Source organism: Serinus canaria, chromosome 3 (genome assembly GCF_022539315.1).
Source record: "Serinus canaria isolate serCan28SL12 chromosome 3, serCan2020, whole genome shotgun sequence".
Taxonomy (NCBI): domain Eukaryota; kingdom Metazoa; phylum Chordata; class Aves; order Passeriformes; family Fringillidae; genus Serinus; species Serinus canaria.
In genome coordinates, this window is record NC_066316.1 from 101,940,361 (window position 1) to 102,228,718 (window position 288,358).

At 39.7% G+C, this 288,358-nt stretch overlaps 6 protein-coding genes across 13 annotated transcripts; 4 read left to right on the forward strand and 2 right to left on the reverse strand.

Annotated features, from left to right (window-relative positions):
* Positions 1-37,136: 37,136 nt before the first annotated feature.
* Positions 37,137-121,935, forward strand: VSNL1 (visinin like 1). Of its 3 annotated transcripts, XM_050972578.1 has the most exons (5): positions 37,162-37,219; positions 41,046-41,113; positions 75,794-75,960; positions 119,764-119,979; positions 120,896-121,935. In XM_050972578.1, the coding sequence occupies exons 3-5, from the start codon at positions 75,799-75,801 to the stop codon at positions 121,091-121,093; spliced, it is 576 nt and encodes a 191-aa protein (XP_050828535.1). In that variant the 5' UTR covers positions 37,162-37,219; positions 41,046-41,113; positions 75,794-75,798; the 3' UTR covers positions 121,094-121,935. The 3 variants fall into 3 exon arrangements, with proteins under 3 accessions (XP_030091529.1, XP_050828535.1, XP_018776500.1); XM_030235669.2 differs by lacking the exon at positions 41,046-41,113 and having other exon boundaries at positions 37,137-37,219; XM_018920955.3 differs by lacking the exon at positions 37,162-37,219 and having other exon boundaries at positions 40,959-41,113.
* A 4,749-nt stretch (positions 121,936-126,684) lies between these two features.
* SMC6 (structural maintenance of chromosomes 6) lies at positions 126,685-165,557 on the reverse strand. 4 transcript variants are annotated; one of them, XM_050972566.1, is made up of 28 exons: positions 164,974-165,107; positions 159,676-159,824; positions 157,670-157,787; positions 155,564-155,669; positions 151,879-152,015; positions 151,258-151,319; positions 150,365-150,445; positions 147,652-147,753; positions 147,344-147,463; positions 147,161-147,256; positions 145,879-146,025; positions 145,430-145,518; positions 144,712-144,876; positions 143,809-143,987; positions 142,644-142,845; positions 142,407-142,521; positions 140,870-141,030; positions 139,767-139,902; positions 138,473-138,553; positions 137,676-137,846; positions 135,493-135,630; positions 134,614-134,759; positions 133,833-133,958; positions 133,054-133,159; positions 131,072-131,224; positions 129,255-129,352; positions 127,886-128,002; positions 126,685-126,820 (listed from the first exon to the last, which is right to left on the reverse strand). In XM_050972566.1, the coding sequence occupies exons 2-27, from the start codon at positions 159,817-159,819 to the stop codon at positions 127,894-127,896; spliced, it is 3,288 nt and encodes a 1,095-aa protein (XP_050828523.1). In that variant the 5' UTR covers positions 159,820-159,824; positions 164,974-165,107; the 3' UTR covers positions 126,685-126,820; positions 127,886-127,893. The 4 variants fall into 4 exon arrangements, with proteins under 4 accessions (XP_050828523.1, XP_009093698.1, XP_018776545.1 ...); XM_009095450.4 differs by lacking the exons at positions 126,685-126,820; positions 164,974-165,107 and adding an exon at positions 165,414-165,557 and having other exon boundaries at positions 127,559-128,002; XM_018921000.3 differs by lacking the exon at positions 126,685-126,820 and having other exon boundaries at positions 127,559-128,002.
* A 145-nt stretch (positions 165,558-165,702) lies between these two features.
* GEN1 (GEN1 Holliday junction 5' flap endonuclease) lies at positions 165,703-185,744 on the forward strand. Its single transcript, XM_009095464.4, has 14 exons — positions 165,703-165,905; positions 168,723-168,920; positions 170,418-170,604; positions 171,917-172,093; positions 173,220-173,330; positions 175,249-175,322; positions 175,807-175,898; positions 176,676-176,826; positions 176,947-176,983; positions 177,085-177,165; positions 177,935-178,065; positions 180,916-180,977; positions 181,520-181,663; positions 181,875-185,744. Exons 2-14 carry the CDS (start codon positions 168,760-168,762, stop codon positions 183,281-183,283), a joined length of 2,817 nt encoding a protein of 938 aa, XP_009093712.3. The 5' UTR covers positions 165,703-165,905; positions 168,723-168,759; the 3' UTR covers positions 183,284-185,744.
* A 14,940-nt stretch (positions 185,745-200,684) lies between these two features.
* On the forward strand, positions 200,685-201,382 carry MSGN1 (mesogenin 1). The gene has a single exon (XM_009095476.4). It carries the CDS (start codon positions 200,685-200,687, stop codon positions 201,201-201,203), a length of 519 nt encoding a protein of 172 aa, XP_009093724.1. The 3' UTR covers positions 201,204-201,382.
* An 8,042-nt stretch (positions 201,383-209,424) lies between these two features.
* Positions 209,425-219,768, reverse strand: LOC103822951 (uncharacterized). Its single transcript, XM_050971897.1, has 19 exons — positions 219,681-219,768; positions 218,734-218,861; positions 217,905-218,048; positions 217,233-217,316; positions 216,520-216,687; positions 216,354-216,450; positions 216,039-216,262; positions 215,137-215,290; positions 214,852-215,060; positions 214,636-214,753; positions 214,285-214,490; positions 213,696-213,813; positions 212,982-213,151; positions 212,149-212,222; positions 211,943-212,070; positions 210,954-211,143; positions 210,406-210,547; positions 209,751-209,847; positions 209,425-209,444 (listed from the first exon to the last, which is right to left on the reverse strand). The coding sequence occupies exons 1-19, from the start codon at positions 219,766-219,768 to the stop codon at positions 209,425-209,427; spliced, it is 2,559 nt and encodes an 852-aa protein (XP_050827854.1).
* Positions 219,769-239,509: 19,741 nt separating this feature from the next.
* Positions 239,510-259,638, forward strand: KCNS3 (potassium voltage-gated channel modifier subfamily S member 3). Of its 3 annotated transcripts, XM_050972910.1 has the most exons (3): positions 240,146-240,195; positions 256,670-256,849; positions 257,540-259,638. In XM_050972910.1, exon 3 carries the CDS (start codon positions 257,589-257,591, stop codon positions 259,068-259,070), a length of 1,482 nt encoding a protein of 493 aa, XP_050828867.1. In that variant the 5' UTR covers positions 240,146-240,195; positions 256,670-256,849; positions 257,540-257,588; the 3' UTR covers positions 259,071-259,638. The 3 variants fall into 3 exon arrangements, with proteins under 3 accessions (XP_030092357.1, XP_050828868.1, XP_050828867.1); XM_030236497.2 differs by lacking the exons at positions 240,146-240,195; positions 256,670-256,849 and adding an exon at positions 239,510-239,618; XM_050972911.1 differs by lacking the exon at positions 256,670-256,849 and having other exon boundaries at positions 240,134-240,195.
* The last annotated feature ends 28,720 nt before the right edge of the window (positions 259,639-288,358 follow it).

The window sequence follows — 288,358 nt, forward strand, 5'->3', positions numbered from 1 at the left end:
TCTGACACCACAATTTTCCTGAAGAAGTTTTTAATATTGATGACGGATTTTTACACCCCTATTGTCCAAAAGTGCCCATCTGCCGTTACTGAGACATTCCTGACCTCTTTGGAAGAGACTGCCAAGGGCAAAGCCACAGCTGGCTCTGCGCAAATTCTAGTGCAAACACTGGCAGACTCCTACTACTCCTGTGTGTGATTGCTCCAGAAGCATCTTATACCTCCCTGTCATATTGACAAGTATCTCCAGGAATCCATAAGGACCTAGGAATCTCTAAGAAGTCTCCTAAGAATCTCTAGGAATTGGGCTGATTTAGATTTTTTTCCCAATATTTTCTTGGCTAGAGAAAAGCAGCTTGATACAAAAAAAGTAGTACAAGTTTTCGGCCTAAAATCTCTCAATAGCCAAACAACCTCATATTTGACTTCACAATTTAAGAAATCATATCAAAGAAGGACTATTTTCTCTCTCCTTCCCCCGTTTTCCTCCTCTTCTTTCCTTGGGAGCTTCAGAAAAATAGGAGCTTTATTAAAATAAGTTGGACTGTATGAAATATTGCTGCACTAAGGATTATTTTGTGCCCTTAATAACATATTTCATGCAGGTAAAGATTCATCCTAGAGATAAAAGCAATTAAAATACAATTCCATGTTCAATACTATTAGTTCAGCATTTCAGTAAATAGTAAGATTCCCATAATGAATCCTAACATGGAACTATTTTTATTCCCTGCATAATCTAATTTCATTAACTTATCTGGAAAATGCAGGAAATACATTATGCTGTTGTTATTGAATGTGAAAATACATTCAGCAATGTGCAGATGGAAACTTGTTGGTATGTATTTCTGGGGCAAAATGAAGGGTAGGTGGAGAATGAATATAATGAAAGACCTGATACAAGCTCAGACTGTTGATTTCTTTAATGGAAATTTTTTTAATAGAAGAGCACAAACACGTATTTTTTTAAAAGCTGGATGAACAAATAGGAATAGCTCTGGGCAGATCTAATCTGCATGGCTTGCACTTACAGTATGCATTAAAGAATTCAAGCTGACATTGACCTTGGCAGCACTTACAAAGGAAGAATTTTCACAAGGATGAACATGTCGTGCGCTGTGTCTTCAGTTTTGTGAAGAGTCTTGAAATTTTTTTCAAATGTTCATTTCTCATGGCTCCAGTCTTTGTACCCTATAATTATTTTCAAGCAATAGCATTCTAAATCTATGGGATAAAAGAAGAGCAGTGTAGTGTGGCATGCAATCTTAATTCAAGCTTTCATCATCTTTTAAAAAAAATCCTCTTCTGAAAAATATCAATGGACATCCTCTTCTGAAAATATGTCAAAATATATTTTTCTACAACTTTCCCTTTTCACAAAAAGTTTTTTTTACATATATATTGATAATAAAAGAGGGTTTTTTAAAAACAAATAATAAAAATATATATATAAAACAGAAATATACACGCATAACAGGAAATAAGCACAGAAATATTCACAAACACTTTATAGGAAGCAAAAGCAGAGTTATATTTTAATTCTCACAGCACTCTCCTTATGACTATGGTTCCAAAATCAATGTCTTGTTCAAGTTCCCTTGGTATCACACTCCACAAAACCCTGGGAAATGGAGATTTCTAATACTACTGTGTTTTAGAACCAACCCTGCCCACCATCTCAAAGTTGGGTGAGACTTCCAGAAATGTGGTGAGGGAAGGACAGTGAGACAATTCCCCACCCACCTATAGCCAAAGAACCTCTGTCACAATGAAAATATTGGACAAGACCAGTAGTTCATGACAGCTGCCCAGTTCTAGTGCACATCTGTGGCACAAGCAAGATAAGTTCACAGCTTTGGCAAGCACAGGCAGGTAAGTTTTACTGGAACTAAGCTGAGTGTGGGAAAGTCTGACTATTTGCTTTCTACCATAGTGGTGGAACTTCAGAAAATTCCAGCATAAAAGAAGTTAAGGAGAGGGAAGAAAGTGAGGCATGAAGAAGAACAAGTTGATATGTAGGATAAGGCACACAAAAGCTGGCCCAAATGGGAAATGTTTTCTCCAAAAAGTGTGAGAATGTTTGGAATGGAGGAGAAGAATAAAATTCAGAATCGATCTCCAGGCTATCTACAGGACACTGCCTTTGCCAGCAACAGTTGTCTGCCTGTTGCACACATGTAATCCATCTCTTCACTCATGACTCCATCAGCATCCTTTTCCAAAGTAGAAATATTTTTAAATGGAAAGATTTCTTTAAATATCATGTAGAAATAAACCAAAGATTGTTTTCTTCAAAAACATTTTTTTTGTCATTTTGCTGGCTTTAAATATCAGAGTAATGAGCAATAACTAAAAGTAAATTTACAGACTGAAAAAAACTACTTGCAAAACCTCTGGGACAGAAACCAAATCATTGTTGCAAGAGTGTGCAGTAAACAGTGAGTTGTGAGCAGAGATCCTGGATTGTGCTTGAATACAGCCCTAAGAAAAACAGAATTTCAATGCTAGAGAGCACTTTAAGTGGCTAATTCTTCCACCCTTAGGTCCAAGTGACAGATAAAAAAGATTTTTCAACTCTTTCAGTCTGTTGAGAACACTGACTATGGCAAAGCTTCCCCTAAGTCCCCCCACTGATCAATGGAGGAAGACAGTTCTGTCCCAAAGGCAATTCAGGTCGCCTTAGGGCCCACCTTACTTCACTGGCTGGGGTATCCCAAGTCAATTCAATCTGCTTCTCATCTCTCCACATGCAGCCATAACATCTGTTACAATTTCTGAAATCTATCATTACAAGTGTGTTGAGTTACAGGCTTCAAAATGTCATTGGTAACAGGAATATATATTTGTATAATACTTTACACATGGTAAGTTATACATGTGCGCATTTATATATTTATATATATATATATATATTATTTATATTTATATTTATATTTATATATAAATATATATATGCGTACATGTATATATATATTTATTTATTTTTATATATGCATATTTATATATACATGCTGATGCATTTATTTTTCACATTTGTTTGGGAAGTTTTCCATATTTCTGCATATTCAAGCTTTGACAGAAAGTGCTTTAACAGCAGATTATTCTATGCATCTTAGTGCATACACTGAATATGATTTATATTGAATGTTCACTACAGCTCCTGGCTAAAAATATTTTCATAAATGAAGGGGCCTTGTAGTGGGAAAATTTCAAATAATGGAGGACACACTTCTGTGGTAGCATTGACTCAGACCAAATGCCAAATCATAGCTTATATTTTATAAAATAATAATCTCTTACTTTTATTATTTTATCAGATTATGGTAAATTAATTTTTCTCATGAAATTAAACATAAATTGTTAAATTGCTGCAGTTCATAAAGACAACTATCAGCTGTTCATCTACTACACAAACTGTCAATGGACAAATGTTGAAAGAGTGCCCTTATTTACATTTTTACTTGAACCATTATTGACAGAAATAATTTTGAACAAAAGTAACTTTTCACTTTCCCAGATATTTTAAAATGTACTTGTAGTTTACCTGACACTCCATTTAGAAATGCTCTACCTCTGGCTCAGCAGGAACACAGCAGGTGAAGTGACCTCAGCATCTCGGCTAGGGGAAAACACAGGTACATGCTCCAGTGGTGTGTGGGAATAACATGATGGAATGTCCATGCTGGGAGAAGAAAATAAAAATCCAAACTGAATATGAATTGTAAGACCAAAAGTGGAACTCCTCCCTAATCACATGAAACTTGGTAAAGTGTATTCACAAAATGCCTTGGCACCATCTTTCTTAATGCACAACCTTTTGATAGATACAGTCATTTAAACCTTTTCTCCAAAGCCTTCCCTGAAATTTGGTTTGGCAGCTGTCTTCCAACAGTAGAAGGAGTAACAGAACTTCATTACCTGTTACTTTATTACTTTCATTATCAATTCCCTGATAGAAAAAACAGCTATACTTCTAGATACAGGTGTTGTTATTAAACTGGATTTTAATAATCTTGCTTATATTCACTCATTATTTGCCCACATTTTTTCAAACGACACTGAGAAGAGCAGTTTTATCTTTGTATCTAGTCATTCAGGCAGACGAAAAAAATGCATTCAATTACTATTTGTTAAAAAATCACATGTATTGGTAGATATAATAGAATTCAAGGTTTTCAGGAGGCTATAATTGAATCCTTTTGTGTTAAACAAGCCCAAGATATATCTATTGTTCTAGCAGCTGATATAAAATGATTCAGAAATTATATTTAAGCTTTCCTGCATAATTATTAAAGTATAATGACACTTAACAACTGCATTTCTGTTGCAGTCAGCATTAGCAAGCTTAGAGAACTCAAAAAACATCATCAGATATGGTGTCTGAGATGGAAAAATTCAAAATCTATACATACTGCTTCAATCATATGCAAAGACATATGGCAGGATCTTGGCTTGGCATTTTCCCGTGCAGCTCCCAAAGTCCCTGGAACGGGGCCAGCTTCCATCGCAGCTCTGCACAGCTGAGTGCTTTTGTGCTGCTCCCCAGCAGAATGAGGTACCTGAACTGACGGTGGCTGGGGAAGCTGAAGCTGGCAGAAGGCCAGGAAGCATTCCCAGTGCCAACCCTTCCTCTGTTATTTAGGATGAGGGCATGTTGTTAACAGCTCTCTCCAGCTGAATGAGCAGTCAGACATAAAGTTTACATAATATCTCAGCTGGACTATTCTACTTCTCTGCATGGTCCAATTTTTGTTGTTTTGTTTGACTTATTGTCTGGGTTTTTGTGTTTGGATATTTTCCAGACTCTATTCTGGGATATCTGGGGACATGCTTGCACAAGCTACACCATTAAACACAAGGGAGTTTGCTACTGAGTATAAATTCAGTGAATTAAGACTTTATCTCTTGTCCTGAAAAAGTAGCCTGTGTACCTCTGTCTTCTGCAGACAAGAGCACTGTAGTATTTTGTTATACAAGCATCAGATAAACTGACATATTTTAAAAACAGGTGAGTTCATTAATTTAAAAATAGGCAAAATTGTTCTTCAGTGGAAGGATGATTAGCTGTATAAATAATGTTGTGGTCATTTCATGGAATCTTTCCATTATATTAATTTCTGCAGTTTTTAGACTAATCTGAGTTTCCAGGCATCCCAAATTTTACTATAAGGCAGAATAAAATTGCCTAAGTATTTCAAGGAACAGTTTATCCTTCAGTTTCAGAGTTATCTAAGTGAATATTCTTTACAAGTATGCTTTGGTGGGGTCACATCATCTCCATGCATGACTTTGTATTGTAACTGATTTCAAAATGACAAAGGACATTTTCTTGGGTCTGTTGGACACTATTAATAACTAGGAATCAAAGTTATGAAGCCTCCATATTAGGTATTTAAAATTACAAACTTTGACCAGTCTGTGGTGTGGAAGCTGCTGGTAGACACACATGGTCTGGTTGCCATCCTTGCCCTTATCTGTGAAGTTTTGTGCTTAGTGGCTTTTTAAGGCAGCTGAAATTTGGTATTGCCATGCTCTGAACAGTGGGAGCACAGATGTGCTAGGATGGAAATTATAAACCTTTTTCCAAGCCATGGCCACCAGAGCTGCCCCACAATCATTAAAAATGCAATGTTTTAATTCTATTCCCTGTGTCATTAATGATCACAGGCCAATGGCACAAGAGGATATAGGAAAATGACTCCATGGGGTAAAGACATATCTCTGTGGGAGATGACACAAAGAGAAGCTTTCCCAAAGAATTCCTAGAATGGGTTGTAAATACAGAAGTATCTCTCCCAAATCTTAAGAAATCCTCCTATTTTAAACATCAGCCTTTAGAAATACGACCTAAAAAAGCTATTGATAAGACATCATGCCTTAAAGCCAGTTCATATCCGGCAGCACTTGAAAACTGTTTGCCCAGCTGTGAGGACAAAACTCCAGGGGAACATTCCAATGCCTATAGACCAGCTCCCCTTGCTCTGTGCCAGCATACAATTAACAACACTCAGCTAAACATTTGTGATCAGCTTCTTCTTGCTGGAATGCAGAGAAGCTTAAGTTGTTACTTCTTGCAAAGCACTGAGAAACCAGAATTCCTCTACTGACCCTCAGCTGACATTTAGAGATTGCTACCATCCATAGGCCCTCAAGCTGCTCCTCAGTGTCACCCTGTGATGCCAAGTTACCCTCCCTGAGACAGAGATGTCTGCTGCTGGTGGTGAAGGTTCAAAAGTCATCCATCCATCCATCCATCCATCCATCCATCCATCCATCCATCCATCCATCCATCCATCCATCCATTCCTGTCCAGCTGCTGCCTCATTTGCATACTCCCAAGGGAGTTGTCTAATGGCCCTGCCCTTCTAGGAGCTGCTTCTGAACATGTGTCCCAGTTCTCCATTTTTTAGCCCTTTTAAACTTTTTCATAAATTAGTTATACTGATGAAGGATAATGTCTTGTCCAGAACTATGTTTTCCATTAGCATGTACACTTTTACATTTGCATCACCAAATTTTCAGTGGGAAAGTTAGCAACTTTTGTTGTTTAAAATTACATTAAAATTTAAATTAAAATTTAAACCATTTGAAGGTGCACACCATTTACTGTACCTTTTGGACAATCTGTTGTCAACAGATCAGTTTAGAAACTTATTTCAGAACCAGCTGTTCCTAGAAACAAATTTTCATCTGAGATTCTTACTATTTCATACAAAAGGAACTATGAACCAAATTATTATTCTTTTTCTAGATTTTATTTTTTTCATTGATTTCTCTCAATATTGTGGACTGAATTTTTTTTTCATATTGAGATCCTTATAACATAAACATACTGTTATGCTTACTTTTATGTATGATATATCCTGAATGTCACTGCTAAAGAAATTAAACTTTGATGTTATTTAGTCTTTGCACTGGTGCTAGAAATTCTATAAAATATTTTATCTGCAGATAAATTCCCTATCCATTCAGCTTGCTCAGTTTCCTTGTGTCAGCTGCAACTACATATTATTATTTTTATAGGGGTTTATCATCATACCATCACTGTTCCATAACACTTTCTATACTGGAATACTTTCTTATCCACTGCAGGGTGAAATAATCTCTGTCTAAAAAACTGGGAAAGAGGGTTTAAAGCTTTCTTCTGAATACCTGAATACCTTCTGATTACTCTTGTTCTGACACTTCAGGAATTTTTTTCAGACTTCACTCAGGTTTGTTTCTTGCTGTGCTTTTATTCAGTTGAAACTGTCTCTATTCTTTGTAACAAAAATATCAGTATAATAACAATTATAAGATGTCCCTAACCAAGATCTGCATGCTTCAGAGCATTCCAAGTGTTCCCATTTCTCAAGATACATAATCTCCAGAATTTATTCACTGTTATTTTGCCTCCATGATGTATGCAATAGAATAGGTACCATCAGAATGAGACAATCTGTCTGTAGCATTTATAGCTTTATTCCTTTCCAACTCTTTGTCTAATGGGACAAGTACATGGAACTGGAAGTACCTCAAAAGAAACTGCCACAGAAGCCTAAAACATAACCTTCCTTTTAGCAATCTAAACTTAACTTCCTGAAATTCTCTTCTACATCACTCTAAACATTTGTAACAAATCTCTTTAAAAATACGGAGCTTTAAAAACTACATAAACACACAGAGGATTCTAAGGATGTATGGATGTGACAGAAAACTTCAACTGTATATTTTAATAGATGAAAAATACATGACAGATTTTATTAATATTACATAAACTTTAAAAGGAATTCACCCTTCCATTAAAACTTCTACTAGTAAACATTCATTATAAATCCCTTTGCTATCAAGTATTCACAGGAGTATTCCTAAATAAATCACTAGTAAATACTGAAATATTAATATTAAAAAACTCCCTTAAAACACAAAGATCAAAGTACCAAAAAATTAACGTTAAAACATCTCAACAGTTTTCAAGCAGAGTGATCCCAGATGTGAAGGCTGGTAAAAGAATCCAGGAAGTCATTTCAGATAAGGATGAAGCTTCTTTGGCCGAGCCTTTCTTGACAGCCCAATCCTGATGGGGCCCTTGCATGTTTTGAGAGGCTGTACTCTTATGATGTCACGAGACAAAAAGTATCCTATATTTGAAAGAAAGAATAAAAAATGAAAGCAGACCCAGAATTCTGTATGATATAGATAAGAACTACATCCTGAGAGGATAGATAAATTAGACCAATATTAATTAAGCAATCCTTTGCTACATCCTATCCCGCCTCCACTCTGCTGCAGAGCATCTAACGGATTCTTTCGGGCTGAGAAGGAAATGCTTGCGGCTGGGTCATGTGCAGGCTCCTTCTGATTAGAACAATCCTCAACCCAACATTACATAACTTTCCTTACAGACTGCAAAGGCACACAATTTGATACAAGTTAACATTTAAGGACAGAGTGGACATGCTGAGGTGGATGCACTTCCATACTCACTATTAGTCTGATGTCTTGCTCTGTGCCACTCATTTTACATAAAGCAGAGTAGGAGGATGTCTGTTTTCTGTTCCACATTCTGTTAGGTAAGGTATGCACCAGGTAGTGATCTGAATCACTGTAGTATCAGTCATCCTTTAGAAATTGTTTTGTTTTGCATAAAATAATATTCACAGGGGCAGAATAGAAGAACATAAGCTTGTTAACTAGAGATTAAGACAATGATTCATCTGAAAGAAGAAGGGATCAAATTTCTCAATATATTTTCCAGTTCTATTTTGCCTTATTCTATAAAATGGTGAAGCACTGAGCAGTTAGCCAGAACATAAAATCATGTGTGTATAAGAGCCTTAGGTATTCACCTGGTATCCCAGTAATGGGAGAGAAAAATTTCTCTAAGCCTTCTTCAAGAATTTTGAATGAGCGGGATGGGAAAAAAACCCCAAAGTTCCATTCTTAAGTCAATGATGAGACAGCAGGGCTGCTATGTCTTTTCTAAGACTTATAAGAGCCAGCTAGAAGATGAAAGGCATGCACTGAAAGTCAGTCAAGTGTTGTGGGTTTATAGGTAGCCAGGTTGTTATAGATAGCATGGTTGTGAGTCACAGTGAACTGTTAAGCTACTGGAGTATAAATCTCCTTGTCCCACCTAGGTACCTCCTTCCCAAAGCAGCCAAAGTTTTTGTGACAAGATGTGATGGCTCAGAATCCTACTGAAAAACAGAGGGAGACAGTCACATATCAGCATAGCTGCTGACATTAACTCCTATCAGTACAGTAAGTATAGTATTTCTCCTGACAAAACCTGGTTTCAGAATAACCTTCAGGACAACTTTCAGTGTAAATGGAAGAGAACTGTCTATGCCAATGTACCTCCTCAAGGGAAGATGATACTCAACAGTTTCCTATTTGCCATCAACTGAGAAGAATGATGAGGCAAACATTCAATTTTTCAGGCTCTTCTACTGGAAGAATACTATGTTCCTGTTGATTCTGACAAAATACTGGAAAAAAAGAATAAAATGCCCTAGAAATATGCCACTGCCCCAACAACCTGCACAATTCCTCAGCAATCATGTAGGAAAAACGAAGACACTCATTGCTAAGGTCTCTTCCCAAACATTTTTGGAGAAGCTCAGATGGGAATTTAGAGAACACCAGGAAACAAAGGAAAGGAAATAGACATAACAGCAATGGAGAAAACATCAAATTTCCTTTGCCCTTGACCCTGCAGCCCAAAACAGCAGGGAAAGAAGAGGAAAAACATCCAAGTTCAGTCATGGGAGGAACAACATTTCACTGAGCAAGCTTCAATCTCAACTGAACAAGATTTCCAAGAAGATGTTAATATCAACTCCCATGGTGTGTTATGCACAATACAGCATTCTGGAATCTGAATTTCCCTAAGCAATAACATTACCTACTATGTAAGTCCGATACTAGAATCCACATCACAAAAATTATAAAATCTTAGAGAGTAGTGACAATCAGCAAAGAAGTAAAGCAGAATATTCTGTAACATTTTGCATTTGGTATATGAAGTATTTTCACAACATGACATAACTTCAATAAAATATAGGTGAAAAGAACACCAGAGGTCATCTTTAACTGTTTTTCAGTCTCTGTATTTCCCATAATGGCCTGAGTGAAGGAAACAGTTACTGAATTCTTAAACCAGTAAGTTGTGCAACAGTTTTAAGAGATGCAATGGGGAATAAAAGTCAAAATTCCCCCATAGCAGTAGATGATTTCATTAAAAAAAACCAGAAATTTATCTATAGACTTTCCTTGACAAAGTTTTAGAATTTCATTTCAGAATAAACCAAATTCTTTATTTTACTGTTTCCATATGTTGGCCAAACTGCCAAAACATGCTTTTTGAAATGCTAAAAGGTCACTGCACATTATCCTTCTGAATTTCCTTCCACAATGAGTACAAAACTGTGGATCTTCAAAAAAAGTATAACGAATCATGTTCTCCCTGTAGTATATCTTGGCTATATCACAATGATTGAAGGCCCAAAGATGTTTGTTCCAAATGGCTCCAAAATAAGCAACAAAGGAAACCCCACATTGTTAAAGTTCTTTTCTTCTCTCCAAAGAACAAAAATACTCATCAGCATGGCTTGTTCTGTGAACCAAGCTGAAGACAGGACACTTTTCTAGTAACCTACAATTAAACCAAATGGGATTTCTATAGAGATAGAAATAAAAAGGGAAGAAAACAAATACAAATGTTTGAGAAGTAAGTCTATTAGCACTGGGATTTGTGGTATAAATTGCAGAATAATGTAACAATTACCTCCTTCTTTCTGTAAATTATAGCTTTCTTCCTTAAAAAGTGTGCTGGATAAAAAAGCTGGATCCCATGTGTATGGATTTCTATAGGCTGCACCTAAGTAGTGTCAAAACAAAAAAATTAATACATTTACGTTTTTAATTTGATCACTAGAAACAAATTATCTTGTAATTAATTTGTGGTTCTTGTTGATGTGATTAAAACATGTATGTACGCACTATAGGTAATGTTAACAAAGCTACAAAGTCTCATTCTTTGAGGCTTCCTAAAAGTTGCTTCTACACCTCATGAAGTTCTCCTTTGCATAAATGCAATAATGCAGTTTTTAATCCTCTGGTGACATATCAGTTGTTCCACTTGGATCTTCTTACTCCAGGCTTAGGCAGAAAAGTGATCACTGGCTGAGCCATTTTCCCAGTATCTGTCAGGTTTTCATGCTCTGCAAGGCATTCAGGTGTAACTTGCAGCACATTATACTGTTAAAGCCCTACTGAACAGAATTCCTTCTGGGGTTTTTCTGTGACACTTTAACAATTTTTTTCCCAGACACTACTTGCTTTCATAACCCCTCTGAAATGTTCATAAATGTTTATAAATTTAAAGCCAAATCCCTGAGAAATTTAGCTCTGATGACAATTTTGAGATAGCTGCATTTTCATCAGGTAATTTACCAAATGTGACTACAGCATAAACCTCACCAATTTTATTTGCAGCTGTGAGAACTCATGACATCTGCAAACTGAATTTCAGGTCCAAAATCTGATAAATACACTGTTTTAAGAGGGTTTTTTTTTTATTGTTTACTTATCACTTTTGAGTTATTTATACAAGAAGGTAAAGCATTCACCAGGTTTTCTTCCCAGTGTCCTTCCTGCACTCATTAAATACCTCTTGATTATGTTGCAAATGGGGCAGGAGTCTTAGAGTCTTATGACTCTAAGAAATCTTATTAATCAGATTTCCTCACATCCTCTTTGGGATTGAGCTTCTCTAGGGAAAAAATTATGAAAGTGTTAAAAACAGCAGCATCTAAATTTTGAACAAACATAACTGTATTTATATAAGTTGTATGAGTTATATAGTTATATTCAAGATCAGGTTGGACAGGGCTCTGAGCTATTTGATCTATTTGCAGATGACCCTATTCATTGCAGGGGGTTGAACTTGATGACCTATAAATATCTCTTCCAACCCAAACTATTCCACGACTGAGTCCATGACATCAGTGAAATGAAACACTGTGAATTGTCTCCTTTGTAAACACTGTATCATGTTTTAGTTGAGATTTTTTCTCTCTTTGAATGTGCATCTCAATGTGGGTTTGACTCTTTTAGGGAATTCAGGGCTCATTGTGATGAAATCAGACAAAATGAATAATAGGAAGCAGAATGTGCATTAATATAGGTTGGAGCAAGCCTGGAGCTGACCAGCTGAATTCTGAGCTAGACCTGCTGCAGTACAGTGTGAAGGTAGCTGCAGTAGTGTGCGATTTTGATTTTGGCTATTCATAGGCAAGTACATTTGTCCACCAAACTCTGAATTCCATGAAAACATGAAAATTATTTGAGTTGAGAAATATACATTTAAAGCAAATAAAATATTGTCTAAAATTTAAATTTTCTTAGTTACATAAGAGAGTAATTCCATGTGCTTACCTTCTGCAGGCGAGTGCAACAATTCTTTGCTTGACATTCTTGAAATAGAATATTCCTTAGATACTTTCTGGTCTTCGTTTTCAATTAGTATCTTTTCATGTAATGGACTTTCATTATTATCAGTTATGTGTTTTTCTTTTGTGGCACCACAGATTGGAGAAGAAATATGTATTTTCCTTTCAGAATCCCTTGCAATGTTTTCATCTATTCCTTTAGTATTATTTAATTCACAGTAAGTGTTGGGCAAGTTTGTTTCCAAACTAGATAAATTGTTTACATTTTCTTTGCTAATTTCATGAAACATACGTAGCTCCTCCAGCACTAAATCAAATTTTCTCTTCAGTTCAAAATCGTGGGTGATTTTATTTTCTAAGGGTAAATACTTATCTTTTACATCTTCAAGACGTCCATTGTTCATTATGGATAAAGGCATTTTTAATTCCTCCTCTGCAGCAATGAATGTTTCAGATTTATCTTCTGAATATGACATAATCAAGTAATTCATATCAGTCTCACATTGACTTTCATTAGTTACATGGATTTGTTCATAATTTCTCTCTTCCTGTTCTTTTACATATTCAGGATTTTGTTTCAAAGTCGCTGGCTCTGAACTGCCTGTCTTATTCTTCTGTTCCTGGCCTTGTACAGAAAACTGGGCAGTTTCTTTAGCCTGTAACTGTAAGTATGTATCTGTCACAGCAGGACTGCCCAAGGATAGATACTGTACCACGGCAGGAATTGTTTCACTTGCCTTTTGTTTGTCTGCACTTGAGGAATTCCTGCAGTGCCCATCTTCACCTATTTCTCTGTTGACAAAAGAGCTGCTATCCAGTGGCAAAGTGACAGACTGATAAATATTTGAGGAACTAGGAAATAAATTTTCAGAAAATAAAGTATTTTGGCTGTCTGGTTTTTTATTTTCTAGATGTGGGCTAAAAGTATCTAAGTCTTTGCATTTCTCAAGGTTGTTTGTTTGTCTATCTAGCAACAGAACAGAATTATATTCTTCAGTGGTTGCTTTTGGCTGCTCAGATAGAATTAAGACATCATTTGATTTAACAGGCAAACACTGAATTTCTTTTGAACCAGTGACTGCACTTTCTTCACACCTTTTTTGGATAGAACTGTCTTGCTTTACAAGTGGGATCTCATCAAAGTCTTCAGAATCAGTGGCTAGGGGAATTTTTTCATATGTGTCAAAAATAGGAAAAGATTTTTTATGAAGAAAATCATGACAATTCCTTTGCATCTCTTTTGGATTAACACTTTTTTTTTCATCAGCATTTCTATAACTAGAGTTACCCAAATATTTTTTCATGCTATATGTAATTTCATTAGTGACTTCATTTGTAAAAGTTATGCCATTTCTATATCCAGTTGTTTTGTGCTTCTTATTTTCATATAAAACAAAAGGGATAGCTTTAAATAATTCCACATGAAAAGAACTATTAAGCCTTATGCTTGCTTTGTTCTTTTCCTGCTTTAGGGTATTTACTGATATTGCCTGATTTGTACTTTTCTTATGTACACTTTCAAATTTTGGTTGTGAATCAGCAGGAAAGTAACTCCAGTATCCAAGACTGCCTCCTATCAGATACTGTACTTTTGTGATACTGCAGCAATAGATCTTGTGTAGTGAAGAACTATCAGAAGAGCCCTGCAGCAAGATAAGGTATTTAGCAGGTAAAATTTGCTTCTTCATACTGTTTTTGTGGCTGACTGACCTCAAATGAGTGCTAAACCCTTCACTCACTCTGGATAAGAGGTGGTGTTTCCTGACATGTCTTCCCTTACATAATCTGCTTTTTTGGTTATGAAAGGGAGCTCTTCTTTGAAGGAAAGTGTACTCTTCTTCACCTAAAGTTCTATAAAAGCATCTACTCTGGTGTCCATTATGCAACTCAAAATCAATGCTTTCCACAAATTTAGAACTTACAAATCCTGGATAAGTTTCATTTTCTTTAAGAAATCCTGTGGTTTGCTTCAAAGAATCATCTGTGCATGAGTTTAACTGATTTTGCTTTTTGCCACATAAAGACTGTTTCTCTCCTCGCATAGACTTCCCCTCAGCTGTCAATATAATATTTGTGCTACTGAAAAAGGAAGTGAGCATTTTCTTCAGTACCTCCACCTTCAGATGCTTTGAAACAACAGCCAGCAAACACATGAATATTTTATCGTTGTGGTTCCTATTTATAGAGCTCCTTACCAACTCTTGAGCACCACACTGCTCTTTTAATGTGTCGCAGCAATGAGACCAAGGTGTAACACTGTCATCCTGACACGTGGGCACATCTTCATGGAAAGACTCAGTCCACATCCTGACCCACCCAAACAACATGTTTTGAAATAAAAACTTGACTTTGAGCATTTTCTTCCCCATAAATACATTGCAACTTACTCTCTTATCTGAAAAATCCTGCACAATAATGCAAGGACAATTACTTTTAAATGCAATATTTTTTGTTACATAACTTTGGAAATCAAGTATTTTCTTTGTGGAGAGATTTGATTCTGCTTCATACAAACAAATATCCCTGTTGGAATCATGCATGCCACAGTGTACATTTAACTTATTTTTCTCTAATGCTTCTGTTGTTACTGGAATACTCATCTGCATATGAAACCTTCCCACACACTCATTATTGCTCTTCCTCCCCCTTCTCTGCAAAAGATCATTAGAGCTGACATATTTCTCATTCTGAACATTTTTAGCACTAATGTAAATGTGAATCTTTGACTTCTGGTCATCATCACTCTCTGAATTCTCCATTATTTTATCTTTGAAGTCATTTTCAGCAAATATTTTATTACATTTAGTGTCAGTGCTGTTGCATCTGAAAGAAGTTCCAGATATTTCTTCTGCCAAAGTGCTGTGCTCCTGTTTGTTAACTGGGGGGCAATTTTTTTCTTTAAAGTCAGAACCAGCAGTTGAAGCTCTTACACTGATTTTATCATTTTGCATTTTTTGCTTTCCTATCTCAGACTTTTTTTGCACGCCATGTATCTGTTTAGATTGCATTAAAGATGGCTCATCTTCAAAATTCTTCCAGTCTGTTTCCCTAAAGTTAGTTGATGATTGTTTGCTACTTATTTTTTTTGAAATCCTAGGAAATTGAAAATTAGGGATTTTCAGTGGTTGTATACTCTTAAGAGGTTTCAATGTTCGAATTATATACATTGACTTATTTTTCTCTTTATTATCTTTTTCTGCAGTAGTTTCCTTATTACAACTGGAATAATTTTTATCTTCTGCAAAACAGAAATTTTTCAGAAATTTACTTTTTTTATTTTCTACGCATGAAAGCACAGAACTTGTTCCACTCAAAAATGGAATTTGAAAAAGCTGGTATCGCTGCCACTTGTTATTGGAGACAGACTTTTGACTTAACAATTCTGTCTGAAACATGTGTCTGTTTAATGATGTAACTGAAGAATTTTGTTTGAGCTCATTATCTTTGTCTCTTTTATTATTTTGTTCTATACTGTTGTTCTGCTGCACTTGGGGTGGGTTTAGTGCCAGTAGATTTTGACATGTGTCAGCAGTGCTAGACATATTGAGCAGCTCTGTTTCAAGAGGCTGTTCACCTACAGTCAAGGACATGTCATCTTCTATAGGACTTTGGTCTTCCTTTCCAGGACTCCATATTTTGGTGAATGCTTCATTTTCTGATACTCTACAGGCTAATCCTTCATTACTACAAGTTTTAGAACTGAAAAACTCCCTCACAGAAGTTTTTCTTGCTGTATCACAACTCTGTTTTTCCAATGCCCAGTTGTTTTGTCTTTCTGACAAATAGAGGAGTTCACGTGGTGATGTTTGGTCCTTGCTCCCACAGTGTATGCTTAGTTCTAGCTTTTGCTGCTCCTCTTTCTCTCTGATTTTTTTATCACTTTCTGCTTTATTTCTCTTTGCATAAAGGTAACATTCAGTTTCATCTGGTGATGCAGATAAAAATCTTTTGGAATATGCACTTTTCATGCTCACAAAAATAAGTGCTATATTTGCAGAGACAGTCCTGAAAGCTAAAAATATTAAAGTTTTAGGCATAAATTGTATCTTAATGTTTTCAGAACTCTGTAAGAAAAAAAAATTATCTATAGAATCTATTGCCACATTTATATGTTCTATATATATATACATTACAGACCTGAAATAAAGGCAGGATCACTGAACAACATTTAAAGCCAAGATCTAGAACTTCAGGAAAAAAAATGGTTTACTAAAGTTGAAGATTTTTGCAAAAATAAAATGGATATTTTGATATGTTGACAAGTTAAGGAGATAATTTGCATTTTCTAATGCCTTAGTTACACAGTATTTTTGCCAAAAAAAAAACCAAACTGAATGCTGAGAACAAATATCAAGAAAGTAAAAACCATTAATGAAATCCTCTAAATATGAGAGAGGATCCTTTAAAAGTCTTAAAATTATAATTGTTAAAAGAAATTTCCACTCTTGTCTTCACTGTGTGCCAAGTTGTAAAGTGCAACTGTAGGAAAGTTTATCAAAAGCTCTCAGGTATGTCAAAACACTGGATCAGGTTTTATCCTCATATACAAAGAGGTGGTGCTGTTGCAGGTACAAATCTGGGTTGTTAAATGTCCTGGTGCTGGTGATGTTTAGTGCATGTTTCTTCAAGGTAAATGTACTCATCAACTTCATTTAAAAAGTGATCTGCCTCGTGGGAAGAACATAAGTTGAATTAAATTTTGTATAGTGATTGAGAGGATTTATCACACTTGTATCAGCCTGCCTTGTCAATGCCTCTGAACAACCCAGTCACAGCGCAGAGCTGACACCTGAGAGACGACAGGAACATGTTCAAAACCTTTCATTAACTACATAATTAAGACAACTAATTTTCTTAACCAGGACTGAGAGATTCAGCAATCACCTACTGTTCCTAACTTGACAGATTTACTTTTTTAATGGCGCAGGAAAATCTATTTTGGCAAGGAGCACAGTGACTGAGGGATATACCTGTAAAATGAATCCTCACGTTCGGGGCTTTTCCGCCTCCCTTGAGGCTGCTCGAACCCTCCCTGAGGGGCTCCCCTCGCTGCACTGACAGGGTTGCCCTGTCCTGTCGCTGAGGTGATTTCTCTCTTGACAGTCACCCACCCTCTTCCCTCCTTTGGGAATTACTTGCGAAGGCAGCCGTCTCTCCCTCTCGGTTTGTGTAACCCCTTGTAAGCTTTCCCTTTCAAGCCTTCCGCAGTGTTTATCCGAGAGCCCCGGTCCCGCCCTGAGGCACTCGCCGGCGGAGCATCCCTCAGGGTTCCCTCGCAGCCGAGTCGCCTCCCCCCGCCTCCTCCGACCCCTCCGGGCGTTGTCTCCTCCCGGGGCTCGGAGTGCCCGGCGTTCCCCTGCCCTCAGGGCTCGGGGTGCGGGACTGCCAAGCAGGGAGCCGGGAGGCGCGGGCCAGGGTCCTGCCGCCACCCTCAGGGGCTCCCGCCGCTGCCAGCGCCCCGGGGCGGGAACAGCCTCCGAGGCGGGAAAGCCCGCCCGCCCGCCCGCCGTGAGGGCCGGCCCTCAACCGGTGTCCCAGCCCCGGGGGACGAGGCCGGCGGATTTTCCTCGCCCCGGCACCGAGCGGCCGGCTGGGATCCATGCGCCAAAGGCTGCGGGTCGAGGCGCCCGGCGGCACAGAGGCTGCGGCTGGGGTGGAAAATCCTTTATTTGTTGCCTAAGCGAGGCGTGCCACGGAGCAGAGCGGAGCATCCCGAGGCCAATTATTTCCGCAGGCGGGATGTGTTTTGCCATATCCCCAGTTTCCAAAAATATGAGGTCCTATGTGACCAAAAATTTGAGGTCCTATGTGAGCAAAAGGTCCACGTTCCTTCCCAGAGCAGATGTTGCATCCCTGATCTTTCTTTTCACCCTATCAAGCACTGATCCACCAAGGAGTTTATTCCCAAAATAAGCAGTATCCATATAGCTCCAAGCTCCTGAAAAAGACCTCTCCTCTCCAAACACTCAATGTTCAAAGGGTTATTTTTCAAAGTTGGCGCGAAACTAGCAGGTCACTGTAATACCATTACAGATGGGCAATAAAAATAGAAACATCCTGAGGGCCTGTTGCTGCAAATATATGTTTTTTAGGGTTTGTCATCCAAACTACAGTGAACAAATCCACTGAAGCCCAACAGAGCCATTGTTCCTGGTAGTGAATGTTACACACAGGAATTGTATAGAGTTGAGCCTTAAAATAGCTTTCTTCTTGACAGTTCTGCTTTTATAAGTAAAGCCAACCAAAAATCTACTTCTAATACTTAAAAATATAATTAATTAATCAATATTTACTTAACAAGATATAGATTCTATTAAATCAAGATTACATACCAATCTTAAAATATTCAAAATACCATATGGAATGAAGGTCATCATACAAACCAGAAACAGGATTTTAAGGTGTGTAAGAGAGATTCCTCATGCTGCTTATATTTTCTACTCCTGTGTGTTGGAATAGTACCTACTTTCCTGAAGCAAAGTCTTTTATTTCTCTGAACAGAAATGCTGGAGGTTTCACCACTCTTTCTAACATATTATGAACAGCATATTACCCTCTACTCCCACCTGCCTAGAGTCCCTTACTGTGTTTGGTGAGTTGCAAGTAAATAGGAGCCAGTTTAAAATTATTCAGGTGTTTGGCCAGTTAAACCAACCAGAATTACAGGAAAAATAAAGAAGACTGCTTTTTCTTGCATCTACACAGCTATAAATAAAAATTGTTTATGAAACTCTGTCCAGCTGTTCCACCTCCATGGCTTACTTTGCTGCATATAACTTAGATATCCAGAATAAACTGACAGACTTACAGTGGAGCATATCTTGCATGCTCTGCACTTTCCAATTTGCAACTCATGAAGAAGATTTATTTGTGACACTTGTTTACTTCTAGTACAAATTGAGTATAGCATATTTTTTGTAATGGAGTAGAAATAAAGACATAATTGCTTTCCTCACTCCTTGGTTTAGTATTATTTAATAGGATGCAAACACCATGCTTTCATTGTAGAATTTTGCTATTTTCCAACTGTTACTTTCTTTCAACTCTTATACTGTGCTTGCAAGTTGATGAAGAGGGTAGTAGAGCAGTCTCTTGACAAAGTCATCAAAGAAGTTTTGGGTACTGATGCAGCAGCCAATTCCTTCCCTTCAAGCCATTATTTAAAACTCTTACAAAAGGTTTTGCAGCTCTCATTCTCTTTTATTTATTTTTTTCTTTTTATTGAAAACTAGCAAAGAAAAGCATTGCAAAATATTTAAAAGAAAGGTCAGGAATAAATTTTTTTAAATTAAGTTAAATATCCACAAAGACAGCACCAAAATCAATTATGCTATTCAATGTGATCTGTAAGACACTAAATTCTGACAATCTTGATTTGTCAAGTGAAACAGTGCAATTTGGCTCTAGTCCTTTGTCTCAATTTAGCTGTGCTGGCTTAATGACTGCAGCCTTGTGCTTAAAATTCTTTGTGAGTAAACTGCCTTTTCAGAACCCTGAAATTTCAAGGCTGAAGGACTGTTGTAATCCATCGTGTTTGTATCATGCACTGTAATGCTAATATTTCTACTCTGAAAGTAGCTCACCTTATATAACATTGATTCATCAAAGGTCATAATTAATATTCCAAAGGGAATTTCCTGTTTGACTAGGAAAAGGTTCAATTTGATACTAGTTTTATGAACAGGATATTGGTCATGAACTGTATGAAGTTGCATTTTATAAATTACCTTTTAAGTCATCTTACTGACACTTCACTCAACCACCATTCTTATTAAGTAATTATTTAAAATAGTCATTAAAAAATTGGGGTGTGAAAATGCTTTCAACCTTTTCTGCAGCCTTAATGAACATGCTTCCTATGTATCCATGTAATTTTGAAATAGCTTAAATAAAAACTTTAGTCCTTACTTTTGTTCAAGAGTATTTCATATTGTCCCCAATAACAACAAATACTGACACTTGTTTATTGGTAATAAACCTTTTATTTGCTATAATAGAGCTAGAACCTCATCTTCACCCAATGTACTTTAAATCATAAGGAAGCTGTTCAAATTTCTGTTTGCATTGCAGGTATGAATTCCATTCCCAACAGAGTATCCATATTGATTAAGAAAGAAAAAACATCATGTGGAAGATACTTGGTGTTATGATCAGCTTCCATGTATATGCAAGAAACAGTCCTGCACTGATTCAGTGATACGTTAGTCCTTCCAAGCTGGGTCTGGAACTTATTTAGTACAAGTTTACTAACAGCTCAGTAACATTTCTTGGGATGCTATTATTTTAATATTTCCTCCCATTTTCACTTTCTCTGTCTTTATAAACACTTTATGACCAACACAAAAGTAGCTTTCATAAAAGAAGGAAGCTGTTCCATAAATTTTTATTTCTTGTAGCTCCATACAAAACTAAAATGAAAGTCAAGCGAAGGGGTTTTAAAAATATGTAAAATATGAGCTTAAAGGTGAAGATAGGACTAGATTTTCCCCTGTGCAGAATTTTACATTATTCCAATTGATTTTCAACTCCCAGTTTATTGCCTCATCTCACAAGGTCTTTCTACAATTCCTCACATATAGTTCTCATTTTTACTCCTCTAAGTCCATATTATCAGAAAACTTTGTTACATTGCTATGCATTCCCCTTTCCAAATAATTTGTGGCTGTGTTGAATTCCTTTCTGGACTAGAACTGGGACATATTAAAAAAGCACTGTTCCAGAAGCTTGACACAACCCAAGTACAGCACTTTTGCTGTATATAATTGGAACAAAGGGTGGGAAGGGATTCAGAAGGCACTGTGTCTAAAGCCAAGAGTAACAGGAAAGTACAAAGCCCCCTCTTTAACTTTTGGGAAAAGGGCCCACGCCACCTTCTCCCTGCACTGGTCCTCACTGTTGCCTGACTACCACAATGACCAGCTCTGATTTCCAGTGGGAATAGGCTCTAGCATTGCTTTTCAAGGATGTTCTTTTACATCTTGTGGGATATGAAATGAACACACTTAAAAGGTGTTTAGGAACTCGAACCAGTTCTGTTGAACTGGAGGGTTACTCATACCCGTCCATGACCCCTTTATTTTGTCCACTGCAATGAAGTCGCTGCTTGACTGCCTCGTCCTACTCATTTGACAGCTGTCAAGTTGAATAAAAACTGCTGTTTATTGGACTTGATATTTTGGTCACATTATCTTTCACCTGATACACTGCTTGATCATACTGCTCGGTTGCTGTCACCATATCATTCTCTGTTATATGAGTCCCTGTACATCTCAAAGATGTTTTCATTTTACAGCTGAAACACCTTGGTTGTAGTTTAATTTCAAAACAGAAGCAGAAAACAAAAGGTCCTTTGTATACAGAGCACTAAACATAGAGATACAAATATTTTGCATCAAATTTTATTTGTTACTATCCATCTTCTTCATAAAGGGCAGTGAAAATAGTTCTGCCTGTCAGACAGTTCAAAACCTATTTGTTGAAAGTCTGCAGTGCTGCTGAATTCAGGTCACACACATCTCCAGGCATTGAGATGCAGCATTATTTCTTTCATTCTAGCAGGACGATTACTCAGTCTATATGATCCCTAATCCTATTTTACTTTTGCTCTAGATATTGCATAGAACATACAGGCTTGTTCATAGAGCCACAGATAATTTCGTTTGCAAGGGAATTTTGGAAATCATCTGGACCACTCTGCTCAGAGCATAGCCAGCTTTCAAGTTGCACATAACTTCAGTCCTTCATCATCAGGCTGTTTGGGGCTTTTCTGGTCAAGATCTGAGTATCTCTAGGGTTAGAGATTCCCCAGTGGCTCTGGAGTGCTTGCTACTAAAAGCTGGTTATACTGCTAAATTTTAAGTAATCCATATTCTCTTTTCTACTGTTCAGTTCTTTTACTCTATGCTGATCACATACGGATTAACTAAACCATGTGTAATACATTAGAAATACACATAGCTCTTCTCTCAGTCTTACAGAATTAAATATTTCTGATCAAAAGTTTTTTAATAACAAACTACCTTTAAAAAGCAACTCTTTTTTTATTAAACACATAATGAAGATGTAAAATATCTGGACTTCTTATTTTGCACTTGAATACTCTTTACAGCTAAAGTGATGTTTCAGAATCAAATAATAAAACTTAGTATTAGCCATATCTGCTTGTCAGTAGTTCTTCATCCCCTTGGAAATAAGCCTGGTTGACAACAAACCTGGTGCCACATCTGCCATTACTAGCCAGGTATATTGTAGATGTTGCAGGGCTAAGCTGCTAAAGCAGCTTCTCAGACAAGTGGAGACATTCAAAAGGTGATAAAGTAATGCAGAAACTCTTGGCAAGTACAGTTTATGTTGGGGGGTCTGCAGTATAAAAGTTAAGTTTGATCTGCACTCAGAAAATGCTCCTCCAAGGCACATAATCACAGTGCAAAATATCCATGGGGCAGCGGAGGAGTTTCACGAGGTTCTTTCCCTACATCCAGTGCACCTCAGCTCCTGTGTAGAAAAATGGACAACTAACATAGATACTCTACTGCCTTAAGGCAAGAAAAACATTGCAGGTTAGTTACTTGGGTCCCTGAAGTCTTACACAAAGGTATTTTGCAAAAATGTATTATGCATCGTGTCATGATAGTTTGGGGCTGTATCAAAAACAGGAAAATTATAAACTCTTCTAGTTCTCTTATCAGGGGAATTCTGAAGTCTTGTTCTGCCACTTCCCATCTAGTTTCTTAAAATTATCCGGATTATAATTCCTGCTTTGTTGGCAAGAACAGATGAAAATTAGGTGTGCAAGATGAAAGTGCCTTTGAAGGAGAATATAAAAACTGAAGTGCACTTTTGAGGATTGTGTATTTATTTTACCTTTGAGCATCAAACTTCATATGAAAACAAACTGATGTGCCTGACAAACCCTTTATTTGTTCTCTTTTTGTTTCTGAAAAACCTATGCTGAGAACTATGCTGTTTGACATACTCATAAATTACTTACTATGTAAGAAAGATCACAGGTATTGGAGGTACTCAAAGATATAGCTGGTTGGAAAGAATCCCAGAATTGTCCTCCAATACTAAACAACAGCAAAATAATAAAATAGATCCATTTCATTATTGATAAAAGGGAGTTAATATATAAAAGAAATATAACCTTCTCTTTACAGATACATTTAGTATATATTTATTAGCTACTTACCACTGTGAATAAAAGATATGGGACATTCTACAGAAAATTTCTGAAAACGGTAATTCAACATCCACAAGCAATCAGAAAAAGAGACAAAGTAAGAAATTATTGGGAAAATTATATTTCTAAAATCCACAGTATGTTCAAATCTTTGACAATGAATTGCGCTCCAGTCATCCCACATTTTAAAAAACTCAAATGAATAGAATTGGAAAATGTAGAAAAAGCAACAGTGATGATCAGTGTAAAAGAAGTTTCCTATGGAAAAAAGGATATATATTTTAACTGAATGTATATGTTTTAACTGAAGAAGAGAGATCATGAGTAGTGAAGAAGATATGGGTCCATAAAATCTTTGATTGTATAAAACAGGGAACAAGAAAAGGAGCATTCATAGAGATGAAGAGAGGCCCTATTGGAAAATAGTCATGGATTTCTTTTCTGTATTCAATAGAGAGATATAGAGATAGAGAGTTGTGATTATTCAGCCTGGAGGAAAGAAGGCCCTGGGCTGACCATATTGTGGCATTTCAGTACCCGAAGGGAGCCTAGAAGAGAGCTGGAGAGGGACTGTTCACAGGGGTGTGTAGTGATAGGAGAATGGGCAATGGCTTTAAGCTGGAAGAAGGTAGCTTTAAATTCTATATTAGGAAGAAAATTTTTACTGTGAGGATAGTGAGGCACAGGAGCAGTTTGTCCACACAAATTGTGGATGCCCCATTCCTGAAAGTGTTGAAGTCCAGGTTGGATGGGGCTTTGAGCAACCTGGTCCAGTGGAAGGTATCCCTGCCTATGGCAGGTTGGGTGGATCTAGGTGATCTTTAGTTGATGATGATGTTCTCAGGGGTCCCAGGATGAGGGAAGAGACAAGAAAGTTGACTCCATGTTTCAGAAGGCTTGATTTATTATTTTATGATATATTAAAAACTATACTAAAAGAATAGAAGAAAGGATTTCATCAGAAGGCTAGCTTAGAATAGAAAAGGAAGGAATAACAAAGGCTTGTCTCTGACCGAAACAGTCTGGACAGCTGGACTGTGATTGGCCCTTAATTAGAAACAACTAAATGAGACCAATCACGGATCCACCTGTTGCATTCTACAGCAGCAGATAAGAATTGTTTACAGTTTGTTCCTGAGGCCTCTCAGAGTCTCAGGAGGAAAAAATCCTAAGGAAAGGATTTTTCATAAAACATGTTGGTGACATTTAGTCCCTTCCAATCCAAACCATTCTATGATTTTATGATTTCTTTCCAATCTTCCTTTAATTCCACATAAACTTTTAGCACCCACAAGATTTAGGATCAAAGAACTGCACTTCCAGCTTCACTTCAACAATTTTACGAAAGTTCCTTTTCTATTCATGTGGAATCGGTGCTCTGCTTTACCACCTTGCTGTCTTGCATTAGAAATACACAGTGAACACTCAGTCCCTACAGAACCCTGACAGGCTATTAATGTTTCTTAGACCTCTATCACATCATAATGAGGAATCTATTTGCAGATTGAAGTAGAGCCTTATTTGGTTGATGCCACTACAAAAAAATTCCACACTTTTGATCATCCTTGGTGCCCTTCTCTGAGCCCTTTTAAATTCTACCATACTGTCTGTAAGATGAGGGATCAGAAGTATATACAATGGTAAAATTGCAGGTGCTTCACATATTTAAGCATCTGCATATTAATATTATTTCATTTTAAGGTTTATTCTTTTCCCAATAATTTTACCTTTTAGCTTGATTTCTTGACTGCTGATGATCACTGACATTTTAGCTGAACCATCCATCATAACTTGAAGAGCTGGCTCCTCTGCAGTAAGGGTCATTTCAGAGCCCAACATTTTAAATATGAAGCTAGGACTATTTTTTCCTCTCTGCTGCATTTTACATTACTTCAAACAAAATTTCAATTTCCAGTTTATTGCCCCACCTCATAAGGTTTTTCTTCAGGTCTTCACTTGTTCTCTTTTTTGCTACTCTAAATTGGTCAATATCATCAGCAAACTTAATCAGCTTTCTGTGCATTCTCCCTTTCTAGATCATTTCTGGATGAATCAAATAAGGTATTTCATATTCCTTGCATGACAAGAGCCGGGACATATCACAAAAATTACTGCTTCAGAAGCTTAGTATAAGCAAAATATAATATTTTTCATATATAATAAAATTGTAGAACTCATGGTTGCATGTAGTTATGAGGATCAAAGATATGAAAGGTTTAAAAAACAATTCAAATAAATTCAGGAAAGAGACCTCCATAATATATTAAGCACAATGACTTGACTGCAGACTGAGAATAAAAAAATTGCAAAAGGTTGGTCATCAGAAGCTGCAAGGTACCAGTGAAGGATTACTTTATATTTGGACCATTTCTTTTACACTGTCTCTAAACATCAGCTACTGGTCAGTGTTGGAGACAATAAACTGTGCTATCTGTATCCAGGGCCAACACAAACAACTGATCTACTATGGGTATTTTTACTTTTTTTTTTTTTCTTCAATTAGATACATATTTCAGATTGTTATCTATGTCTCAAAATTGTGCTGCATTTTTACATTTTCAGAAGATACCACACGATGAAATGTGCTACTAATGAAAGGTAATCAAGCCTAAATATTTATGAAATAAATCACTGGCCTTAAAAGCCCAATGCCCATTATACAGGTTGAATATCCATCCCTCTTTAAATATGTTAAATATGTTTGAATGAGTTATTCCTTGCTTTTTTGATCATTCCTGTTTGAAATTTCCTGAAAAATATACCTCTTTAGTGACAAAAAGAAGATATGTTGATCTTTCAGCAGACAGAACAGCATAATGGTACATTTTGTTCTCATGATAGACAGTTTTGACTTTGAGAACAATTGACTGGAATTTGAAGAGCACACTACGCCATGGCAAATGATTCAGAGGGAGCTTTCATTACATATTAACATCCCATAAGTTCTTCAAATTTAAAATCTCTTTTATGGACTTCAGAAACTGTTTTCTGTAATGGGATTACAACTGAATAAATAATTTTTCTTACCAAAATCTCTACTCTCAATTATTCACATATGCAATCCATGGCTAAAGCTCTCCTCCCAACACATGCTCCTCTGTTCCTATATATATGCATTGATAAATATTTTCTGAATTCTTTAATTCAGTGCTTACACTGTAAGGGATCAGGCACATTTTAACCAATATATGCATTATTTTTCTTTTTTATTTTCCCTCTCCTTCCTGATCTAACACAGAGTACTAGTTGTGGGCATAAAATGTGAGCATAAAACACATTCAGTAACACACACCTTTTCATTAATTTATTATGAAACCGCTGGAAGGATATTGTGGCTTACTGTGAATACATTAGATTCTATGTTAAAAATTATGACTGAAAGATGAATGATGCAAATGAGATTGGCAAAGTTGAAACTCCCCTAACCTCTTAAGCAGTAACATTGTTGATAGTATTTGAGGAAACTAGGTTATAATGATGAAATACTCTAAATGGATTATAATTAAAATCCAAATATTTTCCCCTGGGAAAGCACAATTTAAAATAATCTGTCAACAATAAGACTCTGATCTCTTGTGCAGTATTAGTAAGGTGAAACCAAATGAGTTTAAAATTTTTTATCCAGATCAATTTTAAACATAGTGGATGACTCTTAGCATCTTTTAAAGCTATCTTGATATGAATAACATAGTTTAATTTTAATAACACATATAAAACCCTTTAGATCAAAGTGCGTATTTTAATTTGTTAGTGTACAAGACTGAAAAGTCTAAAAAAAAATGAACAACATGATACATTAAGGAATGGGAATGATGATAAAAATTGCTATGTGTCCATTCATATGAGCAATTCTTCACCAGTTAAATACAAAAGAAATAAAAGGAAATAAAATCTATATTCATTTTTAGGATGTGAATTGTGTAAAATACCGGTTATACAACATTAAAAAAAGTACATGATTCTGTGGTTTTATTTCTTTATTTCTATATTCAGACAATAGGTTATTATATTTTAAAAAAAGCACTGCCTTTGTCTCATTATCTTGAAAAAATAGCAGCCCTTTGTTTATTTGTTTTCATGTAGAAGATGCTGTCTGATATATACCATGAAATCACAGTGTGATGTTAATTTATACGCATCTATTTATTTATAAAAATCTTCTCCACAGACACAGAAAAACACTGGAAGACAGGAAAAGTTGCTGAAGTAAACAAACACAGACGTAAAATGTCCACTCATCACCACTCATTTCCACTCATCTGTTGAGGGGGCTGGATGGGAGCACAGTTTCCAATGGGAATATATCTTCCTGTGATTCCAGGCATGCCTGGCACTGCTGTAAAGTGCCAGAGCGTTGTGCCTGTGCTCAGCAAGCCCCAGGAATCAGGCAGAGCACACAGGTAGGCTGGCTGCTCCTCTCCTCTCTTTCACAGCAGGCAGTGATTTGATACAGCAGAAGGTCGACACTAGAAATGAGACATCCTAGCAACTGGTAAATGGTTTCCACACTGACTGCCTGCTAAAACAACTCATAGACTACTTTGATTTAATAAGCAGTTCACTTTTAAATTCAGCAATTATTCTTTCTAATCTATTTTAATCTATTCAGGTGCTGCTAGTTTGAAAGAGACACAGAATTTCATTAATACTCATGGTATGAATAGGGATCAGTTAATTATTTAAAACAGAATCTCCCTTTTAAATTTTTTTCACATTTAGGTCTTAGGAAGAAAATATTGGTGGAGGAAATACAGGAAGAATTTAATGTCCTTTTTTCAAGAATATGAATCAGAAATTTGTGTTGAATTAAAGCCTTAGGGGGTAAAATTCCTTAACAGCGTGGAACTTTTTCTTAGGGTTCATGCTGAACAACTGCAAAATAAGAGAGTTTCTGGCTCCTTCTTGGCTCAGTCTTAAACATGGTCAACTACCAACATGAGAAAGTCTGCAGGCATTTATTCTAAAGTATCTTGTAAAATGATCATCTGGTCTCACAGAAAAGATTGACTAATTACATACATACTGGCTTTATACCTGTATGAAATTATCATAGATATTTTTGTACATCACAGTTATGTACATTTATACAATTTTATATGAGGCATTCTTATGTGTAAACACATGTATAAATTAAAAATGACACTCCAGTAAGTATTTACAAAACTCCTACATTCAACTCCCATTTCAACTGTGGATAGAAATTAATAGACTCAACATGAGGAAAGAAAGCTGGTTAAATATCTATGAAAAAGCTCAGATGTCCTGTAAAATAATTATGAAATATCTCAGATATTTTGTTAAACATCAACAAATTGGTAAAAGAGATCAATCCATAGGAAGGATAATTCCTATAGGAAGGTCTATTTCAAATTACTCAGAACAAACAAGAGGGAGGTAAGTAGTCAATTAAAAATTCTAAACAAAATTTTTAAAGAAGACAATAAATCATTTAACACATGAAATATGGCAGTAAACAATACAGCTTTAACAGTATGTGTGTGTGTTTGTGTGTACTTGCATATACACACACTAATTATGTATATACATTAACCCACATTTAAACAGCCTGGCACATGTGGTGATTTGGTGATTCTCTGAACTCGTGTAGACCATGAGATAAATTTCTCAAGAGAAGCAACAGAATCTGTTACACTACTGCTCATATTAAATAAAAAGGGACAAAACACTTATTAGGATTTTCAGTAGTTTGAAGTGGCATCACAGTTAAGGAACATGAATGCATCTGTTTTGTAAAGACAAATAATCTATGACACCATATGACACTAAAACCTAACCAGTGCTTTCCTATAATGTTGCCTCTGAAAGGGATCATTCTGGTAATAATGATCTAGATTAAAATTGAAATTCATCCAACTCAATATTGCTTTCAATTCTTTGCTGTTCTTGCTGTGATGCAGTGTTGTTCTGTAATGTACTGCCCAGTTAGTAGCAGCCTGCAGTCATACAATAAAGAACTAGGGGCAAACTTATTTTCACAGTGAGTTGATTTTAAACTAATGCAGTTAACACCATGATTTTTGGTTCACCTCCCAAATTACAGACACTGATGGCTTCATTATTTAACTAAACAGCATCTGAGAATTACTTGAAATATGCTGACCAGAACATTACACATCACATAAAAAATAATTATGGGGACAAAAATTATGATCATATGAAAATGGTCTGAAAATTGGAGGAAAATTATTAATACAGTGTACAGTGCTGTAAAACATGAAATAAACTCAATTAAAAATAAAATACCAAATAAAATATAAAATACCAAAAAATACCAAAAATTAAATACCACATTAAAAAATATAAGTAAATAGCCAGGTTGTAACTTAAAAAAAATATGCACACAGTAAATATTTATTTTTGCTATATTATTCCTAAATTGGATAAGTTAGTAAGTATGTGAATATTTTTCAATAGTCTCCAGGGACATAGATATCTCAGGCAGCCACAGACCAATAAATATAACTGGAGAAGTTTAGAATGCTTATCTGAGACAACAGTTCTGCAAAGTATCTGCTGCATTTGTTTTAAGCATTCTGGCTTGCTACATATTTATTTGTAATAAATATTCAAATAAATAATAATTCTCACCTGACTGTTCTCCCTTCAGCTTTGTTTACTCTTCCATCAATATTGAAAAAGTCACAAGAGCAAGTGAAAATATTAAAATTCTCCTTCTCTTGCATAACAAGATACATACATAAGATAATAAGCTACAGCTTAATTTAAAATAGAATATGTACACAGTCACTCTTTCTCACTTTTTGATAGGACTCTCCTCTGGGAGGAAGCAGCTGTTCTGGAAGAGGGAATGGAAAGGGATTGGTCAGTGCAGCAGAGAACATGGGACAGGCCAGGGATGAAGGAGCAGTGATGCAGGATGGTCAGACAGGGACTTGAGACAAAAGTCACAATGAATGGAAATTTAACAAGAGCTACCCACAGGGCTTCAAAAGGGAGTGGAAGGTATTCAGGGAGGCCCAGGGAAGAAGAAACACTTCAAAACAGAGTCTGATGTTTGGCTAAACTACCTAGAATGGTTCTCACAGATAAATGATTTTCAAGTGCATATTGTTTTAGGAGGTGGGTTCTGAGAACACAAACCCTCCTGGTCTTCCCCTCTTCATCTTCCCTCATCAAATTAGATAAATTAGTCCCCAGGAGCTCCTTGAGGTCTGACTCAGGAAAGGCCCAAGAATTCTGCACCAAGTATACATGGTGACAGAATATGCTACAGAACACTTGTTTTGAGGCTTACCTTTTTTAAAAAATCAGAATCAGTACAATTAGTTCAGTATTAATATATTATTTTTTTATATTATGTATTTTAATAAATACTTAGAAATTAGCATTTTCAACATTACTTCAAATTAATATGTTGATATTGCTCAGCTGGTTTTCAGTGTGGCAGGACATTTTTCAACACTGAATATGAAAAATGGGTTCTAGATTAATGGTATGGGTAAATATCTTTTTCACATATCTAAAACTTAGTTAAATGTAAAACTCATTCCAACGGGAAGTTAGAGAAATCACAGACATAAATTCCTTAATAACAGCAACTCATTACTAAGTAGTTTATAGTTACCTGTTAAGGTTCCTGATCCAAAAGTGTACTCCAGCTCTGCATGTTCCTAAATTTGAAACTACTACAAAGAGAGGAGTTCTTGTAGAAGAAACATTGTGTAACTGCTTTGCTTTTGATAAGATTTTCTTAAGATGAGATTTTTCTTAAACTCTGATACCAGGTACAAGACCAGATACTGTGTGATGTATTCTGGGGAGTGAAGCAGTCGCAGGATTTTGTCAAACAGAGACGCTGGCAATTAGAAAGATGTGGGCAGAGGACTGCACTTTTGTTGGGGGTTAACAGAGGCAGGAAAAGATGACCTAGCATTAGGAATTGAGAGATTTCATTGCAAATGGAACTATTAAATAAGTTTTCAACGTTTTGTTTAACATCTCTTTTCTCTGATGGTTCTTTTCTGTGTTGGTTCTGAACTGATTTTATGTCCAGTAGCCCACTTTCTGAGACACATCTCTGCTCTTAGCAGTACATCCTGCTCTTGTGATTATGGTCCAAGAGTGCTGATTCACTGCTGTTCTCTCAAACCAAATCATATTAAAAAGTATTACCTCTGAAATAAAGACTATCATACAAAGTCATCATGTCTCACAGGGCAGTTTAATTACACAAAGGTAACTACCTATGTATCCACCAATTTGTGAGTAAACTTTGTCCATAAGCAAGTAAACAGTCTGCTTATTCTCCATCTACTCTTCCCACCATTTTTAGTAGAAAATACACTCATATCACAGAATTGAAATGTCTTATGAATCATACAGATCTGTATGACAAACATTAATAATAAAAGTAATGGCACAAATGAAAAGCTGAGTAAGATAATCTGGTGTCAGGAAAGGTTAGGTAGACTCTTGTTTGCTTTGATGTGTGCTGGTTAAAGTAAGAATTCCATTAGTAACAAGTCTGCTAACCTAACTGCAATTTGTGGCCTATTCCTTTATTTTTAACTTAATGATTTGCTATTACTTCTACAGTTGTATTCCAATTTTTCCATGTCATCATTATAATATCTTAGCTAAGAACAATCACTCACAGATCAAATAAGCAAACAAAGTCCAAACGAAGTTGGAACATCTCAAGGCCACATGACCAGTGTGACTTCACAGGAATTATTCTGTGTATGTAAAAGTTCTGCCTTGAGCTAAATGGCAGAGGAAAGCTATGTTTAGGACATTTGTAGAAATGAAATGCTTCTAAGTTTTGTCATTCCTATCCTTCTAAACACCCAATATTTACTTGAAGCTTATATTTCTCAGGTCCAGAATGTCAACCTTTTATTTCTGCTTGAGCAAATACCTCACTTAATAAGAACAACTGGAACAGCTTCTCTGGGAAGCAGCCTACTGGAGTGAAACCTGGGCTCATGCCATTTAGCTTCAGACATTTCATTTAGGTGCCAAAACTTAAATATTTCTTTTCTTGACTCTTGCTAGCCAGGTTCCCAGCCTGAATCACCCTATTACAGTTTCTTTGTATTTTCATGGGCATGAAAGAAAATGCAAGCAAATAGACAAGTATTTAGCTCTCAAATGTAGGCTCTAAAGTTAGGCATTGCACACACTCCCCAGTTGTGACTGTATTATACAACATCAGAGACAACGTTACATAAATGGTATTTTCTTTGCTTTGCATGAGCCTAAGAAATTGAAGACTATTAAATGGTCTCATTAATAAAAAGGCTGACTTATAATTTATTTGGTTTGACACAAACAAAGGTGATCTGCACACAAGAAATCACTACATTTCACAAAGAAGAAAAATTGCATTTATTAGTAAAATAAGGTAATTTTGTTTTATCTGTATTCTTAGGGGCATTATTCTTATAAAAATATTTTAAAATGAGAGATGAAAATGAAATATATATATATAAATGTCATTTTCATGTAATTATATATAGCAGATTAAGAAGCAAGACAATCTATAGTCACTTTGAAAGTGAAAAAATCAGCCATGCTCATTGTTTGCTGTTGAGCATCAAGAATCTCACCCCTTTCCAACGGCAGTGTGTTTCAGCAGCTTGCTTTAATCACAGAGCCTTGAAGCAGCTCCCTTCTGCCAATCCTTGCAGCCGCATTGCTGCTTTCAGCTCCCCATCTAACAGACAAGTACATCTCACTGTGCAAAACTGCACCAAGGGAACACAGAAAGAAGAAAGAAAATCATTCCTTCAAAAGGCCTGGCAGAACATAAAGCATATAGCTAGAGATGTAGATATAGACTCAAACTCCTAATTATATTTTTTGTGCTGTTGATTCTCGCAAAATATATATGCAAATAAATTCTTAGCAAGTATTGAGCATTAAAGAGAGAGGGGAAAATGCAAACCCCAAAATGGTATTCTGCAATTAAATTGATGTCTGCAAAACAGGAGATCATGCTAAATTAAAAAAAAAAAAAAATCTCATTACCAGTAAGACACCTGCTGGTATAGTGAGTCCTCTCAGAGACTTCTGTGTCTTTTAATATTGAATTGTCTACTCTGGAGTGCAAAGGAGGGAGAGGAAAAGGGGGAGGAGGATCCTAGACTTCATTAGATTTTGAATTTACTTCTGGAGGTGCCCATCTATCTCCCTTGACAAGATCAGAGTCTTAGGGCCTCACTTGGCTTCTTTCAAAGGTACAAGCAGCACATTAAGGAGATTGAAAGCTGAAAGAAGACCCATGTAAGGCATGGAAGACTGTAAAAGAGCAGGTACCCACGTTGTTATGCTATTCATTCATAAGCTAAGAAGTCTTATATTTACACTATTCATACTGAGGGTAAAATAAAAAATATACACTTTCAATAGAAAATTTTGGGTCAGACCCTGACTTCTTTTAAATTGCTGTAGCCCCATTATGAGCATCATGTTATTTAGGTTAAAAAATCATCTGAAATTGCAACAATTAGTTGGCAACAATAAGTTGCATTTGCAAGACCCAAAGAACTGTATAGCAAGAAAATGAAACATTCTACCATTATCTATCTTGACAAGCAAGCGTAGTGAATGCAATTCTCCACAGTCTAAAATACAACAGTATTTGCATAAATAAAAAAATGAATGCTAATTGTCTGAAAATGCCAACAATCTGAACTGGTAAACTTTTACAACCAACTTACAAAAGCCTTCAGGAATTGGATGCAGTGTAGAACAGCACCATGTTAGACATGTCATAATAGCACACACTGGTAATGTCATTATTACCTTTCTAGTGATAATGCCACAAATGGAATAGAGGTAGCTTATTAAATTGTTGATCTACACCAAATTGATGCTTTTTCATCGGAGTTTTTGACTAAGCACTAATAATGCAAGTGGAGATGTTTTCTATGTATGTACATTTTTCAAATGGGATTTTGAATTGCGTTGTTTCTGTGATGCAGTACATGTAAAAATATGGCAGTTTTCTAGAATAATACTGTAGAGTACCTCCTTTTTTAGAATGATCTTGTTTTCAAATGCATTTGAAAATGCAGAGTAAGTAAACTGATTTTATATGGAATTACCTAAATGTAGACAGGGAAAGTCTTATATGAAAACACACTGCATAGTACATGCTGCTTAATCTACACCTTTTTTTGTAGCTGATGGGAATTCTTCCATTTAATTAGATTTTTTAAAAAAATGCTTGATGTTTAAAAACTCCTATTCAAATGTCTATTATCCACTTTTTTTGAAATTCAACCTATTATTTCTGCTTTTTGAGGGTAAGCAGATGTTCAGGTTTTTGCAAAGGATGACCCCAAATGATGGGGAAATGGGCATCCTCTCTAAGTCCCAGTCACAGAGTAGACAATCAAGCCTAAGGCAGATTTCTTGCCAGCTGCCTGAAATACTGCTTCCTTGGCAGTTTTGGGAGAACACAAAACTCAGCTTAGACACAAAGTACATACCTGACTTTAGAGCCACCTCAGAGCTCTGCACTTCCATAGCTACACTGCTGCCACTAGAAGAGTTACAAAGACGAGATGAAGTCATGCAGTAACTGCAATATGGACAAAATCAAAATAGGTCACACAGAGTGAACGTTGCACTGTGGTGGTAAAAGACAAACTTAGAAAGAACTGAGCAAGAGACAGAAAATATGAGGGAACAATGTGGTTAAAACTTAGAAGCAGATGTTACAGCATTCTAACTGTCATTATGCTAGAGATGATTATTAATGATCTGCCAGGCCAAGAAAGCAATGAGGTAGCACAATATGAAGATGACAGAAAATAATTTGAATTAATCTGAACAAATAAAACATGAATTTCTGAGATACCCAGTGAAGTGTACCAAATCCGGCTTCTTTCTGCTAAGCCTGGAACAGAACTAAATTTTTAGCATTTTCAGGCGGTATTTTTACACATCTAGAAAATCAAAACATGAACTGAAGAGAGAGGTGCACTGGGAAATTAAAAAAAAAGGCATAAAATCATAAAATTGCTGGCCTACACAAAAAAAAAATAATTCTGGGAGCAAAATTGGTGACTTTCACCAATCACAAAAAGACAACCTAAGAATTCAATTGTCTACATTAGCATACTGAAAATACCGTCACTTCTGGGACATTTGTACACATCAGCTTGTGTTATAATTTAATTCTTCGGGCATTTCAAAGGTAAATGAAAAATTATTCCCATCTTTCACTTACTACACAATCTTCATGCTTTTGTCTTTCTGAAATAATGAGGAAATAGTTAAAAACAGGCAAGGTGTAATTCACTCTTTTTTATATATGTCATTATTTTGCCTCCCTTTCACCTCTTTGCCGTATCCATCTGCTTTCTGCAGTGTTGTGCTTAGGACATGCTAAATATGCCTAATTTATGTAAACAGTCAGTGACAGAGCTTGTCATGCATGAAAGTAAACACTGATGTATGTCTCTGCCTTAGAAAGGACCTACGGTTAGTTACACGCTGTGCAGCGTCTTGTGAAGGAGCCCTGATCGTTTACTCCTAACACCAAAGCTACTGCTACGGTGACAGCGACAAAAGCGAGGGCAGGGCAGCCTCAGTTGGGCTTTATATTGAAGGGCCTGACCAGCTGAATTTCACATTTCAGGGGATGAATGATGTTTTAAAGCTAAGCTATGTAACACCAACTTCCATGATAGTATAAGAAGCTTGTGGACAAGAGCCAAGGTGTAAGCGTGGCTTGCAATGGAAGATGACGCCTTCACACAGGTGTGACAGCTACAGGCGGCTCGGGACACGGACAGCGCTGCCCTCACCTTGCACACGATGGGAACCAGACGGGGATCGGCCTCTTCTCCCAGGCAAATGCCTGTACGAGGACATAGCGTTGGGCTGTGCCAGGGGATGTTTAGGTTGGACATTACAAAGAAAATCTTCACAGAAAGGGTAATTAGGTAACAGAATGGACTGCCCAGGGAGGTGGAGGAGTCACCATCCCTGGAGGTGTTAAAAGACTGGACGTGCCACTCGGTGCCACGGTTTGGTTGACAAGGTGATGTTTGGTGACAGGTCGGAGACTAGGTGATCTAATTGATGCTGTGATTCTGCGATCACCCCGCGCCGCCCGCACACACGGCGCTGTCCCCGCACGCCGGGCGCAGCGCGGTTCCACGCGTGGAGCGAAAGAGCCGCCGAGCGAAGCGCAGCCCGCCGGGCAAGGCACGGACGACGTCGGGCACAGGGAGCCTGCGCTCGGCCGTGAGTGACTCCGAGGCCACCGGGCCGAGCCGGTCGCGGTGCCGGCGCCGACCCCGCCGGGCCGTGCCCCCTGCCCGCGCCCCCCGGCCCCGCCCGCCCCGGGGCTTCCCCCGCTCCCGCCCGCGCCGCCCGGCCCCGCGCGCATGCTCGGAGCGCGGGGCGGCGCGCGGGGCGGCGGTCCTGCAGTGCGGGGCGGCGGCGGGCGGCGCGCGGGGCGGAGCGGGGGCGCGCACAGGAGCTGCGGCGCGAGCGGCGGCGGGCGCGCACCGAGGCGGCGCCGCGTGTCCCTCCGGCCCCAGCAGCGCGCGGGACCCCGGGCCCTGCGCCCTCCTCCGCACCGCGGACAGACCCCCCCGCCCGCAGTAAGTGCGGGGAGGGCCCGCAGGGGGAAAGGGGGGGGATCCGGGCTCCGCACCCGCGCGGTACGGGCGAGAACCGGCTGCCGAGCTGCCCCGCGCGGGGCTTTTCCTCCCGGGAAGGCGGCGGGATGGAGGCGCGGCGGGGCTGAGTGGGGGCTGCGCGGTCTCGGCGCTGCTCGGCGGTCGGAGATCATCCTCACCGGGAAAGTTGGTGTGCGCGGTCGGTGTGCGGGAGTTGTTCCGCTGGCGAGATGGAGGGAAATCGTACCCGCGGCGATTTGCCGTTAACTGGGGAGAGATGGGACCGAATCCCCCACCGATCCGGATATGAGCACCGACAGCATCCAAAGGAAGAGCTGAGCTGTCGCGTAACAATTTGCGCTTGGAAACGCTTTGGTGGAAGAGGGAGTCTGGCGCTCGTCTTCGTTTGAAAAGGGATAGCGAAAAGGGCGTGATTTTTTTTTCCACTAGGGAAAGGAGAAAAAAAAAAAGGAGAAAAGACCGTGCGAAGCCAAGCGCCAGAGCAGCCCTCACAAGGTCATCACACCACGAGGGAGGCAAAAGTGCTCCCGATCCATGCGATCGCTGTATCGCTTTTCATACTGCCTGTAAAGGATGTTTTTATTTTATCATTTAATTTATTTAACAGGCGAGGTGCCTGCAGGTGGTAGCGGGGTAGGTGCGGGGTGGAGGTGCCGCGCTCCTGCTATTTACTAGGGCATCAATCGGAGTGAAGATGGAGGTGGGAGGAGATAACAAAAGCTGGTGTGCGATCCTGGGCATCTCCCACACGAAGGCGTGAGAAGGAGGAGGGAAAGGAGACGGCAGGAGAGAATTTCATTTCCAAAGATCAAAACAAAAGGTGGAGCAGGTTGAGGCAGATCGTGAGCAGCCGGGGCGGAAAGCGAGGGAGGCGATTTCCGCGCTGACCCGAGCGGAGCGGAGTGCGGGGGCTCTGCGGGGGCCGGGATGTGCGCGGCTGCGGAGGGAGGGAGCGAGCGCGGGTGGGGGCTGCCCGACCGGCGCAACTTTGCGCGGCAGCATCGCTTGGAAATGAGCTGCTCGCACCGGGAGAGACGTGCTGCTTGTGTGGGGCGAGGGGAGGAACGCCTGCCGGTACCCCGAGGGCTTCTTCGCCCTCCTCCTCCATCCCCCGCCGGGAAGGAGCAGGTCCTGGCCGCGGGGTGCGGGGGGAGCGCGGTGCTCAGCGCTGCGGCGGGGACGCTTCCCCGGCGCCCGTGGTGCCGCGCCGGGACACGGGGGCTCAGCGCCGTGCGGGGCGCTGCCAGAAGGGACCCCAGCACTGCCGCCCTCCCGCACAGCTCGGTCCCGGGCACCGCGAGCTCCTCGGTCCCCGCGCTCGTTGCCCTCTGCAGCGCTGCCCGTGCCGCCGGCTCCGCCGGTGCGAGGCTTTTCCCGCCTGCCCAGAGGTGTCCCCACCCCCCGGTGTCCCCCGCTCTCCCCACTGCCCCCACAAGGGAACGCCTCCCTCCTCCCACCCGGGCCAGGCGGTCCCCTTCCTGCATGAAGCCCCTTGCAAGGTTCCCTTCGTCCCAAATTCGCATCCCGTCCCCAGTGCCAAGAGCTTTCCCATTTCCTCTGCTAGGTGTTCCCCCGGCACCTCCCTGGCTTGCCCCATCCCGGGCTGTCTGCTCCGGCCTCCGGCGTGCGGAGGAATCGTCGGGGAATGGGAGGGAAAGGGGAAGGGGGGGGGGGGGGGTCGATGTTACGCAACTGCAGACCCTCCGCTTCCCCGGCCCTGGAGGAGCCTGTCCAGGGGCTTTTGGGAGGTGGGACGGGGCTTTCCGCCTTCCTCGGGCGGAGGGCAGCTGGAGGCGGAGCGGGCGGAGCTCCCGCTGCCGCACAGGTACCGCGCTCCCGAATCCCGCACGACCCGGAGCAGTGCAGCAGGGCGGGGAGGGGGTCTACCTGCACCACCAGGCTTTTCGGCTGACAAGCAAACGTGCAGATGAAAACACCTTCCCTTTTCATTAAAATTGAAGTGTGATTGCTTGGGCATTAAACCCATAGCCAATTATCAAAAGGCCAAATACATGAAAAAATTCCGTGTTCTTGTACAGAAGATGTTAATGTAACAGATGGGTTTAAGCAATACAGATACTTCTCCCAACAATTCTCCTGGCAAGATATTTTTAGCAATGTTTTGTTACTAGTGTGCATTTGGGTAGACATTCTCTTCCTTCACATATTGGAAAGTTCAGATTCAGAGGTATCACTTATCTCTTTATGAAGAATAAAAAGATGGACATAATTTATAACTAGAATATGATATGCAACAGATTAATCACACAGCAAAATTAGAGTATGTGGAAGCCCAGTCTCTGTAGAATACGTAATCACTGTCCCTTTCAGAATGCGTACTTCCTTGTAGTTGTTTCTGTCACACATTTTCACAGTCATTAGTTTTCGCTACTACGGTATTACTTGACAGAATGCCTTTCCTTTTTAAAGAACATAGTTCATTTAAGAACATCAGTTTGCTTGAAAGATCTTCTAGTACAATGTTCATACAGCACAATCCATTTCAGGTTTGTGGACTGCGATCAATTCTAATTAAAACTTTAATTCTGTTTTGTCCATTCAAAGCATGAAGTAGTCTGGGCTGATGTTGCTGTCAAGGAAAAGTAAGGAAACATGTTCTTCATCTTGGTTATGTGTTATTCTTGCCTCTTAATTAAGGACTGAATCCTTAATCTTGTTATTTATCCACAACTTTTTATGACATAGGGCTGCAGTATTTAACCAGTTTTCTAGGTTGCCCTGTCTTGACTGACACAAAGGTATACCTGCACAACACTGATTTTTCAGTGTGCTCCTTGTTCTGGAACATGCAGCTATTGCCAGCAGATCAGTTGTGTCATCAAGCGGCATCTACTCCGGAGTATCACAGCGTTATGTAACTCACAACACAGAGCAAATGCCAGAGATGTCTCTGCTGCTCCTGTTGTGCGGTTCCCTGTGTGTCTTCCCCTGCTGTATTGTACCAGAACACTCAGAGCCGATACCACCCCACAACACCAGCTAAAGGGAATCTCTGCTCTGACTGGAATGATGAGGCCAAGTATAATTGGGATGTGATGGGGCAGGCTAGAGCTGAGCAGGGGAAATGAGGCTGTGCAGGATGGAAACGGTGCAATGCCGCTGGCTTTGGTGCTGTCTGGAAGAGGTGCCATGTGTCCCAGGCTGCGACATCCCACTGACTGCAGCGTGTCTGGGGTCTGGGGGGATCCCGACGTTCCTTCCAGCAGGGTCCTCCTAGAGAGCTGCAGCACCACTGTGCTGCTACGGGCCTCTTGGCTTTTCTTTCTGTCTATACACTCAGTATAGCTGCAGGAAGGATCTAAATCTAAGGATACAGGTTCCCTTAACAAACACATGAACGTGGTGAACTTTGTTGTGGGTGATTCCGTAATTGTTTACATTTCAAGCTGTTGTCCTGGTTCGGTTTTTCAGTTTTGGAATTGAAATGTTATGTCTGTCTGCGCAATGGATTCTGAAGCTTTTTTGTATTCTATCTGTGCCTCACTCCCATTTTAGGTATTCAGTTCTGTCAACCTTTGCAGATTCCCATAGATTTCCAGAATTTTATGTCACTTGGCCAAAAAGTGCTGGCTCATCCTCTAATTGTGAATCAAACAGCAATGTACACTAATTGAAGATAGACTTAGAAAATTTAAAGCATGGTAGACAGATCTGGTTTTAAAGTCCTAGGCATTGAAACGCGCAGCACTTACCCTGAGCAGCTGTGCTCCTCATCTGTGATGCTAAACATTGTCAGCACTGATCTTCATCCTTTTGTTTTTAATAGGTATTGTTGTGCACTGGGGCTAAATACCCTTTGACATTTGATTGGTCTGTAAAGAAGCTTGTTTCCAGGTGGGTTTGATTGCCCATGGATGCTTTGCTTTCTTTAATTTTGTCTTGCATTAACAGAGAAAAGCACTGTGTGATCCTCCTGCATTATTTCTCGTGCCTAATTTTGATTCAGACTACTCTATAATGAGCCTAGACCAATTAATCTGTCCCCATTTTCTTTTGGGTTACTATTACCTGCATTTGCACACCTTTTGCCATTCTCTGCATGCTTGGGCTTTTTGTGCGTGTTCATTGCATTTTTGGGTCGCTTTCCACCTGACCAGTTATTATCTTTTCTGTTTATTTCTTTCTTGGGAAAGACCATGGTTAACCCCATAGCTTCTCTCCATGGCATTGCTGAAAGCTTTGTGTGGTACAGGAGTACAGCACCATCAGGGAAGGCTGTGAGCATTTGCTCTTCTGGAAGATGTGAGGATCCAGATGGGCTCCCATCACAGGGCGGCGCTTTCTTACCTCAGCTCCAACTACTTGTCTTTATTCATAGAGAGAGAATCTTATATTTTGACTTTCATGCTATTGGTCTGAGAGCTATATAGCTATAAACCAGTAATAGCTATAAACCTTTCCAAGGAAAATTAAACAGATGATAAAAAGGATATTTGTTCATGGAATGCAAAATTTCGGAATAGTGCTACAAATTTTTATTGCTTTTTAAGTTATACAGTGCTAAACTATATATATGTATTTTTAATTTTTTTAACTATGTTGATGCTATCCACAGGGTCTCTGCTTTCAAGAGCTTTTCCACATTTGGATGTGAATGTGACTGAAAGGACAATAGTACACTTGTAGGAAATTAAGGCAGACCATTAGAGATGGTCTCATAGATGAAAGTTAAAAAAAGCAAGTAGTTTCAAGGAGACAGTTGAAGGAGAAAAAGATAAAAGCCACTTGGCAGTCAAATTCACTGATTTGTTTATAAAAATATCAAGCTGTTTTCCATTTTGATTATTCCCCTGAGGAAAGTAAGGAACAGAATATGTTTAGTAAAATAACTTGTAAAACCACAGCTAATTGAAATAAATTGTGCTCCTTGGGAGTGAAAGGAAAGCTGCATCTTATTTTGAACTGAGCATGATCTGTTCTGAAATTATGATATCAAGGACAAAGGAATACACATTACAGATATTTTGGAAGATTTTCTCCCTGAAATAAACCCTATAAATTCATATATATATATGATCCCAAACTGTAAAAATTAGTGGAATGTATTATAACTTTCTCATTTTCACTGTTTTGAAAAATCAGGAGTTTGCTACATTCTTGAGTTTGTCAAGAACCTACAAGCTTTGAAATAATGAGAAATTATAATTTGAGATTACCAAGTGGGTCTTTTAAGATAATTATAATAAAATAATTTCTTAATAGGAAGATAAAGAATTTTAAAATCACTTTACCATCACAAAGCCTTTTGAGGAAGATTATCTACATAATCTGTGTTAAAACGTCTGAGTTGATGTGCAGGAAAAAAGATGTAATGATAATTCCTATAGCTTTTACACTAATATAAATATGAGATACTAAACTTTTTGGTTGAAATGACCTTTTATCACTTTTGGCTTAAAGCAGATTTAATTTTAAATAATTGATGATTTCAGAGAAGCATCATGCAGCACTATTAAATAACAGGAAAAAAACGATTTTACTTATTTCTTGTTCACTAACTTAGACTTTATCAAAGTTCATTTGTGAAAAGATCTAAAACGGAGATCCTTAATAATAAGACTTACAAGTGGTGTTGAAAAATTTCCTTTTTGGGCATGTCAAGGTATTTTCATACCTTGAGTAGTTGGGCATAAAAAATAGTATATTTTGTTTTAACTCCTAATGAGTTGAATCAACCAATATAATATCAACTAGTGAGATTACTCTGATTGCTCAAACTTTGTCCAAGTCAAACTGTATACTCAAAACAATTTGTGACAGTAATTTACAGAGTTTTTAGACTAAAAAATATAAGGCTCTAAAACTTTTGATGAAAATTACTTCTATTAGTTTTTAACTTCTAGCTAAATAGAAAGTTTTCTGTTAGAGAAGGAAGCTCTTAGGTTCATAAATGTTTAAATCTACAAGGGAGATTAATGAACATTTTAACCGTGTCTAGCAGAGGCCATAGCATTTGACTCAGTGATGCCTTTACTCTCCTTTTACATACAAATTTAGGGGAGGGGGAAAAAATCAATCTTGATTTAAAGACCATGGAGAATGGAAAATGTATCTCTGTTCTTGCTAAGCTTTTTTAGTAATTAGTTATCCTTAGTGTTAAAATATAATGGTTCTGTACTTAATTATGAATTCTTGAGCAATCAATCCCCAAAGCAGTTAAAAAAAAAATTAAATAGATCAGCTGTTGAGCCTGGTGTGTGTATAGTACCTATGACTTGATTTTAATATCTGAAAATTATTTCACAAAGGTAATATGTTACTGAAATTTTATTTTTTAAATGAAAGTTTAGTGTTCCACTTTAGAGAAAACATTTTTACTCAAAAGTAGATATTGAGCCATTCACTGTAAGATGGAATCAAATACAGTGAGGAGACATGAGTATTATCCTTTTTGTGAACTGCATTTGAGAATATATGTGGTTTAATTGGACTTTATTCAGAATGGAGTAGTCTAAAATTAGAAACTTGTTTATAAAAGCTCTTACAATACAGCATATTTCTCTGTACTCTTATCTGCTATATTTAGAAATACAAAGTAACTGAAGACAGAGAATGAAATATGAGATATTAGTTTGTAGTTAGAATTAAAATGCTTTTGTTTTAGTAGAAGCTGGTATATGTAGGGGAAAAGTTATGATTTTCTAAAGTTAATGAAAGTGAACATTTTAAAAAGTTTTTAGCACTGAAAATAAAATCAGCTTACATAATGGATAATGATACAAAAAGTTATTTGTGCAGTTATTGTTAACGTCCAGCACATATCCAATCAATTTCATTACACTGTTCTTTCATTACACCAGAATATATACAATTTTTTAAGCAGTCATTTTTCTTCTTAAAATACACATTTTTAAAACCATACAAATGAGTATTTGTGAACGTTCTTAAAATTCATGTTTTGAATGGCATAAAAGTAAAAGACTTTAAGTTTGGAAGACTGATAGCCTGAAAAGTGGTTTTAGTTTGATGCATGAAACATCTGATGATACTGATGATTTTTGCAAACCAGACTGGCTTGTACAAAAGGACTGCATCTTCAAATGTCTAACAAAGTTTGATCTGGGGTTTTTTTTGTTTGTTTGGTTTTGGTTTTTTTGGGGGGGGGGGGGATTTTGTTGTTGTTGGGGAATTATTGGGGTCCTTTTTTTAATCTGATTTGGATATGTCACATCAACCACATTGTAAGGTTGAACAATGCTCAACATAGAGCTCCAGGTGATTTGAAATCTGGTCCCTGCAATCCATGTGGAATGAGAAAATTTAGAAGAATAGCATGAAGTCAGTATGTTACATGTTAAAATTTCATATCATACACTATTAAATAGAGTCAGATAATCACAAACTGGTTTTTCCATATGCATAAATATTCTTGCCTCCTGTCAGTGAAATCCTAACAATACACCATTGTTATTTAAATGCCAAAGTGCTTAACAGAAGTAGCTTCTAAGATTCCTTTTGCTCCTCAGGTATGGTAAGAAGACAACAAAGTAGCCTTGATCATTCTTCATAAATAGGTTTTGTTTGCAAGAGCTGTCCCCACACTGGGTGAGTTCTTAGCTCCTTAGTTCAGTGGCTATTGTTCAGTCATTTTAATTCCTGCTTGGGAAAATAGGATGGTTGGAAGGGGCTGTGATGTTTTTACATTTTTCTCACGTGTCTGCCACAAAGAGGTGCTACTGGAACACAGATCAGTAAGTAACACTTGTTTCTACATGGTTTAACAGGTGAACATTACTCAGTCAGGCTTCCCACTCTGTTATATGAGAATGTAATCCTGAAGTGTCAACAGGTACTAACTGCCTCATGTCTTATCTCATCCTTAGCTTTTATGATCCCTTTTTTCCTCCCTCTCTGGCTCTGCTTCCTGTCTTTGGCTCTGCTCCCAAGTCTCCTGTTGCCTAAGAGCTTCCCTCTCCCTGGCAATACTGGCTGTGCGTGGGTAACCATGGTGGATGCCTCCTTCATCTTGCATTTTAGCTGTGGTTTTGTGTTTGTTTTTTAAACTGTGAGATTTATAAAACAAGGATCTGGCCTTTGCATATGTTCTAGAAAGTGCAGCTGTATGTACAATGCTATAAGGGTGAATATTTTATTAAAATTCTAACAACATACAAGATATGCACAGTGCCTGCAACCTGTGCAGAAAGAGAGGGTGCCTGTACAAGGGTGGAATGGAGTGACTTTGAGCCAATCCATGCCTGGTAGCAGGGACTGGGTTTGCCTCCTGCAGAGCTAATTAGGATACATTCATACGTGTTCTGCTTCCCCCCACGGGGCTGCTCACAGTGGCAAAGCCAGAGAGTGGAGAGCTGGCTGAGGCACACACTGTTCTCCAGCCCTTGGGCTGTGGTGTAGATATACCCTAGAATATGCCCTTAACAGCTGGGTTTGTATATAGATAGCTCTAGATATGTACAAGGTATCTGGTACTTTCAAAGAGAAGTCTGTAAGAAGTCACAGTACAATGTAAACAGATGTTGAGTACAGCTGTTTTCTTTCTGTGTGTCTGTCTGCTTTTTCTGTTGAATCACTCTCTTCAGTGCCTTAACTCTTTATCACAGTGCAAGACCCAAGATGTTCTTGTAAATCTGAAGAGTAGAAACACAGCCTGTGTGCTTTTTTTTTTTTTTTTTTCTGGGATGTGGAATTTTGGGGTAAGAAGATTCAATAGAGACTGAAAATGTTACAGTAATTTATCATGACATTCTCTGTGGTTTTTTTCCTGTGCTATAAATAGTTCTATTGTATGTACCTATCATCTAATGCCATTGTTGGCAATTTGCTTAACAAAACCTATCACTGCAAGTCCTTCAGTTACAAAGCAGTTTGCTTTCTTTAGATGGGAATGAGCTGGAGAACTGTTGGCTCGTTACTTCTATTGTTTGTGAGGTACATTATTTTAGATTATTACCTTCTTCAAACTATTGTAACCAACTGTAGATTTTTTCATAATATTCAACTATAAATAAATGAAAACAATGTAACAAAGATCTGAATTGTTGCTTGAGAAATTCATGGTGTATATAAAATACAAGAGTAACCTTTATTTCAGAATCACATGGTCCTGTCATTACTTTGTATTGTTTTTTAATGTTGGTAAATTAAAGCCAGTCAATTTAAAATAAAAAAATAACACTGCAACTTCATGTGCTTCAAATACATGAAAAATAACTGTCTGACTATGACTTGAGTTTTAGTGGGTGTCTTGCATTGCACAGTCAGCTGAGGAGAAGACGGATATTTTTTAAATTGCACTTTCCATATAAATTGCAAGGTCTTGCAGTATGTGACTCATTTCAGCTGCTAGCATCTCCCTGTTGCCAACAGGAGTATATTAGTGAAGACCAATAACAATATATCAATGTCAGCTCATCTCCAGATAAAAGAAAGTTCATGAAATGTTCAAGGTTGTTCTGCTGTTGTATGTAACAGAGATAGCTGGAGATTGTAGTTCTTGTATTGCCCATGCATTTATGTTGACAGAATTGATATATTCAGAAGGTCTTCAACATCTGAAGCTGTGTGAGACAACTAACACATTCCCCTATTTTTCCAACTCTGCATTTTGTTACTCTAACTTATGAGATTCTCAAGTCTAGGAAGACCTACACAGCAGCTTGCAGCCATTTCAGTCTTGTACTTTTGTTTTCCTTTGAAAATACCTCCAGGCCGTTGGCAGAAATTAGCATTTTTGGTTTGTTGTGAATGGGGAAAGTTAGTGGTATCACTCTGGGCGCTTGACTAATGAGGTACTCTGGCATAAACATTGAGTCTGGGAGAAAGAAACTAACAAACTAAAAAGGTAGCAAATTCATACAAATTACAAAAGCAAAGTCGCCCTCTGACAACTGCTAGGCTGCTTTGCCATGCTTTAAAAATTCAAATTACAGTGAAAGTGAGTTCGATGTGGTTGTTTAGTGAGAAGAAATCTGTGCCATCAGTGGGCAGTGGCATTAGCAGCACTATTGGCAAATACTGACATCAGGAAATCTTTAGGAACACATGAAAAGATGGCTTGATGGTCATTATAAAAAATTACCATAGAGTTAAATGTGAAGTGGAGATTTCTGGGTTAATCCCTTCCTGAAGTAACTGGACCAAAGTCCAAGGCCATACAAATGTAAGGACTCATTCTCTGAGCTGATCTGTCTGATCCCTACTAGAAAAAAACTGGATCAAGGAATGGATTTGAATACTGCAGAGTACATGCTAAACCACCAAAACATGTCTGTGAGTGACTGGATTTAAACACATGGGGAAATCTGTTGCTTTGAACACACAGAGTTGACTGGAAATGTAGGTGTAAGTGTTCAGCAAGCTCTTAGCCTGAAGGAGATGAGACTCGGGGAAAAGGAGAAGGTGTGATCATGAATCATGTCAGAGATGTAGGCAGGATCAGATCTGTGAGGATTTCAGTGCTAGGGAGATTCATTTTAGATGAATCAAAAAAGGAAGGAGGGAGCAAGGAAAAGGAGTAGCATAGCATTTGAAGATAGCAGAAGGCAAAGGTGTCAACATCTAGGAAACACTGAGTGGAGTCTCTCGCCAGAAGGGTGATTAATATGAAAAGGACTAACAGATGCACTAGTTTTTGTGATTTTTTTTTAGGTCGTGAGAAAACTCCACAGGGAAAATTTGAATTTGCAGGAAACATTGAATTTAATGATAAATCCATCTGATTCTTGCCACTTTTCTCTGAACTGCTCCCTCTGATGTAGTGACAGACAAGCTGTATCAGAACTGTGCCAGGGCAGAAGCATCTGAGTTAGGTGCTCAGGGAAGCTCCTACTGAGCTGCCAATGACCACGTGAGCTGTGATAGCTTCTCTTATACTGTGTGTCAGATGGGTGATAGCACTGCAGCTGTTGGAGAAAAGGAAGGAGAACTGAGATGGTTTTAAGTCACATACGAGTCCTAAAAATGACCACAGAAACACCCCCAGTGCAGGCTCTCTCTGACAGTGAGCTCTGTGTGGGTGCAGGGAAATTTGCTCATCCAAAGGCATTTGGGAAGTGAAACTAAGTGGGGAGAAGGATTGGAAAATAAAATGTGAAGTATTTGCATAAGACTTTATATGTTCTCTCATCATATGATTCATTGATCTTATGACTGAACAGCTGTTCTTAAAAATTCTTCTTTTCTGAAGTAAAAACCTGTTTGGAGAGCTGATTTTGAAGAATTTATGTGACAAGTTGCTCATTGTTTTGCATTTGTATTTATGTGCCATGTATTTTTTCACTGCTGATGTCAGTTTTGAATGGCAACTATTAACATGATTTCATTCACTTAGTCTTACGTGATGATGATGCAGAAGGCAGAAATGTACCTTGTCCAAGAGATTTAGAGAATGGATGGCAAAGCAGAGGATGGAATCCCAAACCCTTGTCAGAGAACTGTAGTCCCTGTTTTACACATGTGCTTGACCACAGTGCTAAAACTGAAGTTCCTGTCATGGGGGGAGTTCAGTTAGCACTGATAAATTTAAAGAGGCTGTACAAAACCTCAAACATTTTCTAGTTGTTGCAAGTCAAGGTGGAAAAATATTTGGCAACTTGTGTAAATTTTTCAATTCTAAGTACTGCAGTGCCATACATCAGTAAAGGCCAATCTCTGCCTCAAAAGAGTTCACACAGTTCTGATATCATTCCCATATCGATGACTGTCTTCTGTCAGAGACAAGTAGAACTGGATTTGCAGGGGGGTGACCACATCTGGGATTTTAAAAGAATGAAGATGCAGGACTAAAAATTTGGATGAAAGCAGTGTCCCATTGGACTTCTGGTGTGACAGTGGTGTGCCCCAGTCTGTCTGGGTTATGTCTGACTGCCCCAGCACCAGGTAGCTGGGAGGGGGAACATGGCACCAGTTTGAGCTGAGCTTCCCTCTGGCTAACCCAGCCTTTCCTGGCAGGGCTTTATGGCCTGGTTTTTTGTGGTTTATCTCACCCAAATGACCCTTTTTTCCCTTTTCTGGGTAAAGAAGCATGACCAGTTTTTCTTACCTACCTTGCACATGACCACACAAATCCTGGGATACACACAAGACATTAGATAAGGAGTTCTTTCCAAAAGTGAATATGGTTCTTTGCAGAGTATAACCCTTTTTGGCAGGAGAACTGAATAGTATCAGATTTAAATCAGTGTGTAATCATGCCATGGTGCAATGGGAGCAGTACAGGGCTGTGATCAACCTGTGACCTATTCATGAGGCTTGTCTTTCCTCTTGGCTCTTGGAGGTATTTGGTAGGAAGCTAAACATTGCAGTTTAGGAATATTGGCAAACCCATTAGTACCAGCAGCAGTCTTCTTTTGTAATGTTCATGAATTGGAAACAAGCAGGTATTTACATGTCTCCTGTGCTGTGGGTGGTGTCATGATAATGATGATCCACTTGGACTAAATCTGATGAGGAGTGAACTGCAGAGCATGGACTGGGCTCTTTAAGTATATAGTGAGGAGGTGCACCTCTCTGTTATCTCTGGGTTTTAATTACATTGGATTAATTCTGTCATGATATTGCATTTACATACATTTCTTATGTCAGTTTCAATTATTAGTTAAGCCACAATCCTTGACATATTGTCCTTTTTAGGCTTTTGCATAGAAAAATACAGGTGTCAACATGTTCATTGCACATGCATGCAATGTTGTCAAAAGTACAATGAAAAAATAAGGTCAGAGCAGTTTCTCATTTGCATTTGAAGTTGTCCTTTAGAAAGAAGCATGAGACTGACCCCTGTGCTCTGTACCATGCAGCTAAATGGTAAAGCTCTATAATGTACAGACAAATTCCATTTTAGACAGGCTTTGTAGCTTTTCCCCTTGGACATTAGCATTACCTGGAACTCAGTTTGACTGTGAATGAAGAGAAATGTGAGGATTTCTCAGTACAATGAAGAGAACAGGCATAACCAGTTGCATTCTGCTAATCCAAGGGTTGTGCCTGAGATTTGTCTCTGCAGTAAGCCTTGGCAGGAGTGGCTGTAATCCACTCTTGCTTGCTTCAGAGGGGCACCGGTGTGACAATGTAATGCCTAATAACTGGTAAAAATAGTGTTTTTAAAAGTACTAGAGGAGAAGAAAATGAAAGCTATGTATTTTATGTGCAGTGGTCCATAAGTTGTGTACTTCCTGTTTTTCCTTTGAAAAATCCCTTATTTCTTTGGCCAGCTGTGGTGATCATAGCTTCCCATTTATTATTATGGCAAATTATTTTTAAAATGGAGTCATTTGATCACCAGTCATGCAGGATATAAGCCAGTTCAACTCCGTCAGGCTCCATCAAGTTGTTATTAAGTGCTGTCCAAGTCCACATTATGGAAGACAAAAGAAAAAGGTTTGTCATGTTTAAAAGTTGGTTATACATTTTTTTCAGCACATCAAGACTCAGGAGCTCATACATAAAACTTTCCAGCTTAGGTGTGTATTCTAAAAGTAGAACAGCAAACTCTATTTGTTTTTTAAGAAACAAACTTATTAAAAAGTTTTGCACTGCTCCTGTAGCAGGCTAATCAATGGGATTTTTTATCAGTCTAAATGAAATATTTAAATTTATGCTTCTGCTGTAGTGGGACTTTGCTTTGGCTGGAACAGCCCCACATCCCATGGCTAGCTGAAAGGGCTCAGTCACTTGATACTTCACTTATTTTTTCTGCCAGAAGTACTTTGACAGCACATGCTCTAATGTGTCACTGCAGTGTAACTTGTTCCCAGGGAAATAGATGAACAAGCAGGGAGGAAATGATCAGCCTGCCTCTCTTCCTGGGCAGCTTGCATCGATTAGTAGGCAGGGTTGCTCCCTGCACTCTGGCATTCCTGCAAGTATTTTCCATATCTATCTTCCACTCAGCCAAAATCAAAACAAGCTGCAAGTAGTGGAAAAGCAGAATATGGCTGGTGGGAAGTGGCAAGCAGCTCTTCCTGTGGTGAGCAGATGAAGCAGCTTTTAAAAAGAGTATGATAGGAATATAGTCACTAGCTTACTCAACCTGTCTCAGTTTTTTCTCCTAAATTTATCAGATGATTTCTTTGAGTTTTGTGGTATAATCTCCTGTGCATGTGTATTGCATATATTACCTGATGTCTAGACTCCTTTGACTGGAATACATATTTTCTTGGCTGGGAAGTAGGTGGTGTGCAGTGAAGCACAGAGGATGCTGCTGAGGTCCTGTTTCTGCATCTGGTGTGGGCACAGCCAGCATCAGGTGTCTGCCTTGGGCAGGCTGTGCTGGGGACAAGCCCAGGAGCTGGGGCAGCTCTGAGATCCAGGACAACTCACCTCAGCAGCCACCACTTAGTGACAGCTGGCACCTGCCATGCAGATCCTCCAGCAGATTGCACACCTGAAGACTGCACAGACAGCTTGAATGATGACGTGCTTTTCCCTGAGATATAAACATCCCACCTCAGTTATGCCCAGGTCACAAGTTTAACCTTGCCTTTTCCTGAGGTCTGTGTGAACTTTGAAGAAAAGTTTCATGCTTGTCTGGGTCACACACAGACTCAGGATATTGTGCCATTACCTCTGCTCTGTAGGTTGGCTCTGGGAGAACCTACATTCCATTTACCTACACTATTCCTGAAGGAATTTGCAGATCTGCCTCCAACATTTGTGCAGAACTTCCATATGGTAGTGTATGGAGTATATAAATTAATAAAGTACTCAGCACCAGTGTGCATAGCTTGTGTGGGGATTTAGGGATCTGTGGGGATTCTTTTAAAGTAGATTTAAATTAATTTAATTTAAATATTTACAAAAGGATTCTGTAGCTCACTGCAGAATCTTTAACTCTTTTGATCATTTTTATGTGGTAATTCTCCATCCAGTGTGGAGTAGTTTGGAATGGTACAGACCTTTCCCCTAGACCAGGTTGTTCAAAGCCCCATGCAGCCTGGTCTTAAACTCTTCTAGGGACTGGACATCCACAACTTCCTTGAGCAACCTGTTTCAGTGCTGCACCACCCTCACAGTAAAGAATCCTACCACTGATAATCCATTATAACAGTTTATAAATAATATGAAATTTATTACTGTTGGCATCCAGGTCCATGTATCTTATGCCTTCTGTAAGGGAGGCTTTGTAGCAGCCTTCCTGTACCAAAAGGGGTAAAGCTGCAGAAGGAGTTGTTACAAGCACCTGGGGTGATATCACAAGGGGTAATGGCTTTACACTGAAAGTGGGCAGGTTTAGATTACATGTTAGCAAGAAAATTCTCACCAATTTTTCACACCTCATGCTGGCTGTCTGTGCCCACACCAGATTTTTCACTATGAGCATGGTGAGACAAGGTAATAAGTTGCCCAGAGAAGTTGTAGATGCCACAGCCCAGGAAATGTTCAAGGAGACTGGATGGGGCTTTGAGCAACCTGATCTAGTGAAGGGTGTCCCTGGCCATTGCAGGGGTGTTGGAACTGGATGATCTTTAAGGTTCTTGCAAGCCAAATTATATGATTCTATGAAAAATGAGACCTCACATTTTTGTAGTTAAGTGAATAGCAAAGAGAAATTCTTTGGGAAATGCTATTCCAAGGTAGTTCCATGTATAAGTACTCTTATTCTAGGGAATTATTATTCATTGGAAACATAACTGTATTAACAAGGTGCTTTTATGAAGACTAAGGAAGGAATGGGAATATTGTCATGTTGAATTTCTCAGAAATGCCTTGTGTATTTCATATCCACTACCGATTCTTATTTGAACTATTGCTCAAGTATAGGCATGTTCATAACGATTAAATCATTAGAAATGTTTAAAGGAATTACAGAAACTTGAAAAATACCAGTAACCAAGGGAGTAAGATTACTCCTCTATATGTAAGAATAGAAAGCTAATCCTGAGACTGAAGCCACAGCTCCATAAATGGTCTTGCTGCACATCATGTTCCTACTCACAAAATCCAGGATGCAATTACCTGGCTTTATTAGGCACAGAAGAAGGGCTGTCCCAGGAAGAAATTACCTCATCTTGAGGTTGGAACTGGGACAAAACTCCTTGATCCTGAGAAAGGTGTATTTGCCTTTCTCAGGGTTCCCGTGCAGCTCCCGAGGCAATTGGTGGTTAATTGGTGGTTAACATCTCTTCTTTGTCTCAGTGGCACAATCAGCCTCCCTTCTTTTTCCAAAAGCTCAGCTTTGTCTGAAATGCCACCATGTGACCCGTGGAGCTTGCTGCTGGTAAGCAAAGCTTGATGGACAGCCTATGCTGTTTCCAGCCTGTAGGAAACATAAGGAAATACTGACAAGATCAGTGTGATGAAATAAATAGAATTCTCCAGCTGCTCTTTGTCTTAGTTTGAAAACATTACTTTTTATGGCCACAGATTTTCCAATGGGAATCACTGAATACAGTTCAGGACCAGCTTTATCTAGGCTTCCTCTGGTCCTAACTCCTTGGCTCCTTGTGCTGTAACAGTGTTAGGATTAATTCTGGTTTCTGACAGAAAATCACCCTGGAGTTAGTGCCTAAGGCTGCTAATGTTAGTGCTGCATTTTTGCATCAGCATTTTTGATGCATAAATAACTGTTGCATTCCATCTCTATCTAATATCCTATCTCAGGTACTGCATTTGGGGCACATTTAATGGTATTTAGTAATCTAAAAAGTGCTCTGTCAGAGCATACCACAGGTATCTAGGTGGTGGATGTAGTGTTGCTATTTATATCATAGTGCTCTACAAATATTAATAACACTCTGCTTCAAAGTGAGCTATAGCCATAAACCTGTAAAATAACTCCCCACAGTTCATCTTGATAGTCTGTTGAAATTGGACTGCTCTGACTATACCCCCTTCAGGCTCACTGCCAATCTCATATTTTATCCTGAAATTCCACAAGGAGACACTCAAATAAACACTACACTAGCAATTGCTTGAATTATACTTAAGGCAGTAGCAAGCATTGGTTTCACTTTAGCCTCTCTGTGGCTTTCTTGAAAATCCATGAAGTCTGACCTTCTGAATACATCTTGCTCTTATTTATCTCCCCTGTTGACTGCAGTAGGAGCTGAGAAGGGAATGGGTATATCATAGATGCTAACCTGTTATGACTAAATTATCCCTGTTGGTCCCACATTGCCCAGCCCCAGGAACTTTATACAGTGCATATCTCCTTACTAGCTCACTTTCAGCAAAAATACAGCCATTAGGTTTGCTTTTGAGTTTTCTTACAAGAAAAAGAAAAGCAAGCTAGAAAATACAGTATTATTCCAGGCACCATTTCAGAGATGTTCAGCTTTTTGTTCTGCAAGTGCCTTTTCTTTCCTTCTTTTGAAAATAGCTGATCTTGTAATTCACTATTAAGGCCTAAAGGTGATCAAAACAGCCCATCACCAAGGTCAGTATACCCTTGAATCAGACAGGTTTGCTAATTTTAAACTTCAGTGTTTTACAGAAAGTGGTGTGTTTAGCAAGAATAAAGAGGTAGAATGTGGGATTGGGACAATATGAATGTTCACACATCGCTGCCAATGAAAGCAAAGCTTGCAGGTCTAATTTTAGGCTTTTCAGCCTTGGTATTGTTCCTTACAGCACAGTTATTTTCCATATGATACAAAGCACTCCTTTTCTTTTCAAGTTTTATAAACTGCTTTAGAGAACAAAAGCAAGGACAAAGTGAGTATATGTCATGGTTGAAAGCAAATCAAAGAAGCTTAAGGAAGGCTGAAGTTAGGGATGGTTGCATGCCTCTATATTCAGAGGACAATTCTTGAAGAAAAACAAGACTCTTGAGAAACATGTCACAAGACCTGGAAGCAGAGTTCCATGGTGTCTGAACTGGAACCCTTGGCTGTGACTGGATGTGCTTCAACATATTTTGTTAATTTACACTGTGCTCAGATGCCTAGTAAGTTAGTCCTCTTTAAAAATGTCAGAATGACCTGTGCTGTTTGGAGAAGTAGGATTTTCAGGATACTTACCTACCTCTTGGTGCTCCAAACTGAGCATTGTAGATGCAGTGAGCATGTCACAAGTAATTCTTTATGTAACACCAGATAGATGCTCTTTTCTAAAGTTAACTTTTACTGATGCATAAATAAAAAATATTTTATACAATTATAGAAATATAACACTGTGGAAATGGTTGTATTCTTTCTTTTGTATTTTTTGTAGATTAATTACCAAGGACTGGAACCAGTTGATACTAAGTCATTCCCCATGGAAGTGTCAGCAATGGTATTAACCTGCCAAAAACACCTTCAAAAATCATTAAGTTACTGTAGTCCCCATTTGTCATCTAAGAGAAGCTTATTATCTGCATGAATACATGACCTGGTTCAGAGAAATCAGAGAACATTCATCTGTATGATTGTGTTAGTTATGTCTGCTGTTTGAAGCTGGTTGGTCACTGGCTGTATTGGCAGAAAGAGTTTCTTGGGAAGAGTCTGTGCAGGGGCTGCTGTAATGCTGAGCTGGTATTTTGTCCCACAAGCTCAGCAAAGGTCCCCTGCCTTCACTGGCTTCACCAGCCAGGCAGTGCCAAGGTTTGGGTCACAAGGTGTGAAGCACAGTTTGGCTGAAGGCTCTGCAGCTCTCCCCAAACTGGAAGAGTCATCTCAGTCTGAGCTCAAGGGGTAGAATGTTTTTTCATGCCTTTCTAGCTCTCTAGGAGTTAAATGTTCAGTCTAAACCAATTGTGTAGACTTTTTTTGTTAGTCAAACAAGAGTAAGTATTTCCAGAGAGCAATTAATGCCAGTCACCTTTTATGTCTACTTTTAGCATGGAATGAATTGCTTCTTGCTGAAATGGGTGCCTGTTTCTCTCCATTGCACTTTGGAGCCTTGATGACTAGTTTAGATTAGATATCCAACTTCTAATGGCTACCACCCAGGTAGAAATAACCTGGATTAATCAAGTTCCCTGCTACTGACTATAATGACTTCCCTGTTATTATTCTGTGTATGCTTTGTGGATACTGTGTTAGAGGAGTACAGTCTTCTCTTGTTTTTCTTTGCAGTAATTTCAAATGGTTTGTCATTAATAGTACAGTTGCTCAGTTTTCTGTTGTTACTGATCATATGAAAGTTTTTGAAATTGTGGCATTTTTGTTATTGATAATCATTAATAATATTGTAAAAAGCACTAATTCATTTTCATGATGGAACAGATTAAGTTAGAGGCTGGTTGTTGGATGGTTTTCTGGATTCTAGCCAGCTTCTTGGAGTCATAAATCAATGTGACTCTTTTCAAGTTAAAGAAAGAAATGTTTCTAATAAAGTTTGGAGCACAGATAGTGAAATAGGGTGGGAGCATGCCATTAGTGAAGAATAAGCCAACTGTCAAATGGCTTTATTTGGAGGCAGGCACTAATTTAATGGAAACTTCAATACAGTAATTATTTGGATATTTTTGAGATTGTAGCTCCTCGGGGCTTTCCCATGCATGTCAGATCTAAGATTTTTTTCCCTTTTGTTTTTGGTTTTTTGGTTTTTTTTTTGAAACAGACCTATATGGCAAGCAGAGCAGAGGAAGAAATTGAATGCTGCTTTTAAACCTAAAAAAGGTTTTTTCTAGATGTTCTGAAAAGTTTGGTTGTTTTTTTGGTTTTTTTTTTTGAGAAGTATAGTTGGTTTTTATAAGAGAAAGTACAAATGCTAGTGACATGACATCTCTGGCCTCATTGCCTTTTCCATTTTCATTACATCCTTTGATCAGGGCAGACTGGCATCAGCAACTGCAAGTCAGGTTCATTTCTGCATTTGTTTTGGGGAAAACAAACACAACCAGTTTAAGCCTCTACTGAGAAACCACAGCTCTCTTCTTCAGTGTCTTCTCCTCTGACCAGTCTGTGGTGTTTTAGGGTCCTTGGAGATTGTTTGCCCAGGTGTGAGGGAAACATTTGCTATCAGTCTCATCCTCCCAGCTTCATCTGCACCCCCACCCCCAACCTGTAAACCACGGTGTTTCTTTTGTGGCTGGCTTGGGTTTCTTAGGCTTTACACAACATAAATCACTAAGCTTTACAGCCTATTTTTGACATAAAATTCTCTGCAATATTTTAGAGTTTTCAGCATCATTTAAACATGCTGCATCCTGCTGCCATGCCTCCCATTCAGCCTCTGCCTCTCTGAGTGATGCTGACAGCCCTGCTAGCAGCCTGGGCACGCATCCCTCTCTGCTCTCTGGGAGTGGTTGTGTTATCTTTGTGCCTGAAGATGCCAAGACTGTTTAAATGTCAACAAGATGTTGCCCAGATGAATTCCACTGTAGCTTAAACAAGCATACCTGGGTTTTTGTCCTTCTGCATCCATCTTGCATGCTATGAACACCACTGCTCTCACTGCTTTTGCTGATGGAATGTCAGAGAAGCAAAAGACAAAGTACAGATAAAACACCAGGGGTGATGAGAATTGCTCTTGGGTAGGGAGTAAGAACCAGGTAGGAAGGATGGAGGGAAGGAAAGTGGGATAAAGTCAGGATGAGCTGGTGCAGATTTAGTGGGACTGGCTTGGCAAGCCAGGGAGCCAAAGTACAGGGTAAGGACTGGACAAGGAAGAAGAAGAAGAGGGACAACCTGGGCCTGGGATTTACAATCAATTTGCTGTTTCCTACTTGTCTGTCTCAGAGCAGAGCCCTGGTAATGCTGTGCAGGCATCCTTAATGCTAAGCACATCTCTATAATAAAACCAGCTTAGCCTATATTTATTGTGAGTGTACATCTCTATATGTGCTGTTGTTTCTCAGCAGCACTTCTAGCCCATCCTTTCAGCAGGCTGCTCAGGCACGTGCTGTACCACACTCTGTAATGTGCACTCCCAGCTTAGCACTCACAGTTACCCAGGACTAACACTGATATAATACAGCATTATTCACAGGCCTGGCTGTTTTCATGAAGAATAAAATGCCAACCTGAATTTTCACAGGTTTGCAGTAGCAGTGTGTGAGAAACTGGGACCTTCAGAGTGTTAAGAAGTGGTACCACGTGAGGTACCAAGGCACAGATTCACAGCCTTATAAAGTTCAGTGTCTGGCCTGCTTTGTATGCTGGTGTTGTATTCTTAGAAAGTAAAGGTGACAGAGTTTAAGTTGCATTTTGAGCAGGGAATGCAGCAACTAAATACTTGAGATGAGATTTGCATAGCTATTTAGGTACCTGGTGAGATTTCTGAAGAGCACTCAAGCTGCCAGAGGGATGCTTGAAACATTTGTACTGAACATCACCTTGATTTACTTGAATAGAAATGAACCAGTGCAATTAGGCAACAGTACCTACATTAGCCACCAGACCCACAGAAGCACTTAGATGTTTTTTGCAAAGCTGGCCTTATATCACTTGTCTTGAAGTCTGCATTTTATCTTTCCAAGATATGCACATTTCCCACAAAAAAAAAAAAAAACCAAACAAAAAACTGCAAACAAACAGAAAAACAAACAAAAACCCCTCAAAACCCTCCAGATTTTTATAAGCAAGAAAATAGATTTTTGATCCCTTTTCTTGAATCTATTTCTTGACACACACTCGCTCCCCTCCTTTCTTGCTTGGTCACAGTAACAGGGCTACTCTGATCAGGAAAGATAAAGGGTTTGTTTTTCACTATGGAAAAGCAGGTTTCCTGAATATCATTTATTCTGTACTCCCTTTTGTCTTGGAGATTGAAAAATATCACTACCAGAAGCCCATCATTTCGAGCCTTGTTCACTTCCAGAGGCCATTCTGTAACAGGTTCTTTTTAAACTGAATCTTTTGGGAGTAGTTGAGGGAAATAAAAAAAATTTAAAACAGAAAGGAAAAAAAACCCCAAACCCTGCTACAAGTCTAACTAGCTCAAACAGTTCTGCCTTCTGGCAGGGAACACTTCTTGTATTATGTCTTCTGATTTGATTTAGTGCATGTTTCAAACTCCTGCAAAGTGCCACTATAGTGTTTAACATTACTGTGTTTTGTGATTCTGCATTCTGGGCATTTGGGGATTTTTTGTTGTTATTATTATATTTTATTCCACTGTTTGTCTTATTCCTAAACTGCAGCCTTAATCTATTTTAACTTTTCTTCTGTGTTGTCACACCAGGGAGAGGTAACAGCTCTACCAGCACAGTATTTTATGTAAGCAGGGCCTGATCCAGCTGCAGACCTGTAGATTATCTGTTCCTTTCAGTCAGGACTTTGAATCAAGACCAAGTGCCTGTCCAAAAACTGTGTTCTTGTTCAATGACAGATATTGGAGATGAACCAGGAATTTGGGTGTAAAATCATACTTTTTCTGCCCTAAATTATTGCAACACTTCTTCCTAGGTTGTTAAAATACAGGACTCCATGAAATGTTTTATCAAGTTTTTAGCCTTTAATGATAACAATATGTTTAAGGCATTTTCTTTCTAGTATTAAATTTCCCAGGTTATGTGTAGTGCTTATATACACATAATATGGTAAAAGGTAGTAGACATAAAAACAGTTATCACACATTTTTTGCAATTTATGAAGAATGAGGGAAAAAATGGAAAGTATTCATAAATTACTTGTAGAATTGTCTAGTGAGGTGAGAAGGTTTGTGTATGGTTTGAGATTGCTCATAACAATTGGATTTAAATCTGACTATAAATTGCTGCAACATGACTATAAAATACTGAATATAAAATGTCAGGTGGATTTATTGGTAATAAGAGGAAGGGAATGCCTGTGGGACAAAATACATTGGTGACTATAACAAGTAGAAATTGGAAATGGAAATCAATGAGGACAGATCTCTGGAATTACCAATTCATATCAAATAGCAGCTAAAATATCTAGGAACTAGTATGACAGAAGAAATGTATTCTATTTTATAAGCATGTGGAGCATTCCACCTGTAGTTATAGTCACTTGTAAGGTAAGAATTAGTAAGTTTGTAAAAAGCCTAGAAAAAGGGAGTAAAAGGGTTCAGAAATGTAGCACATAGGCTGGACAGAGTCTGGCTATTTCATGTCTGATGAGGAGCAGGTGAATCAGAAATAGTCACTCTTTCTCACAGTGCCAGAAAGAGGGTCACCATTGAAATTATTGTATAACGTTTAATTAAATTACAAAAGTGATTTCCACAGGATGTTGTGGAGACCAAGATATAAATGTGGCCAAAAAGGGATCAGATGAATTCAGGAAAGCTAATTCAATCAGTGATTATTAGCCATGATAGTCTGGAGAATCAATGGAGAGAGGACAGCACCTCCAAGGCATGACTCATCCCAACCTAGAAGTGTCTTAGATCAGCTTGCTGAGTCCTGCCTGGAGATGACTGTGTCTCTGTTGGTCTCAATTGCTAACTTAGTACAGACACCAAAATCTGAGAGCATTAAAGCCAGCTGATTTCAATCCCACCACAGATATATTTTTTTTCCTGTACTAAAGGTGTGGGGCATTTTTGCAATTAAAAAAGCTGTGGGTGCAATTCAGCTGGTGAAGAGGGTGTTGATTATAAGAAAGGATATTTTCCTATTTGTCATTCAAGATATTTTTTTCCTTTCCTGCAATCAGTTTAATTTGTATGCTTTATAGCAGAAGTATAATAAATATGAAGGAGAGAGATTATATCCCCAAAGACTTTATATCATTCCCAGCCTCTGGAATCAATAGAGAGAGCAACAACCATTTTTATATTAAACCTTTTTGCGTCCACATTCTTCAGTGATGAGTGAAGTAATCATGAGGTAATGCCAAGGAAGGCAGTGTTTGATATTTCTAGCTTTCCAGATTCTACAGACTTAAATAGTCCAGGGTAGCTGCCAGTGCAGTTTCTGCTCAGTATCATGGTTGGGAATTAAAATATTTCACCCACTGCTGTCTCCTGTCACCTGGGAGTAGCGCTTGCTGTGAAAGGCACAGCCATGCAAAACCTGTCCAGGCTCTTTGTCCTTGCCTGTTACCTCCAACAATTCCCCCTAAGTTTGGAGAGATCCTCCTTGATCAGCTTTGGCAAAAGCCTCGAGGTTGTCTCTGCAAATGCAGGTCTGCTAGAAAATAAAAATGTCTTTCTATGGTTACCTTTCCTTTTTTTTATCCAGCACCTCTGTAGTTTGGTTCCATGGACCTCAGCTATTCCCATGGACCATTCAGTGACAGACAGCCCTAAATTAGGAAAAAACATCCTGTCCCTTAAAAATTAGAGTTATATGTCATGCTTTCCAGGATTCATAGCCTACAATAATGTCTTTTTCTTGCCTGTTTTTCTAAAATAGTTTCCTCAGTGGGTCCTTATCTACCAAAGGTGGACAGTGAATCACAAGAAAATTATATTTTCCTAGACAATTTAATGGAACTGTAGGCTGCTATTTTAGATTTGCAATTTTGAGACCTTTGGAAAGATTTCTGAGTCAGCTTGTCTGTGCTTAGCAACCTCCATCAATTGCTTTATCCTCGTGGTTGTTAAACTGAAGGAATTCAGACGACAGTTTTTGTGAATTTCATAACAATTTAAGTGTTTATATAGCCTTCATTTGTTTTCCTCCATATTTTTATCTGCCTCACCATTGCTTTTTTCTGTTTTGTTGAATTTCTATGGCCTGTCCCAGAGCTGTTCCTTTGTAGCAGCTTTCCATGTACTTTGCTGAAGGAGTTCTGCCTGCGCTAATACCAACCCGAATCAAAATGTTGCTTACCTTTTTATGTCATCACCAAAAATATAACTCCTGAACTCTGTGTCCTAGAAAAACAAGCATTTTAGAAAGTGATCTGAAAAATAAGCATCTCTTTAAACTAAAAAAGCCCAAAACACAACAAACCTGTTGTCCTTTGCAGGATGAGGTGCAGAAGTTGGATGAAGATGGATGATGTGGTACTACAAATGTGTGGTGGCTTGTATTGGTCTCTTCTGTTTTCTCCTCTTTCTTCGGTATAGATTTTATTATTCTTGGCCATGGTAAATGCTACTGGAATTTAGACTGTATCTCTCTCTGTTTTTTAATTTTGTATACCTTTTCTATTTAACAAAAAAAAAAAAAAAAAAAAGCATGTTTGCCCACACATGGATTCAGCTGAGCAATTTATCAGTTTTATTAGCACAGCAATAGTAGCCAGTTTTTAATAAAATTTATTCCAGTAGAGCTCTCATTGAAAAACAGTTGGAAGAAATTGTTCCAATTACTTTTAATGTACGAAATGATGAAATTGTGCTGTCCCTTAGCACGAGAGACTTTCTCTCTCTCCCTCCCTGTCTCCCTCTGGCATCTTGTAAAAGAAAGACCATATGCTATGATTTGTATTTGGGACCCATGGAATGTTGTGTGTTTTACCATGCTGTCTTGCAGAAGACAGTGCTGTATAAATGAAGTCAAAACTAGAAGAAATAGCTAACAGCTTTCAAATGCTTCATGGCTGAGATTTACTGGGTTGTATTTGTAATTAGTCTTTAGTTATGAAGGACATACACAAGGTTCAGGGGCTTGCCATTAAGGTCATTAAATAATAATGAGGTTCCTGTACTGGGGACATAGAGTCTCCTCTGAGACAGCCAGCATTCCTTTTGCTTTGTCCTTTTTGCTCATTTTGCAGTTTCTATCAATATTAATGTCAGAGTGCATTCTTTTTTGCTCTCAATATATAACCTTGCTAGTAGTTCTATCATCTGTGAAAATACATTTTTCCAGGACGAAGAGTTTATGAGGCTCATCTATATTATCTATGAGTGATTTCAAAGTGTTCTAATATGTGTTAATTAACACATATTAATTGTTAAATAACAATGAGGAAACACCAACTAATAGTTATATGCATTATTGCTTTTTGATGCTGGGTTTGCCAATGTAATGTATTCAGTCTGCATTAAAGCCATATTAAAATTTGAATCAATTTTGTGCTTTGTGACAGAAATTGGATTGGCAGCTCTGGAAAGGGAATGTCCTAGAGGAGGAGGCACAGTTGTCAGTGAATACTTCTAAATTCAGTCCTGGTGGGATTCTTCAGTTTCACACATCCCCAGCTTTGACCTTTTTGCTCCAATATCCATTAAGGATAGTAGTCAAGGCTGAAAAATGAGATCAGGTGTGATTTGGACCTCATGTGCATTATTCTGTGAAATAGCAGAGGTGACTTGGTGGTGCTGGGTTAAGGGTTGGACTTGATGTTCCTGAAGATCTTTTCCAACCTGAACAATTCAGTGGTTCTGTGGTTGGATCCACGCAGGCACAGAGAGCAGGTGAGTTGGCAGCTCTGCTTTGGGCACTGCTGGCACAGCAGCTGGCTGCCCATGCCCTCTTTGCTGGCTGGTGTGTGCTTGCTGGAGTGGGCAGGAAGGCTCACAGCTTGATGTCTAGCACAGCATTGCACAGCAGCATCAGTCTGTTAGGTGGCATCAGAAACACCTTATTTCCCTCCCAGCTTTCAGATGCTGCCTGTATAGCATAATTGGGGATTAAGGGACGGCAAACACTTCTCATAAACTCCAGAGGGAGCCCCTTTAGATATAATCTTGATGAATCAATTTCAGGGAGCAAGGTTTCTCTGCAATGGAAACAGGGCACTGCAGCATTTTACTGTTAGGTTCAAGCTGGTGGTGGGGGCTGGTCTCTTTGCCCAGGTAACAAGTGACAGGGTGAGAGGAAATGGCCTCAAGTTGCATTAGGAGAAGTTTTGATTGGATATGAAGAAAAATGTCTTCACTCAAAGGGTGGTCAGACACTGGAATAGGCTGCCCAGGGAAGTAGGGGTGTCAGCATTCCTGTAAGTGTTCTAAAGGCACACGGATGTGTCACTTGGGGGTATGGTTTAGTGGTAAACACAGTGGTGCTAGGGTAAAGGTTGGAATTGATCTTAGACATTTCTTCCAAGCTAAAGATTCTATGAGTCTAAGTTAGGTGTCTAAGTCTGGAGGGAAAGATCTCATTTGGCTGGTCCATCTGCTGAAGTGGAGGTGTCTAGTGCCACCTGAAAGGACCTAAGGTGTTTGAGACATCCACGAGGGATACCCTGTGTCTCAGCAGCTGAACTGACTGGAGTGGCTTAAGTCATTCCAGTGGGTACTTCTTAGGGCATCTCATCCTTGTTAACAACCTGTCAGCTTAGAGTTAGATTGAAGGAACTAAAATGTTATTTCAAATGAGCCATGCCACCACTCTAAGTAAAATTTTTACATTTATTCCAAACCCTAATATCAAAAGTGTTGAAAAAGCCATGCATTTCATAGCAGTGCAAAGAAAGAATTTTTGTTTGAAAGTTCTACCTTAGGGAAAGCATTTTGAATTTTTCTTCTGTCTTTCTGTCATAGTCAAAGCTACCTCTGATTGAATTTTATGTACCTTTTCCCTGCCCAAGCTGTGTACGCGTTTCATCTGTTCACTCATCTATATGAGTAACATTTTTGATCAACCCTGTGTCCAACTCAAAGGTGTAAAGCCATTGATTTCATTCTGCAGAATTATGATTCATCTTCTCAGTAATATATTTCCTCTGCATTTAATCAGGCTCCATCTGAAGCAGTCACAAGGGATAGTTCTGGAGATTCATTTGTAATGAATTTGGGGGGAGCCTTGCGTCAATGGATCACTAGCCACAAAGATATAAACACTTTATTTTGAATTTGAAAGGTTTTTAGTAAAATAAAAAGCTGTAATCTGCTTTCCTGCTAACCACTCCTGTTAACATCAGCTGTTACACAGCCATGTGGTTTTTAGTATTGTAGAGTTTAGCCCACAAGTCAAAATGATCTGTTGAAATCAGCTCATGCACAGCAGTCATGGGTGTGCAAAAGCCAGCTAACACCAGGGTGCTCCTTCTCAGGCAGAATTGGAATGGAAATGAAGGTTTGAAGTGTGTCTGTATGTGTTAGCTTATATTTATTTCAGTTATCACAACACTATTTATAGACCATGTGCTGATACCACTGCTCCGTTTTACTCCACCCTTTGCGAATCACAGTTGTCATTACAGGACCCAGGAGCATGAACTAGATGAAAAGGAGATCCTGTCACTACTGTGTGAGTTGGGAACAGAGAGAAACCAGTCTGAGCACTGATCTGTAATTCCCAGCTGACTGGAGGAGCGCCACACAGTGCTCACCATACCTGCTTCTCCCTGAGAATCCAGAGCAGTGAGACAGGGCTTTGCACCACTGGACATGGCTGCTGAAAGGACTGTGTTGGGTAAAGAGGGAGGTGGATATTAGAGATGAGTTGGAAAAATTAATATAGCATTTAGATGGTCAGAGTGACATTTGTTGCAAAAGAATATTGTATTTAATAAAAAAATACTTTTCTTAAAGGCCAGGACTTTACTTGGTTAAGAACTATATTGAGGAAAAAGCAGGAAATGACAAGGGCAGAATGAAACAATCCTGAACAATTTGATCTCTTCAGTTCAGCTATTTAAAACTGTTTTGGTTTGTGGGGGCCTGGAAAAGAGCGGAAGAGAGTTTTTCCACTGCTATGATGGACGTAAATAGCATTGTGGGAAGGACTGCATTTGGTGCACCAGCATGTTGCACTTGTAATGGCATTAATCACACCTGAATAAGTGTTGTGATGCATAGGAATAAAAATGCACTTTGGCAAATGTGTGTTTTTCCTAGTGAGATAAAGAACAGCATTAGGTTATCCACTGCCAGTGAGCAAGGTTGGACTTTTCTTACGTCACTTTAAGCATTTAGAAATCAGTTTCAGATCCAAGAAGGTTTAGAGGGCTGCCTCTACAAGTGGCAGAAAAAAAGAGATGCTTGCTGATTCATTCAGTCTTAAAATACACATGCATATATTCATCCTGCCTCTTGCAGACGTCTCTCCCTGCACGGGGTGAATCACTGAAATTTCTGGCCCTCTCCATTGACTGCAGAGAGACCAAAGACAACTGACTTTTTAAACAGCAAAGATTTGATTAATCCACCTTTGCAGAAGGCAGGGCAGTTGTTGTGATGAGGAATATGGATATAAGGGAAGACTGAAGCGTGTACTGTTAGGTAAAGACAATGACTTATGAGTCAGAGTCCTAAAAAGGCACCTGATGGAGTCAAACTCAAATTAAAATGAGGCTGGAAGGTGAACAGTAAAAGTACTTCTTGGTAAGCATATCACCTTAGAGAATTTGGCTTTGCATATATCAAACAGAAGAGTAAAATGACATTTCAAACTAACAATGAAACAAACTGATAGCAAATAAAACATCCTGTAATTTAAGAGAGAAAGCACATGTTAACTTTTTAATAGCATTATTTTATTTTTAATAGCATTGTTACAGATGAATATTTATTTACAAACAAATGAAAACTAAAAAAGTGTGCATATATGTAAATGAAGTCAAGGCAGTGCCTAAAGTCTAAACCTTATCCCCAAGCGTGAACCTTCAATAATGTTTATCTCAAAGAAAGGCAGCATTTTAATTGATGCTAGAATTGACAGTAGTCTCTACAAATTGACAAAAAAATCTGTGTCTCGGGCAGAGGAAATGTTGATACACTTTGGCATAACAAAAGAAAATACTTGTTTGTGGTCTACACAAATGTAGACTGCTCCCAGAACACTGGAACATGCTCAGGGAAGCTTTAATGTTCAGGCATGCCCTGTCAATCTTCCCCCAAAAAAGAGATGTTTACAGTAACTATCCCAGGAGAGGTACAGTACTGAATATTGGACAGATCTGTGACATATCTAAAATGGTAAAAAACACTCTTGAAATGCAAGGCTCAGAAAGTGACCTTTATGTAATGCTGCTGTGAAATTTTCTCCTGTGGCCTCTCTGAAGTTGTAATGTCCAGGAGGCTACAGATTTCTCATCTCATGAGAGAAGGACTATTGGAAACCCTATTCTTGAATAAAATCTCAGAGAAAGCTATCAAAAACTCTTATATTTCATATAAGGTACAAAACAAATTTGTCACATTTGTCACAAATTTGTCAATTTGTCTGATGTTGGAGCATTGTGTATAATTAGATTATTGCAATGCTGTTCATCCTATGAATTATTAGAGAAAGGTAAATGTTCTGCAGGCATTTTAAGATTCATATTTAAAAGGACAGGATTAACTGGACAACAGTCCAGTGAAGAAAATACTCATTCCATTGCTGAAAAACCTTCCTCCTCAAATCATGCCTCTTTGTTAATTACTATCACCACTGTCTACAGACACTGGACCAATAGCAAAATGAAACTATGGCAACAGATTTACTCAAGTATGTGTCTGACACTCAGCATTAACAAACTGATTGTTCTTGTCAGAAATTAATCACTAAATTGTGTAGAACATGTAAATCACTAAATTTTATTGAACTATTGGAAAAAATGAGACTTGGAAGAAAATAAACCACAAAAAAACTAGTTTGAGCTAGGATGTATCAAATAATGGAGGTAAGGGTAAAGCAAAAATTTTCTTGAAGAGAACTGAGCATTCAAAGCCTAAGCTTTCTCCAGAAAGGTGGACACTCCTCCATGTGGTCTAAAAGAGCCTGAGAGAAAGAACAAGCCAAAGAAGGATTTTGTCCCTGTTTAAAACTAACTGGTAGAGCCTGGAAACTCTTCAAGAAAGTTAGACTTTGTCCTGTCATCTCTGTCCACTTGTAAAGGAGGAGAGCCAGCTATGGCTTTTGTAAGCAATTTCCCAGCCAAATGAGAAAAGGGGGCAGAAGTGAGACCCTGCCATGTCCTTCAGACCATGTGTCTGCAGGGTTGTTGTGTCTGCAGGATTGTTCCTACCCAAGCTGCTGCCTTCAGCTGGGGCTGTGACTCGCAGGGCTGCATCAACAGTGCAGCTGCTTGGGGGTCTGCAATGGCCCTTGGTTCTCATGTTGAAAATGTAGAGAACTCCCTTCTGCTTTATTCCAGAATTAACAGAAAACAAATACATACTTTGAGTGAAATAAGTTTAATGTTAGCTTTCTAGTCACCCAGAGAGAAAAACCCTACCTATCAGTCATTGTTATGTTAGAGCATCCCCCTGTACAGGTTTTACCCTTTCAAATGCTTTCTTTATTGCTTGAATCTAATTGAATATCCATCTCATTTCAAATAAAATTTAAAAATAAATCTCTCTTCTTTTGCTTAGACCTCTTTTCTGCATTTATTATTCAATTTGGTTGGATAATTGCATTCCTTAATGCCATTACTCTCTATTTTCCCCCATTTCTTTTACAGAGAGAGCTTACAGGCCTGAATCTGATATTTGGTAAAGCCTGTAAAGTAATCTGAAATCACTGGATTTATTCCAGTTTTTGCTGTAGTGCCACATAAATTGGAACCTAGCCTATTTTTTCATCCATAGTTTGAGGTTTATGTTATCAGCAGTAAATCATGACTGTTAATTTCAGTATGGTGTTACACAAACACAGAATGGGTCAGGTTGGAAGGGACTGCAGTGGATCATCCATCCCAGAGTTCATGGCACAGGATTGTGTCCAGATGGTTCTTGAATATCTCCAGTGAGGGAGACTCCACAGCCTCTGGGCAATCTGTTCCAGGGCTTGGTCACCTGCACAATAAAGAAGTTATTCCTCATACACACATACATCTCAATTCTTATTTTCTGATCATGGCAGGTTAAAAACTTAAAACAGAGCCCTAAGTTTTGTATGAAGGAGGGAGCTCATGGTCAGTTCATGGTCAGTTTTGTTTCTGGGTAAAGGGAAAAACCTGGTCCTGATGTCACAGGCAATAGAACAATATGAAAGTCTATAAATCTTCCTATACCTGATAATTAGTTTTCTCCCACAACAGCTGCTGAAAGGATGTCTGCAGTTCTTGAATCTTAGAACTGTGGAGGTTGGCAGGGACTTCTGAAGACTGTGTAGTGCTCAGCCCCACTTAGCAGGGTCAGCTAGAGCAGGGCCACTGTGCCTGGCATTGCCCAGCCCCGTTTGGCTGGCACTGTGCTGGGCACCTTCTGCCCCGGTACCTCTGCCAGTGTCTGCCATGCTGCCCCTTGCCTGCCTTTTCTGTCCTGACAGCAAACACCTGGAGATGGATTGCTTTCATCTTCCACTCCTACAGGTTGTTACAGCCCTTCTTGCTTGTGGGCAAAGTGCAGGTGTGGAGCTGCTCTGTGTTTGGATCCAGGGGCTCTGAGAAAAGAGTAGGAAGATGGGACTGAGCTGAGTGAGGCAGTTCTTGTCCTGTGGGAATTTGGAGAGCTGCAGATGCCATGACATCATGAAGTAAAGGCCAGTTCCAGAAGAGATGGTGAAAGGAGAAAGTCCCTTCTAGGCTGACTGACCCCTTTTCAGAAGGTTTAATCATAGTGCAGGACTTATATTGTGTCAGAATTTTAAGAGCCATGCCACAGTGCCAGAACCTCCTTTAAAATACCTTCATCTTTTGCACGTATTGGGAGAAAAAAGGGCTTTACTGAGTGGTTAGGACAGGGCTCAGCATCATTCCTGCTACATGCAAGCTGACTTAGAAATTGTGTGGACAACTGATGTGAAGAGGTGCTTCACTAATTGCTTAGGGAAAATATAATTGTATAACAACTTGGGATGGAAGGGAACTTAAAGATCATCTAGTTCCAGCCCCTCTGCCATGGGCCAGGAACCTTCCCTAGAAGAGGGAACAGGTTGCCTATAGCCCCATCCAACCTGGCTTTGAACACTTTCAGGGATGGGACATCCACAACATCTTTAAACAAGTTACTGAGGGACAGTAGGACACCACTTTCTCTAAAATATGTCTTCCTTATATCCAGGGTAAATCTACCTTCTTTCAGCTGAAAACCAATGTCCCTTGTCATGTCATTACAGCTCCTAGTAAAGAGTCTCTCTCCATGGGGATGGCAAAATTCCTCTTATTTTCCAAACATAGCATTCCTTGGATACTTATTTCCACGGGGCTTTGGGTACGAGGCTGTTGTTAGTTTTGTGTATGAAAGACAGACTTTAGCTCCAAATTTCTGTGAAATAATAAAGATATTTGAGGGAATGAGGCATCTGTGTGCCTTGATAGCCTTTCTATCTATCCTGCATGCTGGCATTAGTAGAGAGAAGGCAGTATCAGACACAGCCTGAAGAGAAAGGAACAATGCTAGGAGCTGTTAGGAGTTATCAGCACAAGGCTGGAAATTTGATAAACAGTCTGCTTAAAAATCATGTCAAAATTATTCTGCTACTGTAGATTATAGACATAGGTCTTTGCTTTCCCCAGCATTAATTGTTTGGGGTTTTGTTGCCCTGTATGTGTGTATGTTGGAGTCTGTGCACTGATGTGCTGTTGATAGATTTGCATTGGGTGAAAGGCTGCAAAGGCACTCACCTCTCCTGCTTGCTCCGTGCCTGGATTTCACATGTCGTGCCCAGGAGTCAGCACGTTCCTGTGGGAGCTCGTGGGCTGGGAGTGGGCACAGGGGTGGGGATGAACCACAGTTTTCCTTCCAGCCTAATGAGTGCCTGCCAGCACAGCTGAGCTGGCAAAGTGAGTGTTGTCATTTGCCTCTGGCATAGTCCACACGACTCATTCCCATTTCCCAAAGCCAGGGAAGAGCAAGAAAGACATGCACAATACAAGGGAATTCATTTAATGCACAGACCTCACGAGGCTGCAGAGGTTTTGGTTGACTAGCAGCCACCTAACTCCTGCAGAATAACTGGGAAAGCAAACATGTGGACATGGGCACGTGTCAAAGCAGCCAGAGTACATGGGAATAAGCTGGTGGAGCCTAAATTACTTTGGTGCCTTTGCCCAGGGTTATGAGGTGAATCTTTCTGCACTCCTGGAATCAGTGGGGGGAGAAAGGTGGCTTGGGTCACCAGTACCTCTTCTCCAAAGGTTGCCTTGGAAGAGCACTTTTTCTCTCAGTTACCCATGGGAATTTAGTGAAATTAGGCAGCTACTGTGGATATCAAAAATAGGTGGTGTGACTGACCCCTATATGTGTGAAACACCTTCCCTGTGTTTCACAGAATGGCAGAATCACCAGGATTGGAGGGGGCTTCCAAAGATGCTAAAGTCCAGGCCCCTGCTCAACTATGGTCAGCTACAGATGATTGCTCCAGTTAGGTTTTAAATATCTTCAAGGATGGAGACTCCACAACCTTTCTGGGTAATCTGTTTCAGTGTTGGATCACCTGCTCAGTAAAGAAATGTTCTCTTACATCAAGAGAGGATTTCCTCAATTTGAATTTGTGCCCATTGCCTCTTGTCTCACTGGGCGCCTCTGAGAGGGGGCTGGCTCTGCTTTCTTCCCCTCCCTGGCTATTTAGACCCACACTGGTAAGACCCCCTGAGCCTTCTCTCCTGCAGGCTGAACAGCCCCACCCCTCTCAGACTTCCTTTCCATAACCAGTGCCCATCACCTTTGTGGCCCTTTGCTGGACTCCAGTAAGTCCATGTCTGTCCAGTGGAGGGAACCCAGCCCTGGCAGAGTGACCTGGGGAATGGTGGGAGCTGTCTCCCCAGTGCTGGGCAGAGGGGAGGAACCACCTCCCTCAAACTGCTGGCAGCACTTTTCCTAAAGCAGCTTGGAAAGAGAAGGGGTTATGTAACTATGTCTAAGGAAAGCAAGCAAAACAGCACAGAGCTGGGTTATAGGGATATTGTTGAACATTGTTGGTGCTGTCTTCTCAGTGGAATTTGTGTCCTTTTTCAGCACAAACAGGAGATCTCAGGCAGCACTGAGTTTACTCTTCCTTAGGAACAGCCAGAGTTAATTTGTTTGCTCTTGGTCCCTTTGGACACTGAGCACATGCCAAGGAGCCCAAAGAGGAATGAGAGGAGGGGAAAGAAGACTGGGAACAGAGCTGTGCAAGCAACAGCTTGGGGGGGGGGGGTCTTTTGAGATCACTAAAAAACAAACAAGATTCTGTAAGTCATGTTTTCCTATTCAAATTAAATGTTTTATTTCTTAGGTGTGTAGTTTAAATTTTGCTTTGTGTGCTCACACTGAGAGTTTACTGCTGGCAAGGCAAATGGGAGAGGCAGACCTGGTAAAGCTGTGCAGGACCTGCTGTGAAATATTCTAGGGAAAAAGCCTGGCCATTGGCCAGGAGTCTGGATGATGATGGAGTGGAGAGCTTTTGAAACAACACCGGCATGTGTGGGACATGACAGCACTGCAGGAAATACATCAAGCAAACAATTCCAGGCCTCAAAGCTGGAGGAGCTGTCTGGTGTGACCCTCCTGAGGTCCAGCAAGGCAAAGAGCAGGCAGATTCATCCTCAGGCTGCTCCACCTGCTGCTGGCACAGCCTGGACTGCCTTAGGTTGGGGATTGGCTGTTTAATAAAATTCCATCTTTAAAATCTTTCTATGGGTCTGTAAAAGCAGCAATTAAGGTGCTACTGAATGAAATTCTGGAGTAGCCTACCAAGTATTTCTGCAAAGCAATTTTCTCTGGATGGCTGACAGCCTTTTCAAGTGTTTCAGAAAAGTGATATGTTTTAAAACTCAGCCTTCACTGCTCTTGCTACTTGTAGCACAACAGTAGAGTTTTAGTGTTTGTCTTGATCTCGAATTTGGATTGTGTTGCCCTTGCTAGTGTTAATAAGCATTCTCACTGGGAGCAGACCTGGCATTGTATCCATGCTATGTGGCACCCACATACCTGTTTCCTTGGTTATCAGGAATCTGTCCCCCACATTAAGCCTTTATTTTTTTTCCCTTCATGATTTTCTGCCAGAAAACACAACCAATTATGAATAGCAGTGCTTGGATTGTCACATTGCATGGCTGGAAATATGGCACTTAGAAACAAATTTATTGCTGAAAATTATAACATTTACTAAACAAAAAAATGCTTGCAGAGTGATCTTTCCTGCTCTTGAAATCTAAGTGACTGTGAAGCTGCTCTCTCCTGTCTATTCCTAAGGCATATTTGTAGATTTTCACAAGGAAAAAGCTTGTTTGGGAAACTGTGATTGTAAGTTAATTAAAAATAGTTTTCATTTCAGAAAACTAAACGTGTTGGCAGTAGCATGCTCATTGCTAATGGGTGATTGTACTTTTTCAATAATAATAAGAGCTTCAATGAAGCTTTAGAAGATGTTAGGATATGATTAACTAGATAATCTACGTATTTGAGTTTTATTCCCAAATAAGATGGATCTCCCAGAGCCAGAAGTCTGAGTTTATATTTGATAATTATATGAGACTCTTGAGCTTTCTTGCAGATTGTAATTCAATTTCTCTGAGAAAAGAGCTTTAAAACATGAAGAAAGAATGAGTGCTTCTAATTCCAGGAAAGCATTGTGACCAGCTTGGTCAGTTTGCTTTCTCTGTCCCAGTCAGAGCCCAGCAGATTATTCACCATGATGTACTGGAGCAGCAAATAAAAGTGCAGAACCCAGAAATCACAAATTATACCTTTCTCAAATACTGGTTTGGTTCTGTGGAAAAAAATAGTTTCTGAGAGTGTTTATCAAAATGTCAGCTGTGGTTCCCTTTACTAGGAGATATTCTGTGGTGAGATACATCAGAAATGGCTGAAAGGTGTTTGGCACTTACTGGACAGCCTGTGACACACAGGCAGCTGCCCAAAATTAGGGACCTGGATCACTGAGGCAAAAGCTGGTGACTTGTTTCTCTGACTCTGATGATAGGTTATGTGTGGATATGTGTGTCTTTATTCGTGTACTCTTACACACAAGCAGGCTCTCTCCTTGCTCTGTAGGTTTGGACAGTGGATTATGTTCCCATCACTGAAAACAGCCTTGGTAACTTTGGCAGATGTGGCTGAGATTCACCACATCTGTTCTGTTCCAGATGTGGCTGAGATTCACCACATCTTTTCTGTTCCAGATGTGGCTGAGATTCACCACATCTGTTCTGTTCCAGCTCTCTGTAGTGCCAGGTCCAAGGGCTGTAACATGGATCAAAAATATCAAAAAGCTGCTGTAACAGAAAAGTGGTCAGTCAAAACCACCTGATTTTTGCCACTGAGGATGCTTTTTTTCATCCATAAATACTGTTGAGTTAAATACTTATGGGGATATGAATCCAGGTGATTTTTTAATGGCTTTTTGAATCTACCTAGGATAGTCACTATAACTGCTGAGTATCTTTAGGGGTTTTCTGGATCCTAAGCAAAGCACTTTATGACTCAAAAGGTAACTGAGTGTAAATAAAAAAGAAAAAGTGTAAGTAAACATGCCCCATAAAGAATAAAACAAATTTTAAAAACCTATTTGAGTGGAAGCTAGAGAAATAACTGCATTAGTATACTTTAGTCTCCAAGGGATTTAAATTCAGAATGTGCCAAACTGGGTCATTGTCATACATGAGAAGATGGAGACTTCAGAGATAAGGCTGGGGCAGTTGCTCTAAATACCATAAACTGCAAACCCAACATTTAGTCAAATTAGCTGATTTCTGGACATCTGCATGTGCAGTTTTTACCTGTGACAATTAACTGGAAGATTGAACTCTCACATATTTGTGTTAAGTTTACCAAAATCTGTGAACAGGAGCTTGGCAGAGCCTCAGAGTAAGTTTAGAGCATGGAGTAGGTTTAGACCTGGGAGGACCTTGGCTGAAAGGGAGAGGGGCCATGAAGTCTTTTAGGAACAGATCTGGTGCTGCTGGCACTGGGGCACCAGGGGATGTGTTCACCACACACAGAGACCAGGAGGAATTATAAACTTTGCACCTGCTCAAGGGACATTCCCGTAAAGGAGATTATATAAATATATGGATTTGTTGGAACAGAACAATGTATGTCCTTCTGAGGAGAAAGAAACTTCTGATTTGAAATAGGGGAAGATGCCAAAAGCAATAGATTAAAATTGGGAATGGCTGGTGGTATGGACTAGAAATCAATGCATTCAGTGTGGTGCAGTCACTAGACAATGACAATGTCAAAGAACCTGAAAGTATCTCAAAGGGCCAGCATGAGTAGTACTGAAATTCCTGTATATATCTATACACACATGCAAATTTTGTATTTCTGTTAACATTTTAAATATATACAAAATGTATATAACAAATGCAGTGAATATCTTCAGAGTTAATGATAATGAAATGTAAACAGTGATGAAATGTAAACCATATAATGTTTATAAATAGTGCATTAAATATGTAAATGTAGATCTATTTATACATATGTGTATGTATGCATGTATATGTACAAATGCATATGAAGTAAATTTATCTTTACAGTTTGCTTTCATCATTGTTTGAGACCAAGTTTGTGGACTCTTGCATTGCTTCCTCCCAGTGGAATACCTAATGCTGTAAATTACATTCCTGTCTGTCCACAGCCCTGGACATGTGAGGAGTAGCTGCCAATGTAGCTGTCATATCAGAAGATATTTTCAAGACAAAGATAAAGAGGAATTCTGTGGACATCCCTGAATCTATTTTTTTGGTTTTTTTTTTTTTTTTTTTTTTTTGGTTAAATTCAAAGAAAAAATAAGTAATCATTTTCAATCTTACTGTGAAGAAAAGCTGTAAATTGCCTAATTTTAAGGCAAATGAGAGTAATCTGTCTCCAGGCCTTAAGATTCCTAAATGAAAGAGGAATTTTGCCTGTTTCACTGTTTTCAGCCTCCAACAATCAAGCCCGACTTAGGTTCACGCTCACTAGCAAATCAGTGAAGTTGTGTTTGACTGAAAGCAGCAGTGAACACAAAACCAGTCTTCAAGTTATGTGGCTATTTCCAGTTTAAAATGTTCACATTTGGCTAACTGCATTCATTTATTTCTTCCTAAGGCAAAATGGGGAAACAGAATAGTAAGCTGGCCCCTGAGGTGATGGAGGATCTGGTGAAGAGCACGGAGTTCAATGAACACGAGCTAAAACAGTGGTACAAAGGATTTCTAAAGGACTGTCCAAGTGGTAGACTGAACCTTGAGGAGTTCCAGCAGCTCTACGTAAAAGTAAGTTATTTACTAAGTTATTTGTTAACTTAAGAGTAAGTTATTTGACTGCAGAAAAACTTAAGTAATGTAAAGCAAACATATGGTCCAGAGCTGCTGGTCATTTAGACTGAGGAATAACTTTGCTTGGAGAAGCAATGGTAAAGGTGAGACAATGAGTGGGAAGTGTTACCCTCTTCAGACCAGTGATTTGTGTAACTATAGTAACAAGAACCAAAAACAAGAACCTTTTTTTAGGAAAAAAGCTGTGATTTATTCACAGGAAATATAATACATTCTCTATGCTCTGAAATTCATAGCATGAATTTCAATTTTAAAGGTGACATTATTCACCTTTAAAGGATGGTCATGGTCCTGTTCAATACAAACCATGTAATTTTTGTATATATTTATATAAATGTGGTGGAGTTTCGTGACAGTATGACCTACAGATAAATTTTGCACTGTGCACAAAGGATTTCTTCTATAAATTTTAGATATTGCCTTTATTTTTTCCCTGCTGTCACTTTTTTCTCATTTTATTGGGAAGGGAAAGCAGGCTGATCTGTTTATTTTCTTCTTATTTTTTATTACTTTGTCATGTTCAATGCAGTCTTTCCCTTACAATTATTATGTATTTATTCTGTACCAAGAAGAACGTGGGGGAAGCATAAAAAGTGTATTCATGTTACAAAGATAATGATATTTTAATTCAGAATTGGGTGTCGACCTAAAGGTCAGACACTTCAAAGTAATGTTAATTAGGACAAATATTGAATGGCAGTGATGAAGTGTAGGATCATAAATACAATGTGAGGCTGAATAAAAATAAAGCAGCCTTTCAAATGTAAGTAGTTACTACTGAGCAATTTCTGCAGACAAGTGGGACTGTCGTTTTCCTCAAATGCTGCAGTTCTTTCCTAAATTTATTCAGAGTTGAACCAGATCACTCTGCAAAGTATTGCCTAGGCCCTTTTTCTGTCTAATGAATGGTTCTAGCATAAACTTCTAATTCAGCTTACACAAATAAGCTTCTGTCTTCATATTTTAATATTCATGGCTGAAGAAGGTGTTGCCTCACAATCCTATCCTTAAGAAACAAATGAGTTTGTAATGAATTATATTTTCAGATGAAAGAACCTGTACAGCCTCAGGTGTTGTACTTATTACTGACTGATAATTTATAAGTTCCATCTTAAACAGTACTCACTGCACATCCAACAAGAGCAGAGATCTAGTCATTTCTCATACATGTCATTTCTCATAAAGTAAACCTTCTTTAAAAAATTCTTAATAAAGTATGCCAACTCTTCATAAATTATGTTTTCTTTTTGTAAAATCACACTAAAGGTGCTTTCTGGGGATTTGTTTTGTTGGTTTGTTTTTGGTTTTTTTTGTTGTTGTTGTTGGTTGTTTGGGGTTTTTTTTGGCTTTGTTGTTGTGGATTTGGGGTTTGTTTTTTGGTTTCTTTGCTTGGTTTTTTGATGGGGTGGTTGTTTGGGGTTTTTTTTGTGATTTTGTATGCTGTGAGGAAAAACATCAGGAAATAACTCAGAACTTCCAGGAGTTCTTTCCTTCAAACAGGTGTTTGAAGTGTTCATAGTTATTTCACAAGATACTTTACTCATGAAGACACATCAGAGAGTAAATTCAATATCATGTTTGCAGAGATGGTAGTGCAAAAAAGAACACAAAGAGCACAAGCAGTATTTTGCTCCTGAAATTTGAAGACAGCTTTGTAATCTTACTAGGCTGCAATATCCAGCTTCTAGTTTTATGGCCTCATGTATCTTTAGACATGGACATGAAATGTGATTCTCTGCCTTGCTTTGGTAGTTGGGGGGTTTGATTTTTTGCTGCCTAATGGCAATGCCACATACTTAGTCCAGTTTATTGTCATCTTATATTTAATGTCTATATGAGGCAAAATACTACTCTTGCAAGGAGAAATATGATTAGCTGCAGTGAATCCAGAGCTTTACTTCTCTCTGTGTCACAGAAATGCTTGTAAAATAATCTCTCTGAGGAGCTCATAGTCTGAGTGTTGGCCATGGTGGCAACTTCTTCTGGGTAGGACATTCTGTCTAGCCCAGCTTTTGGCTGCAGATAAACCCCCAGGTGTGAAATTTGATCTCTCCAGGAGGAGCCACCAGCAGGACACCCAAATCTTCATGATTATATTTACAGCATCTCACTTCACTTGAAATATATCCAGGGTGAAAATGCATGAAACATGTATTGATTTGTAATTCCTCTGCATAAACTTCTAGTTGGGAGGGATCACATTTATCTGTTTGAACTGGATTTTATTGAGGAAGATTTCCATAGATCAATATATTTTGAAAAGAAATGCAAGACTTTCCTCCATTTCCAATTCATGTTGACTTAGGATGACATTGTTTCTTTGTTTGTGAGAGCTGTTGGGAGCATTTCCATGTGTGGTGATAAAAAGGTGTTGGCCATCTAACTTAGGTGCAAAGGAAACTCTTTTTTTACTCATACACAATAGAAAATACCCTCAGCTTAAAGAGACAAAGCATTTTATATCAGCAATACTTTGAAGTGAGTTTCCTGGTTATCTGCACTTCTCTTCCATCAGAATTACAGAGTGGGGTGCACAATCTTAGGGCATAGAAACTCTTTTAGGGTTTTTTTTAATGAAGCATAACTAGCTGTGTCCTGGGATCACACCTGATGTGTTACTGTATCTAATTCCTGCTAATAAACTTGAGTTGGTCTGACAGGGAACCTCCAGAACAGGTGTGATGTGGATGTCAGGTCCTCAACACAAACCCTTCCAACTCTACATACTTGCATCAATTGTACTGGGCTGTTTACTGATGCAGATAAATACTGTATTGACTAAAGTACTCTAGTTTGGCTTGGGAACATTTGCTATTGAAGTTTCCATTATAAATACAAATCATCCAGTGCTTAAAATAAATAGCAGTTTCACCAATGTACTCTACAGAAAAAATTATTTGCAGCACTTTTAATGCAAGTGTCTATAAAAATTTTCAGCCAACAGTACCTCTTTTAAATAAGCAGTTAATAGGTAGAAATATACTTCATATTGTTGAATATTTAACAGTTTCCGCAACATAGCAGGTTCATTGAAAATACTGATCCATTTTTGGGTAGATAGATTCTTCTTGGGATACAAAGCCCATGGCAAGCTGTTAGGGCTCCTGTTTCCCTCCATGGTGCTGAATGAAGTGAATGTTCTGCAGTTTTTTAAACAGTTTATTGAAGAGTTGGTTGTGTACTGCAATCCCAGAGCCACAAAGAGCCCTCAATACTGAAACACTGAGATAGCTGTCCTGAAGGTCTGCACAGAGCATGGGAGGAGGAGAGATCTGTGCATAGCATTCTGAGCAAGCTAGAACTCAAGCCAACGTTTTGTAAAGTAACATGCAAAACCACAAGGCATTGCTTAGGACAGGAGCTGGTGCTAAATTCTAAGTTCCTCCAGGGTATGGGAGCTACATCTTCCTACTGCAGAGAACTATCTAGAACAGTAGAAAAAGCAAAATCAACTGACTGGAGTCCTTTTGCTTTCTCTCTTAAGTGAGAAAAATTATGCAATTGCCTTACCTTTATCACAGTGGTTTGTGTACTCCTTAAGCTGTAGCAAACTGAATCAGTGAGAGGCAGAGCATTGTCAGCAGGTCAAGGGAGGTCATCCTGCCCCTCTACTCAGCCCTGGTGAGATGTATCTGGACAGCTGTGACCATTTCTGGGCTTCTCAGGGCAAGAGGAGATGGAGCTCCTGAAGTGGGTCCAGCAGAGGGTGACAAGGGCTGAAGGGACTGGAGCATCTCTGCTGTGAAAAAAAGCTGAGGGAGATGGGACTGTTCAAGAAGAAATAACTGAGAGGGGATCTCATCAATGTTTATCAGTATCTGAGGGGAAGGTGTCAAGAAGAAGGACCAGGCTCTGCTCCCTGGTACCCAGCAGTAGGTCAGGAGGCAGAAAGTGATGCACAGGAAGTTTCTCCCAAATAAGAGGAAGAAATTCCTTACTGTGCAGTGACCACACACTGGAACAGGGTGCCCAGACAGTCTCCCTCACTAGAGATATTCCAGAACCCTCTGCATGCAGTTCTGTGCCATGTGCTCTGGGGTAACCCTGCTTGAGCAGAGAGGTTGGAGCAGATGTTCTGCTGTGGTGTCTTCCAGCTTTACCCATTCTGAGAATTATCATGGCTCTGTCTGAATCTGCACTGCTTGCCCTCTCATTTATCTACCTGTGATGAGATGTGACCTTCTGGGCTGCTGGCAATATCCTAAGTAACCTCTTTTTCTGCAGGAAATGGCATCAGACAAGCTGAAACCTAAAATGTCCTTCTTCAAAGAGAATATCCTAACTGTAAAGCTTAATCCTTACTAGCTGTCTTAATTTTCCTTTTTCTCTCCTAAAAAGTCCTTAATTCTTTTATCTTGCATAAAACTTAATTATCATTGCAGGCAGAGAGCTAAGAAATTAATATACAAAACTGTCATTAAAATAAAAGATACCAATAAAAAACTCTTGAGTGTTCCTATCATTCTTTAGGATTTCTTGCACTCTAAAGGGCCAAATACATTTTCCTTCAGATCTTTTGAATTCCCTGGGTTTAGATGAATATGCCCTAGAGTGTGTAAGTGTGCATAATCACTGCTAATATTCACAGGAATTATGCATGTTTATTAAGTGGAAAATAGGCTTCTATATTGTGATACTTCTTGGAACTGGGTCACTGAACATGAGAAGCATATCTCTGCTCTGATAGAAACAAGCACCAATGGTCCTTTAGCTGGAAGAGCAGAGTTAGGAATGATCACAATATCATGCTAACAATAAGAAACTTACTTTGTGAATTTATTTCCCTATATTATTTAGATGTTTTGGAGTTTTATAGGTAACTTTTAAATGAAGGGTGTAAAAAAAAGAAAAAAGAATGCTATTTCATTAATTGGAATCAAATGGTTTGTCATGTTTTTGGCTTCTATCTCACATTTCTGGCCTTGAAGGGAATTGATTTTTAGTCCTTCATTTTAATATGTGTAGAACAAAAGAACCTCAAAAATCTATTGAAATTTAAGTGGGTGTATTTGCAGCCTCTTTCAAGACAGACTAGCATCTTTCTAAAGATGGCGCAGAGCTCCTCAAAATATCAGGTTAGAGCTGGATTTCATGCTTTCAGTGGCTGTAAAAAAGTAGGACTCCAGAATGGCACAGCTGTGTTTACAGATGTCCCAAACATAGATGCAATTGTACTGGCAGAAATTGATGTTTCCTGGGATCATCTCTTAACTGGTAGAGCTGTGCTGGTTTTATGAGTGTGCTTTGGCCACTTGAGCTCTCCCTGTAACAGGAATACTTTTAAGGTACATTACACCAATGTTAAGTATATTATTATATATATATTTGGATTATGCCAAATATAATTGATATATTTAGCATATTACACCAATCCTGTGTGGCTGTAGAGCTTCAGCATGTCTTGAAATAATGTAGATTATAAAAACATATTGATTTCTCTACCCACACAATGATTTTAGCCTAGTTGCTATCTTCCAGAAGATTACATCTGGTGTGCCAGCAGTATTCCTGGACAGTATGACAGGATATTTGCTTGCATGAATCACCTAAATTTAACTGCAACACAGAAAACATCATATGTATTTATTTATAAAGATTACTTAAAAAAACTCTTTAAACTTATTAACATTACTGCTGTTTTACTGAATTTTTCAAACTGATATGGAATAATAAAACTAATGCTGTTATTTTAGAAATTCTTGATGCAAACAAATAGAGCAACAAAGAGCACTGGTTTGGGGACATCACAATCTGGCTCTCTAAGGAGCAGGGCAGATCTAGATGGGCAGGTAAAGTCTGGAAGGGAATGGCAGTAACATTATTTGCCTCAGTAGAAGCTTTGCTTGTGGGGGCTAGTAAAACAGTTGATGAGGCAGAGATTCTTAATGCATTCCTTAAGCATTCAATACAAATCTGCACATCTGAGACAATTACTATAAATCATTAGGAAAAAATTCTCTTTTTCACCAGAGGTTCAGTGAAGTTGCTATGAAAAGAAAATGAATATAGCAGAATCTAAATGGCAGTGTGCTGAGAAGCAACTGGGCTTGTGGCCCAGCACTGTCACTGGGGAGTGCTTTTCAGGAGGAGCAATCTTCTTGGTGCTCCAAAGCTGTATTGAAACTGGGTTCTGATAACTTTAAAACCAAAAGTGATTGCAACTGCTTTTCAAACAGGACTTGGCTGAAAAAAAAAATAAAAATAAAAAGGTATGGTCTTGCTGCCTGGATGTTTTCCATGCAAAACTCTTTTTGGCATTATTATTTTTCTTCTCCTTATAGACATGAATAGGCAGGTCCTGTGCCAAAATGCAGGTCTAAACCACATAAAAGGCTTATTATATATTTCTTATTATATATTATTATAAAAGGCTTATTATATATTACTCCTAAACCACATAAAAGGCTTATTATATATTTCTAAGAGAAGCTGAGATTGTGCTCCATGAATTTTAAAACAAAGGCCAGGATGCTCCTTACTTATAAAACCAAAACCAAACAAACCCCGAAGGCAGTGTTAACTTTGAAGCTGACTTTCAGCAATTCAGGTAAGGGGAGGATACTGGTAATGTGCCTTTCTGCTGCATTTCTGTCTCTCTGCTTGTCCCAGGAAAAATAATGTCTGAGCTTAGCATCATTTTGTGGAACAGATTTTAAAATCTGTCTTTAGTAAACAGAGCTTTAAAGATCAGCAACCATATTGAAAAAAACCACACAGTAAAAAATCAGGGATTCTCATTTAAGCTGCAAAGCAAATTGAAAACAGTAATTCCAGAAGAGGACCAGCATGCTGGGTAGCAAACAGTTCTGAAAATATGGCTGTAAATCACAACACTGGATCCTAAGAGCCTTTACCAACGTGGAATGGAGTCAGTTTAGATTGAAACACTAATCTCAGTGAAGCTAATGGGAATTTTCATTCCTGATCCTTACTTAAGCGCTTAGGACTGTACTGAGCTCCCAGAATTGTTTATCTCTGGGAGACCCGAGTGCTGTGAAGTCTGCTGCAAGCTCCATTAACCATTAGTGACCAGTCCTGCTAGCTGGGTCTAGAGGCTGGAGAGCTCCTCTCACCACATGTGAAATGTGCACACTGGGAGCTGCAAGTCCTTTTCTCCTGGCAGTATTATGGCTGGTGGCAAATTTTAAAGGCTAAAATACTTTTTTTCTTCTTCTTTTTTTTTTTTTTTTTTTTTTTTTTTTGTGTGTTTTTTTTTTTTTTTGCTTCTGTTGCAGAGCATATAATGGCTCATATCCTCTAGACAATCTCCAATGGAGACTCTAAATCTGGGAAATGAGGAAGTCAGACAATTTTAATAGATGAAATCTAAACAGCTAAATCTTAATTGCTCTGAACAGTAGCTTGTGGAGTATCCAGGCCAATGGAATGAAACTTCCTAATGCTTGAACAAATCAGTAACATATGCTGACACTCTGTCTGGAAGAGGCAGGAATCATGGTCACATGAATCCAGAAAGCAGTCCAACTGTCCAAAGGCATCTTCAGGGCTTACAGAGTCAGCAGATGTGTGGGAATGCAAATATTTACTCCAAACTTCTGATTATTACCAAGTATTGAATATATCTGTATCTCTGTGGCTATATGTGGTTCTTGGAGGCATTTAAAACTGACTCTCATTGCATTGAAGAGAGTACATCCAGACAGGACAAGATGGTCCAGCCTGGAATGCTTAAAAATATCACCATTTAAACACATGCCCCAGTTTCCAGCATAGCCTGATAAAAGAATGCAGGCTGGGTAAATTTTCCAACAATAACATGCAAATTACTTTCACTTCATCTTTTATTTTGAAGAAAGTTCACCAGTTCCCAAAACTGTCATGCATTTTTATAAGAGACCTTCTTCCTTTGCAGCTCACCTTTCATCTGTGTTTTGTTCCTCTGAGAAATCAAAACAATGAATTTGGGATACTGTGATTATTTCTGAAGTAAAATACTGAATTCATTATTAAGGTTATCTGGAGGGTAACAAAGGAGTGCTGCAGCTTGGATGGAGAGAGCCATTGCCAACACTAAGAATGAAAGAGCTCAAAGAAAAAAACCCAGGGAACTGTCAGCATCACATCCCATAGCTGTTATCACGTTCAGATCTGCTAGCTGCTGCAGCAATGCTTATTTTACCATTGTTTCATAGTCCTCACAGCAGCTATCAAGACTGATCAGTGGTTCACAGCCTCTACACAATCTGTTGCAAAAGTCAAGTGTTTCAGACTTTTGTTATCCTGAAACTTCTGCTTCCTACCTCCCTTCATCCCACCTCAATGCTTTGCTTCTCATCACTAGGAAGAGTATTCACAAAACCAGTGAAAATCCTTGAGGATGTGCAGGAGAGAGAAAGAGAGAGAGGTAATATTGACTGTACTTCTTTCAGAGATCTTCTCTTGCAATCAAATTGTCATGAATGAAGCACACAAGGTCTCTATATTATGTATGAACAGTTGAAATACCAAAGGTTTAAACCATTTGATGTCTTTAGCAAAGTCAGGGTTGCAGTTATTTCATGGGTCAAAATATGGGTCATTTACTTCATTTCTTTGGAGTGAGGGTTTCTTCTTTTTTCCTAGAGGATGGCTTAGCAATGTGTTCCTGGAGCTATACATGCACATACCAGTATGGCACTTCTGGCCAGATGTTAACCAAATATCTAGTGGAGATCTACACTGGTTTCTGGGCCTTGTAGTTAAAGTGTGACCATGTCTTAGTGGAAACCTGTATTTTAGGCCTTCAGTGACCTGGATTTTGAAATGCAGATCATCCTTTTTGGATGATACTAGGCTTATTCTGAAGGCTAGTAAGCATGTGTTTTTGTTACTTGAGACAAAGGGAACTCAAAGGGGTCTCTTCTTGTCACATTTATTGAACTATAAACATTGCTGTTTATAGTTCGATAATATAGTTCAATATGGTTTTACAGGGTTCCTGAAGGAAGCATTAAAGCAGGGAACTTCATTTCAGCACTGGAATGAATTACTGTGATTTAATTTTTATTTTACTTTTAAACATTAAAGGGCTTTCCTCTAGTATCAAAGTGTGCATTCAATATCTCACTTGTGCACAAGGCCTGGAGCTGGAAACAACATTCTAATTTCAAAAGGCATGGACAGGGGCTTGGTGCTCTGAACCACAGCCCTTCACCTCGCTGCACTGTCTCCAACTCCCTGCCCCACCTTCTCCTCCCTCTCTCCTCCCAGGAAACTCATCAGTCCTGCAGAAAGTTAATTTACCATACTAACATGTACTGATGGAGTGAGTCACTGTAGCTGGGTGTGAAAATCTCAAAAATGAAAGGGGACTCATTAGAGTGACCGTGGTGCTGATGGGCAGGCACAGCCGTGTCAGCCTGCTCCTCCTGTTGGGGTGTGCTGAGATGGCAAACCACTGTCAGCACTGCAGCACGTGCTGCTCTGGGAAGCCACAGCCATGCAGCCGATGAAACAAGTGCTTTTCCAGGGTACTGTGGAATGGAAAAGCTTTTGGGAGCTTGGTTAGGTATCAAGTCAAACACAGATTTTATTATCCTGTAGACGTTAGTTGCCATTCCAGCCAGATTTCTGCTACTTGTAGTCTGAACTCTTCCAGTACCTTGGGATATCAACTTCCTTTTTCTTCAATGAGAGTAAATTTCCATATTTTCATGTTAAATTAAGGCTCATAGGAATAAACTATTTGCACTGACAAACCTAATGATTGCCAAATTGAGATGACTTACTGCTACCTGGCATGAGAATTAGCTAACTATCTTAATTTTATATTCAATCACAAACAAAGCAAAATGAGAAAAACATATGGTTTGGAAGATAAAGTAATCAACAGAAGGAAAATTAGACAGAAAGAGATTTTGCCATTTTACTAAATACATATGAAATGTTCTCAAAAAAATGTGGTGTGAAATCCATGAGGTTAAGAAGATGTGAAGGTTGGCTCCCTGATCACATGAATAGCCCAAAATTGAACATGCAGCTTTAAATAAAATACCCCAGTAGTCCAGAGAAAGAGCAGTATAAACAAAAGTGGAAATAAATACTGCAGTTCACCTCAAAGTGAATATCAGTTGGGGATTATTTCCATGTTAACAAAAAAAGGAATTTAAAATTCCTATGTCATTAATTGAAACAAAATTGCATGTGGACCTTGTCAGCAGCTTTCACGAGAAATATATGAAGTTATTTTAATTATGAAGTTATTTCTAGATGCCTCTAGAGTTCCCCTTTCATTTGGTAGGATACACCCTAGGATTGCTGTTATCCCTTATTAGGATATTGCACACCTCTATGGATACTTATGACTCCACAGCTTTCTTTGACAGATATCCTCAGGTCTGCTCCTAGCTGTCAAACCATCAGGATAGGAGATGCATGTAGCCCTATTCCAAGATACATGAATTTTCCTGTCCCTGGTGCCAACACCAGATACACAGGAAAGGATCAAAGGAAACAGTCCTTGAATTTTGCTTTTGTGTTCACAGGCTCCAGCTTGTACTGCTAATATCCATGTTGGCTATACCTCTGTCCCTCTTCTAAATATCTTCTTGCTTCTGAAAAACTTTAATTGTGTTGGTGTTTATTAATGCAGCAATTATTGTGCCCTAATTTTATGTGTTGGTGAGATAATTATAGCTTAAAACATTTAACTGAAATGATGGAGTTGTTTAAGTATGGATCAGCTAAAACAAGAAATTGTGTTGTGAAAGCCTCACAGGACATCAGAGGCATGCAGATGAATTTAGGGGATGTACTTCCTCCTAGCATGGATCTGTTTTCACCAGAATAAACTCCATGCAGCTGCTTTTAATCCAGCTGCTGAATGCTGGTCTCTGGAAGGTGATGCTCTTTGGATGTGGCCCTGGTGAAATGCAGATATCCTTGGCTTCCTTCTGAGCCTTTCTATCCACACACACCCCCCTTAGCCCTGACAGGAAAGGATGGAGTTGTGAAATCTCTGCTGCCCATCTACCTTCTTCCCACTTACCCTCTCACCCAACACCTTGGCAGGTCAGGTGCTGTCTCCTGTGCTCAATTAACAATACTAATTTCATTCAGGAGGGAAACACATCTCCTTTCCTCAGGGCCCAATTTCTACATTTCTGTACAAAGCATCTTCAGCACATTGAGCCTTATATTACATGTGCATTGGTACACTCAGTACAAACATTATAGACACACCTTAAACTTCTTGATTAGGACAAGTGATTTAGGTGGCAGTCACTTCTGAGCTTGCAGTTGCTTAGTGATGACCAAATCCCACAGTTTTCTTGGAGGAATACAGTCATAGTGCATCTGGAGCCACAGAAGGATACAGCTGAGCATCATTAGTTTTTAACTCATGCACAATTGTTTTTCATCTCGTCTCTTCTGTTGCACATTTGTGCTGAACAAGGGATGTCTTAACACTACATTTATTACTCTTAGAAGTCAAACTGCCCAATATTTCATATTTAAATATTTTAGATATTTATTTTTTTTTAAATATAGTTTTCATACATGACATTTGTTTGCTTGATTGTGGTTTTTTAAAACAAAGTAATACTTCAATAAGACCTGGACTGAGAAAGGTACACTTTCTGAGTTCTATACTGTGGTTCTTAAAAGCACAGTAAGAAAACTGTGACTAAAGTCCAGAACATGATGCTGAACATTGTAGTTTATAATAGTAATAATCATATTTAATATTAAAGGTGCTATATGAGTCCTGGCTTGAAGAAGCAATTATTTGTCTGTTGATTAGTTCTTGCCACAACTGTAACAAGTATATGACTAGGGAAACCCAGAAAATTAGTGACCTTGTGTTAGAATTGCTTGCTCAGTGCCACAAATTAGCCCCTATGGTGTGTTAGTCTATCCACTCATTTATTTTTAAGATTCTTTTCCCCAGGAGCTTTTCTGTATAGCACAAAAATTGTGTTTAATGGACCTGAGGTTATTTTCACAGAGACATAAATTCTGGGGTTATTCTGACGTACAGCCAAGAGTTGTAGGAATAAGGATATTTCTGCTTCCTGTATCTACCACCCTGGGGTATCTTTGAAACATGAAAGATAATGAGAAAGAGCACATGCTCTGAAACAACTGGAAAGGAAACCATATTTTCATTCTCAGAAAATTTAGTTTCGCATACAGAAAATCACCAGCAGGTCCACAGCAATAAAACTGACTAAAAAAATACTGCCAATAAAAGGTAAATGCTGGTCTTTGTGCACAGCAGTTTCTTTTAAAGTGATGTACCTCTTTGTTACTTCTCTGTAAGAATAATGACATTTTGCCAAAGAAACAAAATCTGTCTCCAAAGAATGAATTGAACACATTTAGTATAAAAATTACATTAACTTGTAGCCAAATTTATTAAAAATGCAAGATTCAAAATTATTAGTTTGGCACACAAGCTTCTAATAATTCTATAGAAGTGGACTATCTGTGGGAAATTAGCTCTATCCAAGAAGGCAATTGTCAGTGGGAGAGAAAAAACCCCTGGCTGTATTCTGGCTGTCCAAGGCTGGAAATTTTTTCTGCACAGGCACAATAAATAGTTTTTGCTAGAAATAAAGAGACTGCCAAATCAACCTATCTGAATAAAAAGTATGTTGTGCTTTACACATGGGAAAAGTGCTCCAGAACAGTTAATCCCTACGAAAACATTATCCCTGGATTATCACCAGTAGTACTTGCCTTCAGGCAGTTTTCAGTTATTTGTTTCCATTTTCTATACATGTAGCCAGTGTTTTTATTTCCACGTGACTGTTCTCAATCTCAATCACTTTCTTTGCTCTCATCTATTCTGGGCTCCTGCGTGTGCATCTTGCATGTTGCCAGAGTACTTTGGGCTATATTTGCATTTCCAGATTCATGGAAATATTGTTCTACATATAATGCTGTGAAAGCCAGTACGTAGTCCTAAAAGGGACACTGCTTTCTGTGGGGTGGCCCATGTGACTGCAAAGTACACCAGGGGGCCAGAATGCCTGGTACCATTTCTCTTTCCCTTTTGTGTAGACCTGCAATAAAAACCCCTGGCAGTCCCTGAGTGGGTGGTGTGAGAGAGTTCACGCAGCTCCCTGGCTGAAGAAGCCTCACAGGTTTTACTGCCAGCACATTGGTGCAATAGCTGGGTCAAGGGACAGCTGAAGTTGTGTTGCTATGCAGACAGGATGTCTTGGAGCCAAAAGTAAAACAAAGGGAAAGCTCTTTACAAGAAATGCATTCCCTAGTTACCATGTAGATACTTCCTGTATAAGCAAAGGGGGTGCTCACATCTGCAGTGGAGTGGAAGCATTATGGTGGAGGGTAAGAGTTTGCCCAAAGTGAGGATAGTTCCATCAATATAATCCATGATGGATGAAAAATGTTCTTTTTTAAATTGCCAGAACTCATTTATTACATGAAAGCTTCAATTCTTGCTATCTTGCCATCCTAAATTGACAAAATGCGATATAATGAAAAAATAAATGTTTTCCTCCTAAAGGAACAAAGTGCCCTCCTTCTACCTGAAGTGCACCAGAAGATGCAGCCTTGGCATCTCCAAATTCCTGAGCAATCCTGGCTGTCAGGCATGTGGAATCTTTAGATACATCCCCATCTTCTTCTTTACTGTAATGTGCTTTTCTTTTCTTCCCAGCCAGCTCATATCTTTCTTCCCTAGGGCACTGGCTAGATGAGTGGTGGAGCCTGATGGGATGTCTGTACCTCTGTCCTTTTCTTCTCCAGCCTTTGAATTTCTGCAAACTCGGCTTTGTGACTGCAGCATAGTGAGAAGCTTGCTGTTAGTCCTGCTCATTCAGCCTGTGACTGGGGCTTGGTCATGTTATTTTCATTGGTCTCTCTCCTTAGTTTAAGACAAGGGCAGTCCAATATCAGATAGCCAGCCCAATCCTCTATTAAAGAAGAACCTTGTATCTGGAAGCTTCTCTAAAATATAAGTCTAAAAGCTCTGGCAAGATGTTGCATAGCAAAGCAAAATGAATGGGCATAATTTAGTGTTTGTTATTCATTGTAATGGTGCTGAGAAACACTTGAGAAAATAAACTACCCAGACTCTGTTACCTGAACTAAAATGAAATGTGTCCAGAAAGATTTTTGAAATGCCTTCCTCTTAATCTTTAAGCATATACATTTCTAATTTATAAAACCAGAGATTGGGTCAGGGTCATTCTTTGAAATTTTTAAATTTTTTAAACTTATTTGGCGGTAATGCAAGCTATGTACATGGTGGTATCAAACAGTACAGGCTTGAGACATGAAAGTAAATTTGAAGGAGAAGAAATTGAGGTTGGGTAAGTATAAATTTGCTGTAGATTTTGGAAGATTTAAAATTACATTTATTTTTATGAACCTGAGGAGTTTAAAAATTAAGACAGATGATGAAGATTATGTTGTCAGGGGGATATTATCTAGACAAACCATTCCATACTCATGGCTGTACATCTATAATAAAACATGTGGTTGTGAGAAGACCTGCAGTTGCAGCCTTTAGATAAGGTTGTAAATAAACAGATGAAATAGCCAGTGGTGCTGTTCAAATCCATGGGAGATTTGACACCTTCTGAGGGACCAAGGTTTGGCTTGCCTTTTTCTGGTTTCTTGTTTTGTAACATATGAAACACTGCAAAAGAATAACAGATGTCTGTGCAGCCTTTTTTTTTTTTTTTTTGTGATGAAAATATGGTCACTTTTTGTGTCTTGTATGGAAATTCCTGCTTTCTTGGTAACTCCCACAAGCAAATAAGCCATTACCAAGCTGTTCCTGAAGTGATAAACATAATATCTGGAAGCACAGAGAAGAAGCTGGATGGGGCACTCCTGGGAACTCCCATTCAAGCCATTGTGGTTTTTTTTCAGTTCATTGGCCAAACAAATCAGATTACCACATCTGTTTAGCCAGATGGTCTTTCTAGTGTCACGAGGAAGGTGCAGTCAAAATACTGTCTATAACTAGCACAAGGATTGTATTGACAGCTGGATGAAGAAAAGGAGTTACACTGCAGAAAACCCCTGTTGAGGGGGTTTGATGGCAGTTTCCTTTTCCAACAGGCAAATGAACTGTGCACCCTCTCCAGCCATGCTTTGGGTAGGTGGAAGCCATCATGCTGAGTTCAGCTATGGTTGGTTTCTAGATTGCAAGGTGGGAACACTAATCTATTTAATATAATATTAATATATTAGAATAATAGAATCATAGCATTGGTTGGGTTGGAAGGAACCTTAAAGATCATCCAGTTCCAACCTGCCTGCCGTGGGCAGGGATGCCATTCATTAGATCAGCTTGCTCAAAGCCTCATCCAGCCTGGCCTTGAACACTTCCAGGAATGGAGCATCCACAGCCTCCCTGGGCAACCTGTGCCAGAGCCTCACCACCCTCACAGTAAGGAATTTCTTCCTAACATCTAATCTAAGTCTGCCCCTTTTCACTTTAAAACCATTGCCCCTGTCCTGTTACAATCTGCCCATATAAAAAGTCCTTCTCCCTCCTTTTTATAAGCCTCCTTTAAGGCACTGAAAGGCTGCTATAAGGTGTCCCCAGCTCCTTGTCTTCTCCAGGCTGAACAACCCCAATTCTCTCTGCCTGTCACCACAGGAGCAGTGCTCCAGCATTCTGAGCACCTTGGTGGCTTCCTCTGGACTTGCTGTTAACAGCTCCAGATCCTCCCTGTGCAGGGACCCCAGGGCTGGGTGCAACCCTGCAGGTGGGGTCTCACCAGGGCAGAGCAGAGCAGAGCAGAGCAGAGGGGCAGAATTCCCCCCTGCCCTGCTGCCCACAGGACTCTGGATGCAGCCCAGGACACAACTGACTTTCTGGGCTGTGGGCTCATGTCCGGATTTTCACACACAAGAACTCCTGAGTTCTTCTCCACAGGGCTGCTCTCAGAGAGTTCCCAGTCTGTGTTCATATCTAGGATTGCCTCAACCCATGTGCAACACCTTGCACTTGACCTTAATGAGGTTCTTTTGGGCCCCTTTCTCAAGTTTGTCCAGGTCCCTTTTGATGATATCCCATCTTTCTGTTGTGTCCTCTATTAATCTTGGCCTATCTTGCTTGATATATTATCAGACCTTTATGTGTTTGGTTTTTTTTTTTTTAATTTTTCCAGCACTTGCCATCAAAAGAGTATTGTGTATATTTTGACTTCTCTTTTCTCTCTTCTGCTCAATCCACTCTACAAGCATTTTTATTATTAGGTCTCTCCCACATAATTAAAAAAGAAGAAGGAAACTATCTTTCCAACCAAACAGAAATTACTTGAGATCCTTTTCCAAATTATCATTTGGTTCATTACAGCCTTATAAGGAAGATTCTCCCAGAGGATAATCAAGCTGTGATTGACTTCTAAGAATTTGCAGTGGCTAGCTATTTGTGATGGAGTCAATTGAACATTCAAATGTTGTATGACAATTTTATATAGCTAATAAAGTGGATTATGTCCCTATAGACCTTGAAAATTCCAGTATTATAGGAGAAATGCATGAGACTTGGCTACCAGTGGAGAGAGCAAAGGCATTTTCAGTGGAAAATCATCACAGGATAGATGTGTGAGAGATGTGGCAGAAATCATTCTTGGAAAGAACCCACCTACCTGTATCTAATGGGTGCCTTAGATGTCTAGAACTGGGAAGAGGAACCCAGACCTTTGTAAGAGGTATTTGAGAGAAAAGCAATTTTGCATAATAACAATAAGAATTAAAAATTTACCCCAATTGCAGACTATCATATAGATTTTATAATGTTGCTTGGGATGTATAAGCATGTTTTATATCAAGATCTCATAATACTTTCTTAGCAAATGGTATAAATCCCAGACATAATCCCACTTCACACATTCTTTATATATTTGTTGTTGTTAAATTCAAGTATCCACTGTGGTCATTGAAAAAAGGTTTCTTCCCCTTTGGTGGAAACAAAATCAAATTCTGTGGACTCAGACAGAGGGAAAGCAAAAGCTCAGATACATGGAAAAAAAGTGTGGTTTTAGGTATTTGTAAACTATTTATTTACTTATCTTAGAGCATATTCATGCTGGGGAAAAAAAGATTGTTTCTGACTTTTTATTAGTTTTGTGATAATTACAATAATTACTTTAAAAGTCAAAACCCAGGAAATTCTAAATGAGGCCGTATAATTATAATATGTAACCATAATAATGCTTCCTTCCATTCCTCACTTGGGTATTGTGAGGCTTAATTAGTTAATGTTTGTACAGCAGTAAAATGCAAAACACCGTAAAAGTATTAAGCATTTTTCCTGTTTCAGTTCTTCAGTATAACCAATTATCTTTCATAAGGTTTTTAAAGGGGATAATTTAAAAAGATCTATGTAAACCAAACTGTATTTTATATCTGTCTTGCTGGGAGATGGAGTGGCAAATCAGTGTTTAATTGCATCAGTATTTCACATGAGCCTGCTGACACTGTGACAATGGATTTGGCCTAGAAATATTTGTTGATTATCATATTTCTGGGCCATGTAACAAAATTAAAGTGTTCTCATGGGAGCCAGGGACACAGCTGATGAAAATAAATAGAAAACGAGTGTCACAAGTTGACAAACCATCAACTCTAGAAGAGGGGAAAAAATAATGAATAAATAGCATTCTGTTGAAATATTTATTGTAGGAAAATCTGTTACTTCATCCTTTTCTTGTACAGAGTTCAGTGAAGAGAAACAATCTTGTGCCATATATAAATATGCAATGTATAAACAACAAATGGAGCTAGAACTCAGGGAATGTGGTCCTGAAGAGCAAAATACCAGGTTTCAAATTATCTTTAGGTCTAAGAAGTACTGAACAAAATCTGTGTATCAAAATAAGTGTTTTACACACTGTAAAAATCAGTCTGGGTTGGAGGTGGAAATAGACATAAATTAATTTTCAGGAGATCACTTGAACCTCTGGGGATGAAATGCAGAGTCTGTCATTTAAAATCCAGGGTGTTCTCCAAGAGATCATTGGTCATTTAGCCACCCTCATCTCTGCCATTGAGCTTCAACACAGAATCAAGGGTTGGGAATAATTTTGTCTTCTGAAGGCTAGTTTGTTATTTAGGCTGCACTAGAGTCAATGGAAGGACAGAGGCAGTTCCATGGGATTGTTAATTTTGTCTGCCTTATGCAGAACCACCTTTGTTTCTTTAATGGCTGCTGGACCAAAGGAGAGTTCTCAAAGGAATTAATCTGACCATAAACCTTTATTTTTGAAATAGATTAATGATGCTATGGAAGCAGCATTCTCCTTTCACTATAGAGGGATTTTCATGTTTCATATCTGTTTTTTAGACTTAAACACCTTAGATGCAAAATAGATAAATTGCTTGAGGAATGTGAGCTCACCCCTCAACATGTTACATGCCAGCAATGCAGAAAATACTGAAGCACATGTAGAAAGGGACAGTTCAAATCATTGACAGGAGTCATTCTAGAGCTAATTTGGTTCAGTTTGGAGACCATTTTAGGTTCCCTTCTGCTGCTGGTTCTGTAGAATTAAGAAGCTTAGGTTGCAATCTGCACATTTCTGTGAGCACATGGATCTGTCAAATGCAGATTAAAACAGGTATTTTTTTAAGCAAAGATGGAGTGCTAAGCAGTTGGCTTTGGATCCACATTAACACTTGGATCAATGCTTTTCAAAATAAGAGTTAATGAAAACAGATTTAGAAAATAAGAAATCCCAGTTCTATAAAGGTGGTGAAAGTTTTGCAGTTGACTTTTGCGGATCTATTATTTCACCCATCAAATGAAATTAAGAGTGGCCTATTTTACTGGTAATCATATGATGGTTAAATTGCTGGAATAATCAATATGTAAAAGCAATCATAATTAAATATTGACTCTTACTTTTTTAGCCTCAGCCTCTATTACTTGTGTCAGGCCAGTTGGACATGTATTCAAAACTGTACTTGGCTGGAAAGAAATGGTGCCACTTACTCCACTCCCAGATGATTTATAAACATCAATTTTCAGCAGGAAAAGGCTTTCCACTTTTGAAACCATGAGAATTTCCATTATTGCATTTACATGTGCCTCAGCTGCTGCTAAGCAACAGGGCTGCTACCTGCCAAAGCCTGGAGTTAAATCCCAGATCTGTAAAGAGGATGGATAGAAACACAGATGTAAAATATACTTAAAATAACAAGTGAGGAATGTGGTTTTGGAAATATGTAGAAATGTGGAGGTATAAGAAGAATACAATTCCATTCTAGAAATATGTGACTAAGGGTTATATAATGTGTTAGAGAAAGTTAAGAAAATCAGTCAATTTATTGTGTTTTGGTGATTTGTTCTTGAAAACACACTGTGGTCAGATTTGTTTTGCTTTGCCAAACCTTACCAAGAAGTGTTAGGTGTATATGCAATGCTGGATAATGGGGAGTAAGGAACGGGGAGAACATCACCAAGAAAATTTAATTTATTTTAAGGCATATAGTATTTCTAAATCGTAGAATCATAGAATGGCCTGGGTTGGAAGGGATCTTAAAGATCATCTAGTTCCAACCAAGTTTGATTCATCATATTGTGCATAGTGATTTTGCTTCTTCTTTTAGAGACAAATGTATTTATATTTGGATAAGAAATGAGTCAGTCTCAAGCACTTTTCAAAGGCTTGATTGGCTTTTTTTTCCATCAGTCTTTTTGGTGTCAGCTTTGGCTCAGCTGGGTGGGACTGTTTCTGAGAAATGGTTTGGGTGTTAGAAATGCTGTTGCAGTAAATGGCAGTAGCCTCTAAGGGTGCATGATCAGTAGTGTTGCACCAACACAAGGCATAAAGAAAATCTTTACCCTGCAAAATAGCCTGCACTGGAGGAGGCAGTGCACAGGGAGAAGGGACCATGAGAGTAAATGTGAAGAGTGAAACAACACCCAGAGCCCCAGAAGTCACAGCCCAAATGCCATCAGCCTCATTGTCAAGCCTTGGGTAACAGCAGACAGACTCCAAGGAGATGTTGAAGGAGGAACCATCCTGCAGTGGGAAATGCTGCTTGCCACGAAACTGGAATTGGTAACAGGCAGTCTGCATTTGTGCCTTGGTGGAGTGAAGAAAGAGGTCCCATGAAGGCTGCAGTTCAGCTGTCAGGACAGCTGAATGAATTCTGCAGCAGTGCTGGCATGGTGTTAGCAGCGGGAAGACAAATTTTGTAGGACAGAGGAAATTTCCAGTCAGCGAGTTCAGACTGTTTGGACAGTGAAAGTGACAGATTTTCATTATGTTCAAGAGAAGCAGAAGTTCTTTATTCTCCTCTAAAATTTCTTCATATGTTTCCTTAGTTTTGAAGGCATTTTATAATTTCTTAAGGCATTCCCTCCTCTAGAATAACACTATATGCCATTTAACTTTTTAAATTTTATTAATCTTTGTTAAAGCATGTAAGCGAAGTTTCCTAAAAAATGGTTACATTCTCCTGCACTGCAAGACAGAGTTTGATGACAATATAACACCATAAAATGTCATTTTAGCCAGGCAGTTTATGCAATAAATTCCTCATTCTTTAGTTCCCTTGGTTGTCTAGAAACCAACATATATACATGCAATCCCTTAGGAATACTGTTGTAAGAGACAAAGCATTTTCACATGTATTGCTTGTACTTTGGGACACACTGCTTTACTAAAAAAACTGTTGAAATGAGGCAGCAAAACTGTTGTGACATTTGGGGCAAAATGTTTAGACTGTGAAAAACATTGAAACTAAATTCTATGCAGAAATAAGAAAGATATACACTCATAGCTGTGCACAATAAGAGCAGAACAACTGGATTTTTAACATAATTCAAAAAATCAGGAATCTTTTATCTCTTTATAATAAAACCAAATTGTATTTTTATGGAAAAAAGGCCAATGGTATGGAAAATGGACATACAAAAATTCAGATAGAAAAAATTCAGATTATATCAATGGTTCAGTCTGACAAATTTTTTTCTTTAGCACTCTGGTATCTCTGTCCAACTTAGCTATAATTCCCCTGTCTAGTATCACTAGTATGGAGTCTGAAATGTATCTGTTGCTATTTATGTATTTACAGTGTTCTGAGGAAGAGTCAACACTGAATTCTTTCCTAACCTCTTAGAGGTGTCTGATGGGGTAGGTGAACATCTGTGTAAAGACAATCTGATTAATACAAAGAATGTAGCAAAGACCAGACTGAAATTAGTGTCTCCTAGATTTCTTATAGAGAAGTTTTTGAAAAGACATAAAAATTCTCCCTAGAATCACCAAGAACAAGAATATTTCTACTGAGTGCAGAGGAACTTTGAGAAACAAGTGCACCTCAGATAACCCCAGACTTTCAGCTGCTCACTTTAACATCCACACAGGGTCTTTAACTCTATTTTCTGGATTTCTGTGCCTCACAATACTTTTTTTTTTTTTACTATATTATGTTAATGCTGTTTTGAAAGGCAATGTATCCTTAGTTTTAACTTTTTTTTCCCCCTAAGGATATGTTTAAAGCTGTAAGGAGAGGCAATGGCTATCTCATTTGAAAATCTTACTGCTGTTCTCAGAGCAGTAATTGCTATCTCATAGAGCAGGGCTACCTTTCCTTTTCTCATATGTGTTATGATTCATAAAGGAGGATCATATTACTTCTTGAATGGCAGCCCCTGAAGGTGTCAACCTGAAGTGCTTGGAATAAAGAGATTGTGTCATCAGCACCAGTGGAGAAAAACCGTGAGAAAAAAATAAATCTCTTTAATATTTTGATTATTCCTCATGCTAGCACTTCCAAGGAATGTTCTCACCGGCACCCACATGTTTTAACTTAACTGAAGGAATTTGAGCTAATGTACCCAGGGAGAAGTTGAAATACAAGTTGAAATAGGATCATGGGTCAGAAATAAAATAGTTGTAAGAAAAAAAAAAAAAAAAACTCCACCAAAAATAAGAGCCAAAAAAGGTCATGTAGACATGGTGCTTAGAGAAGTGATTCAGTCATGGTCTTGCAGAGTCAAGTTAACAGTTGGACTTGATGATCTTAAGGGTTTCTCCCAACCTAAATGATTCTATGATTCCATAAAAACCACATCTGCATGACATCAATCAAGGCAACAACTCATCATTCTTTCCAGAAGTACTGTTGGAATGGAGGAACTGTGTCCTTGGGTTAACCTTCCAAGAGAATGAGTCTGTTAATGCCCCTGATTTTGGATGAGAGCAGAGCCTCTCTTGAACCTGCTCTGACAGTGGGAAGTTGTGTTTGCCAGTGGCTGTGCTGGCAGAATTTGAGCTCACCATGACCCCACTTGGGACTCCTCAGAGGACAGGAGTAATGTTGTCACTCTTGAACCAGCAGCTTTTGAAGCTGGGACCATAGGGCAGATCCAGAAAGAGCAGGCAGCCTTAATTCCTATCCTCTTCCAGCTGCCACCCAAAAGTGTCTTTGCAAATTGCTCCTCTGTGTTGGAGGAGTGAGGAACAGTGCTGTGAAGCTGGCAATGCTATTTTACCTACAGAGGAAATAGAAGCAACCTCCTGCTGAAATTGTCCACTGGTGAAATGGGAGCCATCTACAACTCCCAGGAGAAGTCAGAGTCAGATGGACAGTTCTGGTAACAGACAGGTTGGAGTCCAAGAGCTGAGGTGGTTTCAGATGCCAAAACAGTCTTGAATTCCTCTGGAGAAGCAACCATCACTAAATTAAGAAGTAATAAATGATTGTCTGGTCTTGTGAGGCAGTTTTTCAACTCTTAAAGGATGGCCTCCTCTCATTGGCCTGGTCTTTAAAAGATATCTTCCTCTTGCATATAAGAGAATATTTCTGGCAAGAAGGCTTACTGATGTCAGCCATCCCTCCACCATGTGCAGCCAAGAACATGGAGTTGATATTTTCCCTTCCACTGCTAGTGGAGGGCTCAACACACTGTGTGTAATTAATAACTTGTGTGAGCAGTGGCTATTCTGCATGGTAAGCCTTACTTTTTACAAATCAGAGTCCAGTTTATTACAGCATCTGTGCTTGGGTTTGATCTTTTTCTCTCTGTGCCAGCATGAGAGAAGATCATTCTTTGTCTCCCTTTGCCAAGATAAAAGGACCCAGGATGGATGATAAGATAAGAAGGTCTAGGAGTTAAGCATCCCTCTGTTATACTCAGAATTCAGAAGTCAAATCCAGGTGCTGACAGTCTGTCTCAAAGTAATGAAGCACTTCCACAGCAAGAGCTGTGAATTGCTCTAGTGGGCTAATGTGGGAAAAGGAGCATGAACAGCCTGTATAGATGAAGAGCACTTTTGGGAAAAATTTGTGCAAACAGCATGTCCACAGGATATCCTGGGTGGACCAGCATAATGGAGATGTTAAAGAAACAAAAACTGTACAAATAAGCTAACTGGATGGTTTCAAGGGGAAATATATTTTCATTTTTTCTTCACACAAGGTGTATTTCTAGATGCCTGCTCAATGTGGGGGTCAGCTTAATTACCTGAGCCAATGTTTTCAGGGAAGAGCTGATTTTCCAATGAAAAATTTGCAGGGGAGGAGGTTTAGATCTAGCAGTACTTCCAGGAATTATGGGATTCGTGACAACTGTGTCTGTCAGTTTTTGATTCCAAGAGTGAAGAACCCTTCCTGGAGCAGGGCACCACAGCAAAATCAAACCTTTCCATAAAAGCAGTGGTTTTGTTTCCTCTAGAGCACATAAAGTAGTGCCTTGAAGTATTCTGGGGGTTCAGATGCAATTTACCACCACTGGAAATTCTTACTTCAGCGTGGTTTTCTGAGCTGCCATTGAGGTCCCCTTGACACCCGGCATTCAGGTGGGTTTGTCAGTCTCCCTCAGCCTCTTCTCTGTGATGCTGAGCAAAGGCAACAGGGCTGGGCTGGGCTGGGTCAGAGCTGCTGGCCAAGGCCACTGGCTGGGGCTAGAGCTGGTCTGTCATATCAGCCTGGGCAATATTTGCTGTCTCCTTTCTTAAGAAAATGCAGATGATGGGATTGAGCTGTGTGCATGCCGGCAGCCTTCTGGTGTATCAGACAGTTCCCATGGGCTCTCAGCTGTGAGACACAATGATGAGTTTCTCTGAGCCTGATGCTCAAGAGGTTATCTTCCCCCTGTTAGCAAGCTTAATAACTTGTTCAATACCGTACTTAATAATGAAAGTAAATTATTAACGATTTCAATAAAGTATTTGATATTAACCAATTAAGATTATGAAGCCGACAGAAGCAATCAAGTACTTGTTTCTCTCCCATTCTATTAATAATTTAAAACAAGATAAAATGTATTACATTATTTTTGTCTTATCATTATGATTTTAAATTTATTGCTTAAACCATAGTAGGTTATGATTATGCCTTACATACAGATCTTGATAATCCTTCATGTCTATTTTAAATTTGTAATTCAAGGCTTCAGGTATGCCCTGCAGATTATTTTCATGGCTTTTGAGTTGTGACATATCCTGTAACTCTCCAGTGATGTGATACAGGGATTATGTGTGGAAGAGGTCTTCATTAATAAAGGCAGTAGCTTCTATAATATAACTGCTTTTGCTCAAATTTCTGCATGTTTTAGAAGACTTGTTAGATTGACTTTTATTTGGGATTCATGTCTGATTTCTGAGGAATGACCACTTCAGTGCCTCAGACAGCATTGTGCATGTTCAGTGCTTCCAGTCATGAAGCAACAGATGAAGTCCGGTGACTTCCCTCCTCATATTCCTCACTGGTGATATCTTGAGCATCACTCACTTCACTACTTGATGAACTGTATAGCTTGCATTAGAAAATAACTGCTTATAAAAGCAGTACAATTAGGGCATAAATAGAGATAATATTGGCTGGTAATATCAATAATCAATGATCAATAATCACCAGAAACTGTGAGCTTGCTATATGACTTTTGTTGTGTGACAGCTGAGTTTAATAGGTGCTTCACTACAACACCTCAGTTTTTATTAGCAGAGAATAATCCTTATTCTTTGCACTGACAGCCAACTCTGTTAGTATCCATGTAAATTCAAGTGGTTGAAAGATTGTGATGAAGGAGACTGGACTGTTTATTACATCACTTGCCCATTACTGTCACATCACAAGTGTACTTCCCTCTTGGTCAAACTACCCAAATGATCTTTTCTCAGGTTAGATCACTGAAATAATCTTCTTTGTTTCTAATCTGGGATGATAAGCTTTAAATGAGGTTTGGAGGGATAGGGCTTTCCATTTGCCTTCTGTTACCAGCTACTGGTGATTGTATTGGAATTAAAAGTCTCTTGACTTAAGCTGTTAATGCCATAAATGATTGATTTATTATCACTCTTTGGAAATGAGTTTATCATGGGAGGGAACTGAGATCTCTGTGTTGTACAGTGAAGGGGACAGGTTCTCAGTTAAAAAAAACCAAAACAAAACCAAAAAATCAACAACAAAACAAACAAAACAAAAAAACCCCAAAACAATACAAAAATCCCAACCTAAAATAAAGCCTACAGAGGAAGGAGGAAGGATACCAAGTCGGTGCAGGCAGCAGAACCGTCGGCTGCTGATCCAAGTGGTGGCACAGGAGCAGAGGTCCCAGCTGCTCCCTCTGGGAAGGTTTTCCTCCCTCCCTGTTCCCTCAGTATTCCCCTGGTTGACTGTGCAGGACTGATTTCAATATTCCCATTAACACCTAGAATGCCAGGTTGCTGTTTCAGATGACGTTGGGGAGAGGATTTTTGAGGAAGATAAGTTGTTTTCAGAAAAAAAACCTCTTCAGCATGGAGGAGCTCTTGACTGCACAGCCTCCCTCTGCTCTGGATGCTCTGGGGATGTGGTTTGCAGGATGAGCTGTGTAATCTGGGTCCATATCAGCAGCACAAGTCAGAACTGGGCTGCCAACTGTAGCACCTTTTAAAATGAAGAGCTTTTAAAATGCAAAATGCAAGAAATTTATGTAGAGGAGACTCTAGATTAAAGTATACTTGAAGAAGTAGTTCTACTTAATGCTGAAAAAGCCTTTGGGATACAATCCCATTTCATCCAACCTGTTTGCAAATTAATTATGCTAAGCAGGCTTTTTAATTACATTGCTTGAAGGAAGAGCAGCAGAACATGTAAATTCCATAAGAGAGGAAGCAAAAAGGTTTCCACTGCCAATTATGGAGCTAAATTCGACAAAGGCAGCTGAACCATGACGGGGCAGAGTGTGATTATTTTAAATGAAATCTAGAGAAACTCCCAAATTTTTGTTTTTGTCAACGTCCTGCAGTGCTCAGATGTCTCACACTGGGCATGACATTTTTCCCCAAGTTTTAAGACTTCCCATTATGCAGCTTTTGACAGTAATACAACAGCCTGTAGCAAGTTAAAGCACTTGCTTCTTGCTTGGAGTGGAGTCCAGGATAATGTTCGACTTAGAGCACAGTGGAGTTTCCACAGTTTCCACGGTGTGCCCAAGTGTTTCTTGTGGAAAGCCAGCCAAGAGTTGCCATGTCCCCTGCGTGTGGCATCCACCACCACCATCTAGTGGTGGTTACCTCCCAGCCTGATGGACAGCTGCTTGGAGTGTACTATGCAGAATTATCCTGGAAACTGGGGAAATTCTCACCTGGGGCCATTCTGCATTTTCAATTCATTTCTGCATCATTTATTTGTTTACTTAGTGAAAACATTCCAAAAAAAAAAAAATCTGTTGGGAAGTCTGTCCCTGTATAACAGCTGGAGAGGCCACGTGAATGATCAGTATAGAATGAAAAATGCAATATGAAAGATCACTGGTATTTAAAGATATTGCTGAATGCAAAATACTTGCAAATGTGACTCTTGAATGTCATGTACACAGTTCCAAAAGCAAGTGGAGGTGTTTTAAAAGGAAAATACTTTTTAAAAATCCAAACAAAACCCATTACTCCCTTTTTGGCATGTTTCTTATTCTGAGCAGTTTAAACAACATTGGTAGTAGTGAAGAAGTATTTAAACCCATCATTTTAACTCTATACTATCCTTTTTAGACACATATTTGATTTTTCATTTTCACAAACAAATAACCTTCAGACAATCTATCTATGACACATAAAAGTATTGTGCTTTACATAATAGCATCAAGTGCACACTGGTCAAGGCAGAACCCAAAATACCCATGCAAAATGTCCATAAAATGCTTCCAGAGTCACTCCAGCTTACAAAAGATTGTGTTCAACTTACTTTACTTTGTCATGTTGGAGTCCAAACCCCGTATGCATTGGGCACCTCCACAGACCACCACCTGAGAATTCATCCTACCTATTCCAAACATCCTCCTAGTTTAAGAAGAACAATCTCCTGTTGGAGGTGACTGCTTCTCTTCGTTCACTATAGAGGGAAGCTTGATAAGTAGCAAGATGGAATACCTGAGTTTGGAACAGATAAAGTCAGATAAATTTTGTCCAAAAAACAAAGGCACAGTTATTCGAGAAAAAGAAAAGAAAAAATCACCATTGCTCTTATGAATCAAAACTGAATTTTTAAACCTGGTCTTTATTAAAAAAATAAAGAAAAAAAAACCCCAAAAAATACCTAAACAATAATTTTTTTTAGTAAAGCACAGAAATTAGAGCTTTCTCGTCTGATATGCAATTGGGAGGGTTTGTCTTGCAAGCTGTAAAATAATCTCTTCTGTCATTTCCTGAGGTGAATGTCAGGTATGTCACACGGGCTTTGGAAATCCAGGCCTTTCTCCTATTGTAAAGAAAAGGCTTTGAAAAGGCAGCAGTGAGGAATTCTGCTTACTCATCATTTATGTGTGGACCCTTTATTCCAATCACGTGAATTCCAGCTTTAACCTCTCTCCACACTGTACTTCTCAATTGGCAAGTTGCTGAGACCCTGGAGAGGGACCCTGGGCTGGGTCAGTGGTACATGGCCAGGCTCTTTCTGCAGCCCTGGTGCCCCCTCTGACCCCTCGTGAGACAGAGTGGGACCAGCAGTGCACATCTTAAATTCTCACTGCACCAAGATGTGCAAACCAGCTCCACATGGGCAAAGGCCCATGCTAAGGTCATCTTCTGCACTGTCAGCCTCTAGTCTTGTTCAGAGCACCTTTTTTCTTCTCAGTCTCTTTTCTGAGGCCATGGTCTGCTCTCTGCCTTCCTTCCCTGGTTCCCTGTGTCTGCCCTTGCATCTGCTGGTCCTGTTGGAAGGAGCAGGGAGCAGCCCTGGGCCAGGGTGCACTGGGGTTGTACTGGCACTTCATTGGAACCACCAGCTGGGGAGGTGGCCCTTGCTCTGAGTTCAAGGCAGGAGAATTACCTCAGCTCTCTTTGAACTGTTTTTTGCTCTCTTTATCCTCTGTTCACCCACAAAGATTTATTAGCCTTGAGATATATCAGGTTGACAGTAATAGGAAATGAAGCTTTTTGGTAAGGGGGTAGAGATCATCTGTCAAAGCCCAGTCAGTCCTTGACCTTCCTGCTTAGACTTTTCTCAGCATTGCAGTTCTGTTGGTATGTTATATTTTGCAGATACCATTAGCAATTAAGCAAAGACCACCATCTCATTCTACATGGCTGCCAGGCAGCTGTCAGATATTAATGACTGGAGTTTGCTATGAGCAGAGCTGGATTAAAAGGGGTGACCTACATGTGAAAGACTTTGTATCTCATTTCCTCAAGCTATTCACCCCTAGACTTCTTTGAAATGTAATGCTCTTTCCTGGCTTGCTCTTGATTAATCCCGTTTACTGGTGTCTGCCTGCTTTAGTCAGTGAAATGTCTGGGATCGATATTTCATGGTCCTCTTTCTTGGATCACATACAGTTTTACCCATCCTAATTTTTATTCACTCTGGTTGACCTTAAGAGATCTAGAAACTGGATAATAAACCAGGAGTAAGAAGATCAAAGCTTTCTCCATCTAGGTCACTTCTAATAATCCAGGGGTGGTCATTAGAGCATATGCTTAGCAGCCGATGTAAATTCTTTCAATCCCTTTCCTTGTGGTCACAAAATAAAATGTGTCTGTTTGATTGGCATTTTTTTAGACTTCAGAGGGAGTTTGACTAATTAAGAACAAATCTGTGAGCAAGGCATCTATTCAGGATTTGACCCTGGTTTAGTAAGCTGCTTGACTGCTATTGTTTCTGTAAGATGGGAACCAAATGAAGAATCCAGTGATGAAAAATTAAGATGCTCCAGGCTGTCAGTACAGTTTAGACCTGCCTTGCCATGTGCTTCCATTCAGGGGGAAGATAGCTGGTGTGGGGGTCCTACAGAAAGCCTGCAGCTGCTGCATGTTTCCAGAGAACACTGAAGAAATAAAGGTTCTAGGCAGAGATCCAAAGCAGGGATGTTGCCAGGGTTCAGCCTGCGTTTCAATCCACTAGCATACAAATTTTCCAGACAGACTGGTTCAGCAATTGAGGTGGTTCCACCCCAGCTCCTGGACAAAGTGTGTGACACATGACACATACACGTGTGAGAGGCAGCCCTCTGTGCTGCATCGCTGCTGCCAGACACCAGATGCCGTGAAGGAACAGAGAAATGCTTTGAATTTTGTCATGCATGCTTTTGGAAGGAGAGTGATGTTATTAGCAGCAAGATTGTCTCCTGAAATGGAAATACATAATTCAGTTTGTGGTTCAGTTAGTTCTATTAAAACTTTGTCTTTATTTCTGCTGTCAAAATATATTTAGAACAAAACCTTCAAGTTGAAGGCAGGAAAGATTAAATTGCTTTTATCTTTTCAAGTTAAACTGAAAAGAGATGATGGTGGCAGGGGCTTTTGAAGGTACAGCAGTGCTGTAGCCTCCTTGCATCAGCTCTCCAGGCAGGAAGGACATGCCCACAGGATTTTGATGCAAGCAACATCATGGGGCGACCTTCCTTCCAGTGTCATAAATGTTTCCAGTGAAAATGGTCACTATCTGCAGCGCCCCAAAGCTCTGCCAATTCCCTGAAGCTTCTTGGGATGCTGCCTAGCTTTTAGCAGCCCAGAAGTGTTGAGCAGCATCAGATGCTGAGACGATATGAAACTGGCCCCCCACTGTGGGAGCTCCTGGAAGATCCTTCACACTTCATACTCTGCCTCACCTTTGGACAATCTTTAAGTAAAGCTGAAAACCTGGCATTAAACAGTGCCATGGAAAGCAAGGAATGGCACAGTATTCAAATGTAAGTGGCTGGGACTTGTTCAGAAACATAACAGAGACATAAAAGCCTCGTCTTAGCTCATTAGTTGGCTTTGGCATTTGTTACTAATGCCTAGAACCAAAACCCAATCTTTCCATGGAGAATTTGGAAGAAGATCAGATTCATGATCCAAAGTATTTGGAAACCAAGATCTCACCTGCTTTACATGGAAACTGTAATTCCTGGGCTTTTCAGAGCAGCCAGAAATTTGCCTTCCCTCTCAGTAGAGTGCTATTTGCTTTCATGGCTGGAGAGCTGCAGATGATTCAGATGTGATAATTGTTTCCAGTATCCAAATTCAAAAAATGCTGTTTCTTGTACTTGTGTTTGGACTTCTCAGTAATCTTCCAGGGGAGAGTTACGTGCTTCCACACCACGCAGTGTGAATGGCAGGTGGCTCCTCCCAAAGTCTGTGTGTTGTGTAAGTGATGTCTGTGTGTTGTATAACTGATTTGCACTGAAACCATCAGCTTTGCACCTTCTGGCAGCAGTCCTGGGCATTTTGTTCATGTGCTGTTTGACTGCAGTGCATGGGCAGCCACCCTGGTGCTCCTGGTATGTGTTATACAGGCTCTGCCTCACTGGGGGCTCAGCCTGCACATGCAGGATGATCCTTTATCTGGGAATTTGAGTTTTCCTAATAGCTACCTTAATTCCATGCTGTTTTCACCTGATAGTCCCAAGCAGATGGAGCCAAAAAATAATAAAGTGATAGGTCAGGTATAAAAGCTGGTAGATTGCTTATTTATGTGTGATCCCATGAGCTCATTTGTTTTGTTGCTTGGCTTTGCAGGTTCTCTGGTGTCCACCCATGTGCGTAGGCTGTGGGATTAGATTGATGCCAGCACAGCACTTTGGGATCACTCAGAGTTCTGTAGGTGTGAAAACAGCTCTTTTTTCAATTGAAAACCTGTTATTAAGCACACATCTTACAAATTGGCATAGCTGGCTACATCCACAGATTGTTGTCTCTCCTGAGACAATGGGAATGTTGATATCTGTCAGGGGAAAAGCACAAACTGGTTTGCTGTGACTAGAAAATGTACATTGCCCTCTTGTGAAAACACAGCTCTGCTGCAAGAGAAACAGCCAAGGATGCATTTCAGCTGAAAAGTCAACATATTCTGCCACTCTATAATTATATCTCAGGTTAGTTGTTGCTTTAGACTGACATCTCAGTGTGCTCACAGGACAACACAACCAGATCTTTTCTATTTATGTACACAGGGTAGGGGAAAAAAGCAGCTTTTTTTCCCCTTGGCTCTGCAGTCATCATGGATTTTAGTCTCATCATGAGCATGCTGAACTGTGCTGTCATTGTATTGCTGGGACAGCTTCACTTGTATTTCAGCTTCATGACAGGTCCCAAAAACATGATGCTGTGACCTCAAATTTACAAGTTTCAGCACCACCGCCATCCATCCCTTTCTCTCCCTGTAATTTCAGATCAGCACATGAAATAGGTAGCTGTAGATTGAGATATTTATGCATGTTACTGGATGTGCAACAGGACTGATGTTTGTTGGTAAATCTGGAAGAACTATAGGCACATCATCAGTTTAGGACAAAATGAGGAAACAGCACTTACTATTTGAGTTGAGAATTAAAATCTTACTCTTCACTGAGATATTCATGCATTCAGCCTGTAGTCATGCAAATCTTCATAACCCCAAGAAATCACAAAGTTCTCACCTGGACTGGGATTTGGGTCAGGCCTACCTTGGGCTTTATAACCCCTTGGAATGACCCCACTAAGAGGCAGCATCTCTCTCCACTGAGCAATGAGCATTGAAATGGTCTTTGTTGGGCTAAAGGGGCCAAACCAGTTCAACACATCAACTCACAAAAATATTTTTTGGTGAACAGTGCCACCAGGGGAAAAGAGGGTATATTCCCAGGTGAGATGTGTAGCTCCTGTGGCACCAGTTGGATACCAGGACTTTTCCACAGCTGAGAGGGTGTCCAAAATGGGCTGAATGAGAGAGGTTAGATATAAACATTTTTTAGGGTAGGGCTGGAAAAAGTATTGATGCTGACTGCAGGTAGAAGTGATTAAATTTGAGACCTTCTCTCTCTGCCAGCAGGGCTTTATTTAAATTGAATTTAGACAATTTTCTTCATGAATAGTCTGGACAGTTGTGAAAAATCTACCTTTTTAAGTGCTTGCTTTGAGTATACGCTCACTGTTTCCCAAATGATGAGAGCCAAAACCTTGACACAAGGAGTCTCCAGCTGGCAGACTTCTGTGAAAATATCATTCAGCTCTGGGAGCTTCCAGAGAGCTGGTGGTGTGCTGACATTCTAACAGGAGAGACTGAGCCATTGGAGGTGCAGGTTCTTGCCAACACTTGAGTATGAAAGGAAGAGCAGAGCTACCTCCGAAAGCAGTCTCTGATTGACATTCATAGATTTCAGAGAATTAAAATACTGTTCCTAACTGCTGATGGTGTCTTCTTGGGTGAGTGCTTACAAAGTTGCATTTGAGAGCTCTGGAGCTGTGGTTTAGGATTTTGCCTTCTTTCTTTATGCAGTGTCTGTTCCCAGGGCCATAGCAGATGATGCTGCTAAATCTGCCCTGGCTGCTGGACTAGGTATCCTCTGGGCTCCATCCCAGGTGCAGCAAGAAATGCCAGTGTTGTGATTTCTGGTTGTACCCTAGACCCCAGCCTGGCACATAAAATTGTCTGTATTTTGACAGCACTGAAAAGTATTGTCACCCATTAGCTTGGTAGGCTATTGTTTTTCCATGGACACGTCCTGTCCATATTTCAAGTTTCTTCTCTCCTATTTTTTAACAGGGACTGGACACAATTCTCCTGTATTTCGTGTTCAGTCAGTATTTGTTACTTCCTCAGAGACTGGCTGCTTTGTAGAAGGTCATTTCCTGGGCATATTTCACCCTTAGGTGTTTGGATGTCACTGAGGAAAGATGCAAAGAATTTGGAGATTTCTTTATGAGGAAATCTGATTGTAACTTTAGTTATGAAGATGTTGCCACCTCTTCATAAAGATCTCATGCTATAAGAAGGAGGAGGTTGCCCTTTTTTGTAGGAACATGAACTATAAAGCAGTTGAAATGCCAGCCCTGTCATATATTTTTAAATAAGATGTCACATGGTGTCTCTGTGAAACTCATTGCAATCTAGAGACAGCTGCCATAAGAGAGTGGTTGTTCACTGAATGCCTCTTACAAATGGGTTATTAAATGTTTAGAGTCTTTGACCTCTTGACTCCTTTGATCATAAAGAAGACTCTAAGATAGGAGTGTGTTGAGAAAATGCAATAGAGGAAATTCATAAAAGCCCCCCTGCTGGAGAAAAGACCTCTTACCTCTGTGAAATAGCAAACAATTGTGAGAAAGCTTTCTTGTTTAATTCTCATCTTCTTGTGACTTTGGTTTTGATATTTTTCATTTGTTCGAGAATTTAACACCTTTCTAGAATAAACTCATTATATTTTATCCTTAATTACATCTGGTATGAAATGTGTGTCCATCAACTCTAAAATATATGTTGTTACTGTGCCTCTAGAAACAATTTGTCTCTAGAGAGCATTAGATGTACTCAGCTCACAGAGGAGATATGAGAGAACTTGTGGATGTCAGGAGCCAGGCTGCATCCCCCAGCTGCAAACTTTAAAAGGAGGCTTTGGGAGCTGGCTTCACCAAGAACAGTGTTCCTGGGAGGCTCCCTCTGGGCAAGCATAAACCAGAATCCTTTAGGAAAGCAATTGGTAGCATAATAGGTTGGCTGTGATTATACTGTTTATTGTCCAACCATTAATGTCTGCACAGCTTTTTAATCATCTTCATTGACTCTGGGGTAGGAGAATATTAAGATGATACAGCATGCTGCTCTCACAAGACAGGAGAGTGAACTTGTCTGGAGGCACATATGACTAATCAAACCTCCTTTGAGTTCTCACCCCCATACTGAACTCTTCTTTTGCCATTATTGTTGTTATTGTGTTCTTGTGTGCTTGCTAAGGACTGAGTGGCTGTTGTTGTGTATTCATGAAACCCTAAGTCTGATTTATTTAACGTGTTTACCAGAATACTTGGAGGGGGCGGAGGAGCACAAATCTATTACTCATATTCATTAATCAGTGTGGAAAAGTAAAAGTTGCTCCCCAGTGGGAGATAGTTGCTATAATTACAGTGCTGGGCAGTTCAAATTGCATCATTCTACATTTTTGAGCGTGTTTTTGAGGTAATGTTTGCTAATGGGAAACATTGATTATGATACATCCCTCTAGTTATGCTTTGCCATGTCTATAAATAGATCTTGTATTTTGCTACTTGCAATTTTATTTAGTTGGACTTCCAGATATTTAGTAAAAATGATGGGAAAAATTCTTATTGATCTGATTTTGAAAAGAAATTTCATTCACCACTCCAGTGAAGATGTCATTTTTACATTTGTCAGGCTCAGAATTTTGTGCTCAACTGAAGTGATGCAGAAATCTTCAGCTGGTCTGGTGCACAGAGGGAAACTTAATCCAAAGCAAAACGTGTAGCTACACAAAGCTTCTGTGATAAATAAAGCAGCAAAAAATCAGCATCAGAGAAGTGTATTGCTTAAGTGCTTTTTGTTGTGTCTTCCTTACAGATGACTCCCAGTTATGTTATTTAAACTTTGTAATGATGTCAAATAGTGCATGCAATGAGATTTTCTGGTGTGGGAAGAATGGGCGTGGATAGTAGCTTTCTTTTGAGCATGCATATTGATGCTTTTTTTGTGAGTACAGTCCTTCTCACTTTTTAGAAAAAGATCATTTTTAATTAAAGGTAACTCATTCTCTCCAGATTTTAGATTTTGTCTTATTCTATCCCTTTTTATGGTCTTACTGCATCCTAGTGTTAAGTTTTTCAAAGACTAAGTATATAAATAACTATAAGACCTTGAAGGAACCAAGTGGCAGGTAAGCCCATAGCTGGTTGACTTTTCTGCAACAGAAGAGGTTACTCTACTCACAGTCTTTTTGCATCAGTGGTAGTCTAATGATGAGAAAAAGAAGCTGAAATTCAAAGTTACCATGCACTGAAGGATGCAAGGTTACATCAGCAGGCAAATGCAGGAGAGGAGGCACTCTTGCCTCTCATCTGCAGTGCTCTAAGTCAACAAGCATCATGTTCCAGTTCATAGTTTAGGTTTATGGATTTCCCTAAAATGAGCCCTTGTGATCCTGTCTGATACCTGGAAGAGTGGATAAACCCATAGAAACCCACTGGAAGCTGATAATACCAAGTTACTCTAGTACAAAGTTACTGAGGAAACAGAATCTGTGGGCAGTTTTCCCTCTCTAAAGATCCAGTTCATGGAATGAACAAAAATCTGCATCCCCCAAGAGCTGATTGGAGTTGATTGGGATGAAATCTGGGAGGAACTCTACTCTGTGGCATGACACTGTCTTCTTTAGACAGCTGGCCTGGTCCCTAAACAGGAGACACCTTTGGGAACCATCTAGTACTGAGTTTCACTAGTATCAATATCCACATTTTGTCTCCATTGGCTGAGCACAGCCAGAGCCAGCACAGCAACAGCATGTTCAGGGAGATGGCATCTCTCTGTGAAAGCAGTTATCCATATGGCCCACAGGGAGGGTTTCTACATCTCCTTCTATGGATAGAAATAAATACATATGGTAGAAAAAAAAAAATGTATATGATGAGCATTTTCCCTTCTTACACCATTTTACACAAGGAACAGGAGTGTGATGCTCCTTTTTATGATTCCTTTGAAAGTCTTTGTTCAAGACATTTTCCCCTTAGGGGAGCTGGTCTGTGAGGCTAAAGCCAAGTGTACCTGGGAGCTCTCATTGCTTGAACACCTGTGGTTTATTCCAGGCCTGCCTGTGCAGCTTCTTAATTACCAGGGGGTGACACAAAGGGTTGCACTGTTCCTGTCTTCTTTCCCACCCCTGTGAAAATCCTTTCAAGAGACAAATAATTGCCTTCCAGCCTCCTTGCACTGTATTTTCCTCTTTCTTACATGCTGAGTTTCAGGTGTTATCCAAATGCTGCTCAGCCAAGATTCCCAGATACTGTGACTATCAATAACAGCAATAATAACAGTTATCCATGTGGAACTGCAAATGTGCACAGCACTTTGTGTAAATAAAAGTGGGTTTTCTTAAGCATCAGTGAGTTCAACAGTCTTGTCCCATTTCTAAACAAGAACTGATTTAGTCCATCCCCTTGATGTATGTCTCTACAGATATACACATATAGATTCTCTAGGTGTATATATAGATATAGATGCATGATCCCTTGCAGAATGCTGATATTCCAAGGGTTTTATATCCTGTTGGGCTTGTAAGTCTTGGCCTTGACCTTTGAAAGGGTTTATGTTATTTGAGAAGGATAGATATGAACAAAATACATTATCTTGGAAGGCTGTCTTCTTAAATCTGCACTGTGGTAAAAGAGTCTCTTTTTATTAATATTAGTCTTCAAAAGAACAGAATTGGAAGGGTTACAGAGGGATGAATCTCATAGGTCAGGCTGTACAGAATTTTTGCAAGGCTACCTGAAAATCTTTCTGCTCTCAGCCTCATTGCAGAAGAAAAGCTTTAAGACACACCTTGCAGCAGTTAAAAATGCCGGCTTGATTTTAAATTATTCAAGACTTCATTTCAGTACAGTTCCTCTGTGAATTGCTGGATTGCTTTCAAACTCAATACTGAAACTCAAAGTCAATAGGATATGCTCAGGGACAACAGAGAAAAACTGACCACACCAAGTTGTTGCCCACCTGTCTCTTCTGTATTATGCCAACTATTGCTGCTTTTGCTGCCATCCAACTCTCCCCTTTTGGGGTCCATTCCATTCTCTTAGCTCTTCTCCCTTTTGGGAAGTATCAGTTCTCTGACAGGCCCAGATACAGCCATTTTCCTTCTCTCTCTGCAGTTTCCTTTCTGCAGTACCAGGCTACAACAACTCCATATGTAGAGGAATTTTAGGAGGACACATTACATAAGGATATGAGACAGTTGGATATTTCAGGCACAAGTATTTTTTTCTGTAGTTCCATCTGTATATTCATGAGATGGCTGTCTCAGACTTTAGTGACTCGTGTTTCAAATCCCTTTTTGGCTGGAAATGGCACTTACTGATGCTTCTATAGCCCTGTTCTTTTGGGAAATTTGCACTAAGGACTTCACAACACAGCAGGCGTAGCATTCAAGTTAATACTCTGAACCTTGGGAACTAAAATTCACTGGGAAAAAAAAAAAGTCTCTTTCAGAAATGAAAAGAAGTCAGATGATCTTTACTGGAGGGGGAGAGAATAAAAAGGAGAGGAAAAAAAAAGGATATATCCTAGTGTATCCTCCATTTGGTATGTTCCCAGATTCCTGGAGAGATATGATGGTGTCAAGAAAAGTGAAGCTGTAATTAGGCCAGGACAGAGCCACAATAGAGCAGGATACTGACAGCCCTGTGCTGTCGCTGACCTTGGGGTAGTGGAAGACTGTGCCAAACTTAAAATAAATAAAGTGTTCCAGTGCTGCTGCTCAGTTAAGGAAGATCAAAGAGAAATAACATTTAATCAGTGGTAGTTGTGGTGTTAAGCACTAGCAATACTAATTGTTTTGATGAGAATTCTCCCTGAAGATTTTTTTTTTTATTAGCACTGAGTAATAGCTGAGCTGCTAGTGTATTGACCTATAGCACTACCACAGCTCAATTAAGTTTCTTATTGTCCAAATCTAATCAGAGAAAAGCTGGGATTGAAAATCGATTCATTTCCTGCTAGTTAATAACTAATTCTCCACAAATGTGAATATAAAGATTAACTTTTCATGTTGAATGTTTTTTTAGAGGTAGACCCTGCCAGATGAGTGTTTGTGAAGAAGAAGCATGGGCTCCTCTTTTCCCATCCATCTTCCTCCAATCTCTTGGAGTATTCTAGCTATTTAGAGTCTTCTCTTAGCCTGTGGTTTGTGCTTATTCCCTGGTCTCTTAGCTCATGTCTTACACAATTGAAAGGAACTGCTATTGATAATTCATGGTCAGCTCCTAAATTCTCAAATATTTCTTCTCCATATTCTTCAAATGAGCCTTTCCTTGGTGGTTAAAAGACCTGCAAGACAGAGCAGCTTAGTCCTTAACCATAATGTAAGGGCCAGGCTCAGTCTTTGAGGTCTAGGTGAGACACGAACTCTTAGCTGATCCCACTTCAGCTTGTACAAGTTGGGAGTTTTCCAGGTGAACCAACAGAAGAAGTTACACTTCTTTGTTCATCTAAATACTTCTTCTTTATGAAAAGCACTAACAGCTGTTTATAAATTTCCTGATGTGTCTCTGCATGCACACGTGTTCACAGCACTAAAGCTGCTGAGCAGAGACAGGAGCAAACCCCCCTGAGGTTTGGCAGCTCCTGTTCCTGCCAGCTCTGTGACTTCCACTGCTGCAGCATCTGAAACCATCACAAATCTTTTTTTGTATTTATCCTCCCAGTGCACCTCTGAGGTGGGGACAGCTCACAGATTTACACATGGAGAACTGAGCCCTGGATCTAAACAGACATTTAGATTTAGATTTGGATTTAGATTTAGATTTAGATTTAGATTTAGATTTAGATTTAGATTTAGATTTAGATTTAGATTCTTTGGTTGTCCACAAGATTATCTTCTCCAGAGACTCAGCCCTGTGGTTTTGCTGCTGCTAGAACTACAGACCCACAGCCGTGGATGGTCCCTTCTCCTTGGAACCCTCTGGCAGATTGAAGCCAGGTATCTGGGATATTTCTGCCTTAGGTGGGATATTTCTACCTCACACTGCAGATGTGCTGGAGAGTGCAGCAGTCAGATCTCTTTCAGAACAAGGACAGATGTGTGGCTGTGTCTTTTTGTGCTGGCCTAATTCTGCCCTTGTGACATCAGTTTTCATTTTCACAAAGAGGTGATGGCAGGGACAGGCTGCAGCCCTGCAGGTCACCCTGGTACCCGAGTGGCACAGCCTTCCCACCAAGTCCTGGCAGTCACAGCCTGGATTCCTCTTCCCCTTCTGGTGTCTTAACAGAAGTGCAAGAGTACAGTGCATTTGTAGTAAAATTCAAATTATTTTTTTCTAAAGGAGACAGCTAAAGAGTAATCTTTTCCCTATCTCCTCAATTCCTGTGCTGTCCTGCTAGCAGGAATCCAGAACTTCATCTTCTTGGAAAATTAGCGAGGGGAAAGGCTCTCCCCATCATCACAGGCATTGTCCTCAGTGAGCTCAGTTCTGAGGAGCTGTAAGACCAGGCTAGACCAACAGCCATCTGCAGCTGGGTTCAAATTTAAGAGGTTTGCTGTTAAAAATACCTGTCTGAGCTTCCAAAGGCAGCCAAACTTTCTGATTCTCAGAGTGCTCCTGTTCTTCACTGACAAAGTTAGCGTGGATGCCTAGCAGACTTACAAAATAAAACACTGATAAAGTAGATAAGAAGAGTAGGTAACTCCTTCCTAAAGCATAACAGCAATAAATGTTTGAGGTTTCTCCCATGAGAGCCAACTGCTTGGCTTGTTTCTATGTGCTGGCCCTTGACAATGGCTGTTCTGCTCCTTGTACTGGCTGTGCCCCCTCATTCCCCTTGTCTGCTTCAGCTCCCAGCAGAGCTGGTGGTGCTGAGCCCCAGATGGGGCTCTGACAGGGGAATCAGCAGCTGCTTCTTCCATCCCCTCCAAGCCTGGGGTACAAAGCCCTGTGCCATCTCCTGCTTTCCCAGCTCCTGCTCTGTGCTCCAGCTCCCCCACCAGCTCTGGAAGCTGTGACCTTACATCAGTGACCTGGGCATGTGCAGGCAGCATGCCCTGCTTTTTGTCCACTAGTGAAATTCCAGTTTTCTCTATTTTATAGCTGAATTTCTCTTTTAATAGAAATGGATCCCAATATCCTGTGATAAAATATCATGTGGAAAACAAAGCACTACTCAGGCCAGTCTATAGATTCACTATAGGATGGAGAGACCTTTTCTTTCCTAACCCCTCCATATCACTGGGGAATTTGGGGAAGTTGATTTTGAGGTTTTTTTTTTTCTTTAGACATGCTAAAATTTTGTTTTAGACACATGCTAAAATTTTAGCCATATGCTTTAGCATATGCTTCCTGCTTTTGCAATAATTCCCTCCCAAAGATGATCTGAATGAATTGATCACTGGGTTGCCTGTGAACAGCATCACTTCAAAGAGGCTAAAGCAGCTGCAGCCAAGCAGATAAATATTTCCAGGTATTTGATCAGTTTCCCCAAGAGTCATGTAAAATTTTGTAGGTGTACAATATATTCAGTAGCTATTCTGGTTCCAGGACTGATTGAATGGCCCCCAAACACCAGACAAGAGTCCAGAAACACAGTGGGAGCTAAGAATCTGCAAGACAATCCTCATACAAAATTTAGAAGCAGATAAGGGATTTTTTTTTTGATCTTCCTTTTCTTAATTGGCAGTTGACTGTAGAGATAACACTGTTCACACCCCAGCATGTTGATCTAACTGGTCAGAAAATACAGAGGCCAAGCAAGAGAGGAATCCTAAAATGGTTTGGGTTGAAAGGGGCCTTATAGATCATCTAGTTCCAACCTCCTGGCTTGGGCAGGGACACATTTCTCTAGACCAGGGAGGCCTTTCACTGGATGAGGCTAGAGAAGCAGAAACAAAGGAATGAACAGTGTTGGGTCACCCATGGGAGTGGCTGGTATAGTTTGTCTAGATTTTGCTTTCAAGTGTAGATTGATCACCTGGTGAAGGCTTTGCAGGGAACACTGAAAGCTGAAGCTGTATCTGAAAATCCCAGTTGTGTTTCTTTACTTTTTTTCTGAAGTATTCACTGAGCTCATGCAAGAGGCAAACTAAACCATCCTCCTCATATTCCCTCTGACAAAAACTTGGTGTTTGTCTTTCAGGGATCCCTGTCTCCCTTTGTCACCTGGTTTAGGCTGCTCTGAAAGTAGTTAAAGCCTGTGCCTTTATACTTTGCTAAGGCCTCACTGTGTTTTAATAGTCAAAAAATGTTTTACCAGAGCTGGCATCTTTTGCTCTGTAATTGTTTTAGTTTTCTTTACTTCATGACTTATTTATGAATAGTTTCAAAACAGGCCAATGGAAATCTTCAAGTAGGTTTTCAAACAAGTTTTGACAATGTTTTTGGGTTGTTCTGAGCTAAAAATAATACAAATCAGCAGGTACAGACTGGAGAACAGTGCCTTCAGTCCCTAAAGGACATTTTACTGCATTTACTCCCTACAGGAAGACAAATAGGAAAAAAAATTAAAAACAGGTTACAGTTCCATATGATGCTGTAAAGGCCAAGACTTAGCTGAGCAGTGCCACTGTCTTCTTCACCTGAAAAAAAAGCATGGTCTTGTCTGTGATAAAAAATTAGAAGGATGTTTTCCTAACTTCTACATGAGGCTAATGGTTTGACCAGCAAAGAGGTAGGCACAGCTTGCTGATGCTGCTCCAGTGGGAGACTGAGAAATATGTTCCAGAACAACTTAAAAATGGTTTTCAGGATCTCCAGCCACTGACCCAACCTAATCCCACACTTTGTTCTTGGACTCTTACATGTTTTTGGGTGTCTGACACTTCTTCACCTTTCGTGTAGGTGTGCTTCTCCATTGTACTTTCCTTCTTTGGTGCCACCAGTATTTTTGCACCATTTCTGTATTTTGGTTTTCTGGGCAGTGAAAAGAACAGTCTCAGTTCCCTCCAGGTATTTACCTTTCTTTTCTAGAGACTGTAGAGTGACAGTCACAGGAACAGAGATCAGGCAGCATCCTCAGCAGCAGTCAGCTCTGAGCAAAAATACTTGGAAAGACTGAAATTTTGAAGTGTTTTGTTCTGTTACACATGTGTCACAGGATAGTGTCATCAGCAAAGATTTTAAAAGCAAAAGATATGTCCTTTCAGCTTTGAACAGCCAGCAGACTCTCAAGAAAAAAAGATGGGGGACATGGAATTCCTGGTGGAATACAGGCCATGAGAGCCATTTCTTAACCTCTCAGCAGGGGACTGGAGAAGGGCACATTCTACACATACACATAAAATTAAATATCACCTGTGTTAACATTTGGAGCTGGAACAGGAATTGGAGGTGAGCTGGGCCATGGACAAGAGGAAGTAATGAGGAACCTGAAAATAACATCCAGGTTTTGGATAACATTTGCAAACTTAGTTCTGACCCTGAATGCCAGGCTGTGAGCCCAAGGAGCCTTCTCATGGACGGAGCTCTCCTTGCTTTGACAAAAGGTTGAGGTTGTCAGTAGAAGAACAATTGAGCAAGGTCTGGTAACTGCACCCACTGAAATCCTAAGTTATATCAGAGAACCAAAATATCTTTGTGTCTGTTGATGAGCACAATCATGATCATTTTTAATGGCCAGAAAGCAGAAAGTACAGAAGGATCTGCAGCAGCACCTCAACCTCTCCATCAGTTATGATTATCAAAACAGAAATAGGGCTTGAGTTGAGTACAGGCACAGAAGTTACATTTTCAGGAGGAGACAATACCAACTTTCTGTTTTCTTTTCTTTCAAAGAAAACAGAAAGTTGAAAGGAAACTTTCAGGTTGAGACCCCTGTGGCAACACAGCAGTGGCTCCTGACATGATCCACATGGCCACATGGTGCAAGCAGCTGGCTGAGCTCTAAGGTTTGCATTTTTAAGGCAAGACACAAATCTGGATGGGGAAATGGAAAATTGTAAAATGCAGTTCCACTTCAGCTGTCGCTGAAGTCTTTCCTTTAAGCTTACTTTATAAATGCAGTATTTAATAAGAATTGGAATTTTAAAAAGAACAAAATAAGATGGCTCTCATACGGGGAGTAATGCACGTTTATATTTTGGGAGCAGGAAAACCTCCATGAAATTGCTGGGAATATAATAACACTCTCGGAATATATAAACACTCTTTGTGTATGGTCTCTGCACTGCAATAATACTTCAGCACTTTAAAACTCCCTTTCTTTAGGGGTGTGTTTTCTGAGTCTGGCCCACAGAAATAGCAACTACCTGCCCAAATGTCTTAAGCCATACATTTCCCAAGGGGAAAATATATCAGCTGAAAACCTACATGTTATAGTCATTTAAACTACTTTGTTAAGCTACAGTCAATTGCAGTGTTCACTGAAGGATATTAGGATATTAATCATCAAAAGCATTGCACTGTATTGTTTAACTGAATCTGTGTTTTCATCTTGTGTACTTGAACACTGGTTTGCAGAACGGAACATATGCTCATGTGGGTTTTTTATGCTACATGTGGATTATTTTTTTTTAAATAAATAAAGTTATATAACGACAATCCCACACATATACTTGGTTGCGACATTTCAAGGGCTGGTTAAAATTCTCTTAGAATGCATCCAAGCTTCTTTATTTCATAGTCAGAGAATATTACACACAATCTACCATTTACACTCAACTTCATTTTAAGATTAATCTAGTTAATTTAGCTTTAAAGTAGCATTATATATATTTGTATTTTAGCTTGTGGAACAGAGCAATTTTTGTAGAAATAATTTTTTAATAATCATTCCAGTGTACTTGTTAGGGAACCTTACATTGCAGATCCTCAGTTTCCCACAAAGCTCACCAGCCACTCTTCATAAATGCCTCACTTTGGTGTTTTGCAGTCATGTAGAGAGCTCTCTCCTTTGCATTAACACAGTTCTATGTATTATTTTATCTTGCAGTTCTTTCCATATGGAGATGCTTCTAAGTTTGCCCAGCACGCCTTCCGAACCTTTGATAAAAACGGAGATGGGACCATCGACTTCAGAGAGTTCATTTGTGCCCTGTCCATCACCTCACGAGGCAGTTTTGAGCAAAAGCTGAACTGGGCCTTCAACATGTATGACTTGGATGGTGATGGTAAAATTACAAGAGTGGAAATGCTGGAAATTATAGAGGTGAGATCAATACGACACTCAAAAATGTCACAACATTAATAGAATTTGATTCTTTGTTCGCACAGACTTTAGATTTTAGGCTCACCAGAGGCTGTAGGGTACATTAAATGCACATTACACACATTAATCCTGCACTGACTGGTGCCCAAGTGGTACAAGCACACTCACAAGTTTGTTAATAGATGTAATCTTGGAGAATTGCAGAGAGTACATATGTGCATATAAGCTTTTAAATATCCTGAGATGTTTTTCCCCTGATGAATAGATTAATCACAAGAACAGCACAGGATTTACAAAGCCCATCTCAGTCACTTGACACCCATGAAATTATTGAACTGTAGCTCAAGTAGCTGAAGCCTTACTGGAGATTAACTTCACATGATTACAGAAATTTACAGGGATAACAACACGCTATTTTAAGTGAGCTCTCACAGATGGGCTTTAAGATGACCACAACTTGTAAGAGGAAGGATAAAGTTTACCACCTTCGTCATCTGCCACAGTAGTTAATACCAGATTGTACCCACATGTACCACAGAAACCTATTTAAGGGTGGTGACTTCTGAAACCAGTTATTCAGAATTTATGTGAAATATTTCAACTAAACAATACAGAGATACAGAGAGTTAGTTACAAGAATTTTACATTGTGAAATAGGAAGCCAAAGAAATTCATTCTGGGATGCAAAATGTAACCATCAAAATAAACCTACGTCTAAAGAAAGTAAAATATATTCTTCCTTGTTTTAAGTATCTAGATTTTGGATCCTAAGGAAGAAAAGTAAAAAAAAAACCCAAACCAATCTTTAGAGAAACTTGCAATCATTTTATTGTTAGAACATATTTCCAGAATTTGATCACATCAAAAAATTAGGTTGAATTTCATGTTGAATTTTCCATTTGGTTTTTTCCCAAAGGCCATCTACAAAATGGTGGGCACTGTGATAATGATGAAAATGAATGAGGATGGCCTGACGCCTGAGCAACGGGTAGACAAGATCTTCAGTAAGATGGATAAGAACAAAGACGATCAGATCACACTGGATGAGTTCAAAGAAGCTGCAAAGAGTGATCCGTCCATTGTATTACTCCTGCAGTGTGACATTCAAAAATGAGCTTGTGTACGACGCGTCATAGACTGCACAGAAGTTTAATGTTCCATTCAGTTTGCAGCTATTTCCACACACACAAAAATTTGCTTGGACTACCTATAAATGGACTTGCTTCTTGTGTTTGAAACACTTGTGTGCATGAGAATGTCATTTGCTAAAGAATTTTAAAAGTATATATTATAAAAATAAACTGCCACAACGTGATGTGTGCAATGTCATTTCATAACAACCCTCTTCCTCTGAATCCTGTGCAGCAGGCCTGTGCTGCAGTGAATTATATTATTTATTGTTCATGTTTTACTGATGCTAGCTCTGTGTCTCCTAGACTGAGTAATGTTAGTGACACTGAATTCCCATGGTAATGTTAACTGTTTATTATAAATCATGTCACCATTCTGCTGTAAAGTAGTACTGGACAGACAGAAGGGAAGAGCTTCTCGGCTCCCAGGTCTGATCCACACGTGCTTGTATTGTCAGTGGATATAAATGTACTTCATTTGCATGCCTTTTAGGTTTGCCTTAATTCTTACCTCATTTGCATCCCTTCAATATGGAAAGAGCTATGTCAGAGGAATGCAGTATATTAAAAAAAAAAAGAAAATCCTGCTAAAATCAACCCTTTAATTAAGAATATATATAAATATATATATATATAATGTTTAAAATATTGTTTTATTGCAAGTTTAAAGGTTTTATTGGAAGTGTATTGATCTTTGCCAGAATTTTCAAAAGCTTCCACAGAGGTTGCAATATATATGTCCCAAAATAAATTTATAACATTTGACCTTTTCCCCTAATTCTTATTTCATGTCTTCAGCATGGTAATAAAAAAAGAAAAAGTTCAATCTCTTTAATTATCTGTCACTGCACACTGGGAAATATGTATTTCATTTTTGAAGCATGAAGAAAACTACTTTACACTCACTCACTAGAAGAGTCATATTATACAAAACCAAAAGTTGTAGTTCTTGTATTTAAGGCTGGAGCAGCTGTTGATGCTCTAAGATTTACCAGCACAGCTACTAAACCTGAGCTGATTTTTAAGCTGTGTAAGTGAAATACAGTTTATTTGCTTGGCCTAAATCTGGATTTTAATGTTTTTTCCCTCCTGAAGTAAGAGACTTCCCTCTTACCGTCTGACACTAAATTACTTTGTGTTTAATAGAAACAAACATGATGTTAAAAATCACTACTGATAAATTAACCATGAAGTATGATGATAAAGGAGGGATAGTGAGGAGAACCAACTTCCTCTTCAATTCAATTCTATGTACACAAATCAATTTCTCTCTATCCTGTGACAAATTCTGCACAGCCTTGGGAAAGAATGAAGAACTATCAGACTGCAGAAACTGCAGATGAAGAAACTCCCTATGCCCTGTTTCCCTGATGCTTTAAACAGTTGGTTGCTTGCTGGATTAAAAGAAAACAAAAAGCAATCGGAACACCTTACAATTGCATGTTTGATATTTCTTCCTTACCTTATGAAGAAACAAGACCGTACTTTTAATAGCTAAAAATCAAACAATAAAACATGACACAAAACAAATAATTCTCTGTATTTTCAAATTAAAAAAGCAAACTCATCTTAAAATTAAAGGGAAAAGAAAACAAGCAACAAAAAGCAGTGTTACACAGCTTGCTAAGAGTTGTTGTGGGGGGGATCACAGAATCGATGGCCGCCACAACCACAGCCATACTCTCATTTTTGGGTTGCTTTGCATTCCAAACAGCAAAAGCAGAAATGTCAACTACAACTTCTACACTAGAATTTTACTTAGACTACATATATAATAGGGAATTAATTAGCAAATTAGGGAGAAGTATACTTCATGCATTTGGCTGTAACTTAAAATACACATTCCAGAAATTACATACTTCTGAGAATGGTATCCCCAAATTAAATACTTCTCAGATTTTATGCCTCTGGTTTACATACATGAGAAGCAATTTCTCATTCTATGTTTCCCTGCACATTGAATTTATGTAGCTAGACAGGCTCCATTTACTTTAGTGCAGCATTAAGCTGTGCACTGCCATCCAAAATGGCCAACAACTCAAAAACACAGTCAAACTCAAAAATGTAACATCAGCACTGCAATCTTCTCTCTAGGTAGCCACTACAGTAAAATCTGTATTTAAAGAACCAAGAATATGATAGTTTAGAGACCTTATAGGATCTCTGCAAAAATTAGTGCATCTATGCAAGGGCTTCAGTAATTGTTTATTCAGAATTAATTCTGAATAAAAATATGCTTCTAATAATTATACAGTCAAGAACACATCTTCATCAGGTACAGGGGTAGATTAAAATAAATACAAAGTACTGATTTGAATAAAAGACCAGAATTGTTTCCACCTCCTCCAATATTTTGAGTCTATAAAAGCTTGGGAGAAAGCTGAAGTGTTAGCTCTATAGGAATGCATTCATTTTCCTTAATCTCTTTTCTCCACACAACTCATTATAGAAGACTAATGAAGATAAATGCTTTACTCTTTCCTGCCTCTGCACTTTTGCCTTTTATTTTTTTCTGAATACTGAAGAGGATCAGGAGGAAATAATGCAATGCCATTTTATCCCATACTGTAAAAAGGTCTAAAACCTACCCCAATTTAATCATAAAATTGAGTCAAGCTCCACATGTGGCTCATGACCATGTCCTAGAATCAAAGAATTGTTTGGGTTGAAAGGGACCTTAAAGATGATTCAGTTCCAACCCCCTGCAGTCATTAAAACAGGTTGCCCAGGGCCCCACCCAGCCTGATCTTGAGCACTTCCAGAGATGGGGTGTCCATAACTTCTTTGGACAACCTATTCCATTGCCTTATCACCCTCACAATAAAGAATTTATTCCTAATATCTAGTCTAAATCTACCATCTGTCGCTTAAAGCCCCTCTCTCTTGTCCTGTCACTGCATGCCCTTGTAAAAAGTCCTTCTCCAGTTCTCTGGTAGCCCCTTTAAAGTACTGGAAGGTGCCATTATGTCTTTCTGGAGCCTTCTCTGGACTCAACAGATGAAAATCTCAGTTTGTCTCCGTAGCAGAGGTTCTCCAGCCCTCTGAGCATCTTTGTGGCCTCCTCTGATCCTGCTCCAACAGGTCCATGCTCCCAATGCTGAGGACCCCCAACCTGGGGGCAGTACTCCAGGCAGGATGTCACAACAGCAGAGTAGAGCAGTAGAATCACCTCCCTCAACCTCCTGATTCCAGACAAGTTTTGCCAAGCATGTACTATGTAAGGTACCCCCCAGTATCTTCACATAATCCTAAAGGTGTAAGTACCTTGAATCATGGAATTCTAGAATTGTTCAGATGGGCAAGGACCTTCACAGATCTCTTTCCCAGCTCCCTGCTTGAAGGAGACACAGGAATCTATTCAATAGACTCCAAAAACTTACAATGACAGAGATTTTACAGCCTGCTTGTGTCATACCTCAAATATCTCTTCCCTTCATCATAAACAATCCCTCCTGGTTTGCTCAGCCAGAACCTCCCCACTTCAATCCATGACTGCTGTCTCTTGCAGCATGCACATTAACAAAAAGCCTGGTCCTCTTTGTCACTGACCTCCTCACAGCTGCCAGGAGTCTGCCCATTACCCTTGGGCTGTCTGAGGTCTGCCAGGAGAGGCAAACAGCCTCAGTACCTGGTGAAGAGCACAAAAAGATCCCTTCAGCCCCAGCTGTATCTGTGTAGCAGTGGAAGCTTCCCCAGTTATGGATGACTTGGTGTAGAGCTCACTCCCCTGCAGCTGCTGGATCACTGAAGCAGCTGTGTCAGAGGCCTCTGGACAGCAGGGCATGGTGAGGGCAGAGGTGGCTGTGCAGGTCACAGAAGTGCCTGATGGCTTTCTAAGAGGCTGGGGCTGAAAAAAGCTGTTGTCAGGTGGAGGGGCTTCAGGAGGAAGTGAACAGACTATGTGGTATTTGAGTGAACAAGCACCAGACAGGTTATTTACAGAGATGCCACAGTAGCAAGGCTCCCAGGTGTCTCAAACCTCCACTGTAGTGGAAGGCAGGTGGACTCAGAACCCTGTAGGGTAATTAGTCAAGGGTGTTTTAGTCAAGGGTCTGCTCAAGATGAAGGCTGGACACAGGTCATTCCACATACTGGAAGGAGGTTCCTCCCCCTCCTGAAAACAAGGAGGACTGGAACCTTCTACAGTAGGTATTCCAGAGGCTTTGGAACAAGGCCAGACAATGAGGTGGGCAAAGGTTCTACTGGGACAGAGGGGCCTCCTAAAGCAACACCTCCTGTACCCTGCATCAAGACCTCCTCTGATAACAGGCAAAGAAGAGTAGCAGTATAGGCCCTCCCTCCTCTAAGGGGAAGGAGGGCCTGACATGCAGATCAGACCCAACTCATGGGGAATTCTGCTGGCTCCCAGGGGCATGGATAAGAGAAATTACTGGAAACCTCTCTGGCTTTGTAATGCCCTCTGATTAGTATCCACTAATGGTTGTTCAAGCCAGCAGTGATGAAAAATCAAAGGGAATTCCTAGGACAATCAAAAGAGACTTCAGGTTGAAGGCTGAAGGATCAGAAGCACACGTAGCAATTTCCATAATCCTTTTGGTAACAAGGAATAATATTGACAGGAATAGGCAGAGCCAGCCAGATCAACACATGGCTCCAAGGCTGGTGTAAGCAAAACAAATTCAGTTTTTTACCATGGGATTATCTACTGAGCACCTGCTCTACTGACACTTGATAGAGGGGGAAAAGAGCTCTAGCACAGGAACCATTGACAGAACCACTGACAGCAGGACTCATTGACAGAAATTTAAACCAGCTTGGAAGGAGGAGAGACAAAACCAGGCTTGCCAGTGGGCTGCAATGGCACGGTGGGCAAGAACTTGAGAAATCTAATGGGATCCCTCCATCTCCTTCAGGTTTGTTGGCTGCAAAGCACCACAGCGGAAATGTTTCTAAACTAATGTACACAGCATGAGGAACAAGACCATCTCAAACCTTTGGCCCAATCCCAGAGATTTGGTATCACTGGCATAAGTGAACCTGTGGGCTTAGTCCTGTGATTGGAGTGCCCTGCTGGATGGTTACAAGCTCTTCAGGAGGGATGGGCAGGGCAGCAGTGGCTGGGGTGGCATTGTAAGTCATGGCAGGGATGTAATGTATGGAGCCCGCAGTTGGAAGTGGCACAGCTGCAAGCCTCTAAGAGTCAAGGGATATACAAATAATGCAATGTCATCTTGGGAGTCTCCTACAGACCTCCTGGCCAGGATGATGACACTGAGGAATAGGCTCTGAGGAACTAAGGGACACTTCCAGCTCAACTGCCATTCCCCTTATGCAGGACTTCAACTTGCCAGAAGTCAGCTGGGAACACAACACAGCTGATGGGCCCCTTACAACTCAGCAATTTTTATGGATCCATGCAGGTAAGGTATATTTCCTACCTAGCTTCCATATTTTAAAGAAACCTACAATTTTAATACTGTACTGTGACTGAAAACAAGTTATTCTTGAAAACAAGTTATGCTAACAAAGTCAAGTTAAAACTTACACTGTAATAAGATTTTATTGAGGAACTGCTATTCAGTAAAAAAGTGCAGAAAATGCTGACTGTCGTTCTCTGAGTAGTCTCAAAGGCTCTTGTAGCCACGTAACATCAAACAACAAAAAATCCCCCCAAACAACAATAAAAAAGAAATGCAGCTGAACTCTAAAAAGTGGGGTTTTTTTGGAGAGTTGCCAAAAATTTCAAGTTCCTGGAGAAAAAAAAGAACAGGAGAAGAAAAAAAGGTTAATTTGAATGAGTTTGATTTTGAAAAATCTGGTTCTTCTTTCTCCCTCTTATCCCCAATAAATGCTTGCAATATCTAAACAAATCAAGTTTAAGTACTCTGGTCCCAGGGAAATGCGGAAGGGGAGAAAGGGCAGGCAGACCCAACGAAACACAGCTCTACAGTGCTGTAAAAAAGTTAATGTATTATTTCCCAAAATTCTTATTCTACTTCATTCCTATATATTGGAAAGGCTCGTGTCTCTTTAGTTTACTATAATAAAATTATTGTTTAGAGACTTATTCTTTAGTTTATTATAATAAAATTAATATTTAGAGATTTATTCTGTACCTGGAAACTCAAGAGTGTGTAAGAACCAGTTCACTGGAATTAAGAATCTAGATTTATAAAGACACAGCTTGCTAGGTTTTGTAAGCTCATGTCCAAAGACACTCAAACTCGTTAAGAAAGAAATGAAAGAACTATTTTCCCACCAAGATAATATACTACATATAAAATTTTTCCTTTTCTATTTATGAAAGTATAAGTTCTAATAGTTGCTCATATTCAGCTACTGTGGTTTCACGGGAAAAAAAATGAAACATGTTTTACTGCATGTATTACCACACATTTAAGAAATAAAGCATAGCTAGGAAGAAAACAGTATTTGTGACTTAATGCTAATTTTAAGTGTGTAGAGACACTAAAACATTACCACAAGTATCAGTTCAAACAGTTTATTAAAATATTATTTATAGTTATACAAAATATATTTCAAAATTTTCAGAAGAAAAATCAGAACAACAGATAAAAAAATTCTACAGTTGGTAGCTAAAAATATCAACAGAACATTCAAAATTTTCTCCTCATCCAAACTGTGCTTATTCTTCTTCTATGCACACACAGTAATCCTTTAAAAAATAATTATTAACAATACAGAAATTTCTTCCTGAGAGTATCTAACAATTTATCATCTTTTTCAATATCAGGAAGCAACAATTTTACATATATTATTACACATTTGTCCTCAATATAATGTCATATTCATACAGAGATACTTATTGATCTTCATCTCCATCGTTCCTATTTTGGAAATTCAGAGTTCTTTGGTCTCTTGGAGGGTCTGGCATGCGGAGGATTCGAATATGGGGACTCGTAGGCAGAGAACTAAAAATAAAGGATGCATCATTTAAACAGTGTTTCTTCTCCAAGAATTTTAGTACTTCCATTTGATTCTTTACATTACATATTTTCCTTTAAATAACTCCACCTTTTTTCTTTCAAAGTTTTAAAAAACAGTAACATGAGGTGAAGTTTGGGCTTCACTGAACTGATCCTGGGCCCGAGTTGAGGAAAATCTTGAGGTAAAGACAAGCATTCATTTCAATCACGATTCCTAACAATTAGACTGACTTAACTAGAGAAAAGGTACTTTTACCAAAACCTCGAAATGAACAAATGATGGAATCCAAGTAAGGATTTGCCTTACAGATACTGAAGTAGCATACGCTATACACACATGTAATCAATCCCAACATATTAAGAATGAGCTAATTTACTAAACATAAATTCACACAGGCTTCACCACTGATTATCCTAAATGGATTTTTCCTGAAGATGCCCCCATATTTTTCTTAATGTTTGTTGAACATGAAACATGGAACAATGTAACAAATTCAAACTGAACTTGAATTTCTAATTTTTTCAACAGTAACCATACAAAAAAATCCTGTGTGTTTACTAGTTTCAGAAAATCTCCACAAAGCATTTCCACTGAAACAACAACAGATACAACTACTCTACTTTTTATATTCTTTAGTGAGGAAAGACAATTAGGAATAAATCAACTTCTTTTTGAAGACTGCTTTAATTACCCTCTCAGGCTTCACTAGTTACACTGGGTTAATAGAGAGGAGCTAGCTGCACAAGGTTAGAGATAGGACTGTCCCCTTAAACTAGGAATGGCTCTACCAGGATTTTATCTAGAGGTTTTGAAAGAATTTTGAACCACTAGATGACAAATTTCAAACATGATGTAAGCTATGACTATCTGATCAGCAACACTGAAACCCGAAAAATGAAATCAACTGAAATGACATTTAGCATTAACAGAAAAATCCCTTCTTTCATTATTTTTGGTAGAGGAGAGGGACATACAAAGCTAAGCTAAGAAGAGCCTGTTTGACAACACAAAACATTTCTAAAAGTTGTTATTTCAGATAAACTGATTCAAGTCCCACTGAATTACCATTATGTTAAAAAAACCCTTTAAATTCACAGAATTGCTTCATTTCTTATGTTCTACTGCGACAAACAGCAGAATTTCTTTCTCCTCACATTCAACTTTTTCAGCTTACACTCCTTGCAAGAGAACTCCCTTGCAATTCTTGTATCCTGAGATAAACCATAGGAGTATTACCTCATGCTCAGGGGGGTGAACAAAATGAACTGTCGATACTGCTGAAAATCAGCCCTCTCCAGAATCATGTCGATGGCAATTCTTCTGTTAACCATATCCTAAAGACAAAAGATTTGTCAGGTAATGGTACTGACAATAATAAATACATTAGAAAGCATGATTCTAGAAAACCTACCAGAATTAATTGCTGTACAGTCAAGGCTGGCTAAAGAAAATATCTAAGTAAGACTAATAAAAACTAAGAAAACCTGGAGAAACATTAGGGTAAAAATCTAAAAGCTACAAATTATAGCCTGGGAAATTCTTAGACTGTACTTTTTAACACGCATGGGCAATGGAAAGCTTCTATCAGCAAAATCACACATTCATCTAATTACAGTGTTTTTCTATCATCTTTGATGTACATACATACTTTGATGTACTTCTTACTTTATTGGTATGCTGAGATGAACTGTATTTCAGCAGAATAATGTTTCCTGTAAACAGGAAAACAAAAATCCTGCCTGAAAAATCACCTGAAAGGATTTAAGGGCTCCATGAAACCTATGATATTATGATATTATGGATCTTTTTTTTTTATTAGGATTTTTATTATCATTATTACTATTTTGAATGGAACTTTATGCATTAGGTTTACTGAAAAGGATGTGCAATAGAAACCTGTTACTAGGTGGGACCAACAAAGTTCTACTGTGCACTGCTGCTAATGAAAGCAGAGATCTCCCACAAAAACACACCATGGAGTCCCCATGTGGTGGGGCTCTGTGACTACACCAAGACTACAGAACGAGTGGCCAGTAAGGCTGCATTACTGGCACTGTGGTGGAAAGACAAATTGTGTGTAATAATTTACAGAATAAGTTACATGCAAGCTATTTGCAAGGGATACAGTTCTGAGTGTCCATCCTTTTCTGGAAAGATGGACAAACTTCTGCACAACTACCAATTAAAAGATCTAAGATTTGAAAGCTGTCTGAAAAATGACTGTTTTAGATGCATAATGTCCTTTTTAAAATTCTTTAATAGAAATTGTATTATCTTTGTTCCCTCTAAGTGATTCCTAATAAATAAATGACTGCTGAGGGACACTGAGACAAAATTAAATAAGTCAGTATCAAATCTTTGTCTCACAGAAGTAAATATTTCTCAAACTCATACCACCCTGCATATTTTATAAATAGGAAATAAATCTTAAAAAAAAAAGAAAATAAATTTCAAAATGAGTTAGTGGCCTGTCCAGGGAAGCTGTGCACAAAAATATGATTTATCAACATTAGTATTTATTGTTTTACCAACATTAGTATTTATTGTTCATTATTCTGCATTCCAACATCTTGGAAACATGCTCCTAGCAGAAGTATGAGTTTCTATAAAATGAGTACCAACAGTGAACCCAACATTTGCTACATTTGCTCTGAAAAAAAACCCCACACTGATCTCAAAACTGGCAGAAGTCAAAGCACATGTCAAGCCCAGAATGTCCCAGCAATATGCAGAGTCAAACTCTAACAAGCACAGTACCAGGTGATTTATTATTTTTGTGCTGAACAATGGTTTGAGCACGTAAATTAACAGAAAGGCTCATATTTCTGGATACCAACTTCAGAAACACAATAAGCTTCAAAACTCACCAAACAAAGTGAACAAGATCACCAACAAATTTAGTTTTGGGGGATTTTGACTTTGGTTTGGGGGCTTTTTATAATTTGCAGTTAACCATAGTGGTTTTAAATTTAATCAAATACAAGTAACAACCCAACTATTTCACTAATTTATACAAATCAGAATGGAAGATATAGTTTAAGTTTAAACTATACCATGTAGACATCAAATTCATCCATGCATCTGAAAGGAGACTCAGAAATGTTCCACAGAGAAAGAATGAAACAAACTGTGGAGAAGGACCGTTCACCTCCTGATAAGGATTTCAGATCACTAGGGGCAGCATTTTCTTCCTCTCGAGGCTGAACCTTGAAATGAAAATATTGGAGCAATTTTTAAATCTGAGATGAAGACACACTAACAGAATCATTAATTTCAACAGCAAACACATTATACATGAACAGAGATCACCTGAAAACACTTTTCTGCATTTCACTGCAACTGCCATTCTGGAATGGGATGGCCCCTAACCATTTAGTAACACATTTCTAGGATCACTGCAATTTCTTCAATCACAGTCATACACACTGAACAGATTGAACGACTCTACCAGAGTTTTGTTATTCAAATCTCTATTTCTAATAGCTGTTACATGGTGTTTAATGAATGTCAACATAAATGTTTACACAACAGTAAAATCCCAGGGTTACCAGGTACAATACAGAAGCAAGTAATTGATTTGCAGAAGAATTTTAAATGAGGAAGGGATTCTTTACATGGAATACATGAAACATTGTGAAAAGCCATTTGGTTACATTGATTATGATGACATCTTGTGGTGCTCCTTCTGTAAGATGAAACTTGGGCATTTTCTTGTCCTGCTAACTACATTGCCTTTAACAAGTTAAGCAGGCAAATAGTTAGTGCTTAACAAGTTAAGCACTTCAAATTCTTTTGAAGTGGAATCTTTTTTTGCAGGGAATTGTTTGCTTTTAGCAACTTATATTCCTTGACTAAACACAGATCTCTTTTGTGAGATATGTGAGACATCAGCTATTAAAAAAATATATTCTGATAAAGCCAAGTAATGACTTCATATTTTATGGACTGAGTTTAGTTCTTCGGATACATGTGCTTCACCTGTCTAATTAGGACTGTGACATGTATTTATGTTGCCACTGCACATTTTTCCCTTTAATCCCTAAACTGAAGTCTGTCACAGAAACAAAAGTAAATAAATCCATGATAAAACTTTTTGGGATGTATGTTAAAAAATACACAGAAAAAAAACTACCAAAGCTTACCTGCATTAAGTTGTTTAAATAACAACTAGAGGCATTACAGAACCACATAAATACTGTTGAACTTCTTACCAATGATCCAGGAATGAATTATTTTTAAAGACTGGATGACCAATCCACATTTATTCCTTGTAATCTAGCAACCATTTAAAATGGCAATGTTTTCTGTCCTTGCTTGTTTTCAACAACATCCTACTGTCACCAAATGGGACGAAAGAAACTTTTCCAACACCTATTTGTTGTGATTAAGCAGACAATTCTTCACTGAGACTTTTGGAAACTCTTCCAACGTGTCCCACTCAACAGAAAAAATCCAGCCATTTTTAAATACTTTTTCTGCTGAATCATTGTTACATAAATTGTTTACCATACTATGCATACATAATATGCCCACTCTTAAATTTAACCTTTGCAATGACTGGTTTTGTTAGTTACATAATGTTATCAGCATTCTTATCCTAAAACAATCATTGGTCATCTCTACTGAGGCCTACTGACTGGAATCATTGATATTCAAACCAAGATGGGAAGGGTAGGGGGTTTCTAAGCAGCATAACTGGTATGCATGACAGTCTCCATAGTTTCTCAATCAAAACACCGAAGTCCAGCAATTTCTTGCTGAGGTTCCTATGGCTGCGTATTTCAACCACAACACTCCAAACATTTCTACACCTTATACTTCACATTTTTCTACTTGTAATCATGACTAACTCTTTTATATGATTAAATTGATTACTTGATCAGAATTTTCATAACATTACAACTTAGTGTACCACCTTTTGCAAAGGGAAAACCAATTTATGGTACCATTTGCAATGCATTTCTAGTATCTGAGACTAAAACAGATAATAATTAATTATGTTTTATAGTAACTGAAGTACTATAAAATAACTTACTGTTATGGAAAGTGTCTCATTCTTGTGATCAAAAATTATATGTCCAGAGCAACCTCGAACACGTAATAAGTGCTCAAAGTGGAGTTTGCATCGCATAGAAAGGCTCCTTAAATCAAACAAACAAACATTAGGGGAGCAAGTTTTTAAATACATGTGACAACATGAGTGACATGTACAAGTGACAACAGATTTTCATCAACAGTTTCACATCATTAAGTATTAAGCCCTCCTCCAGTAACAGTATTTTCCCAAAATCAACTGCACTCTCAAGTGGGTGACATGAGACATACTGGAGAGAATCCTTTTGAAGAAAGGCAACAACCAAATCATCATGGATAGGTGTAAGATATTAAGGGACTGAAGCAAGAAAGAAGAGGTGTGCACAGTAATGGAGAAGCAGCTTTTAAATTACAGAATCTGAATCAAGATCTTCAAAATTTTTCAGCAGAGAGCAGAGGAGAATCGTTTGGCCTAAAATGAAATTACAGGAGCTCAGCACCATTGATTATAATCAATAAAAATGAGTGACATCCCAGATTATTTCAAGTCCTAGTATGTTGGCTCACATTTTACTGACCAAAACCAGCATTTAAACAGAACTGCCTTGGATGAAGTCATCACAGTTGAGTCTTTGGAATGAAGCAAAATACAAGCTCCACTATCTCACTGCTTTTCCAGCTGTCAGTCCAGGCTGCCTCTAAACTCTCAGGCATGATAAGACTGAAAGTGGGAGCAATCTTAGGTTAAAAAGATTATTATGAACACTGTCCCAAACTCACCTTAGGAATTGCCGATACACTTTGAGCCTCTCTGCCATCACTTCATCCAGCACTGCAATAAATCTCCTTAAGTTCTTTACTTTATTGCTTGCATCCTCGTATCTTTCCTTTGCATAATGAAATTGCCTGTTTTAATTAACAGAGAGGTTAGGAGCAATATGCATTACGTTAAAACCGAGCAATTGTTGTAAACACTGAAAATCATTTTGATAACCAAAATATTCAAATGAAAACCTTCTTGTGAGAATTTATGTGAAACCTAAAAGCATTTGATAAGTAAGACACTGTTCACAATGAAATATGGACAAAAATTAAATCTCAATTCTATTTTTAATTCTTTTGAAAAGAAATTCTTTCAACAAAGAGAATAAATGACTGGTTTCTCCATGCTCAAGAATATCTGAGGGGACTGCTTCCTTGAAATATACTCAAGGAGCTTCCCACTCAAAACTAGAATTGTGCTTAATCCTCAATGCATCACGAAACAATGGTGGGTTAAATCCCTGTTGTTGTAACTGGGATACTTCAAAACACTAAGAGGGTATCTGATTATTGGTAACATCATATATATAGCACAAATGCTTAAAATCACTGGAAGGTGCTTCAGGACTCTGAAGCTTGTTCAGTACTGGGAGAATCAGTACAAAACATTTCTACAGCTTCGTCGAAAGCTTAAGTAGTAAAAACACACATTAACACATAGTGTGTCAGTAAGAAAACTCTTCTTTCCCCTCTCTTTTCCATCAGACCTGAACTGTTTTAGACAGTAAAGATGACTTACTGGATTATTTCTTCTCTGTTTCCATGGTGACTGCTTTCTAAATTTATCTTCTCTCTCAAGCGATTCATTTCTGCATCAAGACTTTTAACAGTTCTGCTGACCTTAATGGGCTCTGAGAAGATTTGCCTTGCTTTTGCCATTTTTTCCTAAAGGAATGTTTGAAACTCAAATAATTGTCACGTTTTTCAAAAATCTGTTTAGTCTTCACAACAAGTATTTTATGCTACAAACTCTGAGCAAGAACAATGTTTTTGTGTTCTGTTTTCATTACAGCAAACCCAGTAAACAATTTTATTGACAACATTTATACATGAGTAGTTATTTCAGTGCCAAGAACTGTATCCAAGATTTTTAATACAATCACAGTTATTTAACTAATGCAGACAAATAAGGAACCAAAATCGCCGCCAAAATAGGGCAGTCTTCCAAAAGTCTTTATGGATGTGATTTCAGAGTTATTTAATAAAGCTCGATCAGGTAAGTCTTCAAAAGACCAGATATGGGGCCTGTACAAGGAAAAACCTACCACCCAAGAAACCAAAACAATATTATTCAATTTAACTTAAGCCGCAAATTTTAAGTAATTTTAATCTTCTCATTGCAAAGGTGGAAGAAATGTTCCTAGATGGATGAACCCTAATTTATCTGTCAAGAGAGAACTGGTGTCCTATCAGAAAAAAAGAGGTCTCAATTCACTTACACAAAATTACTCAACTAGCTTTACATAGTCAGTGTAGGACATAGCTGAGAGAATACTCAGTGCAGCTGACTATATTAATATGATCTGTATGTTATATAAGTGGAATGATTTATTATTAAATATTAAAAGAATCATGACCATCTGACTTCAAAATCTAAAAAACCCCCCACCACACATACCTCTAATTCCTTTGTTTTGGAAACTAGTAAGTCTTTGTGCTTATTTATGCAAGCCTCGTGTTCTCTCTGTTTGTCTTCATAGTGCTGCAAATGGCGTTTACTGTTTTCCACTTCTGACTCAGCCTGGTTTAATTCAGCCTGTTTGGAACAAATCACGATGTGAGCTGTTTGGGGTAGATTCCTGAGAATCTCTCTAGTGTTTACTGACTTCTCATAGGTTGTTCTAACTTATTTTGTTTTCAGTAACACTACTTCCAGAGTCTGAGAGCTTTAACAGCAGCTTATGAGAAAGTCTATGCTCAATTCCGACAAGGAACAAATACATGCAATGATTTTATGAATTATATCTTGAGGTGATGTTTTAGTCTTTAAAAACCCTATGCCTTCTCCTAAAGCTCAAAAAAGTGCATTTATTTTTTACACTACATTCTATCTGAACTTCAGATGCCTGTGTCATATCAGCCAGAACTGCATTTCTGTGTGGAAATTCAGTATCCTGCTACACCTGTAATATAAAATCATAGAATCATAGCATAGATTAAGGTTGGAACCTTTGAGAACATTAAGTACAACCCATCAACCCAAAACCACCACACCATACACTAAACCACATCCTCCAGTACAACAGCCATAGGCTTCCAGGGATAGTGATTCCACCACTTGCCTGGGCAGTTTGTTCCAATGGGTCACACAACTCTTTCCATGAAATTTTTTCTCCTCATATCTAAATTAAACCTCCCCTGGTGCAATTTGAAGCCATTTCTTCTCCTTCTGTCACTTGTTACCCAGAAGAGACTGAGCCCCAACCCACTACAAACTCCTTTTAGGAGGCTGTAGAGGCTGGTAAAGTCCCCCTTGAGCCTCCTTTTCTCGAGGCTAAACAGCCACAGCACCCTCAGCTGCTCCTCACAGGAACTATGCTCCAGACCCTTCACCAGCAACCTCTATTCTGTGTAAGTACTGATACTGTTGAAGTGATGTATCTTTCCAGAGAAGCAAAGAGGTATAAAGAATGACATAAATTAGGACATATTTTCTTCTTCATCCCTGTCAACTAGATGGCTTGTCTTAACAAAAATAAAAAACACCAAACCAAACAGAAAAAAAAACTCCAAAGAGCAACAAACAAGAAAACCAACCATCACCAAAAATAGCATATGCTCTTACTTTTTTCCAATTCTTTCTTAAAACCACAACTTGCTATGTGTCAACAGTTTATTAAACAACTGTAGAACACCTAACAACACATCTGATTTAAAACCTCTTCAGGAATTTCAGTGCTTCCCTCAATTGCATTCAGTACTCTAAATAACAAGCAATAATGTTTTCATATTCTGAATAAATCTCTTCTCTTTCCATACAGAGTGGTTCTCTTAAAATAGGTAATATCTCTAGAATTCTCATATTAGATACATTAGAACTAACACGTTTATCCATTGCTTTGCTGCCCTGTTTCCTTACTCTTTTTGTCTGCTCTTTTAATTTGGGCTGACTACACAGCAATTTACAGTTTAAATGAAACATATAAGAGATTGCCATAGTCATCTTTTAAGTTTTCTTCATTTCATCCTTCTACAAGTTTACAGTACTATAAACCTGAACTCTTATTTCTGTTTTCTATTTTCAAACCATAAGTTCTTCTTGCCAAAGTGAGATTGCCTTCCACTTGCCAAATCTTAAGTCTTGCTATTTTTCTGCAATTTCCAGGTGCCTTCTGTAGTCTTGAATAATTAAAACTACATACTAGTACCTCCTCTGATTATATAACTTCATAAAATAACCACCAATTCATATAGAACTTCAAATTATATTCTGAGAAATTAATAGTTATGAACATTCTTAGCCAAGGTTTCTTAGAAACAAAACAAAAAATATGATGCATGAGAAAGGAAGGTCAAGGAAACTGTTTTTCCTGCCTTTTCACTCCATGACTAAAGATACCTGGAAATGAACTCTTTTCGAATAAAAAACACTACAGTGACTACACATAACAATCAACATCACCTTCAACATATTGCCAAGCTTATTTCCCAACATGTTCTAGATGGAATGCTCCATTTCCATTTTCTAGACCTTAAGTATATCAGGCAATAAAAAGTTCTCCTGCCTCACCTCTTCTCAACCTCATTCACCTTGACACACAAATGGAACAAATCAAAAGTACAATATAAAAGTATTGCTACCTTAATTGGGCCAGCAATTTCTTCCACTTGATGAATTTTATCTTTCACCTCTTCTAATTTTTTTTCAGCTGCTTGGAGACTGTTTTTCAGTTCTTCCATTTTTCTGCTTTGTAGCTGCATGTCTTGTTTCACAGATTCCATCCTACCCTTATTTTCTTCAGCTTCGTCTTGCTGTCAAAAGGTATTAAATTTAATAATAATAAAGAGAGACACATTTGTAAGCTACTGTACCAGATTTTTTTACTATCAGTATTAGGGTACAGTATTACATGAAGTACTCTGTAACTCTAGTAAGAACAGGAGCAGCTCAATGTAATTGTCACTAAAGCCTGACAAGAAGAGAACTGACAAATCTTGTAGGAGACCACTAAATCAAACTGCAAAATAAAAGTGGAACTTCATATTTATGTGACTGAAAATTAAGAGGATTTTATTTCGAAGTTGTGATGAAAAAACTGAAAAGAACAAGGTAACTTCCCTCTGGATCTGTAGCCAATATACATCCAATATACAATGCAATGCAGGAAGAATAAGTGAATTGTTGTCTCCTAGAAAATAACATCATTCCTATGAATTATCATCATAAATACTTTCTGATTTAAAAGACAAATATTGCAAAATCTGGGGAAAAATTAAATCACCAAAAATAAATAAAATCACTCAATTTACAGAAATGTTTAGAATTATGGCAAGTGTTCCATTCCTCACTATCCAACTTTGCCTATTTCAAAGCACTGCCAACATTAAAAGACATTATCCATACGCTGATTAGAAATAATTGCATAATCTGTTCTTACTAATATATGGATGTCTGCTGACTGGTGCTCTTCCACGTTTTCAAGATCTGCTATCTCTGCATTTGCTGTTCTTATTTTTACCTGGGAAGAAAAAGAAAGTATGTTCTGAAGCTTAACTAAAGAGAAAAGTTCACATTTGTTTATTCAAGTCATCACAGGAAAGAAGATACTTGTATTTTTTTAGCTTCGTTAGTGACTAACAAGAGACACAACTCTTCACACCCACCTGTGGAATGCATTTTCATGAGATATAACTTGTTCTGAAAATCATGTGCTTTAATTCATGAAGTTATCTTATTTCCATTCAATATGACAATTTAATAAAATACACTTTATGTTTTCTCCAACTATTTATCTTCAGCATTTCAGACTGCATGCTAGGGGGTTTTTTTGCTGCCTCTTACTTATTAATTACTGAATATAACTTATGTATTAGCTTACACTAACTACCTGGAGCACCAATGGCACCAAAAATATATATCCTACCTAGAAGTACCAGAGACCACAGAAAAAGGCTAACAGCTGTAATTTGGTTTATAAAGAAATTAAAATTTAGAGAACTTAAATAAGAATTTTCAGTGTCTCAAGATCGGTTAAGAATATACCAGAAGAGCATGAAGATAAACAAGATTCTGGGAATGAAGAGGCAAGGCTCAACAGAAATAAAGGAGGCAGAAGCATTATATGATGCAAGTGTCTTTTCTGTGCAACAACTTACTACTAGTGTCAAAAATAGCAGTAGAAATTTGTAAGATTTAGCACAAGGCGGGGAAAGATACCGAACAGAAAAAACAGCATATGTAATGATTGATGTGGCCTCTATCATTCTGTCCTCATCTGTAAGAGCGTACTACAAAAAAAACCCAAAACATGAAAGCAAAAGAGGCAGGCACTCCAGAGAGATTGCAGAAGTCAAAACGAAATAGGAAAAGACTGAGGAGTGTGGATGCCATGGGACAGAGAGAGAAAAATGGCATGTGTTTCTCAGAGCAGCTTGCGAGAAATTTTACGGAGCTAGAAAGATGTGATAACCTGTTGACTATAAATAATTTGCAGGTGCTGTTTTTCTACCTTATTTTTCTGTTCCTCTCAAGGACAGTGCATGAGAAAGATATTTCTGTTAGTTAGCCAATAGAAGAGAATCTATCCTAACACTCCATAAAAACCGCACGGTTCTTTTAAATAAAGCTTTCTTTGCCTTTGCTACCATCCTGCCTCTCGCCTGTTCCTGCCCCGACCCCGGAGCACGAGTGACAGAGGAGTTTCTAAAAACTAACACTGGACCTATTTTTACCTGTAGTTGTTTTTGGTGTCGCCGATGACCATAGAGATGATCTTCATTCTGCCTAATCTCATCTTCAATGGAATGTAAGCGTTGCTGAGAGGCTGCCAACTGTGCCCTTTTGTTTTCAATTTCCTTATCCAAGTGACTTTATAAACAAAGTGATATTGAGGTGTTACATACAACACATATATTATTTGTGACACACACACAAAAAAAAATTAAATGCATGACAAGACAAAGGGTAAAAATGCACTCCTTTTTAACTAGCCCACATCATTCCCCCATAGCAAAATTGGTAATGGAATGCCTGTAACACTTTGAAAGTTAAAATAATTTTTGAGTGAAATTCATTATATATTGTTATGAACAAACTACAATTAACTGACACATTTAAAACTTTTCGAGTTTATAAAAATAAATTTTAACATTCAATTCAGTTTATAATATCAGCTATTAATACTAAAATTGCCTAATATGTCTCTAATATAATCTGAGCCTCAAAATGAAAGTAGTCTATTGTCAAAAATTTCATTGGTGATAGCTCAAGTTTGTAATCTTTGAAGTATATTTTGCTTTTCCAACTACTATTTTGAAAGCAATGAGAGAAAAAAAACCCCGAAAATATAAAAGGTGAGGGAATTCTCAGAGATACCTACCACAAATGAAGTCAAAAGCCTAAGGAAACAGAGATGCGAAGTTTGAAACCAACAGGAGGGTATGTGCTAACAACTTTGGTTTGAATAGTCAGGCCTCCCTTGCAATAAACTACGACATCTCTGTTCCAGTAGTATATCTTTAAAGAAACAGCCTTGACTCCATACTCTTTTTGACCAAGCATACAAAAGAAGGTAGCTAGATTTCCTGGAGTATTGAGCACAGAAAATCCCCGCTTGGTGGGTAAGATCTACATGCCACAAGGTGAAAGATAACTAAATACAGCGCAAGTTTGTTCTTATCACAAAAAGGCACTGAAATTTTCTGGAATTTCAGAAAGGAAGTGTAAATCTCAGAAAGAAAATGGAGAAATTAGAGAGTAGTGTACATGCAAATGAACAAATATGCAATTCATGCCAACAAGTGCACTTTTTACAAATATGTTACAAGATGCCAACCTGATTTCTGCTTCAACATCTTGACTTAGGAACTTGGGTCTGACAAAATTGGAAGAGTAATAGCGCCGCTCAAACACTTGATCACCTTCAGCAGTGAAAGCTTCTCTACAGTTTCTCGGAGGCCGATTGGACTGCATGACCTCACGAGCCCTACGGCTACTCTGAAAAACAAAATGGCCTTGTAATACCAGCAGAAATGCAACCATAATTAAAGATAAGAATTTAAAATTTGTCTAGATGTCTTCACCCAGAAATAATTTCAATTCTAAATGAAAAGAAAAACATTAATGAAAGAATGTGAAAATTATCTATAATGAAAGAATGTGAAAATTATCTATAATGTCAAGAATCTACTTTTCTTAGTTGAGTAAGACATTCTCAAGAACCCACTAAGTTTAATTGGTCATTTATTTGTGAATTCTCTAATCTAATCAGTCTATTATAATTTGCCTTGGGGAAAAAAAGTCCCTAACCAGAAGGTCACTGCGCACAGATATATTCAACTGTCAAAAACAAACATAGAGGAAAGAAGCTTCCAAAGCAAGGTATGAAGGACATCAAACAAGATTTGATTAAAGTTTAGGGAAACATGTTAAAAAACCCCAACACTGACAGTGCCAGATAAAGTGGTCACAAGTGCCATTGTCCAAGGCAAGCCCGTTATCCATTCCAATGTATCAATTTTTCCACAGAATACTTCTTTCAGATTCAGTTGAAGTTGTTCAGGTAGGGCTCAAAGGTAATAATGTTAAGAAAATCACTGATTAGCTCAGGCAGAGAGGGAAGAAGGATCCCAACATTCCTGCCATGAGAAAAGCCTACAAAATTCAGCTGTTACATAACCCACTCAGTGTCAGCCATGCTTGATTAACAGTCAGCTCTGCTTTAGAGCATGAACTGCCCCTTTCCAGTAAGAATATCAGAGGATAAACTGCAACAAGAGATTTTGGAGAAAAATAAAATTCACAAAAAGTAAGTATCATTAGTTCAGCTTACTTAGAGAATACCCTGCCTTCTCTAAATAAAAACATATACACCTATAAGGTGTATATGTTTTTAAAAAAAATCTTTGAACATTTTATCTGTAATCTTATCTGCAGGAGCTCGTGTCTTCAGTACTAAAAGAAAATCAAAAATCAATTAAGATCAGAAATCAGATAGTGCCAGAAAACTTAGCTACTCGCTTCTAGGTACAACTGGTAAGGGCAGCTTGGAAATTTTGGTAACTCCCGGAATACCCAAAAGCGGCACATCCTGAACCCACCAAGTAACAGAGAGACATGAGGCAGAGCCAGCAGTTAGGAGGCTGACTACACACACATGGACTATTTAGACTGGGAAATTACACCACTTAGAGGCACAGAAAGGTAGTGGCAAACAACCCAGAAATAAACAGGGAAGATCCTGAAACACATGGGGCAGAGAGGGAAGCAAAACTTCCTCTACCTCTTTTCTCCATTATAGACACTACCAGTGAAGACACCATAAATGCTCCATGCTCTTTCTTTAAAGATCAACAGGGAGCATAAAGCCTTACTTTAATCAGCAGGACTGTTTCTATACTCCTCATATCAATCAAACAATTGGCAACCACTGGGTTTTCTATTTCCAATGCTGTCAGAACTGTTGGGAATTCTGGATGATGAACAGCTCTGAAGAAAAGAAAAAAAAAACAGCATTCATAAAACTCACATGAGATTCTTAAAAAAAAAAGAACTGCAAATAGTTTTTTTCAATCATCAAGGCTAAGCAATAAAATTCAAAACATACTTACCTCTGACTAGTATCATAAATTTTATTCTGAAATTTATTTACAATTATTTGAGGTCTGTGTCCACGTGGATAATATTTTGACATCAGTAACTGAAGAGTTCTTTCATCGCTATGATTATCACAGCAAAATGCCTGAAGAAGGCCTTTTAAACAGGTTTCAATAGCCAAGATCAGTTCAGGATCTTTTGGATGAATCAAAGCACCTAAATAAACATAAGAAGCAAGATTTAGGTGCTGTGTTCCATGACAAAACATTCAGTGGAGCATTTTTACCACTCAAGGTTCTTGTTTTGTTGTATTGCAGGTTTTTTTAAGAGTCTAAAATAAACCTTTCTTATAGGTAGAAAAAAAATTTAAAAAGACTTTACAACAGGCCTGAGAACACAAACATATAATTTCTCTGCCTAGAGACACCTACATATAACTATACAGGCCTGTATTTTCTTCCATTAGTGTAGCAATTTTATGGCAGCTTAGCAGAAATATATCAAGGCAAAGGCAGCTTATCAACAATTTAATGCTTTAATGATGAAGGCAGTGGAACGATTATACTGCAAATTAAACAAACATGAAGATTTTCATTATATCACCTGTCTTCAGTAGCACACATTCTTACCCTGCAGTAAATGCCATGCACTTTACATCAAGAATATGCTGAAACCTTTCCTCCCATTCACAAACTGAAAATAACAGCCATTGTCAGAGCTGGACAGAAGAAAAATAAAAGCCAGCTTCCCAAGAAAATCTCATTTGTGTCTGTCAGACCTGTTCCTTCCAAACATCTCAAGTCTGAGAAACACACAAGTCAGCCACTGGACATTTTGAACAAAATCTGTCCATGATCTGGACAGTGCTATCCACTGAGGAACAAGCAGTCAAAGCTTCTGATGACTTGAGGATGTAGGGGAGTTGGAGGGATGCACTTAAAGTTTACCATTGTAAAATACCTCAACAATAATGGCTGGGAATTGAGGAAAGTCACTAGATGTTAGTGACTGCATAACAGAAGCAAAAGATAACCTAGCAGGGTAAAACCTTTAGTCCAGGAAGTACAGAAGAAAAAGATATTTCTGAAGTCCCTTAAAGAACTCTAAAAGACCACTACTTACATTAGCAACCATACAAAAATGTCCCATGAGAAAACATGTTTCAGAAATTGTTCTTACCTAAAGGTCCAAGAGGTTTCTTTCTAAATTGTCCTTGTCTATGGGCTACTTCAACTGCTTCAAGAAATGCTGGTATATGTGGTCCAAATCTTTTCAAAGTGTTTGTTTTACTATCTTTCAGGTCTCTCAGCTGCTTCTGCTGGCCATCCAGTGCTTGTTGCACTTCACTTCTTTCTCTCCTAAGATAACATATTTTTTTTCAGGAGTTATAGAGCCTAAAGTGCACTAAAATAATTATAAAGCCTTGTTTTTCAATTACTAATAGAATTCTGTATCAAGGTATCAGTAGTTCAATGTCAAGCTAGGTACAAAGATGCAGTAGCATTTTTATAGTTTCAAGAAACAAGAGGGGAAAAAAAGCAATAGAGGAAACTACTACTTGCAACAGTTCTATAAGACTTTTTTATTTCTGACAAATTATAATAAATTTATTTTATTTCTAATTATCTGTTTCAATTTCACTGTCTTCAAAGATCTTCAGCAAAACACACAATAAGCATTGGTTATAATAATTGATAAGAGGCATTTAAATTAATACACCAGGTACAATAAGGAACAATTCTCAAATCCTTTAAGACAATAATTTACATTGCCATAATCCCCTTCAGTAATCATTGTTCGAGTTCAGCTCTCCAAATCAAAGCCAGAGTGCTTTGTTTTTTCTGTCTTGAGTATGGGCTAAATTCATATTTGAATCTCTTTGCCTCAAATCCCTCTGTGAATCTGCCTTACCTATAGAAGCAGCAATTACTCCTAAGAGCATCTATTCTCTTATAACGTGAAAAATAAACTGGAGCCTAACACCTCAGGAATCACAGGTACATTAAAAGGGATACATAAAAGAAGGGATTCTCTCTAACTTGAAACAGAGGCAAACAATTATATTCAAAAAGCATAACTTACCTGAGTCTAGAATGATCTTCCCTACACTTAGATATAGCCTGCTGAAACTGATCCAACTGCTGACCAATCATTATTTCTTCATCATGGAATGCCTTTAACTGTTCCCTTAAGTATGCAATTCTCCTTTGTCTTTCAAATTTCTCAGGCTCTGAAACCTGATTAGCACTAGAAAAGAACATACGTCCGTATTTTAAAACCATACAGATGATTTACAAGTGACATGAATTTCATTATCTGCAGCATAGAGAAGATTTACTCATCAGTTACATTTAAGATTCTGCTAAGTTGCAAAATATACATAACAATAATGCCCATTTTAATTTTTTTTAACTTCTAATCATATGTAACTCCCCCCAGTTACATTCTTATTGCATTTAGTTTAAGACATATTTGTTTTACATGGAAGCTAGAGAATATAAATTATCCCCCCCCCCAAAAAAAAAGCAAAACAAAACAACCCAAACAAACAAACAAAAACCCCAAACAAACAAAGAAAAGCCACTTTTGACATCAAACTGCCTCTTCTTTTGACATTCTAGTCAAAATTTTGGTATGGAAAGAAGCAGGATCAGAAATATTCAGGTATTTAACTGGACCCTGCTAAAGACTAAATAAATATTTTCTATTACTGCAGGTTTTCTCAGTAATCAGAAAAGTTCACTTCTTTTCAACCTAGATCTTAATAAACATGCACCAAAATCACTGTATCTGTATTTACCAGCTTTTCAGTTCCTCAATTCGTTTATGTAGCTGTTCACTGTCTTTCTCCAGACGTTTTAACTCTGTTTTGGAACGATTATAAATGATCTATCAAGGAAATAGGATACAGTAGTTTAAGAAATAGAAGAAATAATTTCCGAAAGAACTACAGTTTTGAGAAAATACTGAACTGCACCAAACCAGACAAACATAACTTGATTTTCAAAAATTACATCTATTTATTTATTTTGACCTAAGCTTAACACTGTTTAGTGACTATGTAAAGGCATAAACACTAGGGATCCTGAACAGTCACTACTTGCCAGTCAGGCAGGAAATTGCACCTGTTCTGAACTCACCATGGACTCAAGAAGCTAAGACACAGGTGTAGAATTAGAGATGGGTAGAGCATGGACAAGTTTATAGCTTTAAATTTGTATTAACTTTGAAAGGGGTTTTTTTGCCTACCTCAGTTTCATTGACTGTTTTTCTTTTTGCCTGCACTTCAGCCTTCAAAGAAATACACTGAGGATGAAGGTCTTGTGCTTCTTCACTCACTGTTATCAATTTGTCTTGTATTGCTTTGTACTTTTTTTCTGCTTCATTCACTTTTGCCTTTGGTGAAAAAACAACAAAACAATTTGTAATGGAACAAAATTTTCTTCAAAAGCTCTTAATGTTATAAGACAAACATCTCTCAAAAGAATCCATGAGACACATTTCAATTGTTTGAGTTCTGCTGGGTTTCAAAAAAAAGAGCAAGACATTGCCACCATGGATATGCTAAGATGAAAACTCATAAATGTTCATTCTTGGGAAATCAACAGACTACCAAATCTGTGACAGACAGCAACCTTTTTTTCTATCTCAAGGTTTACTCAAACACAGGACTTTAAATACAATAAGGTCAAGTACCATGACACCAAAAGAAATGAAACCAGCATCTAGACAATGTTCCTTCATCGCTACATAGACATGCTGACTGTAAAGCAAAAATGTGAAATTGTGAAACACATACCTTTTAAAAGAAAGAAAAAAAACCATAAAAAAACCTTTTTTTAAAAAAGGAAAATAAGTGCTAACAAAGAAAGTTTGGCGGAGTTTTAATAGACTGAGAAGTTTTGGGGCTGTTCAGGCTGGAGAAGTGGAGGTTGCATGAACACCTCATAGCAGCCTTTTGGTATCTGAAGGGCAGTGAAGGAAGCTGGAGAGGGATTCTTCATTATCTGTATTGATATGACAAAGAGTAATGGGTTTAAACTGAAAGAGGGGAAATTTAGGTTAGATATGTGGAATTAATTCTTTATTGTGGGGGTGGTGAGGCAATGTCACAGGCTGCCCAGAGAATCTGGGGATGCCCCATATCTGGAAGTGTTATCAGTGCCAGGTGGGATGGGGCTTTGAGCAGCCTGATCCATTGGAAGGTGTCCCTGCCCATGGCAGGGGGCTTGGAACTGGATGATCTTTAAGATCTCTTCCCATGAAAGCTATTCTATGATTCTTGATTCAAAATAATGATGCCTGTTTCTCTGCACAAAATGTGTTTCATATGTGAATCAGAATGTACGACAAAATTATTCTTTCTTGCTACCTACAGAAGCCTTAAGAACCATCCCGAAACTCCCAGATGTCTCCTGAAATCACTGCTCTTTTCTAAAGGCAGTGATACCCATGAAAACCTTCACAAGAGATCTCAGATTTGTGGGGTGACTACAGCTAGAGTGCTACATGGTTTAGACCATATACGTACCTGGCATTCTTCGACCTTCTGAAGGAGCTCTGTATTTCCTTCTTCAGCTCTGACACCTTCTTTGAGCAGCTCTACTTCTTTTTCCATCTCACTCACCTAAAGAAGCCCATGTTAGCATACGCACAGGAGACTGGGAATGAAGCACATTTCACATGAACAAACATATTTTAGCAAGACATTTACCACTGCCCACGCAATTTGATGTTTCAAATCTTTGAGACGATTTTGCATTTCATTCACAGACGCGATGCTTTTGAAAATTTCCTTCTTTTCCAAATAAAGCTGCTTAAGTTCTTCAAGACGCTTAAAAAAGAAAATAGGGGTTCAATCATGACTGCAAAAAGCTGTGATATAATATAAAATTTTGGAAAGATTTGGGTTTTTGAAATTTAATGTCACTGAGACCTAATAAAACCAAACTATGCAGTATAACTCCTGTACTTCCTTCACTGCTCAGATCTGTCCTAATAATTACTTTAACTTTTACATACCTCTTCCCCTTGTTCTATCTGAACACGGGTATTTTTTTTAGTTTTCCCGATAAATGAATAATCTTCTTTCATTTGTTCCAGCTGAGTAGCCTTCATAAAAAACTGAAAAGAAATAAAAAGATGCAGGTGTGAGATCACCACCATATCTAAGTGGACCATAAATAATTACAACATTCATCCCAACATCCCTGTATGCTGAATGATATCCAAAGTGAAAAAACTGGCCAGGTTGTGGTGGTACAACTTCCACCCCCTCCTCAGGCTGCACTGTGGTATTTGTTAGCCCCAGCCTTGATGAACAGAAGCTGGGCTCAGCTCCTCTTGAGTTTATCAGAAACACTCTCTACTCCCAGGAACTTACACTGTCTGACAAGCTCCTCTTTCTAAATGAAGAGTCTTTGAAACTTGTTTTTCTTGCCTGACTAAAAACCCAAATAGAACAACATTTTTGTTACCGGATTTTCACAGAAAATTACTGACTAGAATTATGGTCAGGGTGAAAAATTACTATTACAACCCTCTTGTGACCCTATAAACAATGGTCTCAAGGGAGATCCACTGAGCTCTCCTGGACCACAGTGGGCTGTGACAGCATCTCTCTCTGAGTGAAACACCACTGTGAGCCAGAGTACTCTCAAGTTTACTTGGAAGACTGCTGCCAGAAGCTGACAGAGCCTGGGCTGATACCCCCACTCCTCAGGGATCAACTCTTCACCTGCTGAGAAGATCCAAAGGCATTTGACATGAATACTTCTCGGAGTTGCAGGGGAACTTTTCACAGGTATACATCTTGTACACAATCTTTAGGTCTGTTTACATACCAGAGTGCATCTGGTATAGCAACTGTATTATGAATGTTTCTTAAGATTCTTAAGTACTTAGATGAGTAAGAAAATTAGGCCTATGAGTCAGTTACCATTGTGCTATAGTAAACTCTCTAAGAATTGTCTATCAAATTGTTTAAAGTAGGCTACTAATTAAGTACTGTTAAATTAATGCACTGTCAAAACCTTTAGGCCTAAACTGTGGTCAAGTCCAGAGCTATGTTTGGCAAGGGGATTCATTCTGAACCTTGAGACTTAATGGGAAGGTCTCCCTTACTCCTTTTTATCTATACCTTTTTCCCATTCCAACCTCCGCACAGATCATTTTAGGTTAATTTTAGTTTTAGATTGATTGATTTCAGGTTTTAGTCCAATTTTCCTCTTGTGCATCTATGTAAGTAGGAGAGTGAACCTTGCCAACGAACCTAGCCACATTTTCATTTCAATATTAAACCTGTTTTTGCTGATACCTGTGCCAGTGGTTCTTTGGGTGACTTAAAGCACTCATTTCCGATAGGGGTACTTCTGAATAATGAACTAACTCAGAAGAGCCCTAAAATTTAAATTTATCCATCTCTTTAGAGAGAAGAATCTTCAAAAATATCGTTCGTGCAAGTGGATGATTAGTGCAATTAGATACTGCACTGGCTCTGGTTGGGATGGAGTTGAATTTCTTTACAGAACTGTTATAGTGTTTTATTTTAGATGTGTGATCAAAAAAATACTGACTACACACTCATATTTCAGCTGTTGCACTGAAGCCTCCTTTTTCTCACTCTGCCCTCTCAGTAAATAGACCAGCTGGGTGTGCAAGAAGTTGGGGAGGTATACAACCAGGCAAATGATACAACCAAGCAGCTAACAAGATATGCCATCTCAGAAAATGTCATTGTGATGGTTTAGCCCCAGTCACTTACTCACTTTCCCCTGTGGCGTGACAGGGAAGAGAATCAGAAAAGTAAAAGCAAGAAAACACATGGGTTGAGATTAAAAAAAACTTAACCCAGCAAAAGCTGCACACGCAAGCCAAGCAAAACAAGGAATTCATTCACCATTTCCTGGGGCAGGTGTTCAGCCATCCCCAGCAAAGCAGGACTCCATCCTGCCTAATGGTGACTAGGGAAGAAAAATGCATAATTCAAAACACCCCCCAATTCCCCCTTCTTCCCCCAGCTCAATATGCTGAGCATGATGTCATATGGAATGGGATATCCCCTTTGTCAGCTGGGGTCACCTGCCCAGGATGTGAACCCTCCCAAAGCCTTGTGCACCTCCAGCCTCCTTGGGTGGAAAAAGCAGAAAAAAAAGCCTTGACTCTGTGTAAGGCCTGCTCAGCAGTTACAAAAACAGCAATAAGAAAAACATCTCCCTATTATCAACACTGTTTTTAGCACAAATCTACAAAATAGCCCTATACAAGCTGCCACGAAGAAAATTAACTCTAACCCAGCCCAAACCAGCACAGTCATGCTCATCAATAAAAAACAGATAAGAGAGGGTTTAGGGGGATTAGCCATCTTTTGTTTGGACACTGGCTGAGCCTCAGTCTACCAACAGGAGGTGGTGAGTGATTCCATTTGCATCTCTTATTTTGTTTCACTTTCTTTCTCCCTCCTTCCAGCTTTTACTTCAGTTATCACACAAATTTTATCTCATCCCTCTAATATTTTTTTTTAACTTTTACTCTTCATTTCTCATTCCCCCAGCCCAAGCTTGGGGGCAGCACAGAAGGGAAGTGAACGAGTGGTTGTGTGGTTTTTATTTACTTACCTGAGTTAACCCAAAACAGGTGATTAAAATTAAGGAATTTGATTTTTTTTTTCCAAATGCTCTAAAAATTTGCTATTGGTATTTTAATGTTTTACAACTATGCTAAATTTATTTCTTACCTTGTACTTGTCCCCTTCATTTTTAGTCTGTAAAAACTGTTTACTCATCTCTTGGGTTAAAACAGACACAGGATTATCTACCTGCAAAAATAAATCATTTTTATTTTATTTTAATTAGAAGTTACCATGTAACTGCAAATCCATGAAAGTGACAACTCTGTTTCAGTCTTGCAACTTATTACTAAGCTGAAGTTGTGAAATCAAGCTTGCTAATCCTCTCACATCTTCAAAAAAACCAAACCAAAACAAACAAAACCAGTAACAAACAGAAAATTAAAAAACTTAACTATATCAAATATAAAACAGAACCACAGCAAGGACAACTAAGGAACTGCTTCCAAGAGGATATGTGGCTTCTATAAATCAGTACCTGTAAATTCCATTTATTTAACAAAATCAGCATTAGAAATTCTTGCTGCATCAAAGTATTGCAATAAATGCAATTAACTGACTCATATATTCCTACAGACACTGTCACAAAATAAAAATCAATACATACTAACTGAAATTTCTTTTATTTGAAATTCTAAGTAAGTTGAATATTTTAAACTTCATATGCACTACCTGATCTTTTATTAATCAATTAGGCAGAAAAATCACATTCAAGTTTCTGAAACAGCTAGAAGTGAAATAATCAGCAGAAAAAACCTCTTCAGATACAAAAGAAACCTACATATGTCAAGACTTTTATCAACAGGACACATGACTCACAGCTCACAGATGACAGCAAATACTTATCTGTCTGGGACAGAATCCTATTCTGCATTGCATGAGGTATGTATTTCCAACTCTCTCCTTTAAGCAGTAGTACATTTCTTTTTAATTGAAGAATTACAATATCACATACCAATGTCTTCTTAAATTGCACAGGATTTAAACACTGCAACAACTACCTGTATATTAAAGTGATCCAGTATTCCTACGAGTTCCTCTTTCTTTGAAGAAATTATGGTCCCTAGTGGTGAAAAAAAGAAAGGAAATATATCAACAGGTACAATGCCCTGGAGTATTTTCTTCATTGCAGAGAATCTAAAAAATGAAATCCATCTTTTTGTAACACAGATTTAGTCCTCAACTAGAAACACTGGTTAGGTTTTTTTTTTTTTTAATTATTATTTTTTCTATATATTTTCATTTTCACAGAAAGACTTCTTTAAAATTGAAGTCCTCCTTTGCTTTATAAACTCTCTGTGATAGAATTTAGATAAATCAGCAAATTCAATAAAACCTCAAAAAAGACTAAAAAAACTAGGTTCAGCCTCATCACACAAGCAGATTTTTGTAAAAGCAAATACATAATGTTACACCTGACATACTAAATAAATACATAATTGCTTTTGGCACACTAAAATATTTTTAGTTTGGGATAAAAACAAGAAAAATGGACATTGTCATCATCCTTGACTGATTTTATGAAAAGAAAAACATCATCCTTTACTAACTTCAAGGCATTCAAAGCCATGAACAAGTTTAGAGAACTTCTAAGACTGAGAACAAAGCCAACTACCACCAACCAGATTTGCTTTTCAGTTTGCAAGTTCTGCTTCCATCCTGATTAATGCGCTGATTCACAGTAATAGAGGTACCATACAATTCTGGTTTAAAAGCATCTCTTCCTTGGTTTCGCAAAGTTATGGAAATATCTGCAGAACTAAAAAAAAATAACAAAAATAATTTTAAAACCCCTGAAATTAATTTCAAATCTAAAAACAACAACAACAAAAAAAAAACCAGAACTTTTTAATTTTCTATGCAAATTGTCATGTGTCCTACAGGTCACAGCTGCAAGTCAGTCACAGCACCAATCAGAAAAACACGTATTTATTTGGTTTGAGCCGTAACTGCATTAGAAGCATTGCTGGTTTAAAACCCAGCAGTAAAGGGAAAGTAAAGGGAAAAGCAGTACCCAGAAGTAAAGTAAAAGTAAAGGGAAAAGTAAACCTACTCAAGCTGTCCCCTTTCCTCCACCCCCTTCCCACAGTGAAGGAAACAATAGAACAGATTGTAAGACAAAATCACAATTTACTGCAAAATCTCAAAACCACAACAGTATTAGTAAGAATGTACAAAACAGAGAATGTTTTACCCACAGAAAGGTATTCACCAGTACACAAAAATGCTTCCCCAAGACAGCACCTGGAATGGTTTCTCAGACAAAGGCAAAATGGCAACTGGCCTTGTGCTGGGCCATGTAGTGCATGATAAAACAAAAGCACTATGTCATGGATGCTCAAGGCTTAACTTTCCCCTTCCCCAGCCAAAAAACAATGGGAAAACAGGGACAAGCAAAACCTGGTGGGACCTGACAGGGCTCTGAATCAGGTCAGGGGACCCTTTTCCTGCACAAGCAGGACTGGAGCACTCAGTGATTCTGGCAGCAGTAGTGCTGCAGTGCTGTGGCCACAGTGGCTGGGGCTCCACACAGCTTGGCTGGGCTCTACTCCAGGCTGCTCTACTCCATGCTCCCTCCCTTTTTCTCTAAATGACATATTGAGCTTGCCGGTGCTGTCTTTCAGCACCAAACCAGAAAAGCCATGGCTCAGAGGAAGGGGAAAGAGGCTGTGTCTTGGGGTGATTTTATGACGATGCTCTATTCCTTATTGTCTGCTTTATGCCCAAAAATGGCTGCTGTGGCTTTAAGGTGGGTCCAGAGGAGGGACATGAGCCTTTGGGGGCTCTTGTGCAGACTTTGTGTTCAAGACTGACTCCCCAGCATGCTGGGTGCTGCTGCAGAGAGAGGCAGTTGCTCTGCTGTATAGCTAACTTGATTTTTTAGTAGCTAAGCAAGAAGTTTACTTTTTCCCCCCACCCCACCTTTCCCCTGGACAGCAGTATCAATCCTTCTGCAGGTGTTTTTTTGTTTTGTGGTTTTTTTTTTCCTTGAACTGTTTCAGTTTGGTTTTGGTTCAAGATCACATAATCACCAACACCAGCAGCAGGGGCTACTCCAGCCAACCCAAAACCTCAGGCAAAGATGAACCAACAAGAGAAAGGACACCAAAATCCATCAGCTTCATCTGCTATGAGGAGGGGACCAACACCAGCCAACAGGCTCTCATCTGTTTTGCCCAAGCCGCTGCACAAACTTTTTCCTCTTCCCTGAGACAAAAGCCAGCCACCATTTGTCCCTCCTCTGCCATGCAGCCAGACTGTTTATTTCTTCCCCTGGCATTCTGAAGGTTTTTGTTTTGTTGTGGTGTGGGTGGGGATCTATCGTTTATTCAAATTTTTTTCATGCTGTGCAGGCACTTTGTAAGTTAATAAACAGGGTTTTTTTACTTTCACCTGCTGGTATTCAATTTCTCACTGGCAAAAGGGATTACTGAAGCCATTCTCTTCAGGAGACACTCATTCCAGAGTGTTTTTTTTCCTAAATCTGTCTCTTAAACCAAGACAGACTGCCAGTGGCAGAGACAGGCAACGTCTGCTGGGCTGACCCTGACACCTACACAACCCCTCCCTTGAACCTGGGAAAAGCAAAAGCTGCTTTCAGCCCTGGCTTCCTCATGCTGACACCACAGCCCTGCCATGACATGGGTGGTATGGAATCAAACACCACCAGAAAGTCCAGCCCTCTTCTCCATAACCACAACAGACACACTGCTGCCATACACTGACTGCTTGCACCTCCTATGTTTCACCGAAATAATGAGCCAAAAGCAAGTATTTGTGAGAGATTTCTTCCATCTTCCTTTCTCATCTGATTGCCCTCATTTTACATTGCAGAATCAAGCTGCTTTTTGGTAGTTCTCCTTTTTTCAAATTGGCGTCTGTATATCTGTAGAAGCCAGTTATCTGGCTTCTACAGCCTAACAAACTAATATATAGCAGAATGCTTAAGCTATTATTCTAGAAAAGATGAGATGCGATTTCAGTTCCAAATTCCTATTTCCTGTTTCTCAAGTGAGTGCTGAAACATTAACTTAACACATATAAGGCAAGTACTACCAACAATTTTACTCTTAAGCACCTCTGAAAGGAAAAGACTGGGATATATGACTCTGAATAGCAGCTTCATGTAAATGTAAACTCATAAACCTCCTATCTTTTTATTGGTTTCCCTACACACATTATCCCCAATCTCACAGCAGACATGAATCTACTTCTTGCACGTTCAAATATCCAGCTGTAAATCAAGGTCTTTACATTCATTCACATCACCAGAAAGACTGAAAAATAATTAACCTCACTGCTTGCAAAACAATGATAACTAGTCACCTATGAATTTTTGTAGTTGACGCCATTTTTCCAAAGTGGCAGAGTGGAATTTAATACACAAAAGCAGGGAATACAGAGAACACATCACTATGTTAGCTAGTTCAGTGTCCCAGTTTCAGGCAGGACAGAGATAATTTTCCTGCCATTACTGTGAGGGGCAGAGCCTGGAGCCATGTGAGTGCTGTTATTCTATGTCCCACACATCATCGCTGGGGATGCAGCTTCAACTGGAAGAGAAGGAGAACACGAAGGGGAACTGCCACCATTTTGTTCCCTTACTCCAGAGAAAGTGAAGCAGTGAAGCACTGGGCTGGCTCCAGTCCTACGATGGGGTTGTTGTGTCATCATTTTTTCTTATCTTGGGCTTGGAGAGAGAGTGTGGGTGCAGATGATTTATCCACCATAGCTTCCTTTTTTCACAACATGGGCACAGACACTTCCATTTGCCATTTTCTTCTTTGTCTCAGGAGGTATCTGACTCGGGCTGTAGTGCAGTTGCCTTGCATCAGACTCAGTGAGCATTTTTTGCTTGTAATCACCCTCTTTAATACACTGTTGATTTTAGTATTGTTGCTGTTACTGGAACTGTTACTTTTTTTTTTTCCTTTATCTCGTTGATGGCTTTTTTCAGCATGTTTTTATTTCAACACATAATCTCCACCTTTATCCCTCTCTCACTGGAGAGAAAAGAGACCAGCTGTTTGGAGTTTAATTTCCAGTTGGTTTCAAAATACAACATTCAGGAGTAATGATATACAAGTGGTAAAACTTCTGAAGTTTTTTGTTTTCAGGGTTTGGGGTTTTTTTTGTGAGGGGAGAATGTTGTTTAAATATGGTCTCTTCACCATTATCCTCTTTATTCAAGTCTGTTGGATCTCACAAGAAGATGCAGAAAATTAGCATAAACAGAAAACTCATAAGCTAACCTCAATGACAATCACCAAATTACAAATGCAACTTTTAGATTAAAGTTTAACTTACGTCTCTCCTTTTTGAATAAACATTTTTAAGGAGGAACCTCTGTTAGTTGCAGTGGCTTTTCCACCAAGTCCAACAATTAGTGCTGTTAATACAGAACTTTTTCCACCTGTAATTGAAGCATTGAACTGGTTTTAAAGAGAAGATATTGTAATTTCTACTCCACCCATATTACAGTTTTTGACTTGTTATATATTCATGCATTAGAAGTCCAAATTCTGTCCATATTGAACATATAATGCTAGTAAAGTATCTGCCATTTTCAAGATTCTCCCTAAAAAAACCCAACATGCTGACCCAAACTTCTGTTATTCCTATTTAGCAATTTGGATTCACCCTGTTCTAAGTCAGAAGGAAGCAACCTCCCCTTTCTAAAAAACATACTGAAAAGGCATATACAACAACAACAACAAAAAAAATCAAACAGACATTAACATTTATCTAACTATCTGAAAGGTTTTAAGCTCTCTTTCAAAATTTATGTTTATTTTTTTAAATTCTTCCTCCAGAAGAAACAAAATTGTATAAATAGGTATCACTTCTTTTTCCTATAATAGTTTCTATGTCCTGGGTTAGCTGGGATAGAGCTCCTTTACTACCTAGTAGCTTGTACAGTGCTGTGCTTTGGGTTCAGCATGATAATGCTGATAACATGCTCATGTTTTGGTTGTTGCTAAGTAGCACAACACTTACTTAGCACTAAGTAGCTAAGTTGAGGACTTTTCAGTGTCTCATACTCTGCCACTGAGGGGTGCACAAGAAGGCAGGAAGGAGCCTGGCCAGGAGAATTGACCCAGACTGGCCAAAGGGATATTCCATGCAATACAACATCATGCCCAGTGCATAAACTGGGGGATGCTGTCCAGAAGCCAGTGATTGCTGCTCACGGATTGGTTGGTTGTGAGCAACTGCATTATGCATAACTTGTTTCTCTTGGGTTTTACTCCTCTCTTTCTTTCTGTTTTTCATTACAGTAATTATTATATTTTATTTTATTTCAATTATTAAGCTATTCTTATCCCAAACCACACGTTTTACCTTTTTCCAATTCTTCTTCCTATCCCACTGGAGGACATGGGGAAGTGAGTGAGTGGCTGCATGATATTTAGCTGCTAAAAGGGATTAAATGACAACAGTCCTTTCTAGCACCCAATGTGGGGCTCAAAGGGTTGATATAACTGACCAGAGTATGTTAAAATAAATTTGCTCTAATCATTCCTGGTAATAGCTTAATAGCTGCTGACCACAATGCTAATTTATTTGCTCTCAGAGCTGTTGTGCTGGTTCTCAGAGCTGCATTATGTAACACCTTCCTCATAGCAGTCACTCCCTACTTTGGTGTTTATCACCTTTGGGGCCTGGGCTAAGGCTATAATTTTGAAGTACTCTGCAATGCTGGCTGATAAGATATGATACGGTAAATGACCTGATATGACACGATAAGATATGATATAATAAATGGCATGACGGATCTGCTGGCCGGGAAACTCGCCTGGTCCGTGCACTCGGCACCCCCTCACCCTGGGCTGCGGGAGCCATCTAGCGGCAAACGCCCACAATTACACCTTTCACCCTTCCTTCTCCCAGAGCCAGCCTGGAGAGGACGCACCTTCTCCCCCTTCTCCAGGCTAACCACAACAGCTTGTCAAAATGTTGGATGTTCTCGGGAAGCTCAAACCACCAGGAAGCAGGATGTTGCTGAATGTGCTTCAGATCAAGTTTAGCATTATGCAACTATCAGCAGTACTTCAACCCCCCCATGACAACCACTGTGGCTCTTCCAGTGATGGGCACTCCAAGCACTTGGACAATTATAGTGCATTTAGTAATAAACATGTAAGTATATTTAGTTCAAATAAAAATTTGTGCATTATTTAGCTATTAAAATATTTATACCTACAATATCTTTTGCAAAAATCTCCAATTTTAAGACCTAATTCACCAGCCTTTAACTACTGGGATAGACCTGTGTGGTACCTCATTTCAAAAGTGAATCCTTGTCCACATGTGAAAGATGGCCAGTAATTCTTTTTCAAATAAAGAAACTACATCTTCTACATTATTAACAGAAGTGTTCTTTGACAAAGATTCTATGCAATTAATACTTACTTCCATTGGTTCCAACAACAAAATTGAGATTTGATCCAAACTGAAAAGGCCCTAGATTTGAATGGCACATGAAGTTCTTCAGCTGGATACTTTCAATTATCCCAACCTCACCGTCAGACTAAAGAATGAACAATTAAAACTCAAGTTATATATGCATTTTAATGAGATGAAGTTTATACATTTTAAACACAATGAGAATTAAAATGACAGTATGACAGAAAACATTGGTTGTTACAAGCCACAAGGAAACAGAAGGGTTTCACAACACTGTGTAAAGTCACTTTCTACAGAGCAGGTATTTACTAAAATAAAAAGCTACCAAAGCTGATCTCTCACACATAACTTACAGTTCTCCCTATTACTAACTTACCATCAATACAACATAAAATACTAAGATAATAGATCCACAATAGTTGGTTGACCAAGTCAAAGCATGTTACCAAGGGCATTATCTAAATGTCTTGTAAATACTGACAGGCTTGGGGCACCTACCACCTCTCAAGGATGCTGAACTGGCTTTGGGTTGTGGTAGCAAGAACAGGAAGCTACAGGGGTGACTTCTGTGAGAACCTGCCAGAAGCTTTCCCATGTCTGACAGAGCCATTGCCATTCTCCAGCTACCCCCAAGACAGACCCACTGCTGGCCAAGGCTGAGCTCATCAGCAACAGTGGTAGTGCCTCCAGGCTAGGGGCCAGGAAAGGGAAATTGCAATTGCAGCAACTGAAGCCAGAGGAGAGAGGAGTGAGAATATGTGAGAGGAACAGCTACGCGGACACCAAGGAAGAGCAGGAGGTCCTCCAGGCATCAGAGCTGAGATCCACCTGCAGCCCATGGAGAGCCCTGTCCTGGAGCAGGTGGATTCCCAAAGGAGGCTGTGACTCTATGGGAAGTCTACACTGGAGGAGGTTTGCTGGTAGGACTTGTGAGCTCACGGGGGACCCACAGTGGAGCAGGCTGTTCCTGAGGGACTCCATCCTGTGGAAGGGATCCACACTGGAGCACAGAATGAGTGGGAGTCCTCCCTCTGAAGAGGAGTTGAGTGGCAGAGACAACATGTAATGAACTGACTGACAAAAGCCCCCATACCCCTGTGCTGTTGGGCTGGGGGGAGAAGAAAACTGGGAGTGAAGAGGAGCCAAGGATGGGTGGAGGGAAGGTGTTTTAAGATTTGGGTTCATTTCTCATTATCTCTCAAACACTGATTTGACTGTACATAATTCAGTTAAATTTCCCCAGGCTGAGTCTGTTTTGCCCGTGACAGTCACTGGGGAGTGATCTCTCCCTGCCCTTATCTCAACCACAAGCATTTTGTTTTATTTTCTCTCCCCCATCCAGGAAAGGAGGGCAGTGAAACAGTGGTTTTGGTGCATACCTCGCACCCAGACAGGTTCAAACCCCCAGAGAAACCTGGTCCAGTGTCTTAGCACTGGTAAAGAAATGTTTCCTAAAGTCCAATCTAAATACACAGGACAGTATTTACAATCTCAAAAATCTTTTTTTTTAGTCTGCTATCAAACTAAAATTCAACTACTAAAAGAAAAGCAGAAAAAAAATAATATTCCTGTTTTCAAGTTTATTTCCCATCAAAATTTTTATTTCAAACACCAGATTTTTTTCAGATATCTGAACGTGTCAGCCATGCAAAACAAGTATTTGGCACTTCTTTTAATAAATAAGTAATTTTCCAAATATTTTGTCTGCCTTTACTACAACCATAAATGAAATATACCATAGTTCTATCAAAATCCATTTCCTTCATTTATTCACAACTACAGTAGTATTCCTTCTATTAAATCAGAATATTGTTATGTTATTATTGACTATTATAACTAAATGACCCAAAAGAAATAAGGTAAGAATAGCCTCATATAGAAGTCATCACCACAGAAGAAGTTATCCCTAGTTTCTTTTATCTTTGTTCTACTGATGCCTACATCCAAGACATTTGTTTCAACAGGGACAGAACTTTTCTTACATCTTCATTTCTATGATTTTTTATACTTACCAGCTGTGAAGAGGCACCACTATTAGCTGAGAATTCTAAAGTTTCTTCATCATTAGACTCATCACTATGTACATCTGTGTATTCTTTTCTCTGCCTTTTCTGGGACCCAGGAGTTAGAACACTTTCTTCCTTTCTCTTACCCATGAGTACTGAAAAATTAAAGTAATGAAATATTATAAGTTTCAGTTTTATAGGTGACAACAGGTGATAGCACAGAAATACCAAATTATTTACATTGGTAAAATAAATATAAAAATCACAGCAAACATTGCAATAAATACTTTCCCAGAACCGAAACCTCAGTAATTTAAGGCTATGCTCACTCTGAAGGAGTTGCATCAAAACAAAAGAAACACAGCTTCATTATTGTCATCAAGCTGAATAAATAAAATCAACCTTGATTCTGTTTTCCTTGGTACATTAGACTTTGGAATACATGCTAGAATTGTTTTTGGTTAGCAATGGAATTGAAGACTAGTGGTAAAAAGTGCATAACTAACATAGTATTATAAGCAGCATCAATACAGTTGATTGACGTCAACTGCGTGGCCAAAAGCAAGGTATTAATTATTTGTAGTTGACAAAAGCCAAGAAAATTAATATGCAGAACACATAAAAATAGAATAAAGGAAAATTTAGATTCATAGCACTGTTCCTGAGCTGTTTCTTACACTACAAGATAGTATAACACGATCATAGTAAACAAAATGCTCCTAATAAAGGGTAACTATTCTCTCTATACAGAGGACACATGTATAAATTCTCTCTACAAATCAATAAATAATGCACAGACTTCCAGCACTAATAGGACTGGTCTGAAACAAATCTCGCAAAAGTAACAAGCTTTACTAAAACATACAAAAATCTCATATTTTCTGTAATCATACGCTTATGGCATGGTTTTTATTCCCTCAAAAGGACACATTACGTTCTTCATACCTACAGACCCAAAGACCTACACAAAATACAGAAGCTGACATACTTGCTCTAAGTAGAAGCAAGGTGCTATTTGCACAAAAGCAATACACAATCTTTTTATTTGTCAGCAGTTAAGTCAGGTATGGCTAAGTATCTAAAACAAGCTAAAACTAATATCAGTTGCACATTTTACTGACATCAAAACTTTTCTGAAATGGATTATATTCTGCTCAGCTTCCTTTGCTGGAATTTCATTTAGAGCTCCACTGTAAGAAAGATGACAACCAACTTTAATGCACAGCACCAGTTCAAGGAAAATTCTGAGACAATAAATGTACTTAATATTCACTCTTGTTGAAAGATCACTGAATGACACATGACCTAAGAATAGGCTGCTTATTTATAAAAATAATTTTTTAAAAAAAATATTTTTGGTGCAGGAAAGAATGACCAGCATTAGAGACATAGTATGCCCAAAATTGGTAACACATGTCGAAACACACTGGGGGCTTGGAGGCCAGAAGACTCCCTGTCATGAATACAGGTGATGACAAGCAAGCACTTCCTTGTCCTTCAGGACAGATGGGATAATCCAGGAGAGAATTGATACAGGTCAGCCTAACAGCTCCTACCATGATCTCCTGAGGGAGGTGACACATTCTGTGAGAAAGCTGGGTGGGTCAGCACAGCAGGTCCAGCTGCAGTGCACAGCCTCAGGACCCCAGGGGCCCCCTTGTCAAAGCTCTCTCAGAGCTTCTCAGCAGTCTTGCTCTACAGTCTCTCTGATTTAAGATTAGTTACTTGGAGAATCTACAGAGAATTCAATGAAATAAAGACTGATAAAGTACAACTTTAGTCACAAGAACTTGTATTACAATGGAGGGGAGCAGTCTTTCTTCCCTCTTCTCATTCTGTCTCATCCCACTGAGTGCAAGCAGTGGGATGAGACAGAATGAGAAGTAAAGACAAAATTTTGTGTAAAGACAAAATTTATTATTTTGTCTTTACACAACTAAATAATAAATCACCTCAAGTTTTTGATTCTACCAAAAGTAATGCAGGAAAGAATTTCTTTCCTTTAACATTAGTTAAGTGAGCTCCTAACCACCTCACCATACAGGTCTGTATGTGTGGGTCACTGTGGAGAACTAGAGGTTCTCTGAGCAGTTTACTTGTGTCAGCCTAATGCTCTGGTCAAACTATTGCCTGAATTCAACTGAAGAGAGGTCCGACAGCTTATACTACCACGTACCACAGAGAACAGCATTTACTGCAAGAGACACACGAGACATCAAAATTTCCTACATCATTACAAAGAATATCTAATTTCTAGTCTACATATTTGTTGACAGCTTTGAAAAATACAGTGTCTTATGATCCCCTTATTAATTTTCTATGGCACAGCATTTAAAAGATAAAGAAAAACCAGTATTAATCCCTTTCCATTATGTGGAATGGACAACATTCAAAGTAAATGCAGAAATGCAATAAACTTGCCATCTGACACTCCTGCAATAATTTTGTATGGTAGGGATTTCTTTATCAAATATTAGAGGAGCAAGAGAAGAAGGACGATGATGTTTATAACTGATGATTATTATTACTATTATTGTTATAATGATGATGCCTATGAAGTATTTACAGCAAAACTATCCACTTTATGTTATGTAGTTTAATACAACACACAAAGAAATCAAGGAGCAAATACTTCATGATTCAGCTTACATACCTTTTGCTATGCTACTCTGGGTTTACTACAAAAACATGCCTTCGTGCCAAATTACTCAGACCAGGAATCAGTCACTTGCAAGCACTTGGCATCCACCACTCAAATATGAAGACATACACCTAAGCTTCAAATGCTGTAATTAGTAACATCCAAGCTAAAGATGAGGGCTGTGAATTCCATTGCTATACAATCTGAACATTTAAGGAAAAGAGTATAAGAGCAGAAAACAGAAAAAAATAATCTCATGTAATCTAACTACGAGGAAAGCAAAAGACAGAACCATCTGCATCTCAAAACTGTTCAAGAGCTAGTACTGAAAACACAACTTAACTGGAACTACAAGCAAACTCAGCCTCAGAAATTATGACAAATATCAGTGGATGCAGAACCTTCCCTGAGTACAAAAAACCCAAAAGGAGCAAGAAACTGACTGCAACCACAAGGAACCCATTAATAATATTTTACAAGAAACAAGGTTTTAAAAGACACAGGAAGAAATAACCAACATTTAAAAAAATACACAGAAAATGACATTTGATTTTTATCTTCCTGTCGTCTTGATATTTTTGACAAGAAAATAATTTTTTTACATTAATCACTCCCAAAACTCTTGCACCAAGGCACCCCTAATTTTCTACATTAAGTTTTTAATTGAAAAAAATATTGCTTTCGTTCTCTGCACTAGCCTAACTTAGCCTAACTTTAGCAACAGTTCAGGAATAACTATTCAAGGCAAAGGAAAAGCAGCTGATCCAAGCTATCTGAAGGTTGTTACAGTATGAAATACTATACCAGAAAAATTAAACTGGCAAAAAAATACATCAATACATTTTAAAATATTTAAAATACGTTAGCTGAGGAGCCAACAAAGGACATTATTGGCAAATGTTAACAAAAGGATTTTTAAATGGATCAGGTATCACACCTAAAATCTAAAGTATAAAATATACTTTAGTATATTACAATATAAAGTAAGACTATGTTAATGGAAACTTGTGATGACAAAGTCAAGTTAATAATTCAAACAAGAATCCAACAGTCATTCAGGAAGAAAAATCAAGAGTACTGATTTAATAAAAATAAACTTCACTATCATGGAACATAAGAGTATACAGTTAGGTATAAAAACTGGATCTATTAATTGAGAGCAAATAAATGCAAGACAGCTTCAATTATAAAAACAATCAAAGGATCACTACAAATTACAACAAGCAATTGTTATGCATATAATGAGAGCGCAAAAGAAAAATGAAAGCCCCAAATGTCCTGTATAAAAAGAAAAGGACTGCTACGTGTTAGAGAAGTACTTACCCTGTACACATCAAAGGGTATGAAGGCAGAGGCTGCATCCACTGATATTCACTCATGTTTCAAATTAATCAATGGCCTATCTTTCCAAAGTATTCACTGCTATGGAGTTCCACAACTGTTTCCCTTTTCCCTGCCTGGCTGGTTACAGCTTGGCTCATCCAGGGCTGACACAACCAACCTGCCTGCTGTCACCAAACCCATGAGTGGCTTTCTAGCATCCCTGGCTGGCCTGGTATCCACATAAGGTAGGAAGGTATCCCATCTGTCTTGTGGGAGATCCACTTTAAACAATCTGGACACAGCCCAGCTATAACCCTACCTTCCACCCAGCTGGCAAAACAGAGGTAAAGCAAAGACATCAGAGCAGACCTATGGCAGGATGAGCACAAGATACAGTAAGGAGAGGAAGAAAATAATTGAGGTCTAGCTGATGTATAGCACACTACATTTAACAGCCACAAAAATAGCAATAAAATTACAAATTAACATCTGGTACTGGTCATAGAACGAGTGAGGGGGGATGCGGAGGGGAGGAGGTTTCTAAGGGAATTTCAGTAACATTACCTTTGGGGGTAACAACTTGGTTTACAGCAGACTAACAAAGCTTAAAGGGAGGTATTTCAGAGGGCTGAAGTCAGAAGCCCAGTCTCAGGACACAGCAGTGGAGTGCTCTACATTTTTGGTTGTTCTGTGTAAGACTGTATGTCTGATGTTGACAACTCCTCTCCTAACACATTTGCAGCCAGTGCATAAGAAGCCTATACTGTCCCATCAAACACTGGAGAAGCACTGCCTGACCCACAGAATCACAGAATGGGTAAGGCTGGAAGTGAACATAGCAGGTCCCTACCAACGCAGGGTCATCCCAGAGCACATAGCACAGGATTGTGTCCAGGCAGTTTCTAAATATCTCCAGTAAGGGAGATCCCACAGACCCTCTGGGAAATCTGTTCCAGTTCGTGTTCACCTGCACAGCAAAGATAATCCTCCTCATGTTCGGGTGGAATTTCCTGTACATCAGTTTCTGCCCCTTGCCTCCAGTCTTATTGCTCGGCACCACCAAGGAGAGCCTGGTCCATCCCCTTGACACCCTCCCGTTAAACATTTATAGAGACTGAGGTCCCCTCTCAGCAGTCTTTTCTCGAAGTTGAACAGGTCCAACTCCCTCAGCCTTTTCCTCATAAGAGAGATGTTTCAGTCCATTAATCATCTTTCACAGCCCTCCACCTCTCTTGTACTGAGGAGCCCAGAACTGCACTGCGGCACAGAGGGCAGTTTTGCCTCCTCTACGGACAGCGAAAACGAAAGCGGGGCACATATCCCCTCAAGTCCACCATTACCTGTTGCTTTTCCCAACACCGCACGACCCGGAAGGCTCCCCCACTCCCCAGAAAAGAGACACGGGTCCCTTGGCGGCCGGAACGCCCGTGCGGCCGCCGCTCCCGCTCTCCGCCATCAGAGATGGGCACCTGAGGGAGCGCTCACACCCGGCGGGCCGCCCACGCTGGGCAGCGGGTGACAAACGCCAGTTCCGACCGCTAACTGGCCCCGCAGAGCCACCTGCGACAGAAGCGCGGCGCCAGGCCGGGGGCAGCGGGGGCAGCGGGAGGAGCGGGTGGCAGCCGTTGCCCCGCCTTGCAGCCGCCAGGCCGCCCTCCCTCACAGCTGTCCAGAGAGCGCGGCGCGCCCGGACAGCGCCCGCCGGGATCTTCGCCCGGCATGGGTCACTCGTCCCTCGTCTCCCCTCCCTTCGCCCCTCGCCTGCTCCGCACCCCGTTACCTGGGACAGCTCCCGATGCCCGCACGGCGGGGCGGACGGGGCGGGACGGACCGGAGCGGGCGGAAGAGCCGCCTCCGCGAGTGCGGCGCCTGCGCGCTCCGCGTCCCACGGGGCGCGTTTCCGTGCGCGCGCCATTTTCGGGTGTGGGGGGGGCGGAGCACCCGCCGCTCTGGAGCCGGTCAGAGCGGGCCCGGCGTTCCCCCTCACGGGGCTGGGCGTTCCCCTCACGGGGCTGGGCGTTCCCGCTGCTCCTCGCGGAGGCGGGCCCGCGCCCGGGCCGAGGCTGAGCAGCCCCGGGCAGCTCGGGCACGCCTGTTCCTGTGGCTGCAGCGGGGCGGGAGTTTCAAACGCTGCGTGCGGGGAGCCCGCGCGTCCGGGCTCTTGGCTCGCCGGCAGCGGCTCGGGGTCGTTTGTGTTCATCCCGCCGGAAAGATCCCTAGGCGCTTGAGGAGGAATCTGCAAGTGCTGGAGCGCGCCGCTGCTGTCCTTCATGTGAGCAGGTTTATTGGCAAAGCTGTGCTGCAGAGAGAGAAAGAGAGGGAGATAGTTGTTAAAAACGTCAGGGCTTTCGTGTTTCCTCTGCCGTGTTTTTCCTCCTTTTTAAAGGCCTCTGGGCGAGACATAAAATATATGCTTAGCTGTCTTTGCAGGTTATCTTGGTGATGTGTGAAAGTATCTCTGTATGAATTGAATTTCAGCGTTAAATGCTTTCTGTGGTTATTTTTAAGTACCTGGCATTTCTGGCAGTGTAAAAAAACTTAGTAGAGCAGACTGTAGTCTTAAAGCACTATATACGACATAAAAGCTTTACAGGTTTAGCACATTCTGGCCTGAAGAGACATTGAGAAGGTTTTGTAGGGTAGTGGTTATTTTAACTGTTAACGATCTTCAGTGATTTCTAAGTATACGGAAATAAATCAAGTTCAGTCTTGCTTCTCTGGCAGTTGCCATCTCTCTAGGGTTGGAGGCTTGTGGTGAAAGAAGCTGTTAAATAAAATCCGAGTAGAGAGATCATTCATGTTAAGAGTAGTTGAGCTATTTGTACACTGAATTCAAATTTAAATATTTTATGAAAAACACTCAAAAAAACCAAAGACTGCTACCAGTCTTGCAGTCTTTCATAGCTTACTGTTAGTTATATATTCAATGTGATGTGAAAAACTTAAGTCTTCAAATAGCTGTACTTTATTACAGTGAAAAAGTCGGCCTTTTTTTTTTAGTTTTCAATTTTTATGCTTTTTTACTATTATTTGTAATCTAACCAGATGTAGGGTGTTTGTAGTGTATTTGTCTTTCCCATTAATTAAGTACTATGTGTGAGTCCATAACAATATTTAGAAACTAACAGTTGTTTTTTAAGAAATTGTATTGATGCAGACTAGCAAAAACCAAATAGTAACACCAAAAAGACATCTCCCTTCTTTGTTAGGTGTTCTCTCACTGAAGATGAATTATTGTGCTTGTCTTTTGGGAAGGTTTGGATACTTCCCCTGTGTATCAGAGAAACTGATTATCCTGGACTTCAAGAAATTGTACTATGTAGTTGTATGCTTGATTTGTATTTTTAACTAATTGTTATGTGCTTGGCATACAACAACAATAGCAATACTTTGTCTGCATACCACTGAAATGAGGTTGAGTCATTGTAGTAGTTAAAGAAATGGATTAGAGACCTAGGTTCTGTTGAAAGTAAATCTTAACATGACAACTTGGTTTAAAAACAATCTGGAATTGAATAGCTGCCTTGCTTTAAAACAGAAGAGTATGAAAGAATGCATCCTCCAAAGGCAGGCTTGGTGTTCTGACAGACTCTGGTGTTAAATGTGAGAGCCCACACAGTGGCTTAGCTCCTCACGTGTCTCAAGCAGATCTCTGAGCACTGGTAGCTCGTCTAGTCTGATTTGTTCAAAGGAGCATTTTAATTTACCTGATTGTACAGTAGTGTCAAAAGCAGAAAGAAATACAAAACATTCCAAGTTGTATTTGATTTTTATATTCTAATATTGGGAGAGAAGAGAGAAAATAAATAAGCATGAGACAAACATAGTACCATAAGACAGTGTGGGAATAAATTGGTATTGTGAGGGTGGAAAGCAGAGTATGTGCTAGAGGCCTTGTATAAAACTGGCAAGATGTGAAAACCAGAAGAATAATGAAAACAGGAAAATGAGTGTGGCAATGGGGTAATGGAGCTCTATAAGTTATATAAGACAAAGAGCTCTACCTCCTAGTGGGTGTATGTTTTCCACTGGCATGCATTATAGGTAGTGCTAGTCACACAGTACCAGAATGGACACAGTGAAACACACACTGGTGTGTTTCTGCAGTCACAGTGCTAGAAATGCCAGGACATTTGTTTGGAAGGGAAATTCAGAAGTCATAATGTTGTACTCAGAGCTTAGTAACAAGTTGGCCCAATCCTGTTTAAGGGCTCTGTGATTGCCCAAAGTGCTAAGTTTGGACTCCGTGCCCTAAGTAAGAAGTTCAGGAAAAGTAACAATTTTCTGATCAACTTGGATATCCTGGCCAAGAAAAAGGTGCACTGTCCTGAGCGAGGTGTGCACATTGCACGGAGCTATTCCCCAGGCATCCAGGGCCAGAATGAAGTATTGCCTCCTTCTTAATACTGCACTGGAGTTCTCTCCCCAAATTTCAGTGCCAGTCACTGCTGATTCCTTGCTCAGAGAGGCTTCCATCAGCACTGGATTAAAAATAGGACAGCATGGCGGCTGGATGTTAAGAATGTCTGCAACCTATGAGCAACCACAGCAGCAATACCATCTCTTTTTTCCTGAAGTCCAACTTGAATTTCCCAAGCCAGAATCTCTGGGTGTTGACCCCTTTTGTATCATCTTGGAATGCAAGGAAAGTTTAAATTCTGTTGTCATTCTAAATATTCCTCAAATAGCTTTAAGCTGCTTCTATTTTTACAGAAAATTTTAATGTGAATCCTACCTCAAATCGGGAAGTAATTTCCTTAAGAATTCTCTGTAAAACTTGGATTGTGTTTATGTAAGGGACACATTAGACTTGGAAATGATTAATTTTTTCTTTTTTTTTTTTCTTAACTGAGTTTGGTTTTATTTATGTTCAGTTTATTAGTAATGCAACTATTCCATCCAAAGAAGGTATTTGGTAATGAACCATCTGTGAACTGTAGTCACTGCACTTAGAGGACTTGGAAGTGGACTTGGACTCAAAAAAGTAGAACTTCTAGTGGCAAATGTATTTATCTTCTGAACCTCACAGTCATAATGCTTCACTTCATGCCATTTGCTGAAAATGTTTTATTTTGTTCGGTCTCCACAGTTAAAATCTATCTTCTGACAACAAGGACGCGAAAACAATGGGAGTGACTTACCTGTGGCAAATCCTTGAGCCTGTGAGACAACCTGTCAACATAAGTAGTCTCAGAGGGAAAACACTTGCTGTTGATTTAAGTTTGTGGGTTTGTGAAGCACAGACTGTTAAAAAGATGGTTGGAGTAGTTACCAAGCCACATCTCAGGTATCCATATAAATTATTCAAGCCAAATGTCTTGGAGCTGTTTAGTTTTAAAATGTTACTTATTCAATAGACTTCTAAGAGTAGCTCTGAAATTCATATGACTGATGTTTTGATTCAGTTATCACTTGTGCTACATATATAAAGGGTTTGAAGTTAGTTCTAAGTAGATCCCCATGTTGATTTAAATATATTTAAATTATTCTTCAGGCATTTGAACAAACTTAAGGAATATGTATATATTTTTAATTTAAATTACTTATCTAAGGAATGAGCATGTTTCAGCATCTATAATTTCAAAGTCCTGTTCTCTGCAAACAGTGCTAACAATAATGAAAACATTATTGAAGACAAATTTTCATCAGTGCTTGTTGTTAGTTACCAGTATAGAATACTGAGTTACTAGATGGTGTTATACACTCCTGTGACTTCTGTTGAATTCAGCACAATATAAAATATCAGCATGATACAAAATCTCAGCATTTTCTGAGAATAATATCTTAAAATGTTTTATACTTACAAACTCAAATGGATAATTATCTATAAAACTGGCAGCATTACCAAAGTCATTACATCAGTCTGATAGGATGTCCTGTGTCCAGTGGAATGGAAGCATCAGTCCAGACCTCCAAAGCAAGACAAGGAGTTGAACAGATTTCTTCCAAAAAATGTTTTCAGACAGTTGAAATTCTTTTTTTTTTTTTTTTTTTTTGGAGAATTTGTATTTTCACGTAACTTATTGTTTAGATTGATCTTTTTACATCATTTGTGAAAATAGAACTAACCTGAAAAGACCAGCTTACTGGCTTTTGCTAGTAGTAACTGTACAAAATTAAATCTAGTGTAGGGGTCTCTCCATGTCTGTCAAAGAGATAAGTGTTTGATCTACTCCTTTTGAAAGATTGATACTGGAATTACTGGTAAAAGCATATGCTGTTTGATGTGACTACTGTTTATTTTACTGTTGTAATCCAAGTATTTATTACTACAGCCTTGTAAAACTCCACCCCTCAGTGGTGCTGGTTTGCATATGAAATAAATTGGCTTTGTAATGGTATCTAGAAGTCTGTCCAGCACTGCAGCATTCAGTCACTTGAGGTGTACTTGTATTGATAGATTTGGGGTTAATAGTTGATATAAAATAACCAATGTAAATATGTGTTTAGAGGCAGATTTTGGATATTGAATATATTTTTATTAAGCCTTTAAAATTTGCTTACTTCTCTACACCCAAAAAACATCCTTTCTGTCCTTATATGGTATTTTCTTGGGAATTTTATAAAGCTGCTATAATTTCATAGTATGGCAATTTCAGCCAAAGACAGGAATATAGCTCACAGGTTTGTTTAGACAGGGGTTGAGAGAATCATTAGAGGCAAAGACAATGCTAGGGTTTTCCCAGTGGTAGGGTCAGGAAAACATAAGGGATATAAGGAAAATGTCTGAAGAAATCAGTCTTGACAAATAGTTCAGCTTATGGAACACTTTGCTTTATTGCAGAAACCTGTTTTTTCGGTTCTCTTTCTTTACATCAATGGGAATTAAGCTAGTGTTTGTCATGGAGGGAGAGGCCCCCAGGCTGAAAGCAGACACCATGAGCAAGAGGAATGAGATGCGCTATGGGCCTGCGAAGAAAACTGCAGCTGTAAGAACAGGGAGATCTTTATTTAAAGCCATGTTAAAAGAGGTGAGTAACTGAGTGTTAAAGTATTTTTAATGTGATAGAAAGAAATCTTAATCAAATTAAATACAGGAGCTTGAAATAATTGATAGCTTTTGCTACAAAGGCTGGGTAACTGAGGTTGTTGTTAAGAGATTCCTTCAGGGTAAATTAGGGTGAAATGACACTGAATGACTGGTGTGTACATTTTTTACAGGTGAGCCAGTTGTGTAAAGGAGGAAATCAGCGAGATAAAAAAAGCATTATCCCACTTCACAGGATCTGGTTATTGTTGGCCTCATCCAGCTCAAAAACCAGTTTGTTGCTAAAAAAAAGCTGGTTTTTTGTTGGCACCCTCCCATGGTGGGTGTGCACCCCCTATGTCATACTGGATCAGAGGTTTGGCCAACACACACCCAAAAATTCTCCTGCTCTTTGGCTGGGGGTACAAACATGGCCTCAGCAAAGCACCTGCTGCTTTTTTAAGTGGCCACTTGTTTGAGTTATTAACCCCTAATATTTCAGTGTCTTACAGCTTTATACACAATGAATGTAAACAATGTTTTGAGGTTTGAAGGAATGTGCACCTTTGAAATCAGGCCTTACAGAATCTGTTAAGTGTTATAGAAGACAGTATCAGAATAATTTTCTTATTGATATGTTCCTGTGCATGTTGTGCTGTTGTAACTTACAATTGTGTTAGTTCCCATACTTCTTCATATACTCCCACCCCCATTAACCATTTTTGTCTATTCAAAATTCTATGAAGTAGAAATTAGGTGTTCAGGGCTTCACTAGACTGTGCATACCAATTCATGTTTTATTCTAAAATTCTAAAATAAAATACTTGCTCTGAAATTTGTAAGTATTTATCTGCGTGTCTTGCACAATGGTCCGGTCTTGGTAGGATGACAGCATTGTACTTTTCTGCTTGATATTCTTGGGAAGTTTGGCACCTGTTGGAAGATGTCTGTTCTGGCTCAGCATTACTGCTTGAGTAAACAGCATTTCTTCTCAAAGATAAATACTCCTTTGTTCCAACTCTTCTGAAAACATCCTAAATATCTAGTTCAAGTGTAAAGATTTTTTGTGAAGGAGTGGCCATTAATCATGCTGTGTTCAAGTCCTGTAATTAATATTTAGCTCTTTGTAGATATCTACTTTTCACTGATACAGGAAATTATTTTTTGCTGAAGTAGTGCTTTCATTGATGAGGTGTTATATAGGCAGAACAACAGTAGCAGTTTTTAAATGCACTTGTGTGTGAGAAAAAGCATGCTATTAAGTGAATGTAATAGCTCAACATTCAACTTCCTTCCTTTTGTGTTCCTTCTTTTAGTGTCTTGAACTGCTGGAGTGTTTAGGTGTCCCTTGGGTTCAAGCAGCTGGAGAGGCAGAGGCAATGTGTGCCTATCTAAATGCAAAAGGACTTGTTGATGGCTGCATTACCAATGATGGAGATGTTTTCTTGTATGGAGCTCAAACAGTTTATAGGAACTTTGCCATGAATGCTAAGGTAATGTGTCTCACCCTGTTCCCACCCTTTTTATAGACTCTCTACAAAAATGTAAATAGAAGGAAGGGACTTGAAAAACACTTATATGTTATTAAACTTACCTTGTAGTAGTTGGGTTTGTTTAAAATAGTATGTTTAAGACAGGAACATTTTATTTGATTCACTGGTAATTCTTGTATTGGCTGTGAGAGGAAAACCACTGAGAACAGGGTAATATTGCCTGTTTGTAGTACCCTGTGGTGTCTCTTATAAAGCTAAATAGCAATTTTTTTTTCCCGTTCCCTCCTTGTATGTAGAGAAGTTGAGTGAAGTAATTACTTCCTATAAATTTTACCCTTAGGCCATATAAGAGTGATCAGCCTCCTGGGTCTAATAAGTGTTCACATACTTGCATCTTACATGTTCATTTTATTATGAAAATACTTGCAATTAATGCTGTTCATCCCAATTGAATATGAATTGTGTAGAGATTGTAATCTGTATCACAATCAATTCTTGTGATCATTCAAAAAAACCAAACAATTTATGGCCTTAGAATCCAGCACTTCCCCTTGTGAAACTTCATATGGTTGGTGAACTCTCATCTCTCCAGTTTCTCTCTCTGCCCTTTAGGCAGTCAGCAACTCCTTCCAATTTAGTGTTGTTGGTAAACTTACTTAGTATTCCTTCCAGTCCTGAAATTGAGTTAACCCTTTTGGTATCAAGTTTGGGATGATAATGAAGATGTTGAGAAGGGGGCTGAGGATAGGAGCCCTGTGGAACTCCTCTTGTGAGAGGTTGCCAGCTTGATTTAACCCTATCCACTGCAGCTCTTTGTGCCTGACCTGTGAGCCAATTGCTCACCCATCATGTAACATGGTGTGTCCTGACCTCTTGACTTATTTTAGTTTCTTTCAACAGCTGATGCCCATACTTGAAGTTCCAGAACTGTAGTTGTTCATGTGATGTCCATGCATTACATTTTGAATTTTAATGGCTTTTTTTTTTTTTCTATTAGACCCCTCCTCTGGGGTAGAACCCTTTCTGTGGGTGTGGGTGAATAGGGGTGAGTAAGCATCCCAACTGAACATGTTCCTTCCCTGTAGCAGGTGTAACAGAAATAATATGTAGTAAATTTCTCTTGCAGGATCCACATCTTGACAGCTACACAATGTCCTCTATTAAAGAGAAACTTGGTTGTGACAGAGAGTCTTTGATTGGGCTAGCAGTTCTTCTGGGCTGTGATTATCTTCCAAAGGTAAGCAATATAATTATTTTTATTTGGTGCTTACACTGTCTTGAAAAGCAACAAAGTGTATCAAGGGAGATGGGCATGCTGGGAAAGCTTATGCAATGCATGATTACTGAGATCCAGATGTGTAGGAAGTCACTGTAAGTTCTATTTGTAAATTCTATTCTTTAGTCTTCTAAAAGACTAAAGATATTCAAAATGGTTCATGAACATCAGTCTTTCTAAGACTATTTTGTCTTGTTCCAAATCTTTTCTATAATGGAGGTGAAGGCAAAAGTTTAGATGCTGATTACATTGAGCCAAGGTGTGAGAACTCCATTGTTTATGAGCATGCTTTGTAACAAGTCACATACAAGTGCATCCCTGGCAGAGGAGCTGTGGAAAATGAGAAGAAATTTCTTTGTCTGTGCTCTTTGAAAGACCTAGTAGTGATGGTTTTGAGCTGTAGTTATTAGTAAAGGCAGTTCTGGATGCAGTTTGGATGTATTCCCGTTCCATTGTTTGTAAATATATAAATTATGAAGAATTAGAAGTGATCTATTTAGAAGTTTACCTAATTAATTGAGAGGAATTTCACTTCTTTTTTTTTTCTTTTCTGTAAACTCTTGAATTCTTTTTTGAGATGTTGAACAGAAGCTGTTGTAATGGCTGTTTGAAAGGGAGAAGAAGTGGGATGAAACTTGATTTCCATACAGTTCATCATGTAGTGACTTCAGGCATTGATTGCTCCCATTCAGGCTTGCAGCAGATACCCAGTTATTCTTAAATAGTTGTGTCCCCGCTTGATAAAACTATCCTTTAAACAACTGATACTGCTGGAAAAAAACAAACCATTCATTATTTTTGTTTTGGGTTTTTAAATTTTGCTTTTGATATAGGAATCTTTAAATAGTTTGTTACTACTGTGTAAAGAGAGGGAGTAAAAACAAGCAGTGGATAATCAGTGATTATTGTACCAAAGCAGCTCCTGGAATGCCAGGTTCTTACATAGTCTTAAAATGTCACAATTATGTGATGCCAGATAGATTCTTTGAGTTATTGCAGCTCAGCAAAATAGATGAAGACAGAAGTTTGTTAAGATAGCTGAATTATGGGAATGTGTTGGGAATGGAGATTGGCAGACCAGGTAAATGAGAATACCACGCTATAATTGCACTTATTTTGTTGAAAATACATCAAAATAATCCTTTCCTTGCAGCAGCTGAATATCTGACTTTACTTGAATGTCTGACTGTAGTCCAATGAGGACTTGGTTTGAAATTAGATTTATTTTATATGGTTGTATGTATTCAGTTGTGCCATTACAACTGAATATAGATTTATTTGTAATGATGCTGTAGAAAGTACACTCAATACACTCTTCATAATCAGGTGCATTGATTCTTGGCAAAATAGGGTGAAGATGGAAAGAACTGAAAAACAATATGAGTGTGTTTTAAATCATAGACTGATAAAATAGTTTGGGTCAGAAGGGATCTCTGAAGTTCACTTAGTCCAACCCCCCTGCAATTAGGGACATCTTCAATTAAACCAGGTCACTCAGAGCTCCATTCCAACCTGACCCTGCATATTTCCAGAATGGAGTATCTACCACCTCCCTGGGCAATCCATGCCAGTGTTTCTCTACTTCATTGTAACTTCTCTTTTCTGAATTGAACTTCTTTTCGTTTATTATTGCTTTCCATTTCCTTCTTTGCCTTGTTTTTATCTCAGGTGCTGTTGATCATAAGAACATGTTGTGTGTTACACTGGCAACACAGCTGTAATCTGTCACCTTCTCTGCCCTTAAACTTGGTCAAAAATATTTTTCTCAATATTTTTTCAACATCTGGAATCACTTGTCATTTCTCTACACTACGTAATGTTTTTGTGAGAATATGAATATTTCGATTGTCATTAAATAATATTTCATATTTCACTATAGGGGGTTCCAGGAGTTGGGAAGGAGCAAGCTTTAAAGTTAATTGAGACTCTGCAAGGTCAAAACTTATTGCAAAGGTAAAATGGAAATTTACCTAAGTGTTTTTTATTCAAAGACCTAAGAGTATGTACTTCAATTCCAAGACAATGTTCGTAATATTTTAAGTTAGGGAGGATATTACCACATTCCTTACCTTGTGTTTGCTAAAGGAATTGTTTTGCTAGGCAAGTCTCATATTTGTTTTAAACATGAGCTGGCTCCTAGCTTTTGAGTTAGCAGGTACAAGTTGATATATTGAAGTGAAAGTTGTAGGTACTGATGAGACTTGCTGATTTTTTGTTGGGTTGTGGATTAGGATTTGAGATACCAAGTGCTTTCTGTGTTATCATGTGTGTGTCAATGCTAGAAATCCAACATGATATGCTGTAAAAGACCCCTGTTTCATAAGCTGAAAAACTTTCTCTTGGATAAATGCTTGACAAGTATAAATAAATTATTTTTCAGTGGTTTAAGTGTGAAAGCTAAAAATATTTCTTGATCCTTTTAATATCATCCTTTTAGGTTTGGGCAGTGGAAGGAACAATTTCAGCATGATGATAATCCACCTTTGGTTGTTAAAAGGGTAATTCACTGTTCAGAGTGCCATCATCCAGGTCAGTGTGAAAAGTGCTGAGCTGTACTTTTAGCCTATTTGTTTACTTTTTATTATGGGGTGATGGGTTTTGTTTTATTGGGTTATGGGGTTTTTTCTACTTCTTCATGTTTTCAATGTTGTGTATATGTATCCTTATATAAACACTTCCAAGGCTTGGGACAAATTTTCTTCAAATGTGAAGCTACTGGGACAGCATATGGAATGTTATCATAATGCTGGTGTGGGATCCCAGATATTTGCCTTTTTAACAGGATCAGTAAAGATAGCATGCTATACTGCTTAGCAACTTCATCTTTAGTTGCTTGAACTGGTCCTGCATCAAGAGGACCGAATCTCATCATTGATGAAGTACATGGCAGTGTTTTTTCAAGAAGAAATTAATCCCAAGTACTCTGATTTTGGTATCATCTTTGATCAGTGAACTCATTCAAATCCATCATTTGGTGAAGGAGAAGCCTGATTCAAATATATTGAAATATATTCAAATATATTACTTATGTGTGTTTTCCAGGTTATCACACATTATGATAATAAGTTTCCAGCTTAAGATCTGAAACTCTTGAGAGAAAAAGTCTTCAGAAAAATGGAAGCCTGCATGTCTTTTGCAGCTTTTACTATAGATTTATAAATGCAGCTAATGCCCTCAGACCTGCTTACAGCTGCCATTCACATCACGTTCATACTCGTTCTGAGCTTTGTATTTGTAATACTGCCTTTATAGGTTTGGAGATTTTGCAACGCCTTTCCTCCTCACTTTGTGTGTCTGTTGCTATAGGATCTTACAAAGAACATGAGCACAATGGATGTGAATTCTGTGAAAGTGTGAGATGCTGCAAACCCAGTGACTCCAAACATTGCTGCCCCTGTGCATGGCATCAGTGGGAGCGAGTGAAACAAGCAAATGCAGTGGAGGACGGTATCAGAAAGTAGGAATGGCCTGAAAATTTAACTGCTTTTCCCTGCATTCATATGCAGGGTGAGCATTTAGATGCATCATTTTTTCCCATTTTTTCCTCAGTTCCTAATACATTTGTTTTTACCTCCAGAAAAGCCATGAGTTGTGAGGGTTTTCCATTTTCTGAGGTAACAAAGAAGCCTACTTAATATCAATTGTTTTAATCAATTAGCTTAAATTTCAGCTTTCTGTCCTCTCTTAAACTGTTTCTTTTATGTTTTATCTCAAGGTTATCCACGAGTTTCTTGTAAACAAGAATAAGTTGATCAACATAAAGGAATGTCGAAGGCCAAATTTATTGTCCTTTCAGGTATGGAAAAAAATATTGAATATTCAACTTTGTAGTCTTTTATTCATTACTGAGGAAGTGATAATGGTGATCTTCATTGGTAATTTTACTTGAAATAAGAATTTAAGAATCTTGCTACAACATCTTACTAGACCTCACTGTTTTGAAAGCCTAAAATTGAAGACTTAAAAAAAAGAATCACTTGCTGTAAATAGCTAGATAGAAAAGTAGAAGAAAGAGAAAGCTCACTTGTCATTGTTTTGTTTTTCATTGTCCAGTATTGCTAGATGGGGGTGAGGGTGTTAATATATGCACATTAGCATTGTTTTCTAGGAAGGCTTTTTACTTCTTTTTTATTGGCAAAATCAGATCTCTTACAATGTTTCATTTTTTGGGTTAAATGACAGTGTAAGAATTATGGATAGTAGAGTAGATCACAGTTAAACAATGTGGCTTTAGTGAAAATCCATGTTCATTGTCTCACATGTGAAATCTGTAACTTTCACAGCTCCTGGTAGAGCTGATGTGAACCTGAGGTGTCTAACAACTGTTCTATCCCTGCTGCTGCCACCACACAACTGTTCCCTTGGCTTGGCACTGACAGCTGATAAATGTGCCCTGCTAGGGACGCCTGTTGAAGTATTGGTGGGCATTACACCAATATACAAAAGTACTCTAGATATTTTAACTTTTTAGCCCAGTGTCCCAACTACGTAACTATCTAAGCATGATATCTAATAGAATAAAGAATGTATTAAAGTTTGTTGGTTTTTTTTTTTTATACAAACAGCTATTTGCTTCAGAGAAGATGGAATGGACCAAACATTATGCTTGTAAGAAGCTGTTAGCACTTTTGACACGCTATGATATGATCCAGAGAAAATCTGGAAATATTGACTCAAAACAACTGCAGGCAATACGGTAATGTCCTTGATTTCTTGAACTTAATATGTTTACTTCTGCTGGCAGATACAAACCACAAGGTTTTCCTGAAAAAAGGGAAATATTGTTTTCTTCCATCTTTGTTGCAAGTTTTGTGCTTGTTTTAAATAGAGGCAAAAATTCAGATCAGTGCACCAATTCTACTACTGCTGTACAAATACATAGAGCAGTTTCATTCTAACTGGCAGTGCTTGTGTTCTCGTGAGGTTGCTTTTTGTTCGTTTTTCCTTAGATCTGACTCAGTCCTTTGCTCAGGTTCTTAGCATACATTTAATTGAATTCTGTGTCTCAAGAGTTCAGGCTTAGAAATGAGCATCTGCAAAATTAGTCATAGTCTCTGATTGCTTATCAGACCTAGAAGCTGTCATTGTATTATGTGTCAACGCTACTTTTCATTCAGGACTGCTACATCTAGGAATTTAAAAATGGCCAAGTATACAGTTGCTAAAAATGGACGTGCAGGGAAGAAAAAGCAAGATAAACAGGTATAAACAGAATACTTTCCCACCATCCAGATTTCTGTTACTTAGGAATTTACTGAGCCAGAATTAGCATTTTCTTATTCTGTCAGCCCTCAATGTAATTATTTTTTTTAATGATCTAATCTCTTCTTAAACTTAAGTCAACTTCTAGAATCTACAGTGTCTGTTGGCAAATCTGAACTTCACTTTGTGAAGAGAATTGTGACTTATTTTCACTTTATCTGATGGTTTCGTTTCCCAAATGAAACCCAAATTCTCCCTGCCTCCCTAATTCTTTTATTGGAAGAAGATTAGTAATTTTTCCATGCTAGTCAAGGTTTTTAGACATTAATTTTGGGGCACGGGAGGACAGTCAATAGCAGTGTGATAGTATCACTTCTGGGTTGATGTGTCATAGTCTTGAATTAGTACTTACAGAGATGCTGATCTATTCAGTGTTGTCTTTCAAAAGATTGGGGAGACTGGTTGGAGAATGCTTTTAAAATAGATTGGCAAGATTAATTACCAGTATTTACCTTTATGAATTATTTCAGTGACATTGTCTGTTTAGAACACTTTCTGGTGTTTCAAGAGTTTAAGAGATGGTTTGTGCTCTGGAAGATTTCTTTTGTTAGCAAGTGTTTAAACATGCAGTAATGGTTCAGCAGGATCAGCATGATCCTACTCTTCATGCACAGGAAACTACTAAACTGGGGTGTAGATAGACTTCTAAGAAAAACCTCAGTGACTGACTGTCCCTGCTCAGTTCAAGTTGTGTCTCTATCTTTTGCATGAGAGCAGGAGGACAAATGACCCTGTCTGATCATTCAGAACATTACTGTCCAGGGCAACAGCCTTCTCTGGCATTAGTGTCTTAAAACCATAGAATCATTTGGTTTGGAGAAGTCCAACCATTAGCCTGACACTGACAAGTCCACCACTAAACCATGTCCCTCAGTTCCACACCTGCACATCTTTTAAATATCTCCAGGGATGGTGGCTCAGCCACTTCTCTGGGCAGTTTGTTCCAATGGTTGACAACCCTTTCCATGAATAAATTGTTTCTAATATCCAGTCTAGTTCTCCCCTAGTACATCTTGAGGCCATTTCCTTTCCTTTCTTATCACTTGTTACTTAGGAGAAGAGAGTGACCCCCACCTGGCTGCATCCTCCTTTCAGGCAGTTGCAGAGAGCCATGGACTAAACACCCCCAGCTTCCTCAGCTGCTCCTTTCACACTTGTGGTCCAGACCCTTCATCAGCTCCACTGCCCTTCTCTGGACATACTCCAGCACATCCAGTACCACCCCTTGTGGTGAGGGGCCCAGAAATAGACAGAAGATTTGAGGTGCAGCCTCACCAGTGCTGAGTGCAGGTGGACAATCACTGCCCTGGTCCTGCTGGCCACTCTATTACTGATACAGGCCAGGATGTCAGTGGCCTTCATGGCCACCTGGTCACACTCTGGCTCATGCTCAGCTGCTGTTGACCAACACCTCCAGATCCTTTTGCTCTTGACCACTTTGCAGCCACTCTTCCCCAGCCTGTTGCACTGCAGGGGTTGTTATGATCCAGGGGCAGGACTTTGCCTTGTTGAACCTCACACCATTGGCCTCAGCCTCAGTCCAGCCTGTCCAGGCCCCTCTGCAGAGCCTTCCTGCCCTCCAGCAGGTCAGCACTCCTGCCCAACTTGGTGTTGTCTGTGAACTGACTGAGAGTGCACTTGATCCCCTCATCCAGGTCATTGACAAAAACATTAAAGAGGATTGGCCCCAGCAGTGAGCGCTTGGGAGCCCCATCAGTGATTGACCTCCAGCTGGATTTAACTCCACTCACCACCCTTCTCTGGGCTTGACATCCAAATAATTTTTAACCCAGTGCACCTATCCCAGCCATAAGCAGCCAGTTTCCCTAGGAGAAAGCTGTGGGAAATGGCATCAAGGGTTTTACTGAAGTCTAGGCAGACTACATCCACAGCCTTTCCCTAATCCCCTAGAGTGGGTCACCCTGTTGAAGAAGGAGATCAGGTTGGTCAAGCAGGATATGCCTTTCAGGCAGATCAGCTGAAGATACCAAACTGATGTTTGTAGGAGACTGCATTATGTTTGTATCTTACAGAAAAGCTTTTTTATTTTATGTGTATGCTCTTCTGAGTGTCAAATAAAAATGTTTCAGTAGTCAAATCTATACTCCAAGTTTTGCTGTACTTCAAAAGTAAGTCCAGAGTAGTGTATTTTATTTAAAGATGTAGTAATTTCATCTTCATGAGAAGATTTTTTTTTTCTCTGATCTTTGCAGATAAGAATATTGAAATATTTTTAGATTTAAGTCTAGATTTCAGTAATTCAATGGGCTTCCTCTTCTTACAGGATTGTTAAGACACGTGTTAAAAATGGAATTCCTTGTTTTGAAATCGAATGGCAAAAACCAGGTGGGTCTGGTTTCTATGTACATTATGGAACAAAACAGTTCATAGAAAAAGATAAAATCAAGCTTTAAAGAGGACAAGAGTTTGGCAACACTCTAAGGCAATGGAATGTGGGCAAGATTGGAAACTTCCATGGAAATAACAGGAAATGTGCATCAAATTTCAAATACCCTGTAAGAAAAAGCAATGCTTTAAAGAAAACATTTACCCAGAAAGCAAGGGACTCAGTCTTCAGCTACTTTTTCTGGTACTTGTAAATAAGACTTGAACTGTGTATTTCATACCTTATTTCACTATGTACCTGAAGCTGTCACTGTTTACTAGCTAGAAAATTATCTGTGCTGCCACACTCCTCCTTGTAGTGTGTCCATTTGTGCCAGGAGACTGGCAGGAAGAAAAAGACTTCACTTGTAGATAAATCTCAAATATCATACTATTGACTTTTGATGTACCTTCTTTGTATTCAAATCTTTGCTGTTTGGTTTTTCATTCCCTACTTTGACATGTGTATATTCATATCAAAAGTACATTCATTATTTTTTCAGAACATTATGTTGATCCAGAAGATGAACCTGTGGAGTTGTTTGTAGTCACAGTAGAAGAAGAGTCTTTGTTTCAGGCTGCTTATCCTGATGTTGTTGCCCTCTATCAAGTTGAAAAGTCAGACATTCTTCAGAAGAAACAGAAAAGTAAGTCCAGAAGCTTATTTCTTATGAATCTGTGTGTCTTGCCGGAATGCAAAAAAGCAAAAACCATTTCTCCCACTCTTGAACAATATAATGCCAAAGCAAGATGAGGGGACTGTGCTTTAATCTTACTATTCTGTACTTTTGCATTAAGAAATATGAACTGTGATTTATATGCCACTCAAAGTGCACTTTTTATTATTTTTCTTTTCAGAAAAGAAAGACAGATCAGAAGAAAAGGAATTACCAAATTCTTATGATGAAATTACCAGTCTTCTGTCTCAAATTAATTTAAAGCCTACACACAGAATTCTTCCTAGGCAACACTCCATGTCAGATACAAAATCTCCCCCAGAAGATCAGACACAGCAGAGAATTACTGGATCAAAAGATGTAGCATTACCTTCAGCTTCCCTCATAAAAACAGTTCATGTGTCAGCATCAGCAGCTGCTCTTGCTGATTCATCTGTGCCCTCCCAGTGCACTAAGTGTTCAGGGGTATCGTCCTCTTCCTTTGTACCTGGTCTGCGAGTGAGAAGTACTGATGGGAAAGGAACTTCCTTCAGCACTACACCAGCCCATGGAGGTGATGACCATGATCCAGCAGCTGACTTAACCACATGCATAAAGTACTCACATCCCCTAAGTCATGAAACAGTAATAAATAGCTCCGAGTATTCTGATGTTACACAGTCTGATATGCTTTCTGACAGTGAAGATGATTTGTTCTCAAATGATGCTGTGGGCCAACTTCAGGAGTGGTCTTTAAGTGAGCGAATACTTAAGAAGGCTCCCATTCCATCACAGCCTTTGTCTGAAGATGCAGTGCAACTGAAGTCTTTGAATTGTTTTAAACAAACAAAAGAAACATTGAATCCTGGTAGAAATCATGTCTCTTCCTTGTGTCAGTTAAATAACCTAGTGCAGGAAAATGAAAATGTTCTATCAGAAAACTCTGTTAGTGAATCCAGCCTACAAATCTATCAAGATGCATACAAAAAAGCTGACATCCTGGCTGAAATGGTGCAAAAAGACCCTTCTAGAAGTGGTTCAGCATCTCTAGCCTGCAGTGGGAAAACAACAGAGACACTCCATCCTGGGTGTGAAATGCTTCCAGCATCTCAAAAGCCAGCAGATGCAACTGGCTCTCAAATTAAAGAAGCTTGTATTGAAACTGCTTGGAAAGCTTATTTTAAGAAGAGTGTCTGTCAGAACAGATGCTCTTCTAGTGAAGACAGTGATGATGGGCACGTGGATAAAATCCTGGTTTATGAGCAGCAGAAAAGGCAACTGAACCCTGGCCAGTTTAAGAACTGTTCTTCAAAGAAAAAGAGTAGTAGTATTGTTACTAGCAAAAGGACAAACAGTGACTCAGCCCTTTCAATTAAGGGGAAGAAGAAAATGACCAATTTAAAGAAAGCTGTTAACAGTTTCTCAGTGCAAGTAGCTCCAAAACCATCCTCTGTAGAGGAAATTAATTGTTCCCAAAGTCCAGAGCGACCAATTGAAAGATTGGGTTCTGATCCCACACAGCAAGAGAAAAGTGCTGTTCTGACTTCTGTGTGGGCAGACAGCCCCCTTCCCCTGACTGAAAGACTGAAAAGAAGAATCAAAATCAATTAGGTTCTCCATAAAATAGATTATGATAGCAATTAATTGTCAGTTCTTGAAGAGTTCTTTCTCAGAGGATCTGCAGTATGCTCTCAATCTTATGTGGACACAGTTTTAGTGAATCGGAGGTACTGACACTGGAGCTGAAGTTTGAAACTAAAATGTAAACAAAAGTGCCAAACAGATGACTGTAGGCAAGTACCAGTCATTCTGTGTGTGTTTACATTCTAAACTTGATACATAAGCTTCAGGATACAGTATGCAAGGATGAGGGAGATTTATTTAAGAAAAAGGTTTTTTTTCCCAACCAGTTGTGCAGATTTTGTGTACAGCTATTTGTCTTGCTTACAAAAATGCTTACTAGAAGAGTGCCTGCAGTGCTGTTGGATTTTCCTATTAAGGCAAAATGATGCAGCATTTTTAAACTGAATTTCTCCATTCTTCTCCACTAATTCAATTTTGCAAGTTTTGAAATGGGTTTTGAAATCTTGTGTTTCTGGTTGTATTGACCATCTCTGAAGGACCAGATAGAGAAACACAGCAGATGTGCCTCACAGGGTAGCTGAATTTATATCTGTCATGCCCCATAATAAGCTATTCTCCAGGGGGGCACCTCTTCCAAAGAGTGGAATAAGCCATGTAAGGATACTCTGGTGTTGTAGCTGTCATATCTAATATTTAAGGAAACTTGATGACTAATTTAATTAACTATAATTAGGGCATTTTTTCTTAAAGAAGGTTGAAATCTCATCTAAAAGGCACTTCCATTCATAATAGAGTGAAAGTTAAGTTACAGAAAATCTAGTTATCATATTGCAAGTTCTTTGAATAATGTCATGTTTGGGTGTTTTTTAAAAGAGGAAACTTGAGGACAATTGCAGTTTTGAAGGTGCTCTTCCTACCGCTTTATTACAGAAGCAATCTTTGTTCATACACCAGAAAAAGTTGTTCTCAACAGTTGCCTGTTGGAGGAATGCCTCCTTTTCTGTATTAGGTGTTTGTAACTTGTGTGCACCAGCCAGAAGGAAGACAATTCTTGCCAAGACATATTGGTAACAAGAGAAATTTACAAGATCTGCCTTATTTGCCTTAGTGAAAATGTCAATTCTTCATTATGGTCAAGGACCAAGTTTGGAAGTTGAATTCCAGATGTCTTAAGGTAGCCTATAGCTAATACAGTCTGTAATTAGACAAAATGATACTTTCTTAGTTTACTCTGTGGGAAGATGGAAAAGTTTTATTTATAATTGATTTTCCAAGTGAGAAATGTATTCTGAAAATGAGGAAAAAAATTGAAAATATTGGAAACTTATTTTCAGTTTTGAAGATGGTCTGACTTCTGGAGCTTCTTAAGTGCCTAGCTGATGTCAGAAGGTAGCTGGAAGTACAGTGTTGTGAAGGAGAATAAGAGTCACTGGGAATTTTAAAGAGAGAGATTCATATCATGAAAGAATGGTTTGGGTTGAGGGGGTCCTTAAAAACATGCAGTTCCAACCCCTGTGCCATGGGCAGGGAAGCATTCCTTATGCAGTGGTCAGAAATGGAGACATCTGAGTGGGGTTTATTTGTGGAAAAACACTGCTTTTGGTTATGTATCATTTTTTTTTCCTTGCTGATGGTTTTGAAATACTGAAACTTGAAATCAGGTGTTTAAATTTTGATTAATAAAAATGCCAACATCATGTGAACACACTCACTTTTGTTCCCTCACAGGGTATGGGAATGTGCTCTTTTGTTAAAAGGGTCATTCAATTTCATCCACAATGTGTGCATTTCTGTGATTTAGAGCTTTCTTTGGAATCGGGGGGGCAGAGTGGATTTTGGAGGGAATTTTCTTTGTTTTCCAAATCTGCTTGAGATGACTGCTTCAGTGGATGAGTAGGTGAAAATAACTGTCAGATTTATGTGAATTATGAAAGTCAGAAATTACATATATTAAGAACTGCAGAGGAAAAATTATTATGTTGCTGATTTTTCCTACTAATTAATCAGGTTTCACAAGTTACAATTCAAACATGAAAAGCAGGAAATTCTCCATTTTTTTCATATGTAATGCATCCAAATTTTGTGCCAATTTTCTGCCACTACTTTAGAACAAGCAATAGATGTGGGGAAAAAAAACAACTATGTAAAATGCTCCCTCTGTTTATGCTGTAGCTGCTCATTGCAGTAAATAAAAACATTTATCATTGGGGGTGATTGTTGCTTGAATTAAACTTGTGATTCATTACAGAAGGGTAATTGCAGTTTTTAAATTGTTTTGGTTTCTCATCTTTATGTAATTTACTCGATCCAAAGATTAGGGATGGTTTTTCTTTGGAGCTTTTACCATGCTGACTGCTTTGCAACCTCTCACACTTGGGAGAATGATGTTTAAGTAAATTGAGGGGGTGTAACATAACTTTCTTCTGCAGAGAATGTTTCTCCAGGATTATGTTAAACTGCCTGTAAGAATAAATCAGTTGATGCCTCAGCCTCATGAGCCTGAATAGATTTTCTTTTATCATCCGTCCTGGTCTGTCTGAATAGGCTCTACCAGGGTGCTTCATACAAAGTAATAAAAATGTAGCTACTATTGAGGTGGGGCAGGTAAGGGCTCATCGTTCTTGAAGTCATTTTCTGAAAAGTTTTCTGCACAAATGCTGTCCCAGCCCAAGTATTTTACCTGATCTGTCATTCCTGCTGGCATCCCTCTAGCTTTGATGATGCTCACAGAGATCTAGAGCAGAGCCATAGGTTGTGTCTTAGCAGGGTAAATATTATTTCCGCCTACAAACAGTATTAAACATTAAATGCAGCTTATTGGTTCAGCATAGCTTGGCAAAGGGAAACATTTACATGTCATTCCTTAGGATTGTAACTTAATATTTCAGGTCCACAATCAATATGAAAAGAAAATAAATGCTGTTTATATGGAATATATACATAGAGAGCTAGAAAAAAAATATAATTTAAAAGATCACTTCTCAATGTCTCTGTATCCAATTGTAATTTTTCCATTGGTAGAGATTACTGAAATACTTACCCACATGTGAACCTACCTAACAAACACAAAAATTTCATGAACATAATAAATCTTTTGCTAGAAAGAAATTTCCTAATTTGAGAAGGATTTATTTAACTTTGCACAGCCTTGGTTCTGTGCTCTTGTGTCAAGGGAGATGCTTCAAAATGAAGTGGCAAAAGAGACTAATGGCAGCTGTTACTTGAGACAAGATAGTCTTTTCATGTCTAAAAAGGTGTCAGGCCCTGCCATATTATAACAGCAGATAAAAGGAAACTGCAGTTAGAATATTACTGGGAGTTGTTGTAAACCCAAGTGCTACTGACGAAACCATAAACTCGGTGCTAGATTTGGCGCTTTTTCCTTCAGGAAACAAAACACTTTAACTGTTTCAAGAAAACAAAATTACTATCAGTGACAGAAGCATTCTGCACAGTTCTGCTCGTGTATCCTGCATTACAGCTACCATCAGTACTGAATTTAATTTAATCACATAGGAAATTTGAAAAGTTCTTTGAGCCCAAGCCTTGTCTCCCCTGCCCCAATTTCCCTCGCCCAAGTTGTAGAGGTTTTGCCACTTCAGAGACTGAGAATAACTGGAGAAAGGGACATACCTTTGAAAATCTTGTTCATCAAAAACAACTAGCCCCACTAAAATTCCTGTTGGATATTTAATTTTCATTAGCTGCCTGAATATAAATCAATTAAGGAAAAGAAGTTAATCAGGAACATTTGAAATGCCAGCATAGTGTAGAAGTAGCTCTACATTAGTATTTGTTATTTTAATATCTTATTTTTAAATGCAATTTGCTCTGCTAGAGCACCTCTGCAGCCCAGCTTGAAGCCCAGCTAGTTGTCTCACAAAATATTTTTCACAAATGTTGGATCTGTGGTAAGTTATGGGTATTCTTTGGCACATATTAGAAGGAATTGTGAGTGTGGTTTGTTTTTGGATAATTTCAGGGGCAAACCAGATGAGGCCTTGCATGCTGTCTTAGTTGTCCATCCCAAGATCCCAGTGTTCCGCTGGCAGTGACACCAAATAACAGAAGAGATAGGCCCAACCCTAGAAACGGTCCAAGTTTTAACAGCCTCAAAACCATGAAACTTGTGGCTCCCTTTGAGGCTGAATTCAGACTGTCTTTTAGTCCAACATGAGTGCCACGTCCCAAAGCAGACTGAGCCTTTAAGCCTCTCTGTGTCTCAGCCCACTGCAGTGTATTGTAGACATTTTCTTTGAAGCTTTTACACTGGAGAGTTAAATTTGCTGTTTGATCTACTGCTGGGTGGACAAGAGCCCTGAACTCAGTCTCAGAATCCCCAAAACCTGGAGTTTAATGGAACAAAGGGCTTCAAGAGTGACAGCCACATGCATACCTGATGTACAGGGGCTTCATAGGACTTCATCTCCAGACTAATGTGTTGCTAGTTTCTCTAATTATTGAATGGCTTCCTTACCAAATCAGACCTGCCAGTTAGAAATGTGGAATAGAGTCTGACTTCTGCTAATTAGGGCCATGCCTTCCTGAGGGAAAGAAATCAGCAGTGGTTCTGCTGACAGTCTGCTGGGCAGCCAGCTCACATGTGCTGCCCGGAGCTGTGATGTGGGCTGTCTCTGGCTGTCAGTCACATCAAAGAATACAGAGGGTACAGGAGGGGTGCATGAGGATGTAAATGCTTTGCCTGGAGGAGTTATCAAAAAACTGAAAAAGGTGATGCTGATATTACAGAGAAGTTTAGGAAATACAACAGAAGAGCAGGGAATAGTACAGTGGTGTGGCATAGGGCATCTATGAATCCTTCATTCCCAAGCACTTGTGCCAGATTTGGTATAACCTCCTGGGAAAGCCCAAGGCATGCAGATCAGCAACTCTACTCCTTTGTACAAACCCAGCTAAACTGCTGTCCTCCCTGTGTATGGCTCCTACAACGATTTTTAGTGAGTCATGCACAGCCCAACATCTACTCCTGCTTTTCTATTACCTTTTAACCTGAAAAATACAAGCTTTTACAGCATAGTGATTTGTGTTCTTTGTGTTTATTATTTATGAGATGTGTGGGATTTGTAGGTGTTCTTTCTATCAATCAGGTCCAAGGGAAATTGATGGGTTTGTGCTCATGCATCTCCAAGCAGAAATACACCATTGTTCTGGAGTCTAGTGAAATGCCATCATCCAAGAGAATGTCACTTTGTTTCCCTTTCTAAAAATCCCTTTTCTTCTTGCAGATTGCTTAGAATTTGCAAGAAAGCTATTTGGGAAAAGTTGTAGCCTCATGATTTTTGTTTGTGATTTCTAGAGAAATACTGTTTTCCGTTGATGGCATTTTGTTGTTTTTCCCCACTATTACAGTCAGTTGCTGCCTGCTATGGTTTCTAGTATGGTAATGGTAAAAACTCATAGAATATGTTATTCTGGTGTTCTGTTTTAAGAATATTCTTTTTAGCAATACCAGAAGAAAATGCTACAATAATCATATCGATAAGGAGTTCTGAGCTATAATAATGAACCCAAGCAGGATGAACAGTGATATTTTCTATTTGGGGTTGGTGGTAACTTTTTCAGCTTCAAAGGCCAAATTTCTATTTACCAAAAAACCTTCATCCAGAACCTTCTAATCCAGCACTTTATACATTGTAATCTCTGGTGTTAGTGGTTTGGAAACTGGGCTGAAAAATATCCTGTAATAATCGATTGATTTCTGTATAACAACCTAGCATATTTAATAAATTTTTTTTAAAGGCCAGTAATTCTTTACTTGTTCTATTCTCAGCAGCTCACCACTGAGGTCTTAAGGAGAGAATATTCCTCTCCCCACAATGATAATCTGAAGAATAACTGTGTAAAATGGATGTGTGGCTCTGGCATTGAAAATGTTTGGATTTTTACAGAGAACCGAACAAATCCACCAAGACTGTATTCCTACCAATAACAGAGGTGTTATCTTGCAAAAACTTCTTTGTGATAGCATATTTACCTTGTAAGATTCCAGTAATTTAAGTGTGGGATTTTTTTTTTCCTTTTCTACTACAACACAAACTGTTTGTGCTGGGAAGCCGTAAGTTACAGATTCAGGAAAAGTCTCTATCAACAATCATTGGTGTCCTCCAATGGCCAGGACACTCTTACCACAGAAGCCAAAGACTTGAAGCTGCTCTGACATGACAGTGAACAGGAAGATTTCAAAATTGTGGGGTCTTCATTCATATGATCTGGTACAGCCCTCTTGTATGGAAATCTTAGAACCTTGTTGCTCCTGCCTGGGAAAAAGACCTGAGTTTGAATATTGTGATTATCTGTATTGATAACTTGGAATACAACCTAAGCAAATGACTGTGTGGGATGAATGTTTCAGAGAGGGAATATATTAAAAATCTGACCAACAGAAGAGCCAGTGAGGTACCAAGTATCCATGGTGCAGATAGCATTTACCAGCAAAGATATTCTGGGAAGTCCCACCAGACCCACCCAAGGACATCTTGTGAAGAAGCTTGTGGAGCTCAGGGTCCCCAGCCAGCTCCTCCCAGACACTGCCTTGTCCAACCCAACCTAGAGCCCTCTGACAGCAGTCTACCCTCTTTCAAGTTCCAAATAAAGTTCACTTAACAAAACCTCTCTGCAGTTGTTAATTTAATAAAATACAGTGCTAGAACTTCCTCTTATAAATAAAGTACAGTGCAATTGTGGGGCGTTATACCTCTTGCTCTTCTAGTCAATTAAATTGATCAAATATTCTAATACATCACTTAAACTATTCATTAAAAACTCCAAGCCATAGTACCTCTTAGAAAAGTAATTATGTTTGCAGAATGACAGCCAATAGTAAAGATAGGTACAGCATCTACCTGGAGAACAGACAATTTAGGAAGTGCACATTAAAAAATTCCTCTAAATGTGATTCAAGCTTAGAAGCCAGTTTATAATTGCTATAATATGAATCACAGTAGCTCACAGTTTGGCAATGAAAAGGAGTGGCTTATTTTAAGTGCTCTTTTATTAATTTATTGTCACAGATCTCAGTTTAATAACAACATTATGTGATCGTGTATTTTATTTATGGATTATTTGAAGAATCGGTTATGCAGATATTCGGATTAGTGGGCTATCAAACCATTAGCCAAATAAATCTAAAGGTAATAAAACTCACAGGAAGATAGATGGCTTTCTTTTTCTTGTTCTTTTCAGCTAATTCAGGCTAATTTAAGTCTTTCACAGAATGGTGATAATGAAGGATTTGTTCTCAGCAGCGTTATGGCAGGTGATTTGCATTTGAAAGTTTGACACATTTATAGGCCTTTGATCTTTTTCCCTCAGTGCTTGTGCCCCTGGCCAGACACCTACGTGCACGTTTTACCAGGTGGAAGATCTAGGAGCAAAAGCAGCTCTGAGAGTCACCCTGAAGACCTACACTAGAAAAAAATAATTAAACTATTTATGTCCAGAAAATATTTCATTGCTGAATTTGAGTGGTCTTTATATAACACTAGGAATAAAATACTTTAAGACTTCTATTATTAGAGTTAATTTTAAATTAGAGAAAGTCCTCATGGAAAATTTTAAAGAGTACAGTCTGGTGGTCCACTAGCTATAAAGATTGATAAAGATTGGCTCCTTCCATAGGTTTGAATTTATAACTGAAAATAACTTCTTGCAGCAGAACACTTGAAGAATTTTGACACCAAGTGAGAAAAGAGTGGCAGCCATGGAACCACTTATTAAATATTATTTAAATTTTTGCTTTGCTATAAAAAAAACAAAACAAAACATTAACTCTCTGGGCAAGAGAGATATCTTTGGGCTAGAAGAGGAAGCCTTGAAAAAAAAATCAGGGTGCTTCTGGCACCATGAGCATGTATGAGCATAAGCAAACACACAACCCTAGGATATATAAAAGATGTTCTTAGGGTTTACTATCTGACCCCAATGTAAGTAGGAAGCCTAAGGATTCAGTAGGAACATAGCTTAGCATTTGAAACAGGAGTATTTTATCCCTCATGATATTTTAAAATGTCACATAACTAGCTGATTCCTTTACTGGATTGTAATGATGAATTCCAGGTGTGTAAGCCAGTGCCTCATTTCATTCTCATCACAGATTTGATTCCTAAAGTAATTTTTTTCACTAATTAAAAAATTCCCTGGATCAATTCCTTCCTGTTCCATTAGCAAATCATATTTATAAAAATTGATCTTTTCCTCTGAAAGAATACAAGGCTTGGTAGGTTCCTTGGAGAGGGACAACCAGACTGATCCCAGAAAAGCTCCAAGGATGGAGGTGTGTGGCCAAACAGCCTCAGGCTCTAGGTTTTATTTGGGAGGATGCAGTCTGGGGTCACCACCCCAGAATACTGGGCCTTTTTAAAGCTGTGTAATGAGTACTGATTAGCCATTGTCTGGAGCACACTGAAGGTAGCAGGGACTATGTAAATGTTAGCTTACTTTGGTGCACATCAATAGGGAAACCCCAAGAGCCCTTCTGAGTTCTTGGTTGCTATTGGTTTGTTGTCTTTTTTTTTTTTTTTTTTCCCTGCCTCTCCTTTAAAAGATGCTCCTTCAATCTAAGAGTTAACTTCAAGTTGAATGTACTTGAAAATTCAGTTCTCGGTACATTTTGTTCTTCAAAAGGGAACGCCATCCATCTGTGTTACTTTGCTTTCAAATGATCACACAATGTCAGATACCAGATAAGAGCGAGACACTGATGAATGCGCATCCCAGCCTGACAGGGCAGGTCAATGTCAGGGAAATCAAGGATTTCTTTTTTTTTTTTTTTTTTCCCTTTGTTTTTACTTTTGCTACAACCCATTTGCCAATATGTACTGTAGAAAATCACTTCTCTGGAAGCTCAACTGGCTTAAAGCAGAATCAACCGGAGAATTTAGATTTAATTGCTTTCTATTTCCGCCTCCATTTTATACAGTCTTTAAAGCTGACCGCTGTGGTGGGCACTACAGAGATCTCTGCAGAGAGGCAATCCCTCCTCTGGCACAGCCTCTCTCCAAGGAAGGGAGGGATTTGGGGAGCAAGGGCAGAAGACAGGGCCTCTTTGTGATCAGTGGCAGGGGGAGAACGGGACACTGGTGACCTGATTTCCCGTCCTGATTGTGACCTGGTTGTGCTGCCTCCACGGACAGCGCTTTACTCTTTTCCCTGGATTGCAGCAAAGGGGATGCTAAGGGAGTGCAGCGGTAGCCAGGACCAGCTGCCTCCCGGATTTGCATACCTGCTGTTGTGAGATCTACCTGCTTATTCATGCATGCACCACTTTTACACATCCAATTACCATTAACTAAGCAGGAACTCAGGCAGGGTGCAAACCAGATGTCTGCGTCTCCTCAGAGTGATGGGGACAGCAGCACACAGCTAAATGGGCTCTCAGAATGAAGGCAAGCTGGGGGTTTGACTGGTAATTCTTTTTTCCCTCTAGTTCTGCATTTTACCTTCTCTTTGGCCTGATGATAGATTCCTAAGTTTGACTTATTGGCCCGTACTTAAGTATTCCTTGTTGGAGTTTAGGTTTTTTACTCTCTTTTGTGTTTAAAAACAGAAATTAAAAAATATTTTTCTAAACAGCAATGACCTAAAGTAATTTTTTCAGCTTTACAACCTTAACTGAGTTCCTATCTGTAACTATATACCAAAACAATATAACTGCTTGATAGGCTGAGCTTAGGACTGCCTTAAAAACTTATTTCAAGTTATATAAAAATGCTTCCTGTAATAATTATGCTTTCTGTTTCTAAGTTAACTTTATCCATGCAATTGACTAGATAAAGAGAGATGTATGATTATCTGAGCAGGAGATGTCAAGAAAAGGCATAATTTTTTACTGGCAGTACCAAGAAGCACAAAAAAAGAGTGAGACACAGAAAATCAAGTAGATGAAACCTTAAAGAAAGGGAGAGAGAAATGAAATTATTAAATGACAAACAAAAGAGGAAAAGGAATAATATTTAGCGATAGATGGAACAAACTAGAAGTAGAAAAATTGAGAAGGGGTAGAAAATAAAAGTTGATTATGAGGTATAGAAAAGGAGCAGGGTCTTCAGTGGTAGAGAACACAGACCTCTGCACCTTTCATCTACTTGATTATAACCCAAACACAACTGTTCAAAACTATAATCAGGCAGGAAAAATATCTGTGTCTTCTATCACCAGCAGGAAACCCATAATGCATCACTGAAAGGCCAAGGGCTTTTAAGACTCAGAAATGGTGTTTGCTGCCTTTTTTCTGCAGTGTGCAAAGAGCTTGGTTGCTCTTCCTTTCACCTCCCACCAGGTGGTTGCAATTGCAGGCAGAGGTAAGGCCTGCCCTGAGCTCCTCTGTCCACACACCACATTCCCTGGTCCCCTAGACAGCTTGGTGAACTTTTTCTGGATTTGCTCCAGTGTTTCAGCTCACCAGGCTTCCCAAGTCTTCCAAGAAGATGCCTCCTGGCTTGTTTCCCTGAGCCTGTGCTGCTGCATGGGGTTACCCCAGCCAGCACAGGGATTTGCTTTTGCTTTCTCTGCACATCCCAAGGCTGCTTCCAGATAATTTTCTCCAGTCCCTCTGATGGAAGCTCTGCTCTCCAAGACATTAACCACTACCTATACTTCAATATTATTTGGAAACCTCTGCATATGCAGCATTACCTACAAAAATTGTGAACAATTTTACTCAAATGTATTCATGGGACTCTTCTAGGACCGAGTTTAATTCAGTAAGCAAAATTCATGGAAGCACTCTGAGCAAATGCAAAAAAAAAAAAAAAAAAATCCCCAAATTAACATCCTATTTAGATTAATCAATAGCCTGAAGGACAGACTTGGGGTCTTTTTTGGTGGGATTGAATGTGACTAAAATTAAGATTTAGCAACTTGCCAAGAAATCTAATATTGCAGTTTGAAATCAATGGTCCTTACCCGGGGCTAACCACATGCCCTGAAAGGTGCTCAAACAGACACACAGCATTTTATTTCAGAATATGAAATATGTAACTGCTAAATAAAATCTGTAATCTAACACTTTTATGTTGTCTCTTATCCAGACTATTGATCCATTTTATAATTATTAAACTGAACTGAGACTTTGCCCAGAGCATAACTTCATTTAGCATGGAGATGAAACATGGTTTGTTAGCAGCATACAGCAATTCTGCCCATCAGTGCTAAGATGTGGGGGAGGATGAAATTAGCAGATACTGATAAGGAGGTTCAGTGGACAAAAATGGAACAGCCTGAACTGAAATATAATCACAGAAACTGAAAAATAGCTCCCTTCTCAAAAACACAGCTTCAGCGCTGCAGCTCTACTACAGTCAAAACTGAGCTTTCAACAGAATTCTCCTGGCTATTGGAATTTCTTGTAATATTTACCTAGTTTTGGAAAATTCATCATGTTGCAAAATGAATGCATGAAAGCCCATTTTAATAGCAGGAAAGCAAGAGTGCAAACCCTTAGGTGCTATCCCAGTTTTTTAAAAAGGCCTGTGAAACAAACCACTGTCACTCATGGCAAAGGCAATCATCCCACTGTTCATGGGACAGTAAAATTAACACTTGGGGATAAAATATATTCTACTTCACAATTTATTAAATTTGAATGTATGCTTTTGGGTAGGAAAGGAGGTACAGCTGATCTTGAAATACTTGCAACAGGTAACCCTCCACCTCTCCCATGTGGAGGAGATGTATCTCCTCCATTACAGCACACAACAGTTTTTAAAACTAAATGTGAAAGCTGACATAATTAGCTGCACTAAGTGCTAACAGAGTTTTCCTTCAGAAACAGCTTCTATTATTTTGATAATATCTGTTACTTCTCATTTCTGAGCAAAATGAACCTTACTAGGCTCTCCTTCCTCCCCCAGCTTTGCCCCTTCCTTCTGGCTGAAGTAACCAGTGGACATTAAAGACCAACCACACAGTCGAACCTCCTTTCAACTTCTGTTAACAGGGGTATTAAAAAGACATTCCTAAATATCAGCTGAAAACCACTAGGTAATAAACTCACTACTTAAAAGGTGGGTAGGTGTAAATTCCACACGTAGGGCTTTTCATCTGGGAAGCCAGTTGCTTGGAGATCAGATGTTTTAAATGAATTGCGGAGCTGATGTCACTTGTCAGTCGATGGGGACTGACACTATTTGGAGGATCAAATACTTACATTTGAGGATGTAAAGCAAATAGATAAGTCCTGATCCTGCCAGCCCAACACCAGAGAGATGCTTGCTCACTATGCAAAGCCCTGGAGAAATCAGTGATACTCACTTGACTGTTTCTTCTCCATGAGCAGAGTCCAGTCTGGATATTTTGGAGTTGCACCCTTGAGAACATTAAACGTTTTAAATCTTTATGGCAGGATTTTCTAACAGCATTAGAACTAGACTATTTCTGATCTTACTACAAATTAATAACAACAGTTTCTTCTGTGCTAGCCACAGATTTGCTTGACCAAAGATTGTCTAGTGGTCTCATAACAATCAGACATCTAATTTACATATTATTTTCATTGATTATAGTAAGGGTTTTGGCCTCCCTGTTACACAGCTGGACTTAGAATTGGTACATGTTCTCTTACTGCCTTTTTTACCTCTAGGAACTGTAAGTAGCTATGCATCTGCATTCTTCAGCATACTGACCTCAAAAAGCCCCCAAATATAGGATTTGTTGAGCAGCTTGCTTATTCAGAAGTCTTATTTGTTTCAGTTGAGGTTGGAACTAGATTAAACCTTCTTCTACAAGTAGGAAGGGAGCTTCAAGGTCTAAACATTCTAAAAAAATATATATTCTATCCAAACTGAGGCAAAACCTTAAAAAGGAGAGAAGCATTGTCTGGTAGCTAATGTGAGTCTGGATAACAAATGTGGTGAATCCTTTCCTTCCTTTATTGCCAGCTTGGATGTAAACAGAGGTGTTCAACACTGTTTTTCAGAAGTGTTGAACACCTGCTGCGTCTGCTGAAGTTGGTGAGACCTGCAGCTGCTTGCCCCACATTTTATATGTGGTGATTGGGTCCTTGTGCAGGAAGGCCCACAGACACCTCCACAGCAAGCGGGCAGCGCTGCAGCCAAAACCTGGGGAGCCGTTTGTAAAAGAGGAGGTGAAAGGACTTTAAAAGCTTTTGGGAGATGTATTCTTTTTTTTTTTTAACCTACAAACTGCAAGATGAGACTGTATCATCTAAGTGCTCTACAAGGATGGAAGTATGATCTGCTTCCTGTGAAAAATAAGCCTATACCTCTATCCCGGTTGTAAAGGAGGCTGACTGTGTTGAGATTAATGTTATTTAAACACATTTATCTATGTTTACTCAGTTTCAGCCTGCATTCTTCCCAGCCACTATAGATTTTTACTTCCTGTATGTTTCTCCTACCAAAATCACAGTATGGTGGAATATAATATAGAAAAAAAAATGTATCAGTTGTAAATTACTGTACACAAAAATGATTTTTTTTTTTACTATACATAATCATGCCATATTATGCCATACATAATATGGTATGACTTATTACATAATAATAAGTCTGGGTTTCTTATTTTATATTTAAAACCTGAAGCTCTAGAAATTTTCTATGCCATGGGTGGTTTGGGGTTTTTTTAAATGGAAAAATTTTTGAATTTCATGAATCCATGAACCCATGTTCCTATGATGAATTCAAAAATATGAGCAAGGAACATTTCATTTTAAAGGAGATGAAGATTGAGATGTTAGCCTTTGTACTGAAGAATAGATTATTGAAATGAAAATCCAAACAATCAGTCAAGAGGAAAATGCCTTATCATTTTTTGTCAGTTCACATTTCATTGGTGCTAGCCTAGTAGCTCACTTTCCTTCAATGTTTTGACATTACTAATGGATAAAAAGGAAATTCCTAAAATTTTGATGAGGCAGAATAAAATAAAGATTGCAAAACCTTTTTTTTCCTTTTTCTGTGTATTTAATGTCTCGGAAGAGGCCACCTGAAATACTAGACTTTCTTAGTTCTTGAATGAGAGCATCCAGTTGTCACAGGGTTTAGAAAAATAAACCTGGTATCCAGCCTGTAGCCTTAACTTCCTCTCTATGATACTTTTTAAAGTGTTATAAATAACACTGAGAACTGTTCTACCATCGCCATTGATTTTTGAGTGTTACAATTTTCTATACTTTGCAAGATAATTTCCTAAGTGAGAACTCTCATTCTTGTGGGTGCAAATGTAGCATTGTCTAAAACTAATTACTCCAAGAACAGCTACATGCCATGAGACTCTGCTGACTTACACAGGCTGTGGATCACACCAGGATCACGGGGAGGTGTTACACAGCTTCCCAATTCAGCCAAAACCCAGGCACGCTTCATTTGACTCTTCTTAGGGAACCTGGGGGCTGTGGCCAGAAATGGGTGGCTGGTTTTCCAAACAGAACCTCTGTCTGCATCTCCACCAGCAGAGCAAACAGGGCACAGCCCCTTCCTTGGCTCTGGAGATGTGTTGTGGCAACGCTTGCTTTAGTCTGGGGAAACCCTTTGCTCACCCCTGTGCCCTTGGTGGCCACTCCTGGACCACAGCCAGGAAGCCTTTGGGACATAAATAAGTGTGCCCAAGCTAAAACAGTGTCAGGGAGCACAAAAGGATGCACAACAACTGTAAGGCATTAGCTCCATAATATCTATTAATATAGAAAATCCTGTAAATATTTCTTGCTTGTGTAACAGTTCACAAGAGCTTAAACTTACAAGATTCAATGATTTTTCATGCAATTACTAGAATAATCATCTACATACTCTCATATCCTGCCTTGGATGCTCTAAACATTTACTCCTAAGATATAAGAAAAGATATAGCTATTGCTGTAATCAGCATTCTCTTCTCTGCCTAATCTCATTTGAATCCCAATATATAAGAACACAGAGATGAAATCAGAAATGTGACAGTCTCTCATTCACAGCAAAAATCTGTACAAAATCTTGGATGTGCACAAAATCTTCCCCCCTCCACCCCGGTGTCTGAGAAACACTTTCTGTGATTTACCCATAAATTAACAGGTGAGGTACATTATTTATAGTCAGCAAACAAGTGACTGGTTGAAGTTTTTGCTTCTAAATTTGACTGCATTAAATTGCTATTTGGTTCCAAAATGAAACTGCTGTACAGAACAGTCTATATATGTCCTCACCGTGTGTATTTTTAATATATTTATATATTCCATATGTATGTATTATGTACATGTAGACATGTATACGTGCATATATAGATACATTTATTGGGAACCTTCTTTCCCTTTTTTCACACCCCGACAAAATTGCTTCCTTTTCCTCCTCCCCTTCCTTATATTTCTGTATTTGTAGTCTTTTAATTGCTGTGTTAAGAGGGGGAAAAAAAAGACATGAAATAAGAGCAGGGGCCCTATCAAATGGAAAAGACACTATAAACACAAATACAGGGAGGAAAAAGGAAAAATAGTTGGACAGTCCAAGTTCCCTATTTATACAAAATTAGATCCTACGTCTAACTTGTGACATTGTGACCATTGTCTGGGTACTCAATGAAACCATTCAGATCACTGAAGTCACAGAAAATACATGTCATCTTGTCTTAATTTTAGTTTTTAGCAGTTTTAGCATCTCTCTGCTTCTCAGGACTGTTTAAAGAAGGACCAGAGAAGAGCTCAGAATATGCTGAGGTACCCATGAAACACAAAGCAATCCTGTCTGTAGGAGCTGTGCCTTGAGTTCTTGTGTGGGGTAGATGTCACGATATTCAAATTTTCTTACCCTGGTTGAAATGCAAAAATCCTTCACTTTTTGATACTTTCTTACTCTTCTCAGGATAAACCCAGTAAGTTTTAAACCATAAGATGCCTCCTAATGTTTTGATCCCTAACTCATGAAAACTCACAAAAGCCTTCCCAGTGACTCTGCTGAGTATTTTTTTTTTGTGTGTGTGTGGTTAAAGTGAGGATTTCACAGAAAGAAGTGGCATGTTCCAGAAAACCTCTGTGTGCAACTCTGAGGCATTCCCTGCCTTTGTTTGGAGCGGATTATGGAGCACACAGAGATCATTACACAGAAGGAAACTCTAAAATAAATCCTACTTTTATTTTTCCTCCAGGTTGACACTTTTTCTCCCCTTCTTTTCATTATATATTACATTTTGCTTCCATTATGTGCCAACACAAAGTCATGGCTGGCAGCCAAGCTGCTCAACAGCTGCAGAGCTCTGGAGTTTTGGACAGTTTTCCTGGCTCTCCTAATGCTTTGCTGTGTGATTTGGGGAAAGCTCCTCCTTGCCTCCACTTATCCATTTCCCCAGAGTAATAGAGAACATTAATCATCACTGGAAGCTGTAGATGAAGCCTAGAGATGAAAAGTGCTTGTTATTAATGATATTAATTTACAAGTTATACATTTTCACTTGAACTGTATAACATATAACCACTGTTGCATTGAACTGGGGCTGGAAAGGGGCTTTTTTGCCAGAAGAACAGAATCCTAAACATAGAAAATTTTACAGAAGTAGCTTCTACTCTTCTCTAACACACATATAGCCTGTATATTACTATGAATTAAATTTTAATTGAAATTTAAATTAAATTTCCATGGAAAACATTTGTCTAGACCCAAAGTTTATACACTGTATATTTTGCTACCTAGACCTTTCTTTTTAATTACATTTTCCTATTTTTAATGGGACTTTGACCCTGTTTACAATTACAGATTTCCTTTTTTATTTCCCAGTCATATTAAAATAGCATATAAAGCTACAAACTGCAGGGGTATGTACTGTACAGTTCTTTCCTCCTTCCTCATACTGAAAACCAAAGTGATAGGTTTCTCATGAGTTGCAATCTCAAGAGAGGAAAAATCCACAGAGAGCCATGACATACACAAATCCCAACGAACCATCTCTGACTTTCACAATTAACATGCAGATAAGAGACAGCCCAGCAGCAGTCAGCATGGGTCACATATTCACTGCTGCAGTGCCATCACCTTCAGCTACACAGAAATCAGGGCTCGACGGCTTAAATTTAGGGTCTGTGTCAGTGGCCAATAAATTCTAGATCTGTAAATTGTTTTGGGAAAAGGTTAATTTTCTTTTTTCCTCTCTCAGCACTTTTCCCCCTAGCGCAACGCTCAATGTAGATGCGCAGCCTTAATCGGTTTAGTTGCGAGAAGATAATCTTTTTTTCTCCCTTTTTTGCTGTTGCCTGTTAGCTTAAAGGCTTTTTAGCTGAAGGTTGATAATTATCACTGAGAAGAAACTAGCACATCAGGAGTTCATTTTCTATCTTAGCACTTCTGGCGCTCCTTTGAACTCCTCGCACCAAGCCCGTGTTCCCACTCTGTCACTTTCCTCCCTCCATCATAAAAAGGTCTCGGCAGCCGGCGGCTCCAGCCTTTGCTGGTGGCCAGAGGGCATCGCTTCTCCCGAGCGCTCCTCCGGCATGGACAAGCTGCACGAGACACTGATAAACATGGAAGATGCCCTGGGTTCGGAACACTCCGCCTGCTTGTCATGCTGGGACTGGAAAAGCTCGGCTGGGCCTTTCGAGCTGCACCCCATCTCGCCCCCGCACAGCCTGTCCCCGACGCCCTCCTTCGAATCCTACTCCTCGTCCCCGTGCCCGCCGGCGGCCGAGACGCCCTACAGCAGCGGCGGCGGCAGCGGCCTGGCGGGGTACGGCCTGGTGGAGTTCCCGCCCGCCTACCTGCCCAGCCCCGGGCAGGCCCGGCTGCCCAAGGGCACCAAGGTGCGGATGTCGGCCCAGCGGCGCAGGAAGGCCAGCGAGCGGGAGAAGCTGCGCATGAGGACCTTGGCGGACGCGCTGCACACGCTGCGCAATTACCTGCCCCCCGTGTACAGCCAGCGCGGCCAGCCCCTCACCAAGATCCAGACCCTGAAGTACACCATCAAGTACATCAGCGAACTGACCGAGCTCCTCAACAGCGTCAAGCGGGCGTAGAGCCCGCCGGGAGCGCCTGCCCCGGCAGCCCCAGGGTCTTTACAAACTAAAAACATCGACGTTTCTTCCTCGTCAGAGTACGGCGGGGCCCGGTGTGAGAGGAGGACGGCGCCAGGGAAGGGGAAGCCCTCTGTGCCTGGGACGCAATGCTGGAAGGTGATGTAGGATTGCCTGAAAACCTGAGCTGCAGGTTGCTGAGACAGAAGTCTTGCTATTTGCCTTTTTGGGTTTTTTGTGTGTGGTTTTTTTTTTTAATTATTATTATTTTTTTGTTTAATAAGCTTTTGAGAAATATCAAACCTAGTCTGTTACAAAAGTAAAAAAAAAAGAAAAATAAAAAAGACAGCTGATCTTCCTAGGATTTACATATCACTGTTCTGACTGAACTTGTTTTAGAAAGGCAATAGTAAATCCATAGATGCTAAACAGAATTTTAAAAAAATGACAACAGCTTCATAAGAATACTAAGTGTATTGATTCGTAGGCACTTTAATCATAGGATGAGGAAAAACATGTTTCTAGTTCATGTATTGTCTATTTATCCACCTGCCCACTGTACCTAAATGTCAAGTAATTGTGAGAACATCTTTGCATGTAAACAAATAAATATGTCATAGTCTGTATCCTGTATTATAAATCTGATTGATAGATAAGTAAAATCTAGTGATGACTGCTAAATATTGAAAATGAAGTATAAGCAAACTGACTTTTTGTATAGATAAACTAAGTCCTCTCTTTTTTATTAATATATACAGAAGTATATAATTTTTCTGTATTTAATGTATAAAAAAACCCTTAGCCAATGCCAATAAATGATGGAAGACTTTTACATCAAATTTCTTAAACAAATAAGATTAGATTATCTTACTCTCTGACATGAAATAAATTGATTCAGATTTCACAAAGATGTGAAGTTCTAGTCTTAAGGTGTCCTGAAAGCCAGGAGAGCTCTGGTAATCATGTCATTTTATTAAAAGCCAGTCAAAGATCAGCTGTTTTCTACAGCCTGTCACAGTCCTGTAACACATGCACACAAAAGATTAAAAAAACCCCAAACAAACAAAACAACTGGGGATGTGGTTTTAATTTTTAATGACTTTGACTTTCGACTGATGGGCACCACACCACTGAAAGTATGTGCTGCTCTGTAAATCTCATTGTTTGACTGAGTCATAAGACTTGGCCTATGAAAGAAGCCAGAGAGGAGCAAAGCCCAGTTGTGGGGAGCTAATTAAGTCATATGAACTTTTTCTGCTGGGGGAGATGTAAGGCATAGAGAGCACACCAGCTGGGAGGTGACAGGTTTGTCTCTCTACAGATCAGCACGTCTTTGTGGGACAGCTGGTTTAGATTTGTGGATAAATCTGTAGCAGAGAACCACAAAGCTAAAACTTCATTCCCTTTCTTTTTCTTTCCCTCTGTTTGTTTAGAAGGAATTAAAATTATCTTCATACATTTTTTCTTCCAAAGATCAGCCTAGGCTGATTCAGTGCTCTTCTCACATGGTATGTGCATATTGGGACAATCAGAATGAAATCCAGCACTATCACAAAAAAGCAACTACCCTCAAATTTATGCAGGTACTACTGTCACTCAGATGCAACCACATTTAAGCATGTCACATACGCTCCTGTTTGTAACTAACCCATGTTAGATTTGTTACAGGCTTTAGTGTTTCAGCAAGAGTATAAGTAAAATAATTTTTTAAAGCCTTATAAAATTGTCAAATTAGAAATATGAGGTGGCAACACTGATGTCAGAAGAACATTCCTCAGTATAAATCTGTGCAGCTTATCCAGATTTCAGCAGATTTGCCACATAGGGAAAGTCAATCTGAATATTTTGCAAAGTATTGAAACTGCATGGTAGCCATGGGACCTTGCACAGAACCATAACAAAGCCTGATCCCACATTCTTTCTCAAAGACATATTTGTGGGAAGACTTCTAACCATGGCCTTTAAATGTTGTACACCTGAAGCTACAGGTAGGGACTGTGCTCTCCAGTTATGGAAGCCTATAGAGTCATGGTTAATGCAGAGAAAGAAGGACCTAAAAGTTTAATTGTTATTTTATTCATGACCTTGCCTAGTCATCCAGCATTGCTGCCTCAGTTTACCTATCTGCAAACAAGGATGAATGCCTCAGAAAGCTGCTGCTCACAAAGCTGGGTGATGCTGTATGGAGAAAGGCCCAGGAGGAGGGATCATGCACCTTGGAGAAGTGGCTCAGTCAGCATTCCCCACCACCCCAGTGAAAGGGGGAGGTAAATGCCCTGAAGCTGCTGAGCTGTAACTTTTTACATGCCCCAGGAGTTCCTCTCCTTGCAAGTGCAAGGTGGAACAAGAGCTCTAGGTAAGGCATGAGGCAAGGCTGTGAGTCCCAGAAGAAGATGGTAGTGCCCCTGTGTCAGGGAGCCAGACCTTGGCTGTGCCTGCCCCCACTGCCCCAGGCTCCAGCAGGACAGGGCTGCACCCCAGCTGACCTTGGGGGAAGAGCTGCACTAAATCACTCCCTGTGCCACAGTGGGGCCAAAGCCCCATCCACAATGCAGATGGTTTATTAGAATTGGTTCTGATCATGCACAATTCAATTTGTTTGATCCCCTTGCAGGAGATCTCTCCTTTTACCTGTGGGGATGGTGGGAAGAGGAGGAAGAAGTAGGTTTAGTACCTGCACATGGCTGAGGTTTCCCAGGATGTGTCAGATTTGTTCCTCCCCTTCAGAAAGAAAGGAATTCTTGCTCTGCCTAACATGAAACATCTCTATAAGCCCCACCTTTCGTAATTCTTCCCCTTAACACACATATTCCACTGACCCAAAGAAAATAATCTGAATTATTGTTGTCACAGTACAAGATGGTACAAGGTGTGCTGCTCTTAAATGTTGGATTTTGTTATTCTCAATAAAATTGAATTCAGTTCAGGTTCATCTTCTTTTTCCTTTAGGCCCAGGAGTTTAAGATATCCACGTGATGGGAAAGGGATCAAGAGATTCCTCACTTATGGTTATGAGATCTAACTTTCAGGAGAGTAAGGTCCATAAAGCTGTATGTAATTCTAACAGCAATAATCTGTAGAAAAGAGGCAAAAATTTGAACCTCAGTCTGAAAAAGTTGCACAAGTCGTAGAAGCAGAGAACATCTCTCACATACAAGCAACTTTTTCTTAACACAACATGTTAAAAATGTACATGGAAATAAAGCTAAAATAGCTGAAAGGCCATGGCTGAAAATTTCATTTATACTCTGTCTGATAGAGTTCAGCATGCTGAAAAGATACAGGAGAGGCAACTGGGGTTAGTCCTACACAAAGTAACTCTTTATGGCCCCAAGAACTCACCTTTTTGCAGGTAGGCATGTCACTGAAATTCTTTACTAACTTGGAGAGCAGAACATGGATTCTAAAGAAGAAATCATCACTACCACCATCACCAAATACAGTTTTCCATCTTCTCAGGTACATGAAATCATACTTCTCAAGTGATACTAACCATAAAAATGAAACAGCAGCAGGACAGTCCTCAAGTGCTGAAGAGAAAATGAATAAAGTATAAGATCTTCTACAGAAATTAATTAATTGAAATGGATTTTAGAACCTCAGGAGAAGTCTTGAGATACAGAAGGCCTTGCAATTTGGTTGAACTACCAGTCCTTTACTCTCAGTTTATTGATGAGGTGATTACCATCAGTTGCTGAACATAAGTGCATTTTTCTGCCTTTTAAACAAGTATTTCCATACTTTAAAATACACACTTTTCACTAAGCCAGAGACCAGCTCAGAAGCAGGCTGAGGGCAAGAGAAATGAGCAATTGGCACCAAATCAGGTGAGATGGCTGGACCCCAGCAGCTGGGGGCTGGGCTGTTCTTCATGCTGAGTTGTGCCCCTGCCTCCTCCTCTCTGGGTGAATTGCTGAGGGGCGACCAGGAGGAACCACACAGTGCTAAAAATATCATCAGAAGCCAGGGAAAAGAGCTCTACATCCATCCTACACCTTTTATTAGGGATGAAAAAGGCAGGGCAGAACAGACAGTTACGTATAAAGGAATTTATACCAGTTAACTCCTTTGGTGCTGTGAGCAAGTTGGTGCTGCTGGAGGGAGCAGCTGCTGGTACCAAGGATATGACAATAGACTCTGGGCTCATTTTCTACCTCAGGGACCAGAGGCTGTTCTGGGGCAGCTGGAAGGATAAGATACTGCTCTCTTTAGCAGGAGGCATGGCAGTGCAATAGAGGAGGCCTTGCAGGCAGGATTCAGCCTAGCCCAGGATTCAGGAGGCTTGCACAGCCTCACCTGGCAGGGCAGGCTTTCCACCTGGATCCAGGAGCTCAGCAGCTTCTCTGCCCACTCTGTACAAAGGATTGTACAGCAGTGTTGGCTGCCAGCAGCAGCAATACCAAGACATAGACCCTGAGAGGGGCAAGGAGGTCAAATCACTTCTTGAGGACAAGAATAAGTCCTTGGAGAGAATATTCCCCAGTGGTTAAGGGCTCACAGTGAAAGAAGCTGCCTAGGCAAGCCCCAGCTCTGTGATCCACGGAACTCACCCCCCACCCCCCAAAGCAGAGGCGAGCCTGAGGCCGCCCGCACACACACAGGGCTTTGAAATTCTATGCTGAGGAGCACCACGTAGGTGCCAAGAGGTTTTATGGTGACACATTTGGGCTGCACATAGGTGTGCTTGGGACAAAGAAAACCTCCTGCAAATGGGCTTCAGCCAGTTCCTTGGGAGAGCTGCCTCTCTGGGACTGCCATATCCCCTCCGACTAGGGAATCCGGGAGCTATGCTTCCAGCTCTGTCTAGAAGTACCTAAAAAATACTCCACAAAAACATAAATACACCTCCAGCTTCTAAGGGCTCAGTGACTGATTTTTGCTCCCCAGCCTATCTGCCATGCAACCACAAATCCTCTTATTACCTTTAACAGGCAGGAAACTGGAAAGAGAATTCACAGATCCCAATAAATCTGTCTGTTTCCAATGAACAATAGAAGCTGGATCCTTCTGAGCCCTCATCCCTGATCAAGCCTCTGACTTTTTGCTTCTTTATGCACCAACATCAGCCTAGGCTTGCACTCTTACAGTACTTGATGTAATTTCAAGGAGGAAGACTCACCTTATTTATGTTTTAAAGCATTTCTCTCCAAGCACATGCCTTTCCAGCATTCTAGCTAATACTGTGTTTAGGTGTTTCTAGGCTCACAGGCACAAATAAAAGAAGACATTATGTGGAAGTGGCTAAAAACTCAAATAGATTTGTGGCAGAAGCCAAGACTTGAACTTCCTTAAGCTTCCCAAATCATTAGAGCATTGTCAGAACGTGTTTTCATCTGGATAGAGGTGCATAGCATTTACTGAAGAGTTTGGCATGTAAAAGAAAAAACAAAGGAATATGCCAGGGAGAGAAAATGAATTGGGACAAAAAAGTAGATGGCACTTTTCTTAGTTTTTCAATATTAGTAATAGGTTGTTGCTACTTTAAGTCACCAAAACAGTAAAGTTGTAAAATACTGGCTTTCATTGAATACAGACTACAGAAAAGATGAGATTTCTGCCCATCAGTGACTAGATATGAGCTTACTTATTAGCAACGATTTTTCAACATTTACTTGGAATGAAAATAACTATCTGCAGTACATTTCTGTTATTGTTCCTATTTTCCTATAAAAACAAATCACACCAGACTTCTCTTTTCCCTTACCACTTTTGTCATTCACCTGCTGAAATTGCAGAAGACTTTAAGCATAAACAAAGAAGATTGATCTGCTTTCAACTTGTGTTAACAGGGATATAAAAATAACATCCCAAATACCAGGGGAAAAGCATGTGGTCATAAAATATCCACTTAAAAGGCAAAGAGGTGTTGATAAAACACTTGAAGATTTTTTTTCTTTTTTATATATATAACCAGGAAGGCAACTCCTGAATTTTAGTATAAACAGACAACTCTGAGGTAGAGAGAGCACTACTGTCACGTCTTTAAAAGATTTTACTGATATTCAAATGGATTTTGTGTGTCTCAAAGGCTGCTGGAACATCTGACAAGAAGCTTTATATAAATCCTTGTCTAACCATGGAGGGAAGTGTCCTTGAATTTTCCCACATATCAGAAAGGTTAATAGAGAAGATGACTCTTTACATAACTCATCCTTCAAAATGGCACCAAACAATGCTTTTAGAAGAGCTGAAGAGTAGAGCCACAGTGTACCTGGGCATCACCTTGCTTTTCTACAATTCTTAAAAGCCCATCAGCAGATAAAGAATCTCAAGGTGTCAACTAAGCTTATGAAAATAAAGGAAAGTGTCTTAAAAAAGACTGTAAATACCAGATTTCTATGTCTGATGATGTCCTTGAGTCTTGGTTTGAAGAAAAAAGACCTGAAAACTCAGGAAGCCATAACCAAGACAGAGTTAACAGTACTGAAATGGGCTGCCCAACTGCAGGCTTGTTTCTCCCAGCAGTCTCTAAATGTTACACTTTTCCCACACAAAAATATAAGAAAGTAGCTCAGGCTTCTCAAGGCAGCCTGTGTTGTGCTGGTGAAGGCACATGAAGATTGTCACTCACTCAGCTGGAGAAAACACTGCTTAACAGCTGAATTTCTTGGGGAGACAGGAGGTTTCCCATTTCTTGTCAGCACCATGTAAGACACAGGGAAGTGACCACACCACTTAAAGCTCCCATGGCTCTTAAGTGCAAAACCCTGGCAGCACAGTAGAGGTGTCTCCCTTGATTTCTTAATGGGTTTTGCCTGCAGACTGAGCATTACCCAGACCTCAGACCAGTGGGCTGGGAAAAGCATTGGGCACACAGGAAAAAGCATTGGGCACTAAGTCATTGACTTGTCAAATCTGCTGTCAGGCTTATGTGTTCTGCATTTTCCCACTTTTCCCAATATTCCTCAATATCACAACTCTATGGCTTTAGTCTTCACCTGCAACTGGGATAGCAAAATTAATCCTTCATCACAATAGCCTTCTCTACTAGAAAACAGTCTTGACATGTTTCTCATCATGAAGTCCACACAGATTTTCCCAGAAATGACAGTAAGAGATCTACTACAGATATGCTTAGCAGGCAGCAAGAAGACAAGACTTACATGAGCTGCAATTACAGCACAAACTGTTTAGTGGGATCTCTGTACAGGTAGCAACAGAGATACATTTTTTTCTACTCCATGCTGTCTCACTAAATGCTAATAGAATCAGAAAATATGGTCTTGCTCAAGTTAGCTTTCACAGAAATTTCCTGTTGTATAATTCTCTTTAATCTAAAGTTAAAAAGCAAACACCCATTATTGTGTGTTTACTTCCAAGGAATCAAGATTTATGCTAAGCAATAACTTTCATTACAACAGGAAAATATAATATTGAATCCAAACTCTTTTCACACCAGTGCTCAGATCCAAAAAGGAAACCAAGAAATTTTTTATCCATTTAAAAACAAACAAAACAAAACACAGAAGAAAATCTGACAGGAGCCCCTAAGCATCACATACGTTCCCTAGTAAGGAAAAATCCTTAACACTTTGCAGATAGTAATAGTGACACTACATGGACTCTATCACAACTCTTTGCTATTTTTTTTTTCCCTCAGCCAATCCTCAGTGAGGATACTCAGCTAAGCAGTCACTGGTGTTACCTGTGAGTGATTTGACCCACCTAGGGAAGGCAACTTGACATTGCAGAGCCCCAACATCCTACAAGAATCACAGTTTACAGCCTTCCTGTCAACAGCCACTACAGGATCAAGGACATTCATCCCATTTTACTCCAAAAACACCCCACATTCTTTTACTGACATTAAGCTGTCCCAGTCCTTTGTTTATACAGAAGCTTAAAACCAAAAAAAAAAAAAAAAAAACCTTGAAGTGATTTACAATTAAGTTTATACTTGTTGCCATCTTCCTCCCCTACTCCAAAACAGATGCTTCCAACTGCAAAGCAGTACAAGGTTCAGACACATTAGCTGAGCAGACTAGGTCAGATGATCACACAAAAGACTATGAGTTTAATGCTGTAGAGGAACAGAGATGAACAATACAATAATTTAAGTTAAAGTTACACCCAATATTAACTGACCCTTTTCTCCAGAGACTCTGGTAATCTATTTTTCAGGTAGATACCACAGAAACAATTTTACTTGTGAATCTGGGCAGCAGGCTGTGCTTGCTTAGGCCACCTAACTGCGACTTCATGAAATGAAGTAGTTCTTGTTCTGTCAGAAGTTGGTGCATTCACCTGCAGGGAGAAGTGACGTACACAGAAATCTGTTACCTTGCAGCAGCAGTACTCTTGGTGTTCCAATAGTGTAATTTGAGACTGACACCAACCTCTCCTTATTGTTTTTCTTCCTAACAAGCACTGGTCCAGATGACACTTGCCCATGTGGATGTGCACTGTGGGCTGTAAGACATTTTAGCTTTTAATTCCCTGGACAGCATAATCTAGGAGTAGAAGTCTGCAACCTGGCACAGTTAGTGAGAGCACATGCCAAATTGCTCAGCAAAAACACAGGAGAGACTTGAGACATGCCTGTTTTCTTACCAAATCTGTGCTTCCCAGGATTGCATCTCCTTGGACAAAAGAGGTCTAAAGGCTGTTCCTTAGTATTGCAGATGACCACACTGCAGTGGAAATACAACTACAAGACAAGAATATTTAGATTATTTAGGGAAGTCTTATTTGGAATCCAGTGTGTACTGATCACAAAGAATATGAAGGTTGTGTCAAGGGGAGGGCTCTTCTCCCAGGCAGGTAGTGACAGGGCAAGGGGAAAATGGCCTCATAGGAGCAGTTCAGGTTGGGTATTAGGTAAAAGTTTTTCACTGAGAAAGTGACAAAGCATTGGAACAGCCTCCCAGGTAAAGTAGCAGAATCGCTATACCTGGAAATGCTCAAAAAATGAATAGATGGAGCACTTCAATATCATTTAGTAGGCATGATGGTCAAAGATTGGACTTGAGAATCTTGGAGGTCTGTTCCAACCTGACTGAGTCTATAATTTTGTTTTGTGAACTGAACAAAAGTGGATGGCCTTTATTCACTCCCCCAGGGTGTTATGCCTTCAAGGAAGTGTCCAGTAGCCCCAGGCAGCACTGGCCAGCTGAGCCCTTACGCAGCATTGGCTGCATGCATCACCCTGGGCTCACCTGTTGGGACTGCCAACAGCTCATGACAGAACAGAGACATCTGATCTGACCTGCTCTTGTAACAGAGATGTGTCCTGGACAAAGGTGAGCATTCTCACTTCAAATCTCTTGAGGTGCTGGGGAAATTTTACTCTGAGGCTGTAATTAACTTTGTGGAAGATAGTTCTGTAGGAGTCTTTGTTGTTTTCACACCTGTTTGGGAAATACATGAGAGGAAATGTATTTGATCTAAACCTTCAACCAAATCTTCAGACACAGCAAAGAGATGAAATATAGCAGAGCTTCCCTCCCCATTTTCCTTGGGCCACAGGGGACTGAGTAGGATCTCTCCAGTTCATGATCCCTGCCTTTGCCCACAGTCAGGGTTGCTTCTTGCTCTTTCTTTCCAGCCAGAACTGTTAGCTAGAAGCACTTCTGGCCACTCACATCACCTGCTGGCCCCACTGTGCTGACACCAACACATGCCCCACAGATCAACAGCAATTGCTTCCAGGGTGACCTCTGCCACTTGCACCTCTGCCTCTTCCCCTTTCCTCCCACCTGAGGTACAGCACCTTGTGCTGAGCAGTTGCAAACAAAGGAGAGAAGCCTTCCTTACCCATGTGTAAGGATGTGCCATTGGGGGAGGCTGTCCTGGCTTTGGGAGTTGGTAGCCCAACAGTCATCCAGGTTTAGGTCCAGTCTTGCATCTTTAGGCAGGAGCAGTTCAACTTCAAAATACAGAGCCTCCCTCAGGTATTTTACCACAGGATATTCTGATTCCTGGTAGGGCTCTGAATAGGATTTCTCTGCAAGAGAATATTGATATTAGGAGCTTCCTTTTTATGGAGGAAGTATCTGCAAACTTTCTGCTTCCTTCTTTTTTCCACTACCATTTACTCTGGCACAGTAATACTAAAACCTGGGACAGCATACAAATGTCAAGAATTTGGTATAAGAATGGCAAGAAGGCAAGATCAGCAATGAAAGCAAAAATCTCAAACATTCCCTGGCCCAGAGGATCCAGAAATGCAACACTCCTTCTGCAAAAAGCCATTAATATTGTTATTCAAAATTGTCTCAAAAGGTAACGAGAAGGGAAAATTAATTTAAAAAAACCCCAAAACATAATGGCCATTCCAGTCATCATGAGTGTTTGGTTCAGGCTTCACTTAACCCTTTCTGCTGGCATAGGTACCACTTAAAAGCAGGATCTTTGATACAGGTTACAACCATTGCAGTGAGTTGCTGAACCTGCTTAGCAACACTTCAGGAGCTCATAGGGGAGAGAAGCTGGTGTCACATTCACTACACAAAACTTACATCACGCCCAGATGAAGCAGGAAAACCATACATGAGTCAGTGATGCTGTCTGTTCTACTACCAATATTTGACCATTTATGATGCATTTTGGAAGAGACAAGTTCTATTAGAGGCTTTAAAAATTTTTCACTTCATCCTTTGATACATTTAACAGTCCTCTGCACATGGTGCTGGGGAACATTTTCTACACTGCCCTTCTTGAGCAGAATGGATGAGTAAGACCAATCTCAGGTCCCTTCTGGCCTCAGCCATTCAGTGATTTTAGAGTCTAATCATAGATGTTACCTTTGAAAAGCTTCAATGAAAGAGCAAGACAGCCAGACCCTGGATTAATACTCGGTGGTGGGTTCTTCTTGGACTCATATGGAACATCAGCAGTCTGCTCGACTGCATAAAAGCAGAGAAATTTCAATCTGAGAGAAAAGATTTAGCATTAGATTTTTTACAGCCAAAATAACATGTACAATGTTTTGTTAGGGAACAACACTTACTGGTATATGGGTATGTCATTGCCAGGTCTGAAATAGAGCACCTCATTCTCATATGTCACAGTTGTGCTGTTGAACTGAAGGATGTACATCATTACAAACAGGACAGTCACATTAGAGTCTGATTTGAAATACCTACATCCCTCTGCTTGACTGCCAGATTGCACTGAGCAGAGTATGCTTAGAAACAGGCAGAAATTACCAGCCAAAAGCCCAAGGCCCACTGAACTAAAGCTGACCATAGGTGACAGCTATGCCATAGTCAAGAAGAAAGTTTATTAGCTTGAATATGACAGAGCACCCTAGAAAGGGAGTGCATGGGTCCTGAGAAAAAGAACAGCTGTGCTTATTTACTGAATCAGTGAGTAGAATGAAATGCAACAATGCAGAAAGAAGCTGCATTTATGGTGATCTGAATTTAGGCATGTTCTGATTATTTGTTATTTTGTTTGTTTTCTATTTGTGCGGTATTTGGTGATACAAATAGTACCCACTCTAGTCTTTGGGCATGTAGTCATTAGCAACACCCAAAGAGCTTCTGCAAGGTGTACAAGTATATCTGACCAGCATAAACTCCCATTCAAGCCCACCATGAAACAATTCAGAGGTGTCAAACTGAAGGCAAGTTTCAGAAAGCACCTCTGACCTTAAACATTTTTACTCAATAAGAAATTCTGATCAACTGAATTTAGTAAGCTAAGAAAGAGTATAAATGTACTTCTGTGCTAGTATCAGCTGTGACTTCCATGCAGCTTGAACTCGGCTCTGAACTTCTGCCAGGTCTAGCAATAACCCTACCCCAGTGCAGAATAACTGTGATATGATTAAGTCCTTACCTTTTTACTTGTTCCACAAGTGTTCACATTGAACTTGAAGGTTGCAGTCCTCTCTGTCACTAGACTGGGTTTGCACTGTCTGTCCCTCAAGACAAGCAGAGCAGTGTCCAGGTCTTCACCACCTTCCAGTTTGACTGCAGTAATAATCACGGTGCCATTGGGCAGGCACTCTGAAAGAGAAATATACATTTTCATACAAATCAGGATTCAACCTCCTTTTGTAGCCTAACAACAAAGATGTTCTGAATGGATTTGCTGGCAAGTTCTTTTGGCAGCTCACAAGGAGCTCTTCAAAAGGATTTTTCTAATCAAGATATTCCATACATTTAATACTGATGAGCTGTTAAAACTCTTAGTATCTAAGGTTCTAACATCTTTAGAATTACTACTTTATATGCTGATTGTCCTCACATTCCACCAAAATCCCCCACTGCATTAAACTCTCAAAACAACCACAAAAACCCTTTAAATAGCTTCTTGATTCTGGAGGTGTGTGGGGAAGTAGACTTTCCAACTTCCTTCCCCTGTTCCTGTACTAGGCAGGATAGCCACTCCAATGTTTAATTTGACTTGCCTTGTGGCATATTAACTGGTAGGAAATCTGACAAGCAAACACAGTGCCACACAACTCTAAAACCTAGAAACATTTCCGACTGCATGGCTTAGTCTTGCAACTCAAATCGCATTAACAGCTAATCCCCAACATGCTATTACGTATTAGCTCTGAAGGTGAAAATAAGCAGGAAACTGAGAAATCTCTCCTCATGGCCAAGGTGATGTCATCCTTCAAGGTTAAGTGGAATGAGGCCTTTATTGCAGAGGTATGAAAGCCCTAGGGATGACAATCACAGGTTAAACAAGAGAATAAAGACACACTGTTCAACAAAAGCATTCAAAAATTAAGAGGGCAGGTTATCACAAGCCAAAGATAATGGTGCTTGAGCAAAGTCAAATCCATAGGATGTATTTAAACAGGAATGTTTTAATCCAGAAGCTCACAGGGTGAGCTTTTTCAGTTGTTTTGCAGAAGAATGCAATACAAACTCCACTGCTTGTATAGTTGTCCTTAAAGATGCTCAGCCATACAGTAAATGCAGAATGTGTTTCTTTTTTCTTGCCCATTTTGGCCAACATTATCTAAGGGAAATGAAAGTTTTCTTACAAGGGCAAAAATAATCCTCCATTATACCTTAGAAGACTGCCTCAAAGAGAAGTTTTATTTTGCTTTCAAGGATATACTGTGTCTTGTTGACATCTGACAGCTAGAACGTGCCTTTCAATTGCTACATGTTGGCAGCCTTACCTCATAGCTCACATGGGGAGAAAGGAAAGGGACAGAGATTTCCAGGTGAGTGCCATTGTCCCTCAGAATGTAATTGTACTTCTGTGCAGCCTCTCGGGTCAGGTGCCAGTCTGAGATGAAAGGTAGCCAGTTTTGGTCCACATTCCCACGAGTGATAATGAGATGAAGGTTCCCCCCACCACAGAACCCTGTGGCACTGGGCAGTACTGCAAAACAACCAAGAGTCAGCCAGCTGCCATCAGTTTAGTGCAGTTCCCTGGGACTGGCAGTATCCCTGGCTGAAATCAGCCCAGCTCGCAGCCAGAGTCCACAGCCAGTGGTGCAGTTTGGCTCAAGTTCCACAAAATTTACCTGCATCTTTCACAGCTGACAGTGCAATTACTGGGACAACAAAGGTCTCACTTGATGGATAGGTGATGAATGTGAGTGTGACATTCAGGGTGTATGCTCTCATGTCCTCTCTCATGTACTAGGAAAAGCATATTTAGACATGAAAAATCATCAAGTGATATCGTCATTTCTATACTGTGGGATGCTGCAGGTATCCCTGTATCCCTTTGTACACACCTCTTTTTTAATACTTGGTGCATCAAGTGAGACTTGTAGTACATATGCTTTGCTTCCATTAGCATAGCTGATCCTGTGTATTAGGTAGCCATGCTGAACAGCTTCAGGTACGGCCACAACAGCCCCTTCAATGGTTAAGTTCACAAGCTCAGCATCTGGGAGGAATGTTCCCACTGTAACATTCATTAGCCCTGCACTCAGATTTAAATCTGAAAAGAAACAAACAGCATTAAGCTCTTAACAGTACCAAAACCTTTGGTAAATTCAATGTTCCTTCCTACTTACCACTGGTTATTGCAACTTCTGCTTGCTCAAATGGTGTTTCTATTTCCTTGATGATAGTATGTTTGGTTAGTCCCCATTTGTTGTCTTCCCACTGGTGTTCCAAGAACAAGTTGATGGTGTATTTTACCCCAAGCTGTCCATTGCTCACAGAAGTCTAGAATTCAAATCAGTACTTTTAGTATGGCTTGATTTTGCATTAAAGTTATGTTGGAGCATCTCAAGGTCAGCTAAATCTACAGCCCCAACCAATTGCCCTTTTTGCTCAGGAATCCTGAACCTTTGTATCCCTATTTAGATTAATCTCAGAATACTCAGAAGACTTCCTTTGAAAAATGATCTCCCACTCCCCAAGACTGAAAGGAGCAGTGGACTATTTCACAGTGAGTAGGGTTGCTTATGCAACCTCACCAGAAGTTCAGTTGCTATATTTGCCCAGGACTCAGTTCACCCCAAGCAGCTAGATTTAGATGTGTAGTCCCAACCCACCCCAAGAGCACATGGTCTGCTGGACTAATAGGTTATTCCCATTCTCTTAAGTGGTCTGTGTAAAATACAACAGAACCCATGCATGCTTTACAATGCACTTAGAACCATCTCAAAGGAGTATCACACCAGGAATAATAGGTGAAAGCTCCATATTAACCTGAGTAATTAATGAATCAATAGTTCTGTGCAGGATTATCTCTACCTGTGCCTGCATGAAAATAAATTCTTCATAAAGTGGTGATTACAAATACTATCTTTGGTCAGGGCTTTTGGAGTTTTGACAAATCCTTTGTTCTGCCTCACTCCCACACTCCATTTTTCATTTGAAAGGCACAAGATGAAGAATTATTCCTTATCAGAAAACAAACGGACATTCCAAAATAATGCTTGCATGGCACCTAATACAAGACACCCACCTTGTAATAACCACCTTCTGCACCTATTGGAATCTTCATTCTAATTGCTGTTAACTCATTCAATAACACATATTTCTTGGCAGCCATTTCCTTGGCAGAGAGTTTGTGTAGATCCACACCAGCTTCCACAAGCACATCCTTAAAGCTAGTCATTCCAGCAGACAGTGGTGGAATATACTTTGGAACAGTCCAGGTGATTGTTTTGTTCATGTAGTCCACACCATCTTAGGGACAAGAGATGAAAGCTGTCAGCTCACTGGTTGTGAGTCTGTCCCTGTACATTTTGGCACTGGAGCATGGTACCACACTCCTTACCTACAGGACATGCCACAGCAGTATCCACCACCAGGATCACCCACTGGTATTTGTAAAACATACTTGATCTCAGCACAGAAAAGGTAACTCCCTGATCCTGTAAGGAAGGAATCTGGTTAGACCTGCACAGCCTGGCAGCTTGTTGGGCCAGAAGGAGCACACCAACCTCGACCAGCTGAACTTGGGCAGCAGTGTACGGCACTCGCAGCAGAACCCTGGAGTCTGAGTAGTTGAGTCCATAGCCTGCACTCCAAGCATTGCTCACAAGCAGAGCCCTTTTTTCTTCTGGCTGATGAAATACTATTTGCCATACTGAGGCTTCTTCTGCCTTCGCCTACCCAGAGAAATGTATCAATAGTTGAAACATGATGTTCAAAGTAACAGGTTTATTGCATTGAATGATTTACTGTATTGAATTGCCCAGCAGTTTTGCTGCCTTACTTTGAATTTTACTAGTGGGATATCCCTCCAGCTTTCCCCACCTCATGCATACAGAAAAATTTCCATATTAAGGGCAACAGATAATAACTAATGGCACTAACTGCATTGCTGCTGACTCTGCACATACAAGAGTCCAAGAAGAAAAAAGCCTCTTCAGTTTTTTTCTGGGACATGGAATTTTAAAGTGGTTTTTGTTTGTTTTGTTTTTTGCTTGCTTGTTTTTTGCACAAATCTCTTGTCTGGGGCAGACCTTCCTTGGAGACACAGCCTACAACTGTCTGTGCTTCTAATCTATAAAACTATACTAAAACCATTTGATACAAAAGTTCTGTTATTGCTGCTTAAGTACTTTTTAAAAGTACTGCATGGTTAATGAAAAGAAAGATGGTTGTGGCAAAGGTAGCACTAGCTTTTGCTAGAAAGAACCTGTGGTTTTACTTGTGGAAATACAAGAGTCCAGTCTTCAGGTTCATCTTGAACAAAGTCTCTTATAGTCTGTGGAACCTCCCTCCTGACAGAAACCTGAAGGGAAAAAACATCTGTAAGGGGTTTGCTGATAGCACCTATTTCCTTGTCTTCAAAACCCTACAGGCCTTTTGCAAGGGAAAACAGGATTTCCTAGACAGAGATGCCACCATGCCTGGTGATTCACCTATAGTTTGCTTGTTTCCAGTTTCTTTTTAATTTTCCACCTATCTTCTACAGTCTATTCCCACTTAAGACCAGAGTTTGTTCTTGACTCCAGTGTCCTCTTCCAAGAGGAGTCCATTTCCCCTTCTGCATTCCCTCCCAGCAGGGAAACTTCCTCCAGGAGGTATACATTCTCTGTTGTCTCAAATATTTATTGGGGCAAAATTCAGTGAGTTCAATCTACAAGCTTAACCTTTTTAATATGATTTTACAGCTTTATTAGCTATTACTGCTAATTAAGTTAAACAATCCTAATACAAATGTATCACTTAAGATGCATACTGCACACTCACTAACAAGCTGCTCATGATGGGGCAGTCTGAAGCTGACAAAATTCTAGGAATATGCATTGGAAACACAATCTAAGAGCATCTTGCAGAACCTACCTCTTTACTTCTAGCACTTTCCATAAGTACTCACCTCCATGTAGTTATTTTCACATTTTATCTCTCTGGGACTCCACAGACCACAATGGCAACTTGCACTTTTGAGATGAGTTGTAGCATTGCTCATATCAGGAGTGTGAGATGCTTTGACTTTGATAGTTACTGTGAACACATCTTTCTGTGTGGGCAAATGGAACATTTGCCTGTTAGACTTCTTTTCCCTACCTGGGCACCACCTGTCCTTGTGACCCTAAATTAAATTACAAAATACACCCACCAGCCTCTGCACAGAAGAGCAACTCCACACTGAAGCATTATCACTTTCAGCTTCATTAACTGCACAAGATATATGCACATAACTACGCAGCAACATAAATATTTTGGGCAGCAGGTTTTGCTCCTTTTGCACAGCCCCAGAATTGAACAATAAGAAAACAAACAAACAAACCTAAGAGATGGCTGATTTTGTGTTTTATGACATAGTAGCAGTGAGCCAGCAACGAAAGCTTTCGTTTTTACTTTGATGTGTCTCAAGACACTAAATATTGTTAGGGCAGAGTGCAACACAGCTGCCAGATGCAATTCTCTGTTGTAATCCACAAGAAAATAATTGCCCTTTAAGGCAATTATTTAAGTACATGTGGTATACTTTGTGTGTTTATCTGTACATTGTTCTCCAAATGGCAGTACCATGGAACATTTTCAGACCTCTGGATACATTTGAAGAAAATTTTATTATTCTCTGCTAACAGATACTCAACACACTATGACAGCTCAGTTAATGTCCATTAATAATTCAGTAATTTCTCACATAAAGTTAGTGAAGAAGAGCACTGTAGTCAAAGTGTCTGTAACAGACTGACCTCTAAGTGAGAGTGGCAGCTCAGTGCAGAAGCACGGAGCTGAATGCTCCTGCAGGTGGTGTAAGTTACTGCATAGCCACACTGTGCTGCCATGGCCTCATCGAGCTCCCAGGCTGTGCCAGACTGATCTACAGGCAAACAGAGAGCAAAGAACTGTGTTAACAAGTATAACCCCTGCTCTGCTAACTCCTTGAGAAACCTGCTCTGGCATGAGAGCGTTTTTGTGTATGAGTGAAGATGTCTGAACAAAGAACACATTTTAAGTGGGTTTTGACACAAAACCTACTTCTAGAAAAATGGATGGCATGGAGAGCTTTTTCAAGGCCAAATTTACATTTATATGTATAATCTTAAAGCAGGTGTTTATATCTCAAAAGTATTATCACTGTGCCCTTCCAGGGCATTCTGTGATGCTTTTCACAGAAATGTACCACTTGCTGACTACTAAGTCCATAGCTAGAGGGCCCAACTAATTTTTCTTAAACTTCATTAAGTATATGCTTCCACCAAGCTGAAGCCACTAGTACAAAAATAAATAATGTTGTGCCAGCATCAGCTAGTGAATTTTCAGAACAGTGTGTGCTGTTACTAAAAAATATTGTTATCACAAAGGAAACCCATGAGATTTTCAATGAGATCCAGCTTTAACATGCCTAGAAACTACTGCATTTCAATTTGAACCCAAAATCAAGTCTGATCATGGCTAAGTTATCAAAAAACAAGTCAACAGTATAGGTTACACAGAAATCAAGGTAGCAGTTGGGTTTGCTTACAATGAGAACCAGCCTACTAAGCTCTATAATAATAGAATAATCTAATATTATATCTAGGGAACTCTAGTATATGTAATAAAATATCTGGGGAGTTCTAGTATAGAAACACCTCAGAGAATTTTAAACATTTCCCCATATGTAATTCTCTTACCAAGTTCTTCTACATCAACTTACCAACAACAAAAAGAGATAAGTATTTGTCTTCAAAGTATTCTGCACTCAGTGTTATCCTCAGAAGGTCCCCCAAGCACTCTGAACTCATGGGTCCTGTATCAGGTGTATTGAAAAGCTGGTAAAATGGGGATTCAAAATAAGAGACAAACAAATCTGCTATTTCACAGATTGCTTTATGAAGACAGTGTTGTGACAGTCATAGATCTCTGGTCAATAGAGGTGAGAGGTTGAGTTTACACTGGCAGTAATTCCAGGAGAAAAGCTAGCTCCAAAATTAGTATCCTATTAGTAATGGCATTTGATGATTTGGCAATGCCACCTGCAACAGCCAGTCATGGAAATAGGATTTTGGAACACAGTCAAAAAGGTACTGCATTGGCTGCCCCAATCTGAACACCTTAGATGAAATAAAACAGAATGCCAAAGTCCCACACACTCCTGAAAAGAGGAAAAAGCCCAACCTCTAAACAAAGAAAAAAATCCCAACCAACCAAATCCTACAAACCAATCACAAAATAACTAGAAACTTACAGTTGTACCCCTCTATTTACAAGAGCCAAAAGTCTGTTTGGGTGGAAAGCAGCCACATAAGCTGTGCCCTTCCATCAGCCCACCCTGGTCACTTGCCCAAGTATCAGTGCCAGAAGCCAGCTGGCTCATACTGGGAAAGGACCACCCAGGAACAGAGAAAATGGCTTGAGAAGCTCCAGACCCAGGCTCCCACCCCAGCATAAACCAGGCCATGGCTCCCAAACCTCTTCCAGGCAGGAGGCAGGTACACACTGTCCTAAGTGCAGGACTAGAGACCAGAAAGGGTTCTCATCTGACCTGCACATCTAATAAATGGGGATTTGTTGGTTCAACAGGAGTTTTATAGCACCATGAGCTAACACCAGCTAGACCTTTTACAATATTGGTGCATTTTAAGAGCTGAGAGGATTCTTTTTCCTAGGATTTCTTTTTCCTTTTACAATAATGGTATATTTTAAGAGCTAGGAGGATTCTTTTTCCTAGAGGGTTCAGCATCATAGACTGAAGTTTACTAGTGATGCAATTCCCACATCAGAGATGGACACACTAAGGAGCAGCAGGCAGACAGATGCTGGTGAACATGACCCTATTCCACCCATACTCCAAGCTACCAGCTGGATTCAGTGCAGAAACTAGATAATTGCTCCAAGCTGGATAAAACCTTCTCCAGTATCTATTTGCTTTGATCTTTGGGGATGGCCAATGCATTTTATACAGGACCCACAGTGAGTAGGACAGACAGTCCCAGAAACAGTTCTCTGCATCTGCTGCTCCAGGACCAGCTCTGTTTTTTAAGGAAAGACTTTTGGCTGAGAAAACTGTCTCCTCTGAGATGAATCACTGCTGTATTTATAATATTTTGTCCTGATTTTGTTCATTTTCTTCCTAGTAGCTGGTACAGAGCTGTATTTTGGATTCAGTGCAAGAATTATGCTGATAACACACTGAAGTATTGGTTGCTAAGTGATGCATGCTGTGTCAGGGAGGAGGTACACAAGAAGCCAGGAGATAGCACTGTCAGGACAGCTGATCTGAACTGGCCAAATGTATACTCTATACAATAGACTGTCATGAACTATATATAAACTGGGGGGGAATTGGCTGGAGGCACCAATCACTGCTTGGGGACAGACTGGGCATCAGCTGTAATGAGCAACTATTGTGCATCACAAATTTTTCTTAGGTTTTATAACATTAAAAAGTAAAATTCTGATTATAATTTTTATATTTAGTATACAAATATTAGTATACAAAATATTTATAATATATTTAGTATACAAAATATTAGTATCTTTTACTTCGTTCCAGTTATTAAAATATTGTTCTCAATCCTTGAGGCTTTTCCTGAGTCTCCTCCCCATTCTGCTGGGGTGAGAGAGGATGAGGAATGAGCAGACAGCTGCCTAGTGCTTAGCTAGGTTAAACTATGAAAAAAGACCTTACATACTGTATGGTGACTAACAACAACTACACTCAAGAGAATAAGAATAAATTCCTTATTAATTCATCAGTACTTGTTACCAGAGTGAGGAAAGGTAGAAACATTTGCTTAATGCAGTGACACATGAAACTAAAGAATGCAGATTCCAGCAAATCCCTGTATGTTTAAAGTTTCACAGAAAAACATAAAAGTAAGACTGCCACAAGAGCTTCAGACTCTTCTGAAACACACACATAAGCCTAGATAACACCTATGGAAAAGCCTGCAAACTGATGTGAAATCAGTTTGTAGCAGCATTACCTGGTGTCTCTTGAGTCCATACCCCAGAGAAAAATATCACTATTAGTAAGAACCTGCAAGAGAAGACAGGGATTAGCAGTAGTTTCAGCTGTGACAAGTTGATAATAAATTTCTAACTCAGAAAGTTCTCCTCAGAATATTAAATTAGCCTTAAGTTTAGGCCATCAGTTGTAGACTAGGCAATTTGAAAAATTAATTTTACTTAGTCATCACTAGGAAATTAGGGAAGATAAACCAGAAAAGTTTAATATTTTTAACACCTTAAGTAAAACAATTTATGTTTAGTAGCCATAGAGCTCTCACCTCTGCACCAAGCTCAGCTTCATTGTTCCTTTGCTCAGTCTCTATGTGTGATGCTTTTTCCTTTATAGCACCACATAAAAAACAAAAACAAACAAACAAACAAACAAAAAAAAAACCCAAAAAAACTCCTTTCTCAGTTTTGCATAGAAATCAAAGCCTTTCTGGGTTTTCGGTCTTGGCTTAAATAGGCTGCCACATTTATATTGATGAGACCCTTTTTCAGCTGTTTATCCTCCTAATTATGAACCTGTAATTCACATCACCTGATTATTTGCTTTACTGGTTAAATCTGCTCCTACTTGGTTCCTAGGTCTCTCTTTTTATGCCTGTCAGCTCCTAACTGTCAAGTTCTCAAGACTAATTTGGTTAGAGCAGGTTGCTAATAATGCCAAAATTGTGGATTTGACTCCCCTTATGGGCCATTCACCTAAGAGTTGGACTTGATCCTTGTGATACCCTTCCTACTCAGAGTTATTCTGCGATTCTGTGAAATTGGTGCTGTTCTGATAAAGCATGAGCTGATCCATCATTTTGCAGCTACTGTGCTCTTGTGTGGTGGGCTGACCCTGGCTGGATGCCAAGTGCCCTCCTCAGATAGACAGGGGAGAGAAAATACAGGGAAAGGCTCATGGGCTGAGATAATGACAGGGAGAGATCAGTCACCAGTGACTGTTTTGGGGAAAAAAATTGACTTGAGAAAATTAGTCCAATTTACTGCCAATAAAATCAATGTACGATAATGAAAAATAAAAACTAGATCTTAAAAGTACTTTCCCCTTACCCATGCCTTCTTTCTGCACTCCAGTTTTTCTCCCTCTTCCCCACCAGCAGTACAGGACAACAGAGAATGGTGGCTGTGGCCACTCCCTCCTACTCAGGGGAGGACTCAGAATCCCAGAATCACCAGGTTGGAAGAGACCTTCAAGATCATCGAGTCCAACCCAGCCCTAACACCTCACCTAAACCATGGCACTGAGTGCTACATCCAATATTTTTTTAAACACATCCAGACATGGTGACTCCACCACCTCCCTGGGCAAACCATTCCAATACTTTATCACCCTTTCTTTTTCCAGAGATGGCAACAATTTTCTAATAAAAACTTTTTCCTAAAATACTTTTGCCTAATATCCAACCTATATTTCCCTTGGCACAGCTGTCAGTGCTGCCTGGAGAAAGAGACCAACCCCCCCCCCCCCCCCGACTACAGGCACCTTTCAGGGAGTTGTAGAGAATGATAAGGTCACCTCTGAGTATCCTTTTGTCCAGGCTAAACACCCCCAGCTCCCTCAGCCATTCCTCACAGGGTTTGTGTTCCCAGCCCCTCACCAGCCTCATTGCCTCCTCTGGACATGCTCAAGTGTCCTTCCTAAACTGGACTCCTCACAGTCTTCCCCTGCTCCAGTGTCCCTCCCATGGAAAACTGTCCTACATAAACTTTTCCGACCTGAGTCCTTCCCATAGGCTCCAGTTCTTTGCAAACAGCTCCAATGTGATCCCTCCCGTAGGATGCAGTCCTTCAGGAAGAGACTGTCCCCCACAGTGCCACAAGTGCTGCCAGCAAACCTGCTCCAGCATGGGCTCCTCTCCCCACAGGCCACAGGTCCTGCCAGGAGCCTCCTCCAGCAGGAGCTTCCCACAGGGTCACAGCCTCCTTCAGGCACACACCAGCTCTGGTGGGATTCTCCTACAGGGACCTCTGTGATCCCAAGGACAGCTGCCTCCCCATGGGCTGCACCAGGGGCTGCAGGGGAATCCCTGCTCCAGCACCTGGAGCACCTCCTGCCCCTCCAGCACTGCCCTTGGGTCTGCAGGGCTGTTGCTCTCACATGTTCTCACTCCCCTTTCCTGGCTGCAGTGGCATAGGGCTCTTTCCCCTTCCTAACTCTGTTATCCCTGACATGCTGTCATCATCCCTGATGGGCTCAGCCTTGGCCAGCCCATGTGCCCTGGAGCTGGCTGGAATTGGACGTTGGACGTGAAGGAAGCTTCTGGCAACTTCTCACAGAAGCCACCCCTGTAATCCCCCTGCTATGAAAATGTTGCTGCTCAAAGCCAATTCATCCTGTCTGTGGAGGATTTTGCATAGCCTTCCCTGGACAGCTGAAGTCTGCCAGAAGCAAATGTATAAAATGCAGTTTTAAGACAATTGGGTTAACAAAATAGGAAGAAACTGTTGACCTTTAAAATAAGAGGTCAAAACCAACAGTAAAAGGGAACATAGCCAGAGGATGGGTGTCAGAAACGAAATGAAGGTTAGTATCTTATTGGGTGATGTGTAGAGCACCCAGAGCAGAAATGATCCTCAAAATTGGAGAAAATTAACCCAATGGAGAAGTGAATCTGAGCAGAAACAGATCTGAGAGAAGGACCCTGCCTTTGCTGCATGCTGAAGGCAGAGAAGCTACACCTTGGGCCCTGAGTCTGGGTGAGTGACAGTATCCCACCACGTGAGCAGGAGTGCACCCTGGTGACCTGATGTGACCAGGTGAGTGACATGCGTGAGCAGGATGCTCCTGGGGCTGCTGGGCTGAGCTGCTGATGCTCAGAGCATGGCCGGGTCACATAGTGAGCAAAGGGGTTATTGTGGGGTCTGTTCACACTGTAGGTAAGTGCTGAGCACCGCTGGTGCTCGGCATTGTTTCCTAAGGAGTGCTCAGAATTGCCTGCATCCCTCTCTCACTGCGTTTCGGATCGAAATGAACCTTACAGTGGGGATACTTCTGTCCTAGGCTTATGCCTGTGACATTCGGGGTTTGCTCCTCCCTTTGCTCAGGAGAAGGCTGCAGGAGCCGCCGAGCTGGAGGATTTATTTGTAATTAAGCCCGATGTCCTGGAGAGGGAGCCGGAGGATCGCCCGGCTGCTCCCTCCGCTCCCGGCGCCTTCCCGGGAGCGCAGCCCGGGCGGCGGGAGCTGCTCAGGGCTCGCTCTTGATCCCAACCAAGATGGCACAGGATGGTCTTAAACTGCCGTGTATTTGTGCTGCTCTCACGGGTAACCTCACTGAACCTCTGGCACATCTTCAAGAGTATAAAAAAAATTAATTGAATGTAAAACCCGAAGTTGCCGTGCTCCAGAAACAACTGTTATTCCCAACTGGTTTGTGTCGCAGTTGTTTCCTTCTGAAATTCCCTATGTGATAGATTTTTAACTTTAGAAGGTGTTTTTCTCAAGTATATAATATAAATAATGAGTTCTAATAATGAATAAGCCCATGATCGGGCAGTTAAATTGTCCAATTAAATATTGGACAGTATGACCTTGTTTATTATTGTTAGAGCTGAGACCATTTGAGTTATGGATTTATTTCACTGCACAGTGTGCTTTTACAATATTAAAAAAGAGTTATTCTATTTTTCCCAAACTTGATCTTCGGTACCACCAAGGAACTGCCTGAGATTTCATCTAGTTTGCATGAACTCCACTGGACATTTGAAGATCTGCACTGTTGACAAGCACATCACAAGTCATGGTAACCTTGGCTCAGGGCAGTGTCAAGGTTGCCTATGCTTTTCTGTCCCAAACAGATTCCAGCCAGGTTTCCCTTAATTCTTACACCTGCCTTCAATTCTTCAATTCTTCAATTCTTCACATGTAGGCTGAGGCTATAGGGCACAATGGCATTCTAGAGGTGTCTTATTCACTCCTTGCAGTTGAAACAGTATCACAATAATTAACAACCATTTACCAGAATGGAAGAAGAATTGCAGTAGGTCTGCTACAGCACAGCCTTATCACAGTGTTACTGAAAACATCACACAGCTAGTTTACCCACACAGTCACTCTCAGTCACTCTTTGTTTCCTTATTTTTCTTTTTGTTTACCTATCAACTGAAGATTTATTTCTGTATGCTTTTATGTTTCTGAGTTGTGGAAGAAAGCAAGAAGTCTTGTTTGTCATGGTTTTAACTGCTAACAAGCGAAATTTAAAAAGCTTTAGTCAGGACTGTATGGTCAAAATGTTCAGTATAAGAGAAAAGGAATTCCTATTGGCCTTTTAATCTGTGTCAGGACAAGAAGAGGGAGAAAGGATGTGGATCATGCACACTCTCAGTGCTAACAACTATGTACAGGGTATCTTAAAATTACCAGCCTTTCAGCTGATGGCTGGCAGCTCTCCCACAGCAAGCAGGTGAGCCAGAAGGAAAAAAGGCAGTCCATACAATCTAATATGTCTGCTAAATAGACCTTGAAAGTTATTCTGACTGCATGCAAAACTGCATGCTAAATTAACATCAAAGATAATTCTGTGTTAATAGGAATAGTAAAAGTGAGAGAGGTTTTGCAATCTCACCCCTATAAAGTGACCCTTGTTAAAATGTCCACCAGGAAATGCATCACTCATTTTCTTCATAGGGCTGCAATGCAAAATAATATATTCAAACTAATACTCCATCTGTCTCTCTCTGTTAACTCCTCCTCCCACAATTCTGTTCCTAGACAGCGTGTTTATGTGCTAGCCTAATTCAAATGTTTTCCATGTAAAAAAAATGGGGAGGCAGAAAACACACAGTTCATCTGTAAGTGAAATCCCTAAGAGCAGACACATTAGATAGACTCAGGCCATTAACTAAAACTCAGCAACTTATGCTGGACTGTCTCTGCTGCAAGATATGCCTCCTCTGGGGATACAAATTATTTCCTAAATCATCACTGACTTGATTTGCAGTGAAGCACAGTCCTGCTGTGGGAGTGCAGTAGTTCTAAGACCTCAGAGAGTCAGGAAAGTGCCTGTCTCAGAGGCATGAATGGTTTTCTTAGAGCTCCCCTGTAGCCCAGGGCAGTAGGTATGATGATTGACAGAATTTAAAAGGACAGAGGTTCTGAGTTAAAGCTTTAGAAGGCAGGCTATGGCAGTCCTTTCTTTTCTGAACAGGGAACAGCAGGACCTTGGAAGCAAGCTTCCCCCAGGAGTGTTGGTCACGACCATACAGTTCACACAAAGCACACATGAAGCCATGGCATCACCCCTCCTCCTTCCTGCTTGTGCTTTCATCCCCTCCAACATGGAGCAGGGGATGTCCTCCCCAGAGCAAGCACCATAACCTAAGTTATGGACAAGATCTCCTGTAATTGAGAACATCAGCCTCAACGTTTGTCTGCATCAATAAAACTGAGGCAAATTAAGCCAAAGAGTTACACCAGGAAGTAATTTGGCCCTTGAAGCCTAGATGGGATTTGAGGATAGGAATTTATGTGTGGTGGAGAGCAGTGTGTGGAAATGCCTGGAACCAAATGCAAAGCAATTTAGATTACTGTGATAGCACAAAAGCGCTTTGTGCAAACGATTTAAGACATCTGCCCATGGTCCAGACATCTGTGTGCAATGAATACCAGTTCTGAGCTAGCTCTTTATTTATCATTCAGTAATGTCCATTAATAATTGCTGCCCCCACACAACCCTCTCTTTGTCTATATGTAGTTATATATGGTTACTTGATGAGTGTAATAAACAAGGAAAGAATGACTCGTTCTTAAATTGAAAATACAATCTATGATCTAGTTCCATTTCAAATATAGACAAACACATTTTACTCTTCCCTCCCATTCTCTCTCTTTGTCTATATTTAAAGATGCTATTGCACATTTATATCCCTCAAAGTAATGGACACATAAAGTAGCTCCTGTCATACAGATGGGTCGCACAGAGAGAATCTTTTAATATTTTTAACTCATCTTCAATCCTCCTCCACTTCAGACAGATTTCCTTGGTGACTATCAATACTTCTCTGGATTTATACTCACATTTCACTGATTTGGAAACTTGTCTTTATTTATGTAGAGTCTTGCAGACCTTGTAATATCTTTTAGTTCTCCAGTAAGTCTTTGGTGCTGTAAGAAGGTAGGAAATTTTATCTGGTGTGCAACCATGCACCAGTGCTAATTAGACTTTGTAGCAACAGAGATAGCAAGTGAAAATAGTGTGTAATCACCTGCAAATAAACAGATTTGATCCATCTGTTCAGTAATTCCATTTCTTCTTAGCAATGCAAATGAAAACATACATAAGCAAGTGAAGAGTAATCCTCCCAGAGTGTCTTCATAAAATGTAACTTGTAAGTCTAACTGTAATTTATTTAAATACATTTTTGTGCTTATTTATTGAAGTCTTATGTTTGATGCTACAGTCTTGAACGAAAAACAATCTGATCCTCTTTGATTTTGGTGACTTTCGGGTTAGGGTCCCAAAATATGGAGGATGTGTTCCTAGCACACTGTAATCAGTGAAAAACTTGGGTTTAATGGTTGATTTCTTTTGAAAATTTGAATAACTGTCTTCCATGTCATCACTGGTTATCTGTATTGCATTGCTTACAGAGCTCCATATTCCTTGTGGGGAGAACAGAAGTCTAAATTCAGATGATGCATCTCCTATCCCTGGAACTGGCAGCTCTTCAGGGTAAGTTAAAGGTTTCACTGCATTTTCTCATGATGGTTAGGAAACAATTCTGTCTTTTTTCCAGATTTCCTTCTTCTGTGGAAAGAGACTTTAATAAAAAAATCCAAATGATGAATGACCTTTATGCAGGACCATTAAACACATGGATAAGGTGTGGGAATATCCCCATCTTGTCCAATGGAAAATGCAGGGAACCAGTCTCATATATGAAGACCACTTTTTGAATAAGGTCAGAATGGAAAAATGGTCTTAACTTCCAACTGAACTCCGCAGGATGTGGGAAATACTGTGCTAATCAAAAGCTTGTTGAGTATTCCAAACTCTTCTTCCATTTTTTCCCCTTCTTCTTCTTCTTGAGCAGTAAGACAAACCAGGAATCATTGTGATGAACTAGAACATTATACTGAGATTTGGGCATTCTGTTTCAGATTTTCTAAGTGATCTTGGGAGTCTCATTAGACACCAGTCTCTACATTCCCCATTTATAAGACAGGGGTAATAATGGTTCACAGTACTGCTAAGCAAGATACAAAAAGAGTTTGTGAACTGCTCTTACTCTACAGAAGACAGGCACCAAAATGGCCAGGTGAGAATGGAAGATCATTTGTGATCTACAACAACATCATTATTTTAAATTGAATCAATCTAGATTTACTTTGTATTTGGGTGGATATAGGGGAAACGTGCTCTAGATTATGTATTTTACAGGAAAAAGTTTGTGGCCTAATGAGATACTGGTCACATCTGTTCTGTGTTTCATTTACTCTATGGATTCCACAATAAATGTCATTGAATGTTCATTAGTTTCAGTCAAAAAATGGCATTATGTCCTGGTAATAAGTTTGACATTTGTTTGACTCCAAAACAGAGACAGAGAGAAGAAATAATGAAATACTTAGCAGAAGAGAAAGTTCAAAATAACTGAACTTCAGTCTAGAGAGAAAAAGAATTCACATGAAATTCAATCTAGAAGAATCTATGGGTTTTTCTTCAGGTTGCTTAGATGTTGGGCCAAAATCTCTTGAGTTTCTGGATATCTTTTGGAGATTATAGACTAAATGTCTTTAGGATTGGACTTGCTGATTGTAAAGGTCTTTTCCAATCTAAATGATTCTATGATTCTGTGATCTCGTATCTCTCCATAGTAGGTCAAATTCCCTTGCCAGACTTCCCCAGCTGCAGTGGGCTCTGATGTCTTTCCCGCATCCTGGAAGTTTTTGCATGGCATAAGACTCCTTTCCATGGAGAAAAACTGAAGATACTCAGCAACTGAACCACAGCTCCCACAGGGTACCATGATGGATGATGACAGAATGCCAATACCAAACATTTCAGAATTCCATGGACACTTAGTAGTTTTGCAGTGCCCTGGTTCTGGCTAGGACAGAGCTAATTTTTGCAGTAGCCAGAAGGGAGCATGGCCAGGACTTGGAGGTTATTCTACATCTCAGGTCATTGCTGGGAGCAGGGAAAGGGAGTCTCTTCCTGGGAGAAGGGGTTCCTTCTGGTAGAGGGAATGTGATGGGGGAAGCTGTGGGGTAATGCCTGTTCTGAGGTGGAAGGGGGCAGCTGGGCTGGCATGGCTGCAGTTGAGTCAGACTGCAGGGAAAGGGGGAGGCTCCAGAACACTTGCAGTGAGTTGCCCACACCATCATATGGGGCAACACAACAAAAGAAGTTTTTGAGAGAGGGGAGAAGATAATCCAGAGTCTCCCGAAGGCTGGTATTGCCATAAGGCAAAGTAAGGTCAAGGGACCTCCCAGGAGATTGAGTTTTTAGGAGTAAAATGGCAAGATGGATGTTGCCAGACTCCAAAGGACATGACAAAGGAAATAGCAACTATGTCCTCACCAACCAGAAAAGAGGAAAGACAAGCCTTCCTAGGCACTGAGGGTTTTTGGAGGATGCATATTCCAGAGTCAGACTGTAAACCTGCTCCATCATGTGGAACGGGAGAAAAATTTAACAACAACAAACTTTTGAACAAATTAAACAGGAGGTTGTTCATGCAGTGGCCCTGCTGGGGTTTCACCCCAGCCAGCAAAGAAGCCCCTTGCAGCTGCTTGATCACTCCCCCATCAGTGAGATAGGGGAATCAGAAGGGTAAAAGCTGGAAAACTTGTGGATTGAGATAAAACCAGTTTGATAGGGAAGGCAAAATCCATGTCCACAAACAAAGCAAAACAGGAAATTAATTCACTGCTTCCCGTGGTTGGGCAAGTGTTTGGCCATCTCCAGGGGAGCAAGGTCCCATCAAGGTAACAGTGACTTGGGAAGACAAACTCCATCACTTCAAACATTCCTCCCTTTCCTCCTTCTTCCCCCACTTTAGATACTGAACATGAAGGCCTGGACTATCCCTTTGGTCATTTTGGGTCACCTGTCCTGGCTGTGTCTCCTCCCACCCTCCCATGTACCCCTCACCCCACTGACAGCATGGCTGTACAAGAAGCTTGAGTCTGTGTAAGCCCTGCTCAGCAATAGCAAAAATAGATTTATGTTATCAACCCTGTGTTCAGCATGAAAAACACAGCCCCATGCCCGACACTGTGAAGAAAATTAACTCTACTCCAGCCCAAACCAGCACATTCCACCCCTTATTCCATACCAGTTGCATCATGCCCAGGTCACACACTGTTCAATAAAACTTCATTACACAGCTCCATCTCATCCTTTGAGTGTCACAGTCTCCTTCAGGCATCCACCTGCTCTGGTGGGGGACTCTCCACAGACTGCAGGTGGATCTCTGCTCCATTATGGACTCATTCCTGTCACAGTCCCTTCAGATCAAGTTCCCACTGGAGTTCCAGCCTGCCCAGTACAGCAGAACTAAAGAGCAGCAATGCCCTGGCCAGGGGGGGCTCCAGCTGGGGAGTACTGGCTTGATGTTTTTATGGTACCATTGCCACGTCGTAAACAACATACAAATATGCCATTCTAGATTTTACACATATTAGAGAAAAGACTATTACAATAAAACAAAATCACGTTACAGTTAGTGATATGATTTAATTTTACATAAGGTGAAATCCCCATCCAGTACCATGGTCAAATTAAAGAGCAGCACTTTGACATCTGCATCAGAGTAAGGTAGAGCTTTCAAAAAGATCCATCAGCCTGATAATATTGCATGTTAATCCAGATGATGTCCCAGATTTTAGAATTTCTGTGTGTAGCAACTGAATCCTGTGTTTGCAAAGCAGTTTGCTTTAAACTCCCTTGCCATCTCTTTATAGCTCAGCATTGGGAAGCAACACTGATGTTTACTTTCTTTCAATGTGCTCTGAATATCTTCATCCCCTTAAGGTGATAATTTTTTTTTTAATCTCATGCAGTCAATGAGCAGTGGCTGGTGTTCAAGTTAGTATTAATAAAATAACAGATTCTGCTGCAACTACTTGAACTCAGACACCTGGAAAAATCCAAATGTTATAGGGAAAATATTTTCCACACTCTTGTAGGGTAAGAAAGCTCATGTTTTGATACAGTGTTAGAACCTTCATAATTCATTCAGATAAATATTTTACTGAGTTCTGTACTATTTATTGCATTTGTACAGGAGGGTACTACAGTGCCATTAAACCCAGGCTCACTGTGGGATTCATCTATCTTCCCATTAAGGAATCAGGTTGCTCTATACCTGATTTATTGTTGGCCTGCCTGTTTTGACTTTGGTAAGACCAGTCTCCTCAGATGTATTGCTTGCATCTATGTTTATCTAGTGCTTTCTCACTCAAACTGGGCATATAAATAGATTCTTGTTGCTGAAGGAAGCAGTTCTTAAAGTACCTGATTTTAACCATGATAAGAAATTGGATATAGCATTAAAAGCATTTTTGATCATGTTGACAAATCACAGCTTCCTTTGTGCAAATGTTAAATGGTGCTTCTTTAAATTGGAGGTTTTCCACATTTACTTGCAGAGGTGACCTTAAGAATCTCAGAAGTTTATGAGTCCATAAATCCCTCTACTTAGTACTCCAATATTCTAGGCAATTCTCTAGACAATCATTTTCACCAGGTTCAAAAAACCCCACTCAAAAAACCATTAAAGTTTTTTCCTCCTCCAAACTCTCTATTGAAAGAATGTTCCAGACCTTTATTTCATTGGCATTTGGAAATGTTGTAATTTTTACCTAGACTGGGTTCTTGAGCAGTTTAGATTGATTCATTCTTGTACCAATACAGCTTATGAGTCCATTTTACTCTTATTCGCCTCCTGATTTTTGCCTCATTTTCAAAAGGAGAACTCATACTGCTACTCTTTATTTTTCACATCCTGATTTACACTTGATTCTCCATTCATTAGGATTCTGAACATGCTAATAGCATGTTTCTCTGTAATAGAGTTCACCAGAACACAGATAAGGTTTTACCAGAACAGTGCATAATGATAGGAAAGTTTATCTCTGCTGAAGATACCTTGGGATTTTTATAGTCATGTTCTGTTCATGGCTCCTGGGGTGACCAGTTACCTTAATGACACCTTTCTCTACTCTTTCAAGTCTAAACTCTGAGCAGATGTGTTCCTTTCCACTCATTGCATTTGAACTTCTGCACGCAAAATAGTTCCCACCTTCAAGCAGCACAAAACTGCAACAAACATTTTATATGCTGTGCTAACCATAAAGCTGTATGAAATGTAGCTTGTTTACACAAAAAAGGACAGAGAGGCTCCACAAAAAATCCCGTGCACTATGAAAAGTAAGTCATAAGTACTTTTGACCCTCAGCCTGTGTCCTGCTTAGTCATTCCTTTCTGGGAATTGACCTGACATGAGTTTAAAGCTGGGGTTTCAGAGATGTTCATGTCCTGGGTTCAGGGAGATTTCTGGGGAGGCTGTAAAGCATAATGCAACAGATTATGTTGCTGTTTGACGGAAAATTAGATAACAGCCAAAGGAGACTTTGGCAAAGTAGAGGAAGACAACCCATTTAATCCACTTTCTCCACTCAACATCTACATTTTTACCCTGTTTGTAGATACAGTGATGAGGATGGTTATCAATTCTTTTGAGGGCAGAACAAGCATTCCCTTCTCTATGCTAGTGTTTCTTTTTTTGTCATCAAGAACATGTTACTGTCTCATCTGCAATGATCTGTGTAGTTATTTTGTTGATGCTGCCTTTTTTGGTGAGTGCTTCTTGTGCAACTGCTTCATCACAAAAAGTCATGTAAATATCCTTTGTATTAACCAGAAAAAGATTTCCCTGTTTTTTAATCACATAGAACGTGATTTTCTCTACATTACTTTTAATCCTTTGATTTTAAGTTCCTAGCCCAAGCCATTAAGCTAAAGCTTGTCCTGTACTCAATCACATGAAGATGAGCACCCCCCCAAAAAACAATTCCTCTTATCAGGGGCATGTTTAAGATACATAGAATACATCAAACCACTTATCACTGATAAAAATAAAGTCCTGTTTATCTTAGGTTGAAGACCTAGCCTTTGAAGGGATGCAAATAAGAGAACTTCTTATCATTTCATTAAAATGCAGTGTCTCTAGAACTGAAAGACTTCTGTATCAAATTCCTCTTTGGAATTTCTGTAGTACTGGTGTCAATGGTCTGCATCCATAGATTCTTCATAATATGAGCTTTCCAAAATGGGGACAAAATTCTCACCTTTTAGTGTTCTATTTTTTTTTCCAGAGCACAATAAGTGAACAAAGGATGGAAATGAAAATGTAGTAGTCCCTTCATGTTCTCACAAGATTTTTTTTGGCCAGCCCAGCCCCACAAGAATGCCATGATTTCTTTCATTATTCATGAGAAGAGCAAGGTAGAATGCTTTCAGATGTAAATACCCTTACTATGCCAGTATAGCAATATTGATTCCTGGCCCATTTTTCTCTGAAGTACTGAAGAAAATCTTTGCAATCCTATTTTTCACCCACACAGGTGGTGACAGAAAGTCAGAGAAATGGACATGTCAAGGACTTTGGAGCTGAGCATAAATGCAAAGTAATGAAAAATCCCCAAAAGGAATGAAAAGAAACTAGAACTAGAAGAAAAAGTATTATAGATTTGAAGAGAAATAAAAGAAAATAATTAAGGAAAATTGAAACACTGCTGTAGCTTTACTATTGCTCTATTCATTTTAGCATGATCTTGCCTTCCAAACCCTGATCTTTAGTTTCTTCTATAGCCCTGTCTTATTCAATCTTCAGAATTTCTTCCTTTGTACTTGACTGTATCCCAACTATCCAAATGAAATTATGTGCCTGGATTGAGGTTCCTGAGGGACTACCTTGGTAATGCCAAATAGTAATGGAGTTGAAAATGGAGAGGAAAGATGGCAAAGGTGGAAAGAAAAAATAAGAGAAAAAAGGTTGACAAAAGAAGCCCCACCTTCTGCTGCAGCTTCCTAAGCACACACTCCTTCCCCTGCCATAAACTTGTAATAGAAATTAGAAGATTACATACAAGCCATTTTCACCATTCTTTATAGACATCCTTTTCCCATTGAAAGACTTTGTCATCTTTTACCTTAGGAACTGTGTTTTCCCATTATTTTTGAAAAAGGCACAGCTCTGTAAACCCCAGGGTATTTGTTGTAAACAAGAATTCAGCTGTGGCAGGCAAGCCAGGTTACACATCTGAAGTGTAATTGCTGTACTGGTAGCCTGTGTAATGACAGCTGTTGCATTCAACATTTCCACAGGAGTTGTTGTTTATACATTGTGCTCATTTTAGACACATCCTGCTACAGGTCACACTTAATTTGAGAAAGCTTTGAGTTAGAAAATGTACCAGGAATTTCCTACCTACTTTGCTGAGTAGTGATGCAGTAATTTACTGTTCATCTTTTGTTAAAAAAGGTTCTGTGTTAATATGTTTTCATAGTTAATGGAAAAAATAATTTTCAGAAATGCAATATGTTTAATGCACATGTACATTTGACTTATCTTTCTAAGAACTGTGTCAATAGCCTGGTAACCAGGGAGCTGACAATGATAAATTTCTTACCTTCTGCTTAATTGAAGATCTGTTATGGTTCACATATTCCTAGCAACACTTGCAGATGCTTTTAAATTCAAATGCAGTGTTCTCCTTTTACTATTCATACTTTACTAACAATTTCAGCATTAAAAAAAAAATAAAAAAAACCCCAGAGTTCTAAGTTCTGTTCCTGGCTCTGCAGCAGATGCAGTTTTTCCTCAAGTTACTGGATCATACTGCCTCACAAGCCCTTTAAAACCCTTTGACTTTCTTCTGGTAATACTTTTTTTATTATTATAAATATTCTATTTAATAAATTTAAGGCACTAGGTTACAGTATATGAAGTTATTTTCTCAGGATAATTAAGGAGAGGTCCTGCCATTCACAGATAAAGTTTATCTTCTTGAATTGAATAAAGGGAATTGAAAATTCCCACTGACTTTCTTAAATCCAAACAGCATAAGACAGGTCTGGAATACAAAAGCAAATACAAGAGGGTTCAGTTTACCTCTGTTTACCTGTGGACACTTGACCTGTGACAATGCAAAAACAGAATACTGCAACAGCAGTTCCTCTGATTTGTATGGGAGGCAGGACTGAGCTTTTGGAGGTAGAGCAAACCCCATGTAAAACTCCATTGACTGAAATAGTTTTCATCCAGACAGGGTGCAAATCAAACCCAGAGTCCTGCACTGAGGCACGTGTAAGTCAATGGGAGAGTGAAAAGCTGTGATTTGTGTCTGTTTTTGTGCAGCAAGTGGAAACCCCTGTGCTGCCTGATGTGGTGGCTGTGGAATGTCACCAGCAGGCACTGCAGGGGCTACAAGTGGTGTTGCAGTCCCTGTCCCATGTGTCCCTAGCAGGCTGGCAAGGCTGGGATTGCAGCAGGCAGAGTGCAGCAGATTCAGCTCTCGCTGACAGGGGGGTTGCCATTATAATCACCTTTTTTTTCCTTTTCCCCCCCAAGAAAGTACCTAAGGCAGAGTTACTCTAAATTTGTCCCACAGCTGTGCAGCTTAAATTATGAATATTTCTTCAGGAAGAACATTGAGTCCATTTGTCTTTAATAGAGTCCCCCTGGTGTAACTGCTGACATATTTTGGTTGGATGAAGGCAATTCAGGGAAAAAAACCAAATAAGGGGGGATAATGGCCAGTCCCTGGGGATGGAAATGTTACACAAACACAACAAACACATGCACAACAGTGCTCAGTCAGGGCACTGCTGTTTCCAGTTTAGATTAGCCAGTGGCAGCTTGATTTTGGATAGGCCCACTGAGTGCTTTAAAGAGCCATAAAAAGGGTGTAAGCTATTTTATGTGGGGTCACAATCCCTTCCGATGTAGCCATATGTTCACTCCTCACTCCATTCACTCCACTGGTGAAAAACTTCTTAAGAGAAATTTGAAACAACAGTTTTCTCTTGAGTTAACTTATTATCAGCAACGTTGAAGGAGTTAATATTTTAAAAGACTAATCTGGACATTTTGTAATTATTTGTTCTTGAATAATATTTCTGGTTGACCCTTGGCTAGAGCACAAGATACTACGAGCCAGCCCTATGTATGCCACTTTCCTTAACAGTCTTGGTCTCACAATCCTTTTAAGCTGGTCAGCAACAGTTAACACCATTTTGCAATATTATAAACCACTGCAGGGCAATGAAGATGATGGTGTTATAGCTTAGATTTCCTTTCAATTCTTTTTCTCACTGCCAGGAACTCGACTCATGCCCACCATAAACAGCTGCCAATAAGTTTTTCTGCATCAGGACAATAGTAATCTCTCCTTCTCCAGATGATTGAGTCAAGCAAATTCCAGGGCATATTTTAAAATGAAGTTGCTAAAACCTGCCAAAAACCCACAAGTCAGGCCTCCATGTAAAAGCATGATCACAGCTCAGGGGAGTTGCTGTGCTTTAGAGGAAGCATGTGAAAAACTGCTTTAAAAGGGAAGATGTTTCCTCAGACATCTCAGTGCTCAGACACTGCTTATGTAAAAAGAAAGCATGATGCATCAAATACAAAAATAAATGCAATTCCTATGTTTTGTGGTATTTCTTGATGCAGATAAAATAGAGAAGATGCCTGGGTCTGCAGAACACTGGGAGGAAAGAACTGGCTTTTCTAAATGTGCTGCCCTCAGGGGACTGGGTCTGTTGTTTAGAAAAGAGCAGTGCAGGATGATGCTGATGTAAGGAGCTCTAAGTTATGATAATGCAGATTGCAGCTCGACAGGCTTGATGAGCAGCCAAGACAGCATGTTCTGCCCTCCCTGCCAGGCAGAGCAACACCATGGGACACATCCAGTGCCCACAACAGGCGCTGAGGACAGAGTCACCAGTGTCACCAGCTGTGTTGACACAGGCAATAAACCTACCTATTCCCCCTCTGCCACTACACATGTCCCTGTGTGTTAGAAACGTGTGTGTCCTTGCTGCCCAGGCAGCTGCAGCTCACCTTCCTGGGCAATTTCCAGCATCTCACATTCTTGCCTGTGGTGACTTGAGGTTGTGTAACCATCTGATGGGCTGCAGTGCTGCAGTATCATTTCCAAAAGTCAGTAACAATATTTCTGCAGGATCTTTCAAATGTTATGCTGAAATCTCTAAATGACCCACTAAGATGACCTCATTCGTCTTCAGGAAGTATTCTGTTCACATTGTTGTGTTTGAACAGTTCTGAGGAACTCACTTTGCACTCAGGAAATGGCTTTCTCACGAACTTTCTGTAACTAAATGTCATTCTGTACTCCTGCTTAATTATGGTTTTTGAAAAAGATGTGTAGCATAAATGCATATTGCTGTGCACAACATTGAAGGGTTGATGTAATATCTGGACAAGACATATTCTTCAGTGATTAAAACTTCTGTGATTAATGAAAAAGAAATGTGATAAAATTTTAATTTATTAATGCTCTTATATACCATAACACGTAATAAAATGAATCCTCTCTGCAGAGCAATAGAGTCTTAAGGGAATAACAGTAAACACAATCAGAGAGAAATGTATTCTCTTAGGATCCCCCCTCTCCTTAGTCTTCACCACTGAGGACTCTTATAAGACTAAAAAATTGTTACCACAACAAGAACACATCTGCAGAGTAAGTATTTGTGTTGCCTCTAAAAAACAGGTTGTTGAATTATTCTCCTTAAAATATATGATGAATTCTAAAAACACTCACCACCACGAAATCTTCCCCCAAAACAGAGGAGAATTTTATGCAATGTTTGTGCATGATTTTTTTCAAGCTAAAATTGATGAGGAAAATAATTGTCAGAAATAGTTATGAAACAGATTTTTTCCCCCTAATCCTGCAGTTAGTGGTGGTGGTGATGATGATGATGATGATGATGATGATGATGATGATGTTTTAGAGTACTTTTTCTTAGTGAAAAGTTTCGAAAAGTTTGGCAAAAGTGCAGAAAATACTTTACATCGTGTCAAAATTTGTAATGAAGGAATAAACCTCCCCGATCATTATCGGCAATTTTCAAAACGACACCACTGAAACAGACAAAATGTTTAATCGTGGAACGCTGTCGCAGCCGTGCTTTCGAGTTACACTGGAAGCTGGCCTGGCTTCCCATTGCCCTCTGACTTTAACTCGGACAGAACTAGCAGACAACTACTCGGGGCATAACACGGAAAACAAATTACTTCCCCCTGCAGCGTGCGGAGGACACTCCGCATCTCAAGCTGCAGCGCCAGCTAATCAAGCCGCGTATGTGCCACTTCAGCACACGGGCTGGGAATCGATGGCAGATCAATCCCTCGGCGCTGACAGCTCAGCGCGCAGTGCCGGCCCCGCCGCCGCTCAAAAGCGGGACGGGGCGAGCCCCGCAGCCCAGAGCGCGGCACGGGCGGCAGGGCCGGCACTCGCTCCGCGCCGCCGCAGCAGCCCCGGGCGGGAGGCGGCCGGCCCAGCCCCTCCGCCTCGGCAGCATCGCCCCTCCGCACGGGCGGCCCCCTCCGCGCCTCGCCCGAGCCTCGGGAGAGCGGGGACTGCCTGGGCGTGCCTGGTAGGTGGCGACGCGGGGCAGCGGCGCGGCCGGGTCCGCACGCGTGCTCCGGGCGCGGGGTCCGGGCGGGTGCGGGACTGCCCCGGGGAACCGAGCGGGTGCGGGACTGCCCCGGGGAACCGAGCGGGACGTCCCCGGGCGCGGGGCGAGACGCCGGGGGTGCTGTGCGGGATCGACGGGCGAAGTGCGGGAACGCTCCTGGAGAGAAGAGGAAACCGTGGGGGTGGGACTCCGCCACCGAGCAGGATCCCCGGGGCGTGGAGCGGGACTTGTGGGGAGCACCGACCGCCCCGGCGTGAGTGGACCGGGACCCCCCGGAGGCAAGGCGGCACCGCTCGGGCGCGGTGCGGAACCACGGGGAGCGGAGCGGGGCCCCCGAGGGAGCTGCGGGACCGCAGGGGCGCACCATGCCCGACCCGCTGCACGCCGCGACGGGAGCGGGGCCGGGGGATGCCCGGGGCCGGGGAGGGGACTCGGCTGAGCCCGCCTGCCGCCGCCTGCCTTCCCCTCCCACCTCGGGCGGCCCCGCGGAGCTGGCGGAGCGCATTGGGGCGGCCGGCGGCGGCCGCGGCTCCAGGTAGGCAGCGCTGCCCCGGCTGCGGCGGGGCGGCCCCGGGGGAGCGGCTGCGGCTCGGAGGGGACAGCGCGGAGTCCGGCGCGGTGTCTTCTCCTTGCGTTTTGCGGGGCAAACAGTCGGGGGAGGAAGAGGAGGAGGAGGAAGAATGCACAGGAAACCACCTGGGGAGGGGGAGCCTCGGCGCGTTGGCTGCCCCGCCGAAGTCTTGCCCCGAAGCTCCGGCTCGGGACGTGCAGCCCCTCTGCGGGGAGGCGGCTCCGGAGCGGGGGCGCGGGCACCGCTCTGGCCCTCGGAGGGGACGCGTCCTGCCCGCATCTCCGCGGCTGCTTTGTAATGGCCTCCGCGGGAGAGGATCAATAGCGATGCCTCTGAGTCCTTTCGCATTGCACAGCTCTGCCTTGTCTGTTAGAAACTCGTTTAGGTTAAAAAGTAAGTTAGATTTAAGCAGCCGTGAATGGCTACAGTAGCTTCTGTGGCTAAGGAAACGTGGGAGAAGTTTCCTCACTGTGCGCGTCTGGTTTAAAGTAGACTTTACTAAGTTGGGGATGGTCAACGAGATTTTAGAACTAAATGGATTTTGAAGGAACTTTCTCTTTTTATGAATGACTTTTTAAATGTGCATGTGTAGGACAGCGAAAATTCTCTCTGCTTATTTTCTGGGTTTTCTTGCCTGCGAGATCACTATGTACTATTTTTCATCTGCCTAATGCAAAGCACAGCTGCTGGTTATTCTGAGAGCTGGACTCAGTGTGTCTGCTGGGCAAGGTAGACCTCAAGATCTGAGCAGCGGCAGTGTATTGATTCCATTAGTGGAATTTACAGATCTGCCGACAGATTCCTTTTAACACAGTCGCTTTTCCCAGAATTAAAGTTCTCCTCCGAGCGCCTGTCCCTGGTCTAGGCCAATAGATGGCACAAGGAGCTCAAGCTGCCGTCCTGAGGGGACAGAGGGAGCAGGCATGCCTTTTGCAGGGGAGCCAGGAGTTTCAGAGGGGGTGTACGAGTCAAGTTCTGGGTGTCTGACTTGGGATACCTGGGGCAGATCTCATTTTCAGAGACATGTCCTGGACCACTCATTCTTACTTTCTTCAGTCAAAACTGCAGCATTTCCCAAAGTCTTTCTCTCCTCGAATCAGTTAGGGTTAAATAAACTACAGTGTTGGTAGGAATTGATCTGAGTTCATACCCTGAGCCACGAAGTAGAGGTGACTTTTCAACTTTTCATGATGTATTTAATATCTGCTGCTGGGGGGAAGCTGCCCAGTGCAGCAGTAGTCATTTGGGGGGATGAAAGACAATTATAAGGCTTGTTAGGAAGAAACTTTTTAGTTTCTGTATCTGAATTTCTGCTGAGATAGCACTGTGGGTAGACAAAAATAATTTTATGTTCTGAAATTGTGTAAATTAATTAAATACAGGTAGGTAGCTAAATGATGATAAAAGAACTTCAATTGACAGTAGTCATACCTAGTTGTCATACCTAGTTTTTACAAGGGTGCTTCTTAGCTGTAGATTTCAAAACGGTTTTCTTTAAAAAGAGGCACAGTATCATTAGATTTTATTTCAATTTCAGGAGTTAAAGTAGGGGGAAGGTCTAGAAATAATATCAGATTTCCTAAATCATGGTTCTTTACTTGTCTGTTAGATCTACTTTATACTGTCTGGACAGATTTAAGATGGTCTTGCAATTAAAAAAAGAGTAAATCTATATGTATTCGTAGCAGAGGACATTAAAGCTCTTTTTTTAGAGACCTTCTTCCTTGTCTGTAGATGTCTATGTCTTGTTACCTGTCTCAGCACTACGGCAACCCACAGAAGTTGCAGCAGCCTTTCAACTTCCTATTTGTGAGTGTGGGCAAAAGAAAATCAATAATCAGCTTTCAGCTGAGCTGATACAAACTGCAGTCGGACCCCTGGAATTGTTCCTGGGACAGGTGAGGTCAGATGTTTCACTAGAATGTCCTTTGTAGACACAGGGAGGTCCTGAAGGAGGAGCAGTTCTTTGCTCAACCTCTCTAGGACTTAGCAACTTGCCCAGGGCAAGAAGAATAAAAGCACCTTAAACCTGAAAAAATGATGAATTGGTGTTTGGCCACTTGTATCACCTCAGCTGTGCAATTACAGCCACAGGCAGGATAAAATCAACTGCTCACACTCAGTGCCAAGACCACTCAGCCTCAGTGCAAAACAAGTTCTGCAGTGACTGAGCCGAGCTGCAGAGGCACCTTAAACCTGCCTGGAGAGTGAGGCACTGAGCTTCCTGCACTCAGCACCAGTGCCTCTGCCAGAGGTCTGCCTTTTGCTCTGGCTGGGCCCTGGCCAGGCTGGTGTTGGACACGTGTCCTGCTGTGTCCTGCTGTGTCCTGTCCTGCCCTGTCCTGCCTCACTGCTGGGGTGGCTCCAGACCGCTGCCACCACTGCCATGGCTGCTGGTATCCCTGTCCTGCCAGCCGGGCAGGCTGAGCCCACATCTCTCAGGTGAAATAAGTGCTGATTAGCAGGGAGGGTGTGTGAAAGGGAGGGTCTGGTGTGAGTTGGTCAGAGCAGTCTGTATCCTGTCAGGCAATATCTGTATGAGCAGCCTGACCTTCAGCCTGGTTACTGAAAACAGGTCGAGACCGTGCTTTTGGTCTTACCTCCTGGAACCCCTGTCCAAGCCCATTTTGCAGCATGCCTCCTGTCCAAACACTCTTGATTTAAGGAACTTGTTTACTTCCTATTGGGGCACATATATTAAAGAGATCTGCCCAAGGCTAATGACTCGAAACAAGGCTCAAGTCTCTAAACTCGCATCAATATCTGCCTTGCAAATTTTCAGTTGTGGGACATCTGCCAAGGACACATAGAGATCATGAATAAATAAAATGTACTCCACTAATCTGTGGATATTTTCTTTTTATGTTGCCTTTGCCCCATCCCTTTGTTTTTATTTCTTGTTCTTCATTTATTTTTTTATTTTTATTAAGCCTTGCCTTTTAATTTATGGCATCATCTTATTTTCTTCCTGTGTTGCCTCTTCACTTTCTGAGGGGGAAGGCACCCCAAGGAAACCAGGCAGGATGCTGTCATTGACGTTGCCTGGTTCTGTGTGGAGGACCAAATTCCCAGCTGACTGAAACTGTCCTTGACCTGTTCCAGACAATGGTTCTGCACCAGTTAATGCCAGGGGATCGTCTGCTTCAGTATGCTACCTCAGTATGTTGCTCCATTCTTTACCATTTTTTTCTTTTTTATACCTCATTTCCTTCTGGTCCTTTTCATTTTCCCATATTTTACTGATGCTTCTTTCCTTATTACTGTACTTTCCATTTTATGTGAATGTGTTCTGCTCTTCTTGTCTCATTCATATTGTACCTGACATCCTAAGAGCAGTGTGTCAAACTGCTGTCATCTGTCATTTGTGGATAACTGGCTCGTTTTTCTTGCAAGGGTGTTCTCTATGTGACAGTTGCTTGTAATGGTTTTCTTTTGTTTTTTCATTCTGTTTTAAAGGAGATGACTTCTAGAATATTTATCTTTCTTGCAGGGGGAGATGATATTGACTGTGTTGGTCCTTAGTTTCTGAGGGAGCTCATTCCACAGTAATTTTCAAGAGACATTTGTTTTCTGGCAGGATGAGCTTTATGATTTGTATTAGAAGGTCCCGTTGTGGTCACTGTTCTTGTTCTGCTTGCTTTGCTGCACATTTGGGGCCATTTGCTGTGTTACAGGTAAAGCCTGAGACCTCGATTTTCGTGCATTTTGAGCAAAGACCTCAGGTAAGTCTGGAGTAAACATGTTGGTCTCTGTGTGCTGGTAATGTTGGTATAAAGGTTAGGAAGGGTTCACTCATTTTGCCCTCTCTAAATTGCTTCTGTCCCTGCTGTCTGTCTGCTGGGTATTCCTGATGTCCCTAGTCATAGCATGAATTTCTGTTCTCCTTTCTTTTATCCACAAACTCTCCAGCTCATCTTCTTGCCCTTCACACTAAGGTATCTTACCCATTTTGCCTTCCCATCCCTGACAGGTGAGTGGGGACTGAGGTAAGGGGTCTTGGTGTACCAGCTCTCATAGCTGCTGAGGAATTTCTGGGAGGGGGCTCCAGGAGAGGCCACTACAGCTCAGCCCTTCAGACTGCCTTTGGTTCAGAGCAGCCACCTGCCCTGGCTGCAGACATCAGCCTGACTTTGGCTTGCTCAGTGTCTGTTGCCATCTCCTCCAGGCAGGTTTGTGTCTTAAAGGTTGATCTTGGACAGGCAGAGCTGCTGGGCTGTGAACCCAGAACCAATCCACGGGCAGACGGTGGCAGATGGGCAGCCTGGCACCATCCTCACCTGTGCCAGCAGCAGCAAGAGATGCAGTTGTCCCTTCTGACCTTGGGAGGTATTGGGGTGCACCTGTGCAGCTGGAGCTGTGTGTGCTCTGAACAGGATAAAGGCTAAGAAATTAACTTCTCTTTTTTTCATTTTTTTGAGTTTTTTTGGTCTTACAAGCCTGTCAGTAAAAACCAGCAAAGGCCACATGGACAAAATGGAAGTGGATGGTTTAAGGAGGACAGGTTATTTATGATCTGAGGCAGAATTTTGCTTCCTCCTTTTTCTTCCTTTTTTGCATTTTTGTCCTTTGTTCATCACCTTGGACAAGCAGTTTAGATGCCAGCTGATACCTTAAAATCTGGTTGATTCTTTCACATGTTTAATCATTCTAGCTCAGTGCTACTCTAATGACTGGCTCAGAGCTCAGCTTGTGCAGAGGATTGCTTGTCTTCTCCTCAAAGCAATGGCAGACTTCATGGACTTGGGAATGTTGAAGTAGAACACGTTGACTTGCTACATGACATTGAGAAGGTCACATCTCAAGTCTCAGGTGCAGCTTCCAAAGCATGGAGCTCAAGGCATCTGCCTCACAGCCCTTAATAAAGTGCTGTGAGATTTATGGACAAAAACTATCTTGTACATCAGTCTTAGTATTGGCAATTTTGTGCCCCATATACAGTTTCATATTCTCTGTTTTTTTGTTTTAGCCTAACAAATTGACTGTAAATAAGTACAGGCATGTTACCTGTGGGAGGCAGATAATCAGCTCAGGAAAAATCTATAACAGCTTTGGTTTGCATGGAGGAGTTACAACACAGCCTGTTTAGTTTCATAAAAATTGGAAGCGCTTCTGATTGCTCTGCCATGCTCTTTGCTTCTCTTCTACCTGCTCTCCTTCAGCAGACAAGAGCTGTTGCTGCTTCCCCTGGTGTTAACTGCTGTGGAGGCTTCAGCTCTAAAACCTTTTTGCTCCCATGGTGGTGTGTGTTACAGGGAGCCAAGGGGGTTCTCACTCCTGGCTTCAGTGAGAGAGGGATCACCCTCATAGCTTGTGAGATGCAATTATAAATATGCACTATCAATTTTGTGGACAATTGTTGTCAATCAGTATGTTTCAAACAGGGGTAGTGGAAGACTGTGTATATGGAAGACTGGGTATGGGGCAAAGAAGACTACTTTTTATTGAAGGCTTTATCATATATATATATATATATATATATATATATATATATATATATGATTCTTCAGTTATTTCAGTCAGTTACTGCTGATTTAATTAGGTTACGATTCCAAAGCTGCTTGGTAATTTTATGAACTCCATTTATTGCCCGTTGAGAGAAGAGCAAATAGAGCCATAAGTTAGGTTTTCATTTTGAAAACAGCTCACTCATTACTGCAGCACAAATGTAAATCAGTCCTCCATGGTTTAGCTGTAGCTAGTGACAAGCATTGAATGATGGTTTCAGCATGACATTTTAGGGGCAGACACCTTTTCCCTTGAATAAGCTGCTGGAAATGATGCTGCCTTGTATATTCTTCTTAAGCTGAGAAGATCTGTGTGTCTTCCTGTCCAGTGCAACGTTTGCTCTGAAAAGGGCAGCCAGCATAGATCAATACTGCTCTTTTAATTCACCCATGAAATTGGTAACAGCTTGAGCTGGACAAGGGGGATAGAATGAGTTCTTGGTGGTATTTTAGCTCAGTGCTATTAGTCTGGAAACAGTAATGGTGTTTATGTTCTCATTGTAAGCTGTTCTTTTCAGGGAGTCATGATTTTGTTTTACAGTTTGCTGGATGTTAGGCCAGGCAGAGAAAAATTTTTCCCACTTATTTTGAATAATTTGTTACAATGACAGAAAAGAACAAAACAAAGGGAAAATTAGCTCATAGCATGTTTGGTGCTCAAATGAGAGTTATTGTGGATTCACATTGAAACCTGTGAACCTTGAAAGTAAGAAAGGCTTAATCTGCAAGCACTTGCTGCTGCTGGGGAAGTGCTTGTTCCTGGCTCTCTGGGATGCTCCATCCATTTCCTGACCATGAAGCCAGTCCTTTCTGAGGTCTTCTGTAACTCCTATAGCCTAAGAAGACTGAAACACATCCCCTGCCTATCTCGTCCTTGGAGCTGAGCAAAAGCCCTGGTTTGAGGCAATACCCAAGCACAGTTTTATTCATTAGCTTGTAAGAAGTCCAATGTGACTTGAAAAATCTCCTTTTGTTTGTAGATATTCAACTCTGTCTGAAAACTTTGGACTCTGGAAAATTTGGACTGAGTCTCAGCTGACACCTCTAAAAGCTCCTGGCCCTGAGACTTGGGTCTTAGGCAATCAGACATGTTCTCTTAGATAAGTATTATGAATTTCAGATGATATCAAGGGTTTATATATTCAGATACTAAGTCTGAGGGCTGTGGTAAAACTGCCTCACAAATGAGTGAGAGGCAGAAGTTGTCATTTTTCTCTTCAGAGTTTTACTGAGCACACACTGAAGTACCTCATTCAAAAGTAGACAGAAAGAAAAAAATATAATTTCAAGTATCTTCTTTTTCTTCTAGAGAGCTTTAGATGAGCACTGCCCTTAAGGCGAGACAAGTTTTTGCTTACAGCAATGTTCAGTGGTGATTTGCTTCCAGCAGCAGCTTACAAAGGGAAACTACCAACAACACCCAAATCAGTTTTGCTCTTAGTTTCTTCCAATGCACTGCATATGCTTAATTAACTCCAATTCTTTCTTGGGAGACATGTAGTTAGGATCTCAGATCTTCCTCTGGACCTCTTGGTGTGTGGTGCCTTCACATTCCTGGGGGCTTGTTGTTGGAGTTTATGTAGCTGAAGTTTAGTCCAGGCAAAAACCTAAGAAATCCCTTGTCCTGTTAAAGTCTTCCACAAAACATCTCCTAATTTTGTGGGATTAGGATTTATGCAGCCACACACCTTCATTTTTCCCTCTCTGGACATTTATGTGGGTCATTTTAAAAGTTATAAAAATATATTTGTAAAAGGAAGGTGGGAGAAGTAAGAAGAGAAAGGGCTGGATTGTGACTTCTGAAGTTTCTTCTAATCTGGTTTGGCTTTATATCTGTTCCAAACTTTCTGCCACTGGAAAACAATAGAGAAAATGGCACCAGAGTAACTTTATAAGGTCTGCCTTTGAGTTGATTGAATGGCTGTATTGTTATGGGCTGTGCAAACACATGTACCAGCCAGAATCCTGCCCACACACACAGCCCCCCCAGTCCCTTACAAATTGTGCCAGTGTGTGATATTACTTTGCAGATGTAAATCCAGGTGAGGATGTCTACTCAGCACTTCTGAAAAAATAATGGGTAATAATACTGACAACTGCTGAAATGAGTTGCACTGGTTAGGACTGATACTTATTTTGTTAAAAAACTGACTTGCTGGCTATTCCTTTTTGTGTGCAATGGCAATGCCTCAGCTTCTGTGAATATTCAGTTGAACAGTGGTGCAGTGATGCAGTTCTGTGTCTTAGCCTGTCATGCACTCGGCTCACACATTTTCTGGCAAATGTCCTTTCTTGCTGAATGCTTTGTGGGCACAGCCTGGCTGAAATAAACAGGGAAAGCACCTTGGTTTTTTAAGGACTGAAAAAAAGGGCTGTCAGCATCCTGGAGCAGCTCCACCTGAGATGAAGTAGCCCCATCCAGCATTTTGGGGGGCTGACTGAATGGAAGGCAGCTCTCTAGAGCAGGACACGGGCATTGGGGTAGGCAATTGGGGTAGGCAGCATGCAGAGCTCAAGTGGGCACTGTGCCCTCACAGTGAGGACCAGCTGCCTCCTGGGCTTTGTCAGCAAGGCTGGAGCACAGGAGGTGCTAGAGCAGGTCCCCAGAAGGAGTCACTGAACCCAGATTGGAGCAGAAGAGTGTCTAACCAGGCTTTAGGAGAAATATTTTCCCCATAAGAGGGGTCCGGCTGGACCAGGTTACCAGACAGTTTGGGAAATTTTGGAGATGTTAAAAAAATCCAATTGGCCCTGAGCAGCTTTCTTTCACTGAGCCAGCTTTGACACTGGGTGGGACAAGATGACCTCCAAAGGATCTTTTCACTACAAATTAATTTGCTATGCTGCCTGGAAAGTCAAGAGTGGTGTAACCAAACAATGTCCCACGTAGGAGCAGTGAGCAAGTACCAAAATCTGAGTGCTCCAAGAATTGGGGGGCTTCTGAAGGCCTCATTGTGGGTAAGGTTTGCAGTGTGGCTCTGAACCCTGTGTCCCTTGCAGATATTTTTTCCAGCTGCCTTCACATATCCTTCCTTAGCCTGTGGCCTCAATTCGTGCATATTAGTACATTGTAAAAGTGACTTGGATGCTTTGAAAGTGAATGTTGGATCACAGCAGACTGCAGAACTTGTATGTAAGTGAGATTTGGAGCTCTGCTTCAGAGTTGTCTGGGGTCAAGAGAATTTATATTGAACAGTACTGACTGCTTTAGTGAGATTAGCATGCTGCAAACTCAAGTGTTTTTACCGATTTTCAGTTGAAGGTTTCACTCAGAATATTCACAATAAAAATTGCTTGTGTTCTTGTTGCCTAAGAGACTCTGAATATCTGGGAGAACTTCACTGTGGTCAAGAAAACCTTTGTTTATCTCTGAAATTAATAGAATATTTTCAAAACATAAAAAAATAAATACAATGTAACTTTATCTACTTAGACTGCCAAGTAAAATTAAATATATATCAAAGGAAGGACCTGACTTGTGGAGAATCTGTAGATAGTCTGTTTCTGCTGTCCATTCTCAGTGACTCCATCCCATTCCAAATCTGGACATGTATACATCCATTGGCCCAGACTGCACCACAGTGTGCTTAAGTAGATGATAGGAAGATAATTTTGGGAGAACAAGGGCATTCAAGCACTGGACCAGATTCCACAACCTCTCTGGAGAGGCTTTATCGTGGGACATGAAATAAACATCTGCCAAAATGGGTCTAGAAGTAGCTGATCCTGCCTTGAGGGGGGGAGAAGCTGAATTGTGTTACTCTTCAAGGTCCATTCTGAGCCTGTTTTCTATATTCAGTAGTATGTTACTAATGTAAACATCTTATTTCTAAATAAATTAAAAAGACTCCTGCAAATGGGCTGAGGTCACCCAGAGCAGTATTGCAGCAAGAGAACTTTTTTGTTCAAGCACCTTATCCCAAAGCCAGGACTTTACAGAATAAAGGGATAATGGATTTAAAATGTGTAGCCAGGTGAGTGCAGCTGAATTTCCCTTTTAGCTCTGCTGCTCCTGTGGCTGCTGCTAGTGAAGGTGTTGCTGGTAGCACAGACAGGACTGGTTTAGGGTCTCCTTACAGTTTTTACTGCTGTAATGTGTTGCAGCATAATCCTGGTGTTTATGTTATTGTTCTCTTCCCAGTTTGAGGAGGAAAAGTCCTACTTTATGTGGTGCATAGATTTTAGATTGTTCAGAACAGCTTTTTCACCCAGTGAAATTGACTGTTGTGATTGGATTTGTGTCCTTTAAAAATATTACCTTGCTTCCAGAAATAAAAATAAAAAAAAGTAAAGAATTTAGGAGTGGGAAGAGATAATCTGAGAGCAGAAATGATCAGCAGCTCTGCCATCTGTCCTAGGAATAGGAGGACAGGTCCTCAGACTCCAAAGTGAGAAATGAGGATCACTAGTTTTACTTTGCAGTCAGAAAATGTAGGATGGACAAACAAACGGAAGATTTTGAGTATCAGATCAATCTTCCTGGCAATGAGAACACTCTGTACCCCTTCCACATGAGAGAAGAATATTCTGAATTGCACCAAGGTCAGAATTCCTTTCCTAAATGTGGAAGAGTTATAGCACTATGTGGATATAATTTGCCACTGTGCTTGTGAACCATTAACTCTCTCCTTAAAAACTCAGGAAAGTCTTCAATAGCTCATAGAACTGTGTATTAGAAAAAAGATATTATGTCTAATTGTTCATCCCTTTAAGTTAGACCTGGAGGAGTTGTGGTGGATAGATGGGGCAGTTTCTCACCTCTGCCATCACAGCCCTTTAATACAACCATGGACATAGAAACTGCACTGTAAATAGAGGAATGGTCTTTAGATTTTCTATGCTAGATAAATATTGTTGTTTTTGTTGTTTTTTATTAGCTGAACTGTCAGAATGCATTTGACTGCTGGCTCTGGGCCCACATGTCTCAGGGTACCAGTACCTGGAGTGGTGTGTGATGGTTTTTGGGGAGACTGAAGGAGGTAATGGTGAGAGAGGGATGTGGGCTTGTTTGTGGGGAGCTGATCTGCTGTGTGACTTCAGGGACACTGCTCTCTGTGTCTGGGATTATTTTCCTTGCTTAGGTAGGTAACCTTTCAAAATCAAACAACATTTATAAGTGAATTACAGTTTCACCGAGGATCTTTTTAGATTCTAGTCTAATTGATGATGGAGAATGCAGAATTATTTTTAAGAAGTATATTGATATATTTTTAGTCTGTATCATTTTTTTCCTATATGGAAGTGTTTGATGTTGGGATCATGTATCAAATATTTTTGACAACTAATTACCCCAGTAAGTGTAACAATAGGATTTTATATTCATTGTGATCACTGGAGGAGTACTTGAAAGGGAAAAAATGGAGAACTCAGTGGAAAATGGGGTACAAAAAAATTATCTGGGGAAGGGATCCATACAAATTGTGCTTGTTACAGAGGTACCTAGACCTACCAGTTGCAATGTCCACTTCAGATAGTACTTTGTGTTTTGAGGCTTTGCACTTGATGGGTGCCATTAATACGACCTGTCAAACAAGATTATTGCCAAAATAACCTGGAGAGAAACAATTTATTTTACCATCAACCACAGCATTGCTGACCTCCTTCTAACAATGCCTTTGGTGTCTTCTCAAATATTTCTGTGAACTTCAGCCCTTGGGATGATAGAACACAAGGAAGTGCTTGGTGTGGTCAGCTGTCTGTCTGGGCTGGCTGTGGGACAGGTTTGGTAACTGCAGAATTCTAGCTGTGCTTCAGTGGTGGGGATTTACAGGTTGGTTTTCAAGGCAGCACATTTTAATCTGTCACTTCCACTTAGTTGCGGATAATGATCTTTTAATTTATGTGAACAGAATATAAATTGCAGAGCCTTTGGGAATGTTGCAAGGTGCAAGCCTTGTTAACTCTCATAATGTGTGTTATCTCCAGGGCCTTTTCAAGACAGAGAGAGAATAATTTTATTTTTTTTTTTACTTTAATCATTTTACAAGGTGACATTCTGATAACTGGGTGGTATTAGGTGTTGCTACTTGTTCTTTATGTGTATGAGAAAGGAGTTCAGATCACGTACTGCATTCCCAAGAAGCTTCTGTCATGTGTAGGCTACAGCTGGTGTGTTTTCCCTTGCCCCTTTCTCATAGCCAACCCTTGGCATATCCTCTCATCCTCCTAGTGGAAATAGCAGAATTTCACTTTGGGAGGATTCATTTTACGTTGTATGAGTCCCATGAAAGTTACACACCTTATAGCACTACTCACAGAGGCTGCTTATCTAGTCATGACAGAGGTGGACCCCACCTCTAGGGATTCACCCCCAAAAACCTGTGCCTGGCTGAGTGGTGGGAACCATGGGCTGGAGATGCTTCTTCTATTCTTGCTTGTGTTATTTTACTCTCAGTTGTAACAGCTTTATTTCTTCCTTATCAGTCTTTTCGAGGAGGTGATTTTTTTTTAGCCCCCTATATTTGAAGACCTTTTTTTCGACAGGTATGAATATTTAAATAAAATGGTAAGAAAACTTAAATAATTTTACATTTGAATGTCAGTAGTGCTTCTAACAGCTATAATTGTTTGCAAATGATGAGCATCTCTTTCTGATCTTCATTGTATTGCAAAATTGCACAAACATTTGGCACACACTCAGTTTCTGGAACAGCCTGGTGAATTGTACTGGGGTGAACATACCCAAGTAGGCTTACATGGGAGCAGCATCAGAACAAAATTCAACTCAAACTGTATTTACCTGAGGTCTTCTGGAAGGTTGTACTTAATCAATTTCATAAGAAATGTAGTTGCATAATTCTATTATTTTCATGGCATTTTAATGTAATAATCTGGATAAAGGATGATACTGCCTTTGGAATACAAAAGAAAAAAAAATTACAGCTGAGAAAATAATTTAGCTGATTAATTTATCCACTTTGCCTCACAGAGTGTCCGTAACCACAAAGTGGTTTCTTCAGGTGGTCTTGCTGTTTGTGCTAGATGACTTTTTAAAGTTCATAGTCTGTGAATGACTTTACAATTAACTTAACTGTGTCAAGTATTACAACTAGTTGAATGTTGCAGCTTACATCACAGTGAAAGAGGCTGTGCCTATAGTACCTTACGTTTTTCCAGGCTTAATTAAGTGTGCTAAAGCACTTATTACTGCCCAGCTGACAGACAACAACTTAAGTCATGCTAACTGGATTTCAGTCCAAATCCCTAATTGTGATTGATCAAGTGAATTATACATGCATTTAAATGTTTTTCTCTGCTCAGTGAGTCAGAAAATGTAGACAGTACTTCTAGGTGGTGCATTAGACAAGTATTTGCCCTATGATGAGTGGAGAAATTCAAACACTTAAAAAATCAGTGAAATGTTGATTCTGAGCTGAAGGTTGTTATGGTTTGTTATCCACAGCATTTTAGAAGTACTTGGGTGTCAAAACCTGCACGTGTGTAGCTTGGATGATTGGTGGAAGCTCTTAACTGTCGGGAAATTAGCAGATGTAACAGCCCAGGTGTTTGCATCATTAGGAGACAAAATCTGCTTCCTGGGCATGGCTGAGTGTGAAAGATTCTTTAGAGGGAATTTACTCAGCTGAGTTTCCTGAGTTTGGAACTCTAAAATGGAAATATACCAAGATCATCACATTCCTTGGGGAAAAAATGTTTTTGAGCTCTGGAAATACTTAGTAGAGTTACCAGGAATTGCGTGTTCTTTCAGGTTCACATCAGTGTTACATCCCTTGTGACTTCGCTGTGAGCAGGACTAGACCCTTTAATTAATGCCCTTCAACTTAGAGGAAACCATGCTAAAATGTGAACTTAATCTTGGGAGGTTTATGGAGTGTAACTTAGGGGAGGCTAAGACAACATAGCCATGAAGGAAGTTGGTAGAAAATCTGTAGGTATGTGCTCTCCTTGAGTGTTTTAAGTAGCAGAGCACAACCATTGTAAACCAGTTCAACTTCCTTTCTATTGTGCCTGGATAATCACAGATTAATGCTTACAAAAGATGAAACTGCCCCAGTTTGGAGTTACCAGTAGTCAAGGTGGTACCATGCTCAAAATTCAACACATCAAAAAAATGTTCTGAAGCTTGTGGTGTAGGACCTCACAGAGAACGAGGACTTTGTGTAGATACTATGCAAAACATAACTGGGAAAGAGGAACTTTGCTGACAAATAAGTGTGTAGTATGGGGATCCATGTGGTCACTAAAAATCTCTCAGTGGTTTGTTCCAGAGGAGGTTGGAAACCACAGCACTTTGGGATGTATTACACATCTGTGGCATAGCTGTCTCCAAGGGACTGGATCTGCAAACTGTCTCCGTGACTCCTCTTTTGAGAGCTTTAGGGATTTCACAGCGTGCTAAAAGCCCAGAAATTTGCAACTCCCCTTCCAAGACAATGGGCCCGTGGCCTCCCCAGCAATGTGTGACTGCAGAAGCACTGGCTAGAGCCCATCTCCAAATGGGACTGGGAAGATCCTGTCATTCTGTTTTTTATTCTAAAGTTGGTATCCTTTTCACACAGCTTTCCTTATGACTGGCTTTTATTTAGCCCTCAAGCTTAACATTTGGAACTTCTATTTGTTGGGGTTTTTTTTCGTTATCTTGGAAAATAATGTTCATTCTTCCAGTTACCATCTTTCTTCTGTGTCTTGTTTCATTTTCGATTCTATATGAATTCTTAGCCAATAGCTCCTTGAAACAGCTGAAGGAATTAAAGCAAACAAGTAACTAACATCTGTTATGTGTTTATTTGTTCTCTCATACTCTCTCCAGGGCAAGAATTGTGTGATTTGGAATGGTTTCCAGTTTATTATGTTATCTATCTTTGTAGAAGGTCAGAGAGGTTAATGTTGCACTTCAAGTTGAGATTTGCAAAGTTTGTGGTAGTTTTGTGTTCTTAGGATGTTCATGACACAGGCCTTGGCACTCCAGGAAAATATCATTTCCAGCTGAGCAGTTTTACCCTTGAGGAAGAAAAGTTTCCTGAGTGAGTGAAGGGTTTCCTTGAGTAGAGAGCACGTTGTGCTGAGACAGAAGTTGCCATCTATGGTCATTGCCCTGTAGCTTGAGTCCCTTGTTAAAGTTGTTCTGATAGTAACTGGCTGAACAATGTCCTGGTCCATGGCTCAGGAGTCAGAGTCTCTGCAAGTCAAACAGATTCTCCAGGTGATCAAGCTCCTCTTGACACAGTTATTGTGAATCTTTCCTGTACATTCTTTCTGTAGTGTAAAAATCACTTAAAAGTAGTAACATTAAGCAGGTTCTGGTCCATCTTACTAAGCAAGATCCACTTTCTGTCTGTATCTTGCACAAATGATGACTACAGTACCCTCAAAATAAAGTAGTAAGATATTGCCCACTGAATTTATTACACAGAGCAATTTCATGGAGGAGCCATTATGAATATAATCTGCATCATCAATTTGGTTTATATTGCTGTCTCAACCGTAAGTCAGTCTGGTGTACTAAGAATTTGCTGAGCACTAAGTTCTTGCCTTAGTTATTTCTGAGTAAAACTTGCTTTGTATTTGTCATTATTTGTCATGATCAAAAGTGCCCCCAGACAGGAAGGTAATGGCTTTAGGCTGAAGGAGGGTGGATTTAGATTGGATATTAGGAAGGAGTTCTTTGCTGTGGGCCTGGTGAGACACTGGCACAGGTTGCCCAGAGAAGCTGTGGATGTTTCATCCTACTTCATCCAGAATTGTTCAGGGTTGGGGTGGATGGACCTCTGAGCAGCCTGGTCTAGTGGAAGGTGTCCCTGGCCCTGTCAGAGAGGGTGGGAATGAGATGATCTTTAAGGTCCCTTCTGACCCTCACCATTCTATTGGTCTGTGACTCTATGATCTGAGATCTTGCCTGGTTTTTATAGTGCTCAATTACACTGCCAGGGTTCTCATGTTAATGAGTTGCTAGAAGTGAAGATTTTATTGACTAAAATGAATCAATAACTAGAGGTTTCTTGGGTCTTAATATACTTTGACTTCCAGTCACCCCAGTCCAGATTTATGGTTTTTTTTTATTATTTATAGTGCTATAAAACAGAGCTTGGCTCTAGATCATGAGTGAAGTGTGGTGATGTTTATCAGATGAGTCTTGCTGGCCTTCTTCTGTGAGGAGAGATCAATGGTCTTATTTGACCTCTTAATGATTCCTAAAAACTGAAGCCTTGGGAAGTGCCTGGAGCAAATGTGTCTTACAACCATTCTATTAGCTAGCAAATACCTGCCTTCAAACTAAATCTAAAGGTGCAAAATCATTTCAGTGTTGTCATGATTTAATCTCAACTGGCAGCTCAACCCCATGCTCACCCACCCTCTGTGGGATGGGGCAGGGAACCAGAGAGGTAAAAGGAGAAAACTTGTGGGTTGAGATAAAAAGCATTTAATGGGTAAAGCAAAAGTGGAGCAAAACAAGGAATTCATTGCCCCCTTTCCATGGGCAGGCATGTGCCCAGCCATCCCCAGGAAGGCAGGGCTCCATCCCATTTAATGGTGACTTGGGGAGACAAACACCATCACTCTGAGTGTCACCTCTCTTTCCCTCTTCTTCCCCCAGCTCTACATGCTGAGCATGACACCATAAGATGTCATCTCTTAGGACAGGAGAATTTTGATACTATCTAATCACATTTCAAATTAATTAATTTCTGTACTAAATTGAAATAAATTAGGTCAGTGTACATCAATTAATGTTTAAGTGTCAGAGATCAAAAACATTTGCTTTCCTCATGATCTAAAGTTACATATAATCTGATGGCAAGTGTAAGAACTGCCAGTTTTGGCTTCACAACAGCTTCTCCTTGGAAGGAAAGCAAGAAAGCCGTTCTTTAAAAGTTAACTTGCTCACTAGTAGCTTTAACTGCCTTTTGAATTCATTTCAGCTGAATTTATAGTAAAATACAGAAACATTTAACTGCCCTTCTGTCCATCTGCAGGTGTCCATGGTTAGTTGTTCAGGAAGAATTACTGTGGAAGTTCCATCTCTGGAAAGCTCCGTTTCCAGAGATGACATTTCCATCTCCTCAGCATTACTGTAGTGGTTACAGCTATGCTGTGGCAGAATAGGAATTGCTTCTGGACTTGTCCAAGGTTGTAAGAGGGTTGTGACACTTCAGGTGAGTAGGAAGACAGATAGAAAAATACCTGAGGGAGTGCAGATTCCCAAATAGGTACTACAGCATTCTGAAGTCAGAAAATCTTCAAAAAGCAGTTGTGATATGTTTTCAAGAGCACAGAGCACTGAAATGTGGATTACCCTAGAAGTGAATGAATTGTCAGCAAAAGTAATTGCTGCCCACATTCAAGCAAATAATATTGGAACTAGTAGATTATAAATTGCAACGTCATATAAATAATTACAACACAGCTGAAACTGTAATTGAGAGAAACCTGCTCAAAAGTTTTATCCTAAATGTTTTAATTGATTGACAAGTTTTGTCTTTAAAGATTTTTTTCATAATTGAAGTACATGGATTTCGTGACTGTTTATTTCAGTGTGGTAGTAAACCAGAGACTGATTTGCAGATGAATTTGGCAGTCTTCCTTCACCCTGGTAAAAAGGACACCTAAACCAGAACCTACTGCTTTCAAATTTGCTAAAGCTGTAAACCAAACTAATTTAAAGCTGTAAACCAAACTAATTTAAAACTACACCTGTGAAATGCTGAATAAGGGTATTCCTAATTTTATTTCTTTTTTTGTTTGTTTTGTTACAGCATTTCACAGTACCCAGAGATGGAGAAAAGAATGTGTCACAAGAGCAAAACTGAATTAAATGCTCTAACAATATCTTATGTTCTTTTCAGGTTCTATGTAATCTCATTGGGCAACAGCAGTGGAACTCGTCTGTCCAAAATGGTTTATGGTGAATTTTTCCGCAGACCTGGCAAAGATGCAGAACTTATCAATTTGAATGTGGGTGGCTTTAAGCAATCAGTGGATCAAAGCACCTTGCTCAGATTTCCCCATACCAGACTTGGAAAACTTCTCAAATGCCATTCAGAAGAGGCTATTCTAGAGCTGTGTGATGATTATAGTGTGGCAGACAAGGAATATTACTTTGACAGGAATCCTTCCTTGTTCCGGTATGTTCTGAACTTTTACTATACGGGCAAACTTCACGTTATGGAAGAACTTTGTGTCTTTTCCTTCTGCCAGGAAATAGAGTACTGGGGGATAAATGAGCTGTTTATTGATTCCTGCTGCAGCAATCGGTACCAAGAACGGAAAGAGGAAGGTCCTGAAAAAGACTGGGATCAGAAGAGCAACGACAGTATGGACTCCTCCAATGAAGAGTCATCCATATTTGACAAAGAGCTAGAAAAGTTTGATAATCTGTGTTTTGGTGAAATAAGAAAGAAGATCTGGGTCAGGATGGAAAATCCTGCATACTGCTTGTCTGCCAAGTTAATTGCCGTGTCATCCCTGAGTGTTGTTCTGGCATCAATTGTGGCCATGTGCATTCATAGCATGCCAGAATTTCAAAGGCTGGATGCCAATGACAGGGAGATTGGAGACCCTGTGCTGGAAGCTGTGGAGATTACATGCATCATCTGGTTTACTGCTGAGCTAGTGATCAGGCTTTTCACTGCTCCAAGTCAGAAGAAGTTCTGGAAGAAACCACTGAACATCATTGATTTTGTCTCTATTATCCCATTTTATGCCACGCTGGCTGTGGACACGAAGGAAGAAGAGAGTGAAGATATTGAGAACATGGGGAAGGTGGTTCAGATCCTGCGGTTAATGAGGATATTTCGCATCCTGAAACTGGCCAGGCACTCCGTGGGACTGCGGTCTTTGGGCGCCACTTTGAGACACAGCTACCAAGAAGTTGGGCTTCTGCTTTTGTTTCTGTCAGTTGGGATTTCTATCTTTTCGGTGCTTGTCTACTCCGTGGAGAAAGATGATGACTCATCAGAACTGCAGAGCATCCCTATTTGCTGGTGGTGGGCAACCATCAGCATGACCACTGTTGGTTATGGGGACACTTACCCGGTCACGCTTGCTGGAAAGCTGCTCGGCACCCTCTGCATTATCTGTGGGATTCTGGTGGTAGCACTTCCAATCACCATCATTTTCAATAAGTTTTCTAAGTACTACCAAAAGCAGAAAGCTATTGATAGAGACCAGTGCAACAATGATCGCAAGGAGAAAAGCAATGACCTACCCTATTTTAACATTAGGGATATTTATGCAAAAAAGATGCACTCCTTCATTTCCAGCCTTTCTTCAGTAGGAATTGTAGTCAGCGACCAAGAGTCAACAGATGCCTCCAGTATCCAAGATATGGAGGATGTTTATAACACAGTATCTTTAGAGAATGGTACAGGAAAATGAGTTGAATCATGTTCGTTTCTCTTTATTTCTCTTCTGGTTCTTGGTAAATGTGGACTGACAAACTTCAGTGAATTCATTAAGAGCAGTTGATTCTCAGGGTACTTAAATCTCAGCCATATTTGGACATTCTTTGCTCTGAGGATGCCATAAAAGCTTCATTGTTTATATGAGGCTTTAAAATATGCCTCATACAGTGGTTTAGTTTTTACACAACTAGTGTTATGCATTTTGGGGACAAAAAGCTGGGAAAAGAATTTTACATGTGAGATAAGTGGGGTTGTTTTTTGTTTTGTGGGTATTGTTTGATTTGTTCATTGTTTTTTCCCCTGCAGCATTCTTATATCTTGCACAGAATTAGCTTTTATAATTTGCTGCTCTTCAGATAGAGTTGTATTAAAAATTTGTAAGAACAATTGCACAAGTTAGTGAAGTTTTCACCTGCAAATACATTAGATAAATGAAGTAATCATGTACATGTAAAACTGTGTTCACTAACACATTTATGTAATTTTAGAGTTGGGAACCCATTTCCTAAGTTCGGGCAGAAAATATATTGGTACATATTGTTTTTACTCCATGGAAGCATAATATTTATTAATTTCTTTCCAAAAGCACAATACATTTTTAGTTTGTTAAAATAAATTATTCCCATTGTGCCTGTATTTTTCCTAGGATCCAGCCATGGCCAAGCTCTATCAGGTACTAAAGGTTTTTAGTCATAAGTCCCAGGATGAAGTACAAGCAGGACAGGAGCTTTTTGTTCCATTTAGCCACTTTTCCTGCTGTTGTGACCCTGAGCAATTCTGGTGCCTGGAGGGGATCCTGCTGTGGTTAAGGCCACCCCAGTAGCTTCCCCAGGGACTGATTTGTGGGCACCAAAGCAAGCATCTGTGGTGGTCTTCAGAGGTCACTGCTCCCCAGGGCCAGCAGAGCTGCCCCTTGCTGGGGGCTGCTGCCTCAGTGGTAGGAGCAGTGGGAGCAGCAGCTCGGTGCTGTTCTGGGTCTCTGTCCAGGGCTGAAGTGCCAAGCAGTGGAGATGGGAGGACATGGACATGCTCTTCTCAGCCATGTGTTGCCCATCAGAGATGTAGGGTGGGAATTGCACCTGGGCATCTGTATTGGAACTATTTCAGCTCATTTTTGTAAAGCTCATCTGCTGGTGGTGGCAGCTTTCCTGGTGTGTGCTATGTGCTGGAGCAGTGCTCATTGCTTGGCAGAGTCCTGCAGCTCTGTGCATTCCCCTCCTCTCCAGGGGTTTCTTAAGCAGCCAGCCAGCTCTGCTCTGTTTCAAGCAGTGCTGAGAAGCTCAAGGACCTTAGAGTGTCATGAGGACCATGTAGTCCATAGTGTTTTGAACACTCATTTGCTTTCATTTGTCTAGTGACTAAATCAGATGCTGGGCAACAGAGAATCGAAGACACTGTGATGTCAATATTTGCCTTGAAAAGAGGTTTGACTATTTTATTTTTTTAAATATTGTTGGATCAAATATAGAAGCCTGTACTGAACTTCTATTCAAGAAGATCAAGCTCCATAGGAATTGACTTCAGAACTGAGTAAGATGCCAGAAAATGACTTGATTTTGGCCACTGCAGGAACTTGATTTTTCATGTATCTGCCAGATTTTCTATTGCAAAATGCATTAAGTAAGTAATTGAGGTGCACTTAAATTTGCTGAGGAGCAGAGCTCTAACCTGTTCCTGAGATGGAGAAGCAAGAAAACAGGATCAACCCATACATTGTAAAGATGTGTCTCTCAGGACTGCTGTGCATCAGTATAGTTATGTGAAACTTAAAGATAATATTTTGAGCTTTGGAGGAACCTCAAAATTTGGTTTGTTACTTGCTGACTGTTGTAAGGGTATGTGATGCTTCACAGACAATTAAAGATAATTCTTCCCATAGTTCTTGTAGGAATAGTAAAAGGCAAAGTTAGCCTAAATGTGATTTGTTCTTGCTGAACAACTAACATTAAAAAGATGCAATGATACAAAATACTAAATATGTATGTTCATGTGAATCTAATAGGAACCAGCAGAATAACAGCAAAAAAGTTACTGTCCAAAGAAAATCTCTTGGTGGTGTCCATGTAAAGATATATTTATATACATCTATCTTACATTGCCACTGAAGATCAAAAGCAATGAAAATACTGTAATGCAACAAAACCTGCAAGAAATTGCATTAAATAGTTGAAAAAATGCTACTGAAAAATTTAGTTTTGTGTATCAGGCATTACTCAAGGATCCCAGAATATACAACTTTGTAGATTAAATTTTATGACTGGCAATTTGTCCTAAAATGGATAACCTTTTGATTGATCTCATGAATCAGTCTTAAGGCTGTTACACTTTTTAAGTGCTCTGACTTTATGCATTGATGTAGCTTGCAGCAAAGTGAGATATCTTTGGGAACACATCAGAAGGTGAAGTACATATCCATATATCATTTTGTGTACACTGTTTTGATTTCTGTGATGAAATCCTGGCCTTTTTCAAATCAACTGTATCTTAAAAATGGCTTTCTTGTGTCCTTACCCCTTGCTGGAATAAATCCAGAACCTTGGTTTCACACAGGTGTGACTGGGAGCAGGATGTGAGCTGTGCTTCATGCCAAAAATATTCCTCTCAAGGCAGAACTGCAGTGCTGTGACATGCACTGGTGCTAGGCAGTGCCAGAAGGAAGCAGATGAGAGCAAAGACTGAGGTACTGCACATTCCAGGGGGCTGTTTCTTATTGAATTTGTCTTCTTCCTTGGTCTACAGTGGCATATTGTTGATTTGTGATATCAGTGTCAACAGGAGTATATTGGATACTGTTTTCCCTGAACTACATTTTTTTGCTTTAAAAATGCTTCCTAAATTCTCACCACCCAGCTGCTCTATTTCAGACACCAAAGCACAGAGAAGATTTCCATTGAGACTTGCATCCCTTTTGGTATGGGAGAGATTTGTTCATTTTTATACAAAACAATATACTGGCATGTTGTTGCTTTCTTTGTTTTGATGCCAAACTCTTCCCTTTTGATATCCAGTATTTCCACAGGAGCATTCACTTTTGCCTGGCTTTCCCTAGTGTATAAAGGGAAGGCAGCACTGCACTGCATTGCAGCTCTCTTTGAGAGGCTTCCAGCTGGCAGGGGTATCACCCACTGCCCACAGCTCCTGCCTTGCTGGGGGCAGGCCCTGGCATTGTCACTGCTTCTTGGGGTATGCTAGTAGAGGAAAAAAAAATCACTGTAAAGGAATTAGAAAAGAGAAATGGGAGAAGGCAGGAAGCAATCAGTCAGTAGGAGTGGTGGAGAAGCATGAGAGGACCTCAGAAGAAAGGTCCTTATTTTTACAGACAGGGTCCTTATTTTTTCACTTATTTCCTGGTTTTATGTTTTTTTCACCAGTGCTTTTCTCCCCTTTCCTTCCTTCTCCCTTCTGTCCCCTCCTGCTCCTACCCTGGCCCCCCTTCCCAACCAGCCTGTAATCCAGCAGCCTGTTTATGTCCAAAAATGAGGGTCTTTCTGAATCCAGAAAGGCATGTTCAATCCACCAGACAGCAGCAAGCAGAACTTAGCAGGATGTAATTAGTAAGCAGAGGCACTGCTTTTTGTGAGAAGAGTCAGGGTGTTGCTCAGATTGTGGAACATAAGTGTGGGGTAAATAAACATCACATTTGTGTCAGGCCTGCAAATGAAATACCACTTATGGTTTAGGTAGAAATTCGCAGTCCACAACCTGCTTCTGAAGGGAAGGGGAGGGGCAGGCACTGATCTCTTCACTCTGGTGACAGTGGCAGGACCGGGGGAAATGGCCTGAAGCGGTGTCAGGGCAGGTTTAGGCTGGGTATCAGAAAAAGGTTTTTCACCCAGAGCGTGGTTGGGCACTGAACAGGCTCCCCAGTGGGTAGTGGTCACAGCACCAATGCTGACAGAGCTCAAGAAGCATTTGGACAGTGCCTTTGGACACAGGGTGTGATAACTGGAGTGTCCTGTGCTGGGGCAGGAGTTGGGCTTCACTATCTTTGTGCGTCCCTTCCAGCTCAGCTGATTCTGTGATTCTGTGATAACGCCAGATATTACCATTCAAAAGCAGACTTCTTGTTGATTCCCATGTGAATGAGTTGCTGTCAGGGACTGCTGAGACTCTCAGGCAGATTTGACTGGCAGATGCAGTCCATGGCTGCACAGTATGCCAAGGGCTCCTGACAGGCTGCTGTGTATCAATACATTTATTCATTTCCCCATATTCCTAACATCTAGAGCAAGTGACAAAAAACCACTAAGCTGTGGAGAGCTTCTCTAATATTTTTTGATTAGCTGACAGTGTTTGTGAAGCTGCTAATACTTCTTCATCCAGAAGAGGACATTTCTCAAATGAAATCACAATAACCCTGAGTTGAATGTGCAGTTTGTGACTGATAGCAGTAGCTTGGTCACAGTCAGTAAATAATGCTGTCTGGTGCTGTGTGGCTGCAGTGCTGTTGCCTGTATTTCTGAAATGTTTATGCTCTGTCAATCAAGAGACAGCAGATGCCATTAAAACCATCTCAGCACTTTCCAGCTGCACAAGAATTGCAGCATCTCTTCCAAGCACAGCAAAATGTCACGGCTTGCTGAGACCTTCTCTTTTAATGTTGTGCATAGTTGTAGTTAATTTTTTCTGGTGAGCCTGTGGTCCAAGCACAATCTAGCAGAAGAAAAGGTCACTGTGTGTCTCTAGACAAGTTACAAGATTTTACAGACTTTAACTCAGGGCAGTGCCCTCCCAGCTCACTGCACAGCTCAGGTGGTGCCCAGAGTGGAAATTCGCTGTGGAACGGGCTGGTGGCTGTTACAGGTAGATAAGGAGTGAAGGCAGAGCTCCTTGGGGGTGGATATAATTTATACATAATTGTATCTGCCCTGTGGACAGAGCTCATTTAGGTATATAACATCAGATGAGGTATGACACTTTTGCTGAGAAAACACCTACATCTCATGTATTTTTAATGAATATATTGCAGAGAGAAGCCTTTGCTCATGTTTTTATCAGGTCAAGGACTGTAGCTCAAGGGTTCCATCAGTTTTCTCCAAATCACATATGCCATTGGAGAGAGATTTTGCAGCATCCCCACCATCAAGATCCATGAACCTTTAGCCAAGGATTTGGGTTCCCAGGATGAGGGCTGGTGGTGGTGGGGGAACATTAAGTGAGGGAGAACCAATGCTATGTGGTTTCATGTGATCTCATTTAGACTCCCCAAAAAAGCTAGCTGTCTGTTAAGAGTCAGCAATGACCTGTAAGTGGAATTTCCTCCTGTAGGAAATTACTGCAGCCTCCTGTAGTAATTTTAAAAAACACATAATAAAATGTGAGAGGGAGCAAGCTGGTGCTGGCAGAGAGGCAGGTGCAATATGCTGACAGTACTTTTATAAACCAAATTTGCATTATTTCTTGGCTTGTAAGCCATATAAAATATTCTTTCTTTGTCATGTGTTGTAAAATCTGCTGCTGTGCATTAATACAAATAGAATAATGGAGTCAAGTCCTGGAATTGCAGCATTAAAGTTGGGGAAAAAAAATCTTGGCTTGGGTGGGGAAATTGCAGAAATATTGTTTAGCTGCCACTGCTGTTTTATCATTGCAGCTGCATCAGTGGTGAGAAGGAGCAAGGGGCCATGCACAAGCAGTGGCATGCAGGCTTCCCTTTCTTCCTTTTCCCGTTTAACACTGACCATACAGGCTCAGGGACCCCTGCAGCCTCGAGGGCTGCTCAGCAGACCCTTCCTGGGGCGTGATGTGGAGCCAGTTGTCCCTAGAGAGGAATGTGGTTGTGCAGGAAAATAATGAGGTCTGTATGAAATAGCCTTTGGGGAGATAAAATAGTGTCACTGAATTTGGTGTTGCCACCCTCCTATACCTCCATGAGACCTGGGAGCGAAAGCAGAAATGAGGAAGAAGTTGAAGGGTCAGACATTTAACAGCAGCTATCTGAAGGCTACTTTGTGTTATGTTACTCCAAGGGCTTTTACTGAATCACAGGTGATACAGAATTCTGTATTTAGCCTTGAACCCATTCCACGAGGCGGAATAATGTATTGTCTCCCCACAGGCTCTGAGTTACAGCTACAATATGTGCTTTTCTCTGAGCCAGTCTCTAGATGTGATGCTGTTGCTGCCTTTCAGGCTGACTGGACTTTGGATCTTTCTGAAGCGTTGCATGTGCCATAAATCATCCTTGCAGCTTCTACCCCATTTCATGGAAACATGGAAACTATAAGCATGAAAGAGCTCAGAGTAGTTTCTCTGGTTCACTATTATTTTTTGACAGCATCAAATGACATGCATTTCATGGAAGGAGATTCTCCCTGCTCCCGAATTTTGTACTTTAGAACTTTAGGTATTTTTTAAAATAAAGTATTTGAAGAGTGGTTTAGGTTCTGAGAGGTAATTTTATTCAAGGCGGTGTAACTCAAGTACACAACTAAGTATTCATTTCTTCAGTTTACACAGTTGCAATCTTACATGTTTGGATTGTGTATCTTTGGGGAAAAAAGTGCTGAATAAATAATTCGAGGTGCCAAAAAGCTGGTTGACTTCTCATTGAGCAAATTCCTTATGAACCAGAATGATCCTGGTGTCAGACAGCATGGCTTTATAATTCCCTTCTGTGGAAAGCAAAACACTTCTTTTCTTATTTCTCTAAATATTTAGCGGGGATGGAATAACAGTCTTGCTGTTCTGTGGTGGTGGAGAGAATTGAAGGAAATGAAGGGCACAATGAACTTAAGGTGGTTAAAGGGGAACATGACTTTGTCATAAACACCTCACTTCCCTTGGGACAGTAATTTTCATGTTGTTCCAGGGTTTTTTAAAGGCAAAACCACAGCTACCCAAACCACCACACTGGTTTTCCTTGCTGGGTATTTAAAATATTAAATTAGCTCCAGTTAGAGGTATAGAAAGCTGGCTGGTGGGTAGGATGGAGGAGTGGTATGTGTGTGTGGAGTTTTTATAATTTATTTTTATATTCTATGCTTTTGCATTTGGCATCACACACTTTTTCATTGGAACTTTTTTATTGACTGAAGAATCAAAATAAATAATAGGCAATCCTTGTCTGTGGATTTCTTTTAGACCACTGACTGTGAAGGAAGAGTTAGATTTCAGCATTTCAGTCTTGACAGTGAATTTAAAAATTCATCAGAAGCATTCCTAAGCAACATAAAAATTTACACCTAAGTGTGGCACATTTAATGTATCTCAAGCCACAAAACTAAAGTTCTGGCAGTGTTCAGTGACTGAAAGGTTAATAAAAATCCAGGTGTTAATCTGGTTCTGTTCTAGTTGCATATTCTGGTGCAGTAATCTACTCTTGGCCCTTAGGCTGCCACTAAACGGGAGGCTAGTGCTTCTGGAATTTCATCTATCCAGCCTTATACAGACTGACTGGGCAGCTGTCAGAGGATTGTTGTGCAGGCTTTTAGCTGCCTGTCAGCAAAGGTAACCTCTGCACATCTGCCCAGTAGCTGCTGCATTCCAGAGGTGTGCAGTGAGAACAGGCAAGTGGGACTGTCGGGCTTTGCCAAAGGCACTTGCAGCAGAACTGCTGGGTTTTGTTGGCCTCTTTCATTGTCTTGTCACCTGTTGAAGATATCTGTGTTCTCCATTTAATGTGTCAATTAATCCCAGGAGGATTTATGGTATCTGGAAAGGGTTTATAAAACACAAGTGTTCCTTGAAAGCAAATACTGACCTGAGGCTGGAGAGGTGGCTCAAAATTCTTTTGTCCTGGCTTTTCTGCCTTGGAGAAAAATGCTTCTGCCTTGTCTTAGGAGTAATGACTGGGCAAGAATGGCAATGGCATAACAAACTCTAGAGTTCCAAGAGCCTTTAGGGCCACTGAGAGTCCCTATGAAAATAAGCACTGAAGGAATCTGGGGGCTGGGGTAGGGGGTCAGTGTGCAGGATGTGCCACACAGCTGATGTGTGCTCCCTGCTCCAGGTGATGGGTGGGAAGAAGAGATCTCTGCACCAGTGGATTTCTGCTGCTCAGGTGGCACTGACTGCAGCCTTCTGTGCCCTCTCCACAATGTCCTTCTCAGTCCAATGCCCATTTTTGCAGGTGTTAAAATGCTTCCTGAGACCTGAAAACAGACAAGAGATGTAACGAGAGCAACTGTAAGGTTGCTGAAGTAGTAAAGTGGGGCTGATGGCAAGAGCCATGTCTGTAGAGAGGACGTGGTGCAAAGATGCTTTTTGGAAAATCATCTTCCATGTCTTGAAGGTTTTCCTTTCTTCAGCTCCTGTAGAGAACCAAACAATGGTTTGGGTTGGAAGAGACCTTAAAGATCATGCAGTTCCCACTCCCTGCCACGGGCAGAGACAACTTCCTCTTAACCAGGTTGCTCAAAGCCCCATCCAATTTCTGCTTGAACATTTCCAGAGATGAGATATCCACAGGTTTTCTGGGCAAATTGTGCTAGTGTTTCACCACCCTCACAGTAAAGATTTTTTTCCTTACATCCAATCTAAATCTACCCTCTGCCACTTAAAAGTCATTCTCACTGGTCCTGTTGCTACATGCCCAGGTAAAATGTCCCTCTCCAGCTATTTTGCAGTTCCCCTTTGTCTACTCAAAGCCACAGTTAAGGTCACCTTTGAGCCTTCTTTGCTCCAAGCTTTGCTCCAGCTCTCTCTCTGTCTTCATAGGAGAGGTTTTGCAGCCCTCTGATGATCCCTGTAGACTTTTCTGGACCTGCTCCAGCAGGTCTATGTCCTTCCTCTGCTGGGGACCCCAGAGCTGGGTGCAGCTGCAGGTGGGGTCTCTTGAGAGTGAAGCAGAGCTCCCCTTCCTCTCTGCTGCCCACAGTGCTTTGGATGCAGCCCAAGGTGCCATTGGCTTTTGGGGCTGCAAGGGCACATTGCAGAGTCACGCTGAGCTTCTCATCCATCAATGCCCCCAAGTCCTTCCCTTGGGGTTATTCTAAATCCAGTCTCTGCCCAGCCTGCACTTGTGCTTGGAAGTAAAAGGGCTGTGTGTCTTAGCATAGCTTTTGCAAAGTGCTTTCTCCCTTCTTGTGGTCATTATGGAATGGATAAACCACTGTGGAATGTAACCTGGGAGATAAATTTGTCTTGGGAAGGGAACAGTCTAGCTCACTCTGTGGTCTTTGTTTTCCTTTAGCTTCTGTACTTCTTTGCATCCAAGTGGGCTTTGGCAACAAACACTCCCCTTCTATGCATGCAGCATGTGCCAGGCTTTATAATCCATCCAATGTTCCCAGCTATTCAACAAACTGAAAAAAAGGGTGAAGGGAATAAGGTCAGAAGAAGTGCTTTGTATTGCTAAAATCTGTTTTTCTGCATATAATTTCAGTGTCCCATTCCTTTAAAATGCAGATGATTTCCCCATCAAAAATCTAATCCACCATACAAAAAAAAAAAAGAAAAAATTGGAATAGACCTTACATGGGCTGAATGATATTGTTTATTTTCGGATGAAGATGAAAAAGAGAAGAAAAATGCTTGGCTTCTTTGTGGTGCAAAAAGGCAAGCAAAAATATTTGAATAGTAACTCTCATGGCCAAAAAATTCCACAGTTATAAAAGTGATCATTGTGTGGTGAAATCATCAAAAAAAAAAGGAAGCTATATAGACATTTGAACATAAACATGAGGAAAAATAAAAAAAAAATTGCTGACTCTTTTCTCTCTCTGACTCCTTTTGTGGAGATTGAGATTCCTTTTTCTTGGCAAGTCAGATGATGAAACACTTGTTAATTAAGTGGTTGAAAGGTATAGTTGAAAGAGGAGTTTGGAGTCTGAGACAGCTCAGCATGAAGAAACCACCTCTGTGATCAATCTTGTCAGCTTTTGACACCTTAATTAAAAGTTATCTTTGGCAGTGTGAAGGCAGCTCATTTGCTGGGGAAGTGGACACTAAGCATTTTGTTGTGGTCATTTGGGAACAAGAGTACTGAAGGGATCAGCAGCCAATCCTGCTTCCCCCAGGAAGGGACCACAGCAGCACTGTGATGCAGCGGGCTCGGAGCATCGGGACAGATCCGGGCTGGACCAAGGATCACTTCCCACAGTGAAACAGCTCAGGGCTACAAAACTGCAGCCCTGCCTGAAGTTCCATGTGATCCTGTGCCAGCCATTCTGTCACCCTGCACTTCTGGTCTCTGTCACGTCTTCTGCCTCTCTTTCTGACATTTGAGCTACATAGGGTGGCAGTGATCCCTCAGTCTGTGCACTCTGTCCCTAGCAGGGGTGTGTGGTACTCCAGCATGGGGCAGTGAAGTCCTCATCGCTGGGAAAATGGTGACTTAGGTGTAGAGAAGTGGAAACAGTTGAGAGCTTATTGGAAGAACTGATTTTTGCTTTGCCCAAGTTATTTAACATGAACTGTCTTTAATGAAATGTCCATGAGAAAAAAGGAAGACATACTGTTTTGAGGGGTTAGAAAAGTAATTGTCCCCTGTGCTGTCCTGTCATAGTTATATAAAAAATAGTATAATTTATTACACAAAACAATAGATTTTTTTTTTTTACTTGGTTGCTGAACCAACTAATTAAAAAAAAAAATTGTAATTTAACACCCTTTGAAGTTTTTGTCTTTGTCTCAATGCTTCATTTGATTTGGAGGAGTTAATTCTTTTGCATCTAATTAAACTTAGACTGGTTTGACATTAAAAAAAAGTTTCACAATGAAAAGATTTTTTTTAGAATATGTTGAAATGCAAGATTTCAGCATCATTGAAAACAAGAAGCTCTCAGAAAATTTCACAATGAAATATGCAATGTTCCAAAATCCCTCCTGCCTTTTTTGTTTTGTTTTTGTTCAGTTTGTTTGTTTTGTAGAATATTCCCACCAACTGTGGGCTGGATTCAGATATAAAGTTTCTCTCTCTGTCACAGCTTTTTTCAATGAATTTTCTATTCACAAAAAAATTGTTCTCATCCGGTTTTAGCTGTATTCTTTGGAAAATGCTTATTTTCCTTGGAGAAGTCAGAGAAAAAGGAAAATCTTTGTCACTTCCATGATTGCTGTCATGGATCCATTGATGTGCGTGACACTTTACCCATCACTCAGGTTATTGGTAAAGAGAAATGAATTATCTGCTTTATTCAAGGCAGAAAATGAAAAGCAGTTACCAGAAAATCACATCCTGCTAAAGGAAATTAGTCCACTTTAACAAGTTTATGAGGGAGAGCTTCCTTACGAAGCATAAAAAAAAGAAAACACATGAAAAGGCTGTTGGACCCCATCTGTTCATATGATTCCTTTGATGGGAATCTAACTGAAGGCTGATCAGAGAGAAATTCATTGTTTCTTTTAAGTAATAATTACAAATGGGTATGTGTGTTCTTCTGCAATAATTAGCAAGTATGTTTTGAATAGAGTACTCTTCAGAAAATAAACTTGCACCAACCAGTAACTGCTTAATGGCTGGTAAACTGTAGTGTTCTTAAATGGATGTGTCAGCTCAAGAGGGAATGTTATAATATTGTTACTTAATATTCATGCTGTTTAGTCTAGGGAAGGGAAGGCTTGGGCAGCTAGAGTAGTTTTGTTGTATATGAAAGCCTTTTGCAAGAAAACTATAGGTTTGTGTTTTTTCCCTGTACTGTTTAGGAGACAAAGCTCAAGCCAAGGTGAATGAAGATGAAAGGCTGGTGGTAGAAGTGGCTCAAGAATTCCTCCTCCTGTTTGCCTGGGGCCCCTTGCTCAGCCCCAGCTCCAGCTGCTCAGTATCTCAGTCATGCTGATCCAAATCTGTGTAAAAGTACAGCAGATTGCTTCAATGACCCAGGTTTAGAATAACAATAATTATTCTCTGCTGAGTGGGAGAAGGGAGGTGTGAGCCCGAGCAGTTGAAAAGGCCCTGATCACTGGCTTCTTGATGGAGACCCAGCTCTTTTTTCAGTGACTCCATACTTGCAGCAGCAGTCCAAATTACAGAATCACAAAATCAGTGAGGTTGGAAAAGACCTCTGACCAGGACCGTTTAGTCTGACATATGACTTGAATAATTTTTTAGTTATTGGGGGTAGGAAAATGTGCTCCACTGAGGTTCTGACTCTGTGGCTTCAGTAAGGACTTCACTGGGCTACCTACCTGTGTCCAGAGGTGTCCCTAGCCTCGGAATTTGAATTGTGCCAAGGATAATGGGACCCTGCATTGTACATTGCATTGCTGTGGTGATCTGTCTTGACTCAGAGGGAGGGGTTCATGTGGTATGGGCCAGAATATTCCCATGGAAAAGGAAGAAGGGCTTTTGAGGATAAAACTGGGAATATATGTCAATAAAAAGTTAAATAACTTTTTACTCAGTAAAACGGTCCTTGGGAGCATGAGTGAGACACAGGGACAATCTGCCATGAGAGCAAATTCTACAGCTACTACCAGTCTTTGATGTATTTGCCCAATTTTTCTTGGTATAGATGATTTTTGGTATGTGAGCACTACACACATATGATTTGTCTTGCCCTCAGCACAGTTGTAAAGAATCACTAATTATCTTATTTCCTCTCTGATTTTTATAGTCAAAGTGCAATCCCCTTCTTTTTGATCTGTTCGATTTATCATGCACATATTTCCATGTAGTACTGAGAAATTTTTTATAGTTTATTTGTTATCATATAGCTATTAACATTTTAAATATGTAAATAGAGGTAAATTGGACTACTGAAAGGAAATCCTGAGCCTCACCTGTATGTGTTTCATCTGCCAGAAGCAATGTATGGCTCTGAATTTGTCTTTTTTTTTTTTTTCCCCCTGCAAGCTTTCTTCCAGAGGAAATTTCCAAATCCTGCCCTTCCATTGTGATTGTGAATGGGTTTTGGTTTTGTTTCAATTTCCATGGCAACAGAAAAATTTGTTTTCTGACAGTGTTTGAATACAAAAGTCTAATTTCCCTGGGCTCTTTTGAATACATCAGTTTACATTTTTATCGCCTCGAGTGTTTTGAACACTTGTCCTTTAACCCCTTGACTTCTTTTAGTTCTGTGAAATCTCTTTTTCCTTCATCAGGACAGGTTTTTTTTCCATACTTTCATTATTTTTCAGATACAGTTTGGTTCAGTGTGCAGATAGCAGAAATACAAGCCACATTTTATACTTAGGAGTTCAGTTCTTTCCTTAGAGGAAATGATTACTTTTTAGATTACTTTTAAGCATGGAACTTACTTCAAATCTAGTTTCAAGGTTGTGGAATAGAACCGCTTGAATTTTAAAGTCAGGACCTAACTTTCTTTGTTATGTTTTGTGTAAATTCATGTATCTTACACTGTTTGACATGTTCATCAGCCCGTTCATGAGTGTGCTTGAAGAGTGGCAGCTACATAATCATTAAACTTTGCACCGAGTCTCCTGTGATTTTCAACAAAATACTTCAATTAATACCTGAATTGATGCCAGACATCTGTGGTTTGCAGACCTTCATCATTCACTGTATAAATGATGATTGCATTTAACATCTGATGTCACCTGTGCCACCTAATTATCCTAAGTACTAGAAAGCTTCAAGATCCATGGTTTAAATTCAAGCAGCCTCTAAAGTTTGAATGTGAAAGATGAATAGAAGAAAGTCAGGGACATGACACACTTACTCTTCTGTCCTTTGCCTACCTGTTTAGCTCCTTCCACAAGCATCAGTGAAATAAATTCCATCTCTGTGTCCCACCAGCTAGTATTTAATCTGTGAATCATACTGTAAATGCTGTTGTACCTCTCTTAGCTGGCCAGTTTTGTTGCTCTGTTCATTTCCAGTTGAGCTGGAATACATACATGGCTCCTTAATTGGAGAGGAAGATATTTCTAGCAGATAGAAAGATATTTCTAGATAGAAAGATATCTTCTAACAGAGGAAGATATTTCTACCTTCACAAACTCATTACCCCTTCTCTGTCAAACCAAATCTGCCTGTGCAGATCTACTTCCTGCCTCACTTCGATAAAGGAGAGAAGAGCCAGCAACCCTGATGTGTGAGTTACTGGCAACAGGATAAAGCCCAGAGTGAATTAATGGGGCAGTGCAAACCTTTGAACTCTGATTTGTCACCACAACAATCATAGAATTAAGGGAAAAACAAAAAAAAAAAAAAAAAAAGGATCTGTTTGGAATACAGCTTCTGGGGATAGATTGCCTCTTCAGAGGGCAGCTGGTACCCACAACAGGCATTTCCAGGTGCCTCCTAACTTTTAGAGAATGTTGTGCTGATTGAAGGTAACTTTCATTTCATTGAGGCATTAATAAGATTTAACTTCCAGCAGTGCCTATTTGAGCAGTTATATGCAGTCTTTTTTATTTATAGTCTTTTGCTATATTTATCCATGCCTTTGGTGTAGTTCCTTATTATTAATAGATGTTTATATTATATAGACTTTGTTGTTTCTGGTACAAATGAGTTTTCTGTAAATGTTGAGATCTGAGCTTAATAATGCACCCTGCACTACTGTTTGAAAGTCATGATAAAGCTTCTCTGCAATTTTATTTTTTGCTCTCAGTGACATATAACCAGCTTGTATTCATTACCAGCTTGGATATTTATAACTGTATCTGATTTGTTTTTCTTAGTTGTTAGATCTTTTATTGCTTTTCTTGAATGGATTATCTGAGAAAATTGCATAGGCTCTGAGTTGTGGGAAGAGTCAATCCTTATATCTTAATATGTTCCAAGCAAACCTATCATGTCGCTCAGCTGATTTGAGAGTTGTTTTTCTTTTAGATAAATGTTTTTAAGTCTGTATCTATTTATGACTTTAGCCCCTTGTGAATGGTTACTGGAGGTCATCTGTTGTTGGTTCAGAAGTATCCGTTAATCATGCAGGAAAGGGAGCATGGGTGCAACATAAGGATTTCTTCCTGTGGGAAAGTGAGCAGTCATTTTTGTTCTAGATTAATTCACTAGAAACTGTGAAACTGTATTCCAGTCCATGCCTTTGTAAACATTTAAAATAACAATTCCAATTTCTGAAGGTGTAAAGAAACAACTATTTTTACAGCATCTATTCCCATTCAGTCATAAAACTTTTTCCTTAATGAATATTGGAAAGCCATTTGCAGTATAACATAAAATGCCAGCAAAAAATATAGTGCTTCTTTTGCTTAAGTATCTAATGATTTTTAAATATTCTAGCACACTAGAAAGCTGAAGCTGTGGTGGCTCTGAAGGACAGACAGATCCTGCTCTCAGCAACACAAGTCTATGGACTTCAAATGGCCTTGGGCTGAAAGAAAACCAGAATCTACAGCCCAGTCTGAGCCCTGTGGCAGGAGGAGGGAGAAGGACATCTCCTCCCAGGCTGGGAATGAGCTGCGTGTTTGTTTTTGGAAGTCACTGGTCAACAAAGGCAGCTGTGTAGTTCCCAGCCAGAAGAGGTTTGGACAAAGCCTCTGCCAGGCTGAAGCTGAGAGGAGGGCAAGGTGCAAGGGCAGAGGTCCTGGAGTGAGGTGATGGAGAGAGTTGTTCAAGCACTTCTTCCTTTGTACACTCTTCAGAGTGGCAAGTGTAGTCTGGAACCAAAGAGTGATATAAGGAGTTAATTGTCCATGAACAAGAAAATCAATTTGTAATTATTTTACAAACTGCAGTCTTTTCAGAACTTTTCTTGTTAGCTGCCATGTACAGTAGAAAAACTGCTTGAATTTTACTGTTGGTACAAAGACCATCACAGATTTACAGATGAAACCAAGAGGGATGAGGAGCCCGAGTAGTCATAGCTTTGGTCATTTTAAGAATCCCTATACTACAGACCAATCCAGTCCTTCTGTTACTGATCCCTGTGGATGGCAAGTGTTTGTAAATTTGGTTTTGGAAAGGTCCAGTGCCCTAGGCTATCTTGGTTCCTACATTTTCTCTCAACAGAGGAGATTATTAAAGCTGTCCCACAGGACACATTGGCCTTCCAGGGTTAGGGCATTATGGCTTACTGTAATACTGTCTGGGAAACAAAAACAGATCTACTACTCTTCTATATCCCTCTTTTAATGAAATTTGTCTCTAAATCCTTTTAGTCTTTCTTTTTTGTTTGTTTTTGGTTTTGTTTTTTTTTTCTTTCCTGAGAGAATGTGGATAGCAGCGCTCTATCAGCATTAGGAAAATACAGTTTTTGTTTACTTTGTTACTTTTTGACAGCTGGCTTTGACAAAACAATGGATTGATTTTATCTGGTCAACAAATTCTTTCCATTCATCTGCAGCCCTGGAAACCTGCTTGGATCTTGGAAATGCATCTGGTCCCAGTTTCCAATTGAATTGTCTCATTTTTATTTGACATGAGTGAGCATGGACACTTAGATCATAATTTCATTTCTGTGCAACACAATCCACTCCTCCCAGTCCTCTTCCATTCCCAAAACAAACTTTGGTACTTCTCAACTGTAGCTGTCGGTTCTGAATTTTCTGGAGGGTATTTATGGCACAGAATAACTGTTCAGGGAAACATGCCTCCTTCAGTGAATTCCTATTTGTCTGCATAAGCTTTCCTTGGAAACATTGATGTTGGATTTGATTCCTGATATTATCAGTGAACTTCTCTTTATGCCCAGTGACTGCCATTCTCTGCAAGGTTCTTTTGACTGCATAGATAATAGGAGAGAAAAAGAAGGTATTTTACAAGAGTTTGCTATTTGGATCCATTAGTTAACACATCTTTGTGAGTTTTCCAGAGACTCCCATTTTTAGGAACAAAATGGTCAAAGTAAGTTGCTGACTAAGCAGTGGTTGGAACATATCTCTAGTTGACATCTCTGTGCATCACAGATATTCTTGGTCACAGAAAGTCTGAAGGTTCGTGACTGGGATGCTTTCACTAGACACCATCACTATAGCCTAATTGGTTGTAATTAACTTTTGCCCTCAAAACACAGGGCAGAGACCCCAGCTGAGCTTCTCTGGAAGTCAGAGTTAGTGAAGACATGGAAAAAGCAGCTGGTAGCAGACAGCCACTAAACAAATGAAACCTTGTTCCTGGTCAGAGCCTGAGCTGTGATGAGGTGGTGGCAGAGGAGGAGTCACTGACCCCTCTGGGATCTTTGCATCCTGTTCTGAGCTTACCAGCATTTGCAGCTGTAATGGCTGCTACATTTCATTTCACTTCAAGACAAGGCACTTCCTTCAAGAACTGTTTTTATGAGTGCAATTCCTGTTGGAGTGGCTGAGTCTGAGTGCAGTGACTGCTAAACTGCCCTGGGAACGGCTCGTTAGCCTCAAGATCAGGTATGAGATTGAGCAGTAGCTAGTGGCAGTCCTTCTAACTCCTCCCCTGACAAACAGCCAGCCTATGGCTAAAGGAGATAGGAGGATGAGTTAAGAAACCTGGTGAGTTTGGTGATTGTAAACAAATCAGACCGTAATACATTTTTTGTTTTTCTTTGGTATAACTGATAGTAACTGGTGTGTCCATTGCTTATCGATATAAGCAGAAAGATATATTGTTACTAAAGGGTTTTGAAACTCAGTAAAATGGATATTTTATGTTTGTTAAACAGTTTTTCGCTTAATAGCACTTACTTACCTGATAGGATGGAGTAAAATTTTCTTTTCTCTATTTCCTTACATCTGCACTGCAGGGCTGACAGCCTGCCTAGTAAAAGGGAGACTTGGTATACATTAGCTTTAAAGATTTTACAGATTATTGTGATTTCTACAAGAGATTTTAGGCAGTGTTTTTCTCATTCTCTAAAAAAAAAGAACAGGATTATTTTGAGAAAAAAAAATGTTTCAAAAGACTGTAGTGTTTGCTTTTCATCTGAGACATCCAGACTTTTTATTAGCAGAATTAAAATATTTTTAGAGGCACACATCCCTTTATGAAGCTGATTTACAGCTGATATGTCCAAGAATGTACATTAGCACCCTTTTCCAGAGGGTCACTGTGTATCATCAAGAAAAATAACTTCAATTATTTTGAGATTGGCTAATATGTCTCAAAGTCATAAGGAATTTCTGACTGGATGCGAATACTTTCTAATGTTTGCCTTTGGTTTGTTGGATAGGAGATCCACTAGTTAAAAATTCTAAGCACTTTGTTTGAAAATAATATTTTACAGTGATCTTTTGACTTCTGTAGCCATGAGAGAGATTTTTCTAAGCAGTCTGGTGCATTAGTGCTCATAACTCTAGTTTGTGCCTGTGATTATTTCTAGGTGCTGACTCAAGCAAGAGATCATAAAATCAAAATACAAAACTTTTAGCTGTACTGGTGGCTAACTGGAAATCAACGTCTTCACTCACTGGATAGAGACTGGACTAAGTGACAAATGCATCTGACTAAAAATTGGATAAAATCTCCCAGAAGATGGCAGTGCACCTATGAGTAGTGTTCTGCCAACTTGCAAATTACATAATTTCTAACTGTTTTTTTCTTTTCCCCAATATTGAGTGCAATAACAAAACAAATAATGACATCAACTACACTCTCTGTGTGTGTGGATACTGATGCTACTTTTGTTATTGAAATATGGAGTGAGGTACTAGTAATTCCCAAAGGCCTGTCCTGCAGGGATGGTGATGGACTGGATGCTTTAGAGTAGGTTAACAAGTTACTCAGCACTTTGTTACATTCACCAGCACCCCTTGCCTTTGGAATCCTTCAGGTAATTGTCATGCAAAACCCACTGACTACATCCAGAGCTTTAAAAGATGTCTGAATTCTCAAAGTGTCACTGCTTTCAGAGAAATGGATATTGTAGGATAAGAGTTACTAATAAGTGGAATAAATTATGAGGTTTAAAATCTGGCCATGTTACATCTTTGCTCCTTCTCATCAAAGAATGTCTTCATTCAGATATAGATCAAAAGCATCTGTTCAAGAATACCAAAAAGTACTACTTCTATGTTAGTAGTAGACTAAGAGCAATCAGTAATTGCTGTAAGTTTAGGGAAATTTCCAATTCACTTTCCTAAGCAGGAGTCTATGTGTGGATTTTCAAATGTGATCAAACTTGTTTGACTATTTAACCTTTCAAAAATTGATACAGCACTTATAATTTTATTTATTTTAGAATTAGCCATAGAGAAGGCAATATCTCTTTTTAAGAATTCATCCTAATTTATAGCTAAAATTTGCAAAAAAAGCCCAGTAGCTGTTCTGTAGTAATAATCTTATGAGCTGTTTGATATGCATATTTACATGAATAAGCAATTTTTGAATTTGTTTATGTAATGCACCTCATTGAAGAGATGGTTTTTAGGACTAGAGAAGGAAAAGAACATAACAATGCTTACATCCAAATTTTGAAAGTAATTCCATCTGTCTTATCCAGATTTACTACCAGAAAGCTAAAGAACATGTAAATATTTATTCTCTGTAGCTTAGTCTGAGAAAAGTTACATGATGGCTCATTTGTAACCATTCATTTAGTTTTCCAAACAGCAAAAATACACTAGCACTATAAAAAAAAATTAAAATATTAAAATTGCAGCTCTTTATTTAACATAAAGAAGAGATGAAAAAATGATTGTATGCTCTTATTCTGTAGTCAGATGTAATTGCATATGCTTGTCCTACTACTTAGACACTGTGGATGCTAATTCTACTGAATTAATATACTCAGTATCATTTCCTTTCCACAAAGCATAACAATAAGCAAGGAGGTAAAATTTAGTGCTTTTTTTGTTTATTTTAATTTCAGTTTTCTCCTCTTCCTCCAGTAAGCTGCTAGATACATTGGGTTTTTTAATTCTTTAGATGTCAGATGTCCATTTTGAAAGTGTGTTTGTTTTGAGTTTGTTTTGTCATAGACCATCTTTAGCCTCTTTTAGGCCCACCTGTGACTGAATCATAAACTTGATCATAAACTGAGGCAAAATCTTCCTCAGCACCTGAACAGACCCAGCAGCACCTTCCCATTCCAGTGGCCAGCAGAGCAGTGTAGCCCATCTTTGATGGCCAAGATCACAATCCATAGATTGTGTGAGGAGGGCAGCAGTGATGGGTATGATCCATTCACCAGTGGCTGGTGCCAATACCCACCTCTCCATCTAATGATGCACCTTTCCCTACTGGCAAGCATCCTTCTCCCTTGTCAGGAGAGAACTCACATGAAATCACAAATCCCCCTTTTTAGCATCACTTTCCTGGTGCTTGCATGACTCAGTTCTCATGTGACTGATGGAGCTTCTGGGTTCTTGCAGCTGCTCAAACTGTAACTGCTGCCATTTGCTGCTGCCTCAGTGTAATCTGGATGTGCTCTGACATGTAAATGATGCTGCTTGCTCTTTCCTTGTTCCTACTGTTTAAAATCTCAATAAAACTGGAAAATGCCACTATACAAACTGCAAATATCTCAGCTACTATTTCGCAATAAGGCAAGCTACCTCAGCACAAATAAAATGTTGTCTTTACTTTCTTTGTGTATTTTCCCATGTTTTTTAGTGAATTGTCCATCTTTAATGTCACTCCTGAAGTAAACCCAACCTTGTTATTTGGTCTACAACAGTGTTATTCTGGGCCAAATTCTGGAACCTTTATGAAAGCAAATCTTTTATATTAGGGACAATAAAGACAGTACTAAAAATGAAGGATCATAGTATGGGATTTTCAGGAGGGTCAGTGACTCACAGAGCATTTTTCTTTAATTTGTTTTGTGAACTGTGTGTGATTTATCAATAAAGCTGCTGTGCTAACTGTAATTAAACCATTAAAACTGTCTTCTGCCATAGGCTTAATGGTGATTAAGTTTTCCCAGTGTATGTACCTAGGATACTGAACTTCAGCTGGTACATCCTTCTAGTAGTAGCTGTGTAGTGTTGTGTGTTTTGAGGGGGTTTACAGTGATTTCATATCCAGCCACATTTTGTCTGCCTTGTAGCTAATATGGGTCTGCCTGTCTTTCACAAATGCTTGAAGTTCAGGTAATGGGACACCCTGAAACTGTGTGAACTGTATTGGAATCTTTCTGACAGTTCAGCCACAGCTTTGTGGATAAGACAGGAAAATGGGGGAAGCTGGCTGCAGTCTTTCTGCAATGTTTAACTGTAACTAATAGTCTGACGCTTCCAGTGCTCCCCTAGGAAGCAGGCAAGCCAAGTCTGACTTTTCCTTCAGCCACAGTAGATTCAAAAATTAGCTCCCAGGCCAGCCCTCACCTGAAACGCATCTTTCTGTTGCAAACTTGTCAACAGGCAGCAAAAAAAAACACGATAAAGAGGATGCTTCAGTGGGACAGTAGGATCATGTAGGCATTTTGAAGGTGTCAGAGGTGACCAGCACTTGACCAGTTTTTATTGGCTTGTCCACAGTCGTGTTACAGTCCTGAATTGTGTTGTAGCCTCTCAGTCTGCTGTTCCTACTCTTTCCTCCCACTGCCAACCAATTCTATGCAATCCACTGCATCCAGTGTCCTGCAAACCAGTTTTCTAATTACTGGTGGTGATAGTAGTTTAGGTGGCCTGAAGATCCTGGAAAGAAAACCAGATCCTCAGACAGCATTGTCACTCTTTTCAGCAAACAACAGGCTGATCCTGTTGTTTGCTGAACAATCTGGCCAAAACTGGCCCTCTTGCCACTCTTCAGTGACAGTCTGGAATTGCACACATTTCTGTTATGATTCAAAGCCAGAACTCACAGAAAAAACACTACTTTATGGTACTAATTTGGCTGATGGCTGCAAACAGAATCAAGTGGGTACACAGGCTGTATGAGGTGTTTTGAATACACTCTCAGACTACAAATGCAGGACCAAACTTCAGTGAGACTCAAAGGGGATTTTGTTAGGGCACTGTTTACAGAGGAACTGCCTGTGTTTGGAGCTCTCACAATGGTTCTGTCACTCTCCTTTTCATAAGCCCCTAAACTGTCTTTTCAACTGAAGGTGCAGATAAACATCTGCTGTGCTATGTAACCTTGGAAAATACTGACTTTTGTGAGTAGGTTCTACTTGATAGATAACACATTTCCAGCAGAGTGATGCCTTTGGGCCTTTTCCTGTTGAGCTCTTGTCCCAGGAAATCAATATTTCCATAAAGTGCTAAGTCTTCCCCCAGAGGTGTTCAGTGCACTGTAGAGGGAAGAGAAGGTTTTGTCACAGCCTACAACATTGCCTGCACCAACCTGTTCCAGATAGAGTGGCTGCCCTCCCTACTCAGTGATCCAGGCACAGGAGGAGCTGAAGAATTGCCCTCCTTCCCAAAGCCATGTATTTCTGGCCCTGAATAAAGTGTGTGGAAAAAGTGTCTTCCAAACTCTGTGCTTCCACTTCACAGAATGAGTGGTGACAGAACAAGTTGGCTTCATGCCTCCATGGTGTTTTCAGCATGGATGCTGAGGAATCTCCTAAAAAAGGTGTCTTGGAGGGCATCATCTTTGATGGACAGAAGAGTCAGGCAAGGGATTCAGGCTGGAAGGACCTTGGAAAGGCCTGCAAAAAAGGTGAGTTGAATCACTGATGAGGTCAAGCCTCCTCAAGAGCAGCGATGTGAACCAGACACAAAATCTCTTCATCCATGTATTTAACAATCTTATGCCTAGACATGCACACCCAGTGAGAGGCTTTAAACACAGGCACAAGGTCTCCTTGTGGAAAACCTGTTGATGGGCCATGTCACAGTACAGAGCTTATATCCAGCTACAGATATGTTCAGGCAGGGAGAGCATTAGGAGAGTGGTGAGGGAAACAGAAGTTTCCCACAACTGAGTTTCTCACAATTGTTTGGGCAGCTCTTCTGCTATGCATGTCTGTTGTGGAGCAAATACAAAGTAAAGCACCTTTCCTTTATCAAGGCCCTGAAATAGCCATATATATCTTCCTCCAAGGTTGCATTTTTTGATTCCTCCTACCAAAATAAACCTTATCAATTAATTACAGGCTGACATTTTAATAAGAGTATTGATTTTGTGTATTAAGTATTAATTTTATTTTTAATCAAAAGCTAGTTTTCTCTACAACACTACCAGGTGAATTATAGAAGGAGGATCTCAATATTTAATATAGTTAGTCAAGTTCAAAGAATACACAATTAGGCCTATTGCAGACTTTCAATGAACTTACATGCCCTTGTTGCCACAGAGGGGATGTAGATAATTCCAGTTTAAGTGACTACAGTGCAGTACTTTGTTTCTTTGTAGCTCAGTTTTTCAAATGACTGTTTTAGGTCCTTAAGATCTCTTTGGATTTGTCCCCATATTTTTAGGGTTAAGAATAACTGTCAAGACAAGATGACTTTTTTTTCTCTTCCCAGTGAATCATCTTCAGGTTTCAGTAAATTGTAGAACAGTTACACTGCAGGAGGAGGGAACATTGCATTGTTGATGAAGCATTTTTAGTCTGAGCTTCTGCATGTGGGTCTGCATTAAATTACTGCTCTGACAAAGTACCAATCCCATCTCTGGAATGAAAGGTGCTGAATAAGCTTTGCAATTCAAAAGAAATGCAATTCCATTTCTCCTCTTTGAATTCAAACTGGAGAGTTTGAGAAAGGCAGAGTATTAGAGTGCTCTGACTGGAATATCCAAGATGAAATAGAGGAGTGATTTTTATTTATTATATCTATTATATATTTGCATATACTTATACATATATACATTTATGTATCTATTTTTGTATGAGTATAGCGTATTTAATTGATTTAGTAAATGCACACAGAAAAATCTTCTACTGTTAAGAACCTTCTAAATGATTTCTCTGAAATGAATGTAAATGGCTTGATGGAAGAGAGTTTTTAGAAAATTCTTCATTCAGTATGAGCTGTAGAATTCTTCATGACCTAAAAGAAACTCTGCAGCAGAGCTAGGACTGAACTTGGTGAGGGTCAAGCTCCAAAACAGTCTTATAGATCTTTTTTCCCCAACTGTTTTTATTATTTTTTAAAATATATATAGCATAATCTTTTCTATCATGGCTTTAAATACCTTTGGATGTGAAGAGAAAGAAGTCCCTTACATTCATCAATGATGCCTCAATAGATGCCATTCTGTATTTGCAAAAAAATGTATCAATTGTTCAGAGTTGGTTTGATTGAAAAAAGAGTGGAGAAAGGTATGTGACAGCCTTCAGCAATGAACCCCATCTAAGTGGGCCATCAATAGAGACTGTCCCATGCTGGCCATGAGCCAAAGCCCCTATTTCTAAAGGAATTTGATTGACATCACCCCAGGAAACACTTCCTCTCTCCTACATAGAGTCTTGGATCTTATCAGCCATTGACTCCCAGAAATGTTCAAAGGATTTTTGTTAGCATCCAAAGCTATTTTTATGGCTCCATTCTTGCAAGATGGGAAAATAGGAGAGGCAAAGCAGATGAGATCCTCTTCTGCCACTGAAACCTCTGTAGGAGCCCGTTGCAGGAGGGAATCCTTATCTCTGAGAGGATTACTAGCTAACTCTTATCAAATATTCCCTGTCTGTGACCTTAGACAGAAGTTAGAAGACAAGGACCTGCTATTTTATGAGGTGAGACAAGTCAAAATTTCTGCCCTTTCCCTGTAAAGTTGCCTAAGAGAAGCTGTGGTGACAGCTAACAGCAGAAGATAAGCAAGTGATTGACTAGTATTTTCAGGAATATCAGGAATGTAGGGGTTGCTTTTCCTTTCATCTCCCAAATTCTGCTGGCATTCCTTAGTGGTAGCTGTAGAAAACTGCCCAGAAGGATGAATGGGGAATGAAACATATTAGCAGTGTCATCCAGGTGGTTTTATAAAGCAGTCCTTAAGTCCTTCCTGAAGATGCTGCAGCAGGTGTGAGTGGATGCAGCAGGCACAGTGCCTGTGAGTTACATCAGACACATCACTAACATGCTGCCCAGCAGCTGAAGAACAACACCCAGTAACCAAAACTACTCAGGTGTGCAGCTCAAGCCTTTGGTTCCTGCAGGCAGGGTTACGAGGAAAATGTCTATTCCTGTTCTGTCACAAATGGCCAACACAACACACTGAGCATTTCCTGTGTACCTCCTTGAATACCAACTACACTTTCACCAGTGCTTAGAAATTCTTGGATAAGTTTTGAGATAAGTGCTGTCTAATGCATAATAACCATGACACTAAACTTCCTGCATCTTATTTAATTAGCACAGCATTAGTTAGCAGGAGGGTTTCAACCACAGGACATACTGGGATGTAGGCATGTCTTTCACCCATTAGCACTGCCTGTGGAATTGCTTTCTCTATTTCACAAGGCTCAGTTCCCTTTGTAACACTTCTTCTGTCTGTTAGCACCACCCTTCTGTTCACCTTGGTGTCAATGAACTCGGTTAACAGCAACTGCTAAGTGTCTGAAGCTGCCTTTAATGAAGATGTTGCAAAAGAGACTGTAGAAGTGCCTTACAAGATGGTTAACATTTTTTAGCAAAAATATTCTCCTACTGCTTATCTCAGTGATTCAAAGTCATCACTGTCAGGTGCTGTTTCTGACTTTCTTACATATCACTGCTGAAAACAGTTCCAACACCTGCAAAAAGCACACAGCAAGTGAGTAGGGTTCAGTGTGCTGCTGAGGCAGCTGCTGGAGGCAGTACAGACTGCAGCATCACTGAAAAGAGGCACTGCTCAAATTATAAGAGGGAACCATAATATTTTCCTGCCTCACTGTGGTGTCAGAAGAGAAATTAATTAATTACTGCAAAAGATGTTGAGCTCCTCTGATTAAGAGTTCAGTAAACAAGAAGTATAATTAACTAGCTTTTATAAAATGCTTGAAATTCCAGGGTGATTCAGTGGCTGTATTTAAAATAATCTTTGCTGGCTTCTGAAAATAATGCCTCCAACTAATGCAATTGTTCCTCGGATCCTTGTGCACGTGCTTACTAGTAAGTACATGGGCAGTTCCTCTTAACTTATTTGGAATATTTATACTTGTGGAAAACAGAATTCCTCTCTGATATTTTACAAATACAGTCATTATTTATAATGCATTTATTATGTAATTATTACATAATTAGTATGTAATTTATTATGTAATTATTAAATAAAAAAACCCATTATCCATTATATTTATTGTCTGAATCAAGCTAAATTTTAAGAGTGCTTTAAATTATTATGAACATCATCTCCCATTGCCTCATGCATATATCAATTTTTAACTGAATACTTTGGCATGGGAAGTGTAGACTGCTCCAAGATGTGAGCATTATTAATATTTGTTTATATAAAAAAGGTCTTGAGAGTTCTTTTTTTGGAGACAAAACCTCTTTGCCCTAAGCAATTGTAAAGTCAGCACAAATTGCATTCTGTGCTCCTGAGTGCAGAATATGTTTGTTTAACAAGAGAAAAGTAGGCAATAAGCTGAAATTCTGAAGGTGCCTAGTAAAGAAGCTCAAGAGACTGAACAGCAATCAGGTCTGACACATACCTTCAATGATAAATTGCCATTGACCCTACTACTGTAAAGGCTTTAAATGTGGGAAGGAACAAGCTCAGCACAGTTAAATGTTATGTTCAGGAGGTTCAACAAATCATGGATCTCTTCTGAAAAATCTTGATTCTATCATGCTTGATTATGTCCCTCTGGAAGGAGTTGCAGGATGGGACACTGTGTCTGTGTTGCACAGGAATGTGTGATATTGTGCCTGCAGCTGCATCTGTCTCTGTGTGAGCACACCCTGTGGGGTGTGGGGTGATCCACTGGGGTACCAGGACACCTTTTCCATCAGTGGTGTCTGCACCCGTTGCTGGTCTCAGCCATGCCCCCTGTCTAAGGTGCTGCACAGCAGGTTTATGTATGGCTGTCCCTGGGGGCCTTCCATCTTACAGTCACAGAATCCTATAGGGTGGAGAAGACCTCTGAGCCCCTCTCTGAGCCCTTCAAGTCCAGCTGTTACCCTGACTCTGCCAAGTCCACCACTAAACCATGTCCCTAAGTGTCACATCTACACATCTTTTGAATATCCCCAGGGGTGGTGACCCTTCTTCCCTGGGCAGCCTGTTCAAATACTTCACTAACCTTTCATTGAAGAAATTTTTCCTAATCTCCAGTATAAACCTGCCATGGGACAACTTGATGGTATTTCCTCCTGTCTTATCACTTGTTATTTGGGGGAAGAGACTTACCCCCACCTGCCTCCAGCCTCCTTTCAGGCATTTGGGGAGAGTGATAAGGTCATTCCTGAGTTTCTTTTTCTCCAGGCTAAGCAACTCCAACACCCTCCTCCCCAGACTTGTACTCCAGACCCTTCATCAAGTTTGTTGCCTTTTTTCCATAAAATTTCAGGCCCATGGAGGGCTGGGCAACACAAGGCCTTGGAGCAGCATTGCAAAGGGGTTCTAGGTGGCAGAGGAGTGAAATTTTGGTTCCCCTAGGAGAGAAATTAGGGGAACCATGTGAAACGTGCCACTTCAGGGCACATGCTAAAAGACACCAAGTGATGCAATATAAGTGCTGGTTTAGGGGACTATTGACCATCTTGCAGCATACAAAGAGGGAATACAGACCATTGACATGCATCCCTTTACATACCACTTTAATGACCTCTTTTGACTCTCATAGTCTGCAGTAATTAAAAAGAGTGAAATAATTTTCTTTATAAAAGTAATCATGGAATTGGTTCAGAAGGATAACGCCCTATTTCTTTCTGCTGTTAGATGCCAACATCTCTTATCTTTATCTTGAAAATACTTTGAAATTTAGCATTAACAGAGTAAACAGACTTCTTTTATTCAATTTTTGCAGTGGGAGTCAAGTTTGGCCATTGAGTCCCCTCTTTTTAAAATAATATTTTAGTTTTAAAATAAGTATTGGGACCATTGGCTCATAAACAGTAGGGAAATAGCACTTCTTCATGATTGATTATACAACGTAACCTCAGGTAAGTGCAGCATAACCAGTTAATTGAAAATTGCTTTCCATTCAGGATTCAGTCTGTGTTAGCCAATGATAAATACTTATTTTATTTGGCTCATTTGACATTATACACTTTCAACATGCAAGCCCTTGTTGACTTTAAAAAAACAAAGCTATTATTCTCTGTTCCACTTTTCAATGGTCCTTTTTAGTATTTCATTCTCCTATTTATTAGCACTGCTTTGATTTTGAATTGCACTTATTCAGACAGATGGGGGAGACAGCCCATTTTATCTATGTTTGCTTATTTCCCTAAAGATTCCTCTTTATTTACAATATAATAAAAGACCCAAAATTCTTTCAAAAGAGCTTTGACCGAAGGGTGGTGGAGTAGATGCTATAAGCTGGAAAGATACATTGTGTTGTCAGACCTGAAAAGTTCATGTTAGTGCCTGGGAATGGGAAAAATGAACTATGCAAAACAATTAAATTGAGAAACTGATGTTGCAATTTTTTTGTATTTTATACTATCAACTTTAAACACTTCATGGTGGCCTGGAGCAATTTTCAAGTCAACTGAGACGAAATTATAGTCACAAAAAATGCCCTACTATTATATGAAACAAGATGGAATTCTTTAGGTTGAGTTTCATCTTGGGACTTAAGATTAACTTGAGCAAGTGACAAGACACAGGGTGACATTTTCCTCTGAAATTTATCAGAGCTTCTTCCTGCAAATACTGCTGATATTAACCTTGTTATTATCACTGTAGGTGACATTTAAATATTTATGTGAACTGTGAAAATTTTATGTCTTATTTCGGTCCTGTTTGTTGCATTGATATGTTATGTCTTTCATTTGTCTACAAGCATCAGTGTAAGCACTTTAGAGGCACAGCATTCATACCTTCAACATCCAGTCATTCCCTAAGAGGAATTATTTACAATAACAGTTTTCAAATATTGAAATACTGGTTTTGATTTCCATTCAGCTTGCTGCTGACAGCTGGCAGATCAGCATGCAAAACAGGCAGCTCAGCTTGAGTGCTTGATTTAAGCTGAGCTGAATGTTTGTCACAAGATTGGTGAAGGGAAATAAAATCTAAAATTCTGGTTCCTTTAACTGTCTCAGAGGATTTACTGCAATGTATAGAAAAAGAGACATAGGAAATCCTAATCTGGCTGGAGATTTGCATTTGATAGGAAGAAATAATAGCTGAAGAGCTCAGTGTAGTGATATCCATGTCAGCTATTACATCCCCTTCCCACCCCAGGTAATCGAAGCCCTGTGTAAAGTGGCTCATTACTGTAAATGTTATGATATTAAAGGTTGAGAAGAAAAAGTGTCAGGCTCCCTTTCCCAAGCATGACATGTTTCTGTTTTGGACAAAGTATTAAGCTTTGTTTTTTCATGAGGTGCATCATCTTGTGTCTCATACAGATATGCGAGCTTCAGACATTCAGGTAGAATAGACAAAATAAAAGATTACAGTCAGAAATATTTTAAATTATGGAAGATGAGAAAATCTTCTAGTAATCAAATCTCAAGATTTTTATTCTACTTCTATATGAGCATTTAAAGTCTACACTA

What these genes read in the sequence shown, in the direction of transcription:
- GEN1 (XM_009095464.4), top strand. Translation starts at nt 168,760, where the DNA reads ATGGGAGTGACTTACCTGTGGCAAATCCTTGAGCCTGTGAGACAACCT. An exon ending in GTGGAGGACGGTATCAGAAA is followed by an intron (nt 176,827 to 176,946) that starts GTAGGAATGGCC and finishes TTTTACCTCCAG; the next exon opens with AAAAGCCATGAGTTGTGAGG. An exon ending in AAACAACTGCAGGCAATACG is followed by an intron (nt 178,066 to 180,915) that starts GTAATGTCCTTG and finishes CTCTTCTTACAG; the next exon opens with GATTGTTAAGACACGTGTTA.
- SMC6 (XM_050972566.1), bottom strand. Translation starts at nt 159,819, where the DNA reads ATGGGTAAGAGAAAGGAAGAAAGTGTTCTAACTCCTGGGTCCCAGAAA. An exon ending in AAACAGTCCTGCTGATTAAA is followed by an intron (nt 141,031 to 142,406) that starts GTAAGGCTTTAT and finishes TTTGTTTTTCAG; the next exon opens with AGTAGCCGTAGGGCTCGTGA. An exon ending in ATGAGACACTTTCCATAACA is followed by an intron (nt 131,225 to 133,053) that starts GTAAGTTATTTT and finishes TTTCATTTCAAG; the next exon opens with GTTCAGCCTCGAGAGGAAGA.
- LOC103822951 (XM_050971897.1), bottom strand. Translation starts at nt 219,768, where the DNA reads ATGAGTTCAGAGTGCTTGGGGGACCTTCTGAGGATAACACTGAGTGCA. An exon ending in CAGAAGGTGGTTATTACAAG is followed by an intron (nt 215,291 to 216,038) that starts GTGGGTGTCTTG and finishes TTTGAATTCTAG; the next exon opens with ACTTCTGTGAGCAATGGACA. An exon ending in GTCAGCTGTGAAAGATGCAG is followed by an intron (nt 214,491 to 214,635) that starts GTAAATTTTGTG and finishes GTTGTTTTGCAG; the next exon opens with TACTGCCCAGTGCCACAGGG.
- MSGN1 (XM_009095476.4), top strand. Translation starts at nt 200,685, where the DNA reads ATGGACAAGCTGCACGAGACACTGATAAACATGGAAGATGCCCTGGGT.
- VSNL1 (XM_030235669.2), top strand. Translation starts at nt 75,799, where the DNA reads ATGGGGAAACAGAATAGTAAGCTGGCCCCTGAGGTGATGGAGGATCTG. An exon ending in TCCAGCAGCTCTACGTAAAA is followed by an intron (nt 75,961 to 119,763) that starts GTAAGTTATTTA and finishes TTTATCTTGCAG; the next exon opens with TTCTTTCCATATGGAGATGC. An exon ending in AAATGCTGGAAATTATAGAG is followed by an intron (nt 119,980 to 120,895) that starts GTGAGATCAATA and finishes TTTTTCCCAAAG; the next exon opens with GCCATCTACAAAATGGTGGG.
- KCNS3 (XM_030236497.2), top strand. Translation starts at nt 257,589, where the DNA reads ATGGTTTATGGTGAATTTTTCCGCAGACCTGGCAAAGATGCAGAACTT.